Below are 238,321 nucleotides of genomic sequence, written 5' to 3' on the forward strand. Positions count from 1 at the left end.
TTCAAATGTATAGTAGCGCCGCAAAGTGAGAAAACTCTGAACTACTGTTGACCAGCTAAAAGGCTATGATCTCCTGAATAGCTTTGCCTAAGACAGTAACTTTCTATCTGGTCAGGATCTCGAGAAATTTTATATGATAAATTTACGTGTATACTAGCGCCGTGTAGTTAGAAAATTCTGAACTACTCTCCACCAGCCAAAAATACTTGACCCCCTGAAAAAGTTTGCCGAAGACAGTAAGTTTCTATCTGCTCAGAATCTCGAACTATTGTATATGAGAAAATTGCACGTATATACTAGCGCCGCGTAGTGATAATTTTCTGAACTACTCCACCAACGAAAAGGCTTTGACCTTCTAAACAACTTTGCCGAAGACAGTAACTTTCTATCTGTTCAGGATCTCGAGATTTTCCATGATGTAACCAATTAAGTCAAATCCCACGTAGTACGGACACCGTTTACGCGGTTTCCATTCACATTTTCTCTATTATCCGCATTTTTTTGGGGCTTAACTGTGATAAAAGTTTAACTTGTTTAGTTAAAAACAAGTTTTTTAAGGAATACCCGTTGATTTCATATCGATTGGTAGCTCGGCTGCAAAATGGCAATGAAAAACTCACACTGTTGTACAAAGTACAACGCGCGAGTACTTGTTGTTACAAAAGTTGGCGCGAGTAACGGAGGGTTAAACAAAAATTCCGTGCGTTTTGTGCAAGTAAATGCATAATTTTGTCATCAGAAAACGAGGCGTTTCCGTGATGGGAAAAGTGGTTTCCCTAACACAGTCACTCAATATTGATATCAAGCACTGAGCATGCCAGACGGTACCAATCTTCATGCCGTTTGGTGCAAATTTTAAGCCCCTCCTATTAAGAGCATAATGCCAAAAAAAAAACCTTGCTGATTTTTTTTTATAGAAGGGGCTTACAATTTGCATCAAAAAGTATAAACGTAGGTACCGTCCGGTATGCTCAGATTCTGTGATTGATGTGTTTTCCCTTATAGGGAAAATGGCACTTATGTTGGCCTATGGAGCTTAGATTGGGCCTGTCGCTAAAAATCTGCTATTTATCAATTGTATCTAGATGAACGCGTCATTGGGACGGTACTAATGGATATTTTTGGTTACTATTGAAAATTTAGTCGATTGCTGAATTTATGTATGGGCCCAAATTAGGGACACTTAGGCCGACATTACATCAATTCCCCTAACTCAAACATTTTCTAAAAAATATCCACTGAACACTAGTTTGTCACCCTTCCACGCTGCTTCTTTGATATCTGTCATGGTGGTTGGCCCTTAAGCTACAGCTTGATGGCACTTTTCTTATTGAATCTTCTCCTGCATCATGCGGTTTCTAAAATATGACGTATCAAAAACACCATCCTTCCAACGGGTCCCCTGCTAGTTCCCTCATTTAATCCCACTGCTAATACCTGTCCCCAGCCGTCCATCATTCACCGGTGGTGGATCTAGCACGCTAAATAGTGGAAGTTTCCTGCATGTCATTTACACCTCCAATGACCAGCTCGCACTCACACTCACACCCACCCACGCATACACGAGTGCACGCCTCTTTCCTCGAAAATAGCACAGTCGGTAGTCCTCCGCAGTGGCTCCGTGAAACCGCGACCTAGGCCGTACATCTGGGTCGGCATCGTCGCCGTCATCCTCGCTTGACTAACAAGCACCGCTAGAGATAGTGCTACAATGCATCCTAGTTGTAGTTCGCGAGTGCCATCAACGTCGTAGTGTCCCATTACCTCCTGAAGTAGAGTGACAACCTGAATCCCGGGAGCTTTGAAGTTGCCGCCGAGAGCGCGTTTTGTTTAACGTTTAATTATTGACGCAGCTCGCCGTGAACGCCGTGTACCGAAAAGTGCATTCACTAATTAATTGATTCGAATTTGGGAAAGACGGAGGGCTCCGGCTGGCTTAAATTTGAAGGGTGGCAAGAGACAGTGTTGAGCAGCAACAATAGTGAGTGCAAATTAAAATGAAGGACTCGACGCTGAAGCAACATAATGGCAAGGATCCGGTGGCCAAAGGCGAACTTTCCGGGGCCGCTGGGGTTACGACGGTTGAGTGCGGAGGTAAGTTGGTTCAAAGCCCGGATCGGTGATAATTGAATTTTAGATCGCATCCTTTGAAGAGCGAGGTAGGTTTCGGCTTTCCGATTGGAATTGTGTTTGATCTGCAGTTTGCACGAGAAGGAAATGGGTGTCCGATATATATATTGTGCTACCAAGACGGTGTAAAATTTGGCAAAGGTGCTATTAATATACCGGTAGGACACGAATTAATTTGGAATCTAGGATCATACTGGAAAACTGGAGGAAGGTCTTACGAGTTATTATACATCAAACGAATGTCGTTTACATTGGCATTTTATCGATTTACACTCTTTTAAAACATCTTTTAAGTCATTTGTAAGCCCAGACTTCTCTTAACTCCAATGAAAGGTTGGATTTATTACATCCTCTGCATATGTTTCATGCATGAAATGTAATGGCAGTTCTAGTAATGCACTGCAGAGTACAAGCAAGTTTTTCCAGAATGCATATTTTTGAACAAAACCTTCACGAGATGATTTTCTAGACGCAATGCACTTGGGGAAACCAACTTTGCCCGAAAATAAGCTATCTAACAATTACAACATTATTTTTAAAAAATCTTCTGAGGACCACAATTAGAGAATCCGCGAAACATAGCAATGGAATCTTACACTTCTTGAAAACACGTCTCCTTGGTGCGAGAAGCACATCAATTTTAATCCACTTCTCAAAATTTCTCAAAAATTATTGAAAATTCTCAGAACATCTCGGAAGTTCACAGAACTTCTCCTAAAATCTCTAAAGCTCTCTGAACAAAATTTGGAAATTCATGGGATTTCTCAGAAGTTGTCGGAAGTTCTCGAACACTTTCAAAACTTCTCCGAATTTCTTGGAAATTTTCGGAACTTATCAGAAATTATTGAAGCTTCCCGGTAGTTCTTATAAAATCTCTGAATTTCTCGAAAAAAAAAATTTTTTTCAGCGTAATTCTGAGAGGAGTTCAGAGAACTTCTGAGATTTTCTGAGAACTTCCGAGCTCTTCTAAGATGTTCCGTGAATTCCCGAGAACTTTTGAAAAGATCTGAACAATTCCAAAAAGATCTGCAGAGGTCTTAAAACTTCCGAAAATTTTAGAGAATTTGTAGGAATTAAGAGATGATTTTAAAAGTTCAGAGAACTTCTGAAATTTGGAAGCTATAGGAAATTCTAGGAAGCTGTCAGAAATTCACAAAATTTCTCAGAAAATCAGGGAAGTTCTCAAAGCTGCTCGGGACTTATCGCATATACTCGGCAGTTCATAGAAATTTTCGGAAGTTCTTAGGAAGTCACGGAAGTTCTCAGACCACCTCGAAAGTTCTTGGGACTTATCAGAACAATCAGAATTTTTCGAAAATTATCGAGTTCATAGAATTCGGATAGAATTCTACGAGTTTTTTACGGAATTTATCAGAACTTTCCAGAAAATCTCTGACATTCTCGGAAAGACTTGGAAATTTTTGTAAGTTCTCGGAAATTTTCGAAAGTTTTCAGAACTCTTCGGAATTTATCAGAACTTCTTGGATGAACTCAGATGTCCCCGAAAGTTCTCAGAGGCATTCAGAACATCTCTGAATATCTCGGAAGTGCTCAGGGCATCGTTCACGAAACATTACGGAAATTCACGTAGCATATCAGTAGTTCTCTTGTAGCCTCTCTTACCTCAGTCGGTACAGGCGCAGCTACAAAGCAAGACCATGCTGGAGGTGGCTGGGTTCGATATCGGTCCGGTCTAGAAATTTATAAAGTTGGAAAATGTCTCGACTTCCCTGGGCATAGTAAGAGTATGATTGTAATTTCCATACTAATGCAAAAATGGTAAAGCCATCGAAAGCTTGCAATTAAGGTGAAAGTTAATACTTTTCCGTTGATACTTAAACTACACCCGTTCGAACCACACCCAAATTTGAAATACCCCAATACCAACAAACATTGCAAATTAGGAAAATGAGAAGCATTGAAATTTTGACCGTATTCATAAACACAATATTATTGTATAGTTATAATAATTTTACTACTGAAATGACAACTTCAATTCAAAGATTCCAAGTTCAGGGAAGTATTATTATTATTTATCTTTATTAGGGAGGCTTTCAGCCTTGGGCTGGTTCGCCTCCACTCAGGGAAGCACTGCTAAAGCTAAGGAAAGTCTTGCTGTAGTTCAGGGAAGGCCTGTCGAACTTCAGCGAAGTCCTGATGAAGTTCAGGGAAGCCTTGCCGAAAGTCCTTGCGAAATTCAGGGAAGTTCTGCGAAAATTTAGAGAAGTTCTGTTGAAATTCAGGTAAGTTCTGACGAAGTTCAGGGAAGTTTTACCGAACTTCAGGGAAAACCTACCAATGTTCAGGGAAATTCTGCCGAAGTGATTTATTAGATTTTTCGACTGGTACATATGGAGATTTATTTTATATGGCTTTCTCAGTCTACGGAAATCCAAACAGGGAAATGCAAAACTGACTCTTTGGATTACCCTAGATTTAGAAAGCCATATAAAAGAAATCTCCTGCCGAAGTTCATAGAACTGTGGAAGTGAATCAAGAATACTAAGTTGAGAGCACGCAATAAGCTTGAAATGCGAATAAGAAGAAGAATCAGTAGTTCTCCGAAATTCCAGACGTTCTTGAAAATTCTGTTTTAAGCATTTCGTAGATGTTTCTAGAATTTTTTAAAAGTTCCGAGAACTTCTGAGAATTTTTGTGAAATTCTGAGAAGCTCTCGGAACTTCCGAGCTTCCAAGATGTTCTGAGAAGATCTGACAACTCCCGATCTCACAGAAATTTCGAGAAGTTTTGAGAAGATCTATGAATTTCCGAGTATTCCCGAGAAGTTCTAAGAACTTCAGCGATGCTCTGAGAAAATCAGAGAACTACCGAGATGATCTAAGAACTGCTGAGGTGTTCCTAGCATAAAATCTCTGATCACAGGGAAGTAAAGCCGTTGGTCCCCGGTTCATGAGTTGATGGGTCGATAGGCAGGGTCCAGGTGTGGGAGCTGTTTCCCTTGCGTCGGTTCGTATTGGTACGAACAACAAGATCGACGGAAAACAAAACAACGGAAAAAACGATGTCCCTAGAATTTCTTATAACTTCCAAGAACTTCCGAGAAGTTCAGAAATATTCTAAGATCTACCGGGAATTTCCCAGAAGTTCCAAAAAGTTCTGAGATGTTCGAAGGTTCTCAAAATTTCTCGAAACTTCTCGGAAGTTCCGAGAACTTTTCAGAACTTTTCGGAATTTTCCGAAAGTTCTCGTAAATTTACAGAAGTTTTTGGAACCTCTCGAAAGTTGTTGTAAATTTTCAGAACATCTCGGAAATTCTGAAAACAGGATTTCCATGAACTTCCGAGAACTTCTGAGATGATCCGTGAAGCTCCGAGAACTTCGTTGATGTTCTGAAAATATTCCGAGAAGTTTTTAAAACTTCTGAAAACTTCCGAGTAGACCTGAGATTTTCCGAGCAGTTCTGAGAACTTTCTTAAATATCCGAGAACTTACAAGAACTTCCAATAATTTCCGAAAATGTCCGAGAAAGTTCTGAAAAAAATCCGTTTTGTTCCTAGAACATTCGTTACGTTATGATTAATTCTGAGAACTTTCAAGATGTCCGAAGATGTCCGAGATCTTCTGTAAACTTCTGAAAATTCCGTTCAGTTTCTAGAAGTCCTGAGAATATCAGTTATGTTATGATTAGTTCTGAAAACTCCCGTGACTCTCCAAGAACTTCCTAGATGTTCAATGAACTGCTGAGTATTACCAACAATCAATTCGAAACTAACGATTATAAATTGGCTCAAGTAGTGAGAACTATTGGTTCCAAGCAAATCTAATCGAAATTCTAGTACCACAAACGAAGTGACAGACGGAGCAGCTCGAAAACTTTGGTGACGCACCTGCTATTGCAATTTTTCAGTGTACCACATGACAACACCACTACTACTGGATTGTACCACATGGCAACACTACTAATGGATTGTACTAGAATGTTTTGGTTCTATCTCTTTCACTCTACTCTAAACTGAAATGCATAAAAAAATGACAAAATGATACACTCTTTGCACACTATCAAAGATCATATTGCACACAAAACCAACTATGTTCAAATCAAAACAAAAATACTATCCCATCTGGTGGATGATGGCAAAAGCTTCTTAGAAAATTCTATTACCGCGAACCACATTATTTTAATTGATTTCTTCGCCAGTTAGTCGTCTGTCACTTCGTTTGTGCTAGTACTACACTATGTTTGTTTTGATTTGCTATGAATATTTGACAGATAAAATGAGGGGTTCATGGATTTATCTATGTTTCGAGGAGTGCATCGATAAGCTTGGGACCGAAGATAGTACCAGAGCTGAGCCAAAAAGTTGAGCACGTTTCTTCGGGACCTTCTGCTCTTAGAGTTACCTCTGTGGTATTACCGAGAAATTATGAGGAATTCCTTGGTGTTCTGGGAAATTCTGAAAATTTACGAGAACTTCCAAAGTTCAGAAGTTCTCAGAACTACTTGGAAATTCTAAAAACTTATCAGAACTTTTCTGAAATTTTCCAGATATTCTCGAAAGTTCTCAGAACATCTAAAAAAATCCCACAAGTTTTCGCAACTCTTTGGATGTTCTCATAACTTCTCGTGAGCTCTTAGATATTTTCGAAATTGCTCTATCTCGGAAATTCACGGGATTTCTCAGAAGTACTCGGAAATTATCGGAAGTTATTAAAAACTCTCAAAACTTCTCCGAATTTCTCGGAAATTTTTGAAACTTCCCATAAATTGTTGGAGCTACTCGGAGGTTCTCGGAACACCTCAGAGGTTCTCAGAACATTTCGGAAGTTCTCAAATCTGTTTGGAAGTTCCTGTAAATTCTCAAACTTTCGATGAGATTCGACAAATTCTGAAAAGTTCCGAGAACTGCAGCCATGTTATTAATCTTAATACAGACATTCCGAGGAGTTTTGAAATCAATTGAGGAGGTATGAGATTTTACGACGATTTGTATTAGACATTTCAGAAATTTGCGTTTTCTTTGAGTTTTTAATAAAAAAAAAATATTAAAAAGTCGAACAAGGACATTTTGAGATATTTTGGTATGAAACATTTTATAAGAATTTTTACTTGAAATTATTATTAAAAACATTGCTCGACTACTTTTTCGAACCAGCTTTAGTAACCAATGCATTTGATCGTCGATTTTGCGTAACTGGTAGCTCTACCACGCATACCAACACCACTATTAGTTATCGAAAAATTCCCCTATCTGATAGTAGTGTTAGTTCGCACAGAACAGAAGGGGAAGTGCAAACAAATCGGTGAATCAAAAAGTGCTACGTTTTTCTGCACAACAGGCGATGTGTTGTCAGGCGTTCCACACGGGCTTTCTATGCACACTCACTCTTTCATAGCATCCTGCCGGTAGGTTCGCTAGTGTTCGAACACTGTTCGCCAATGAAAAGTGGAGCCATTTTCTGATCCGAAGCTCCACTTCTGTTCTGTGATGCGTAGGTGAGCTACCAGGTACGCCAAACCGACGATCAAATGCTGATGCGTCTTTTCGAAAAATCGAGATTTGTATGTATATTTTTCCCAGATTAACATTACTTTTCTCAACAACTTTGCCTGAAACGTTCGATCAGAAATGCCGTATCCGGGCTAAACTTTTTCAAAAAATTTCAAAGACGGCATTTTGAAAAAAATTATGGCGGAATTTCAGCATATAATTTAGCATATAATAAACAATTACAAAAGTTTCATGCAAATCGGAGAAGGTCGAGTTTTTCCCATTCATCATTTGGCGTGGAACTGCTCCATTGTGGCTTCCTTCCGGTTTGTGGTATGGAATCAGTGGAAGGCATTACGTTTTTTTTTATCTTTCTGGTGAAAATTACGCAAGCAAAGACAATAGAAGGGAACACACCAGCCATCCTACCGATGGCTAACAGGCCGAGAGTGGATAAACTTTTTCTCGCTATCTCAATCAGTCGGTTGGTTTTGTTACAGACATAGACCCGTAGCTTTCTGGAAAACTTTTCTCAATAACGAAAATTGCGGCACATAAGCTTTTTCGCTAAGTCGAAAAAAAATTATTGAATCGGTTCCGATTCTGCACGTTGTAGTATCATTTTTGTACCGGTGATCTTGACATGATTACCTAGAGGATGAGTACTTTAGGGGGTGAGATTTGTATATGTCATTGTAGTCGAAATACGCATCTGAAAAAAATAAGTGGAAGATAACCTTTTTGTTTGCTCTGCGATGACCACGAGTGAAGTGATGTGTCTGATCGTCTGTGGTTTAGTGGTACGTAAGCCTCTTTTATTATGCTGAATCTGAGATTAGGGAGTTGCCGGACCGAGAATAAAAATAGGTGTTTGTTTTATTTCGCATGAATGGGGAATTTCTGGAGTTTAGAGATAGCTAATATTAACTTAATCACCGACTTTGTCGACTGATAACGATCCTCGTCAACAATGTTAATCCCTATTTATGACTGACTGTTCAAATTGAATTTAATCCTAATTTTACATTTGGTTCTGGAGATGAACATAAGTTAAATTCCACTATACACGCTAAGCCTACTATACCTTAAAATAATTGTTATACGCTATTTTAAAACAACCCAAAGTTGGGTAGAATCCAGCCAAATCGGTTGATACTGAGTCCACCCATAAATGCGAAAACAATGTTGGGATCAATGTTTAGAAAATATCAAAAATTAAAACTCAAACTCTCCGATGCTTACGCTTGATTTTCGTGGACAAATATCAACAAGCAAACAACAGCTGTGATATCGTTGTTCCAAATATCAAGCTAACAACACTGATCAGCTATGATTATCACCAAACTATGGGGAGTATAAATTTCAAGATTTTTGCTATACTTACCACAGGACTGCAACGCTTGTCATATGCAAACAATCGAGTGAAGCCAAATTTTTCTGGTGCTCTGGTACTTTGGTACACGGAATGAATTGCATGAACAAATTTGACGTTTGAGCGGTGCCGTGTTTACTAAAAATGAACCGAAGTACGCCCATGCAAACCAACAACAACATCGGGTAGGGTGAATTCTCCCCTTTCGGATAGTGGTTTGGTTTGCGTTGGTGTTCTTCGGCTCGTGAGAAAAGGGCCTAATAAGTTGTTTATAAAAGTGGATAGGACCTTTTCTAAAGTTACGCGAGCATTACATCATGTGTTCGTGTTGTGCGAGCAACCGACAGGAAGAAAAAGATTTCCAATTCTCTAACATTTATTTCACGGGATGTTAAAAAATCCCTTCGGGAAGAATTAATAAGAAATACATACATTAGTTTGGGCTTGGGCTATAAGCTACAATTCGTGTGTATCTTTATGTTTAGGATACTTGTTAAATGTGTTTGTTTTTCTTAATATACTAGTTTATGTTGATGGCTACTTACGTTTACTGTTCTTCTAGTAATAAATCTGTCCGTACTCGCAACAATCCGTACTATTTATGTGTAGCTGTGGGAAATTTTTATGGTTAGGTTAAACTGTGCATGATTTGCCTTTGGATTTTTTACCTGCCTTTTGTCTTTTGTGTAGTTAGTAGTATAGTTTGTAAGTAGTTCATAAGTTTGCAAAACACAACCCTAGTATTTAATCTAGATTTAAGTAGGAGTAATTAATTTTTAAACAAAGTTGTTCCTCTTTCCCAAAAAAACCTCACCTATCCACATGGAAGTTGTTCACTCTTTTGCCCTACCAAGAAAAAACTTCCACATCATCGCGTCTGACAACTGGAAACCACGGTCGGAGTTGGATTCTGGTGGCGAGGTTTTTGTGGTGAATTCTGCCACCGAGGTTGTTGTGGTAGGAGAGGTGCGTCACAAGGCACAGGGTTGTGACAGTTCATTTTTAGTAAACACGGCACCGCTCAAAAGTCAAATTTTTTCGTAAGTTCATTCCGTCAATTTGGCAACTCCTTTTTTTCCTCTACGACTAAGCTTTGTACATGTCGCACCGCGTTGCGAAAAATAGATAGAGTCTTCTAGATGGTTTTGAAGGCATTACATTTGTTGCCACCTTGCCGCATTTGATCTTACATGGTTGAAGCTTAAATATGTTATGGATCACCAGCGCTGCAGACGATTTCGGCAGTTTCAAGAACTGGATTGCTTTGCAGGGAGTTGATAACTGCACCCGAACGCGACCAGCAGCTTCCATCACCACCGGTAGCAGTAACTTCGTGTCGGGCATGGGTGAAGAATAAAGAGAGATAGCGAACTTTACTATATAAAGGGCGAACACGAAATTATTGCGACACCGAAAATGTCATGCCAATTTTCTTATAATGTTGAGAATCAAACCAAAATTTTAGGGTAGTTTTATACATATATTTACTTCAAAAATCAAAAGAAAAGTTAATCGATGGAGCCTTGAGTGTAAAATTGAACGCATTTTCGCTTGATGCCCTCCATCAAAGTCTTTACAGTGTCATCCGGTACCAGTTTCTCAGTTTTTTTTTTCCATTTTCTTAACATGTCCTTCTCGTCTTTGACTGTCTTCTTGCTCTTCCGAAGTTCCCGCTTCATTATTGCCCAGTTCTGCTCCACCGGGCGCAGCTCCGGACAGTTTGGTGGATTCATGTCCTTTGGAACAAAATGGACAGAATTGGCCTCATACCACTCCAGGACACTTTTAGAATAGTGGCATGATGCCAAATCTGGCCAAAATAGCGGAGCTTCGTCGTGCTGCTGCAAGAACGGCAAAAGGCGCTTCTCGAGGCACTCAGATTTGTAGATCTCGCCATTAACTGTGCCCTTTGTTACGAAAGGCTCACTCCTCAGTCCGCAAGAGCAGATGGCCTGCCAAATGAGGTATTTGGAGGCGAACTTCGACATTTTCTTCTTCTTAAATTTGTCGTCCACATCGAACTTGCTCTTGCCGGTGAAAAACTCCAACCCCGGAATTTGCTTAAAATCGGCTTTTATTTACGTTTCGTCGTCCATCACACAGCAGCCATATTTTGTCAGCATCTTCTCGTAGAGCTTCCGTTCCCGAGTTTTAGCCGTCGATTGTTGCCGCTCATCGCGGTTTGGGAAGTTCTGTACCTTGTATGTATGTAGTCCAGCTCTCTTCTTTGCATTCTGGACGTAGCTCTGCGACATGCCGATCTTTTTAGCCAGATCACGGCTTGAGACGTTGGGATTTGCTTTAATCATCCGCTTCACCTTTCCCTCCGTCTTTTTGTTCTCCGGTCCCGGTTTTCTTCCAGCTCCTTTGCCGTGGTCCAACGTCAACCGCTCCTGGAACCGCTTCAACACTCTGGAGGCGGTTGAATGGTGAATGTTCAACATTTTTCCCAACTGCCGGTGCGACAGGTCAGGAAATTCCAGGTGTTTGGAAAGAATTTGTTCTCTCAACTCGCGTTGGTTCACCTCCATTTTCGTTGAATCGAAAAACACGACTTCGAGTTTGACAGCATGTACACAATACACATCAATGAGAAAGTGTGCAAAATTTGGTTGATTTTTACCCAATGGTAAAAAAGTTATGCCCTGTTGAATGTGTCGCAATAATTTCGTGTTCGCCCTTTAGTACATCGTTTTCTTAGAAAGATATATATCTCTCTAAGAAAACGATGTACACTGAACGAAAACATTCGCAATACTTCGACTGATTATTGTATTACTCGAGCCCTTTAACAATATGCTGTTGAATTTTGAATGATTTCTTTATGGTTGAATTCGTCAACTGATGAGTATATGCCTGTCCTCCAAATAAAGGATGATATTTATTTGAAAATTGGTTGCAAAACATACAGGGCTCAGAGGACAACAATTTAAGGATAGGGTGACTTGCAAATGCTTTAGATTAGATTATTAATTCGATTGTTTAAATTTCCATTATGAATAGCCATCAACAGCCATTCATCATGGATACAAAAATTTCTTGTTGGTAGAGGAAACTTTCTCCACCACGAAATAGACAATCTATGGTTTCCACGCTTTATGAATGTTCGTAACTCCTTACACCTTGTTTGTCTGCAGCAAGAGCAGAAAATGACGTTCGGAAGAATTATTTACATCATCGTTTTGAATGATTTGCGTTAATGGGCTGAACCAATACCAAATGCATTTCAATTTAAGATTACTATCTTCCTGCAGAGAGCATAACGCATTCCAACTGAAGGCCCTCTCCCTTCTCATAACAATTCATATTTCTTGGGGATGTTAGCACAACATTACCTGATGTTCCTTATACAGCATTTTTTCTGATATTCATAAAACATCCCTGAAGACCCCGCAATGTCTCTAAAGTTTTCGGAACATTCCTGAAATCTACTATCCCATAATTCCTCGCAACTACTTGTAAGCTCTTGCAATTTTCTTGAAGTTAATGGGGCTGTTTTGAAGTTTTCTTGTCATCCTTGAAATACTGAAAAACTACCGAAAAATCTCATATCTTCATTAAAAATCTCTGGACTTTCTTGAAGATTTCAGAACTTCTTAAGTGCTCTCAGAATTTTCTTGAAATTCATGGAACATCAGCATGTTCTATTTTTAAAGCTTCTTGAAATTGAAACTGCCATTAAAAAGCACGGACCTTACGTTTCCAAAATTTTCATGAACCTCTCGGAACTTTGCTGAAGTTTTCGGGGACACCTTTAAGGTTTCAATAAATCAATAAATCAATAAATCATTAAATCAATAAATCAATAAATCAATAAATCAATAAATCAATAAATCAATAAATCAATAAATCAATAAATCAATAAATCGATAAATCAATAAATCAATAAATCAATAAACCATTAAATCAATAAATCAATAAATCAATAAATCAACAAATCAATAAATCAATAAATCAATAAATCAATAAATCAATAAATCAATAAATCAATAAATCAATAAATCAATAAATCAATACATCAACAAATCAATAAATCAATAAATCAAAAAGTCAATAAAATCAATAAATCAATAAATCAATAAATCAATAAATCAATAAATCAATAAATCAATAAATCAATAAATCAATAAATCAATAAATCAATAAATCAATAAATCAATAAATCAATAAATCAATAAATCAATAAATCAATAAATCAATAAATCAATAAATCAATAAATCAATAAATCAATAAATCAATAAATCAATAAATCAATAAATCAATAAATCAATAAATCAACAAATCAATAAATCAATAAATCAACAAATCAATAAATCAATAAATCAAAAAGTCAATAAAATCAATAAATCAATAAATCAATAAATCAATAAATCAATAAATCAATAAATCAATAAATCAATAAATCAATAAATCAATAAATCAATAAATCAATAAATCAATAAATCAATAAATCAATAAATCAATAAATCAATAAATCAATAAATCAATAAATCAATAAATCAATAAATCAATAAATCAATAAATCAATAAATCAATAAATCAATAAATCAATAAATCAATAAATCAATAAATCAATAAATCAATAAATCAATAAATCAATAAATCAATAAATCAATAAATCAATAAATCAATAAATCAATAAATCAATAAATCAATAAATCAATAAATCAATAAATCAATAAATCAATAAATCAATAAATCAATAAATCAATAAATCAATAAATCAATAAATCAATAAATCAATAAATCAATAAATCAATAAATCAATCAATCAATAAATCAATAAATCAATAAATCAATAAATCAATAAATCAATAAATCAATAAATCAATATATCAATAAATCAATAAATCAATAAATCAATAAATCAATAAATCAATAAATCAATAAATCAATAAATCAATATATCAATAAATCAATAAATCAATAAATCAATAAATCAATAAATCAGTAAATGAATAAATCAATAAATCAATAAATCAATAAATCAATAAATCAATAAATCAATAAATCAATAAATCAATAAATCAATAAATCAATAAATCAATAAATCAATAAATCAATAAATCAATAAATCAATAAATCAATAAATCAATAAATCAATAAATCAATAAATCAATAAATCAATAAATCAGTAAATGAATAAATCAATAAATCAATAAATCAATAAATCAATAAATCAATAAATCAATATATCAATAAATCAATAAATCAATGTATTAAAAAAATCAATAAATAAATCAAATCTGCAGAAATAAATACAGTGCTTTCCCGATTTTGTCAGCTCCCGATTTTGTCTACCTCTGATTTTGTCAGCTTTTTTCCCGATTTTGTCAGCTTGAAAATTTTGCTGAACTTTTTTGTTTTAAGCATAAATTCTCAAGCATTTCGCTCGAATTGATACTCAATTGTTTTGTCGTTACAATAACAGAGGTAACTCAAATAAACCTCAATTATTGTCAATTATTGTGTTTGGAAAAACTCAAATCTCATGCATGAGTTTATGCGGCTTTGAGTTTTGCCTTGCAAAATTCAACGTCGCAAAAATCACCGATGAGTTTTCAAGTTCAAAAATTCATTGCTTTATATTTTGGCGTTATTCATTGTTATTACTATTGTTTGTGCATCAGGGGTTGAAAAACTAACACAACATGCATAGGCATGATATCAATTGACCTTTGAGTGGTTTTCATGAGTTTAAAGCTGGAATGATTTTTCGGCGTTGTGAATGTGAGTTTATTCTCGCAGGGAGGCTCAATGAATGAGATTTGAGAATGATTTTCCGAACACTGTGTGATACTGCACAGCTGTATCGAGTCCCTCCCGATAAAGGTAACTAGGTGGTGGATAGAGCTGAGATGGCTGCAATACAAGTTATGAGCAGATACTCCATTCAAGAAGAAGGTTTCGTGATCGCCAAAATTAACGGAATATTCATATGCAGTTGTTACGCACCCGATGGACGATGGAGCAGTTCCACGGGACGCTGGTTGGACTTACCGAAAAGCTGATCGGACGAAGACCGGTAGTCATCGGAGGATACTTCAATGCTTAGGCAGTGGAGTGGGGAAACATATGTACCAACGCAAGAGGGCACATTCTGCTGCACTGAACCAAAACATCCGCAATACTTCGAATGATTATTGCATTGCTCGAGCCCTTTAACAATATGCATTCGAATTTCGGATGATTTTCTTATGGTTGAATTCGTCGTCAGATGATGAACATCCATATGACTGTCATCCAAATACAGGATTATTTTCGTTTGAAAATCAGCTATAAAACATACGGCACTCAGAGGACAAACATTTAAGAATAGTGTGACATGCAAGTGCTTTTAATCATCCCACTGCGTCCTAGCAAGAAGTACGGTCGACTTGTTTCGCACTCCGTTGTTTTGGAAGTTTTTTCGGTATTCGCTTGATATAATTTATCAGTTTTTTTCTCACTAAGTGACTCCTGGCATAGTTCCCGGTAAATTGATCGAAAAGTGAGTTTTTTTTAGTAGAAAGTGTCATTTTCGGAAAGATTAATCCGTGCTATTGGAAATTCGCAAACAAATTTGGGCATCATCGTTGCGTGGTCACGCATACGCGCTTACGCATACCCGCTCACGTATCATCATCATCGAGTGTGAGCATCCGTTTCTACATCTATATCGTTCATCATTCATCGTGCGCCTGTGTGCGCTGAGTGCCGCGCCTCGATCAAGTGCACCACAGCGAAGGTCATCCACGCTGCGCGTCGCTTCCCAGCCATCGGTGTAAACGCCTACACATATAACGCTCGGTGGTAGTAGTATAGGATTATCAGATAAGTTTTTGTTTTTTTTTCTTGTTTCTTTTACTCCCCCATTAGTTAAATTTTCATTTTGTATTTCTGTGTTTGTAGTGTTTTCTGTGTATTGTGTCTGTGCGTTCAGTGGGAGAGCGTTTTGCGCTCCCACTAGTTGAACAAAATGGATGTTTTGTCAGAAGACGACATGGATGACCATTCATCTCAGAAGAATGATGATGTCATCCCTGGTTCGTCGTCTCAGTCTGTCGATGGGCAGGCTGAGAAAAGCACCAGATTGCGGGCCTACCCGAATGACTCGACTGGCCCATGGGTTGTCTATTTTCAGCCCAAAAACAAACCCTTGAATGTTGTTCAGATATCTGATGATCTGACAAAGCGATTCTCTGCCGTGACCGAAATAACGAAGGTTAGGCACAACAAACTTCGTGTGACCGTCGCTAACCTGAAACAGGCCAATGAAATTGCTGTTTCCCAGTTTTTCACACTGGAATATAGGGTGTACATTCCAGCTTCTGATGTGGAGATCGAAGGCGTGGTCACTGAGGCGAGCCTGAACCCCGAGATACTGGAGAAGCAAGCGGTTGGCCGATTCAAGAACCCCTTGCTTCCTCCGGTAAAGATACTGGCCGTTCATAGAATGAAGTCAGTATCGCTCAGCGAGGGTAAAAAGAGTTTTACCCCCACAGACTCGTTTCGGGTGACCTTTTCTGGATCTGCCCTTCCTCAATACATCGAGCTGGGAAAACTTCGTCTTCCTGTGCGGTTGTTTGTACCTCGGGTCATGAACTGCCAGAATTGTAAGCGGTTGGGACATACGGCCTCCCACTGCGGCAACAAGGCACGCTGCTCCACATGCGGGGAGAAGCATGAGGATGGCGCCTGCGCAGCTACTGCACCAAAATGCGTGTACTGCAATGGAACTCCTCCTCATGCTCTCTCGTCGTGCCCGGCGTACAAACAGCTCGGGGACAAAATGAAACGCTCCCTTAAGGAACGTTCCAGGCGGTCTTTTGCAGAAATGCTTAAGACAGCCAAGCCATCGACCAATGACAAAAATCCCTTTTCTCTTTTGTCAGATGACGAGACTGACTCTGACTTGGCTGAGGAGGGAACTTCTTTCAGTTTTCCGGAAGGTTCTGCACGGAAACGAAAGCGCATCCGTTCGCGGATTGTTGCAAATAAAGAACCCCAAATCAGCTTGCCTAAATCAAGGAGTGGTGGAAAAAAGGAGACTTCTACTCCTCCTGGATTCCGCAGAACTGACTATACCCAGGATTTTCCACCACTTCCGGGGACATCCAAAACCCCTGATGCCCCAATTTTAAGAACAGAAACCCCTTCTTCATCTGGGTTGTTCTCATTTGATGACATTGTGGACGGTATTCTCAAATACCTCAACATTTCTGATCCTCTGAAAAGCATTGTCCTCACATTGCTTCCCACTGTTAAAACCTTCTTGAAGCAATTGACTTCAAAATGGCCCCTTCTTGCAGCTATCATCTCCTTCGATGGATAATTTTCCAAACGAGGTCGGGGATTTGATCACTGTTCTACAGTGGAATTGTCGAAGTCTTATTCCGAAATTAGATTCGTTCAAGTATTTAGTCCAGAACAATAATTGCGATGCATTTGCCCTCTGTGAAACATGGCTCTCTTCAGAAATTGATCTCCCTTTTTACGATTTTAACATTATTCGATTGGATCGTGAGGATTCACGTGGAGGAGGGGTACTTTTGGGGATCAAAAAGTGCCATTCCTTCTATAGAGTGAATCTTCCCGAATTCCCCGGTATTGAAGTTGTTGCATGTCAGGCTACCATTAAAGGTAAGAGCCTTTGTATTGCTTCTGTATATATTGCTCCTAGAGTCTCTGTTAATCGCAAACAACTTTTCGACATATGTGCGGTACTTCCCGCTCCATGGTTGATCATGGGAGATTTTAACTCCCACGGTACAGGCTGGGGGGAACTGTACGATGATAACCGTTCTACTTTGATTTATGATCTCTGCGACAACTTCAACATGACAATCCTTAACAATGGAGAAGTAACACGTTTGGCTGGTCCATCCTCGAATGGTAGCAGATTAGACCTCACCTTTTGCTCCAATTCACTATCGTTGGATTGCACTTGGCATGTAATCCAGGATCCGCACGGTAGTGATCATCTGCCGATCAAAATTTCGATTGCCAGTGGGTTCAACTCGTCAGAATCCGTTAACGTCGCGTATGATCTAACCCGTAACATCGATTGGACTAAGTTCCAATCCGCGATAGACGATACAGTATCGTCAGTGGAAGAGCTTCCGCCGTTGGAGGAATATAATTTCCTCTCTAATCTCATCGTCGACAGCGCACTTCAAGCTCAAACACGACCGGTGCCGCGATCGTCTATTCGTAAGAAAACACCATCGCTCTGGTGGGATCAACAATGCACGGAGGTTTACCGTAAAAAGTCCGACGCGTTTAAACTTTTTCGGAAACGCGGAACACGCGAGCATTTCGACGCATACACATCTCTTGAACGCGAACTCAAGAGCCTCATCAAGGCCAAAAAACGGGGTTACTGGCGGCAGTTTGTAGACGGATTGTCGCGCGAAACGTCTATGAATACGCTTTGGAGTACGGCGCGAAGAATGCGTAACCGGTCTACTAACAACGAAAGCGAGGAATGCTCGGATCAATGGATTCTTAAATTCGCGCGAAAAGTGTGTCCAGATTCCGTGCCGTCGCAGTTGATTCCTCACGAAACCGCGAATTCGGTAGACGAAATCAGTCAGCCTTTTTCAATGGTCGAACTTTCACTCGCTCTCCTTTCGTGTGGCAATTCTGCCCCGGGATCTGATAGAATCAAGTTCAACTTGCTGAAAAACCTCCCAGACGTCGCTAAGAGGCGCATGTTGAACTTGTACAATCAGTTCTTGGAGCTCAATATTGTTCCCGACGATTGGAGACGAGTAAGGGTGATAGCCATTAAAAAGCCTGATAAACCCGCGTCGGATCACAATTCGTATCGGCCCATCGCGATGCTGTCGTGTATTCGGAAATTGATGGAGAAAATGATCCTTTTTCGCCTCGACAAATGGGTTGAGACGAACCACCTTCTTTCAGATACTCAATTTGGTTTCCGTAGGGGTAAGGGAACGAACGACTGTCTCGCGTTGCTTTCCTCGGAAATTCAGTTAGCTTTTGCTAAGAAAGAGCAAATGGCTTCTGTGTTCTTGGATATCAAGGGGGCTTTTGATTCAGTATCCGTTGAAGTTCTTTCAGAGAAACTCCACGCTTGTGGATTGTCTCCATTAATGAATAATTTTTTGTACAATTTGCTGTCAGAAAAACATATGAGCTTTTCTCATGGAAACTCTACAGCTTTTCGATTTAGCTACATGGGTCTCCCCCAAGGCTCATGTTTAAGCCCCCTTTTGTACAATTTCTACGTTAGAGAAATTGACAATTGTCTTAGTGACAATTGCACGTTGAGGCAACTTGCAGATGATGGCGTAGTGTCTATCACAGGGCCAAAAGAGGTTGACCTGCAAGGACCCTTACAGGATACCTTGGACAATTTGTCTACTTGGGCTATTCAGCTAGGTATCGAATTCTCCACGGAGAAAACTGAGTTGGTCGTTTTTTCTAGGAAGCATAGCCCAGCACAACCGAAGCTTCAACTTTTGGGTAAACCGATCACTCATTCCATGTCTTTTAAATATCTCGGGGTCTGGTTCGATTCCAAATGCACCTGGAGATCCCACATTGAGTATCTGAGAAGAAAATGCCAACTAAGGATCAATTTCCTTCGATCAATTACCGGAACGTGGTGGGGAGCCCATCCACAAGATCTTCTGACGTTGTACCGGACAACGATTTTATCGGTTTTAGAGTACGGCAGTTTTTGCTTCCAGTCGGCAGCTAAAACGCACATCATCAAGCTGGAACGGATCCAGTATCGTTGTCTTCGTATCGCGTTAGGATGCATGCACTCGACTCATACTATGAGTCTCGAAGTGCTGGCGGGCATGTTGCCGCTATCCGTCCGTTTTTCAGAGTTATCTCTGAGGCTCCTCACCCGTTGCGAAGTAATGAACCCACTGGTGATCGAAAATTTTGAGAAGCTTCTGGAGCTAAATCCTCAAACATGTTTTATGACTTTGTACTACCTATATTTAACACAGGATGTCAGCCCTTCAAGAAATATTCCCAATCGTGTAGTCTTCTCCGATTTCGGCAATTCAGTGAATTTTGATTTATCTATGACGCAGGAAATCCGCGGAATTCCAGAGCATCATCGTCCTATGATTGCTCCGTCATTATACGCTGCAAAGTTTGGCCATGTTGATTCTGCAAGAACGTTTTTCACAGATGGATCTCTAATAGAGGAGTCCGCTGGTTTTGGTGTATTTAATGAATTTCATAGCGCCTCTCGAAAACTTGAAGCTCCTTGTTCTGTGTATGTGGCTGAACTGGCAGCAATTCACTACACTTTGGAAACTATTGCTTCACTTCTTCCAGACCACTACTTTATTTTTACGGATAGTCTCAGTTCTGTCGAGGCTATCCGTTCCATTAGGCCGGTAAAGCACTTCTCGTATTTTCTCTTGAAAATACGAGAACTGCTTAGTGCTTTATCCGTGCGCTCTTTCATCATCACCTTCGCGTGGGTCCCTTCGCATTGCTCAATTTTGGGCAATGAGAAGGCGGATTCACTTGCGAAGGTGGGCGCTATGGAAGGCGACATTTATGATCGACAGATCGCCTATAGTGAATTTTTCTCTATTTATCGTCAGCAGTCGCTCGTTAGCTGGCAACATCAATGGAGTGAAGGGAGCTTGGGACGATGGCTACATTCAATTATCCCTAAGGTGTCGAAGTTTGCATGGTTCAAAGGGTTGGACTTGAGTCGAGACTTCATACGCGTGATGTCTCGTCTCATGTCCAATCACTATTGTCTAAACGCTCACTTGTTCCGTGTGGGGTTGGGAGACAGCAATCTCTGTGAATGTGGACAAGGTTACCAGGACGCTGATCACATCCTTTGGTCTTGTGTGGAGTATCGTGGAGTCAGATCACATTTTTATGATTCCCTTCGGGCTCGAGGTAGACAACCTAATGTTCCAGTTCGGGATATTTTGGCTAGACGCGATCTGGAGTTTATGAAACTCATATATGTTTACTTTAAGGATATTAACCTTAGATTGTAAGTTTGATTAACCTTGTGTTTAGTTTGTGTTTTGTACGTCTGGGGGGTTTTTTTTTTTTCAATGTTTGTTTTCAAGATGAATAGAAATAATTTCATGCTTTAGGATTAATTAAATAGTTATATCGTAAACCACATTTAAAACCTCCTTCTTCCCTTTTCTCATCCAAAAAATTGTAAATCTCCACTAACCTCGAGACGACCGCGAGTACTCGGTCCAGTTCCTTTAACTTTAAATATAAGACAGTAACAATGTATAACGCAAAGGATAACTCGGCTCTGTAAAGTTTATTCGATTGAGCCTGTACAAATAAAGTAATTACAAAAAAAAAAAAAAAGTGCTTTTAATTAGATTTATAATTTGATAATCTACAATTCCATACTGAATAGCCATTATAAGCCATTCCATTATTCATACAAAAAATTTTAGTGGTGGAGAAAACTTCCTCCACCACGAATTAGTCAAACATTGGTTTTCATCCTTTACCTATGTTCGTAACAGCTCTGATAGCGATGCATATGCTTCCACCTCGTTTGTCAGCTCAGATCAGCAAATGACGTTCGATAGAATTATTTACATCATCGTTTTGAATGATTTGCGTTATGGGGCTGAACCAATACCATATGCATTTCCATTTAGTATGACAGTCATTCTGCAGAGAGCATTACGCATTTCAACTGAAGGCCCTATCCCTTCTCATAACAAGTTTCATCCTGTATTCGAGAGGAAAATCATCTGATTTCAAAACAACCGTCATCCGGTTGCAGCTATCATTCGAAAAAGCTATTTCGGTGTTTTGTTTTGAATGGTCTGAGGTTTCATTCGATAAGAGGATGATGTTTGTGTACTGTGTGGAAGCTTCGGCGAAGCTGGAAATCAGGCTGTTCAATAAAGGCAAAACTAGCACTTTTCGCAGAGATGGCCGGGAATCCATTATCAACGTCACTTTATGCGGACTGCAGTCCGTCGCTGGTGGAAAATATGAATTGGAGAGTGTGTGAAGGATATAGTGACCTATAGTGACCATCAGGCAATCCGATATGGCATCGGCCAACGGAATCCTGTGGCAGTAGAGAGGACGAGAACTTGCGACCTGAAGTGGAAGACGAGTTGACAGAATCGTTAGGGAGAGCATGTGACACGACCATGCCAAGGAAACTGGAGCTAAATAACAGACGGCCCCCAGCTTACTGCTGCAACGAGGAAATTAGCACCCTCCACGCTAGTTGTCTCAGAGCCTGAAAACGTGTTCAGAAAGCAAGAACAGAAGCAAACAGAGAGGAACGTAGAGGAATGTTCCGAGCACATAAACGAGAAATAAAGCAGAGCAAGTCAAACAGTCAACTGGAGCTGGATCGAGAGGCTGCTGCCAACGACGTACACCGTGTCGTGATGACGAACATCAGATGTCAAGTAAGTCATGCTCGCTGAAATGTGCTTAGAGAACCTGAAAGTCATCGTGGAAGAACTTTTCCCGAAGCACAATCCAACGACCTGGCCACCTACATCGTATAGAGACGGAGAGGTAGATAACGACGAAGTCCCCAACGAGCAACTCGTAGCAGTGCCTGCTGGATACACTCGGAAATCTCTTGGAGAGGATCATCCTAAACAGACTGGTGAAATGCACGGAGAGTGAGCAAGGATTGTCGGAGAGGTAGTTCGGGTTTCGAAAAGGAATTGATGAATCTACGCGAAACTGCACCACCCAACAAACAATTTTGGCTGCAGATTAGCTTATACAGCCAAAATTCGCCTTATGCAGCTAATTTTTGCCTGTATAAGCTAAGCTGCAGCTAAAATTGTTTGTTGGGCAGTGCATGCGACACCTAGGTTTGAAATCCAAAACCACAAAAGTGATGATGTACTAAAAAATATTCCATACGATTTGACAGGTAGCAAAACGTCATTTTTATTTTATCATCATTTCCATCTGCTGGTCGACCTTAACGTAGATTCATCAATAGCAAAAGTGGATGCAATTCGGACAGTTGTCGAGAGAGCCGAGAAGGCGTCGGAACAGAAGTGGAGAGGAGATCGATATTACGCCGTGATAACGATCGACGTCAAAAATGCGTTCAACAGCTCCAGCTGGGAAGCCGACGCTACTTCCAGAACCGGGTTCTGATCTACGAACCAAATATGGGACAGAGATCGATTAGGATCACGGTGGGAATCCCACAAGGCTCCATCCTTGGTCCAACGCTCTGGAACTTGATTTAAAACGGCGGTCTAACGCTGAAGCTACCCAAAAGAGTTGAGATCGTTGGCTTTGCGGACGACGTCGTCTTACGGTAACAGGCAAGACGCTGGAATAGATCGAAATGCTGGCGACCGAGGTAGACGGTCGACGACTGTTTGGCTTCAATAGCGTAGAATACGCCTACGACAAGGCAGCGAAAGTTGATGGTGGTAGCCAGAATCTCGGGACCAAGCAGTAGCAAGAGACGGGTCCTGGCTAGTGTATTTACGTTGATAATGAGATATGGACGTTTAGCCTTGGTTGAAGCGATGAAAATTAAGCGAAATTTAAGAAAACAGTACATACCGACTCAACAAACCGTACGCAAACTTTTCGAGACGTTTGGTGTACCCTTTGTTGTAAAGAATAGTAAACATTTATCAGTTATTCCATTAATAGTGGATAAATAATGGTCAAACTTGATTTCAAAATCATTTGTATGGTTTAAATATTGAAAAAGAAAATTTCCCGATTTTTTCAGCTTCCCGTTTTTGTCAGCCTAAAATTTCAGATGGGTGGAAGTACTGTTCTTGTTCAATTTTCCATTTAGGTATTTTTCTCTCAGCTGTCTTGCAGAGAACGGCGTGATGAGTGGATCACCTTGACATTCAGCTGTGGGGTGGAAGGAGATTCGCTTCTTCAACGAGATGTTTTTGCATTGAGCTCAATTCGCACCTACCCGACTGGTGGTTTTCTATATTTATCTCGCTCTCTCATTTCAAGCTGAACAATGCATTGAATCTCTTCATCGACCTTCTCTTTCGTTAATAACTTGGTTACAGAACCATTTATTGTTGTGTCTGTCATATTGTAAGCTAGATCACGGCTTCATGGCCGTGAGGATGCAAAGAGAAATTCGACGAAGAAAATCGGCCAATGTTACTTAGGACCTAATGCATTGTTCAGCTTGATTTATGAAGAGTCGATCGGATAACATCGGGCAGGTGGGGGATGAGCTTTAAGTTAATAACGATGTCGTACCAAAGCTCATTTTCGCATCGCCTTTTGACTAGGATCGAACAATTGTTTATGAGTTCTTCTTACTCTTCCTTGGAGGCGGCTTGAGTTAAGCATCCGCTGTCAGCAGCGCCCTCCATTTTGCCTCCTTTTCGTTTCGAATTTGTAGTAGTTTTTATTTGATTAATAATTTACTTGATAAGGCTCAATCGAATTAACTTTACAGAGCCGAGGATTCTTGGTCACTATACAATACATCTTAAAACTACACACTTAGAAATAACTAATTCTACCACGTGACGGAATCCGTGTTGACATAAAAGATGAGACGTAAACAAACATGTCATGTAATATTAAGTGCTCCGAGACTGAAATGTTCGTTGCTCGACGAAATGTACGTTTGATTGAGCTATATTTCGCGTCTGTTATGACTCAAATTTATGTCAAAATTGACGCTCGTATATGTCACTCTCAGAGCACCTAAATTTACATGATTTTTTCGAAGTGTGTATAGTCAAAAGGTACAACACAATAAACAATTTATCTTCCGCTATCCAAAAAGCCTCCTCCATCAGAATAGGATTCGCTTCCAGCGGTTTCATTGTATGATAGTATCGCCAACGGGGGGCAGAGCGTTTCCATTCCAAACAATTTCATCACTCACACACTCATCACAAAACGGTTGCTTTTTACGGTCGACGAAGCATTGACCAAAAGAACTGCTGATGAAGAACAATTAGTTCTTCACACAATGGTTTCTGCCGAGTTGTCAGACGATCGCGTGACACACATCGAGAGCGGCCTGCTTCTGTCGTCAGCCGAGTGAACATTGAATTTGTAGTATATAGTAGGGCTTAGATCTAATTGTGGGCCTGCTAAGCACAATCCGCCCCGAGTGGATTTTTTCACAAAATGGAATGTTTTCACTGCAGATGACTTCTCAATGTATTTACCTTTCCGTATGTATTGTAAGAATTGCTGAAGAGAAACAAATTGTTGAGATATTGTTTAAAATCTAACACTGCTTCTTGACCCCAAACTCGACCTACGGATTCTAATTTAGGCCTTATGCATCAAACCAAACGCATAATTGACTTGTTAACTCTGAAATAATGGATTTATTTGATGTGTTCTGCTCAATAGGCCCAAAATGGGCGATTAGGCTGAAATAGTGCTCTACCCTCATACGCATAATGTTTGCCCTCGAAAATGGGCGGCTGCTGTCACCATGACGAGAGGATTCTTTAAATTCTTTTGCTAAGAGATAATGGAAATTGGTTGAAATTGACTTTTATATTTTGGTATACCTTAAAATTAAATCAATTTTAATAATTTTCGTTTTTTTTTTGTTCGCTATAAAATTTCTCAGTGGTGGAAAAATTTATCCAGTGTACCTTGAATATCTACAATGCTCCCTTATTTTTACTTCTTGTAAATATATGAAATAATCAGTAATTTAACACAGGATGTTTTAAATAGTACATTATTAGTTTTCTTTATCAAATTTCTCTAGAATTGTTTTGCCAATTTTTAGAATTCAAAAAGTTGTATGCAAATTAATGAACATATTAAGCGGTTAGGTTAAGTGATGCTCCATTTTCTTTTGACGGTTGAGACATGAGCACTAACTCTTGTCCAAGCCTTTTATGGCTTATGGCCTATGGCTATAGCGCCATTACTCGCTTTATGAAAAGAGAAGAGGGAAATGAAAAGGCAAAGGACAAAGGGAAAAGGATTATGTAAACTCTATGAACACAAGCAATATTTTTGATTTGAAATATACAATATAGAAATGCATAACGGCTGTGGTCACTACCCGAGTCTTGTCACTATTATCAAGTCATAAAAAGTAAGTAAAATGTAATCCTTTGATTACTGGAAAATCCTGATTCCCTAGTTTGAAGTTGTCACGACTAGGGTTCGGTGGTAGATCTTATACCAGTAACGCACCACAAAAAGGTGATCGCCCAACGTTACTGGTTTGAAACGATAAAAAATTACAAAATGGAACGAACTCACCAAGTTTAGCCAATTGAACCTGAAGGCTGCCTGACATGTGTTGATGTAGAAGTCTAAATTGTAAACGAAGCTTGACGACGATCAACATGAACTAGTCCGGTTTATGGTAGTTGCGCGGAATGTCTTCCGTCGATTTGAGATAAACAAATGTTCGGATGTATGTAGTCGATTTTTGATGTGCATTGGCAAGCCTTTTCGTGGTCAATAGTCAGGTTCAACGCTGCGACTCAACGAATGATGGAACTAATGATGGGACGAATGATGGGACGAATGATGGGACGAATGATGGGACGAATGATGGGACGAATGATGGGACGAATGATGAGACGAATGATGGGACGAATGATGGGACGAATGATGGGACGAATGATGGGACGCCTCGCGGAGGTTCTACAGCTTCTCAGTGGCAAATATTTAATAGGGACTGAGGAACAAGAAATTGTCTCCTGGGCCTGGTTTTGGCCAGATCAGCAACCGACTATAGATAAAAAAAAAACTCCACGGAAAAAACAAACGTCAGGTTCGATCACACGCACAGCCTACTCCTTCAGGTCATGATTATCTGAGCTTTGTAAAAAAAAAACGTAAATATTTACACTGTATGCAGCGAAGAACTGAGTGTACCCAGTTCTCAATATTTAATACGTCGCAACAAACATGGGGAAGCAGTTTTGTTATTGTATGTTTTCCGGTAGCTGATAATTTATTAACAAAATGCGAAGTGGAGGGGGGAGGGGCAGGGGCTTTAGAGGTTCAATTTACTTTTATACAATTTCGAAAATTACAAAAACAGTTTTTTTTTTCGAGCCATCATTTCAGCTTCTACTCCTTTTGCTATTTTAAAGAAAAATATGCGAGCTTTTTGCAATCTGAAATGATGCGGCTGAAAATCATGCTTTTGAATTTTTCGAAAATGCATCAAAGTAAATTTAACCTTAAAGCTGATAATCTGACGCCAAATCCTAATTTTTCTCTAAATTGGCAATATCTCCATGAAAAATCAAGGAATACATGAAAGCTATCTACTCGACACTAGTGCAAATCAATCAACCATAATCCAACGAAAACTTCCTCAACGGAAAGCAAACTTCTAAAATCAACCAAAGAAAACTTCTACCTACATTTCATTGCGGAGTTTTTGGGTCTGTTTCGATGAAGATGCAAGTGAAAACCCGTGACATATATAATTTAACCAATCCACTTGTGAACAAACTTCGGTTGCACGTCCATTAAAAACTACCATCGTTCATCTCGGTGTTCCAACTAGGTAGCTGCCGCAGAGCGCACTAGCCGGGTAAATTTCCCCCGCACGTCACCATTTCACGTTTGCGAATGCTCCAGATTTTACGAGAAGTACAAATGATAGATATCTACCTCTCTGCCACCAACAGTTTTAATGAGTTAGACATTCCTTTGACTTTTGGCTTCTGGCTCGCTGCAGGAAAATGAACGACTTTATGCATAAACTTCCCAGCGAAGGCAGACTTGTTGTTGATCATTGTCATGTAGCTTCCGCATACTTGATTTTGACAGTAGTTTAAGGAATATTAGTGAAATCTCAGAAAAAAATTTAGACAAAATTTAAGCCTTTGTGAACAGTCAAATAACTTTTGACTTATGAATCAGAATTGTAATAAAAATAATTAAACGTGAAATTTGCAATTGCTCCAACAACATTGTGACTTCGTTCCCGAGTCAACATTGGCAATGTATGTACCTACAACAACTTCAGCAAACTTCACCTAGTTCTACGAAGCCATGCATACTGCAATATTCAGATCCTATTTACGGGCTTGGGTTTATTACATTTCTCTCCTCTTTTCTCTATCTTCCTCTCTTTCTCTGTCACCCAACGAACCAACAACAACGGCCAGGACCGGCGGACTTCGAAACTGCCATCGCTGCAACGGGCTACGGCAAGTTCAACTTCCTGCTGCTGCTGGTGGCACTGCCCTGTTGCATGTGCACCGTATTTGAAACGACCACCATCTCGTACGTGCTTCCGAGTGCCGAGTGCGATCTGCATCTGTCGCTCGTCGACAAGGGAACCCTGAATGCGGTCACCTATGGGGGTAAGTACTCACAACCGTTCTAGCTTGGTCTAGCCTTGCAGTGGTATATGTTCTTAGTGCTCTTCCGAACCGAGCACGGCCAAATTGAATTTCATTCCGCGATATCCTCCCATTCATACAGCCAAATTTGCTGTGAAATCTGTAGTAAAAAAATATACAATTTACAGGTACTCGCTTTAGTTAAGAATTCGTTATATTCCAGAAGAAAATAACTAAACTCCGGTAAGAATTTGTTGAATACAGCGACGAATTTGTTCACTTTAAAAAAAATCGATGAAATCTAGAAGGAATTTGTTAAACATCAGGAGAAATACGTTAATTTTCCAAAGGTTAATTACGATACATTGAAATTAATTTAATTTAAAGAGGAATTCGAGAGGATTAGTCTAAATTCTGAGAGAAATTTGCTGAATTCTTAGAGGAAATCGTAAAATTTCCGGAGGATTCTGGTTTTCTGATTAATTCTACATTCGCTGAATACGTTGGAATTCACTGAATTCAGTGAGAAATATTTAAGTTCAAAGGGAAATACCCAAAAAGAATCCGAAAAAAATCCACTGAATTCCAAAAGGAATTCTCGGAGTTTTGAGAGCAATTAACTGAATTCCCAGGTGAATGCACTGAATACCGAGAATAATTCCAGAAGAAATACGATAATTTGATTAAATTGGAATTCATTGAATTCTGAGAGAAGTCATTACATTTAAAGAGGTTTTTACTTAATTTAGGAATTTGGTTAACCTGGACAGGAATTTGGCTAACTCGAAGAAGAAATTTAACGCGGAGAGGAATGCGCTTTACGCAGATAATAATTCGCAGAATTCCGAGACGAATTAATAAATTCCGAATGAATTCGATGAATTCCTAGACGAATAACTAAATTCCAAAAGAAATTTAGTGAATTCCGTGGGAAATTCGCTGAATTCAGAGGGGAATTCAATTAATTCCGAGAATAATTTGTTAAATTCCGAGAAGAACTCGCTGAATTCTCTGAATTCCGAAAGGAAATCGCTGAGTTCCGAGAGAAATTCGCATGAAATCCGAAAGGAATTCTCTGAATTCCGAGAGGAATTATCTGAATTCTGAGAGGAATTCTTTGAGTTCCGAGTGGAATTTGCTGAATTCCAAAAGGAATTCGTTGAATGTCTAGAGGAATTTCTAGAGGAATTCGTTGAATTCCGAGAGGAATTCTTTTAATTTTGAGAGGAATTTAATTAATTTCAAGAGGAATTCAATTAATTTTGAGAGGAATGCAATGAATTTCGAGAGGAATTCACTGAATTTCAAGTGGAATGCTGGAAAAAAATAGATAATTTCTTAATAAGATCGATGAATTCGAAGAGGAATTCTCTGAACTCCCAGAGGCATTCGCTGAATCTCCAGAGGAATTCCCTGAATTTCCAGAGGAATTCGCTGAATTCTCAAAGGAATTCACTGCATTCCCAGAGGCATTTGCAAAATTCTCAGTGGAATTTGCTAAATGCCCAGAGAAATTCACTGAATTCTCAGAGGAATTCGCTGAATATCTCGGAAGTTCTCAGAACATCGTTCACGGAACAGCACAGAATTTTGCATAAACTCACAGAACACATCAAAAGTTCTCTGAACTTCTCGAACTTTTTTGTAAATTCTCTTTTGAGAATTTCTTATATGTCCCTAGATCTTTTTAAAAGTGAGAAGTTTTGTGAAATTCCAAAAGCATCCGAAAAATTATGAAAAGTTCTCGGAACCACCAAGCTCTATGAATAACCCGAACAACTTCCGGTAGTTTCCAAGAAATTACGAGAACTCCTGAGAAGATCTATGAATTTGCGAGAGTAATTCCAAAAGTTCTGAGAACTTCAGCAATGTTCTGAGAAAATCTGAGAACTACAAAGATGATCTAAGCACTGCTGAGATGTTCCTAAAAGTTCCTAGAATTTCCAAGAACTTCCGATTAGTTTCGAGATATTCTAAGACCTAACGGGAACTTCGGTAATTCTCAGATTTTCTCGAAACTTCTCGTAAATTTACAGAAGTACTCGGAACTTCTCGAAAGTTCTTGTAAATTTTCGGAACTTCCGCGAAAATCCGAGAACTTCATCGATGTTCTGAGAACTTCCGAGAAGTTTTTTTTTAAACTTTTGGCATCTTCCGAGTAGATCTGAGATCTTCCGAGGAGTTCTGAGAGCTTTAAAAAGTTTACGAGAACTTACAAGAACTTCCAAGAATTTCCGAGAATGTCCTAGATCTTCTGGAAAGTTCTGAAAAATTCCGCTTAGTTCCTAGAAGTTCTGAAATGTTCCTAGAAGTCCTGAGAACTTCAGTTATGTTCTGATTAGCTTTGAGAACTTCCGAGATGATCCAAAAACTTCCGTGACTTTCCAGGAACTCCGAGAAGTTCCAAGCAGCTCTGAGATCTTCCGAAATGTTATGAGAAATTTTGTGAACTTCGCTGATGTTCTGAGAAATTTTGAGAATTTCCTAGAACTTGCTAGAGCTTCCACAGTTCATAATTTTCCAGAGCTTCGCGGAAGTTCTATGAACTTTTCAGAACTTTAGTGGAGGAATACACGGAATTCTTAGATAATTTTACTGAATTTTTGAGAATTTCGAAAGCAATTTACTGAATTCCGAGAAGGAATTCGCAGAATTCAGAGAGAGAATTAGGTGAATTCTCAGAGGAATTTGCTGAATTTCCAGAGGAATTTACTGAAAATCAAGAGAAATTCTCTGAATTTCGAGAGGAATTCGCTGAATTTCGAGAGGAATTCGCTGAATTCCGATAGGAATTCGCGGAATTTCTAGAATAATTCACTGGAATTCGAGAGGAATTTACGCACGAATTTGATAAATTTTAAAAGTAGTTCGATGAGGGTTCTTGATTAATTCCGCAGGAAAATAACTGGATACATTGGAATTCATTAAATTTCAAGAGGAATTCTATGAATTCCGAGAGGAATTGTTTGCTAAAGTCCCAGAAGAATTCATGGACGAATTTGTTAAATTCGAAAAGAAGTTCGATGAATTCCACAAGAAATAAGTAAATAGCCCAGAGTTTCTCGATTAACTCCGCGGCAAATTAACTGGATACATTGGAGTTCATGAAATTAACAGAGGAGTTCGTTGAATTCCGAGAGATATTCAGCGAATTCCCAAATGTATTCGTTAAATTCGGAGAGGAATTTGCTGAGTTCCAAGATGATTTCACTGAATTCTCAGAGGGATTCGCTTTGTTCCCAGATAAATTCGTTGAATTCCAATAGGAATTCGCTGATTTCGTACAGGAATTCGTTGAATTCCCAGAGGGATTCACTGAATTCCCAGACGGATTCGCTGAATTTCCTGAGAAAATAGCTGAATTCCCAGAGAAATTCGATAAATTTCCAGAGGAATTCACTGAATTCCCGGAGGAATCCGCCGAATTCTTAGAGGAATTCACAGTTCCTAGATAAAATCCCTGAATTCCTAAAGGAATTCGCTGAGGAACCAATTTGATTAAAAAAGAGGAAAGCCCCCTTCAGGGGCTTCCGGGTTTGGAGACGAACCAGCCCAAAGCTGAAAGCCTCCCTAATAAAGATAAATTAATTAATTAATTGATTAAAAAAAAAAGATCGATGAATTCTAGGAGGAATTTGTTGAATTCTATGAGAAATACTTCAATTTCCCATAAATGATCGATTAATTTCGCAGGAAATTTACTGGATATATTGGAATTCATTAAACTAAAAGAGGAGTTCACTGAATTCCCGGAAGAATTCACTGAATTCCCAGAGGAATTCCCTGAATTCTAAGAGGAATTTCCTGAATTCGCAGAGGGATTCGCTTTGTTGCCAGATAAATTCGTTGAATTCCCACAGGAATTCGCTGAATTTCCAGAGGAATTAGCTGAATTCCCAGAGGGATTCACTGAATTCCCAGAGGGATTCATTGAATTTCCAGAGGAATTAGCTGAATTCCCAGAGAAATTCGATAAATTCCCAGAGGAATTTACTGAATTCCCGGAGGAATCCGCAGAATTCTTAGAGGAATTCATAGTTCCTAGATAAAATCCCTGAATTCCTAAAGGAATTCGCTGAGGAACCAATTTGATTAAAAAAAAGATCGATGAATTCTAGGAGGAATTTGTTGAATTCTATGAGAAATACTTCAATTTCCCATGAATGATCGACTAATTTCGCAGAAATTTTACTGGATATATTGGAATTCATTAAATTAAAAGAGGAGTTCACTGAATTCCCAGAAGAATTCACTGAATTCCCAGAGGAATTCGCTGAATTCTAAGAGGAATTTCCTGAATTCGCAGAGGGATTCGCTTTGTTGTCAGATAAATTCGTTGAATTCCCATGAGAATTCGCTGAATTCCCAGAGGGATTCACTGAATTCCCAGAGGGATTCACTGAATTCCCAGAACGATTCACTGAATTTTCAGAAGTATTCATTGAATTTCCAGAGGAATTAGCTGAATTCCCAGAGAAATTCGATAAATTCCCAGAGGAATTCACTGAATTCCCGGAGGAATCCGCTGAATTCGTAGAGGAATTAACAGTTCCTAGATAAAATCCCTGAATTCCTAAAGGAATTCGCTGAGGAACCAATTTGATTAAAAAAAAAAAGATCGATGAATTCTAGGAGGAATTTGTTGAATTCTATGAGAAATACTTCAATTACCCATAAATGATCGACTAATTTCGCAGAAATTTTACTGGATATATTGGAATTCATTAAATTAAAAGAGGAGTTCACTGAATTCCCAGAAGAATTCACTGAATTCCCATAGGAATTCGCTGAATTCTAAGAGGAATTTCCTGAATTCGCAGAGGGATTCGCTTTGTTGTCAGATAAATTCGTTGAATTCCCATAGGAATTCGCTGAATTCCCAGAGGGATTCACTGAATTCCCAGAGGGATTCACTGAATTCCCAGAACGATTCACTGAATTTTCAGAAGTATTCATTGAATTTCCAGAGGAATTAGCTGAATTCCCAGAGAAATTCGATAAATTCCCAGAGGAATTCACTGAATTCCCGGAGGAATCCGCCGAATTCTTAGAGGAATTAACAGTTCCTAGATAAAATCCCTGAATTCCTAAAGGAATTCGCTGAGGAACCAATTTGATAAAAAAAAAAAAAGATCGACGAATTCTAGGGGAAATTTGTTGAATTCTATGAGAAATACTTCAATTTCCCATAAATGATCGACTAATTTCGCAGGAATTTACTGGATATATAGGAATTCATTAATTTAAAAGAGGAGTTCACTGAATTCCCAGAGGAATTCGCTGAATTCTAAGAGGAATTTCCTGAATTCGCAGAGGGATTCGCTTTGTTGCCAGATAAATTCGTTGAATTCCCACTGGAATTCGCTGAATTCCCAGAGGGATTCACTGAATTTTCAGAGGGATTCATTGAATTTCCAGAGGAATTAGCTGAATTCCAAGAGAAATTCGATAAATTCCCAGAGGAATTCACTGAATTCCCAGAGGAATTCACTGAATTTCCAGAGTAATTTGCTGTATTCCTAGAGGACAGATTTTATCCTGTATTAAGAAAACGAACGGGCTAGAAAACACTAGCTGGGAAAGAAAACCCTCTTGGCACTGTAAGGCGATTTAAGAGGATAACACACTATCTCTCCGACACCAATGAGATATCCTACCAAGGGCGTAGCCAAATTTCGAACATACACCATTTGGTCGACAGCCAGGGATTGATCGCTCTTCTGGGACTTTTTCATTTCTTTTTAATATAAAATGCTTACATTAAATCCAATTGAGTTTTCAGTTGACTCATCGTAAAATAGATTAGTTTAGTGTCATTAATATCCCTATCAAAATCCTAAATTTCCGCACCGCATAGGCCCACTCTGTGTTTTCACTGAAGGTGTTCTTAACAGCACTTCCGAGGGCACAGTTAAAACACAGAGTGTGGCTCAAAGGTACGGAAATTTTGAAATTTTAATAGGGAGATTAAAAGCATTAAACTATCTATTTTACTGAAAATGCAAATGGATTTTACGATAGCATTCTATATTAAAAAGCAATGAAAAAACCCCAAAAGAGTGATCCATCACTGCCGACAGCTTTAATGTTGCTAAGACGAGATAGAGGAGGGCGGGGGGGAGCAAGTGCCAAGGTTAGTGCAACATCCTACAAACCCACCTCTTCACAATACTAAAATGTTATGCAAATCTTCTTACGATACAAGTATTAAGTTGCGATAAGTGTTTACTGAGTAAAGTGATTTAGTGGGAGATAAATAGTTTCTCCAATTCAAATAAGAACAAGTATGCTACATCTGCCTTTCAATTTGTTGCCATAGAGCAAATCCACGCCAACTGACGAATCGATTTTATTTTGCCCTTTCCGAATTCCATAAAGCTTCGCATCATTGTAAGCTAGGGGCAAAATATTTGGACACTTAACTTGTTAGCTGACAGTTCACTCCAATACAAACTCCCACTGCGGGGTGCTAAGATGGTGAGTTTTGCTAATGTAGTTGCACTTATTTAAAATAATTCTAGGGTACCAAAATTGATGAAATTATCGATTTCGGTTCCAATTTTCAATGCAGATTACGAATATGCATTTACCTTAATACCCTTAACGAACCCAATTCGTAATCTGCATTAAAAATGGATCTGAATTCCACAATTCCATAAATTTTTGTACACTGGAACTATTTAAAATAGGTGCGATTACATTGGCAAAAAATCACCATCTTAGCGGTCTCTTTCTAAATTAAAGAACCCTATTCTTCCTGAACACAAATCAGACCTCATTGCCGCTCGCAATGGGCTCATCCTTTCAAGACGTCACCAATGAACAACATTTATCCGGAAGCAATTCAGCTTCCTTATTTTACGCTTAGCTTCCCAGTGTCGTACACAAGACAAAAACTTTCTATTTCGCCTGGTTGCATTCTGCCTTCTGATTTCTGACGCCATCGTCAGCGTTGGTGGTGGAGGCGTCAACATGGTTCCCTTATCATATTTATCACAACAACAACGACGACGACGACGACGACGATGACAAGAAACATGAAAGTAGCTTTCAACTCGTCATTCACCATATCACACCGACCGGTTCGGTTCGTTCGTTCGTTCTTGCGTTCGGTCGTTGCTATGTTATCAGATTCGAGTGAATGGGTATAAACACTACTGATGGAAATGTGGCTTATCAGAGCGTAAGATCTCTTCAGCAGGAGTGATATTGGAGCAGACATTTCTGCTATAATGTAGGTACTACGGTTCGGTGAGAAACTTCTTTGCCAAAGCAGTGAGGCGTCAGATCTGTGTGTAAAGACTTGCTAGTATTTAATTGGGTTTGGGGTGAAAATTTATTAGAATGATCCGTGAGGGATGGTTGTACATGCCACAATACAAGTCTTATCGAGGTTCTAAGGATCTCTTCAAGCCTAAATCATGGTCCATGTATTGCGATTTTTTTTTCAATTTAGGCTCAAGTGATTTTAATTTCGTCGATCTCAGATTTCGGTTTCAATTTCGCAGCCGTTTCCACTTTGGAATAGGTATATATAATTGTTGATTTCGGTGATACTTCATCTGATGTTTACTTTTAACTCCTTTATTCTTCTGCTTCCAGCTGATAGTCATAGGCGTACCCAAGTGGGACCCGGGGGGCATGGCCCCCCAAAATGACTTTGATTTGCCCTTCTGATGCTTTTCACTAAATACTTTAATGTTATCTAAGCAATTATAAAATTTATATAGACACCTCAAATTTCCTGTTGTTGTAGTTGTTACCAACAACTTGTGAAAATGGTCCGGATGGCAGGATGTTCAAGGAGGATAGTTAAGGTTAGGGTTAGTTTGCAAGCCAATGGAAAACAGCTTGAACATTTTCTCAAGTTTAAAATTGTTTTACTCTTTCTCAGTTGATTTCTGCCAAACGCTCAAGCCTCCATGCCTTTAACAAAGCTGGATGGTTAAACTGGGTTAATAAATCATTACATAGCTTTATACCGGTCCCTAGGAGGCTCTTTAACCAACGTGATCGGTAAAGAAGATTTTATAATTTGGTTTTATAAACTGCTCTAAGACTTCAAAAATTGAAAATTATGACTAGGGCTTGTGACTTCTTTTCTTCTCTAAAATGATTTAACCATCGCAAAAACAACAAAACATACAAACAGAGACATCCCTAAGCATCACCTAATTTAAATTGATTGGTGAGCGTTGTAGTAGAATAATTGTATACAGTCAGGAATCCTTATTGCCGGATTCCTTATTGCCGAGCTATCCCTTATTGCCGGATCCTTATTGCCGAGCTATCCGTGAATAAGGATACCCACAGCTTATGGGATTTTCACTAATAGGGGCTGTGGTGGATTATCTCATTTGTTTCAATATATAAAGCTATACTGTCTTGGACAAAGTTGTTGTACTGGGAAAGAATAACAAGCTTGTGTCATTGGATTCAGGTTTAATTGGGAACTACGCCGCTAGAGGCGCTTCACTTTTATGTTACTTATGACGGGCGTTATAATATATGGATCTTAGGTCCAACATAGAATATTTCGTGATCTTGGCCATAGAGAAGGTTACTCCCAAGTAACAATTCAGTAACCATTTAGCATCCACTCTGATTTATGATGGTTTTATAACGGCAATGAACAATCCATTTAGATTAAATATAGCATTTTAAAGTGTAAAACATTCCTGCTTAGTAATTCAGCTTTTTGCTGTTTTAAAAACCTTTTATAGTCTGGCAAGAAAGTCAAAAACTGTCTTGCTTTAAAAATAAATTTAAAACAGTTATGAATCCCTCCTTAAAACTGTTCTGTAATTCAAGCATAAACGTCATTAGCAATTGTTTATTAATGTCATGATAAAATACTTTATAAACGTGTTCGATCATTATAAAAGCAACCATAAAACAATTAGGTTTTGCATTAGAGAAAAAAGCATTTATTGTTGCTATTAAGCCTTTTTTAAAAGCATTATTAACTCCCTAATTATTTTGTTTACAAATTGAGCTTAAAAGATGGTTCCTCATAGTTAATAAATGCCAAATTTATGACAAGGAAATCTCGAAGTAGGATGAAAAAATAAAGTCAATTTCAGATAAATTTACTTCTTTAGAAGAACCAGCACACCACCAACGACTGACCATCGGTCGGAGAAGAGTAAAGTGAGCGGGCCCTCGAACTCATAAAACATTGTCTAAAGTTAAAAAACATACCAGCCTTCTCCAGATCTTGCGATGACAATCGAAATAACAACCGACAGCAAACCACTGAAACTGTTAGTTAGCGGAGATCAGCTGGTTTCCGATCCAAAGCAGCGATTTTATTCGCGGAAAGACTTCGAAAATTTCAGTCAATTGTACATCTCTGCATCATTGGATGGTGCACTTCTGTACACGGCGAATGAGAACAACACAAATTTGAGTTTAGTTCACTCATAATCGCCAAAAGTGCAGGAACTCAGCGATGAGTAAAATTTGTCTCATGGTTTCCTGTGGAAAACCTAAAAAATCTGCCGGAAAATGTGGAAATTGACGAAAATTTTATTCAGTCTCGGAGTAGTACCAATAGACTGAGTGAATCCAATCTTTACTTTTCTCAAATTCGGGATTTTTTCCCTGGAAAATCCTGGAAAAACCTGGGAAAACACGAGGCAAATTTACTCATCGCTGAGTTCCTGCACTTTTGACGATTATGAGTGAACTAAACTCAAATTTGTGTCGTTCTCATTCGCCGTGTAACCCTCCGGAAGAAGGGGATCTTTTTCGGGAACGATTGCGCTTCCAGCTGTTCGAAATGCGAAATGTTGTAAAACAGTATCGCAAACTATCTGAGTAACTGCTCCCAAGCCATCGGGAGAAAACCGCCTGGAAGAATCCTGGATCTCTCAGCGCAACTATCGAAAGATAAACAAACTTTGACGTTTAACTTTTTGCAGGCAACTTTGCCTCCATAAATGCTGATATAAATCTGAACGGGTTAGGATCAAACAAAATGGCTTTAGATAAATACAATTCAGCCTGCAAGTTTTCTTCATAAAAGCTATTTTAAAACCTTATTAATTTGTTAAGGAATTCTTGAAAGCAAAACAACATATCACAAATGACCCATGAAAATCAATTTTTATGCCACCGCCATGTTACAATTAGTTTGCTTGTTTTTTACAATCTTCGATTTTCAAACAACGTTTTCTTAGATATAACTATATTTCGGTAAATTTAGCAATGAGCAAACATTTAAATGCGAAAATAATAAAAAAAAAAAGTCTCAACCAAGCTCGATCTGAAGAATATATTTTGTTTTTCAATGTTAAATAATTAGTCAAATCGACGTTTTACGAGAGTGGACTTAATTTTTTCGATGTTTTCACGTACATTTCACATAAAATTTAATATGGCACTTAAAACTAGACCACTTAATGAGAACTATTGTAATAAATTTGGATATTCAACAAGATTTTTATACCATCAGTTTCAATTTTAATTATTTTGATAAGATCGGATTCATAAATCCTTTTCTATCTTGATTGATGCTTTCCTAGTGGATTCAGCATGCGGCTAGGGGAAATGGCTCGGAAAGGTTTTTTATTGTTGCTAAATAGCTTTTATTGTAGATTTCAAATGGTTCTCAATGCGTTCGTCATACAACCTTTTGCAGTAAATCAATCTTGAAGAGCTTCGAGAATACACCCTTCAGAGCCTTCTCCAGGGTGGGCCAACTAGACATATTCTAGTCTTAATAAGGTTTTGGTGGATGCATTAATGACAAAATTGCCTTGACCAGGGTTTAATGAATGTTGTTTTATAGTTGCTTTGTAGTATTACATAAAACTTAAAATGTTACTTGGGCTGTCTTCAGCAAAGTTGTTCAGGCGATCAAGTCCTTTTGGATGGTGGGCATAATAGTTTAGAACTCTCTCACTACGCAGCGCTAGTGTGCATGTGAACTTCCTATATAAACTGTATCTCGAGAACCTGGCCATATAGGACGTTGCTGTCTTGAGCAAAGTTGTTCAGGTGACCAAGTCCTTTCGGATGGTGGTCATAATATTTAAGAACTCTCTCACTACGCGGCGCTAGTGTGCACATGCACTTTTTTAATATGCTATTTCTGGAAAGCTTGTCCATATAAGATGTTGCTGTGCAATGCCCATATTGTAGGGTATTTGACAGTTTTTTCTTGAATCGATGATGGTCGTATGAGAAAGTTCTTAAATAATATGACCACCATCCGAAAGGACTTGGTCACCTGAACAACTATGCTGAAGACAGTAACGTTCTATATGGCCACATTCTCGAGATACAGTTTATATAGGAAGTTCACATGCACACTAGCGGTGCGTAGTGAGAGAGTTCTAAACCATTATGCCCACCATCCAAAAGGACTTGGTCACCTGAACAACTTTGCTGAAGACAGTAACCTTCTATATGGCCAGGATTTTGAGATACAGCTTATATAGAAATAATATAAATAATATAATATAATATAATATAATTGGAGCTTGAGCTTGAGCTTGAGCTTGAGCTTGAGCTTGATTGACCGCCCACGGTTGCTACTCTGTTACTGCCAGATCAGCTGTAATTACACAGAGAACCAATAGACGATGCTTGGGACTAGCAATCATCCTCAATGTGTAAAAACTGGTGATCTTAAATTAGGCAATACCAGCGCCGGCCGCGCCCGAACACAGGTCAAGAAAGGAATGGGAAGGATTGTGTTGACATGACACTCGCTTTGATGGAAGCCGAGAACACCTCTGCACTTCCACGAGGAATCACTGGGATGTTGGATAAGAGGGTTGGGTTTGCAGCAGGGTTCGTTTTGGTAAACGATAAGCTGAATTGATGTCCTAACGATCATATAATGCGAAGGAGCTTGGGACTAAACCCACGGTCTTCTGCTCAGTAAAGGGTGTCCACGATGAAATTGCCACACACAAAATTGATTCGCAAAATTCGAGTTTTCATCCGATTGCCATCAAATTTTCAGGGATCGAGAAATAACTATTAAACTTCATTTTACCATTTTACTCGTATTTTATTTACAGTCCATACGCAAATGCCCGCACCTTGGCCTTAACCCCGGCCATAAGATTCTGCACAACCTGTGAATCAACCGTTTTTTGCATGTAAACCCATACTTTCTTCAGTTCCTCGACTGTCTTCACTACCTTAGGTCGTTTAAAAAGGTGCTGCTTCATAATCGCCCAGTACTTCTCGATGGGGTGGAGCTCCGGAGTGTTGGGAGGGTTGAACATTTTCGGCACGAAATTGACCTTATTGTCCGCATACCACTTCAGCACGTCCTTGGAGTAGTGGTATGAGGCCAAATCCGGCCAGAAGATTGTTGGGACGTTGTGGGCCTTCAGGAGAGGAAGCAGCCGCTTCTGGAGGCACTCTTTTATGTACACCTGTCCGTTCATCGTGTCCTGGGTCACGAAAGGTGCACGCCGCTTCCCGCACGTGCAGATGGCTTGCCAAACCAGGAATTTCTTCGCAAATTTGGACATCTTCTGAGTGCGGACATGCTCCGGAACGCTGAACTTATCCTTGGCCGTGAAAAACAGGTTGCCGGGGATCTGTTTGAAGTCGGCCTTAACATATGTTTCGTCGTCCATGATGCAGCATTCAACTTTCGTCAGTATGTTGAGGTACAACTTCCTGGCACGGGTTTTGGCGGACTTGTTCTGCTTCTCGTCGCGATTAGGGGCCTTTTGTACCTTGAACGTTCGAAGCCCAGCCTTAGTTTTGGCCTTCTGGACAAAACTTCGGCTTAGGTGCAGCTTCTTAGCCACATCCCTAACGGAGGCGTTCGGATTTCGGTTGAAGGCCCCAACTACGCGGTTGTGATTTTTGGTGTTGTACGGAATACTTTTTCCTTCACTTCTGGGCTTCCGATCGGTGGTCAACCGTTCCTCGAACCGCTTAATCACTCGCGACACCGTGGAATTCGCGATTCCCAACGTTTTAGCGATGGAACGATGCGAGAGATCCTTGTTCTCGTGATGAATGCGCAAGATTTTATCACGCACGAGCTGTTCTTTCGACTCCATTTCCGCGAGTTTTGATCACAGGACTTTAAAACTTGCAGGAAGGTAAATAATGCAATATGAACTAAATCCACCCAAATTTTCATTAAATTCTACCCAACGGTTAAAAAGTTAGAGCAATTTCATAGTGTGGCAATTTCATCGTGGACACCCTGGACAACTCTGCTGCTCAGTAAGCAAAAACGTTTGCCACTAGGCAGACGAGCACCTTTTTAATCATCGAGTTGCTGTTATTACCATGTAGTCATATTAACAAATAAAACGATTGACGAATCTTGAATGTGGATGGGCCTGAGATTAGACTCATGATGTTCTGCTCAGTAAGCAAAAACGGTTGCTCTAAGGCCACCGAGCCCCTCATATCACATAATACCGTTGCTCAAATTTGTGTATCCATTCAAACCCGGAACCAACGACAACAACGAGTTTCGCAAAATACACGATACACAAGCGATTTTACCATAAATCTCTTTGATATGTAAGGACCTGGGACAGCGTGTTTCTGCTCAGTAAGCAGGCCACTGTAACCGACGATCTTTCAAATCCAAAAACTAAAAACTACGAAAAAGAACTTAGGCCCTCATTAAGTTTCACTTTCACGCGACGTTCAATGACAGGGTCCTATCCAGGATTACATCTGAAAAATCCAAATCTGGCCAACGCCCACCTAAACCTGTTCTAATCCACCTGAAATGACTAACGAATGGAAGACTTTGACTACCCAGCCATGCAATAGTCTCATTCCGTGCCTTATGGCAACTTGATGATTCTATTGCGCTCATCTTTTGGCACCACCCAGGGGAGACTTGGTCCTGTACCCAATGCTTAACTTATCTCCATTCCACTCAGCTACTCGCAATTTCTTGTGATATAGTGGGCGGAATATTATTATATGAGACAATTCAATGCAGACGTCTTTCCAAATTTGGCAGATCGACAGGTAATTGGTGAGTTATCACGATAGTTGCTATTCAACAACTCGACAACGTCCCATCGTCAACGCCTGCTATGAGAATTTCCCATTGCATACGTCATCGAGCTATCGATCAACTACCCTGGTTATCGCCTGGTACCTTATAGCACGATGCTAGGAGGCGAACCGGAAGAATCGATGAGCTACCTCTCCCCCAATATAATATAATATAATTGGATTAGTGAAAGTGAAAGAGATACTTTTATTTATTTATTTTTCAAAAAAAAAAGTAGACTAGTACAAATACATATACAAATTTTATTTTCTTACAATAGCATACAATAGCAGTAGAATTAAAAGAAAATAGCTAATTGCTAATTGTGTAACTAATTTCCTCTTCATTCCAGGAATGATCTCATCGGCCTTCCTCTGGGGCTTCCTCTCGGACATGTACGGACGGAAGCGGCTGCTGGTGTACGGCTTCTTCCTCGACGGGGCCTTCAGTGTGCTCTGCGCCATCAGCCAGAACGTGGTCGCTATTATGATCTTCAAATTCATGGGCGGATTTGTGTAAGTGCGAAATGCAAGCCTCACTGTCACTGTTTTGGAAAATTTGAATGGATTCGCTTGGTTGAAGCAATGATTCCGTACAAATTCTATATTATGCAATACTAGCGGAATTGGAAAGGACGAACCACGGTGGGGGGAAAAATACTATTTGAATAAATTTGCTGGCATCTGTCAGCGTTCACACTCGCTACAGGTCGTCCATCGTTTTCCCTTTGTTGTGGAAAAATCCTGCATCAGCAGACACACGGCGAATGAGAACTACCCAAATTTACCTAATGGTTTCCTGTGCCAGAAAATGTCAGAATTTACGAAAAATTTTACTCTGTCTAGGAGTAGTACCAATAGACTTCCTAGACAAACCTGGAAAACATGAGGCAAATTTACTCATCGCTGAGTTCCTGTACTTTATGTGATTTATGAGTTAACTAAAGTCATATTTGGGTCGCTCTCATTCGCCGTGCAGAAAGACAGACAGCGTGAAAAAAATCAAAAGGACTTCCAATCCGTTTTAGTGTTTGCATGACCGAGATTCCATTCAAATCCTAATCTCTCCGTTCCAGCATATGTGGTCCGTTCGCCGTGCTGATGGCCTATCTGTCCGAGTTCCACAGCCTGGAGCATCGATCCCGGGTGATGATACTGGTTGGCATCTACTACAGCATCGCGAATGTCCTACTGCCCTCGTTGGCCTGGATCATCATCCCGCAGGAGTGGGGCTTTACGCTGTTCGGCGGAACATTCGGTGAGTCTATTAGCTATAGCCTATAGGCTGGTTTGCGGTGGGTTCGGAGACAATATCGACAGTTTAGCGCGCTTACTTTGTTAGTTTTTTTTTATTCTGGGAGGATTAATTTCCCGTAGAACGGTGAATTTTCATATGATACTTAATTCCCCGGCCTCAAATCCAAATAGCTATGCTGATAACTCCGCAAAATTCCATGAAAGATCCGAAAATTCTAGAAACAAGCGATTTTATTTTTTTCAGAAACGGGATACCAGAGCAAAATGAGCTGAAAACTTGCACCTGCTTTATTTTCAGTCTTTAAACTAGTGTAAACAATTTTCTGAACATGTTTTGCATCATAAATATTATTTTTCAAAATGAAGTTAACAACCCTTATTTGACTCCATATTCTCCTATAATTTCCCAATAGTTTGTCAACCTATTGACTACTAAATCATAATTGGTAACTTAAGCTAAAATTGACGATTTAGTCCGTTTAAACAAAATCTTTGATATATGGGAGTTTGGGGGGAAATCAGTGCAAAAATACGTACAGGTTTACCTCGAAATAACGTAACTGTCACTTTTGACTTCCATCGTCAATATCTAACAAATAACAATTCAATTATTCAAATTGGCATGACCAATAGATGAAGGATTACCGGATTACCTCATATCTCTTATGGTGTTATTGCTTTGCTTGATTTAATGATTGTTAGCTAGAAATCAACGATGAAAGTCAAAAGTGACAGTTACGTTATATCGAGGTATACCTGTACTTGCCGTAGGGCTCGCTAGTGTAATCGAAAAAATATTTCATAGCATAGCATATTTGAGATTTCAGCGGCAGCCAATTTTAATCCTTTCTCTTCCTAAAATCCCCATTGTGCGCTGTTCTAAACTACACGGCTCACCAGGCTTGAATGCGGTAGTGCAAACAAGTTTGGACGTTCCGGATATCAGACTTTCGCGTTCGTGCGTCCATCTGTGTCGGTGTGGGGAAATCGAAATCAAAATTGCAATCCGCCCACCGATCGTCTTTCAACTTCCATCACGACGAGTCAGACCGCACGGAAGAAGGCCGAAGGAGCCAAATGGAAATAGGTTCAGCCTTCCTTTGAATCATTTTTGATTAAAATTGGTTTTTTTTTTATTCGTGGGTCAAACCTAGATTTTGCGCAGTTTTGCAGGTGCTGTGAACCAGAAGTTACGAAATGCCAACGCAATCTTTGCCGGCCTGTATTCGGGAGATGGGATCCTTACAGACCATGGCATCCCGAGTGGGAATGGTGATTCGAGAATGCATTTAAAATCACGGAAATTAAGTTTGTTTGAAATGAAGCAAGCTCGTTAAATGTTAAATCTTCAAAAGAAAAAAGGAAGATAGTTCTAAAAAATCGTTTCCTTATTAGACATGTTTTAAACGACGTCCTTACATTGGCAATCAATGCAAGCTTAAAGTCTAATGTCCGATGGAAATTTCTAACCGGGCTTCGGCAGAAATGTCAAAAGAAAATGCAATGACGGTGAGAGCCGAAGGATATACCGGCTTTCAATTGTGGTTGTCAGTCACTTTTATTGCAGACAGCTTATTCGTTCACCATTCTGCCACTGCACAGGTTGAAAGGCAGAAAAATAGGACACGTTGGTGATAGTGAACTGAAGCTTAAAGTTTCTATTGTGGGAAAGAGAATAACAAAATTGAAGCATTCCGGCGTGACCTTTTCGGTGGTTCTTTAAAAAAAATGGAATCCAAAAAACAAAAAGATCATTTCTAGACCAATAATTAAAATAAACGCAAATTTCTCGAGCTTCAAAATTCGCCCAAGCAAATTAACCTATTCTATAAAGGAAGTTTCCTCTTGATTCTCGACAAATTTGCGTTTAAATCCATTGTTGGCGTTTCGTTGTTCCGCTTATTACAATTGTTGGTCTAGATTTCTGTAACAACGGTTTCCTCATCCTGACATTTCCTCCACCACTTCACGTGATAATGTTTGAATGTTTGATGTACAATTTATATTTCCTGTACTCTGCGTGCTTTCAACAATGTCAATTGACTATAGTTATTGCTCCAGCACTGAACTTCACTCAGATACTGATATTCCCATATCTGGAAAAATCAAAATTAATAACATGTACTGCAAAAATAACAAAGAAGAGACTTACTTCAATGCAGACATAGTACAAACTTTTGCGAGATATGAAGCACTTTAAAGTAAAATGGTGATAAACATCTACTGCACCTAAACGTTTGCAACGTGCCGAAAGCAGAAAATATGTCAAAATGAAATCTACAACTTACTGACAACAGGGGTGGGATGTGCTACCAAATGGGCCTACTGAAAATCCATCTATGAGATGGAAATATGTAACACTCAGTGAATTTCTCATCTCTTTCGTTAAACGCTGAGTGGTGCGAAGACGGACCTCAAAATCGAACCACTTTCGAGCTGTCAAATCGAACCACTTTTTTATCATTGTGGTTCGTTGAAATAGATAGAAGTATTGTTATCGTCCAAAATAAAAAATAAATATTTTTCAGTAATGTTTTTGATCTTTTTAAAAACGTGATTCGAAACGACTCAAACAATTAAAAATAACAGTATTATTGCGTATTTTGGACCAAAGTAGACTCCTGCGCTGAAAAAAACCCCTCCGATTTTTTTTCGCTCAGGAACGACTGTGACTTCGGAGAACGTTCTAAAGAGATTTGTGATGATAGTACAAAAGTTCCTAGAAATTTCAACAGATTTTTCCCGCGACAGAAGAGGTTTCAGTGGATATTTTAGTTGCTGCCAGCGAGGTTCTACGGGGGTTCTATAGAGTTTGCATGTTCGAGTTTCACACGATTTGGAGGGAAGTCAAATCGTTGCCATTGGAGGTCCCAGGGAATTTCGACAGCACTTCCATAGATATCATCGGCCACATTAAATTTGCATCTGATTTGCAACAATTTATACAAATAAAAATTACTATGTTTGATTGCAAGTCAGGTAGATGATGTTTCAGGGTTTTATTCGTTCTTGACTTCCCTGAAATGAAAAGTTTATTTTGCAGACAGAAGCAAAACAGGGATGAGATTAAATGAGGATCCAGCATAAACTTTCGTCAATTGTTTCACTGATAAATGGACCATCATCATATGTTCGCAGTGTAGGGATTGCATTTTTATCACGATAAGCAACTGAATTCAGATGTTTTACACAATTTTTATCAAAATGAATACTGCACAACCGGTCACTGGGTTTGATTTGAAAATTGAGATCCACCTCACAGAAACTGAGCCACTCTTTTCGTACTGCTGAATCCTTGGGAAACCTGAATAGGCTTCGCTTTTCGTCGTGTCCATCTTTATAATTGCAAAAGTGAGCAAAACACTTCATTCTGAATTTTATTGCACTCCGTAAAAACTCCAGCTATGAACAATGTCAACAAACAATCACAAAGTCACGAATCGGCTCTGCACAAAAAGCCGTTTGACACTTCTCTCTACCAACCGACGGTGATGAAACGTTTATTTCAACACTACCAACATGAAGAAAATTTCACTTCGCACCACTCAGGTTAAACGGTTAAAGGAGTGTGACGTCAAACTCCGTCATCCATTTAAGCAGCCTCACCTGTTTACACTCATTGATTTTCCATATGTGAATTTGGTTTCAAACATAAACAAACCATCGTTGCTTACGGCTTCGTCATTCTCTGCTTGATCGTCAAGCAGTCCAGTCCGGTTTGGTCCGCTCTCTCTCTCTCTCTGTGTAGAGTATTCTTTTTCGTTCGATAGTGTTCGCGGTGTTAAGCGAAACATCGTTTGACCCTAGCATGGGAAAACCATCGCGTGGTGATGCGGTCACAAGCTCGTCCGGGAAGCGCCCCACACAGCAAACCGCAAACGCTCAGTCGGCATAGAAAAAGCTGCTGTCAAACAAGCGGTACGCCATTCTCCAAAATATTGATGAATCGGAATTAAAGAAAAAGGAGAAACTACCCCCCCCCCTCCCCCCTTCTTTATCAAGGGATTTCCGCCCGGGCTTCGGGAGAACATCAAATTCTACATCGAGCAAGGTACTTCAACACCATGCGCATGTGCACTGAAGGCATCATGCTGATGGTACCATCAAGGAAGTACTACAACGCCATCGAAGAGCTACCAAGCTCAAGGTGGTCCTACGTGGTCTGCCCGACATGGAAATCGCCGCAATGTCGGATGAGCTGAAGAAGAACGGCCTAAAGCCGTCGCAAGTCTTCAAGATAAATCGGCACGACGCTTCCCGTAAGTACCGTGACCAGTTGTATTTGGTCCACCTCGAGCGAAACACAACGTGTTTGAAGGACCTGCAGTGTATTCGGGCGCTTTCCACATGGGAACGCTACCAACCTCGCCCCCGTAACGTCACCCAATGCTCAAACTGCCTCATGTTTGGGCACGGGACCAAAACCTGCCACATGGCTCATCGGTGCAACGAATGTGTGGCAAGCATTACGCACCTGAAGCATGCTACAGGATGGAGAACGCCAATCCACAATGCGCCAACTGCGGTGCAGCACATCGAGCTACCAGCAAGTCTTGTCCGAAGCGTGCGGAATTCATGGAAATCCGCAAAAGGGCCTCACCGCAGAACCAGCCGGGTCGGAAAAAGGTTCCAGCACATAATGAGCAGAATTTTCCCGCCATTAGCCAACGGCGTCCGATTCCGGTTCTTCCGCCACTTCCGCTCAACATCCATTTGGCTGCTGAGGTGCCAAACCCTTCGGCTAATCCAAGCCGTCAGTCCTATGCGGCTACGGTTTCGTCCCCTCTCCCGGGGCTGTTGTGGCGTCGAGATGACGCCCCACCATCAAACGAAAACGAAGAGCTGCTCACAACAGAAGAACTCATAACCATCATGGCAGAAGCAATCATCGTGTAGTGGTAAGTGTGACTGCTTTCTCACCCCCAGTTCAATCCCAGCCGAGGTGGGTTTTTTCTGAGGCATAAAAATCTCTGGTCACGTCTCCCTTCGGAAGGGAAGTAAAGCCGTTGGTCCCACCCCATGTATGTGTGTTGAATGGGTGCGATATCCTACGCAAGTATGGAAGCTGCCTTCCTGCACATTCGATTGCCGTCAATGGATAGCAATCGATGTCCGTCGGTGATTGGCACTAGATTGCGGAACAGAGACCGACGTTAAATAAAGGAAAGAAGAAGCAATCATCATCAAGCGCTCCTGCAGAAAGAGAACCAAGCAGATTCTTGCTGCATCACGTTTCATCGACAATTATGGACCGTGATCGCCAACTGGAATGTTTGCTCGCTCAAGAGCAAGAACATCGAGTTCGGTCTCTTCCTCAACGAACGAAACGTCGACATTGCCGTCATCACTGAAACCCACCTGACTTTCGGCTTCTAAGACTTGATCGAACCAGCTCCGAGGGAGGAGGAGTGGCCATTGCTGTAAGAAGAATCATCGAAGCTGTAGAGGTAGAAGTATCCACTTCTGTCGGGCCTATCACCATCATTGCGACCTACTGCCCCAAGCAAGTCACCATCTGGGACGGGTCGGCAGCAGACCTACGGAGGGACATCATCAGACTATCGGCGCAAAAAATACATAATCGTGGGCGACCTGAAGGCTTGGGGCAACAGTCGACGCAACCAAAACGGCACAATCCTGAACAACGACTTGCAAGAGGCTCGCTACACCATATTAGCGCCAGACGCTCCCGTCCCGGTTGAGCCGGTCTGGCGTACACTCCGCCATCGACATATTCATCAGCAACATGGGAGACAACATCTCGCTACCTGTGACCCACCAAGAGCTGAGTTCGGACCACTATCCGGTGGTGGCCGAAGTAGGCTCATCCGTCAACCGATTCCAATCTTCCCGACGCAACTACCATCGTGTCAGCTGGGAGCAGTTCCAACACTATGTCGACTAGGTCTATCCTTCCGGAAACGCCCGAAAACGTTGACCGGTGTCTGCGTTCCATCGAGGAAGTGAGAAATACTCTGAACCTTGATAGAATTACCAAAAATCTCATCAGACTCCGTAACTCCATCCGAAGGCAATATCAGCGTTCTGGTTTGCGTGTCTTGAAGACCCATTGCAACGATCTTACAAAAACCATCCAAGCCAGGTTGGTGGAGCTTAGAAATCAGGATTTTGCTTTCAAGACCGGCTCTCTCCCAGGTTGTGCTAAGCCCTTCTGGAAACTAACGAAAATCCTTAAAAATAAATCAAGACCCATTCCACCACTGACCCCACTGGACCGTTCCGGCGACCCAGTGGTTCATCTGATAACTCCTGAAGGGAAAGCTGCCGCGATAGGTCAACACTTCGTCAGCTCCCATAATCTCGGACAAAACATCGTCAGCCCTCACGAGGCTGAGGTTGCTGAAAACGCAACCAACCTCCATCAGATTCTTTCCCGATGAATCCGAGATTACGGCTGACGAACTGTTGGTCTATATTAAATCATCTAAATACATGAAGGCCCCAGGTTTCGACATCCTGAATCTGGATCATGAATCTGGAACCCAAACATTTGAGTTCCAGATTCTACAACCATCTGGCACTGATTTTTAATCTGTGCCTCAGACTTGGTTACTTCCCCTCGTGTTGAAAGTCAGCTTAAGTCATACCCATTAGACTGATGCAAAATTTGAAATTTTTGCTCCACAGTGCTCAAACGGTTCCAAATTGGGCCCTGATTAGCCTCTCAAAATTTGAACTCATTTAGTGAGAAACTGACTTGGCACAAACCATTTGAAGTTTATATGGGAATTACTATGGAAAAACCATAACTTCGGTTCATATCTATCTCAAAATTCACCAGTTCACTCTACTTTAAAAAATTATAGTTGAGCTTGTTGAAAATTAACTCAGTTACAACTTTGTTGAAGACCAATTTTCGATCAAATTTAAGGAACATAAATTATTAATGATTCAAGTCACTGATGTCTTATGATTATGCTCAATCAACTGTTCAGCAGGCAACATTGGTGTTTATGGCGCGTAGAATAGAGGACAAAAATCATGGCTACTATGTCACACTACAGAATACAGTGTTGCCCACAATACAGTTGCTTAATCTTGCCATAAGATTATCAATCTCTTAAACAATTAATAACTATTTAATATGACGTTTGGCTGAAAAATGATTTTGTGCAAAGTTGTAGCTGATAAAAATTCCCATAAGAATAGCAATAGAATTTGTTAACAGTACAATATTTTAAAAGGCTAGAATACAATGAACAAAAAGTTTTGTTTTCCCATAGTAATTTCCATCTAAACTTCAAATGGTTTGTGCAAAGTCAGTTTCTTATCAAATTAGTTTAAACTTTCGAAGGCTAATAGGGGCCCGATTTGCAACCATTTGAACACTGTGGAGCGAAAATTTCAAATTTTGCATCAGTATTATACCCATCCGGAAACCTGGGAAGGATCCGTCCTCTCCTTCAAGTTATTGACCAATCAGCCTTCTCTCAGGGTTATCAAAACTGTTCGAAAGAGCAGTCTACCACCGGCTCCTAACATGTGCCGAAGAAAACAACTTGTTACTCGAGGAACAGTTTGGTTTTCGGAAAGGTCGTTCGACCGTCCACCAGCTGACTCGAGTAACAAACAATCTCAGACGGAACAAGTCTGTTTTGAAAACATCTGACATGCTGGCCTGGTATTCAAATTGTAGCAGTACGGTCTTCCAATATTCCTAGTGGAGATAATGGACAACTAGCTATCGGACAGGACGTTCCGAGTCTCTCTGAATGGCATCACATCGGATGCTTTCAACATCGGTGCCGGGGTTCCACAAGGAAGCATCCTTGGCCCCATTCTATTCAACCTGTTCACCTCCGATATGCCAGCTATCCCTGATGGTGGATCGTTGTCTCTGTTCGCAGATGACACATGCATCGTCTATAAGGTTAGGGTCATCGGAGCACTGACTGCCAAACTTCAGAGAGGCCTGGACGTCCTGTCTGAATATTTCAACAACTGGAAGATCCGTATCAACGCGGCAAAGACCCAGGTCATCATCTTTCCACACTCCAAATTTCCCAGACTTGTTTCGTCGGAGAATAATAAGATCTGCCTTAACGGCACAGTGGTGGGATGGTCGAAAGAGGTAGTCTACCTAGGCCTAACATTAGACAGCAAGCTGATTTTCAGGGAGCACGTTGACAAAACCAAAACCAAGTGTAACATCTTGATAAGATCATTGTATCCACTCATCAACAGGTGGTCTACCCTGCCCCTGAAAAATAAGCTTGCTGTCTACAAACAAATAATCCTTCCCGTAATAGAATACATTCAAATTACAAAGGAACCAGAATAAGATCCTGAGAATGATCGTCAATAGTCCATCTCGGACTAGAAACTCTGAGTTCCACCGCCTGGCTGGTCTTCAGACACTGGAGTTACGTAGAGCTGACTCCATCGCTAGGTTCAGAGATTGCTGTAGGCGATCCGATCAACAGATCATCAGGGATCTGGCACGTTAGGTTAGGTCAAGTTAAGTTAGGTTAAGTAGGTAGAATAACAAATTAGAACATTTAAATCAAACATTCTTTTCAAGAAGAGAATTGTAAAACATTACAACAGTAAAACACTACATGTACAAACACAAAATCAAAAATTTCACCAAAGATGAAGAGCCCTTCTGGCTAACCTCTTGCCTTGTATTAGCAAGATTGTATTGTAAACCACGTAACAAATATATATGTATAAAAATGAATTTGTCTGTCTGTCTGACCCTTATAGACTCGGAAACTACTGAACCGATCGGCGTGAAATTTGTATGCAGAGGTTTTTGGGGCAGGGAAAGGTTCTTATGATGGTTCGAAACCCTTCCTCTTATGTAAAGGGGGGCTCCCATACAAATGAAACAGAAATTTCTGCATAACTCGTGAACCAATCAAGCAAATGGAACCAAATTTGGCAGTGGAGGTGGAGTAGCCCCTTAGATTAGAGGGGGGGCGTACGTATAATATAGCATGCTTTTTTAAATTGGCGCATAAACTCAAGCTAATATTGAATCCCAAGCAAGGCCAGGCACACTCAGCTAGTCACAAATAAAAAAGAATTTTGCTTCTTCTTACGGCTTTATTGTCGTTTGGAACCAGGTAGGCGACGATTGTTCGTATTCGAGAGTCACCTCCCCCCCCCCAGACTTACAACGGTAGAAGCTGTCGCAAAGAGCTTGTAAATCTAGATAATCCTTTCAGAAGGTCCTATCTGCATTGATCGACTCTCGTCATCGACTTTCTCTTTCGTCAATAACTCAGCTGCAAAACCTTCCCCTGTTGTATTTGACGTTTTGGATGCTAGATAAGAACCTCCTTTATCAAACTATGTGGTAGAATTAGCGCGAAATCTGTTTGCATAGCAGTAGTTATGAAAAGAGAAAGTCTATGAAAAGAATCCATCAAAGCAGATAGGACCATTTGAAATGTTCATCATCTTGAGCATCTCACTACCACAGGCATACGTAATAAAAGTTCATGCCCTGAAACAAAAAGCGGACAGCTCTATTTTTGAAGTGCGGCTAAACGAATGCATCGCACTGTACAAGATTGAGGACATAACTTGAACGGAATCAAGAAAAGACATTATAAAAAAAAATCCCATAAACACACGTATATCATCCTCGGCGTTACTTTGCTTGCCAACAATTTAGTCGTTTCCTTCTACCTACCCGAGCCAGCTATATTGGGAAAGGCCGTTTGTCATGAAAAAAAGGGAAAGAAGATTGGCGTTGACGGCACCGCCGAAAAATTGTCTCTTCTAGCAAAGATTGACAGTTTCTTATGGGAATTTTCAGTGAAGTGAAAGGATAGTACGAAGTCCGCCATGTTTCACGCACAGTCTGACGTTTGCTTATGGATTTTACCATTGAAGTAAAGAGCTACAGAGTCGCCGTCAACGCCAATTATATCATTTTTGCGATTAATTGTTGACATAGCGTTGTGATCACGCACGGACAGAACTTTTCCTAAGGCTGTGAACCATTTGCCGAGTTAAATTTAACTCGTGGTTAAAAGTGACATTTCGAAAGTTATTTTCTATGTTCGAAAATCCCCGTGCTGTCGATCGACCGGTTTTCGAGCCACGGTTGTCAAAATTTAACTTCTTGTCTGTCAGAAATAACCATGCTCGGATAGCAGGGTTAATCGATAACTTTTCATCTGTCAAATTTTAACCAAAAGTTAAAATAATCCACCAAATGGTTCAGAGCCTAAGTTGTGTTTACGGATGTATGAATAAAATACACAGTTTGTTTGTCCGTCCTGCCATGGCGGATATATTCGAGATACTACCATAGAGGTAACTCTAAGACCACTGGGTCCCGAAGAAAATCATTATTATTTTTGGCTCACTCAGTACCAGAACAACGGTCCCAAGCAGTCCCAAGCTATTTCACTCACCCCTGCATGTTCTGCATGAATCCACACACCCCTGATGTTATCTGTCAAACTTTCATAGCGAATCAAAACAAACATAGTGTAGTAATAGAATGTCAACTAGAATAGGGTACGTTAATCGTTTGCTTGGGACCAATAGGCTACTAAAGTGGTGAGCCAATTTAAAATCGTTAGTTTTGTATTGATTGTTGATACTACTCTATTTATTGATAGTGCTTAGGTATACAATACAACACACAGCTGGTAGGGTAGGAACACAGGTAGAGGACGTTTGCACAAACACGTTGTCATTCGGCTCGTTGATCACCTGTCATTTTGTCATTTTGAGACATTTGTGTTGAAGATATGAGTTTCACCAGCTATAATTGTTTTCACCCACACATGCTCAATTTTTTTTAGATTTCGTGACAATGACTTCCGGATTAAAATTTGATGATATGACGATGAGAACTCCACCACCATTCTTGTCAAACAACTCAATATTGTCAAAAAAAAACTCGCCAATCGCATTAAGCTTTTTGAGGGTTGCTGCTATACTTTTTCGGGAATTTCAATCAGCCTCGAATCGTCTGGAAATCAGTGAACAACGTCTACGCATTTGCTGATCCTCTTGCATCAAATTTTTCTCAAGCTTGCCGCATTCTTCTGGACAGCCTTGCTTTTGGAGGGTTGAGACAACGAAATATGATACGCAATCACTTGGACAGAACGCTCAACTGATGAGGATATCGATCCTCATCATCCAGCTCTTGTTTTCACGGTGTATTGTTCAGCAATCTTTCCGTTTGTTGAGAAGGTCGATGAACATGATCGTGACTTAAGTAAAGTTGATTATGACGCACTCAACTCTATGCTTTCTCAAGTTGATTGGTCTACTGTTTGTCGGTGTAGCAACGTAGATGATGCTGTTAGTTGCTTCAACAGTATACTGCGCGATTGCTTCACATTCTGTGTTCCGTTGTCAAGATCTCGGAGAAAACCTGCTTGGTCCAATTCTCGCTTACAGTACCTTCGACGTATTCCATCTAAGATGCTTAAACGCTTCTCGGCACGCAAAAATGGCATCACCAAACTGGCGTTTGCAAGAGCTAGTCGCAACTGTCGGAGCTATAACCGTTACTTGTACGGCAGATACGTAAGACGTGTTCAGGACAATCTGCGAAGAAATCCTAAACAGTTCTGGAATTTTGTAAACACTAAGCGAAATGAAAGCGGCCTTCCATCTACCATGTGCATGGAAAATCAATCTGCCTCCACCGCAGAAGCCAAATGCGAACTATTTGTTGCACGATTTGCAAGATGTTGAAACTGCGACAAGGTCCCTACCCGTGGACGCATTCGACATTGATATTTTCGATGTTAATCGGACGATGGTGGATAATGCACTGATGAAGCTGAAATCATCTGTATCACCTGGACCGGACGGTATTCCTGCGTGCATATTGAAAAAATGTAGTGGCATGTTGATTACACCTCTGCAAGCTACATTCAACCTCTCTCTTCGAAGCCAGCAGTTTCCAATCGCTTGGAAGATGTCATACATGCAGCTTATCTTCAAGAAAGGCAGTAAAGTCGAACTATCGTGGAATAACTTCATTGCCTGCCGGATCCAAATGCTTTGAGATAATTCTCAATGATGTTATGTTCCAGGCCTGTAAAACGTACAATTCAACATCTCAGCATGGATTTTTTCCTCAACATCCAGTCATCACTAATCTGTGTGAATACACGTCGGTTTGCATCAGTGAAATGGAGCAAGGAGGTCAAATCGATAGCATATACACTGACATAAACGCTGCGTTCGACTCAGTTAATCACGATATTCTGTTGGCTAAGCTGTAGCGACTAGGAGCATATTCGAGAATTTGTAGTTGGCTGAGATCATATTTGACTGGCCGTCAATTGTTCGTGAAAATTGGAGCAGCCGTGTCTGCACCTTTCATTCCTCGATGTGGGGTGCCGCAAGGGAGCAACTTTGGGCCGCTGTTATTCGCGTTGTTCTTCAATAATGTGTCCCTCGTTCTTCTGAATTGCTGCCTAATGTTCTACGCAGATAATTTGAAAATCTACCTGGTTGTTAGGTGCACCAATGATTGCCGTCAATTGCAACAACAGCTAGATTTGTTTGTCAGTTGGTGTGTGCTGAATCATCTAGCAGTCAGTGTGTCCAAATGCTGTATCATATCCTTTCGAAGAACGGGAAATCCTATCCTACATGACTATACTATCAATGGCACTGTACTGAATCGGGTTGATCATGTTAAAGACTTGGGTGTGGTACTGGATTATCAACTCACATTCAAAATGCACTATTCGGAAATCGTCAACTTGGATTTATTCTCAAGATGGCGAACGAATTTGATGACCCTCTGTGTTTGCGATCTCTGTATTGCTCGCTAGTTAGATCAATTCTTGAATTTGCTTCTGCCGTCTGGTCTCCGTACGATGCTGTGTGGATTTCACGAATCGAATCAGTGCAGCGGAAATTTGTGAGATGTGCTCTACGAGGCTTGCCATGGACCGACTCATTACGACTACCACCCTACGAGCACCGCTGTGCGCTGCTTGGTATTGAACCGCTAGTTGATAGACGCAAGTTCAGCCAAGCCGAAATTTTACTTAGGAGCCAAAATTTTACGCTCCGAAATAGACTGCCCTGCATTGCTGAGTCAGCTCAACATCGACGACCCTCAAGAGATATTGCAGCCAACGAGACGAACACAGTAGGGATTCAACAATCCCATCGATTCGATGAGTCGAAGACTCCAAGACAATTACAGCTTGTTTGACTTCAATATCTCTACCAACGTCTTTCGAAACCACCTACGGAATCGACCAGAATGATTTTGTTTTTTTCTGTACAACATGTTAAAGTTTTTTTTTTCGTTAAGTTCTATTCATTAAGACCACGATGTCAGATGGATTTATACAATAAATACAAATACAAATACCAAGATTGGCATCCGTTTGGGACTTAATTGAATCCAGCTGATCGATCTTGTTGACAAAAAACCTTACGTGTGTCACTGATCCAACCATCGTAGCAGACGAACTGGGCAAATACTTCGCCAAACTATCCGGCATCTCGGAGTACAGCGAAAGCTTCCGACAGCGAGTCCGCCCCTCTCTCCTTTCGGAATTCCTCCAGATAACGACGACCTACCGATCAACAGCCCACTATCCTGGGAAGAACTCGTGTTCGCTCTCAGTCGGAGCAACGGGAGCTCGGCTGGACCGGACGAAATCGGTTACCCGCTGCTTCTTAGCACCTTCCACCCGAAGGCAAAACGAAACTTCTCGACCTCTACAACCAACTCTGGACCGCTGAAGAAACTGGAGAGAAAGCCTCGCTGTATTGAAGAAGCTTGCTGATTGGGGCCTGAAAGGACACATCCTTCACTTCGGCCGGAACTTTCTGACCGACCGATCTTTTCGGGTTTCGGTTCGAAACGTGCAATCCGGAAGTTTCAGTGAGGAAACCGGAGTGCCACAGGGTTCGGTGATCGTGGTCACCCTATTCCTGGTGGCCATGAATAGGGTCTTTGACCAACTACCCAAGAACGTTTACATCTTCGTCTACGCGGATGACGTCCTCATTGTAACGGTGGGTCCCACCCTGCAGAGGACGAAACTGAGAGTTCAAGCGGCAGTCTCCTCGGTGGTCAGATGGGCTGACTCTGTTGGTTTCCAGCTTTCCGCCGGCAAGAGCGTGCGCTGCCATATATGTACCACCAGGCATCGCAACAACGGACAGCCCAACATGATTAAAAAACAAGCAATACCGACCAAAAACACCGTGAGGGTCTAGGGAGTGCTCCTCGATCGGAATTTATCCTTTGAGCCGCACTTCCAACAAGTAAAGAAGGACTGTCGCAGTCGGTCCAACCTGATTAAGACCATCTCCCGCCCCCACCAGTCCAACAATCGCGAAATCCGCTTCCACGTAGCTAGAGCCATCATCGACAGTCGCCTACTGTAAGGTGTAGAGTTTACATGCCTTGCCGCCGAGAAAGCCGTCCAGATTCTGGAACCGGTCTCCTGCCCTCTACCCCGGCCGACGCTGCATGCGTTGAAGCCGGTATCCTACCTTTTCGGCTCGTTTTCACCGCAGCTACTGCTACCAAAACCTCTGCCTTTCTCGCTAAAACGTCGGGAAACAACAGGATCGTTCTCCTCGACGAGGCGAACCGACTCCTCCGAACGGCCGCCGACGTAGATCTCCCTCCGGTGGCCAGGATCCACTGGCACGGAGACAAAAGTTGGCAATCGCACTAGATTAAAATTGACAGCCGAATCAAGGACCGCTTCAGGACAGGAGACAACTCGCTGGCTTTACGCCGGACAGTTTTCGAAACTCTCGGGGCGCACTACCAAGGTTATTAAATTGGGTACACCGACGGCTCTCTCTCCAGGAGCGGAGTGGGAATGGGGTCTCCGGAGATGGTCTGCTTGTGAGCAGATCGCTCCCGACCCAATGCTCGGTGTTCTCAGCTGAGGCAGCGGCCATTCTCCACGTGGTTAAGCTACCGGCCAACCGACCGATATTAGTCGTAACTGACTCACACAGCGTGATATTGGCCCTAACAACAGAAACACCGAAGCACCGTGGATCCAAGGAACGGTAAACCCAAGTAACAATTCAAGCTGAACATTAAGAACAGAAGCTGATTATTGGTTGATTTAAGGTGTACAAAGCTGATTAACATCAGGCTGAATATATAGTTGACTAGTAGTGCATGAAGCGAATTGTACCCCCATAATCCAACCTCAATAAGTTAGCTGATCTAAAGATTGAACAAGCCTTATTTAAGCTTAACACAACTCCACAAATCAGCAATGCGTTACACATAGTTTGATAGCTTGATTTGTTAAATGTCGTCAGTGTCTGTGTCCCTCGTTGCATGTCCGACATTTTAGTTCTTCAAACTTCACTGCCTACCTTTCTAATTACAAGCAGTGGCAGCAGTAGAGACAAGGAAAAGGAGATTTTTAGGAATAGCTGGTAGATGTGGGCTGCGACAACGTCGGAAGTATACATTTGTATTCCTGTGTTTTGTCTGTTATATTGCCCTGAAGTTTCAGACCGCATTTCAAAAATATTAGTTGTTGTTAACAATTCTGCATTACTGTATAATACTCTTCCGGTTGCTGTTATTCAACTTAAATTTGACGTGCTTCAAGTTAATGGTCATACATTTTGCCACACATATGCTTAAATGGTCCAGTAGGTATGGTTGACGCCTGTGATTCAGCGACTGCCGGTTCGAATCCCAAAATCCAAAGGTAATTTATAAACTTTTATTAACAACATAAATATGTAAATTCAATTAGTCAGCAACAATTTAAAGCAGTTCTATATAAATGCATAAGATATGAAGCGGTCTTCCATTATTATTTTTGAAATAAAACTAGAAGGCTGAACAAGGGTTGGAAAAGACTGTTATGTAATGCCTTAAAAAGCTTATAATGTACATTACTGTTCAGCTTTTGGCTAATTAAAATCATCAGATTTAGATGTTTAAAAGCTGAACAAAGGTTAACGTGGTCTATGTACAGCAATTATTCAATCTAAGGCTGAATTAAAATCGATTAAACAACACTTGTTAAGCATCAAATTGTTACCTGGGAAGCACGCGCCGCCCAACACAGTATTCATGTGAGTACCCGGTCACTGCGGGATCCAAGGGAACCTAATAGCCGACCAGCCCGCCGGCTCAGGCCACACCGGACCCAGGTCCACCGGCAATGTACCGCTCCAAGATGTCAAAAAGTTGATCAAGCGGACGATTTGAAGCCTGGGACACTGAGTGGAGGAACAACAGGACACACCATCTTCGGAAGATCAAGGTGACCATCAGAACCTGGAAGGATCGACCAAACCTACGAGAACAGCGAGTGGTGTGAACCGGGCACAGCAGAGTCTCCCACAACTTCGTAAGAACACCGTTCCGGAGGACCTGCGAAACCTGCGTAGTGCCAGCCACCGTGGAGCACATCCTCGTGAACTGCGCGGAGTTGGAAGACCTTCGGGCTGCCTTCGGCTTGGAGTCAATCAGCATTCGGAACCTGTTGGGTGACGAATCCCCGGCAGCAGCCGCCCTCATCACCTTCCTAAAGGAGGCGAACCTTCACCACAATATCTGAGTGTTCCTTGTTTATATTTCCGTTTTGTTGGCCCTTTTGGCAGTTTTCTACACCTATTCATTATAGCAAGATAAATGTACCACAGTCAAGATTGGGAATCTCCTTCTGAGAACCCAATTTTTTTCTCCATTTTTCAATCTTAAGAGATGAACTAGCCATATGGCTAAAAATCTCTATAATAAAGAAAAAAAACCTTACGTGTGTCGATTCCTGTCTGGAGATGCAGTCCGCACAAAGTGGAATCATGTATGGATGATATGACGAGCTCTGGATTACGTTGAACTCCAACGCAAGCCGCATGATAATGTTTACTACACAATTCACACTTCCATAGGAAGCGGTCGTGATATTGCACGACTTTACACTGCAATGCATTTTGATGACTAAAACTTGATCGGGTCTCGCGCGTGGCTTTGAAAAGGTCTATACAGGAAGGAGAAGCATAGTGAGCTTCCTGTGCTTTAGCCTTGGATTTCTTATGGTTCGAAACAAAATAATTGGTCATTAATAATTGCAATGGTGATATTGAACCTACTACCAATTAATTTGTTTCGAACGATTCTGGATTCTGGAGTGCGAGTTGCTCATTATGTCCCTCCTGTTCACTATGCGCCTCTTATCCCTAATTAATAATTAATTGCGAAGCTTAATTGAAATGCGTGTACACCCGGTGACGGTCTGCGAAAAACTGCATTGTGAAAAAAAAAATTTTGCATCTTATTTTTAAGGGGATAAATCACAATACTTCTAAAAGATGAAGTAGATTATGCTTATGCTTAAGACGTTATGACTCAAAATTATTAACTCGTTGCAAAATACGATAGCTATTTAAACCACTTTGGTGGAATCGTCCACGGTGGTAGCTGCCTCGTACTAACACTGCACAGCAAGATGATTTCCAGGGTGCACATTGAAAAAAATAGCACCAAGAGCTACATCTAAATAAGATCACCGTATCCACTTATCAATATGATATCCATCTTGTCCCTGAAAAATAAGCTACAAACAAATGCCACCACCTTGAATTTCAGAGGATGCAGAACAAGATCCCCAGCGGATTCGAATTTCTGAGGTCCACCGCTTGGTTGGAATTCATACACTGGAGGAACGGAGAACGTTCCTCCTGGAAAGGTTTATAGATTGCTGTGGGCGATATGATCACCAGATCAAACACGAATAGGTTAATTTATTGGTTGTTAGTAGGTTGTAATTTTTAAATTCTAAATAAAAATGGCCCCAAGAGAAATAATGTAAACTAATTGTTAAACGAAACATTTCATATATTATTATTCAAATCCAAAGATGAAGATCCCATCAGGCTAAACCAATTAAATGTAAATAAAAAGTTATTTTATTACTACTACGGAATTCTAATGTATTTTGCCTCAGTGTAGATTCATCCTTAAAAAAATATGTCAAATCATGTGGCACTGCACTGACCCCAGAATTCAGTGGAAATTTTTGCAATTTTATTTGCTATCCCCAATTTACGATGCTATGAAAACGTCACCATCATAGCACATAACCCTCTCGTAAAACGGATAATAAGTAAACAAACAAAAAATACATGTTCCAACAACATGGCCAGAACTGACACCAACCTTTCCAACCCCTTTCAGCCATCCACACCTGGCAGATCTTCCTGGCCGTATGCTGCGTGCCGAGTCTTCTCAGCGGCGTCCTCGTGATGTTCCTTCCGGAGAGCCCCAAGTTTTTGATGGCCAAGGGACGCAACCAGCAGGCGATGGCCGTATTTCATCGTCTGTACGCACTCAACACCGGACGCAGCCCGCACGAGTATCCGGTAACATACATCACCACCACCACCTCGGCCCATTCGAATTTTCCTGCAGTGTGTAATTTCCGGTTTTTCAATTTTGTTTTCGGTAGATTAAAGAGCTGGTGGATGAAACCCAAAGCGGGGGCGACCAGGGTGGTGCAGAAAAAGTGACAACCGGTACCGGTGGCGGTGGAGGTGGTGGCAGTGGTTTCCACACTGGATTGCAGCAAATTCTGACTATGTTCCGGAAACCGCACCTGAGGAACTCCCTGCGGGCGTACGGCATTCAGTTTGGAATTTTGTTCGGGTAAGCTTTCTCTGCTGGAACTTTCTTGAGCCAACTTGGTCTTACAGTAGTGGGTACAATGTACATGTCCATATCATCTTATACGCTGTGCACAATTGAAAATTCTCACAACTGCCGCGAAGACGTGGGCCTATAATTATGAAATATCGAATTCTATCAGCTTCGGCGAAGCCGACTAATAAGGGGTTTCAAGTTCCGACTGACCTACATCGAGGCTATCGCCATACATTGCTCGATCCACATGTGCACTGCGCTAGAGACAGAATAGAAGCATGTACTGTCTATCAGTATTGCCATAGAGCTGGAAGGGAAGAAATTCCTTGTGCAGTTTAATCATGGCAAACGCTTTGGGAATTTTCTTCAAGACGGTGAATCGTTGAGCTCGCCTTGTCTATTGGAAATTCATTTGTTCACACCTGGGTATTGTGGGTTCACTCAATATGCTTTTCATCTGGGAAGCGGACATTCTGAAGCCAAGAATGTTGTATAAATTATTTGTTTAATGGGCAGCAACTAATAACGATGTATGTAGGCAACGAATCATAACAATCAACACGTGTGGTGTTGCAATCAGAGATTTGGTTATTTTCACATAACCGTAATTCCAAATCTTTCTCATTCAATTTCACGAAGGTTGTACTTTGATGAAATCAGACCACTGAAAATGCGCGTGGGTTTCGTAGAACACTAGATTTTCAAAAAGAGGGCTAACAAAATTGTGTTTCACTATTTCAGTTTTATAAAATTGATGTTGATTACATTATATACGAAATGAACATCTTCTAGAAGCTGCTGGAGGTGGCTGGGTTCGATTCCCGGTTGCAGTCTAGGTATTTTCCGGGTTGATTTCCGTAGGCATAGAGTATGATTGTACTTGCCACACATTAATGCTAATGCAAAAATCGTACTGGCTTAGAATGCTCCCAATTAAAAAGTGCTCAAAGAACACAAAGTTGAGAGCCGGTGTTAAGTTTTAGCAGGGACGTAAAAGACTAACAGAAGAAGAAAAAGAAGATGTTGCCTAAACTATAAAGTAAAAATCTCATTTGTATTACAAAAATTCAATTTCCAAATACCTTCAGATGTGTTAAAACATCTTTACAAAATATGAGATCAATGCTTCATGGTAAATTGAGAGCTGGTTACTCGTTGAATTTCCATATGTATCATGACCACCTTAAATTCATGCACTCCCTTTCAGGAGTGTCCATAATTGTAATATACGAATGCAGCCATTCTATAACAAAACAATATAGAGATTCTCAGAATTTCGTAAAAACTGGTAGTTTTGTTCCTTATCGCAAAATATTAGACCCGAAACCGTGAAGTTTACGATTACTCTGAAAATCGTAAACTTCACGTGTGAAGTAAAATATTTATTTATTTATTTATTATTTTATTGAAGAGGTTTTAAATTTTAACAAATTCATTCGCCTCTAATGAATAGGAAATATAAAAGGTACTACGTTCAGTTCGAGGTCAAATATTATAAATCACAAAGTGGTTATATTTTATCAACTAGTTGACTTTCTCTCAGGAATAACAACAATTTTTCTTCAGCGTTGGGATCATTGCCTAGGATTTCTCGTATGGATCCAGGTAAGTCGACGGTTTTCCGACAGTTTTCGTAGACTGGGCAGAAAACGAGCAGATGTTCCACAGTTAGGCGACACTGACATACTTCGCATTGGGGGGGGGGTTGCGGGTACTTCCTATGTAATGAGTGTGCGTGAGTTTGGTATGTCCGACTCTCAATCGGGATAAGATCCTTTGATTTTTCCGCTTTTCCCTGTCGTTCCATTTCTCTATGTTTCCTTTCACTTTTCTCAAAAATAGTTCGGTTTCGTTTGACCACGTAATGTTCCAGGCATATTTTATAGATGACACTATGTGTTTTCGAATATCGCCGCCGGGAACTTTAGTCCTTTGTCGCTGACTGGTTCTACCGTAAGCTGCAAGTCTATCGGCTTCTTCGTTGCCGGTGATTCCCTTGTGTCCAGGAATCCAGCAGAATGTTACGTTGGGGTTGTTATGCATATCTATAGACTGTATCCAAGGGTGCCGCGATTTTCCACTTTCAATAGATTTCAGAGCACTAGCGGAATCGGTGAAAATCACTGCGGCGGTATTCAACGGGGATACTGATTCTAGGGCTATCTTCAATGCGGCTGTTTCTGCAGAGAAAATAGAACATCGGTTGGGTAGTCGGAGTGATATACTTATATCTGGACCATGTAGGCCAAAACCCACTCTGTTTCCGGCTTTTGAGCCATCTGTATATATTTTAATGTGGGATCCATAGTTTCTCGCAACAAGTGAATTAAATTCTGCTTGTATTTTCGATGGGGGATCAGCCGTTGAAAGTATGTGCTTAAGTCGCCAATCAATTCGGGGGATGGGGTCATTCCATCTGCGATCACTTACTCGCATCAATGGTAAGGCTGTTGCGAGTTGATTTCCAGTAAGAGTGTGGTACAGATTTTTAGCTACCGTAATTAAGAGGTTTTTAGAAGGTTTGGAATTTCGCTCATTGTAGAATATTGAGCGTTTACTAATAACGAGTGCAACCAGATAATCGAAAGGCAGGACTCCTGCCTCAGCGCACGCTGATTTTGATGGTGATGATGGAAGAAGACCAGAGGCTTCACGAACCATTTTGTTGTAAAATGGTGCAAGCGACTTAATCAATTGCGTGGAATTTAGGCATGTGATTTCTACACCATAGAAGATTTTTGCCAAAATTAAGCTGCTTCCCACGTTCATGATTGTGTTTCGATTACTGGTGGACTGGCATCTACCAATAGTTTGCAGTAAGCAAATTCTCTTTTTTAAATCAGCTCTTAGCTGTTCAAAGTGGTGATTAAGCGAAAGATGTCGATCGAGATACACGCCAAGTATTTTAACGACTTTTCGGTACGGGATGCGCACGTTGTTCACCGTGACTTCACGTGACCAAGGGATATGTCTATGGTTACATATATGGGAGATTGAGCATTTCTCTGCTGCCATTTCGAATCCGCTAGAGTTAGCCCATCTAGCAACTGCTCTAATAGCTGCTTGCAGTTTAATACGGACTCGGGTAGCATTTGTCCCTACAACGACTGAGACTATATCGTCTGCATACACGAATATATGAACATCTTTGGGAAGACATTTGAAGAGGGGATCCATGGCGATCAAGAACAGTGATACGGCCAAAACCGATCCTTGAGGGACTCCATTTTCCTCTATATGAGAGCACGACGACTGATTTCAGACAGCAACTTGGAAAGTACGATCGGACAAAAAGGATTGGATGAACTTTGGTAAGCTACCATTCAATCCCCATTCCTTAAGCTGGCGGAGAACGCCTTCACGCCACACCCGATTGTAAGCTTTTGAAAGATCGAGAGTCGCTATGTCGATGTGCATGTTTTCACTCATAGCTTGGTCGAGTGCACTTCCTAGGTCCGCCAAGTATGTTGATGGTCCACGACCGCGGCGAAAAGCATGTTGACCGGGATTCAGGAGGTTTTTTTCTTCAAGGTATGTTATCAAACGACGATTCACCATTCGTTCCATAATTTTTCCGTTGCAGCTAGTTAAGCTGATTGGTCGAAAATCACGTGATTCTTTCCATCTTGCTCCGGCTTTTGGAATTGGGATAACGGTACTATGTTTCCATTCTTCCGGGAAGAGTCCGGTGATCCAGAGCTGATTATAGCTGTTAAGAAGTTTTCGTTTCACATGAACAGGAAGTCTCTTTAGCATTGGGTATGCCACCAGGTCTGGGCCACAGGATTTTCCGTTGGCGTGGTCTAGAGCCCACAGTAGTTCTGACATAGAGAAAGTCGTGTTGTATGGTTCATTAGCGGTCGGTGAGGTGAGCGAAAAGTTTGTTGGATGTTGTTCTACTTTTGCTTTTTTGGCCAAAAAGGATTCTGAATACAAGACTGACGACGAAATAGAGCTGAAATATTTTCCAAGTTCATTGGCAATAAGCTCAGGGTCATCAGTTTGATTTGATCCAATAGTAAGTTGAAAACCGGAGAGGCGTCTTTTTCCTCTTAGTGCATTCAATCGCTGCCAGACTTCTTGAGTGGTTGACTGTGGGCTAATGCCATCGACGAATTGTTGCCACGAGGTCTGCTTAACGTTTCGTATTGTTGATCTACATTCTCTTCTTGCTGCTCGCCATTGTTCCATTTTTGATTTGCGGTTCGGGTCATCTGGTGTTGTACGCTTCCACGCTCGTAAAGCCTTCCGCCGTGATTTTATTGCTTTTTTAACCTCATCGTTCCACCACGAGACAGCAAGCTGCCCTGGTGTGCTTGAGGTTCTTGGTATGTGTTCCTTGGCCGTTGCGGTAATGATCTTTCCCAACTCCACGGCTGTGTATTCACGATCGATAAATATGCGGCTGTCGATATCTGCCTCGAAAGCTGACCAATTTGCACGATCGAATAACCAGCGTCGCCTTCGTCCTGTCCTTGGAGGGCTGTCATTTCCGAGAATATCGATAGGGTAATGATCGCTACCAGCTGGGTCGCGATGAACATGCCAACGGAGTTGACCGATAATACTACTCGAACATAGTGACAAATCTATAGCTGTGTTCCTCTGTCCACTGGTGTAGGTGTCGCTCCCATCGTTCAGAACTATGAGATCGTATTTTGCGCAGATACGAATGATAGCCGTACCTCTCGGGTCATCACGGGGTGATCCCCAAGCTACATGATGTGCATTGAAGTCGCCAAGAATCAGGAAAGGTGGTTCTAACTGGGATATTAAATGATCGAAGTCATGTTCCAGATTTGGGTAGGGTTGTACTGGAATATAAAGGCTGACGACTGTGCAGCGAATTCGTTGCTCAAGTCTAGTTGCCAGTGCAAGCATAGGTGTGTTTAGCGGTACGTCAACATGCTGTGCATCTACTTGTACAGCGAGGGCCGTTCCTTGGTATATGTTGCTACCGGTCAGCGTACGCCACGTATATCGGCCCCGGAGCAAAGAATCCAGATTACGTGTAGCGTGCGGTCGAAGGTGGTGTTCTTGTATGGCCACGACTGTTGGTGCATTATCGCCGTTGATCATGATGTCCAAGTCACTCAGGTTTCGGTATAAGCCATTGATATTCCACTGAAAAGCAATTCGGCGGCGATTTTCTGGTATTCCATCGAAGTATTGTGCGCATATACTGGAGATAATGGTAAAGGAGGTCTTCTATCTTGTGAAGAGATGTCAGATGTCCGGGACGCGTTCTTGTGAGGACTTGCTATGTCGGAGTTTCGGCAAGTTTGGATTTCTTCCGGGGTGGAGTTGTCGTGGTAAGATAGATTTAGATTGGTTTCTAAAAGGTGGCATTTTCGAGTAGGTTGCAATGGATAACAGCTTATTAGATGTTGAGAAATACTTGCCCTTGGAAAGGGGTGATCCACGTCGACTGCCGCCAGAGGCTCGTCGAGCAGACTCGGAACATCCCTGGTCAGGGTCGACGTGGAAGGCCTCGTGCTTGGCGAATCAGATGTTTCGGCAACAGTTCTGTTTGATTACGTGCAAAGTCGAGCTCTGTGGTGGTATTGTTGATCGTAAGTGGTTGAATAAGGTACAACTGCTATCAGCGGCACAGTTTTTGCCCTTGATGAGGGGCTGTCCACGTCGACTGCCGCCAGAGGCTCATCGAGCGGGCTCGGTACATCTCTGGTCAGGGTCGACGTAGAGAGCCTCGCGCTTGGCGAATTCGGTGTTTCTGCGACTGTTCCTTTTGACGACGTATCAGGTTCCACTTGCTGATTAGTCAGTTGATCATAGAAGGTAGAATTAGTCAATGCTGCGATTGGTAAAGATTTCCTTGAGAAAAAAAGTCGGAAGAATTTTTCCATCCAGTCCTGCTTCCTTTTCTGAGTGTTGACATCGATGATCGATACTCCGAGGATGAGTAATTGCTGGTGCTGAGATGCTTTGATGGGGTTCCAAATCATTTTGCACTTCTTGGTTCATTGTAGAGCGAGCTCTGTTTAGCCTGGCGTAGCTATGGTTTCGTTGGGTGTCCATTGTCTTGTCCGTGTGCATTGCAGGGTCTGTCATGTTGAAATACATTTTGATACAATTGGTCAAAGGTTGGGTCGGTAAATTTGTCACTCGTCCCAATCAATCGTATGTGTTTCAGCATCGGGTGGCAAAGAAGGACGCTTGACATGACTATGACTGGAATCTGTTAAAGCTATTTCCATCGCGTGTTTCCTGTTTTTGCTGCGCGTTCGCATATCGTACTCGTTGAATGAATTGTTCGCATTTTTCATCATGGTGCTACGTGTTGCTGGTGGGACATTGTTGGTTCGGTCTTTCCGCGACAGTCGTTGTGAATTCTGGCATGATCCTGACGAGTTTTCTGTTGAAGTCACTGGTTTCGATGGTGTTTCCTGCTGAGCTTTCCTTTGCGAATCGCTACGAGTCTGATTTCTGTCATTCAAGATAGTGTTGAGTTTAGATTTCAATGATTCCACTTCAGCACGCAATTCTGCGATAATTTTATCTTTTGTAGATTCAGCCTGATCTAGCCTTTTTTGTATTTTACTGGCCATGGTGCTTTTCGTAGTCTCCTCAAAATAAATTTTACGAGCTTCGGCGGTTGAAATTTTGCAGTCAACTTGCATACGGATAATGTTCCCTTCGTCCTTGTACTTCTGGCATGTACGTGAGGTGCACGAATGAGAGCCCTTACAATGTTTGCAGTAAGGTGCGTTCTTGCATTGTTCTCCATCTGCTAGGTCGTGTGTCTCAGAGCATTGCAGACAAATACTCGTTTGATCGCAAAATTTGCGGGGATGACCGTAAGAGCCACACTTAAAACAAATCATCGGTGCAGGGTAATAAGCACGCACAGGGACACGAAGCCTACCAAATAGTACAAATTTTGGAAGGATAGTTCCAGTAAATGTTAACACTATAAGTGGAGTGTTTCTTATAGCATTATTAATCCGCTTAGTAATACGCCGGACAGATTTTATACCTTGGGGCATAAGGTACTTTCGAAGCGAGTCATCATCAACGTCTGTAGAATCTGGTTCGTAGACCACTCCTTGCACGACGTTCAGCGTAGGGTGGGGGATTACTTCGACCGTGGTACCATCGGTGAGTTGGGTGATCTGGCACAATTTGTTGAACGCTGCCTTTGAGCTAGTGCGGAGTAAATAACGAGTTCCACGACCTTCCTTACTCATCGTTACTTTCGTTGCCTCATTCAAGCCTACCGCTAAATCTGTCGATGCACTGATGATGAAAGGATTGGGCAGCGGTATCTGCTTTTTGTTTATGCCGCTGCGGTATCCGAAGCAGTATCATCCAATTTGCGACGCATCAGTAGCACCATTGTTTGGCCTATCTCATCTGCACTTAGCATCCAGTCTGGTAGTCTTGTTGCTCCTACTGTCCCCCCGGGGTCACCTGGTTGACCCCCTGAGGAGCCAGATTGATTCCCGGCCATCAGGCCAGGATGCTAAGATAACCTAGCACACAGTTGATTTTTCTTCTCCGACACTTCACTATTCCGATAGGTACCGTTTTCGGTATTGACTTCGACTCGGGCTATCAACAGTATACGATATGCACTATTCACAGAACAATGGTAGGCAAACTAAACAAACGAAGCCACGCTTGTTTGTGGTTCACACTCTCAGCAATAATGTTTTTGGGGTTTTTAAGTATTATTTTGCACTAATAGTCACATATATTTGGCAGTAATCGTTCGGCGATCCGTATATCACTACTTGGTCCAACTTTTAGATATATATTCGAAGAGTTAGTCAGAAAAAATAGTGAAAAAAGACTAAGCACCACAGAGACGCGTATTGACGATTATAGTATCCCGAACTCGATTGAGAAGTAAAATAAAAATACTTTGAATATTACAAAATTGCTGATGTAAATCCTGAAAAGTTACAGCGAATGAATTATTTTTTTAAGGGAACAAAAATCACGATTTTCTATATCTTTATAAGGTACTGTATATTCCTGAAATTTTCTTGAAGTTTATTTGTATATTTGTATATTGAAAACTTCAACTGACAATAATTGTCTAAATGAATAAAAATTAAACTAAATAGTTACGGCAACGGTATGGAAAAGGCCAAGTAACCGATGACAAAACACGTCAGCTGATACATTGAAGTCGAACATATAAAAAAAGTTGTTGAATTGTCGGCTGATTGCTCGTGTATAATTTCGGCGCCGTGGTTCCACAAACAGAAAGTCGCGTTGACAAAGAGGCCTCTCAGGGGGTACACGACGTTAGGCATACGGACGTTAGGCATAACGTACGATAGGCATAATGGACGTTGGGCATAAAGGACGTTAGGCATAATGGATGTTAGGCTTATGGATATTAGGCATAATCTACCCGATGAATTCCAGTAGGATGATAATTTGGACCGTCTATTGATTGCTGACTTCGGTGACAATAATGAAAGAGCCTTAATTTTTGGAACTCATGAAAACTTGCGACGTCTTGTACAGGCAAAGTGTTTGGTTGCAAATGGTACGTTTGCCACAGTTCCTTGTTTGTTTCGGCAACTCGTCACTGTTCATGGAAGTATCGCTCCCTCACATCAGCAGACGGTTCCGCTAGTTTTCATTCTGATGACAACAAAAACAGAAAAGTTGTATCGAAAAGTATGGCAGGAAATCCTGGAAGCAGCAGGTATGTTTTTTTTTTGTTATTGATTGAAACACCACAGAATTCACCATTCTTTATTTCATGAGCTGTTCTTTGAGGAAAACCTTTTCTTCTTTGACTTTTGTAATATGTGTGTAAGAATATATTACAACAAATGTGTGATTTTTTTATTTCTAGATGCGATTTATTTCAAGATATAGCTCAAAACTAAGCTGAGTTTTCATTGTAAGATTACTTAACCACTATCGCTACTAATCATGGATCTAAGTAAATATGTAGATACGTCACTTATGATATGATAAATAATGGATTCCAAACTGTGCTTATTAAATAAACTATGTTCGTTTAACTTGTATCATTTTTTATTCAACGCTAAGCCAAATTTAAGCATTGTTTGCCATGCTCGAAACAGGTTTCTAGAGTTGCACAGCAGCATGGTATTTTATGCCTAACGTCCGTATGCCTCGATTTTTTTGTGATAAGAAATAATGTTACATTTTTCGATGCTTAGACTCATCAAATTTCTTGAGCACCAGTCAGCAAAAATACCTTACATATTCTGGAGATCCCAACAGTCCGAGAGACTTTTAATAATGTTGTAGATTTTCGTATCGTCTGCATAGAAAACGTGGCATCCTGATGGTATCAGATAGGCCAACGTCGTTTGAAAAGATCGAAAACAGTAGCGGTTCTAGGTTACTGCCTTGCGGAACTCCCTAGTTGTTTGAGAAAACATCCGATTCCGACGCGCCAATCTTAACTCGTACATAGCGATTCACCCAGTAAGATCTGAACCAATCCACAGCCGTTGACGAGACGCCAGGTATCTACAGCTTTACAAGCAAGCAAGATATTATGATCCACCGTGTCAAATGCAGCTTTTAGATCCCTATACGCAGCATCGACTTGCCATCCTGAATCCATGCTTCGCAAACAGTTAGAAGTAAACTGCACCAGGTTCGTGGCCGTGTTGTTCTATATCGATATAATTTTTGCAACACGCGAACAGAGCATCATTTATTATAATCTCGAACAGTTTTGAGCAGGAATACAGGGAGGTGATTCCACGATAATTTGCGACATTCCGTTTATCTCCTCTTTTGTAGACTGGAAACAGATAAGAAAGTTTCCAGCGGCAGGGGAACTCACATTGCTTTGCCGAGAGATTGAATACACGCTTATTCTGGTCAACTCAAAATTGAGTCGAATGTACTCATCTCAGCGGCAAGTAGGGCTACTCAAAATTGAGTAGCCTTACGTTGACTCACTTTTGAGTAAACGACGTTCTCACGTGGACTGATTCAAATCCACTCAGCGATATTTTCAGTTGCGGGGGGTTTTTGTTTTGATTTTATTTAAGGAAATGAAAATTGTCTGCTCCGGATTCATTCTACCGGAGCAGAAAATGGTTCAACACCATTTTCCTAAGCAATTTCTACTTACCTGAAGGAATTTCCGCCCGTTTTGAGTGAAACATTCACCCGTTTTCTAGGACGTTTCCTCCAACATGGTTGACATTTTTATTCTAAGTCCAGGATTTTGCTGACTGAGTGACTTTTACTCAGTTTGACATTTCTCGTTTACTCAGTTTTTGACAACTCGATACATCGGACGAAAGTGTGTACGTTCGACGCACCCGGTGAGTAAACTGAAGTTAGCGTGTAGCCTCGCAAGTGGAAGGCAGTGATTGACTAACGTTTTAGAACCGTCAAGTCCGGCGGCAAATGAGTGCTTCAGTTTGCGTGTTGCGGCTATCACCATGTCTTCTGAAATGCGAGGGCCGAGGAATATCGAAACTAAACACATCACCTGGCATCCCAACAGTAGCATCCAGCACGAAGCGGAGAAATCGTGGAACACTTGCCTGAAATGACGAGCAAACAAGTCGCCTTTTTCTCTTTCGCTATTAGCCGAGTCATTCCCGAGAAACATGGAACAAGGCAACCCGGATTCCTTCCGTTTGGAGTTGACAAACGACCAAAAACTTTTCGGATTCGTGCGGGGGTTCGCTTCCGTGCGTCTCACGTGTCGATTATAGAGAAAATGATTTTAATTTAGATAGGGTTAACTACCCCATTTCCGGCCTATTAAGCACAACCCGCACTTAGTCTTTCATAATCTAGCGCAGTTTAGCACCAAACGGAGTGTTATTATCACTGATGGCTTCCAAATTTATTTACCTTTCCTTACGTACCGATAACGATTTGATAAAGAGAAACCAATCGTTGAGATATTGTCAAAAGTCTAACACTGTTTCTTGACGCCAAACTCGGCCTACGGATTCTAAACTCGGCCTAACGCATTGAAACGCCAATGAATTCACTTCGGCCTATCGGATGAAGATAAAAATTGATTCGGTCGGAGTGCTTCTTTTGATTTTGGGAATAATCGATGCAAACCTTCATATCACGCGTTCTCATTGACTTCGTTCGGTAGCTTATTAACTACACACAAACAAACAAAATTGTATCAATAAAAAAAAAGCATTTTTAAATTGAAAGTGTCCCTAAATTCCTTGTTTCAACAATGCACATATTCGAAATAAAAGTCAGTTTTTCAAATTGAAAGTTTTTCTTTCGCTTTTGACCCGTGATTTTAAAAGTGCATAGTTTTAAAACAAAAGTTGTACAACTGTCAAAAATACCCCTTTATCGATGTTTTTACTGGCTGCACTGAAATCTCATTTGCCGCCTTTTCTGTTAGTCTGGCTGCTGTGAATATGACATCCAGCTCAGAAGTAGCAACTCGAGTGATTCTTCCCATTCAGCATCCTTTATTCGATAGATATTCCGGCATTATTTGCTGGATCTAGGAAGTGATCCAAGTGCAATTGACATTCCAAATGGTAAGTTCGATATTTTCAATACTATAGTTTCAGATTTTTAGATTCTTTTTTATATCAGACTACGCAATTTGCCAGGACGACCTGTTGAAGGATTAAGCCCTACGGAAGCGCTACGCAACCTCTGCCTTCAATGTAAAAGTTGGCCATCTAGCAGCAAGAGTAATTTTTATATCTTTCGTTGCATAACGTTAAATTAATATTGTAAACCAGAATAAAAATAAATAAATAATTTTTGAGCATTTTTGCTTGAAATCCAAACGATTGTTTAGAATATAAAATGAAAAATTAAGTAATTTTGTTAAAAATCTTCGTTATCAATTTCAAAATATTGTGTCCTTCTATTCAAAATAGCACTTATTGTTTTAATAATATCTCATGTTCAATCCAAAAGTTTGTTTTGAAATAACATGAATCCGTTTTTATTTCCAACACTGCCAAACTTTTCATTTGACAGTAGTACAATTAATTTTGATAGTTTCAACTTTTAAAAGCAGTGAGCAGGCAACTTTTGATTTGACGGTTGACTGATTTTCGTATTGAAAGCTTACCGCTTTCTACCAAAAAGAACCAACGCAAACTTTTAATTCTACCAACGGATTTTTTAATTTTAGCAATGATTATTTTTTGTGTGTAGAGTATCGTACGTTGTTAACTCTGAAATCATGGATTTATTTGAAGTTTTCTGCTCGATAGACCCAAAATGGGCGATTAGGCCGAAGTAGTTCGCTACCCTAACTACGACTTGCAAAATTGAACAGTCGTTTGTAGTATAGCGAGCGAGAGTTACAATACTTTCGGAGGGCAGCAGAGCATTGACGTTTTAGCACAGACTTTTGCGGAGATCGTCGTGCTGGGACAATGATCAGCATCTAGATCAATCAGTGGCTCGACCTAAAGAGCCTGAATTTATAAAGAGACGACATCTTATCCATTTGACATTAAGGCTCTTTAGCTCGACCGACAAGGAAACAGAAGTGCCCGGTAATGCGGAATCATTTGCCAGAACAAGATCTAGCAAACGTCCATTTCGGTTCGGAAAAGTATTCGCTTGTGTGACCCCGTGAATCACTTCAAAAATGTTCGCTAGCACTTCTAAAAGATTGAAATCACTTCAGAAATGCTTAGAAGCACTGCGAAAATGTTCTGAATCACTTCATAACAAATCGTTATCATTTCTAAAAGAAGTGAATCATTCAAGCGTAACTATTCAAATCGACGTATCTGCTTTTGTAAACAATTACTTCAGTGAACAATTTGTCTTAACTGCTACCTCACCCACGCAAACAAACACCATCATCAGGTAGGGGAATCTTTCCCCTACTAGCTGGTGTTGTTAGTTTCTTTGAGTGAGCTAGTAGTTGTCACAAATCGTCGATTGAAGTGATTGTTTATAAAATCAGATACGTCGATTTGAATAGTTACGCTTGAATTACAGATATATTCAGAACAACTTCGGATGGTACTGCATCACTTCAGACATGTTCTAAATCACTTCGGAAACTGCAGAATTACTTCAGAAATGATCGGCATCGCTTCGAAAAGTACTGAAACACTTCGGAAATCTGAATCATTACAGATATATTCGGAATCCCTTCGGAAGGTGCTTCCAAACATTTCTGAACGGATTAATTTCTTCTAGAAGTGATTGCGGATGCTTATGAAGTGGTTTAGAGCTATTCGAAGTGATTTCAATCCTTTCTGAAGTAATTCAATACTTCCTGAAGTGATTATGAACATTTATTAAGTGAGTCAGTACTTTCTGAAGTAATTCCGATCGTTTCCGAAGTAATTCAGTACTTCCCAAGGTGATTCAGAATTTTTCAAAAGTAAGTCAGTGCAACCCGAAGCAATTTAAAACATTTCTGAAGTTGGCAGCGTTTTTATTGTGTTTGCATTTTTGTTGTATTCAACCGTTAAATCACTTCGCCACTTGCTGAATTACATTTCATAAATTGGGAATCACTTCGTAAAATACTGAATCACTACAAAAAATCGGGATCGCTTCTAAAAGATCTGAATCACTTCGGCAAGTATTGAATCACTTCAAACAATTCTCAATCACTTCGGAAAGTACTGAATCAATTTATAAAAAATTTCATCTCACTTCTCGGAGAACTGAATCACCCCAGAAATATTTGGAGAAGTGGCCGAATAGCTACAAATAACTTTGCCGGTCAAATTCTTGCGAATAAATTGGGTTCTTTAATTTTGAAAAATATATCGTTTTTAATATATCATCTGAAAGAGCTTCGTTTTCTGAGCAGAGCGATATTTTTTTCGAACCCACACACTTTCATCTCGATTTTTAAATCAAGATTTAAAGCAAAATAATAACTTCACTGTTTGACACTAAACTGACAGCTCTGACACCTCGCTCCCATGCAAATTGACAGCGAGGGGCGCTAATAAGGTGATTTTTGCAAATGTACTTATTTAAAATAGTTCCAGTGTACCAAAATTGATGAAATTTTGGGTTTGGATTCCATTTTTAATGCAGATTACGAATATGCATTTATCTCAATACCCTTAAAGAACCCAATTGCTACACCGGAACTTTCTACGTATGAAGGATGACTGAAAGTAAATTGGTGCCCCTCTTGCACCGGCGCGGTAGCTAGAGGCATGTTGGGAATCGAAAATCTTTGACAGTGGCTTGTTTACACTTCTATAGAAAACAACTGGTGCAAGTTTGATCAAAGTAGTCGACCTGAAAAATCCGTAGTGCTCCGTTTCCAAGCAGGCTAAAGTGCTGAAGATGCCGAAAACAACAGTTTGTCGAGTGGTCAAAACTTACAAGGAAACCTTGAGTGTTGAAAGGAATCAGCGGACCTCCGAAAAAACTGGAACCAGGGATCGTCAGCTGCGCAGCAAGGTGGTGAGGTACGTTAAAGCCAACCCCGGTATTTCAATCCGAAATGTGGCCAGAAGGTACAACGCCAACTTTCAAACGGTGCGGAACATCCTTGTCAAGAAAGGCTACAAGTCTTACAAAGCCAATAAACATGAAGCAGAATTCGGTGACCAAAAAGCGTGCAAGGCTTTTGTACGACCGTGTTTTGACGAAACATACGTCAAACTCGATTGTAAGCAGCTTCCCGGCCAAAAGTTCTACATCGCAACTGGACGTGGGGATGTGCTGGGAAGATTCAAGTTCGTGTTTGCCGACAAGTTCGCGAAGAAGGCCATGATTTGACAAGCGATTTGCAGTTGTGGCCTCAAAATGGAACCATTCGTCATATCCTCGATGATGACATCCCAAGTTTACATCGAAGAATGCCTGAAAAGCGTGTATTGCCGTTCATCCGCAAACATAGGGGTAAAGTCATCTTTTGGCCCGATTTGGCTGCCAACAAAATCGATTTTGTCCCCAAGCTAATGGATCCTCCGGATTGCCCAGAATTTCGACCAATCGAAAAATACTGGGCAATTTCAAAGCAGCGACTTCGACGAAGCGGCGGGGCATTCAAGGACATCTAGCAAATGCGGACAAAATGGAAGAAATGCGCTGGTTCCGTGTCCGTTTGCACTGTGTGAGCGCTGATGGGCAGTTTTAGAGAAAATTGTAAACTAATTCGGTCGCTCCTCCAACAAAAATCCAGCATGGCTGCATCATGAATTTGACACATTTGAACACTCACGGCTTACACGCTATTCTGAATCTACCCAGTGACTGGGTGGATGGCACCCATTCTTTTATCCAGTAAGGAGTTGTCAAAACCTGGATGAACTAGTTTTGTTATGACAAGTAGAATCCACCCAGATTCAGGGTTAATAGTGCTAATCGATATTTTCCCAAAGTAAAAGATGGCGCAGGTATAAAAGGGAGATTGTTGCGCTACTAGTGAAAGTTTTAATTCTCAAAATATATAAATCTGATTCTAAAAAAAATACAGATATGGAACTGTTTTCATGGCGATGGTTACCAGCAACTATAGTTAGTAAGTATATTGTTAGTTTCTGGACTTTGAACATTCTCCTAATTCTAAGTTATCGAGATATTCTGCGACGCTTTTCTCGATGCCAAATGTTTGTTGTCGTTCCTAATTTAGAGAACTCATTTGAAATCAAATCTCAATAAATGATTGGCATTTGTAACGGTATTGTTTTTTTGAGTATTTCAATGTCGTATTCCGTAGTTATATATTTTTCCGACAATACGAGCTGAACAATCAATAATAGGCTAGAAGAGCTAGTCAGGTGTATTGTCGCTATATTCATAGTCTGGCGGATAGAATTTCGATCTATCAAAAGGCGGAACCAATTCAATATATTGTAGACCAACAATTGAAAAGGTACTATCAACTTTTTAAAACAAAACGTTGATTATTCTTTCCTCACCTATCGAACACAAATCATCGGCATCACCGTATAGGGGAAACAACCCAAAGATGGTGTAACTTTACGTAGGCGAACCTTGGGTCAGGAGAAAAGGGTTTTCGAAGTTTTGTACGCAATAGCTGATGTGCTCTTTTCTGTTGTTGGTCATGATTTGCTCGATTGGTTCCGCTATTTGACAGCTCAGTTGGTTCCCGAGATTCTATCGGCCAGACTATGAATATAGCGGCTATAGTCGGGTGAGGTTATGTTTGATAGAGCTACTGCAGTGGTCATATCAACTAATTTCTATTAAAATGGGTTAAGTCTACCCTGTTATTAAATGTCAACATCTGAGTAACCGTTACCCAGTTTCTGTGGCAGGTACGTTTACCCAGATTTGGGTAGATTCAGTTTTGACCGATCTGGGTGGATTCTACCCAAATGTGGGTAATTTTGAAATAGCGTGTACAATGTATAGGGGTTACTCAAAATAATTAGGATAGGCAAATTTTTTGTCAACTTTGGAGTGTTGTAACTTCGTCAAATATGATCCGATTTTAAATCTTCTAAGAGCATTTGACTGGAAAACTAATATTGTTCTACGGTGTGGCCACGAAAATAATCCTGGTCACCGGATACCGGAGATATTCCGGGTTTTCGGAGGGCTTGTCTAACTTGCTAAATTTTTGGTGAAATTTTATATATGATGCTGGTTAAATATATATATTTTTAGTAGATACAACGAAAGAAGAACCATTTTTAAGCAAATCATATGCCAAGAACTAAAATCGGCCTAAATTCAACCGAGATATTCCCTGGAATCGGTTCTGGTGAAGGGTTCTGAATGCGGGCAGATATTTTAATCACTTAAAACATGCCGTGCGACAGCTCTTTCTTTATGGTTTCTCGTCAATAGACTTTCGATAAACTTTAAATGCATCATTGACCACATTGGCCACTCTCGGAACATCCAGTATGCCCCCGGGGGAACCTGGACCAGGGGAAAATTGCATGTTTACACCAAAACATGCCGTGCGACAGCTCATTCTTCATTGTTTTTCATGAATATGCTTTCCATAAACTTCAAATGAATTATTGACCACATTGGCCGCTCTTGGTATCACGGGATACCCCCGAGGGATCATGTAGCAGGGGTCAATTGCGTTTTTACACCAATACATGCCATGCGACAGCTTTTTCTGCAAGCTTTTTCATGAGTAGACTTTTGATAGACTTTAAATGGATTAGTGACCACATTGGCCGTTCTCGGGACCTCCGGTATGGCCCCGGGGGACCGGGAGCTGAGAACAATTGCAGTTTTACACCAAAACATGCCGTGCGACAGCTCATTCTTCATGGTTTTTCATGAATAGGCATTCATTAAACTTCAAATGGATCAGTGACCACATTGGCTGCTCTCGGAATCACGGGATTCCCCCCGGGGGAACCTGTAGTAGGGGGCAATTGCGTTTTAACTCAAAAACATGCCGTGCGATAGCTCTTTCTTCATGGATTTTCATGAATATGCTTTCTATAGACTTAAAGTGAATCATTGACCACATTGGCCGCTCTTAGAACCACTGGATACCCCGGGGGAACCTGTAGCAGAGGACAATTGCGTTTTTACACCAAAACATGCCGTGCGACAGCTCATTCTTCATGGTTTTTCATGAATAGGCATTCATTAAACTTCAAATGGATCAGTGACCACAAGAATATTCTTTTTATAGACTTAAAGTGAACCATTTACCACATTGACCGCTCTCGAAACCACTGGGATGCCCCGAGAGAACCTGTAGCAGGGGACAATTTCGTTTTATCTCAAAACCGTGCCGTGCGACAGCTTTTTCTTCATGGATTTACATGAATATTCTTTCTATAGACTTAAAGTGAATCATTGACCACATTGGCCACTCTCGGAACCACTGGATGCCCCCGGGGGAACCTGCAGCAGGGGAAAATTGCGTTTTTACTCAAAAACATGCCGTGCGACAGCTCTTTCTTCATGGATTTTCATGAATATACTTTCTATAGAATTGAAGTGGATCATTGACCACATTGACCTTTCCTGGGATGACCACATTGACTGGAATGCCCTGGGGGGAACCTGTAGTGCGGAACACGACGAGAACTTTACACACCTGCCATGGCCAGCACTTTGGTCGACGTTGTAAGCTCGGTTTCGAAGCGTTTTTCCTCCTCCATCGTCGTTGAAAACGCTTGTCCATCTTTTGATCCAAGAATGGTACAACATTCCACTAGAAGCCATCCAAAAACTTTATGAATAAATTCCCAGACGAATCCAAGCTGTTATTGAAGCAAATGGTGGTCCAAAATCATATTAGAGATGTTCCTACAATTTTAAATGCCATTCTTAATTTATAAATAATAATTCATTAATAATACATAGCTTTGCAAATAGCAAATAGCTTTGGAACCCAGATTGAAAGCGCAACTTTTCAAATAAGAATGGTTTATTCGCACTGTCACTATTGTTTATGTTTATTTTTAAATGCAGGAAATGGCACTAACTGATGGTTACTAGCGAGCATAAAAGCGCTGGCGAACATCTCCAGAGCTGACGTCGACAGTCATTTTGTTCATTAAAGAGTTGTTGTTGTGCTCTTGCTACACCTTACATTAATACAAGAGAGAGACTTTTATTGGCCTACAACCAGAGTTTAAAGACCTACTCTCCCTATCCGCTGCTAGTAGTCAATGATCAATTTCAAGACTTCAGATAGTTCGAGCTGTCGAACGGCATTGTGAAGTGAAAATACAATTTTCCTCTTACATGTTATCCTGGGGCATCTGCTGGTTTCAGAATGAGCTCCCCAATGGCATTGTTTTGTGTAAAAATGTGATTGCATCCTACTACAGGTTCCCCCCAGGGTATTACAGTGACTCCGGAAAGGTCAATGTGGTCAATGATCCACTTCAATTCTATAGGAAGCATATTCATGAAAATCCATGAAGAAAGAACTATCGCACGGCATGTTTTTGAGTTGAAACGCAATTGCCCCCTGCTACAGGTTTCCCCCAGGGGTATCCCGTGATTCCGAGTGCAGCCAATGTGGTCACTGATCCATTTGAAGTTTAATGAATGCCTATTCACGAAAAACCATGAAGAATGAGCTGTCGCACGGCATGTTTTGGTGTAAAAATGCAATTGTCCTCTGCTCCAGGTTCCCCTGGGGGCATACTGGATGTTCCGAGAGTGGCCAATGTGGTCAATGATGCATTTAAATTTATCGAAAGTCTACTGACGAGAAACCATGAAGAAAGAGCTGTCGCACGGCATGTTTTGAGTGATTAAAATATCTTCCCGCATTCAGAACCCTTCACCAGAACCGATTCCAGGGAAATGGCCATATCTCGGTTAAATTTAGGCCGATTTTATATTCGCTAAAGAAATGGTTCTTCTTTCGTTGTATCTACTAAAAATATATTTATTTAACCAGCATCATATATAAAATTTCACCAAAAATTTAGCAAGTTAGACAAGCCCTCCGGAAACCCGGAATATCTCCGGTATCCGGTGACCAGGATTATTTTCGTGGCTACAATATTAGTTTTACAGTCAAATGTTCTTGGAAGATTTAAAATCGGATCATATTTGACGAAGTTACAACACTCCAAAGTTGACCAAAAATTTGCTTATCCTAGTTATTTTGAGTAACCCCTGTACATATACCATACTAACTCATTATATAATAAAGATCAACTGGAGTAGGCCGAAGTGCTGTCATCAGAATCGTTAAAATAAATAGTGCAGAAGGGAACATTTGTTTTTCACACCTCTCGGATTTTCGACGTGTCTAGCGAGATTTGAATTCATCCAGGTTTTGGCTTCGTGTCCTGGCAGCAGTTACCTTCCCCTGACATTGCAAATTCGACACAAGCTTGAACATCGGAGCCGGTCCCTTCGGGGTGTTTTCTTACAGTACCCTATGAGATCCTACGAGGTTGGAACATGGGTGGAATTAGCTGTGGCTCACAAAATCATCACCACGGGTGCCACATTCGAAAGCAAGCGGTAAAAATCCGTTAGCTTTTTAAACCGGCGATGTCATTGTTGTTGCATTTTCCATTGCATTTAATGTGGTTATCATGAACTTTATCTGACCGCAGATTTATAATTTTCATTAGTAAAATTTGAAAATTAATGTATATTGAAAATGAAAACTTGATGACGTCACAAGAAACATGATAAGAGCTAGAAACACTGGAATAAGAGACCAGCGGAGACACTGTTATGATTCCAATCGAACTGTCAAAAGCGGTTCCAGTCTGCAATGTTTACAAATGGTTTGCTTCAATTAGGGAGGAGTATTGTGTCGTTTAACAGGAGTATTAAAATCGTTTAACAATCACTCATGAACTCGATCGTCGGTGCATTGGCGAAGTCACTCGCAAGCAGTTACAAATGCAAGTGATGCCAGGATTGCTTTGATGTTTATCTTGTTGCCAAATTCATGTTTTTTTTCTCCGCTGGTCTCTTATTCCAGTGTTTCTAATAAGAGCGGAGTAGCTAGCCTGGTATATGTAAGCCGCGAGAACACTTGTATATACACCTTGCTCCATACGACGAAATCATCATGCATCTCATCATCATTCACACGCTCGCACCGCACAAATCCTGAACATCCTCTCCCGTTTGTAATCGTCACAGGCTCAACACGTTCCGCCTGTGGATGCCCCAGCTGTTCACCATCATCGAAGAGTACGAAATGGATGCGGCCAGCTTGTACGGTTCCGCCCACGATGGTTCCCTCTGTGACATGTTGGCCTACAAAGTGAATAAATCGAATGCTCTACTCTTGAATGGTGCTGGGGCTGGTGGGGTGTCTTCGACCCCGCTCCAGAATATGGCCGGAGGCGGCGGCGGTGGCAGCGGAAGCTTTCTCATCGGTACGGACGACCCGAACGTGCTGGACATGAACAAAGTCATCCTATGCGAGGCGGTACGATGAATAGCTAATACGGTGCCTTCTTTAGATTGGTTCAGGGGATTTCCACCATTTGACTGGCAATCATCTTCTGAACCAGTCTGGCGGGTTGCTCTTTCTAATGCGAATGCACGATATAATTGCAGACAATCGAGGGAGACATGTATCTTAACTCATTAATCATCGGTTCCGTCGGTGTGTGTGCCTACATGGTGACCACTGTGTTGATTAATGCCATCGGCAATCGGAACATTCTCGGTAAGTATTCCACAGTCAATCTGAGAATCCTTGCACGCATCAAAGGAATAAGTAATTTGCATTTGAGAGGTCACGTCCGAGCAAAGTTACATGCAAGCTGGCGTACGGACGATGAGCAGTCACCGTAAGTGGAAGACCGTTTATCATTGTCACAAATCACAGAGTGTCCCTAATGGATGGAACCCTTTAAAATGCTCGATTCGTTTGCTTTGAACGGCAAGCGTTCGTTGTTAAACGCATTCCCGAGAATTCCTTTGAATGCTTGCAAAAAATGTTAAATTGAAAACTGTAAAACTCTTCCATCCATCTCCAAACAGTGTTCGGCTTACTCGCATCCGGAGCGACCGGTCTGCTGCTGTACTGGTCCAAAAGCTCGCTAGCCATACTGGCCCTGTCGTCGATTTACATCACCGCGGCTAGCCTGGGATCGACGGCTCTGGTGGGATCCGTCGTGGCCATATTCCCCACTTCGATGCGGTAAGACACTACACATTACATTTACAGCACACATACACACACTCTACCACTATTCTCATCGCTCTCATTTCCACCGCATAGAACCATGGTCGTTTCGCTGACAATGATGTTCGGCCGGACCGGATCCATCATCGGCAATCTGCTGTTTCCCTATCTAATGTCCCTCGGCTGTTGGCCGCCGTTTGTCATGATTGGCAGCGTACAGATCGGTAAGTTGGACTCGCCGTCATCGACGTCGTAACAACGCACACATCGCACTGCAGTGGAATTCCAAACGTAACCAGGAAAGCGAATTTGCCGCATGAAATAACGGGCTGCGGTGATGCGAACCGAATTCGCTTCTGGTTCGGGAAATGCGATGGATCGTGCACATGGCCGAAATTGGGGCAAATTTGCATTCTAAATGGCGTCATAATTTACCCTGCACATAATAGCCGAAATAATTTTAATTCAACTCATATTTCAATCAACAAAATAAGCGTTTCCAAACCAAACCATTAATATCGGTGTAAAGCAAACGTTTAATCCGGGTTATAAACAATCTGACCGAAGCAGTCGAAATATATTCGTACACGAATATGGATTTTAATCTAATTTTCGGCCCACTAAGCACAACCCGCAACTTTAAACTCTTTGTTGAACGAAACAAAGAATATTTCTATCAAAGAAGACGTACACTTAGATGTGATGAAGTCGCAAGTTGTTTAGATATTGTTACAAATCTAACACTGCTTCCTGTTTGCAAATTCGGCCTACGAGTTTCAATTTTCGTCCTAACGAGAAAAAGTGAATTCACTAGGAGCGCTTCTTTTGTTTTGAAAACAATGAGTGTAAATATTCATACAACGCGCTCTACCAGGCTTTGTGTTGTAGCTCACGAACAAATGCATTGGAACAAAACAATTATTATTGATTTTGATATTGAGTGAAATAATTGATATTATTGATGATTTCTGATCGATAGAACGATGCAATTACGACGAAGTAGTGCTCTACCCTATATACCAATGCTAATATGCTTTCACAAACCAAGCGCAACTTGTTCTTTATCACTTTTTTTTCGAATTTCAGCTTCCTTTGAGAAGTATTGCAATCATAAAAAAATGCAAAATCAATGTTACCTTAAATTCAAAAGTAAGCCATTTTGACAAAATTATAATTTTTTTTTTTTTTGATAAATGCTCAGCAAATTAATTTAAAAAAAATCCAAATTATTCCCCACTACGCCACCACAGCACACTATGCGATGAACCACCCCCTGGGGGAATGCAAAAACAGTGAACGAGACGGCACCACCACCGGCCCGCAGATAATTAGCCATGGTGCAGTTTTAATTGGTTCTTCCTCGTCCACTCATTCACTCACTTACTATGGTACCACTTATGTTCATCTTTCCATGCCTACTTCCTTTTTGCAGTTGTTGCACTGGCCGCACTAACCATTCCCAGGACACTGAGGAAACCACTGCAGTGAGCGGCTGTAAGCGCAGTAGCTTTATGCGGAGACAATTAGATCGACTGAATGATAGCTGAATGTAAAGGTGCCCAGCAGTGGCTGGGAGGATTTTAACGCAGGACAGGAGTTTAATCGAGTGAGAGTGATAAGTTTAATTTATTAAGGCCCATTATAGAAGCTAGCTTTTGTACAAAAATTGAATGCGAAGTTTGATTCAGAAAGAAATCCGTTTGAGAAATCGTTATCCATTGTTTAAATCTCAAGTTTCATTTTTTTTACGTAGAGTGTTTTACGAGAAGGTACTGGGGGTAAATAGGAAATCTAAAATTGCTACTGTCACGAAAAAGTGTAAGGTTTTGAACGCTTATAACATTGTCATTTATAGATGAAATTGAAATCCAAATACGCCAATCGATAGGAAATAACTCTCACAATCTGCTACAATAAATGCTTTTCCAATTTCCCACAAAAAAACCGTTGAAAATGTACAAATAAAAAGTGATAATTTAATCACTGTTTCCATGAAATAAACATTCTCCCCAAACCCAGTCGTCATAATCCAGTACCATTTGGTTGCACATCGTTCTGCTTGAATCTGAAAAGTTGGTGGTGTACCAGGAATCTGGTGTATACCAGCGCTGCTGTCATACCTCATCTCATCATCATTCACTGCCAGACTGTTGTGCAGTACAGCCGACGTTTTTCTCTCGCTCTCTTCGTTCGTTCGATTGCGTTGTTCAGTTTTATCTCGCGTTGAATAGAGACGCTCTCGCTGACCCATTACTTACCTTACCAATCAGGCTAAGGCCTGGTTGTCCTCTGCTGTCCGAAGAAGTCGTCTCCACTCTACTCGATCCATGGCCACAGTTCGCCATCCTCGTAGTCTGCGAAGGGTCTGCAGGTCACCTTCTACTTGGTCGATCCACCTTGCCCGCTGCGCGCCTCTTCTTCTTGTTCCTGTTGGGTCGCTTTCTAGAACCATTTTCACTGGGTCGTCGTGCGGCATTCTTACGACGTGCCCAGCCCACCGTAGTCGCCCAATTTTTGCAATGTGGACGATGGATGGTTCTCCCAGCAGCTGGTGCAATTCGTGGTTCATTCGCCTCCTCCACGTTCCGTCATCCATCTGCACTCCACCGTAGATGGTACGCAACACCTTCCGTTCGAAAACACCAAGGGCGCGTTGGTCCTTCACGAGTATAGTCCAGGTCTCGTGGCCGTAAAGGACCACCGGTCTAATCAGCGTCTTATAGACAGTCAACTTCGTGCGGCGGCGAATTTTATTCGACCGGAGCGTCCTCCGGAGTCCAAAGTAGGCACGATTCCCTGCCATAATGCGTCTTTGAATTTCTCTGCTGGTATCATTTTCGGCGGTCACCAGTGAGCCCAAATACACGAACTCATCGACCACCTCGATTTCGTCACCGTCAATCTGAACTCGGGGTGGGAGGCTAACATTGTCTTCCCTAGAACCTCTTGCTTTCATGTATTTTGTCTTTGATGCGTTGATGGCAAGTCCAATCCGTCTAGCTTCAGCCTTCAGTCTGATGTACGTTTCCGCCATCATCTCAAAGTTCCATGCCATAATGTCAATGTCAGCGGCGAAACCAAGGAGCTGGATGAACTTCCTGAATATCGTGCCACTCGTGTCTATCCCAGCTCTTCTGATCACACCTTCTAACGCGATGTTGAACAGCAGACACGAAAGTCCATCACCCTGCCGTAACCCCCTTCGAGATTCAAAGGGACTCGAGAGTGTCCCCAATACTCGAACAACGCACATCACTCGATCCATCGTCGCCTTGACCAATCGCGTCAATTTATCCGGAAATTCGATTGTGTCGTATGCGGATTTGAAATCGATGAACAAATGATGTGTGGGCACGTTGTATTCGCGGCATTTCTGCAGAACCTGCCGAATCGCGAAAATTTGGTCCGTGGTAGCGCGGGCACCCATGAATCCCGCCTGGTATTGCCCCACGAACTCTCTTGCATATGGTGACAGACGGCGGCATAGAATTTGGGAGAGTACCTTTTAGGCGGCGCTCAGCAGTGTGATCGCGCGGTAGTTGCAGCAATCCAACTTGTCGCCCTTTTTGTAGATTGGGCATACGACACCTTCCATCCACTCCTCCGGTAATATCTTCTCCTCCCAAATCTTGGCAATTACCCAGTGCAGCGCTCTAGCCAGTGCTTCACCACCGTAATTCAATAGCTCACTTGGTAGTTGATCAACACCAGTTGCTTTGTTGTTCTTCAGTCGACCGATCTCCTCCTCAACTTCTTGAAGATCAGGGGCCGGTAGCCTGTCGTCTTCTGCGCGTGCTCCAAGGTCTGTTGCCGTGCCACCTTCGTTTTCTGCTGCTTCACCGTTGAGGTGCTCGTCATAGTACTGCTTCCACCTCTCAATCACCTCACACTCGTTCGTGAGAAGGTTACCGTCCAAGTCCTTGCACATATCGGCTTGCGGCACGTAGCCTTTGCGCGAACTATTTAGCTTCTCGTAGAACTTAAGTGTGTCGTTTACGCGGTACAGATTTTCCATCGCCTCGCGATCTCGGTCTTCCTGCTGACGCTTCTTCCTTCGGAAAACCGAGTTTTGTCTGTTCCGCGGTTGTCTGTATCGCTCCACATTCAATCTCGTGCGGTGTTGCAGCATTCTCGCCCGGGCTGCATTCTTCTCCTCTACTAACAGTTTGCATTCGCCGTCAAACCAGTCATTTCTTCGGTCCGGGATTGCAGTACCTAGTGCCGCTGCAGCAGTACTACCTATGGCTGAACGGATGTCCCTCCAGCCATCTTCAAGAGAAGCTGCGCCAAGCTGCTCTTCCGTGGGTAGTGCAACTTCCAGTTGCTGCGCGTAGTCCTGGGCAACTCCGGTGTCCCGTAGTTGCTCAATGTTGGGTCGTGGCGTTCGACTTCGACGTGTGTTATGCACCGTCGAGAGTTTTGAGCGCATGCATACTGCAACTAGGTAGTGGTCCGAATCTATGTTCGCACTGCGGTACGTGCGGACGTTGATAATGTCGGAGAAGAATTTCCCGTCGATTAGAACGTGATCGATTTGGTTTTCTGTGTGTTGGTCAGGTGATCTCCAGGTGGCTTTGTGGATATCCTTGCGGGGGAAAAAGGTACTTCGAACTACCATTCCCCGGGAGGCTGCAAAGTTCACGCATCGTTGGCCGTTGTCGTTCGATACGGCATGCAGGCTGTTTGGTCCGATTGCCGGTCTATACATTGCCTCCCGTCCTACCTGAGCGTTCATGTCGCCGATGACGATTTTGACGTCCCGTTGCGAACAGCCGTCGTACACCTGCTCCAGCTGCGCATAGAACGCTTCTTTCTCGTCGTCGGGTCTCCCTTCGTGTGGCCAGTGCACGTTGATGATGCTGTAGTTGAAGAAACGGCCCTTAATCCTCAACTTGCACATCCTCGCGTTGATCGGCTGCCAACCAATCACGCGTTGGCGCATCTTACCCAGCACTACAAAGCCGGTTCCCAGCTCGTTGGTGGTGCCACAGCTCTGGTAGAAAGTAGCCGCTCGATGCCCGCTTTTCCATACCTTTTGTCCCGTCCAGCAAAGTTCCTGCAGTGGTACGACTTCGAAGTTGCGTGGTTGAAGTTCGTCATAGATTAACCTATCGCAACCCGGGAAGCCGAGCGATTTGCAGTTCCATGTTCCGAGTTTCCAATCGTAGTCCTTATTTCGTCGCGTAGGTCTGTGCCGATTGTTCCGATCCGTATTTCTTTCTTCGGTATTTGCAACTTTGTTTTTTTTTCCAGGGCGGCTTGTTGGGCCTGCCCCAACCCCCTGTCTCGCCGGGGGACCATCGTGCACAGCTCTGTTTAGAGTCCCACGCTGGCACTAGGATGGTGATCAGCCGCTCCTAACATGGAGAACAGACGCCGTTTTGAGCCGCACCTCCATGATGAACAGACACTCAGGTTTGGTGAAGCATTTCCTCTATCACCGTACTATGGTTACCGCGCCAGTGTTCGCGTCGCACCTCTTCACTTTGCTATTGCCGGACTGGCAACATTGCCCAGGCTACGCCAACCAGGTGTGTCCATGTTTCAGCTGGTAGTCTTTTGTTATCATATGACTCGAGGAGGCGTGAAGTAGGAACTGACCCAACCATGGGTAAAAAACCGCGCGGTGGCGTGAGTGCCGGCAAGCCCGGGAAACGGTCTAGGCCTGAAGACAACAGTGACAGTGCGACAGCCGCGAAAAAGTTGCTCGACAACAATCGGTTCTCCGTTCTGAAGGACGGTGCAGAACCGGTGACGGAAACAACAGGACCGGCGAAGAATGACAGAATGCCGCCTTTCTACGTGAAAGGCTTCCCTCCCGGACTGCGGGAAAAAATAAACTTCTTCATCACGCAGTGTAACTGTTCGTTTTTCCCGGCAAGTTCAGTAGCAAGAGACCCCTCGAGCTGGGTCTCAGGATCGGCTTACTACTTGATAATCACGAGGAACTTCGCGGACAAAATGTTCAGCGTACGGTCACCTGACTAGAAATACTGTGTAGTGTGAATTTATTGATTTAAAGAATTACTTTGACTTTGAGGGTTTTTATTTAACAAATTGGTGTGTTGGTGGGATTGGGTTAGATTTCTGTAGGCTATTTTTCTGTTTGTGGGTGTGGGTAAAATTAACTGTGTTCTTCGGTACGTATCACTGCTTATTCTGACGATATGGCGACGTCCTGCGAGCGCTCGCTACTGCTGCTGCCGCTACTGCTGCTGACGACGAGCTGGCAAGCTGATTCCCAAAACTGTGGGTAATTACCGTTTAACCGCACGATGGTTTGGCGGGGTTTGTCGATAGTGCGTGACTGTGTAAGCCTTTCAGGCGTCCTCCCTCGTTGACATAGATTGACACGGCCCAGGACGATACCAGAATGACCGTGTCAAGAGGGGGAATGCTCCTTTACGTTTAGGGGTTTCGCCCCCGAGCTTGAAAAGCCTCCTTACGGGCGACTGACCCAGAGGTTGGAATTGGTCCGTTGCGGTTAGACGTAGCAAACCGAGGTCTACTACGCCGAACCGTATGCACCTGGTCGAGCTTCTTACCAGGCATGGAAAATCATTTGCATTCATTTCGTATATTCATTTCGTACATTCATTTGAATTCATTTGCCTCTAACTTTTTTCATCAACAGAATTCCGTAAAATTATGTGCGAAGCTTTTGTAGGTTGTATAATGAACTACAACTTTTGTAAATAACTCAAATCTGTATCTCTTATGCATGATGAACTAGAGCGGGCAGATCATGTTATTGTTTTTCGGTGAATGTAATTTACATTCACTCAAAAACAATGGTGGGTTCAGTTTGCTCTGGTTCATCATACATAAGAGATACAGATTTAAATCATTGACAGAAGTTGTAGCTAATTATAAAACCTACAAAAGCTTTATTCATTACTTTACGGAACTCTGTTGATGAAAAAATTTAGAGACAAATTAATGTAAATGAATGCACGAAATGAATGTGAATGATTTTCCATGCCTGCTTCTTACCAGACAAAATGGCGACTTTCAGTCGAATTAACAGAATACAAAAGGTCCTGTGAGGGAGGTATTAGAGAAGCCGTACTAATCTAGCTAGATTTAGTTAATTTTTAAGCGTAGGATAGGTCATGAGCGTACCTGAAGAATTCGCCGTCTTCTCCCTTTTTCGCTGGATACCGATTCCAGTGCTGCCACCGCTGCCACTCAATCAACGATTGGCTGCTACTGATACTCAAGCTCAAACTACTGCTCCACAGCCGCAGGATCTCCCCACAGCCCCCGGGCTAAACTGGCGTCAGCATGGACCGTCCTTACCGCAGCCCGAAATCAACGATGGTTCTTGGTTCACCGCAGCGGAACTAATGATCATCTTCCTCAAGATGCACGACATTGCCAACACTATCAAAAACAAATCCGACCAGCTCCAAGCTGTGGCTACCTTCATGCTCAGTTATGGACCGTGAGCTCATCAAAATCGCAAACTGGAACGCTTGCTCGCTCAAAAGGAAAATTATCGAGTTCATTGACTTCCTGAACGAACCGGAAATGAACGTATTTATTCCTGTAATCCGGTTCGTGAGGCTAGATTGGACAAGCTCTGGAGGTAGTGGAGTGGCCATCACTACCAGGAACAACATCTGCTGCTGGTTGCTACCCAGTTTCCAGCTGAAAATGGTTGAAGCATTGCGAGTGGAAGTCTTCACACCCGTCGGCCCCGTCACCATCATTGCAGCCTACTGCCCGAAACAAGCAAACGCCAGGGATGGATCCACGGCAGACCTGCGGAGGGATATTGTCAAGATAACACGATGCCGTCAAGCTTGGGGCAACCAAAAGCGGAATCAAAACGGCACGACGACCTGCAAGAGGCTCACTATATCATCCTGGGGCCAGAACCTCCCACCCGGCTGAGTCGGACCCACCAGTAGCTGAGTTTGGACCACTATCCAGTGGTGGCCGAAGTGGGCTCATCCATCAACCGATTCCAAGCTTCCCGACGCTACTATCATCGTGTCAGTTGGGATCAGTTCCAACACTGTGTCGACTCCACTGTCGACTACGGTGTCCTTCCGGAGAGACACGAAGACGTTGATCGGTGTCTGCATTCCATCGAGGAGGCGATATCCCGGGCCAGGGAACAACACGTGCCAGTATCCAGACAGGTGAGCAATACTCTTAACCTTGACAGATCTACCAAAGCCCTTATAAGGCTCCGTAACACCATCCGAAGGCAGTACCAGCGCTCTGGTCTGCCTGTCCTTAAGACCCACTGTAATCGCCTAACAAAAAGCATCCAAGCCAGGATGGTGGGCCTCAGAAACCAGGACTTTGCTAACAGGCTCCGCTCTCTCCAAGATTGTGCAAAGCCCCTTTGGAAACTAACCAACTTTCTTAAAAATAAGCCAAGACCCATTCCACCACTGACCCCACTGGATTGCTACGGCAACTCAGTGGTTCATCTGATAACTCCTAACACTTCATCAGCTCCCATAATCTCGGACAAAACATCGTCAGACCTCACGAAGCTGAGGTTGCTGAAAACGCAACCAACCTCCATCAGATTCCCAATATTTTTCCGAGGAAGCCGAGATTACGGCTGACGAACTGTTGGCCTATATCAAATCATCTAAAAATATGAAGGCCCCAGGTTTCGACAACATCCTGACTCTGGAACTCAAACACTTGAGTTCCGGATTCTACAACCATCTGGCACTGAATTTTAATCTGTGCCTCTGACTTGGCAACTTCCCCTCGTGCTGGCAGTCAGCTAAAGTCATAACCATCCGGAAACCTGGGAAGGATTCATCCTCTCCTTCAAGTTATCGACCAATCAGCCTTCTCTCAGGGTTATCAAAACTGTTCGAAAGAGCTGTCTACCACCGGCTCCTAACATCTGCCGAAGAAAACATCTTGTTACTCGAGGAATAGTTTGGTTTTCGGAAAGGTCGTTCGACCGTCCACCAGCTGACTCGAGTAACAAACATTCTCAGACGGAACAAGTCTGTTTCGAAAACAGCTGCCCCATGGCAGTTGTTGAACGTTGAAAAAGCGTTCGAAAATTTCTGGCATAATGGCCTGGTCTTCCAATCTTCCTAGTTAAGATAATTAACAACTATCTATCGAACAGGACGTTCCGAGTATCTCTGAATGGCATCACATCGGATGCTTTCAACATCGGTGCTGGGGTTCCACAAGGAAGCATCCTTGGTCCCATTCTATTCAACCTGTTCACCTCCGATATGCTGGCTCTCCCTGATGGTGGATAGTTGTCTCTGTTCACAGATGACACATCCATCGTCTACGGAGCTCTGACTGCCAAACTTCAGAGAGGCCTGGACCTGGACCTGAATATTTCAACAGTTGGAAGATCCGTATCAACGCGGCAAAGACCCAGGTCCTCATCTTTCCACACTCTAAATCTCCCAGACTTGTTCCGTCGGAGAATAACAAGATCTGCCTGAACGGCACAGTGGTGGAATGGTCGAAAGAGGTAGTCTACCTAGGCCTAACATTAGACAGCAAGCTGATTTTCAGGGAGCATGTTGACAGAACCAAAACCAAGTGTACCATCTTGATAAGATCACTGTATTCACTCATCAACAGGAGGTCTACTTTATCCCTGAAAAATAAGCTTGCTGTCTACAAACAAATAATCCTTCCCGTAATAGAATACGGGATGCCAATCTGGGAGAGTTGTGCCAACTGCCATCACCTTAAACTCCAAAGAATCCAGAACGAGATCCTTAGGATGGTCCTAAACAGTCCTCCGCGGACTAGAAATTCTGAGTTCCACCTCCTGGCTGGAATTAAGACATTAGAAGAACGGAGAGTATTCATCCTGGAAAGGTTCAAAGACACCTGTCTGAGATCAAATCATCAGATCATACGTGATCTAGCACGTTAGGTTAAGTTATACTCGTAGTTAGGTAGTTTTTCACTTTTTTCAATTCAAATAAAACAAATGCCCAAAGGGGTATTCTGTAAACTAGTTGAAAAACGCAAATATTAAATTAGAATATCAAATTAAACAAAGATGAAGAGCCAGATAGGCTAATCAATTAATATGATAAATCAATGTACTACCATTTTCAACAGAAATAAAAATAATTTACTACTACTGCCTCATCTCATTTTCGCTTCGGACGGCGAGTGAACAGGTAGTAGCAGCAGCAGCAGCAGTAAGAAGGCAGCGGTTCCTGTCGAGATCACTGGCTGCTGGCTACGAGCCCCGTCGCCTCGATGGCACAAGCACTCTGAAGTGAATCAACCTCGCCTGAGGGAAATATACAATACACGGCATTCACCCCGACGTCCAATTTGTAGTGAAAACTTAACTGCGAAGAGCATGGAAATCGGAAGTGGTTATCACAGTAGGGGGAATCTTTTCTTTCTTGGCATTAAGCTGGGAAAAGTTTATTAGAATTTTTCCTGGATGATGGATCATTCTCATCATCCGTGAGCAAATCAAATTGATTGCTCAAATTAATTTCATCAGAAGGGGGATCAAGAGGTTGCCCTTTTCTTTTGCGCTTAGACAGTAAATTTTTATCCAAATCGACTTCCAAGCAGATTACTATTATTATTTGGAATTTTCCAAATCGATATCCAAGAAGGATTACCTCGGGTAGGGTCCAAACAAGGATCGAAGAAGAATAAGAGTCAAACAAGGTAGAAAATTTACGGGTATATTGAGCACTGAAAAGTGCTGTTTAAATTTGTTGTACCTTTAGGTAGTCGTAACACTTCCTTCAGCAAATAGATCCGCATGGCAAGAGAGCACGATGCGGACTCATTTCGATCAATGTTGGTTTCCCCAAATGCACTGCGTCCAGAAAATCACCTCGAAATGGTTTTATACAAAAATATGCATGCTGTAAAAATTTGCTTGTACTGCAAGAACTGCCATTACATTTGTTGTATGAAACATAAGCAGAGGGTGTAATAAATCCAACCATACATTGTATGCCAGAGAAATTTGTTTTCTAGATCTTCAAGATTGCAACTGGCATCAAATAATGCACTCGACAATCAACTTGACTTCCATTTTATCCCCACTAGAAAACGGGACAGCTACGTGTCATCGATAATAATCATCACTTCGTCGTCTCTTGCCGAACATGCCAACAAGTTAATGCTAATTTCAATTGAACTCCATCCCAAAGTGGAACGTGACTCTCGCTCCAAAAGCTATCGATCCCTTTCAATAGTTTAACTTCTTCTGTGAATGTGTGTCGCCTTGCAAATTGGATTAAAAACTAAATTCGATTCAAAATATCTCAGCTAGAGGAGGATTGCCATGATAATGAAAGTGATGATGACAATGATGGCATCCTGAATCATGCATGACTCGCACCGGAAAACGGGAGCTCCTTTCATCGCATCAGAAATTTAATCACATTTATCACTAGACACTTGGTCGGTAATTAACTTTCAGGAAAGGGTTCTCCCATGTGGAATGACATATTCGATAAATTGGATATCTCTTTGCTAAATTGGAAAAGAAGACGGTGTTGTAACATGATTTCAGTGCTCTCTTAATTAGAATTAGGTGCTTAATGCTTTTCATTACTGCACTGTTGCCATCGATGTCGTTTGAAGTCTCGAGGACGATTGCGAGAAATTCAGAGGCCTAATCCCATTTATTACGGGAAAGCTGAAACATTAAGGACTCTCCTGAAAGCACTATTCACATACCTTTATACCATGCTTGGATTGAAAATTATCTCAGGGTAAATTGACTAAACATTAACATACCTGCCAGAAGCTCATTTCCGCGGCAATACTTCTTCATTACACCACCTTTCGCATTCGCTAACACATGCACACACAGGACAGGGGCCTATGTAGTTTCCCGTTAGCATAATTTCATACTGTTCATGCTTTTCCACTCGCTGCCCCCATCTATCGTCCTACTGGTCCAGATTCCATGTAGACGGTGAGGTGCGAAAATGGTATCATTATCCCATAATTCCTTTTCACAAGAGCGCCTGGAAGCACTTTTGCCCCCCAGAGTCGTTTAATCCGCTTTCTAGATGCTCTTGTTTCGAACCATTCTTGAACACCACAAGCCACAAGACGAGGGTGTTGGCTCACTCGCGGGAGTCGAAAGGTATGTCTCCATCTCCATAGCATATGTTTATTAGGCGAGGCGCAGATTAAGACGGGTGCTTGAAGCTATTTTCCTTAAATTAGACAAAGTGTAATTTGTATGACATTGGTGGGGCTTGGCTTTGGCTTGATGAGGAAAAAAAAAGAAGACCTGTTTAAAATTTTGAATTTAAATAAACCACGCACAGCTTGAGAAGAGCTGAATCATTACCCTGATGGGTGTTAGGCCGAAGGACGGTAGGCCGAAGGACGGTAGGCCGAAGGACGGTAGGCCGAAGGACGGTAGGCCGAAGGACGGTAGGCCGAAGGACGGTAGGCCGAAGGACGGTAGGCCGAAGGACGGTAGGCCGAAGGACGGTAGGCCGAAGGACGGTAGGCCGAAGGACGGTAGGCCGAAGGACGGTAGGCCGAAGGACGGTAGGCCGAAGGACGGTAGGCCGAAGGATGGTAGGCCGAAGGACGGTAGGCCGAAGGACGGTAGGCCGAAGGACGGTAGGCCGAAGGACGGTAGGCCGAAGGACGGTAGGCCGAAGGACGGTAGGCCGAAGGACGGTAGGCCGAAGGACGGTAGGCCGAAGGACGGTAGGCCGAAGGACGGTAGGCCGAAGGACGGTAGGCCGAAGGACGGTAGGCCGAAGGACGGTAGGCCGAAGGACGGTAGGCCGAAGGACGGTAGGCCGAAGGACGGTAGGCCGAAGGACGGTAGGCCGAAGGACGGTAGGCCGAAGGACGGTAGGCCGAAGGACGGTAGGCCGAAGGACGGTAGGCCGAAGGACGGTAGGCCGAAGGACGGTAGGCCGAAGGACGGCAGGCCGAAGGACGGTAGGCCGAAGGACGGTAGGCCGAAGGACGGTAGGCCGAAGGACGGTAGGCCGAAGGACGGTAGGCCGAAGGACGGTAGGCCGAAGGACGGTAGGCCGAAGGACGGTAGGCCGAAGGACGGTAGGCCGAAGGACGGTAGGCCGAAGGACGGTAGGCCGAAGGACGGTAGGCCGAAGGACGGTAGGCCGAAGGACGGTAGGCCGAAGGACGGTAGGCCGAAGGACGGTAGGCCGAAGGACGGTAGGCCGAAGGACGGTAGGCCGAAGGACGGTAGGCCGTAGGACGGTAGGCCGAAGGACGGTAGGCCGAAGGACGGTAGGCCGAAGGACGGTAGGCCGAAGGACGGTAGGCCGAAGGACGGTAGGCCGAAGGACAGTAGGCCGAAGGACAGTAGGCCGAAGGACGGTAGGCCGAAGGACAGTAGGCCGAAGGACGGTAGGCCGAAGGACGGTAGGCCGAAGGACGGTAGGCCGAAGGACGGTAGGCCGAAGGACGGTAGGCCGAAGGACGGTAGGCCGAAGGACGGTAGGCCGAAGGACGGTAGGCCGAAGGACGGTAGGCCGAAGGACGGTAGGCCGAAGGACGGTAGGCCGAAGGACGGTAGGCCGAAGGACGGTAGGCCGAAGGATGGTAGGCCGAAGGACGGTAGGCCGAAGGACGGTAGGCCGAAGGACGGTAGGCCGAAGGACAGTAGGCCGAAGGACAGTAGGCCGAAGGACGGTAGGCCGAAGGACGGTAGGCCGAAGGACAGTAGGCCGAAGGACGGTAGGCCGAAGGACGGTAGGCCGAAGGACAGTAGGCCGAAGGACGGTAGGCCGAAGGACGGTAGGCCGAAGGACGGTAGGCCGAAGGACGGTAGGCCGAAGGACGGTAGGCAGAAGGACGGAAGGCATGGAATTATTTTTTCACTATCAGACAAAGGTAGATTTGAAGACCTTAATCGTAAAAAAATAAGCATTTCAAGGCCAAATTCGGTCGAATTTGATACTGGGATTGAACCCAAATTTGGGTCGTTCTCATTGGCCGTACACCTTTATAATTTGACAGAGTAAATGAGGGAATCGTGTATTCCTGCTTGGGGGCTTGGGTCTGGTGCTTTTTAAAAGATTAAGCATATTTTTTCGAGACCCGCTGGTCTTAGTGTTCGTATATGGGCAAAGGATCTACAATGGCAAAATCTGACTAAAAGCAAGGCATGCCAACCAAGTAACCAAAAGTTCTGATAAAAGGGGCTTAAGCAGCTTAGTTGAAGGTAGTCTATAGAATTCTAAGCAGCCTCTTTTTGAAAGTCCCAGTACCATAATTTGTAAGTAACGGCTTACCTGCCAGCCTATAGCTGGCCCGATTTTTTCCCGGCGGGGAACAGTCTGTGCGTGAAACTTGGTGAACATTTCCTTACCCTTTCACTCCTACGAAAATCCCATATGATTCTGTCAATCTTTGCATGAAGAAACGGCGGCTTGCTGGAGGAATGAAGAGATAAGACAAAGTCCGCTAGATTTCATGCATAGATTTTCAGATGCTTATGGGATTTTACCAGGAATTGCAGAATCGCCGTCATCGTCAATGCTTACAAACGTAAACAATTACTTTTTTGCGTGAATTTCTCGAAAATGAAAACTCAGTCAAGAAATGCAACACCATGATTGTGTACAAAAAGAGTCCTCCTATCCGATAAAATTAGTGGCTTACTTGGATTGACTTTGACGTACGAGAAATTTACGAAAGAAGCCATTATTTATGTTTTCGACATTGATCCTTATGAATGCTCAGTGTCAATATCACGAAAATTTTATTTTGACAGATCGATGTCCAACTATGAGTGTACCCCATTAGGCATAAATACGTTAGGCATACGGACGTTAGGCATACGGACGTTAGGCATACGGACGTTAGGCATAATGGACGTTAGGTATAATATACGTTCGGCATCATGGACGTTAGGCATAAAATACCAAGCTGCATTCCAATGAAAACTCAGCATAGTTTTGACTATATCTTGAAGTCAATCGCATCTAGAAATAAAACATCACACATTTGTTGTAATATATTCTTACACACATTGTCATTGTCAAAGAAGAAAAGGTTTTCCTCAAAGAACAGCTCATGAAATAAAGAATGGTGAATTCTGTGATTTTCCATTCAATAACAAAAAACAGTTGAATAAAATATGATGCCAAAGAACAGCTCATGAAATGAAGAATGGTGAATTCTGTGTTTTTTTCATTCAATAACATTAAAACATACCTGCTGCTTCCAGGATTTCCTGCCATACTTTTTGATACAACGATTCTGTTTTTGTTGTAATCAGAATGAAAACTAGCAGAACCATCTGCTGATGTGAGGGAGCGATACTTCCATGAACAGATACTTTGCCTGTCCAAGACGTCGCAGGTTTTCATGAGTTCCAAAAATTAAGGCTCTTTCATTATTGTCACCGAAGTCAGCAATCAATAGACGGTCCCCATTATCATCCTTCTGGAATTTATCGGGTAGATTATGCCTAACGTCCTTTATGCCCAACGTCCTTTATGCCCAACGTCCTTTATGCCCAACGTCCATTATGCCTATCGTACATTATGCCTAGCGTCCGTATGCCTAACGCCCGTATGCCTAACGACCGTATGCCTAACGTCGTGTACCCTTCCAACTATGCCAGTTATACCACTGAGGTAAAACAAAAAAGGGATCAGCTTTGAGTCAGCTTTTTGCATGAAGTTTCACATATGTTATGTGCTTGCCCCTAGGCATTAGTAGTAGTAGATGAATTTTAAATTGGTGTTTGCCCGCACTTGTGGCGCAGTGGTAGCGTTCGTAGATCGCATGCCGAATCGAATACACGCTGCTCTTTAATTTTATTTTTTTAATGTTTGGATAGATTATTGATGCACTGCACAAGTATAAGAATTATGATTTATTTGAGCCACTGGTCATTTCATATTTACGTACATTAAATTTTGTTACTAATAAAGACTTGTGCGGATTGTTTCATTTGGGCTTTGACGGACCTTTTTAAAAACTTTAAAGTTTTAAAGTGTTTGGAACTTTGTTGCCTTGCCTGAAGTGCTTAGGGATGCTGCTTGTTTTTTTTTTAACTTCTAGTTGCTAAGAGTACGGATCGGAAGTTTTTGGAGCCTGAAGTTCCTCGTGTGCTTCTACAGCTTCTAAAGTAGCCAGAAAGTTCTGTCGGAACTTTATTTGAACTTTATGGAACTTGACAGCTCTTTCGGATTTTATTTGGACTTTAATGAACTTGAAAGTTCTGTCAAAACTTTATATGAAATTTATGGAACTTGAAAGTGAATTTTATCGTTGAATGCCAAATTTTTGGTTGCTTGTAAACGAGCACTTTGCCTGTCTCCCAGTTCCATCAATTCCGGATGTAACAATCCAAGCATTTAATCACCGTTGTTCAACCTGACAGCTAGCTGCAGATTAGGGTAAAACCCCAAGCTTCTTATCGCCTATTTTATTCATTAACATGATTCCCTGCCACCGAAACAGTGTACGTATACCAATCGAAACCCGAAAGATGACAGCGCATCTGAAACAACGTCAAAAAAATGGTCACATTCCCTCCACTCCAGCAGCACTATCTAATACGAGAACCCACTCGTTTCACGGTTATCTTATCGATCGACCTGCAATCAATAATGACTCACTTCCCGCTCAATCAACAATTAATTGCCTATACTCGTCGTCGAACCACTCAGGTTTTCGATCAGGTGCAATCGATATCGGACCATCCCTAGAACCACCCTTGAAGAGCCCTAATATCGAGTGTGGTAGTTACCGCTTCCAGTTAGAACTTGGTCAACTGTCAGCTTCTATACCGCTGCCAACATGTTCGACGCAATTCAACCCGATGTTTGCACCTGTTCACTGAAAAACAAACAGCTACAACAACCCGGACCATTGGTACAGGCAATCAAGCCGGAATTTTATCAACCCGCAGCCAACTGATACGAGCAGTAGACATAGCACATACCTACTGATTGGTGATTACACTCCATCGGTAACCATTTCCCCAATCAAATGGCTCTTTAGTCGACAGGCGACAGCCGATCCGGTATCATTTCCAATCAATCGTGGCCGTACTGCGGTTCCAAAGCGCGCGGTGTGAAAAACTAGAACTTCTGCTCCAGTCAGTATCCCGTCATGTAGAACAAACGGTACGCGGTAGTTGTCAAAGCCGAGAAATAGATGATTTTGATTGATGTGAGATGGAAGAAACATTTCGCAGCCTAATCGCAATTCAATCATTCATAAGTAAAGCTAAAGCGAACAATGGCTTGTGTCCCGGATCAAAATTTATCCCCGAAAGCCACCAATTTCATCGGATTGAGGGACTTTTGCCCCAACACGATGACGTTGGTGGTTTTCTCGGGCATGTTTTCAATTTTCGAATAATTTATGAATCTTTTATGGAAGAAGACCGTCGAATCGTCCAAAAGCGGTGCGTCAAAATACGGATGTTTCATTAAAAAAAGGTGCTAGGTGCACTGTAAACAGCATGCGATCAGTTGTGACCAGCGGCCACCAAGAGGTGGCGCTTGCACTAGTGACCAGCTTGACAAGTGATTGAGCTTGTTTGTCAAATTAACAAGTGCGTTGATATCATCGGAACGATGATAACAGTGATTCATTGATCGGCTTCAGTTTTATAGAAAATTTTTGTGAAGTGAAGCTAATGAGAAAGTTTATTTTAGTTGAAGATCTGTCAAATCTACGAGGTGAACTGCAGGCTGATTACAATACAGAGGAATTAAGTTGGGAAAGTCGAAAGTCGAGTTTACAAAGTGAATGCTGAAAACGAAACGAGTATCTTCGTGTGCTAAGTGCAGAGTGAAATATTATTACATTTAAAGATTAATTCGGTGCAATTGAGGAAACATTTCAGCTGAGAGAAATCAACTACAATCCACGATACATGCTGTTAATGCTGACATCATCATGACCTGGAAGAAGTGCAAAACGACGGTAAGTTATAGCGAAGACAACAAATCAAGAAGACTGGAAACTCTTCCATTTTCTCATATGAATGCTATGATACAGGTACAATCGCGTCATCTGCGGCTTAAAGGTAAATGCTTCGATTGAGTTTAATAGCAAACAAAGGTTTGCGTATTTGCTCATTTTTCTATGCGTTGCTTCCACCTTCACTCAAGCGCAGCGCTACTGTATCTGTCGCTTGGATTCTGGCAAAGTTGCCAGTCTTCTTGATATGATGTCTTCGGTTATAGAAAATCTTTTGCCTGGCAAGTTTGACTGTCTGCACAGCGAATGAGAACGACCCAAATTTGAGTTTAGTTCAGTCATAATCGCAAAAAGTGCAGGAACTCAGTTCATTAGTTCATTTGCCTGATTTATGAGTTTGTAACCTAACGATAAACACGTGATTTACTTTTCCCCTTGTAAATACCCTAATAAACAAATTCCATAAACGAACGGTACCCGAATGGTAGAACTATCCTACAAATAACTTGGATAATACTCCAAACACTTCTTCAAGCTCTTTCTTATGGTTATTTGTATTAGGGTAGTTTATTTGTTCTTTTATAGAGATTAGTGACGTTTAACGCACGCACACCCAGCGGGTGTATCGCCGTGTAAAGTTGTTTATTGTTTTCCTCTGATTAACCCAATTAAAATGTAATGAAATTAGATCTGTCAAAATGAGTTTGATAGTGATTTGTTATGTATTTTCTTTGGATTGTCACTAACACGCTCTCACAAATAGCACCAATACAACCGGACGTGAAAATCTCTATGATCCGTAAATCCTTCCGCCGGATAATTTCAGTTTACGGTGCCCAGTAAAGTTGTTTAGTGAAATTATGGCTGAACCGGTTCCTACTCCTACTTTTCGACTGAACAAACTTTACCGCTTGGAAGTTCCGAATGCGCGTTTTGCTGGAATTGTAAACCGTACCGTAATCGAGAGAGCAAGTCGTTCTGGGTTCAGACTGTTCAAACCGCTGCGTACCGTGTAAATAGATCACCAACAAGTTCGATTGACTCGGCTAGCTTTGGGAAGGTAGCCGACCGGATGTATCCAATCTTTGGAAATGTGCTTTCTACGTGCACGTCCCGCACGAGCGCCGTAAGAAGCTAGACGCGAAGGCATGGAAGGGCCTTTTCGTTTGCTATATAATCTCAAGGTAGAATCAATCGTGGTTGCCGCGATGTGGGTTTTCTGGAGCAGCAGGCATTCGGTGAAGTGAATGCGACGAATGTGTCAGTGATTACTGTCAGTGGACTTTAAATTGATAGCGGTGACGATGGGTTGAAGGTGAGCGCTCGAGTGAATCTGACTATGAAGAAGAAGCAGATGAACAGTTCATGAGCTGCTTGTATCAAGACAATTATATGGATGATGAAGTTGAAAGTGAATAGAGTGGGCGACCAGCCCGGACCGAAATACACCGCCTTGACATAGACACTATGAAATGGACTACACCGGTGTCGCATCGACGACCATCATAATAAGTTGCTGCAACTTGATTGTGACTGAAATAAGTGGCATACAAGTAACCACAACTGCTGCATGGGCATATATCTGGAAAAGCTAATATCGCTGATCCTTTGTCAAGGCTGCCGAGATTTGAAGAATGTTCCACGTACGATCAAAATGGAGAATCGATGCTTCGTGCCGTTTTGGAGTCAGCTACACCAACTGCTCTGACAACAAAGGAACTGGTTGAAGCAACAGTTAAGGACAGTGAGCTTACTGTAGTCAAGGAGGCGTTGAACACTGGCCGATGGTTGGACAAGCTGAAGCAGTATTTTGCGTGTCGTGAAGAACTAAGCGTTGTGAACGAGATTTTAATGAGGACTGACCGAATCGTAGTACCGGAGAGTCTTTGTAAACGTATACTGAAGCTGGATCACATTGGTCACCCTGGGATTGAGAGAACGAAGCAGCGGATCCGGGGACAAGTTTGGTGGCCGGACGTTGATAAGGAGGTTGAAAAGGCAGTAAAAGCGTGTCTGGAATGTCAGTTAGTCAGTACTTCGGCACCTCCAGAACCTATGTCTGTGAGGGAACTTCCACAACAGCCGTGGCAGGTGCTTGCAATGGACATGTTGGGACCGCTTCCTTCGGGCAACTCAGTCTTAGTTGTGATCGACCTGTATAGCCGTTATCGTATAACCGAGATTCTTCGAACAACAACAACCGATGACATCATTGAGAGACTGGATAAAGTTTTTATGCGAATGGGTTTGCCTGCAGTATTATTAGCCGATAACGCACAGAACTTCTCAAGGCGAAAAATGGAAGAATTCTGTGCTAGGTTTGGGATCGAACTGAGGCACACTACTCCGTATTGGCCTCAAAGTAACGGAGAGGTTGAGCACCAAAACCGATTCATTTTGAAAACACTGAGAATTGCGGAACTGAATGGCACTGACTGGAAGAAGAACTTGCAAGAAGCTAACTACGTGTACTCTCTTTTGCGCCATCCAGCAACCGCTCGTTCACCGGCAGAGTTGGTCTTCGGGAGAAAGTTGCGAGATTTGATTCCCCAGCTGGCAGTGAACACAAATGAGGGCAGTGACAGCAGAGACTATGACAGGATTTATAAACAGTCAGCAAAAACTTGGTTTGATAATAAACACAATGCCCAGGAGTCGGATCTTCAGGTTCAGGATCGAGTCTTGATGCGGAACTTGTTGCCGCAGAACAAGTTGTCGTCGATGTATCTTCCGGAGCCAGCAGTAGTTGTGGATAGGCAAGGGAATAGTGTGACAGTTCAAACGGATGACGGTCGGCGATACCGAAGAAATTCTGCGCATCTGAAGAAGTTCGTTGACAGTCGGCAAGATGAAACCGTTCGATAGGATACATCGGATGAACCAACTTCTAGTGATTGGGCTACACCCTTTTCCTATTCGCAAGCTTATTCTAGCACGCCAGTTACCGGAAGCTACAAGGGAGTTCGTGATGAGGTGGTTGGTCGTCCAAAGCGAGATATCAAGCGTCCTCTGCGTTTCGAGGATTACGAAGAATTGGATGGGTGAAATAGTACAGTGAGCAATTACATCGCAGAAAGAGGAGTGTGTTATATTGTATTGAAATTAAACTGGCAACACGGAATCTGACATCGGGAAATAGGGCGGGGAGAAAGAGGAAGAAAACTAAACGAAGTTAAACCAAATGGTTGAGTGTTCTATTTCTTGGGAAAATAATTAAATTCTTATCGAGTTTTTCTGGTTACAACACCCTTTTTGGTCAATCGCGTAGCCGATGAACGTAAGCTTTCTTGCCTTGCTGTCCATTTTCTTTCGTTTGGTATCCGGCACGTGTACAAACGCTTCACTTCCAAACACCCGGAGATGGCTGAGATCAGGTTTTCTTCCCCACCAAAGCTCATAGGGAGTCTTCCGGATGGATCTGGAGGGAAGCCTATTTTGAAGGTAGGTTGCAAAGAACCGGTGCGTTGAAGTTAAAATGCAATCAAAAGTACTTAAAGTAATTAATGCGTTTTGAAGTAGTACTGACGGTAATTAAAATTATCGATCCGTAATTAATGTAATTAATAGTATTGAAAACGTAATTAATGTACTTTAATTACGAAATTTTGACTGTAATTAATGGAGTTAAAAAGTAGGTAATGTTCTACATTGTGTAATCAATGTAATTCAAGCAGTAGTTAATGGAATTAATTTAATTACAGCCGTTACCTGCGTTGAATTTAAAGGCTATTGCGTGCCTCTAGCGTAAACAGTACCACTGAACTGTCATCCGATTGAGGTCAACCCCGGCGGTGCAAAACCTAATTGATCCAACCTGGAGAACCGAAGTCATTGTGAGGTGAAGCAGTGATGAATTAGCCTTAACAACAGTGCCAAAGTTACGTTTCTTCACAACATGTTTGACAGTTCTCTATAAGTGGAGTGAGAGAATAAGAAAAAGTCCTCACTACTTGACTAGCCTCCCAACTAACAATTTTAGCTGCAGCTTAGCTTATACAGCCAAAAATTGGCTTATACAGCTAATTTTTGCCTGTATAAGCTAGTCTGCAGCTAAAATTGTTTGTTGGGCTATTGGTCCCAAGCAAATCGATTAACGTATCCCATTCTAGTCGAACTTCTAGTACTACACTATGTTTGTTTTGAATCCGTATGAAATTTTGACAGATAAAATGAGGGGCTCGTGGATTTTCCTATGTTTCGAGGGGTGCATCGATTAGCCTGGGACCTCGGCTGGGACCGAAGAGAGTACCAGAGCTGAGCCAAAAAGTTGAGCACGTTTCTTCGGGACCTTCTGGTATTAGAGTTACCACTATGGTAAAACCCCAGCGGAAATGTGGCATAAGGTGATCCAAGAGACGTTTCTCAGTGTAACTGACAGCTGGAAATCTAGAGTGTGTAAGTGATCTGGTGTTAATGGTGCTTAATGTAAACATAAACAAAGCAAAAATTCATATGAGAATAAACTGCCAGTTCTACTGTGATGCGTCAAAAGCTCTTGATAATCAAAAAAGTCAGCTGATCGCAACTCACACCGTTATTGATGAATTTACGTTACGGTCGACCAGCAGATGGAAATGATGAGAAAATGATAATGACGTTTTGCTACCTGTCAAATCGTATGGAATATTTTTTAGTACATCATCACTTTTGTGGTTTTGGATTTCAAACCTAGGTGTCGTTTCGCGTAGATTCATCAATTCAGTGCCAACATTTCAAAGTGGCGTAATTGCATTTGTAAACAATGGCTTTAGCCATAGATTTCTCGCAAATAAAAGCTCACTCATGAAAAATAATAACACAAAGATCGAGAACTTGCGTTTCTTTGGATGTATAACACATTCGTGGATTACGAAGCAGAAACGAAGCAAGTTATATCCTACTTGTCAACGTTCTGTAATGCTTAGGTACGCACCAAGATGTAATCGGTTTTTGAATCAGCCTTTTTACATATTGTACTGTTAACAAATTCTATTGCTATTCTTATAGGAATTTTAATCAGCTACAACTTTGCACAAAATCGTTTTTCAGCCAAACGTCAAATTTAATAGTTATTAATTGTTTAAGAGATTGATAATCTTATCGCAAGATTAAGCAACTGTATTGTGGGCAACACTTTATTCTGCAATGTGACATAGTAGCCATGATTTTTGTCCTCTATTCTTCGCACCAGAAACACCAATGTTGCCTGCTGAACAGTTGAATGAGCATAATCATAAGACATCAGTGACTTGAATCATTAATGACTTTTGTTCCTTACATTTGATCGAAAAGTGGTCTTCAACAAAGTTGAAGCTGAGAAAATTTTCAACAACTCAGCTAAAGTAGAGTGAACTGGTGAATTTTGAGATAGATATGAATAGAAATTATGGTTTCTTCATAGTAATTCTCATATAAATTTCAAATAGTTTCTCACTATATGAGTTCAAATTTTATGAGGCTAATCAGGGCCCAATTTGGAACCGTTTGAGCACTGTGGAGTGAAAATTTCAAATTTTGCATCAGTCTATTGGGTATCTATCGAGGTTTCAAGGCTGAAACTAATGTTTTGCCCGACAACAACTCAGCAGCACGATACTTCTTGAACTGTGTCTCAGAGTCAGCGCACTACTGGGCAAACTGGAGTGGCTACGCGGACGAAAAGGCACTCAAGCTTTCAATTAAACCGAAACACAGCGCGGATCTACTTTAACACTGTATTTTCTCCATTTAACAATAGTGTGGATTGTGTGGTGTTGTGACCGATTTCCCTGGCACATACCCTTGTTGACGATGGCGACTATGACGACTGCAGATCAGCGAACGCTCGCTGTGGTTCCGGAATGATCCTGTCGATGGCGGATGATTAAAGGCCGATCTTGTCGGCAAGATGGTGGTACCACCGCTCGATGAAATTCCGGTAAAATTCCGACAATGGCGGACGAAGCGAGGCTGACCGAACGTCGGCTGTAGTGCGATGGCGGGTTCGTTTTACCGGGGCTGGTATAGCGGTTTGTGGAGATGATTCCGATGCACAGGCGCTTCCTTCTGACGAAGCCGGTCGACGACGGCAAGGCCACCCTCTGTCGAACCGGGAAGGGAAATTCTCCTTGGCGTTTAGGACCTTCAGCTCAAGAACGATGTCCTTTACGTTTAGGTCAAGGTAACTCAATGTCACCTAGACCACAGAGTGCAATGGCGGTCCTTGACTCGGAACCAGAAAACCATTTGATTGGTTGAAAAAGAAAAGTCCTGAATCAGCTGAATTGGCGATTTACACTTCAGCTTGATTCACTACTCGCACTGTATTCTGTTAAAGTGAATTCCACAGACACTTCTGGTCTACACGCTCGCCTGAGATAAAGTCAACGATGGCCATTCTATAAGCATCGCAGAACCCTTCAGCTCATCACCCGTGACTCCGTGTCACTATTTTGCCGCGGCCATGCGCGCCTTATTCAGCAGCCGGCCGTTAAGCATGGCCGTATCGTCTGCCCAGTGGGTGCTCGATCACATGGTGCATATTTAAAATATTGTATTGGACCTTTGTAACAGAACGGTTACAAGACACAGCAAGTCTAGAACACTGGCAATACGCAAGGCGAGTCTTAAGGTACGTTCAGGGTAATAGACATTCGGAGATGCCGACTACGCCAATGATGCAATAAGTGCGAGATGAATCCAGTTGGTCTAGTTACATTCCGACGAAACAACAAGAAGCGGACATGCTGACAAAATCTTTGGCGGTCCCATCGGTCCTGATTCTACGCAGAAAATTTGGATTAGAAGCAGTGTTGTAAGCGGTTACCGTAGTCGACGCATTTTCTTATGTTAATCGGCTGCCATTGCTTCCGCCACTTGCAAAACAAGCTATCAAAGTACAGTACCAACATAAAATAAAAAATGATGAAATATGTCTCTTTCCGCCGAAAAGCGTCACGTATTTATGCATATTAATTTTTCTCATAATAAGAGCTGCTCATGTTGTGGAAATCCACATTTATTATATCATTTTGATCAATAGTGTTGAACTCAACATCTTCTAAAGCCAATTTTTCTATCTTATTCCAGTGGCTGCTTCTACTAACGACCCTCTTCTCTCCAAACTTCGCCTTTGTACTACCTGGAGAATGGGACGAACCATACTTCACGTCTCTCGTACCGGACAAGGTCATCATTGGCCCTTACGATCAGATCCTAAGAGAGCAAAGCATCTCGATGTGGGAGGAAATGCTGCCTCCGATTCGAATCCTCCAGGTCAACTACAAAGGTTCGAATATCAAAATCCAGACTATGCCATCCCATCTCGGGGCTAAGTTGATCCACGAGAACGGCAAGTGGTACATTGACGTCAACAATCGAATGGATTTTGAACAATACAGCCATCGGTTGTCACTGCTAACCTTGCTGGTGGAAAATGACGTGAAAAACACAGTTACAGTGGCGATTAGGTTAATCAACATCCTAGACAACGCTCCGTCCATGACCAGTGAGGGACCCTGCAAGGTACCAGAACATAAGGAAAGCTTCCTATCAGATTGCAGCTATAAGGTTTATCATGGGGACGGTTTCGTTACAAACGAAATCGAAGGGAAATACACGAATCGTTTGGATTTTGAGCTGCCAGATGAGGAAGCTGAGTTTTTCGAAATGAAAGAAGTAATGCTAATCGATGATTACAATAAACGGTTCCAGTTGTGGTGAGTTCAGCGCGTTAATTGCAACTTTGGCCGTTGGTTCAAATATGACGAATAATTTCTTCCACAGGGTACTAAAAGAGCTAGACTACACCCAGCAAGCAATGTTCAATTTCCCAGCAACGGTGTTCGACTTCAATCGAACCAACAATTTCACATTGAACATTGTCGTGCCGGTCCAGAACGTCGAAAGTCGACCACCGATCTTCACCCGCCCGTTCACAACGCGTCGCATCCCGGAGAAGGCTCCATTCAGCACGGTGATCACTGCCATCGACGGTGACACGGGGTTGAACTCTCCAATTTGCTATGAACTGGTAACCGAAAATGAAGCTCGTGAGTATCCTGCAAGGGTCTCAATGTAACTACAACAACTGAACGTTACTCTATTGCATTGTATTTCCTCTAGACACCAAGTACTTCAGTATTGAGTTAGATGACAGCGGAAAAAACGGGAACCTGTTGGTGGACTACATCGATCGAGATGAGGAAAAGAACGAATTCTATCAATTTACGGTAACTATCCCCAATGCAGTAGTTCAAGATTCAATAATTGATCGTATATTGTCCCTTCACAGATTAATGCTTTCAAATGCCACAACCGGCTATTCAACACCACCAGTGAGGCAGCAATCATTCTCGACGACATCAACGACCACGCACCGACGTTTGACGTCGAACCAGACCGGTTGATCATCCGGGAAAACACCCTAATGGAACTGCCACTGGTTCGATTCAACATCGAGGACGTAGATTTGGTGAGCCTGATTGAAAATTCTCATAAGTAAAGATTATCGTAGAGCGGTAAATCACGTACATATTGTCGGTCGGAGATTCGATAGAATCTCGGTCGGAGATTCGATAGAATCTCGGTCGGAGATTCGATAGAATCTCGGTCGGAGATTCGATAGAATCTCGGACGGAGATTCAATAGGGGCTTTAATAACGCTCACCATCCCACTCGCAGGGCAACCACGCAACCTACGACGTTAGTCTTCAGGAAATTGTCCCCGGAGCGGAAACCTTCAGCATCATCCCGAGCAGTGGTTACCAGCTGGCTTCGTTCACACTAACGATCGTAAACGCTTCCCAGCTGGACTACGAACTGCCCGAACGGCAACGGTTCAATCTGATCGTTACGGCTACCGAGGCGGCAAACTCTTCCCACACCAACCAGCAGATCCTGGCCATCGAGCTGCTCAACTGGAACGACGAAGTACCGGCATTCGATAAGGATATCTATGAAGTTTCCATCGATGAAACCATCGGAAAAGACGTCGATCTGTTGACGGTACATGTTACCGATCGGGATATCGACGACAGCGTCCAGCTACAGATTTTGAGCCGGATCGGCGATGATCTGAATGTTACGGTAGTGAACAATTCCGTTCATGATTTCCCAATTCCAACATTCAGCTTCCGAATCAGCACTGCACGGGAGGGCATCTTCGACTGGGACGTAGCTCAAGAGGTCATCGTCCAATTACAGGCAGAGGATACGCTGCAAACCGATGAAAGAGATCCGCTGCACAAAGTGTTCGCCCAGGTTGTAATTACGGTGCGGGATATCAATAACAAACCACCCTCGATCGCGGTTGTAAGTAGAGCGAAAGGTTTTCGTTGGTTAATGGTTGTTTACATTTGTTTTTGATTCTCAGCCTAGAGGAAGGATCCACATCGAGGAAAACTCGGAACCGAATACGGTTGCGAAGATTGGAGATGCCGAAGATGCCGAAGATGCGATTCTGATCGGAACCGATCCCGACTCGGATGCAGATCTTAAGTTCAGCATCGATTGGCAGAGCAGCTATGCCGTCAAAGGGGGTACGTCAGTCGACCCGGAAGTTTTTAAAGAGTATGTATTCTTGGAAATCCAAGGCAATTTGTCATTTATCTTCAAGTTGGTCTCCATTTGCAGTTGTCTGGTCATCGAAGTCGATTCTAGCAATCGAAATCGTGTCACGGGAAAAATTCGGGTAAATCCGGAACTAGATCAGGAAACCATCAACCAACGGTTGGACCACGAAGCATACGAGACGCTTTTCCTCACTATTCGGTTGGTCGATGAGAAACAGGTCATTTTACCAGGCGATACGGAAGCGATCGTAGTGCTTCAGATCGATAACGTCAACGATAATGAACCGGAATTCGTCGGAAATACGTTGGCCGTGGAGCGGTTTGTCATGGAAGAAGCCGAAACGGGAACCATCGTCGGAAGTATCGTGGCTATTGACAGAGATGGAGACGAAATCACATATACGATCACGTATGTAGACGATTGTTTTGTTGAATGCACTTTAAAATCTAATGCCATTTATACAGCGCAGAGAATCCCGATCAAGAAGGACTCATTGCGATCGGTTCCACCGGAATGTTGACTGTAAACGCAACGGAAAACACCATTGATTGTGACGTACCAAAGACTTACAAGATCCCTCTTCTGATTACCCTGACTGACGGAGTTTACGTCACGAACGGTTCCATTGAAATCTTCATTACCGACACCAACAACAAAATTCCAAGCTTCAGTTCGGGCATCCCTTCGCAAGTGTTGATTTTCGAAAAATCCCCATCCGGCACGGAGATCCTTCAGCTTAACGTAGAAGATCTTGATCGAGACGAACCGTTTGACACGGTAGGATTTGAAATAGACTTCCGAACGTTCCCGGATTTGCAAAACTACTTCGAAATAAGTCGTTTGGTAGACGACTCCGGCGAACGGTTGAATCAATCCGGACTGGTTTTGGTCAAAGATAACAACCGACAGCTAGATCGGGACACCGGTACGGATCGATTCACGATCAACGTCAAAGTACAGGACAACAACGGTGGTACGGGTCGACGAAATTCGAACGAAACAAGCTTCTCGTTGATTCTGTTGGATATCAACGACCATGAACCGGTTCTGCCAGCGTTGCCGGAACTGAAGCTGTCCGAGGACACCAAAAAGGGAACGGTCCTGGTCGACCGGTTCGAAGCAACAGATTTGGACGACCCTAACACACCGAACGCACAGATCAACTACCGAATTATAAAGATCGAGGCAGGTGAGTCCATCTTTGACTTATACTACATTACTTCACGTATTGAGCGGCAAAAACCTCACCATCCAGAAGCCGTACAAATCAGGGACTTTAACTCGATGCTTGTATATTTGCTTTAAGCACGAAGTTTCGTAGAGGAAATTACTTCCAACGTTGCAAGGAGGTTTGTTCCAACTTTCCTCTGGTTTTTTCTACTGATTTCACCCGGAGGATTCTTCCACCGTCCACTAAAAGTTTGCTGGAAGTAACTTCAAAGTTTTTTTTTCAATTTCCCTCGAATCTTTCTGCACACTTCCTCCGGAGGTTTCTTCAAACTTTCCACGGAAGCTTTATCTGCCGTCACCCGGGAGTTTCCCGCAATTTCCCACAGTGTCTGGCTCAGAAAGGTTTCTAATCTAATCTAATATAACACCCACACAGCCAGTTCATGAAAGCATCCTGGAAAATGATAGATACACCTTCATCCTTTTTCTTGTCTATTTGGTATATTTTGTACATCAAAAATGCGCAAAATATATCAAAACGGCCAGGCCTACTGTCATTGGCGTAGCTCATGGGGGTGCCAGAGGGGCCAAGCCCCCTCCAAAATTATCTAAGCCCCCAGAATTTTTGGTGTTTTGACGTAAGACTACGTCTGTGATTTCTATACTTTACTACACTTTATGAAAACCGAAAATGGAACATGTAACAAAATTATGAAAGATTTTGAATGTTAATAGCTCAGCTACCCCTGGACCAATTTCAATAATTTTAACACCAACCGATCAGAAATATTCCAATGCATCTGTTAAATGTTAGACTTTATCGTTTTTAAAAATTGCACGAATGTGCAACTGTTGCTTTGATAGTTAAAATTATCACCGATTGCCTGCGAAAAGCGATTTCCCTAACACAGATTTCAAAGTTGAATTCCATCCGGTCTCACCGAACGTTGTTTATTCAATCACCGCGTGGTGAGTGGTGGTGTTCTCGAGTACACAACGAAATTATAACCGCAAGCAACTAGCTATCAAGGCTGCCCACAACCGCTAATCGGCTTCAGTTCCAATCACCGTGTGTGGTGGTGTCCGGTTGTCGACATCAGCAGCAACAGTGCTTTCGGCGCGTGGCGTTGAACATTGTTCCCCAGTACACAACAAAACGCTGCCTGCAAGCAGTGAGCTGCAGCCCACATTAGCATCCATAGACGGAAGAAGAAGCCACACCGCTATTGATCGGAATCAGTAGCTCTTCGTGAGTCGCTGTGGGCCATCTATGCCAAGCGCGTCATACTAAAGAGTATAAACAGAGAGAACCCCGCTCAAATTCCTATTCCTACACTAAACACAAGCTCCTATGTTTGTATAAAACCACGTAGTCCTACGTCACTATAGCGAACAACCCCATAGGGCTGTCCATTGCATTTTTTTTTACTCACCGGCATTTTGTCAAGCTTGTTAAGTACGATGATACTACTTAACAGTGATTAATAAAATTGGACCATCAATAAAGATTGTTTTAAAGTTCTTTATGTTGCCCAAAACCAAGTAACTTTGTCGAAGACGTCAAATTTTTATCTCATCATCTACGCAGTCTACGAACTGAAACAACTAGGTTAGGGTGATTCATGAAAAAACCGTTTTTTGGACCATAACCTTTTTTGCTTTGTATTTAGAGAAAACTAGTCTTGAGAACACTTTTAAAACTTTTTAAAAACACACATTTTGATCACCTAATTATGACGTTTGGACCACTGAATCAAAAGATATAGTCATTTTTTTCTCTAAATACAAAGCAAAAAAGGTTATGGTCAAAAAACGGGTTTTTCATGAATCACCCTAACCTTCTAGTTGTTTCAGTTCGTAGACTGCGTAGATGATGAGATAAAAATTTGACGTCTTCGACAAAGTTACTTGGTTTTGCATCCTCTACAATTTTTTTTTAACTAGATCGTTTATTTACTAGGCTCAGTCGTGTGTGACACTTTGCGGAGCCAAAATCAGTAATGTTTGATTTACATTTTAAATAGCAGTATTTTTAGGTTAGTATTGGGTACCAATTACTCGTGGCGGGCTCGAGGTTAATAGGTAACAATTTCAATTGGAAGGATCTAGGTAGGAAACTGGTTTCTGAAGCCTCCTTCATATACTACTCTCGGACGGTTGACCAAATCCTGGCTGGGCAGGGGCAAGTAGCACAGGAACAGGAGGATAATAAGACTGGGACACAATGGCGGGAAATTGTTTGGAAAGGAGGGGATAGTCACATCAAACTCTAACATCAGACAAACAAAGGAATTCGTAGATCGCTTGCATGTAGGGAAGTTCACGTGTTCCCAATACATCTCTTACTTCACGGAAGGGTTGTCTACCTCGGGCCACTAGGGTATCCAATAGTTGTGCTCTGGAGGCGTCATTACCCGGGCAATACCAAACTGCGTGATCGATGTCATCATAACCGGTTCTGCACCTACATATATTGCTGTCAACGAGGTTTATTCTATAGAGATGTGCGTCTAGCGAGTAGTGGTTGGACATAAGTCTTGACATCACTCGAATGAATCCCCGACTTACATCCAGACCTTTGAACCACGCTCTCGAAGAAACATTTGGAATAATGGAATGTAACCACCGCCCAGAGAATTATTTGTCCAATCGTTTTGCCAACTTAAAAGAGAACTCTGACATACTAGCTTAGCTTAGCTTAGTCTGACTGCACGTATCGATAGTTGCACTCCGTGATTGATCTGAACCAGTGAAATTGTACAAAGAATCAACTGAATGGGGCTTGGGAGTAATTAAAAGAGAACTCTGACATACTAGTGGGAAAAACTCATCATGTGAAATTCTTCTATCATAAATCTCGCCTTGTTGTGCGCCCACCTTTGCGAGAGAGTCTGCCTTCTCATTGCCTGGGATTGAGCAATGTGAGGGGACCCATACAAAGGTAATCATATATGATCTTTCGACCAGCAAACTCATCTGTTCCCTTACCTTTGAAAGGAAATAAGATGAGTGCCTACCTTGTTTCATCGACCGAATAGCCTCAATCGAACTGAGACTATCCGAGAAGATGAAGTAATGGTCTATGGGCATATCGGAAATCATCCCCAATGCGAAGTTGATTGCTGCTAGCTCAGCAACATAAACGGAACAAGGTTCCTGAAGTTTCCGAAAGGCGGTTGAGTATTCATTGAAGACGCCGAAGCCAGTGGATCCATCAATGCGTGATCCATCAGTGAAAAATCTTCTATTGCAATTGACTTGTTGGTACTTTTCAGCAAAAATGCGGGGAATTGAGATAGGTCGAAGTTGATCTGGAACTCCTTGAATAGCCTGTTTCATGGAGAGATCATAGTCAATGGGGGAACTGTAGTTAGTAAAGCATACACGAGAGGGGTTATAGCAAGGAAGGCTAATATCCGATGACATATAATTAAGATAGATTCGCACGAATCTAGACTGGATGCTCAATTCGAGCATTTCTTCGAAGTTTTCAATCACAAGGTTGTTACTGACACTACATTTAATCAATATTCTTAATGAGAGCTCCCAGAAACGGTTCTGCAGGGGTCTTACGCCCGCTAGGACCTCTAGGCTCATATTGTGTGTTGAATGCATACAGCCAAGGGCAATACGTAAACAACGATATTGAATGCGTTCCAATTTGATTAGGTGGCTTTTTCTTGCCGAGTGGAATCAAAAAGAGCCATACTCAAGAACTGAAAGAATAGTCGTTTTATATAGTTTAATGAGGTCTTCCGGGTGAGCACCCCACCATGTCCCGGAAATTGATCGTAGAAAGTTGATCCTTTGTTGACACTTTTGTTTCAAATACGTAATATGGGTACCCCAAGTGCATTTTGAATCAAACCAGACTCCAAGGTATTTGAAGGTTAAAGATTGGGTAATGTCGCTGCCCAAAAGATTTAGACGCAGTTGGGCTGGAAACCGCTTCCTTGTAAACACTACCAATTCATTTTTTTGCTGTGAAAACTCGATCCCTAAATTTCTTGCCCAGAGAGACAGATTATTTAGGGAATTTTGCAAAGGTCTTTGCAAGATTTCTGCACGTGGACCTCTCATGGAAACCACGGCATCGTCTGCAAGCTGTCTAAGCGTGCATAGATTATCTAAGCAGTTATCAATATCTTTGACATAGAAATTATAAAGTAAGGGACTTAAACGTGAACCTTGGGGTAAGCCCATGTAGCTAATTCTAGAAGTTGTCAGTTGACCTAGATTGAAGGTCATTTGTTTTTCTGACAGCAAATTATACAAAAAATTATTCAAAATACCGGGTAATCCACTACTGTGCAAATTGTCTGACAGTATGTCTATGGAAACCGAATCAAATGCGCCCTTTATATCCAAAAAGACTGAAGCCAATTGCTCCTTGTGCGCAAAAGCCAGTTGAATATCAGATGAAAGCATCGCTAGACAATCGTTTGTTCCTTTACTCTTCTGGAAACCAAATTGCGTATTTGAAAGTAGATTGTTTGATTCAACCCAATGGTCAAGTCTTAATAGGATCATTTTTTCTAATAATTTCCTCAGGCATGATAACATAGAGATCGGACGGTAAGAATTGTGATCAGACGCTGGTTTCCCAGGCTTTTGAATAGCTATTACTTTAACCTGTCTCCTGTCTCCATGCTGGTGGAACTATATTAAATTCCATAAATGAATTATATAGGTTAAGTAATCGTCTTTTAGCGATATCGGGGAGGTTTTTTAGAAGGTCGAATTTGATCATATCGCTTCCCGGAGCAGAGTTATTCGATGAAAGAAGTGCCATTGAAAATTCCAGTATTGTGAATGGTTCATCCAGAGAACCGTTACTTCGGACTGTATCCCGTAAAGTTGGTTGTGCTGGAACAGAATCTGGACAAACCTTTTTAGCGAAGTCGAATATCCATTGGGAGGAGTATTCTTCACTCTCATTGGAAGATGAGCGGTTTTGCATATAGCGAGCCTTTTTCCAAAGCGTTGTCATCGAGGTTTCTCTAGAAAGTCCCTCGATAAAAGTACGCCAGTAATTTCGTTTCTTTGCTTTTAGTAAGTTTTTAAGCTTTTTTTCAAGCTTTAGATACTTTTCAAAAAGCTCAGATCTTTCATGTCTACGATAATCTTTAAAGGCATCGGATTTCTCAAGATACAACTTTGTGCATTCGTCATCCCATCCAGGGGTGGCGGGTCTTCTTTTGAGGGATGCACATGGAACACGTCGTTTCTGAGCTTCTAATGCGCTTTTGTAGATTAGCTCGGTAAAGAAACGATACTCTTCCAGTGGTGGTAGAGGATCGGTAGAATCAATACCAAGAGTTAACGCCGATACAAATTTTTGCCAATCAATGTTCCTCGTGAGGTCAAAAGGCACTTGAATTGACTGATCTGTTTTTAGACGACCACTTTTGATTGAAATAATAATTGGCAAGTGATCACTACCATGGGGATCATTGACAACCTTCCACAGACAATCTAATGATAGTGCGTTAGAGCACAAAGAAATGTCAAGACGGCTCTCTCGAGCAGGAGGGTTTGCTATACGTGTTGTTTCACCAGTGTTCAAGATAGTCAAGTTGAAATCGTCGCACAAATCATAGAAAATATCTATTGTCATCGTATGATTCGCCCCAACCAGTACCGTGTGAGTTGATATCGCCCAGTATTAGAACTGGAGATGGAAGGATATTAACTGAACTCCAAAGCTGACGGCGGTTTATGGAAGTCTTTGGAGGGACATATACAGAAGCTATGCAAAGATCTTTGTTCTTCACATTTATTTGGCAAGCGACAATTTCAATGCCTGAAATTATTGGGATTGAGATTTTATAGAAGGAGTAGCACTTTTTGATCCCCAAAAGTACGCCACCATATGAATTATCTCGGTCCAGGCGGATAATGTTAAAATCGTGGAAGTTTAGTTCATCTTCAGAAGAAAGCCAAGTTTCACAGAGTGCAAATATATCACTATCAGAATTGTGAATCAAATACTTGAACGAGTCTAATTTAGGTATTAAACTACGACAGTTCCATTTTAATAAAGTGATCATATCTTGATCCTCACTCGACGAATTATCCATCGAAAGATATGAATTCGCCAATGAAGGGCCATGATGCAGTCAATTGCTTGAAGTAGTTTCCGACTATAGGAACAAGCAGGTCAATAAGCCCTCGAAGTGGCGATTCGTCGAGAAAGCCGAGGGCATTCAAAATGTTATCCACAATGTCCTTAAATTTAATATTTCCTCGCTTGGACGGGAGAGTTTTCTTTGAATTGCGAGTAGACGTGGTGTTTATTTTTGGTAATGTGTGCATTTGTGCATTTTTACTGAACATTTCAGCTGATTTCATGGTACTTATTAACCTTTCTACAGCAGCTTTTCCGATGATATATGGTACAATTACACTTCAAAATGGTGCAAAGCGGTGCATACTAAGGAGCATTTTGAAATGCTTAATGTACAGTTTTCTCTATTTTAGGGAGCGTACTTTAAATATTTACTGAGCATATTAAGATTTTTAACGTATTTTGATCAATCATTAAGGAGCAACCCGATCTATTTTAACCCTCCGTTACTCGCGCCAACTTTTGTAACACGAGTACTCGCGCGTTGTACTTTGTATAACAGTATGAGTTTTTCATTGTCATTTTGCAGCCGAGCTACCAATCGATATGAAACATACGGGTATTTCTCGATGAACATTTCAAATGGTCCTATCTGCTTTGATCGATTCTCTTCATCGACTTTCTCTTTCGTTAATAACTCAGCTGCAAAACCTTTCCCTGTTGTATTTAACGTTTTGGACGCTAGATAAGAACCTCTTTTATCAAACTATGTGGTAGAATTAGCGCGAAATCTGTTTGCATAGCAGTGGTTATGAAAAGAGAAAGTCGATGAAGAGAATCGATCAAAGCAGATAGGACCATTTGAAATGTTCATCGAGATTTCTTAAAAAACTTGTTTTTAACTTAACAAGTTAAACTTTTCATTCCGTCTCGCACACTGAGCCGGTCAAGTCGTATCGGTCTCGTTGTACGACACTGTCATTTGAGTTTTGAGTTTTTCCCCACGCGAGGGTTTTTTCTCGCCAAAGTTAATTGGCATAGTGTTTAGACAACTAGTGCGCGAGTGAGGATGCCGTTAATGATATGCCGAGTGCTTTCATTACGGTCCAGCTTTAACCCAGCATCATCGCAACATCATCAGCAAAATCATCACCACTATTGGAACATCACCCCATCGATAGCAACAACGAAAGAGCGTCATATTGCCTACCGAGTCGACCGAGGCACACCAGCATCGAGGTTATTGACTCTGCAGCAGTTGGATCAAACAATTATATCTCTCCAGTCTGCTGCCGCCTCAGTGCGTTAGGTATAAATCGTGTCGTTTGTATTGTTCTCGCCAGTATAGCATCTTCCTTGTTTCCCTGGTCCAATATTAGATTGGTGTTTAATTAGGGTGATCCAAAAATCAAATTTTTTTTTTCGCTTGATTTTTTTTTCTTGATTTTTTTTTTTATTATTATTTTTGTATTACTTAGGGTGATCCAAAACTCTGTAAATAGTATATAATCATTATTTTTTTTATTATTTTTTTTTTGTTGTTTTTTTTTCTTTTGCATGTATTACTCGTTAGTAGAGTGAAACTTTATATATATATATATTTTTTCTATTTTTGATATTATTTGAAATTACTGCAATTATTTGTAATTTTTTTTTTACAAAAAACACCATTGCGGCGATATTTAACCGCAATGGATGAAAATGATAAAGGCGGGGGATGGTCGCTTTCCATCTCAGACGACGAAACTCTTAATTCCACCTCACACGAAAGTCTCGAGGAAGTTGTGGAAATGGAAACCCTTGACGTTCCAGTTGACTCGCTCTCCAGCAAAAATACTGGAGCATATCCCAAGAAAAGGTATCGTCCACAACCCTCTCCCCCACCATCTCCTCCTCGTCCACCTGCACCCCCCACGCCATTGCCCCCAAAAACCTCTGCGCTCCCCCGCCTAAAGGCTTACCCAGAAGCCTCGAAAGGCCCATGGGTTGTTTTTTTTCGGCCCAAACAAAAACCTTTCAACATTCCGAGGATCTCTAAGGATCTAACAACACATTTTTCGGCCGTTACCGATATTTTCAAGGTAACACCAATAAAACTGCGCGTTACCGTTGATGACCGGAAGCAGGCTAACCAAATTGTTGCGTGCGAGCTTTTTTCATTGGAATACCGAGTCTACATACCCAGTAGTGAGGTAGAAATTGAAGGAGTGGTCACCGAAGCGAGTTTGACTAGTGATGATTTCTTGGGTCCCGATTCCTTCGGAATCTTTAAAAACCGTGCCCTGCCGAAGGTGAAGATATTGGACTGCCTTCAAATGCAGTCAGTATCCGTAGTAGGCTCCAAAAAAACGTATTCCTTGTCAAACTCGTTTCGTGTGACCTTTTCGGGTTCAGCGTTACCTCACTACGTCGCTATTGGCAAGGTTCGGCTGCCTGTACGTCTGTTTGTACCTCGGGTAATGAACTGCTCGAAATGTAAACAACTTGGTCATACATCGGACTACTGCTCGAACAAACCACGCTGCGATCAGTGTGGCGAGCAACATCAAGAGGGCCCTTGCGGTGCTCCTCCAAAATGCGTGTACTGCAAGGAAAGCCTACATACCCTGACTGACTGCCCGAGGTATAAACAGCAGGGAGAAAAACTTAAGCGGTCTTTGCAAGCTCGCTCCAAGAGAACTCTAGCAGAACTCTTGAAGAATACCGCTTCATCTTCTCAGACCACACCAAAAAGCAGTAGCACGTTCTCCATTTTGCCAGTTGATGATCTAGACTCTGACTCAGAGGTCGGTGAGGATAGTCCGTTTGTCTTTAAAGGCAATACGAGAAAACGAGCAAAAAAACACACCACCGAAAAGCCTCGTAAGGCCACTCGTACGGACCACCCTTCCACCTTGGAAAAATCAAGAAGTAACGGAAATTCACCGAAACCCATTCCACCAGGTTATAAACCTTGTAATTATGACAAGAACTTTCCGTCACTTCCAGGATCATCTAAAACCCCAGATGTTCCAGTTTTTCGGCCAGAAAATCAGCTGAATAATCAGCAAGAACATGCTCCCATGTTCACGTTTTCTGGTATTGTGGATAGCTTCTTCAGTATATTCAATGTCTCTGACTCAACGAGGAGCATTATTAATTTAGTGCTGCCAATGGTGAAAACTCTTTTGAAGCAACTAGCTTCTAGGTGGTCCTTCCTTGCATCGATCATATCTTTCGATGTATAAATTTTTAGTTAACAACTCTCTTTCTGATGCATTTGCCCTTTGTGAAACATGGCTCTCTTCAGACAACGATCTTGCTTTCCACGATTTCAACATTATTCGCCTTGACCGCGCAGATTCGTATGGAGGGGTGCTTCTGGGGATCAACAAGCTCTATTCCTTCTACAGAATCGATCTGCCTTCGGTGACAGGCATTGAAGTTGTTGCATGTCAGGTTAATATTCGAGGTAAATGCCTCAGTATTGCCTCAGTATATCTTCCACCGCGAACTGCGATTTCTCGTCAAAGTTTCTCGGATATCTGCACGGCTATGCCGGAGCCACGGTTGATCTTGGGAGATTTTAACTCTCACGGTACAGGCTGGGGGGAACTGTACGACGACAACCGCTCAACCTTGATATACGACATGTGCGACTTCTTCAAAATGACAATTCCGAACACCGGGAAAGCAACACGAGTAGCCAAACCTCCAGCAAAAATAAGCAGATTAGACCTCTCACTTTGTTCGAGTTCACTATCGTTGGATTGCTCGTGGAAAGTAATTCAAGATCCCTACGGTAGTGACCATTTGCCAATCAAAATTTCTATTACCAATGGTTCATCTTCTACACGTTCGGTCGACATCGCGTACGATCTTACGAAAAACATTGACTGGCGAAAATTCGCGACCGCAGTTCTTGATGCCAGTCAATCGGTTGACGTACTTCCTCCGCTGGACGAGTACTCCTTTCTCGCGCGTCTTATCATCGATTCTGCGCTGCAAGCACAGACGAAACGTGTTCCGGGTGTTTCCGTCCGCAAGCGACCTCCCACCCCGTGGTGGGATAAGGATTGCACCGACGCGAACAGCGAGAAGTCCGCCGCGTTCAAACGGTTCCGCAAACACGGCAAGGTCGGGGATTTCGAGCGGTACACCGACCTCGAGAAAACTTTTAAGGACTTAATCAAAGCAAAAAAACGCGGTTACTGGCGTCGGTTCGTCGATGGTTTGTCGCGAGAGACTTCCATGAGAACACTCTGGAATGTCGGCAGGAGAATGCGAAACGCGTCATCACCGATTAACGAAGACAAGGAGTACTCGGACAGTTGGATATTCAGCTTCGCGCGGAAAGTTTGCCCGGATTCGGTGTCGGTTCAAACCAACGTTCGTGATCGTCCGTCGGGTAATAACGAAATAGATTCCCCGTTTTCGATGGTGGAATTCTCACTTTCTCTCCTTTCATGTAACAATTCAGCTCCAGGAATGGATAGAATCAAGTTCAACTTGCTTAAAAATCTCCCAGACGTCGCGAAGAGACGCTTGTTGAACTTATTCAATCAATTTCTGGAGCACAACATTGTTCCGGATGACTGGAGGCAAGTGAGAGTTATCGCCATTCGAAAACCTGGTAAACCCGCGTCGGATTATAACTCGTACCGTCCCATCGCGATGCTGTCCTGTATACGGAAATTGTTGGAGAAAATGATTCTTTTTCGTCTAACAATGACAAATGGGTCGAGTCGAATGGTTTACTTTCAGATACGCAATTTGGATTTCGGAGAGGCAAAGGAACGAGCGACTGTCTTGCGTTGCTTTCAACTGAAATTCAACTGGCCTATGCGCAAAAACAGCAAATGGGTTCAGTTTTCTTGGACATTAAGGGGGCTTTTGATTCTGTTTGTATCGATGTCCTTTCGGATAAACTCCACGATAGTGGGCTTTCACCAATTATGAACAACTATTTGAGCAACTTGTTGTCTGAGAAATATATGAGCTTTTCTCATGGAAACTCGACAACTTCACGAATTAGTTACATGGGTCTCCTCCAGGGTTCATGTTTGAGCCCCCTTCTTTATAATTTTTATGTAAAAGACATTGATGGTTGTCTTGATGAAAATTGCTCGCTAAGGCAGCTTGCAGATGACGGCGTTGTATCCGTTATAGGGCCAAGTGCACCGGACCTGCAAGGACCATTGCAAGATACCTTAGACAATTTGTCTACTTGGGCTAGAAGCTGGGTATCGAATTCTCTGCGGAGAAAACTGAGTTGGTTGTTTTTTCTAGGAAGCATCATCCTGCACAGTTACAGCTTCAACTAAAGGGTAGAACAATCACTCAAAGTATATCTTTCAAGTATTTAGGTGTCTGGTTCGATTCCAAAAGCACATGGGGAAAACATATTGCGTATGTGAAACAAAAATGCCAACAAAGAATCAATTTTCTTCGTACAATTACTGGAACTTGGTGGGGAGCACACCCGGAAGATCTGATCAGGTTGTACCGAACAACCATCTTGTCGGTTCTAGAGTACGGTAGCTTCTGCTTTCAATCCGCGGCGAAAACACATATCCTGAAGCTGCAACGGGTTCAATACCGTTGCCTCCGAATCGCGCTTGGCTGTATGCACTCGACGCATACGATGAGCCTCGAAGTACTCGCGGGTGTTCTCCCACTGACAGATCGTTTCGCGGAACTGTCCTTCCGGTTTCTTATCCGTTGTGAAGTAATGAACCCATTAGTAATAGAAAACTTTGAGAAGCTGCTCGACAGAAATCCTCAAACAAGATTCATGAGTCTCTTTTACGAGTACATGACGCTGGAGATTGGCCCTTCTTCATTCAATTCCTCTCGTGTTTGCCTCCAAGACTTTTATAGTTCCTCTGTAAATTTTGATCTGACCATGTTGCAAGAAATCCGTGGAATAACAGATCACCATCGGTCGATGGTTGTTCCCTTAATTTTTGCAAACAAGTACCACCATGTTAGTAACAATAAGAGTTTTTTCACAGATGGGTCAACTATAAACGCTTCCACTGGATTTGGAGTATTCAACGAATTTCATAGCGCCTCATATCAACTGCAAAAACCCTGTTCCGTATACGTTGCGGAACTAGCAGCCATATTCTACGCAGTAGAGCAAATTGCCTCACTACCATCTGATCACTATTTTATTTTTACTGATAGCCTTAGCTCGTTGGAGGCTATTCGATCAATGAGGCCGATGAAGCACTCCTCGTATTTCCTGACCGAAATCCGAGCAAAATTGAGTACTTTATCTAACTGCTCCTATACTATCACCTTAGCTTGGGTCCCATCTCATTGCTCAATTCCGGGTAATGAGAAAGCGGACTCGCTAGCTAAGGTGGGCGCTATGGAAGGCGATATTTTTGATCGACAAATCGCCTTTGCGGATTTTTTTTCAATACCCGTCAGCACGTCCTCACCAACTGGCAACAAAAATGGAATGAAAGTGATCTGGGAAGATGGTTACATTCTATTCTCCCACAGGTGTCGAACAAGCCATGGTTCAAAGGATTGGACATGAGCCGTGACTTTATACGTGCCATATCAAGGCTCATGTTCAATCACTACTCGTTAGACTCGCATTTCTTCCGAATCGGGCTCGCAGGCAGCAATTTGTGCGCTTGTGGTAGTGGCTATCACGATATCGACCACGTGCTTTGGTCATGCACACTACATTGTGTTGCTAGATCCGAGTTATCCGCATCCCTCAGGGCCCGAGGAAAACAACCTATGCGGCCCGTTAGAGACATCTTGGCGAGCCGAGATCTCGAATATTTTAATTTAATTTATGTGTTTTTAAAACGGATCGATCTGAGGATTTAGTAGTTAGTGTCATCTTGCGTTCCCCCAAGTTGTTAGCTACCCATCGGTGTACCCCCATGTTTGTCTTTTTCGTCAGTTGGTCGCTTAGTTCGAGATAAAAAGCACATTGCTCTCCAAACCTTGTGTTCTCAATCCCTACCCTGCCATCCATTTGTTACAATTTGTTACCCCTAACCTCGAGATAGCCGCGAGTAATCGGCCCCCGCTTTACTAACGTTAGTTTTAAGAAATTTTGTCATCCAAACAATGAATATCGGCTCCGCAAAGCTACGGCAAATGAGCCTGGAAAAATAAACGCATTTAAAAAAAAAAGCCAAACTTTTATCACAGTTAACCCCCAAAAAATGCGGATAAAAGAGAAAATGTGAATGGAAACCGCGTAAACGGTGTCCGTTCTATGTGGGATTCGACTTAATTGGAATCAACATGGAAAATCTTGAGATCCTGACCAGATAGAAAGTTACTGTCTTGAGCAAACTTGTTCAGGGGGTCAAGACTTTTTGGCTGGTTGAAATTAGTTCAGAATTTTCTCACTACGCGGTGCTAGTTCACACGTGAAATTCTGTTATTTAATATCTCGAGACCCTGACCAGATAGAAAGTTTCTGTTTTCGACAAACTTGTTCAGGGAGTCAAGACATTTTGGCTGATGGACAGTAGCCCAAAATTTTCTCACCACGTGGCGCTAGTAAACGTGAACAATTCTCGCGTATGCCATAGCACGAGATCCTGAACAGGTAGAAAATTACTGTCTTCGAAAAATTTGTTCATGAGGTCAATGCCTATTGCTTGGTGCACAATAGTTCAGAATTTTCACACTACGTGGCATTAGTATACTCGCGAAATTCTCGCATATGAAATATCTCGAGATTCTGATCAGATAGAAAGTTACTGTCGTCGACAAAGTTGTTCAATTGGTCATAATTTTTTAGCTAGTGAATAGTTGTTCAAAATTTTCTCACGATGTAGCGCTTGTTTCGAGCTCCTGACCAGATAGAAAGCTACTGTCTTGGACAATGTTGTTCAGGAGGTCAAAGCCTATTGCTTGGTGTTCAATAGTTGAGAATTTCCTAAGCGGCGCTAGTATACACGTGAAATTTTCACATATGAAATATCACGAGATCCTGACCAAATAGAATGTTATTGTCCTCGGCAAAGTTGTTTAGGGGGGCAACCCAACAAACAATTTTAGCTGCAGATTAGCTTATACAGCCAAAATTTGCCTTATGCGCCTAATTTTTGCCTGTATAAGCTAAGCTGCAGCTAAAATTGTTTGTTGGGAAGGCCTTTTGGCTGGTGGACAGATATTCAATTTTTTTTCACATCATTGCGCTTGTTTACACGTGCAATTCTCGCATTAGATACATTTTGAGATCTGCTGTCATCGGCAAAGTTGTTCAGAAGATCAAAACTTTTTTGTTGGTCGACCGTACAGAATTTTCTCACTACGCGGCGCTAGGATATACGTGAAATCTTCGCATATATTAGGCATAACATTTGATAACGACACAAAAGCATTTGTAAACAAGCTTTCTAAGGCCCTTTACACGTGAACCAGAGTACGCCCACGCAAACCAATACAACCTTCGAAAAGGTGATAGTTGCCCCTATCCGATGATGTTGTTGGTTTGCGTGGGCATACTTTGGTTCGCGTGTAAAGGGTCTTAGAAGGTTTGTTTACAAATGCTTTTGTGCCGTTATCAAATGTTATGCCTGATATAATATCTCGATGAACATTTCAAATGGTCCTATCTGCTTTGATCGATTCTCTTCATCGACTTTCTCTTTTGATAACCACGCCTACGCAAATGCATTTCGTGCTATTTTTGCCAAACAGTTTGATAGCAGAAAATTCTATTTTGTGCTTAGAACATTAAACACAGGAAGGAATGCTGTTGAAGTTGAGTTATTAACGAAAGAGAAAGTCGATGAAGAGAATCAATCAATGCAGATAGGACCTTTTGAAATGTTAATCTAGATATATCGAGATCCTTAACAGCTAGAAATTTACTGTTTTTGGCAAAGGTGCTTAGGAGATAAAGATCTTTTGGCTGATGAAAAGTAGTTCAGGAATTTCTCAAAACTTGGCGGGCGATTCTCGCATATCAAATATCATAAAATAAATATACAATTTACATCAGCCTAAGTGGGATAAGACAAATATATTCTGGATTTCTTTTACTGGTGAAGATTTTCATGCAGATTTGTGGATACATAAATTGGGGTGAGTCATTTCACTTGTATACTTCTGATAAATTAGTGGTAACACGTATCTCAGATGAAAAACATTATCTTAAAAGGTCAATCTCGCTGAAACTTCCACAAAATTAATGTTTAGAGTCTCCCTTTCATTTCATATTTCAAAATGTCTTATCGAGGGGTCTAGAACAAAAAAAGTCCCTGTATTTACGTGCGCACGCTCAACGAAACTAACTCAGATAGTGAGGCACTTTTGCTCAGTTGAATGGAGAAATTTATAAAACCGTACACCCCCGATTATAAGTTTAAGGACACTCCCAAAAAACATGCAAATGTGTTATGTTCATATCTTTGTCATTTTACGTCCAATTTTCGTTCATTTTAGAACATTTGAAAGATTTTGAATGGAAATACGAAGATGCAAATTGCTCAGTATATTTTTCAAATTTTGTATACCAAAGGTTCACCCAATGTTACACTATTTTTCAAAATGTACTCTGAAGAATCATGATTGATTTTCTCAAAATTGAGTTGAAAAATATATATTTGAAATTAAAAGTAGTAAATAGTGGAACCCTTATTCTATGCCATTCAAACCATTCAAATAACCTAAGGAGATCAAAAATTGGACGTAAAATGAGAGAGCTTTGAACAAAACACATTTGCATGTATGTTGGGGTGGTATTTATGCTTATGATCGGAGTGCAGGTTACTCAGCGTTGAGTGAACTACGCTTTTGAAATGTCTCCAGACAACTAAGTAAAGCAATCTCATGACTGAGATAGTCCTATGGCTCGACTGGCTAACCCGTGTGTATATATTTTATACATTTTACATTACATTACATATTTTAGACGAACTTTGTAGATTATTCTCGATTAGATTTAGGATAAGGTGTATGTAACCATAAATTCGACGTCACACTCTTAGCAGTGTAGGAATAGCGGTATAATGAAAGAGATGATAATTTCATATTATCAGGCCTTTTCTTTATGGCATTGTACACACTTAGAATGTTTTTGCCAGCATGGGCACCACCGAGCAGCTCGGCATTTAAATTTGCTGGATCTCAGCGAAAAACTTGCCACGTGGTGAGAAAATTCTTAACTACTGTCTACCAACCAAAAAGTCTTGCCCCCTTAAAAACTTTGCCGAAGACAGCAACTAGCTGTCAAGATCTCGAGCTGAATATGTGAGAAAGGCACGTGTATATACTAGCGCCGCATAGTGAGAAAATTCTGAACTATTGTGACCCAACAAAAAGATCTTGACTTCCTGAAAAACTTTGCCGGATACATTTACTTTCTATCTGGTCAGGATCTAGAGATATTTTATATGCGAGAATTTCGCATGCTAACAAAAAAAAGAATTTCGCATGTATAGTAGCACCGCGAAGTGAGAAAACTCTGAACAACTGTTCACCTGCAAAAAGGCCTTGACCTCTTGAACAACTATGCCGAAGACAGTACCTTTCTATGTGGTCGGGAACTCGAGATATTTTATATAAGAATTGCACGTGTATACTAGCGTCGCGTAGTGAGCAAATTCTGAACAATTGAGCACCAAGCAACAGGCTTTGACCTCCTGAAAAACTTTGTGGAAGACAGTAACTTTCTATCTGGTTAGGATCTCGACATATATCACATGCAAGAATTTCACATGTATACCAGCGCCACGTAGTGAGAAAATTCTGAACTACTATCCACCAGCAACAAGGCTTTGATCTCCTGAACAACTTTGTCGGAGACAGTAACTTTCTATCTGGTCAGAATCTCGATGTATTCCCTGTTGTAATCAATTAAGTCAAATCCCACGTATTTAGTATGGTCACAGTTTACGCGGTTTCCATTAACATTTTCCCTATTATCCGCATTTTTTAGGTGTTTACTGTAATCAAAGTTTAGCTTGTTTAGATCAAAACAAGTTTTTTGAGGAATACTCGTTGGTTTCAGATCGATTGGTAGCTCAGGAACAAAATTGCAATGGAAAACTCATGTGTGTTGTTCAAAGTACAACAGCGCGAGTAACGGAGGGTTAAGGAGATTTTTTTTACTTATTAAGCATAATTTCATCTGTTTTATTGAGCAAAAGTAGAACTGCCAATCTGCCGAAATTTGGCTCAAATTTGGTTCATTGCGCCTAGTGAACAATTGTGCGAAGTTCCATGGAATTCTGAGAGGTAAAATCTGAAATATGTTTATTTTTCCGCTATTTGGCCTGCGACTGCTCAACCAGGAAGAATTTTCGGGGGAAGTTGGATGACTTTCAGAAAAAAAACTGACAGAAGCTTCTGGAGGAAATAAAACAAACTCGCAGGAAGAGTTAGTTGAAACTTTTGAGGAAAGATGAAATATTCTTCTTCTTATTCTTATTCTTCTTGCCCTTCTTAATTTTCTTCTTTTTCTACTACTACTTATGTGAAGTTTAATGTGAGGGAAAAATAAAATCGATTCGTCAATTGGCGTGGAACTGCTCAACTACCAACATGAATTCGAATATGTAAAATCTCTTGATCAAGGCAACCGCTAAGTTTCAAAGTCATCATTTGTTTAAGTTAATTCGTGGATGGATGTTCGCCTATGTTGTTGTCACATCATTTGACGATTAATTTTGGGTATCATTTCCAGAAACTGTATTTTCATTGGGCACAAATGTATCAATGTAGCACGTTTTTTTTTTTTTTGTTAACTAGTTCGTTTATTTACTAGGCTCAGTCGTGTGTGACACTTTGCGGAGCCAAAAATCAGTAATGTTTTAATTTACATTTTAACAGCAGTAGTTCTTGGTTAGTATTGGGTACCAATTACTCGTGGCGGGCTCTAGGTTAATGGTTCCCATTTCGATTAGAAGGAACTAGGTAGGAAACTGGTTTCTAAAGCCTCCTTCAGATACTACTCTCGGACGGTTGACCAAATCCTGGCTGGGCAGGGGCAAGTAGCACAGAAACAAGAGGATAATAAGACTGGGACACAATGACTGGAATTTGTTTGGAAAGGAAGGGATGGTCACATCAAACTCTAACATCAGTCAAACAAAGGAATTCGTAGATCGCCTGCATGTAGGGAAGATCACGGGTTCCCAATACATCTCTTACTGCACGGAAGGGTTGTCCACCTCGGGCCACTAGGGTATCCAACAGTCGTGCTCTGGAGGCGTCATTACCCGGGCAGTACCAAACTGCGTGATCGATGTCATCATAACCGGTTCTGCACCTACATATATTGCTTTCAACGAGGTTTATGCTGTAGAGATGTGCGTCTAGCACGTTTATTATTGCTTTGCATAGTCAGATCGAGGTTGTATCCTGGGAACGATAATATTCAAAATAATGATACTGCAGAAATGAAAATTATTTGCGGAATAGGCAGTGGGAAACCTCCAGATATAGGAATAAACGGACTAAAAACAAAACAAACTGAGGTTTCCCAGAAGGTATAAGTACGCTTTCAACTGTTTACCGAAAACCGAAACGTGGACCAGAAGATCACCAAGCTTTCGTCAATAAGTAAAATGCCTCTGTTCGAGATTTCGTCAAAAAACTGAGAATTATGGTTTGCAAGCGATATGTGAGTGTGGCAAGTTGTCAAAGTTATTTGTGACGAAGGAGACGATAAACACCGAAATTTACGTTCGGGAGTGTATGAATCGGCGTCTGCGGCCCATGACCCATCCACCTGATGGCCCAGTACTATTTTGGTTCGATTTGATGTCAATGCACTACTCGAAAGACACGGTAGCTTGGTACAAAGCAAACAATGTGCTGCAATACGTGGCAAAAGAGATGAATCCTCCGAATTGTTCGGAGGCCCGGTCAATCGAAACTTTTTCGGCCCTTTTTAAGGGATATCAACGGACACTTTAAGGCAGCGAATTTAATCGAAGAATTTGAAAAAGACTGGACAAAAGTGGAATATGTGCTGAAGCTCATGATCAGCGTCAGATCAAAAGTTCGCTCCTTGGCATACGATGAAAGGAGCTGTGGATTATTATCATCCAATTGAAAGAGAAAACTATAGAGAAAATATATATGTAATAAAAATTCGAGGTCATTAACATAACGTCGTATTATTCCAATATGTGCTTGTACTTTTTCCCCTCTGTTTGGGACCTAACACCACTGCGATCAGTAATTTGATCTATTGTAGTATATTCCGTGTCCTTAGTTTAGTGCATGTCGTATTACTCCATCACTTTTGATAAATAATGAAGTATTCGATTTTTTACAGTTGTCATTCTTGCGTTTATCGCAAGGATCCGACTCTAATTGTAAGGTTCGCACTTTAAACCCTTCGAATTGTTGAAACACCCTCCAAAGGCAGGCCCCTTTGTCACTCAAAATTGGATTCCTTAGCAACAAAATTAAGAAATGACAACGATAATAACCATGCATCAGAACCCTAGTCTTATCCACTACAAACTAGAGAACAAAGAATAGAAGATTAGGAATCACATAGGGGAAATGACGGCTTCGGCATGACAGACTATTTTCGGCAACCCAAATTGAAACACTATTTTCACAGGATTTTCTTACGAAAACACTTCGCTGAATGCATGCAAACGATTATTTATGCTTTCAGCTTCAATTTGACTGTATTTTTACCACTGAGAAAAAGCAATCTAGCAAGGTTTTCTTGAAATGAAACACACGCACTACAAATTGTAGCTGATTTCGAGTTGCCGATAATAGAACAGTAGATTTACATGCAGTTCAAATGGAACGGTTGCCGAAGAAAAACTGGTTGCCGACAATACTCGCTCTCACTAGAGAAGATTGGAGCTTTGTACAATTGTCAAAACAGTTTTTGACAATTCTTTCGACTGAAATAGTTAGAGCAGCTGGCAGCAAAAGATTGTAAACAAACCAATACTGCATATGTGTGCGTTCCATAGAGAAAAAGGCTATAGAAAGAAGGTCGCTGCTTAGGTTGCCGAGAATACGTAAATTCCCCTAGATGAAGACTAACTAACTCATTTTATCCTTGTTTCAAGATCATCCTTGGTGCAGGCAACCCGAGGACTTATCAATATCAACAAGGCATAAAAAGTAACAGAAGGTTCCGAAGAAACGTGCTAAACGTTTTGGCTCAGCTCTGACACTATCTTCGGTCCCAAGCTGATCGATGCACCCCTCGGAACATAGGAAAATCCACGAACCCCTCATTTTATCTGTCAAACTTTCATAGCGAATCAAAACAAACATAGCGTAGTACTAGAATTTCGACTAGAATGGGATACGTTAATCGATTTGCTTGGGACCAATAGGCTAGTCAAGCAGTGAGCCAATTTTAAATCGTTAGTTTCCACCGATTGGCTCAACTTTTCACCTTCCAGTAGGCCTTATGTATCTGAACAGCTTTGATGAAGACCGCAACCCAGTGATGTCATGGTAAATTTGGAACTGATTACTCATTTTGAATTACCCAAATCGGCGATCATCTCTTTTGCCAGTGGTGGCGGAAGGAGTTTGGTAAAGGAGATTAGCAAACCGATTCATGCCTTCCTCAAAATTAACCTTTGCTCGCTTTCTACTCTCTATATACAATTTTCACACTGCCGTACTATCAATTCTATACTTTCATCTCCTCACCTATCGTATAAAATTACACTTTAAGCGAAGACAACATATCGAGAAGACTGGCGACTCTTCTATGTTCTCATACGAACGTTATGAGACAGGTACAATCGCGTCATCTGCCGCTCAAAGGTAAATGCTTCGAACGAATTTGATAGCAAAGATTACATCCTTAAGGCCTGTATAGAGATCGAAGCGAAGCGAAAATCTCATACAAAATACTACATTTTTCACCTACGCGAAAAACGCAATTGGCAAATATTTCGCTTCGCTTTGAACTGTAAACAGATACGATCCAGCGAAATCTAATTTTGTGGATCGCATCTTTTTCGCTTACGTTTATTTTTTTTTTTTTCGCTCATGCAGCGCTTGCGAAAAGAGCAGCAGCTAAGCGAAAAGTTGACGTTTCGAGTGAGCGTATCTGTCAGATTTTCACTTCACCGGAGGTGTAAACTGATCGATTTCGTTTCACATGAACTGTAAACTGCGAAAAAAGGAAACTGGAAAATGTTCCACAAACATTTTTTCACAATCTTTTTCGCTAGCGAAATTTCATGATTTTTCGCGTGCTTCAATTTTCGTTTCGCTTCGATCTGTATACTAGGCTTTAGAAGAAAAGTCATCTTGATATGATGTCTTCGCTTTAAGTCTGATATTTGACGTTAAGCATCTCCAGCTATGTAAAACTATTTTCTGTTTTCTGGTTTCGGTTGTCCCTACTTTTACTAGAGGGTTTTAATAATAGCAACTTTGAGTTTGAGCATAGCTCGAACGCCGTACACAGACTCAAATGTGCTTGCATTCGATAAAACACACAGTTCGAAAAAGTAGTGTAAATTTCTGTTCAATATGATGCACATAAATGGAGCGTCACATATCATATACGTTTACATTATATATCACACGCTCTGACACAATTCATGCACTGTAGCAAATATTGTATACAAAATCTCATCTTTATAAACAACATTGTTTACAAGTTGCTCGGTTGCGTGAGATGAAATACAAGTTTACGTGAATGAATGTTTACATCACAATTAAAATTCAGAATTTTTATCTGTGAAGAGTGTCAGAACCCAAAGCCAATTCAGTGATAAACTCCCTTTAAATGCAAAATGAACACCCAGAAAGCTAGTCGATGTCGAACTTTTGAGGTTCACTAGAACACCGACCGCCAAATCGGGGGTGAGTTAAAATCACTTGAACCATGCATTTTGGCCTTAATACGTGCATATTGTCTCAAAACCAAAAGTCATTCCAGCAAACGCTTCACACATCGTTAGCAATGCCCACGGTCTAATGGTTACTTCCGATTAGTGGTCTATCGTATCCAACTGTACTTCCAGAATTATTCGGAACCAAGCGGAAGCGAAGCGCAAAACCACCATCCGCCTCTCCAGAGCGTAATTTCCAAAGTGTCAAATGCACTTTAAATTCACCACACGTGATAAATACACCCGCATGTTTCTGCTTATGTGTTATGTCCTATACTATCCACCATAACCCAAAACCATCAATCGAACCCAGTGCACAATCATTGGCGGGCGGGCGGAAGGAGATGTACCTACCAACTTCCAAATCCCAAACCCTGCTTCCTGTTTCGAATCCAATGCAGCAACAACAATACACATTTTCGCTGTTTGTCGCTTCCAGTCACGTTTTTTTTTTCCGATGCAGCACAACAAACAACCATCCGTTTCGTTCTCCGGGATCCAAACGCGTTTTGTCATGTGGTAGAAAAGGCTCTTCACCTTCTTCATGGCTATTACGTCCCAACTGGAACATTGGCACCTGCCTTAGGCTGTGTTTTTCATTTGGTGAATTCTCACTTAAATTGTTCAGATGGAAAATGTTAAGACAACCCTGCCTCCCATTTTAATCTATCTTCGAAGCGTCAAATTTAAGTGACAATTCACCAAATGGAACACAGCCATGGTGCTTTCTGAGCACTGTCAACTGCCAAATCTAAACATGCACCTCTACTGACTGAGCTATGCGGGCACATCTCTAGCTAGAAGAGCCTCAAAAGACTTTTAGGAAGGACCCATCCGCGGAAAAAGTGCAATGTAAACCAAATAACAGCAACTGAGCTCCTGCCACCCAAATGCGGAATCTACTCTCGTCGTGTGAATGAATCGTAGGGTAGAACAGGGGCAGGAAACTGTCGCAACGAGTTTTCGCTCTTCCGATAAGTTTGCTGCACTTTTCCTCTGTTGTTTGGTTGGGCATTCAATTTGCTAAATCGCACCGTATTTTCGGCAAACAAATGTTGTAAACTTTTTCCCTCTCCTTTTCTCTGTCTATCTCTCTAACCCTCGTAGTACATGTTGCATGGGTTGCATGTCTTTCTGCAGATTGTTTAACTATTTCTTTTTTTTTTGTTTCCCTGCAAATTCTACTTTCAAGTGGAACTTTGTGGTTTAGCTTTGAGCGTATCATTCTTCTGTGTTTTATTTTTTTATTTTTGTAGTGATACAGTACAGTTGTAAAACTGACCAACAACAGATTCAGCCAGTGCTGTTGTTGACCATAGAGACGAAAAAAGAGAATCACGTTCGTTACCTGTGGTTCATCTACAAGAGATACGGTCAAACCAGATTTTCTCCCTCCACAAGAGATTCAAACAACGTCAAAGTGTCACGAAGCGATATATGACAAAGTTTTTGGAGCAGCGAAACATTAATTTTCTCTTGAAATCAACAATGATGATTTATTGAAATTCATTTGTTTGAATACATGATTAACATTTATTCATGTTTTGAAACAAATGTTCTCAATCCAAAACTTTATCAAATCGCTTCGTGACACTTTGACCACAGACAAACAGACATAACTCTCACCATCACATTCTTCGCAAATAATGATTTAGTTGGGAATGTGCTCGCATTTGTCATGATGGCGCCACTGAAGCGTTAATCAAGCCACTACATTTCGAACTTATCAGTAATGCCAGTTTTTTTTTCAGGTTGATTTAGTAGTCATTCCCACTAAAGAACTTATCAAAACTAAGTACTTATCCCCTAGTTAAAAATTTCTAGATCACAGGTATAAAAAGTAAACTACAACGTGCTGAATCGGATCCTACCTAACTAATAGCGCTAATTTACAGGATACCCTTTTATGGGATTGTTTTCGTTTGAATTTAAAAATTTGGAACTTACCTAATTGAGCACAGGAACCTTATAACTTAAACTAGGTTGCCAAATCCCGAATGATCTGGTGGTTTGATCGCAGATAGGCGACTCTGAACCTTTCCAACATGGAAGTCTTTCGCTCCTCAAGTGTTTGAAGATCGGCCAGATGGTGAATCTCAGAATTACGAGTTTGCGGTGGACTGTTAAGGATCATTCTGAGGATCTTGTTTTGGATCCTCTGAAGCTTTAGGTGGTGGCACTTAACACAACGCTCCCATATAGGCATACCATACTCAATAGCCGGCAGAATGATCTGCTTGTGGACAGCAAGCTTGTTTTTGAAGGACAGGGTGGACTTCCTATTTTTCAGAGGGTAGAACGACCTGATCAAGATGTTACACCAGGTGGATGTCTTTTCCACATGGGATCGGCATAGAAATTTGCTATCGAGGGTGAGACCAAGGTAGACTACTTCACTCGACCATTCAATGGGAGTGCTATCAAGATGGACCTTGACGTTAGCAGGTGGAACAAGCCGAGGTTAATTCGAGTGTGGAAACAGAATGGTTTGTGTTTTAGCTGCATTGATACAAATCTTACAGCTCTTTAAATAGTCGGACAGAACATCCAGGCCTGAGGTTTACTCGCCAGAGCACGGATCACTCGACCCTTATAGATGATGGAGGTGTCATCTGCGAACATTGACAGGATACCACCACCCGGCAGGGGAGGAACGTCAACGTTGAACGTATCAGAGGGGACATTGTTCAAGTAGACCTGGAATGATCTGCCCGATAAGTAGTTTTTGATGATCTTCACGAGGTAGATCGGAAAGTTGTATCGATGCAGCTTGTACACTATAGACCATCATGCCAGACATTGTCGAACGCCTTCTCGACGTCCAACAATGCCATGGCAGATGTATTGGAAACGGACTTATTCCGCTTGATGATGTTAGTAAACCGTGCGAGTTGGTGGATGGTAGAGTGGCCTTTCCTAAACCCAAATTGCTCTTTGAGAAAGATGTTATTGTCATTTGAAAACACCAGCAGACGGCTGAGTATCAACTTTTCGAATAGCTTCGAGATGGAGGACAAGAGGCTGATGGGGCGATAGCTTTTGGCACTGGTAGGATCTTTCCCCGGCTTGTGTATTGGAATCACTTTGGCTAACTTTCAGCATGCAGAGAAGTAGCCAAGCTCCAAACATTTGTTGAAGATAACGGCAAGATGGTTGTGCTTCTAATAGCTGCTATCATCTCATCAGCCAATATTCTACTAACATCATGCACTACTACGGGGGTGTCAGCGACTCTAGACATTGCCTCCAGTACGGCAGGCTCGTGGGGGCTCACCATGGTTTGACCAAGTTTATGTGAAATCACAAAATGTTGGCCAAGAGCATTGGCTTTTTCAAATGGGGTTAAGAGTAGGGATGGGTCCAAGTTCTGGTCAACAGAGGAAAGCGAAGGGATTGGTCTCGACTTATTTTTCGAAATTTTGGTCGTCTTCTAAAACGGTTTTGCACAATCTGGGAGAGAGCTAGTCTTGTTGGCAAAATCGTTATTTCTGAGTTCCACCATCCTGGCCTGGATAATTTTGATTAGCCTATTGACATTGGTCTTCAAATGGGGCAGCCCAGAACGCTGGAACTGCCTAAGAATGGTGTTACGGAGCCTGATAAGATCTTTGGTTGAGCTGTCATGGTTCAGAGTATGACTCACCTGTCTAGATTCTGGTACGTGTTGCTCCCTGGCACGGGATATCGCCTCTTCGATGGTTTGCAGACACTGATCGACTTCTTCGAACGACTTTAGTAGGAAGTCGTTGTCGATTGCTGTGTCCACACAGCGCTGATACTGCTGCCAGTTGACACTATGGTAATTTCGCCGAGAAATTTGAAACCTATTGGCCGAGGAACCTACTTCGGCCACCACCGGATAGTGGTCCGAGCACAGCTCGTGACATGCGATAGGTTGAGAGATGTTATCGCCAATGTTGCTGATGAAGATTTCGATGGTGGCATGAGCTCCGGATCGACTCAACCAGGTGGGAGTGTCCGGACACAGGATGTTGTAGTGGGCTTCCTGCAGATGGTTGTACAAGATTGTGTCGTTCTGGTTTCGCCGCCTATTGCCCCAGGCTTGATGCTTGGCGTTCAGGTCACCAGCGATGACGAAATTTTGCCGCTTGTGTTAGCTTGATGATGTAGCGTTCAGCTCAGGCTTCAAGTGAGTCTCGGTGATGACGGCTATGTCGGTGGATGTGCCGTTCGTTGAGAAAGTCAACAAACTCGACGTTTTTGCTCTTCAAGGAGCAAACATTCCAATTTACGATCTTGATGGCTTCATGGTCCATACTTAGTGACAAGGGACAGGGCAGCATGTAGCTGTTCAGATCGAGTCTTGCAGGTGCGCATGATGATGATGACCTCGGCCACGAGCGTTACAAGTTCCTCCGAGGTGAACGGATAATCGTCGACAGGTTCACCTGAGACAGCACCAGCGTATGATAAACCAGGGGCGGTGGATGAACCTGGAATTGGCTCAACCGCAGCAGCAGCGAGACGATGCTGAACTGTTCGACTGTTGGGAAACATTTGGATAATTGCAGGATTGGCTTGTTGGTTGTTGACCGGAAGCAGGGCTAGGTTCGGAGCATGTCGACGGGGCTGGAGAGCTGGGTACTGGACTTCCGTGAGCACAGGAGGCGAACGATGATTACGGAGGCGACCGAGCTGGATGTTGATTGTAGCCTTCCGACGGATATTCATGAACTCCACTCGCTTGGGACAACCGCGATTGGAAACTTGGTGGTTTTCACCGCAGTTGACACAAGTTGGATCGATGTCATCATCTTGCTCACAGGACGCAGTTGAGTGAGTTCCAGCACACTTGCCGCAATTTGTCTTCATATGGCAGTTTTTGGTGCCATGGCCATAGGAGAGCTTAGGTACCTCATATTTATACCTCTAGCTGTATCAAAATTCCCGAACCAATCCTATTCCGTTTACATTCGGTCTATCACGCTTCACGCTCACTCGATTCTACCGACCCCCTGCAATGAAATGAGATCCAGTTCTTGAAACTGCCAAAAACATCAGCAGCGCTGCTGCTCCATAACATACATATAGCGAATTTGTTTATTAACGGGGTTGGAACCAGTTCCAACCCAGTGCGAAACCGAACTTTTTGTCAGTACGAACCTCAACCTGAGGTAGGTTTTAAAAACAAACGATCAAATTGACGTTTGTCAGAAAACAAGCAGAGCCGATCTTGATACCCGATCCAGGTTGGAACTGAATAATAAACAAATTCGCTAATAGTTATGCTCCAATCATGTAACATTAAATGCGGCAAAGAGGCAACCAATACTATCTGTTTCTTTGGTAACAAAACACGCCGAAAACTACGCAGAAATCATCGCCATACAAATTCCTATGGCGACGATTTCTGCGTCGTTTTAAGCGCGTTGCGTTACCACAGAAACAAACAATATAGTGCCCTCAAAACCATCCTTAATTTACTGAAATGATCAATTAAAAGTTGATGTATTATATTCTAGAATTTACGTGCATAATTTTCGTGAATCCTGCTTTACTATAACGTAATCTAGAACATTTATTATATTTTCCGCAACGCGGCGTGAGGTGAACCAAGCTTAATCGTAAAGGAGAAGAAGGAGCTATCAAATTAGCACCAGAGCACCAGACGCTATTTCAAAACTACCCAAATTTGGGTAGAATCCACCCAGATCTGTCAAAACTGAACCTACCCAAAAATGGGTAAACTGTGTTGGGAGTGTCAAGTTGACAAATGAGCAACATTGATATGAATCCGATCGACGTTGTTCATTTGTCAACTTGTCACTCCCAACACAGTTTACCCATTTTTGGGTAGGTTCAGTTTTGACAGATCTGGGTGGATTCTATCCAAATTTGGGTAGTTTTGAAATAGCGTGCAGAGAAATTTTGCTTCACTCAAGTTGTTCACATGACAGGCGTTGTAGTCCTGTGGATTCTAGTCATTTCTATTCCACACTAACTATATCTACTACATGATCTTGACATTTTTACATATGGGATAAGTACTTAAGGGGGTTAGGGTTTTGATAAGTCTTTAGTGGGATGATGATGAAGACTGCACATTGTAGTCGAATGGAAGATAACCTTTATTGATGTTTTATTGCTACATATTGTTTGCTATGTACACATTAAAGTGATGAGCGGTAGTTGAAAGGGCACTCATTAGTGATTCATTACCTCGTTTAAAAACTTGTTTCCAGCGAATGAAAAATCACACTAAACAATCAAAACAAATCCCTAAAAAAGACTGAGCTTCTGCGAATTTCTACTGCGTATCCGTATTCCTGCAAAATTCAATCAATTCTATAGATCTACGGGAAATTTCGTAGAACCAACATCACTGACTTCCATCTGTTTTGTTTTCAACACAGCTGACGCGTTGACAGGACGAGGGAAAAGCAACTAGTGAAAAAATCGCATGAACGAGGGATGCTCCGCTTAAGAATGTGCATGATAGGGGGTGCTAGCAACAATCAATACGAAACTAACGATTTTAAATTGGCTCACTACTTGACTAGCCTATTGGTCCCAAGCAAATCGATTAACGTACCCCATTCTAGTCGAAATTCTACTACTACACAATGTTTGTTTTGATTCGCTATGAAAGTTTGACAGATAAAATGAGGGGTTAGTGGATTTTCCTATGTTTCGAGGGGTGAGTCGATTAGCTTGGGACCGAAGAGAGTACCAGAGCTGAGCCAAAAAGTTGAACACGTTTCTTCGGGACCTTCTAGTCTTAGAGTTACCTCTATGGTGCTAGTGTGTATGCAAAATACGTTTGACCACAGACAAACAGACGTAACACTTTGAAAAAGTTTCTCTTGAAAACATAGTATCTCAAAACATAGGACCTCAGTAACGACATCTCTCTGGCTTCTCGCGGAAAAAAAGATTGCTCGCTAACTCGCAAACAATATTGCATAAAAGTTCTATAGAATGTATAGAAACGTCAAAGTGATCCGATGCCAGCGCTGTGGCGAGTAGTTCGCGAAACTGATAATATTCAAATCAACCGTTAAATGCGTGAACGAAGCTACACAATGAAGTGTTACGTCTGTTTGTCTGTGGTTTGACTATAGTTTTTGAAGAATTTTCTTCGAAGCGTTATGTCTGTTAGTTTGATGTTGTTTGAACATTGTAAAAATATAAAACAATGAACATTGAACATCTAAAATCTCATCGGTGATTATTGCGTAGTTGAAATTCGTAAGGCAAAACTTGTAGACGCAAAAACGCAAACGTAAGATTTGAGTTTTTAAAATCACTAGTAACTTTAATTTTGATCTGAGTTGAAATAGATTCCGTTACCTAAATGGTGCGTTTCTCGTTGTAATTTCTATTCGTGATTATTTATAATTAAAACTTTAATCATTTTGCTTAATCATTACTTTCAGCTGCTGATGGTTCTCTCGTCACTAACAATAGTTCTTATGCAGGTAGTCTTAGGCAAATAAACTTAATATATAATAAATAAGCCCTTATACCACGCCTTTAACCATTTCATTTTCCCAAACGTTGAAAACGAGTGCTCAACACACTGACCCCGTAATCTCAACGTCCACGGTTCGGTACCAATCTTCTTCTTCTTCTTCTTCTTCTTCTTCGCATTTCAAGCTTATTGCATATCGCATATTAGCTTATTGCGTACTCTCAACTGAGTGTTCTAGATGCACTTCCACAGTTATTAATTGAGAGCTTTCGATGCCTGTACCATTTTTGCATTGGTATAATTGTGTGGCAAGTCCAATCATACTTCTATCACAGACAAACAGACGTAACTCATTGAATATTTCTCACTGTAAAACATCGTCGCTAAAACATTACCGCCATCTGTTGAGTACATTGTGGTGGGTAGTACGCTGAACAGATGGCGGTAGTGTGTAAACGTCAAACGCAAGGGAATTTACTATGCGCGCCACAGGTGGTAGTACTACCAACTATGATACTTTTAAATTGACCGTTAAATGCTTGTTCGATCAACAACTTGCGAGTGTTATGTCTGTTTGTCTGTGCTTCTATGCCCAGGGAAGTCGAGAAATTTTCCAACCCAAAAAATTCCTATTAACTGCATTGTTAGCCAAAAGTTAAATGCATTTTCTCAGTTCATTTTCTGTTGTGCGTAAGTGACAGCTCCTACCAATGGTGCTGAGCACCAATGCTACCGACGCCAGGGAGACAGCTACCACACTTGGACCCTACATATCGACCCATAAACTTATGAACCGTGGACCAACGGCTTTACCTTCCTTCCGAAGGAAGGCATGATCAGTGATGTTATGCCTCAGAACATCCCGGCAGCGCCGACTGGGATTGAACCCAGGTCTGCTGGGGTGATAGATAATCACGCTTACCACTACACCACTGGCGCCGCTGTATGAAAGGTTTTGTCAATGATGGGTGATGCAGCTTTGTCACTATTATGGGCGAGGAGATCCACTAATAGGGGCTGTGGTCGATTATCTCATTTGTTTCAATATATAAAGCTATACTGTCTTGGACAAAGTTGTTTTACTGGGCTAGATCAACAAGCTTGTGGCATTCTATTCAGGTTTAATTGGGAAATACGCCACTAGAGGCGCTTTATTTTCATATTACTTATGACGGGTGTTATAATATATGGAATTTGGGCTCGAAATAGAATATCTCTTGATCCTGGCCATATAGAAGGTTACTGTCTTGAGCAAAGTTGTTCAAGTGATCAAGTCCTTTCGGATGGTGAACATATTAGCACCGAAGAACCGACGTGACAGCTCATACAAGCTACATTTAAATTCTTGTCCAAGACGCCATATTTTAAGTACGTTAAACACTACCGCCGTCTGCTCATCCAATCGCGTCATATCATGAGCAAGGACACGTACACACGTAGAATTTATATTGCCTTGGTCTGCGTCTCACCTCGTTTGAAAGATCTGATCACCCGTTTGACAGTTCGAATTGCTCGTTTGACAAATCGAATTGTGGACAAACGAAATGCTCCTGTGGCATGTCGGTTTGTCGGTGATATTAGCTTTTCAGTTAAGTTGTTCAGATGACCACCCGTAAAAAAAAGTACCTTAGAGGTACAATGAAATGTATTGTAACCGTACAATAGAATTTATTGTATTCACAATAAATCGTACTGTCTACAACAATAAAATAACCATAGAATTTATTATTTCCACAATATAATCTATGGTTAATGGGGAAATCTACAATAGAACAAGGGGGTTGTTATGTATCTTAACCATACGAAAAATCACTTTTTTCCGAACAAACTTGAGCCATTTACCGAAAATTGTAATGTTGTTCTATTGTTGAAAATCCTTACAATATGGGACGTATTTTTACATCTATTGTAATAACAATATGTTAAAATTTATTGTACAATATACGTAAAATAAGATAGGTTGTTGACAATAGATTTCGTTGTAACTGTATTTTACTTTATGGTTTTCCGGGCACGGTCTTCCGGATGGTGTTCATATTAGTTCATAACTCTCTCACTACGAGGCGCTAGTGTGCATGTGAACTAAGTGTGTAGTTGTTAATTTCAGATTCATGGGATATGATTTAAAAATTCTCTAATTAAAAACATAGGTATCAGGTATTTGCATAAAATTTTCGAATTTTGCGGTCAACTCCATCCATTAGGGTTTGTACCAGGGGGACCCTATCCTTATCAACCACATATAGATGCTCCATACACACTTAATTTTTTTTCGCCGAGATTCCAACAGCCGAATAGTTCTGCAATTTATATTGCTGAGACTCAGTAAAACAATTGCCGAGACTCAGCTATCAAATAACATCTTGCCCGCTGTTGGTGCTACCAATCCATTACAGTGAATGTAAGAAACTAATACCTCAAATGCATCAATCTATCGTTATGTTTTGGGTGTATCAAGTTCTTCTGATTGCAGTTTCCCATATGAATTACCACACCTACATCCCACAATGTCCCATCGTCAGCATTTGTCGCATATATGTAGAGTGTAGAGTGAGTGGGACCATCAGAGAGACAGCATTTTAATCAACTTTTAACTTCTCGCTTTCCGTTTCCGTTCCGTTTCCCATTCTGATTTCAGCTGGTGACAATTCTCCGGAGGCAATAGGCGGCAACCGGCAAGACAGCATCGACAATCTCTTCGTCCTGACGCAGCCGGACGAATACGTAGCCCGACTTACGGTGGGTCAGGATTTGAAAGGATTCTACGGCAGCTGGGCGGTACAGATTGAGGTTAGGATTCCGTTAGCACAGCACATGCATCTTCTTTTAATTGATGTTGGCATCGTCATCACTTTTCCTCTTTCTTCTTCTTTTTCTGTGTCGGTTGCTAGGCTTGCGATCGGGGAGACGAGTACAGCTTGCTGGAAGACAGCCCTCGGCTGTGTAACAGCGCCACCTATACCGTTCTGATTGACCCGGTTAACTATATGGCACCGGTGATCAACTTTCCCCGAAATGACGAACGGATCCGATTGAAGTAAGCAGGCAGCAACAACAAAAAATCCGAACCAACCAAGTGCCAATTGATAATTGGTTTTCCACCTACGTGCCTTGTGCATCTATCTTCCAGGTTCGAATCACTGACCAACGGTAGACCATTGGTCAACACGCAAGGTGAAACGGTTCCGAACTTCAGTGCCACCGATACGGACGGAGGAGCCTTTGGCGTGGTGACGTTCAGCTTGCAGAGCCAAGACGGTATGTGAGGGCTCTCGTGGGGGAGGGCGAATTGATTTATATCCTGGATGCAATTTTGTTGGATCCCATTCCCGTACATATGATTTCTTACACTCGGATTTCCGGGGTTTTCTCCTCTGGGGTTTTCCTTCTGTAGAATCCACACAGGACCATGTGTTCTTCCAGCTCAATCCAATCGACAAGCACACTGTACAGTTGGTACTGGTCAATGCTGACGCCATCGAAGCTCGTTCCTATCGGGTAAGTGTTGCTTAATTTTCTTTCTTTCTTCATCATATCTTATTTGGAAAATGGGTTGGATCAGGCTTCTGGTCCTAAAAGGTATTTTTTGAGTCACGTACACTTCAGTTACCTTCTCACATGTAATTCAATTTTACGGTTGATTGAAGTGAAATTTCAAGCGTAAAGGCCCAAACGTAATATGGGTGGAAGCGGACGCAAACGGCATGTTTGACAGTTGTCACAAATGACATCAAGATGCCTAACCGAAGTCGATTTGGTTCTAACTAGTTTTCAATCCGACAGTTAGGCTTACTCAGATCGGGCTTTTCCGCGTCCGCTGGCATTGCGCTTGTGCCTTAAGGCCCCCGTCTGGAAGTATTATTGATATTATTCCCTTGCTGGAATTTTTTAGAACATCTAGGAAAACCCGCAAAAATGAGCTGGAAAAATAAGCTAATCGAAAAATCGAAGCACACTACGTTCTAGCATAACTTTCTGGCAACATGATAGTTGGAAAATTTTTGGGAAAATCCAACCCACAAAAAAACTGGGTTATTTTTCCGACATGAAGACCACCCAATTCCGGCCACGTGATTGCATAGGTGTAAACACCATGTTCTATCTTTCCCCTCTGATAGCTCGTGATCTTTATTCTAAAGTACCAGATAATTATATACTAGAAGATTCGTGAGAATGTCAGGAATCTTTTGGTGTACTTCAAAGTACAATTTTCCGACTTTCCTCGCATCGTTTTTCCATTTTCATTTCATGCATACCATTTTCCCGTTGTACCGGTACATGGCGAACAAGGCATGGGAAAGAAAAAAAATGTACTAAACACGAATTTCTCGCGAGGAGTTTTCGGCTCACATGATTTTTACGGACGGCTGACTGAAGCATGCGAATAGTGGTGTCGCATGTTTAGCAAAAAATAATTCAAGTTGTTGATAATGAAAAAGGTCAGCAAGAAATAAAATGCCTTTCCCTACATCCTCCATTTCGTCCTGAATGACAATGGGTCCAAATATGCACTGGGAAACATAGTGTTCTCTGCAGGTCGATGAAACAAGCTAGGTTACTGGTGTTTTCTTTGTTTGGAGTATACATATAAATATTGTTTGGGAAGCAATATAAGCAAATATCCTCCCACCTTGATATTGACTATATAATCTACACAGCAGGTATTATTGATTTCCGTATCTAAGAATCACATTCAAAACGTCATATGGTATAATTGCCAATACCTCAAAAAGCTTATATAGAGTCCCTATTGACGGTGTGATTTGTTGTAAGATGTAGATCTCACCGAGCTGATTCAATTAATAATTACGATAATACAGTCGATAATGACAAGACTTTGCTATGATGTATTCAGAAAGTTAGTTGCAACATAGGGAATTGCTTTATTCCAAATGACAGTAACATTTATTGATAAAGTGATAACATTTATCAACTGTTGTAAAAATGTAATGTTTCGTTCAGAGTTGGGCATAGTTTAGTTCAGGCATAACATTTGATAACGGCACAAAAGCATTTGTAAACAAATTTTCTAAGGCCCTTTTCAAGCGAACCAAAGTACGCTCACGCAAACCAATACCACTTTCGGAAAGGTGAAAGTTGCCCTTATCCGATGATGTTGTTGGTTTGCGTAGGCGTACTTTGGTTCGCGTGTAAAGGGCCTTAGAAAGTATGTTTACAAATGCTTTTGTGCCGTTATCAAATGTTATGCCTGAGTTAATCCACTATGAACATTTTCGATAGGGATTATCGCTTCCGCTATTTTTTTAACCGGTATAAAAAATCAGCGCAACCTGCATTTTGAGACATTCATGATTATAATTTATAAATTTTACACTAAAAGACTCCTGAAATAAGGTTGGAATGAAACTGGTTAGCAGCTATCGGATATCATTACCTCCCGATAATCACATTACGTAATAGTAATAGTAATAGTTTTTTAGTTTGTTTAACAAACCGCGGTAACTTTATATAGATAGTGTAACAGTCAATTTCCGGCAGATATTAAAAGCCACAATTACTTGCGACTATGATACATATCATTCTCATTAGATGTGATCATCCCTACTTTCAGAAGAAAGAAATATTTATTTGCTTCGCGAAGAACGTCGTCAGCTTAGCGTACACTACTGTTCATAAATGTGGGGTTCCCTAGATGTTTCACTATCATGTATCTCTCATATCTAACATCAACGAAAAGGTACTTTATAACATTACTCGAAAAAATTACAAAGATTATCATCAACATTTATTCATCATATCATTTTATCCTTCATTTCCACATCAAGGTCAGATAGGCTAGGTGATGTAGAATTTAATTTTTCATTTATGTGTTCCCGAACTTATCCTTGGTAGTGTACGAACAGAAACAGTGCAATGACGTGTACTAAAACCGAATATGAGCAACAGTTGTTCGTATTTTTGATTTTCATAAACCGGACCGACGCATCGATCAGTTCCAGTCTACAGCATGATGTGCTCCTCTCTACACATATCAGTCGGGAGTACGTAGACTTGGAAGTATGATGGTCAGCATTCTTATGTTGAACCGGCCTTCCCCGATACTGCTTATGGCCATTTCTGAGATCCGAAAATATTTTTCCAGGTTTCCGAGAACGCCAAGTAACCAACTCCAGTGATATGTAAGATAATACCTACATGTGGTGTTCAGCATTTTCACGGAGAAGCTACCTTCCCGATACTTGAAAAATTGTTCCTGTGAACATTCCTTAGATTCGGTAATATTTTTACGAGTTTTTCGAAATGCCAAGTGACCATCTTCATTCTTTCAACTACCGTTGTTTCAGTAAGAGGAATTTATCCTAAATGTGGGTTCAGCATTTTTATGTAGAACCGACCTTCTTAGATACTGAACCATGAAGTTCTTATGGCCATTCCTGAGCTCACGAAATATTTTTAAAAGTTTCTTGAAATGCTAAGGGGCCAACTTCATTGATATTTCATTTCAAATACCGGTGATTTCAGTGGGAGGAAATTTACCTAAATGTGGTGATCTTGAAATGCCAAAGGACCAACTGCATTAATATTTGACTTCATATACCGGTGATTTTAGTGAGAGAAAATTAACCTAAATGTGGTGATCAATATTTGTATGGAGTATAATTCTTTCCTTATAATGGACCTTGAAGAATAGTTCCTGTGCCCATTCTTGAGATCCTGAAATATTTTTCCGAGTTGTCAAGGGACCATCTTCAATAATATTTGATTCCCCCAAATCGCTGTTTTCAGTAAGAGGAAATTATCCTTTATGTGGGTTCAACTTTTTCATGGAAAACCGGAAATCCGGAAATATTTTTAGTTTTTTGAAATGTTAACGGATCAACTTTATTGATATTTGACTTCAAATACCGGTGATTTCAGTGACAGGAAATTTACCTAAATGTGGTGATTTATATTTGTATGGAGAATAGGTCTTCCCCTATACTGACCTTTGAAGAAAAGTTCCAATGACCAGTCCTGGGATCCGCAATTTTTTTCCAAGATTCTTGAAATGTCACCAATTGCAATGATATATAAGGTTAAATACCAGCTATTTCTATACATGGTAATCAACTTATTTTTATGGAGTTCCTCCCTTAAACGATAGTGCAACTTGAAGTTATATTTCTTGTGACCATTCCTGAGTGCTGGATTTTTTTTCAAAGCTATTGAAATGCCAAGGGACCAAGTTCAATGCCACTTTAAATCAAATACCACTGATTTCAGTGAGAGAAAGTTAATCTAAGATCTAAATCTAGGATAGTTTTTATGACTTTTCCGAAGATCCGGAAATATTCTTCAGAGTTTTTTTTTAAACGTCAAGGGAGTAAAATAAATCAGCGGGTTGAAATTGATTCTGGGTTTTCTCGTAGTTTTTGTGATACAATACTTGCTGAAAGACATTAAAATGGGATGTATTCTATCCTCTTGAAACAACAAAAATATTAAACTTTATGAAAAATAATGAGGAATTCAGTGATCAAACACACACCGCAAACCAAATTGACACCGTTTTATGGTCCCTATTATATATAATTTGTTAATTATACTTTTGCAATAGGTGTTTCAAATGACGGGGATAATATTGCATTAATTAAACGCAGAAGACAGTTGGACAGGCGCAATTAACCTACAACAGCTGAAATGGACACAAAAACCATGAATAAGGCACTAACAGTACTGCATTGTTCCAAAATACTAAAATGTATTTTGTACATTATTTTGTGGATGATCCAACTATATACAACAAATATCTCGTCGAATATGATGATACTTATTGGTACAACAAAATTCTACCCAAGTTAGGGGAAGTGGATGTAATGTTGGCCTAAATGTCCATAATTTTGGCCCATACATAAATTCAGCAATTGACTAAATTTTCAATAACAACCAAAAATATCTTTTAGTACCGTCCCAATGACGCTTTCATCTAGATAAAATTGATCAATACCAGATTTTTAGCGATGGGCCCAATCTTAGAGCCATAGGCCAACATTAGAGTCATTTTCCCTATATGGTTTACAAACAAGTGGTTCGAAAAGGTTATACTGTGCACAATTAAACCACCAACGCCACTGGTCAATGATTGAGTTGAGTATTTTATCAACGTACTAATATCCATCCTGGTAGGTGAATTTCTTTTTAACAAGTTTTCAAAGACGTGACTCATTTTTCCTCGGACAAGATACCGACTTCTTTTTGCGAACGACTTATGACATGAAAGTATTTATTCTTCATACACATGAAAACACATGAAATGGTACGGTGTAGAATCAGCACAGTGGTTAATGCCACATCAGATGTCCTGTTTAGATGATTGGCTACTACTTGCTTGAATGACTGATTCTTGGCCAACTAATGCACTGTAGGAGCACATCAGGATGATGTTGGTTATTTTTCCTTGATGTCACAGCTATTTATCAAACCACAGCTTCCATATAATTTGAAGGCTCATAATGTGGTGTTATGGACAAGTAAATCAATGGTTTTCCACTGATCCTTCAACGCTCACTGCCCAATTGTTGTTCGTCAAAGCTTCATGGATCGTAACATAATCCCAATAATTGCAATCATAGAAGAACTACAACGTTCAAATATGTATGAAGTAGGCACATATTAACCGTGGACCGTATTTGAAGTATTGTTCTCTATGGATCTTTAAGTTATAACGATTGACCTGATTACAATAATTATAAAATAAATAAATATTTAAAAATGTATTATGCAACTAAGCAAACTCAGCATTTCTTTTGTTAAACAATCAAGAAAAACACAATGGATCAATCTTATGAAATGGTGAATAGTGTAGAAATGAGGTTTTCTTGGGATTCGATTTAAAGCGATATTTTTGATTGTGTCATGTAAATTTTCATCAATTTTAGGGAAACTTGTACGAAATTGTATGTGTAAATGTCACGTTTACGCTATTGTTATCGATTCACCAGATTCACGCTTCTGTAGCGAACGATTTCCGGCTCTCAACTAAGTGTTCTAAATGCACTGTCACAGTTATTAATTGAAATCTTTCTATGCCAATCAATGCATTCATTTGTATATTGTATGGCAAGCGCAAAAATACTCTATGCCCAGGGAAGTCGAGAAAATTTCCTATCCGAAAGATTCCCTCTACTAGACCGAGAATCAATCCTACCGCCATCGAATTAATAATACAGTGCATTTACCGACTAGGCTATCTCAGCCCCCAGGGGAACCAAATTATGTCCTGGAAGGTCTATGTGACCATATCCCAAGTAGCATTTCTTGTTTTATTGCACTCTATTAGTGGTTATTGAGATCAATTTTATAAAACCGTCAATAAAATTAATAGCTCCAGCATAACCTCTTGATAACCGCTATAAGATCGTCTTCCAGCTTAGTGGACCACTCTTGATAAGGTTTATAAAGCATGTTTGAGAATCACAATAAAGCTGTCTTAAAACCTTTTATCAGAAAGCCCCATACTCTACAAAAGGTTATCATAGCCTCTATAAGAGTAATATTGTATCCAAGCAGTTTTATTACGCTTTGGTGAAAATCAGTTATAAAGCCAATTTAATTTTTATTGGCTTCAAAGCAACCGCCATAAATTAGCTTGTTGTTGTTCTGTTCTGCTGAAACTTTCTTTTCCCATATGGAAATCTTTATCGGTAAAAATAGGTTTGAGTGTTGGTGTCAAGATCACAGCATGTAATCAATTTTGTTTTATGGCGACATTAGTGAAAATCTTAAAGAAAATATATGACTTTTTAGAAGTTCCAAAACTTATGCGCTTGAAATGTTATCGTGCATATTGGGATAATATGAGCGTTAAATAAATGCGCCTCCAAAATAATTCAAGTTAACAAAAAAGATTGTCTCAGAAATCAAATGAATTTGATGGAATCACCTTAATTTTACAGCAAACAGATCTCAATTACCAATCATACCAATGCACACTGGAAATCATTTCGGATCTCTTATTTAGCCATTATTTTATTGAAATATCTTGGATTTTATTCCAAGGCTAATGGCATTTTCATAATGACAATTCGGCGACAGAGGACAGCAGGCAAGAAAAACACCAAGCGCAATTTCTTAAAATGACTTATGCTTACATTGAACATCCAACCTAGCGGAGCAAAATTAATAACTCCGAAACGAAAAATTTCCGCGACTTGGTGTCTTGGGCAAAATTTCTCATCATAATAAGGACCATCTATTGACATAAACAAATAGTTCAAAACTCTTCCGCAAAGATGGTGCCACAATCTAACTTCTTTCTCTGACGTTTTGGAGACTTGATGTCTTGCGCAAAGTTGTTTATCTTGACAAAATGAACAGCTCTTTCAAAGACGTTAAATTTCCACAGTCTACTGGTTCCAAGTTATATGGAGTTAAAGAAAAAAATGTCGAAAATATGGTTTTTTCTTTCTGTTTCGGTTTTCTTGCTTACACACCAAAAATTTCTGAATTTTACTGGCGATGTAAACATCCATGCATGCAAACATTCATACATGTAAACTTCCTTTTCACGTAAACTAGCAACTTGCAAGAAATGTTGCAAACAAAAGTGGACAGTTGCATACAATATATGGGATATTACATGACATGTCTCATAAATTTACACGATCTATAATCTAAACTTGTATGATATATGACGCTCCATTTATGTGCATCATAGTAACGGAAATTTACACTACTTTTTTTTAGCTGTGTACAACTATATAGGGTTTTATTTTTCTCTTATGCAAATACATAAAATAAATAGCTTTTTTGAAGAAACATACTGTGCGATTTATGTCTTTACATGACCGTGGGGATGCAAAGAGAAAGTCGACGAAGAGAATCTGTCAATGTTACTTAGGACCTAATGCAATGTTCAGCTTGAATTCATTTTTTTTATTTGAGGGCAAATGTATATTCCTATTCTACGGGTGCAACCGATGAATTTTACAAACATGTGGAAAAGTTTTGAATGGTACATTAACCTTTATGAAAAGTTATGCGTGATTTCAACCTTTTTGTCCTAGGACTGCCACCATTCCATGTATTTCGACCAAGATTCAACAGCAGTCTTGTAAGCGGTCACGGTAGTCGACACATTTTCTGTGATAATCGACTGCTTTTGCCTCCGACACTTAGAAAACAAGCTATCATAGTACAGTACCAAACTCAAATGTCATACGACAGGCTCTGTCATATGATACTGTCGCCGGAGACCGTCACGAATGTATGTATTTCAGTTTTTCACATAATATGAGCTGCTGATGTTGTGCTTGTGTGAATTCTGAAAATAACAAGCAATGATGTCCTAGGAATAACATTTCTGATCAGAAATGGTTTAATTTACACCAAATGGAGGAATTAGAACGAAATTACTCATGTCATATGAAAGTTATTTGATAATTTTCTTTTCGTTCGAATGTTATTCTACCGGTTGTGTTGTGTGAGAGAGACGACGGTAGAGCATGAGTGTAGGAATAAAAACAGACTGTCGCGCACGACAACGAAGCGAGTGTAGTAAAAAACGTCAACTGTTTCAACCCCTGTTCAACAGTGTCACCCCATGTATATGCGAGCGAGAACGAAAGAATTATAGAGATTGCTGACGTTTTTCTAACGCACACTACGTCGCGTATACGTATACACGAAATGTTTTCATGCTCATGCTAACAATTTTGTTGATTTTCTTTGCGCTCCGCTTGGAAGTACCGGAAAGTTTTGATTTTTTTCTATGTTGTAAAAACAAACAGCCTATTTACATTTCTGACAAGTTGCAACTGAATGCTTATTATTGTTTTAAAATAACCGTTTGATGGCCAACTAGTTTTATTGCGCTTACTTATAAAGCAACAAAAGGATTTATTTTTGGGTTTTATAAGGTGAATTGCCCTTATGCTTCAAAGCAATCATAAAACCTTTCATAAGTGAAAATAGCATAAGCATCAGTTGGTTTTTTAATTAGCTTTATACGGGTTTTGTAGATAGCTATAAGAATGTTTCATGACTTGCATTGTATATGACCGTCATAAAGCTGTAGGTAATGGTTGCAGCTGCAATAAAACCTTTATAAATTTTGAATATAGCCAAGCAGCTCTAGAATTTTTACTTGGGTAGACTTCGAATATGGTCACCATTGTTGGTCACTTAGCATTTCAAGGAACTTGAAAAATATTTCCGGATCCCAGGAATGGCCATTTTCCGTCAAAGTGAAGTATCTAGGAAGGTTGCATCTCCATAAAAATTCTTATGGCTACATTTTGTACTGAAATCAATGGTATTTGATCTCATATATCATTGAAATTGGTCACTTGGCTTTTCTAGAATCTTAGGGACATATTTTCAGTTCACAGAAATGCTCATAGAATACAATAGGTGCAGCATCGGGGAAGGTTATCTTTCATATCGGTTAAGGTAGGTTTTTCATGAAAATGCTGAAACCCTCAATTAGCTAAATTCCCGTTTACTGGAATTATCCGGTATTTCGATTATCTATCTTTAAAGTTAATCGCCTGGAATTTTCCAAACTTGAGAAAATATTAGCGGATCTCATGGATGGCCACAGGAAGTATTCTTCAAAGTGCAGTATCAGAGATTCACTCCATTTATGTGCATCATATTGATTAGAAATTTACACTACTTTTTCTAACAGTGCACTGCGGTCTACCCACCGCTTTTCTCGGCAGTTTTAACAAGCCATTCGCTGAAAATCAGAGCGGTTGGTTGAAAACCCGTCAAGAAAAAGCGTCTTCGGGGGAAAGCTATACAATCATACTCAATTCTTGGATGCACAGGTCTATAATATTTACATTATTTAACTCTGATAATCAGGACTGCAGTACTATTCTTTTCTTCATTAATTTTGTTTGCAATAAGTGAATATCACACAGTTCGAAAAAGAAGTGTAAATTTCTGTCACTATGATGCACATAGATGGAGCGTCACATACCATACAAATTCACATTGCAGATCGTGTAGATTTATGAGTAATTTCATGAAATATTCTAAATATTGTATGCAACCATCAATCTTTGTAAGCAATATTTCTTGCAAGTTGCTTGTTTGCGTAAAAAGGAAGTTTACATGCTTCAATTTTAGCATGCATGGATATTTACATCACCATTAAAATTCATAATTTTTTTGGTGTGCATGATTAGCTGAGATTTATCAAATAACGTAAATTTATACAATGTTTGCATAGTTGAATAACCACCAAACTGAACTAGGAATCGAACCCAGCCGCCTCCAAAATGGAACTATACTAAAACGGACTGAGCTAAGAAAGGCTCCGAAAATTCACGTGTATGTAAATTGCCTTCACAGTTAAAAAAAAGTAACGTAAATAACCGCACATAAATAGAGTGTGATATATTCTATGAGTTTACATCATAGATCGTGTAAATTTATGAGACATGAAATGAAATATTCCATTTGTTCTATCCAACTGTCCATATTTGTAAGCAACATTTCTTGCAAGTTGCTAGTTTACAAAATTCAGAATGTTTTTCTGTGTTTATTTGAATTCATATATCATTGAAGATTATCACGTTTCATTTCACAACACTCGGAAATTTATTTCCGGATCTCAAAAACGGCCTTGAAATTATTTTTCAAGGTCCAGTATCAGGAAAAGCCGGTTTCCCATGAAAATCTTCTTCTTATTGTTCGCATTTCAAGCTTATTGCGTGCTCTCAACTTAGTTTTCTATATGCACTTCCACAGTTGAGAGTTTCGATGCCTGTACTATTTTTGCATTGTATAATTGAGTAGCAAGTACAATCATACTCTATGCTCAGGGTACTCGATATATTTCCTAACCCAAAAATCCTAGACCGGACCGAGAATCGAACCCAGTGACGATCAGGAATGGTCTTACTTTGTAGCTGCGCCTTTACCGACTGAGCAAAGGGAGGCCTACATGAAAATGCTGCACCCATATTAAGGATGATTTCCTGTTATTGCAAATAGCGGTATTTGAGCTCAAATATCATTGCAGTTGGTTTCATGGTGTTTAAAGAAATTCAAAAAATATATCTGAATCCCAGGAACTATTCGTCAAGGTACAGTATCGGAGAATGCCGGCATTCCATGAACATGCAGAACCCACATTTAGGTTGATTTTATCTTACAGAACACACCAGTATTTGAACTCATACAATTAGCATTGATGTTAGTCCCTTGACATTTCAAAACCTCTGAAAAATATTTCCGGATCTCAGGAATAGTCATAGGTACTATCTTTCAAAGTACAGTATCGGAGAAGACCTATTCGCCATGAAAATGCAGAACACACATTTAGATTAACTTCCTCTCACTGAAATCAATGGTATTTGATTTCAAATGTCATTGCACTTGGTCCCTTGGCATTTCAATAACCTTGAAAAAAAATCCAGCACTCAGGAATGGCCACAGAAAATATAACTTCAAGGTGCACTACCGGGGAAGGGAGGAACTTCATAAAAAATATTGATCACTACTTATTTGAATCTTGGAAAAAAAAATTGCGGATCCCAGGACTGGTCATAGGAACTTTTCTTCAAGGTTCAGTATAGGGGAAGACCTATTCTCCATACAAATATAAATCACCACATTTAGGTAAATTTCCTGTCACTGAAATCACCGGTATTTGAAGTCAAATATCAATAAAGTTGATCCGTTAACATTTCAAAAAACTAAAAATATTTCCGGATTTCCGGTTTTCCATGAAAAAGTTGAACCCACATAAAGGATAATTTCCTCTTACTGAAAACAGCGATTTGGGGGAATCAAATATCATTGAAGATGGTCCCTTGACAACTCGGAAAAATATTTCAGGATCTCAAGAATGGGCACAGGAACTATTCTTCAAGGTCCATTATAAGGAAAGAATTATACTCCATACAAATATTGATCACCACATTTAGGTAAATTTTCTCTCACTAAAATCACCGGTATATGAAGTCAAATATTAATGCAGTTGGTCCTTTGGCATTTCAAGATCACCACATTTAGGTAAATTTCCTCCCACTGAAATCACCGGTATTTGAAATGAAATATCAATGAAGTTGGCCCCTTAGCATTTCAAGAAACTTTTAAAAATATTTCGTGAGCTCAGGAATGGCCATAAGAACTTCATGGTTCAGTATCTAAGAAGGTCGGTTCTACATAAAAATGCTGAACCCACATTTAGGATAAATTCCTCTTACTGAAACAACGGTAGTTGAAAGAATGAAGATGGTCACTTGGCATTTCGAAAAACTCGTAAAAATATTACCGAATCTAAGGAATGTTCACAGGAACAATTTTTCAAGTATCGGGAAGGTAGCTTCTCCGTGAAAATGCTGAACACCACATGTAGGTATTATCTTACATATCACTGGAGTTGGTTACTTGGCGTTCTCGGAAACCTGGAAAAATATTTTCGGATCTCAGAAATGGCCATAAGCAGTATCGGGGAAGGCCGGTTCAACATAAGAATGCTGACCATCATACTTCCAAGTCTACGTACTCCCGACTAATATGTGTAGAGAGGAGCACATCATGCTGTAGACTGGAACTGATCGATGCGTCGGTCCGGTTTATGAAAATCAAAAATACGAACAACTGTTGCTCATATTCGGTTTTAGTACACGTCATTGCACTGTTTCTGTTCGTACACTACCAAGGATAAGTTCGGGAACACATAAATGAAAAAATTAAATTCTACATCACCTAGCCTATCTGACCTTGATGTGGAAATGAAGGATAAAATGATATGATGAATAAATTTTGATGATAATCTTTGTAATTTTTTCGAGTAATGTTGTAAAGTACCTTTACGCTGATGTTAGATAAAATGATATCAGGCATAACATTTGATAACGGCAAAAAAGCATTTGTAAACAAACTTTCTAAGGCCCTTTACACGCAAACCAAACTACGCCCACGCAAACAAACAGCATCATCATATAGGGGCCACTATCACCTTTCCGAAAGTGGTATTGGTTTGCGTGGGCGTACTTTGGTTCGCGTGTAAAGGGCCTTAGAAAGTTTGTTTACAAATGCTTTTGTGCCGTTATCAAATGTTATGCCTGATATTATGATATTTTGAGAAATATTATGCGAGATACATGATAGTGAAACATCTAGGGAACCCCAAATTTATGAACAGTAGTGTACGCTAAGCTGACGACGTTCTTCGCGAAGCAAATAAATATTTCTTTCTTCTGAAAGTAGGGATGATCACTTCTCATGAGAATGATATGTATCGTAGTCGCAAGTAATTGTCGCTTTTCATATCTGCCGGAAGTTGACTGTTACACTATCTATATAAAGTTACCGAGGTTTGTCAAACAAACCAAAAACTATTACTATTGCTTCTATTACAGATAATGCGTCAGTATAATTAGATAATCGCTAAACAATAAAATAATAATGTGATTATCGGGAGGTAACGATAATCGATAGTTGCTAACCAGTTTCATTACAACCTTATTTCAGGAGTCTTTTAGTGTCAAATTTATAAATTATAATCATGAATGTCTCAAAATACAGGTTGCTTTGATTTTTTATATCGGTTAAAAAATTAGCGGAAGCGATAATCGCTATCGAAAATGTTCCTAGTGGATTAACTAAACTGTGACCAACTCTGAACGAAACATTAATTTTTTACAACAGTTGAGTATAGTATATAATTATCACGTTTTCACATTATCAATAAATGATAGTGTCATTTGGAAGAAAGCAATTCCCTATGTTGCAACTAACTGATGCATTTTTTTTCTGCTGATATAAGTTATTAAAAGTTTCTGAATACATCATAGCAAAGTCTTGTCATTATTGGCTGTAATATCGTAATTATTAATTGAATTAGCTCGGTGAGATCTACATCTTACAACAAATCACACCATCAATAGTGACTCTATCCGCATCGCGGAGCTTCTTGAGGTATTGGAAATTATACCATATGAAGTTTTGAATGTGATTCTTAGATACGGAAATCGATAATACCTGCTGTGTAGATTATATAGCCAATATCAAAGTGGGAGGATATTTTGCTTATTGCTTATATTGCTTTCCAAACAATATTTATATGTTTACTCCAAACAAAGAAAACACTAGTAAACTAGTTAGTTTCATCGACCTGCAGAGAACACTATGTTTCCCAGTGTATATTTGGACCCATTGTCATTCAGGACGAAATGGAGGATGTAGGGAAAGGCATTTTATTTCTTGCTGACCTTTTTCATTATCAACAACTTGAATTATTTTTTGCTAAATATACGACACCACTATTCGCATGCTGCAGTCAGCCGTCGGCAGAAATCATGTGAGCCGAAAGCTCCTCGCGCGTATTCGTGTTTAGTACAGTTTTTTTCTTTCCCATGCCTTGTTCGCCATGTACCGGTACAACGGGAAAATGGTATGCATGAAATGAAAATGGTAAAACGATGCGAGGAAAATCGGAAAATTGTACTTTGGAGTACACCAAAAGATTCCTCACATTCTTACGAATCTTATAGTATATAATTATCTGGTACTTTAGAATAAAGATCACGAGCTATCAGAGGGGAAAGATAGAACATGGTGTCTACACCTATGCAATCACGTGGCCGGAATTGGGTGGTCTTCATGTCGGAAAAACAACCCAGTTTTTTTGTGGGTTGGATTTTCCCAAAAATTTTCCAACTATCATGTTGCCAGAAAGTTATGCTAGAACGTAGTGTGCTTCGATTTTTCGATTAGCTTATTTTTCTAGCTCATTTTTGCGGGTTTTCCCAGATGTTCTAAAAAATCCCAGCAAGGGAATAATATCAATAATACTTCCAGACGGGGGCCTTAAGTGTGTCAATTTGAGCACTTCGGCTGAACTAAATTGGAAAGAGTGGTAAAAGATCAATTCAATAATTGTATGAAGTATTAACAACAGTGTGGAAGTACGATGTGATATGCCATATCATTACTTATATTGGGAAATTGGCAGAACAAGCAAATGTAAACAATAGCTTTAAGGTGATACGATCTGGAAGCCCTTGCTCTGATGATACTTCACATTTTTCTAAGTATAATTATTAGCTACCGGAAAACATACAAAACAAAACTTCTTCCGAAACAACAAAACTTGAAGCGGCAGTCGCTGGATCGCACCTTAAACGTAATTTTCTAACGAATCACAGAGTAGCCTTTGGTTTTATTCGCTAGAACCATTGGCTTAAGGTCATTGTTTACGGTTGGCTGTTCCGTCTATTTTCTATGTTTGGACTCGTTGGAATGGAAATGTTCGACAGAAACTTCCTATACACTGTTAAAGCCTCGGGTTTAACGTAGGGACGGGATGTGCAGTCAAATCGGCCTACTGAAAATCCATCAATGAGATGTAAAACGCTGTACAGACTGGAGAGTTATAACATGTTATAACGTTTGTCAAATAATTGCAACACAGAAACCACTATCAAGATAGCGCGATAACATGTTACACTCAAAAAAATTCACACGTTTGATCGAAGTGTTTAAACACTTGATTTTCTAAATGCACAATCACATTTACTTTAAGTGTATTTCACCTTGGTTCAATGTGTTATACACGTTAATTTATAGTGTTTCAAACTTTGAAATGTTGAAAATCTTTCACTATCTATTCAAGTGTATTGCACATTGAATCACGCTACTGTTCAAAACAGATGGATTTAAAGTGTTTTGCATTTCAATACGATATGAATTGCTTGCTCAGAAAGGTAAACATCGATAACAAGAGTTGTGACTTTATCCTATCAACCTGCCTCATATATGAGAACAACCGTGGCACAGTGAGATCGAACGAAGACTCCGGCAGCAGCATACCCCAACAGTCCATGATCGAATCCCAAATCAGACCCATTAAAAATATATGTGAAAGCTCTGGCCTCTGGCAGTTTTGTTTATATATATTTGTCGATTCATTTTTAGAGTCGGTAAAGTAAAATTCGATAAAGTAGAATATTGAACTATGGTGTGCAAAGCTATTGATATCACCATATGAGGCACATAGAATCCAAGTGTGTCACAATTCAAATCCATAGTGTTCAGGCATGGTTCATAGCATAAGATTCACACATGAAATGGATATGTTTCACAATATGCGCAAAATTGAGTGTGAGACACATGATGATGACGTGTGTAATTTTTTGAGTGTATGACTCTGTAGTCTGAACCGAGGTCTGAACGTACTATAAATGTGTAAGGCTCATTGAGTTTGTCATCTCTTTCGTTCTCCCGCTGTTTAAACGGTTGAAGGAGTGTGACGTCAAACTCCGGCATCCATTTAATCAGCCGGAGAACGAAAGAGACGATAAATTTACTGGGCCTCACCTCTTAACGCTTTTTGATTTTCCATATTATAGATAATCATGTCAAAAGGACCTATCTGCATTGATCGATTCTCTTCATCGACTTTCTCTTTCGTCAATAACTCAACTGCAAAACCTTTGCTTGTTGTATTTGACGTTTTGGACGCTAGATAAGAAATCTCGATGAACATTTCAAATGGTCCTATCTGCTTTGATCGATTCTCTTCATCGACTTTCTCTTTCGTTAATAACTCAGCTGCAAAACCTTTCCCTGTTGTATTTGACGTTTTGGACGCTAGATAAGAACCTCCTTTATCAAACTATGTGGTAGAATTAGCGCGAAATCTGTTTGCATAGCAGTGGTTATGAAAAGAGAAAGTCGATGAAGAGAATCGATCAAAGCAGATAGGACCATTTGAAATGTTCATCGAGAAATCTGTTTGCATAGCAGTGGTTATGAAAAGAGAAATTCGATGAAGAGAATCGATCAAAGCAGATAAGACCATTTGAAATGTTTATCGAGATATGTAAATTTGGTTCCAAATATCAACAAACCATCGTTGCTTATGGCTTTGTTGTCGTGTGGAACCACACAGCATTCTGAACATTCTGAATAAAAATTGTGTGTTTACATCACGTAAACATTCACGTAAACTTGTAATTCATTTCACGCAAAGGAGCAACTTGTAAGCAATGTTGTTTGCAAAGATTGGCTTTTGTATACAATATTTGCAACCTTTCATGAAATGTCTCAGAACTTTACACGATTTAGAATGCTAACTTATATGATATGTAACGGTCCAGTTATGCGAGGAAGGCGACGATTGTTCGTATTTGACAGTCACCTCCCCCCTCCAGGTTTAACTATAGTCGCTATATTCAGGTCCCGAAGAAATGAGCTCAACTTTTTGGCTTAGCTCTGATACTATTTTCAGTCCCAAGCTTATCAATGCACGCCTCGAAACATAGGAAAATTCACAAACCCCGCATTTTATCTGTCAAACTTTCATAGCGAATCAAAACAAACATAGTGTAATACTAGAATTTCGATTAGAATGGGCTACGTTAATCGATTTGCTTGGGACCAATAGGCTAGTCAAGTAGTGAGCCAATTTAAAATCGTTAGTTTCCACCGGTTGATAGTACTGAGTATGTCGCCGACCGTGAAATGACAACAAAAACAAAACAAAACAAACACGACACACGCGGGTGCGAAACACGGCTAAATTACACTCGGCGACAAAACTACTCAAAACAGAACAAATTGTAACACGCAGGCTACAATGCAAAGCTGTTCCACATATTCTGGAATCTAGCTCAAATATTGCCACAAATCGTGACCTGACCTAAAAGCTCCCACTCTACTGCCACCACCATGAACTATCGAGAAACGATTTTCGTTCCCTATTCCCACCGCAATTTTTCTCCATCCCACTGGAAAATACCTCCGGGAAGCAATATCACGTTCGGTTCCAGACCAGGAACCATTGCAAATTGAAAGTCGTTCCGCATCCGTTTTCCACTCCCAACACGTTTTTTTTTTCAAATCATATTCAATGATAATCGAAAGTGTCAAACACTCTAAATCCCCTTGTCACCCTTCTGGGGGGTTTCCTTTCGTTTTAGGTTATTGTCAACGCACGGGACGGCGGAGACCTGTCAGGCACACCGGTGAGTGTGGTAATTGCTTTCATCAACATGACCGGCGAACCGGAGTTTCAACCGGAGGACTCACCCTTCCAAACGGACTTCACCGGTAAGCCCACTTTAACAACATAAATCCAAACTTGAGCTCCATAAATATGACTGAAAAGGGCTGAAAAGTCACGATAAATTTCCACGCGGCTCCCGAGTAAAAAAAAATTGAATGCAAATTTAAACAGCTGAAAATGTAGTTCTATCAACTTGAGGCTGACTTTCGATGCGGAACTGGACAGCGAACTTCAAAGTCGAATGAATTTCAATTTTTATTCGGCTCATTCCATGCATAGGAAGGAGCTACAGTGGTTTAATCGAGGAACCAGAAGCCTACAGACCTAAAATGCGATTTTCTGTTGTTATCTACCTACTGCTGCTATTTCCCAGTGTTCCGGTAATAAATAAGTTTAATGAGTAAAGTTTTCCAGCGCTGCAGAACCGGGCAATGCACGCACCCTTGCTGTAATTAATTGTAAACTTTTATGCGTACAGATTTTTCATATTTTCCCGACGTCAACAAAGAAAGAGTTTCTTTAGCTTTTTTTGTTTGTTCCGTTAAACGTTTTCTTCACTATTCATGGGAAAATAATTGACGATAATAGCAGAGCAGGTACTTGTTGTGCTGACACTTACAGCCAACGAAAGGATTGAGCTGTGCTTTTAATTAAAACGGAATTTGACAAGGCCAGGAAATGGAAAGAGCGTGGCTATGCATCGTTTAAAATTGCTCATGGATGTAATAGAAAACTCGTTACCATAGGTTTTCAAATCAGGTTTGATTTCGATTTTTAAAATCAACTCAATAAAAACTGTAACATTTTGGGCGTGAACTGTCATGTTGGAATCTAGCCAACCAACTTAAGGCTAGGATCATTAACTCTAAAGAGCCTGAATTTATAAAGAGGCGACATCTTATCCATTTGACAGGTCTTCTGCTCGATTGGAATGGCTTTTCCTATGACTTTGACAGACAATTGATTGTTCCAATTTTGACATGTCGTCTCTTTATAAATTCAGGCTCTTTAATTAACTCCAAATCAGGGTAAAGTTGACCAAGATTCGGTCAAAACTGCCGGACAAACTCAGAGCATGGCTTGTGTCGAGTTTTGCAATTTGCATTAAATAAGCAGAGGCACATAATCACTAAAGGTGGAAAATTACTCTTCAAAATTCTAAAATATAATCCAGGGCTGATAGCACCAAATATATCCAAAAATAGTGATTTTAGTGACTAAAATGAGTAAAAAAGGGACCATTAAGTGACTAAAATGAGTAAAAAAGTGACCATTAAGTGACTTTTAAGACACAAAAAGTGACCAAAAAAGGAGACCCAAGTAGAACTTATTGAGCTCCAATTTAAAAATGTATAAGAAGATTTTAAGCATTTTGTCAATATTAGTAGTATTTGTTCTTGTATGATCGGTATCTGTTGTAAACAGACATGAGTGATTGATTTTTACACTAGCCTGCTGCTGGCTACTCTTTCATTTTGTTCAATTTTCAAGATAAATCCTTTTTCCAGTAAACCTATTCCAATTCATAATTGTTGCCCAAAATGTGTGTTACATTTTAAACATTATGCTATGAAAATTCATTATAATTATTGTTAATAAAAACAATCGCTATTGTATGGTTTTTTGCGTGTTTTATAATACAACAACCTATATAATCCGTCTTCATCTGCAGGAAAACACATCTAAATTTCAGCTGTTCGATGGAACACAACGTACCAAGAAGACTGGTAATTCTACTAGCTTTCCTGCGCATCCATATAGTATTTCATTTGAACAAATACCCTCAAGCTTTGAGCGTTGAATGGCGAGACTGTGACCCTCGGTTGGTATTATATACAAGCACTTATATGTTGTCAGTTTTCTTACAGGCAGGGCTGCACATCAGTCCCATATGAGTTTTTGTCAGCTTTGAGTTCGCAATACTATTCGTTATCTAATGGCATCTCCTAATGCATTACGCCTCTTATTAAATTTGACCGCTTCGTTTAGTGCACTATTGGTATTATTGTAATTGGTCAGAAAAACTGGAGCGCTAATCCGGTAAAATCCATTTCCTTTCACAACTCTTCAGTATCTATTTTATGAAAAATATTGATTAAATCAAACGGAAAATTACCAATTACGGAAGCACGGCAAAATCTAACATATAGTCAGATGTTCCAAATTAAAACCCTAAAGCTTTCAGCATCCCATAGTGAACCACTTGTTTTAATGAATGTCTATTTCTGGGTTGAATTTAATGTGATTCAACCTTATCTTGTGCTTCTGTGCCGAGATTAGATTCTTTGATTAGCATGAATTTCTCCTTGTTTCCCAGTAAAAGTTTGTTATCATCCATCATCAGAACGTAAACAATCCTTCAGCGAACACTGAGTGGTCCACAAAAACGTAATGATGACTTCAACTTTGAATGCAGATTGCATGGAACCAATATATTTGACTAGTTAAAGTATCAGGTTAACGTTCACCTTATTAATAAACAGTTTAAAATCAACAATGAATAATACATTAATCTAGTGACAGCTAATAGAGGATCCAAAATAGGGAAATTAGAACTACTTCTTTCCGAAGTAGTTAGTTATAACAGTTGCTTTCTTCTTGTTGACTATTTCCTCCATGCTGTCAGCTGCTCGTTTTTGCGATGCTTGCTTTTTGCGCACTGACTCGACACCTTCAAGCATGGCTTGAGCCAGCTCTATTTCAGCCATATCCTTGTTTTTGTATAATTTTCTAAAAATTGAAGTTTGGACACACAATTAAACACACAAAAATCATCGATTCACAAATCGCCTCGTTATTCAACAATGCTCCATGGAATCATTGATTTTATACATGAAAAAGGTTGAACATAGCCACTTCACCTAAAAAACACATAAAAACTATTAATATGAACTCAAACTATTGAAAAGAAAACAGGTCTTTTCGTGCAACTCACTTTTTTTACATATTTCTGATTCTTCTCTTAACTCAAGTAGGTGTCGCTACCGTACAACAACATCCCCGTATTCTAAAGATATTTTATTTTGGTGCAACAATTAGTTTTTCTCAAAAAAAAACAAAACAGTTTAGTTATACTTAACCAATTATATTACTATATAAACTCACTTATATTTTTCTCACTGAGAAGATGAATAATCCTTTATTATGTGAAATTAATTTATTAAAATTATTTAATAGCTTTATAAATGTTCTTATTTCTTAGACGACAATTTTAGAGGGAAGCCCTCAGAACTTTATAGAAGTACTCATCACTTCAAGAAGTTCCATAGATATTAATGAAGTTCAGAGAAGATCATTGGGAGAACTTCAAAATTATTTAAGAACCTTGCGTCAGTTTATTTCAACTATATATAGTTTAAAAAAAATCTCAAAAGTTAAGAGCAATTTGAAGGGTTTATTGAGAATCCTCCAGCATGTTATCTTAACTCAAAGCCTTAAGAGAAGATCATAAGTTTTCAGAAAGTTTTAAAGAACTTCAGGTAAATTTTGAAAATTTTAAAGATTTTCCTCAAATTTCAGAGAAGTCCTAAAAACTAATGAATTTTACAGAATTTTAAAGAAGCTTAAAAGTTTCATAGAAGATCCTAGAACATCAGAGAAAGTTTAAGAATTTCAGACAACTTTATATATTGAGAGAATTTCTCCCAGCTTCTAAAAAAATTAAACAACTTTTAGAATCTGATAGCGTTTCGAAGAAGCCTAAACTTTTTTTTAAACCTTTGGAATTTTTTTATAATTTCAATAATGTTCAAAGCATATAAAAAAGTTCCCTGAATCTCAAAGAATTCCAAAGAAAAAAATATTTCAAGACCAAACTAACTAAAGATAGTTTTTTTCATTCAATTCAATATCGCAGAACATCAAGGAAGTTTGAGGAACTTGGCAGAATATGTCAGAAGTTCAAAAAGCTCTTTGAGCTTCAGATAAGTTTATTGATTTTAAGGACGAAGGGGTAGGGGGTCTTGAATTATTAAAAAATGCTACGCTAGAAGAATGCTCCTTTAGAAAATGTGAGAATTCAGGAAAAGTTCATAGAACTTTAAATTATTTCCCAGAACTTCAGATAGTTTCCTTGCACATCAATTTTGTTTTTCGGATTGAAGTTCTAGTTCAATTAGTCCAAATACTTAATATAAGAACACCAAGCTTCTCAAAAGCTGCTAAAAATCAAAAGAAGCTCCCAGAATTGTAGAGAATACGAAAAATCTCACAATAATATCCCAGCATTTTAGAGAAGTTCTCAAAACGTCATAGTACCTTCAAGTACTTCAAAGGATTTTCCAGCATATACCAGGTTCAATATAATGCACAATATATCTGGCATAAATCAAAATTTACAACACCGGTGTTGTGGTTTTTTATAGTTCTAAATAAACCGAAACCAGGATTTAGGACTACGTTGAAGAAGCCCGTAGAAATGATGGAATCAAAAACAACCAAAAATACACTAACGAAAAACCAAAAGCAACTTTTCGAACGCTAGGCAATTTCCGGGACACTTGATAATGTGGAACGTTTTGCAGGACATTTGGTAATGCGGGACAGGAAGGCGAATCCGGGACGTCTTGTCACTTTAGCGTTCCTTACGAGGCAAGGAAAAAGTGCGCCGAACACCTCAAGTCGATGCAATGCAAAAGCGCAGTTTTACGACCATTTCCGCCATTTGGAAAGCTACCGAAAAAGTAGTTTAGTTGGGTGAGAAATGCACAATAAAAAAAAACGCACTAGGTAAGGTTATGTGTTATGAAATTTCTCTTGTCGTTGTTTCACTGTGGAATTTTATTTTATTAACGAATAAAAGAAAGCGGACACCTCATTTTTCGGCGGTATGTCTGGGCGAATTTTTCGCCAGAAAGAGTTAGAGTCGGTGTATAATGAGTCACGCCAAGAGTGAAGCCAAGTCTACCTATTGAACTGTCAAAACGGCTACCTATCGTGCAAAGTAAATAAACATTACGATGCTATGAAAGGTCCACGAAAGGTATTGCAATAAAATATAAAATATAATCGAAGAAATGAGCATAAATACGCATTGAGCGTTAAATTGTCATGAGATACGCTCGGTAATGATTAGTAATGAGAATTTCTACTATTTTTTGTTAAGATAATTTGACCAAATCACTGATATAATGATTTACTACAGCCGCAATATTTTTTCTCTCGCTAGAAGTCATTTGAAGTTGTTGTAGAAGTCCTCTGTTGCCAGGTGAAAAGAATGGGAATCTTTCGAAAACCGTGATGCGAGTTCAACTGTTTTTCTCTTCACGTGACTCATTATACACCGACTCTAGAAAGAGTAATAGCGAATTCGTTTATTATCGGGGTTAACACCAGTTCCAACCCAGTGCGAAACCGAACTTTTTGTCAGTGTTAACCTCAACCTGAGCTAGGTTTTAAAAACAAACAAGCAAACTGACGTTTGTCAGAAAACAAGCAGACCCAATCTTGATACCCGATCCAGGTTGGAACTGAATAATAAACGAATTCGCTATAAGAATAACATTAATCTCACTCATCTTCATATGCTAGAACTCTTTACTCCTTGTGTGAATCATTCGTATTCATTCACTTCACAGAAAATCCCCATAAGGATCTGTCAACCTGTGCGCCATATTTCGTAGATCCGAATAGAAGTGAACTTCAGTCAAAGCGAAAAAGAATTGACCGATATTCCTAAACAGAGCTGAGTGCTATACATAGGTGCACTGAAAAAGATTTTATGGTTTAAAAAACCTTTTTTTTTTCAAGAAAAATATTTTGCGTTCTTTATTGAGCGCTTCCTTCGCTTTAAAAAAAAGTGACTTTAGTGACTTTTTGACGAAAATAGAGACTTTGAAGTGACCACCTTAAAAAAAGTGACAAAGTCACTAAAAAGTGACCCGCTATCAGCCCTGTATAATCTTACGCTATCGAACAAATCCACTGACGAATCGATTTTGTTTTACCCTCTCCGAATTCCATGAAACTTCGCATACCGTAGAACCCCGTTTGTTTGAATAGCTAAAATGGCAATTAAGCGGCGCCCATTCAGGACTTGTTTAACTGGTAACCTTACACAGGTCTATGGCGTTACGCACCTGTGTAGAGGTACCAGTTAAGTAAATTCTAAATGAGCGTCGTGTAATTGTCACTTTAGCTATTCAAATTAACGGGGTTCTACGGTAATTGCAATGAAGCAAGTTTGTGCCTAAGAGGAAGAGGTGACAATTGGTTTCTTCCTCTTTTATTTCTATCTCTATCTCTATCTCTATCTTACGCACATGAAATCGGCCAATCAGGAGCTAGTTCACGTTTGACCGAAAAGTGGTTCATTTTCGCCCCCGTATTGTCACCTCTTCCTTTAGGGTTTGTGCTGGAATTTGGAGATTTTTACTATCACCTATTTTTTTCAAAATGGAGCAGTTCCACGCCAAATGACGAATTGGAAAAACTCGATATGTTTGTTATGGGCAGTTATTAATATTTTTGATGAAATTTGGCCAATTAGGATCTTGTAAAATATTCAAAATGGCGTCTTTGAAATTTAAAAAAATGTAGCATGGAAACAGCACTTCTGATCGAAATGACGTCTGAGACAAAGTTTTAGAGAATAACTATATTTATCTGGGAAAAATGTACAAAAAATGAAGTTTGTAAAAATTAAAAAAAAAATTAAAACCTCAATATCTTAAAATGTCCTTGCCTGATTTTGATTTTTTTTCTAATTCCCTCAGCATTCATTACTCTCGGAATTTCTTTGAAGTTCTCGTTAGAACTCTCTTTACATTCTTTTCGGAATTTATTTAGAATATTTTTCAGAAATTAACCTATAATACTTTTACAGTCGTAATGTAATTTCACACAGAACCACCTAATAATTCTACTTTGAACTTAAATAATTGACTTGGCGTTGTAGTTAAAACTCTTTAAAAATACTTCCAAAAACTTCATTGGAATTTGTATTTATTTATTTATTTGTTTATTTATTTATTCATCTGACTTTTTGTCGTCTTAATGAATGTGATGGGGAAAAGCCAATTTAAATGGCGTAAAAACCCCATATCTTTTCACAATACAGTAAAGGGTGATACGGTCAAAATTTGGTCAAGGGAAAACGCGTGTAAATCGGTGAAATCGTTTATTTAAAAAATCAAATTAAATTTCTTTTTCAAGTTCAATTAGTATAAAATTCAGGAAAAATATTCAGTTAGGTTTCCGCTTTTCCAAATCCGAATTGCCGGGCCTTACGCTTGACCCCTGCCATCAGATTTTGTACAGCCACCTTGTCCACCTTCTTCGCCGCAGAAAGCCAGTTTGCCTTGAACTGCTGCTCGCCCTTAGCAGTTTTTTTGGTCTTCTTTAGGTTCCGCTTGACAATAGCCCAGTATTTCTCAATTGGGCGGAGCTCTGGCGTGTTGGGAGGGTTCTTGTCCTTGGGAACCACCTGCACGTTGTTGGCGGCGTACAACTCCATGGCCTTTTTACCGTAATGGCAAGATGCCAAATCCGGCCAAAACAGTACGGAACAACCGTGTTTCTTCAGGAAAGCCAGCAGACGTTTATTCAAACACTCTTTCACGTAAATTTCTTGGTTGACAGTCCCGGAAGCTATGAAAATGCTGCTTTTCAAGCCACAGGTACAGATGGCTTGCCAAACCAGATATTTCTTTGCGAACTTTGACAGTTTCATGTACTTGAAAACATCTGCTACCTTTCCCCTTCCTTTTGCCGTATAAAACTCCTGTCCCGGAAGCTGCTTGTAGTCGGCTTTGACGTAGGTTTCGTCGTCCATTACCACGCAGTCAAACTTCGTCAGCATCGTCGTGTACAGCCTCCGGGATCGCGCTTTGGCCGTCGTATTTTGTTTATCATCGCGATTTGGAGTCACTACCCAACAAACAATTTTAGCTGCAGCTTAGCTTATACAGGCAAAAATTAGCTGCATAAGGCAAATTTTGGCTGTATAAGCTAATCTGCAGCTAAAATTGTTTGTTGGGTACCTTCTTGTAAGTCGATAGTCCGGCTCGTTTTTTGGCTCGATGCACGGTTGTAGACGATACGCCCAGCTTATTTGCGGCATCTCGGAGAGAGAGGTTAGGGTTTCGCTTGAAACTACCGGCAACTCTCTTTGTCGTCTCAGCGGCTTCCGGTTTTCGATTTCCCCCCGATCCAGACTTCCTGGCTGTCGACAAACGTTCCCCAAATACTTTAATTGCATTTGTAACGGTTGATTTGGCAACTTTGAGCGATTTTGCCAACTTTGCGTGCGAGTAGCTCGGATTTTCGCGATGCGCGAGCAAAATTTTGATACGCTGCTCTTCTTGCTTGGACGGCATTTTGACAACTGAAGAGTGAATTCCAAAATCAAAATAGGAGCAACATTCTACACACACACACCTTCAAAATGAGGGGTGTTCAGGTTTTTTAAATGCAAAATTGAAAGAAATACGTCAAGTTGATATTGACCAAATTTTGACCGTATCACCCTTTACAAAAATTACAAAACAAGCACATCCGTGAACATAGCATAAAGTGAACATGGGTTCAAATATCAACTGTAGTCATAAACATAAAAAAATTATAATTCTATCAGCTCCATTGGACATCCTTCATCCGAAGCAATCCTCGTCGGCAGTGGTGAATAGAGAAAAAAATACAGGTAGCATAATCGTTACAATTTAGGAGCAATGGAATAAAGGGTGATACGGTCAAAATTTGGTCAAGGGAAAACGCGTGTAAATCGGTGAAATCGTTTATTTAAAAAATCAAATTAAATTTCTTTTTCAAGTTCAATAAGTATAAAATTCAGGAAAAATATTCAGTTAGGCTTCCGCTTTTCCAAATCCGAATTGCCGGGCCTTACGCTTGACCCCTGCCATCAGATTTTGTACAGCCACCTTGTCCACCTTCTTCGCCGCAGAAAGCCAGTTTGCCTTGAACTGCTGCTCGCCCTTAGCAGTTTTTTTGGTCTTCTTTAGGTTCCGCTTGACAATAGCCCAGTATTTCTCAATTGGGCGGAGCTCTGGCGTGTTGGGAGGGTTCTTGTCCTTGGGAACCACCTGCACGTTGTTGGCGGCGTACCACTCCATGGCCTTTTTACCGGCCAAAACAGTACGGAACAACCGTGTTTCTTCAGGAAAGGCAGCAGACGTTTATTCAAACACTCTTTCACGTAAATTTCTTGGTTGACAGTCCCGGAAGCAATGAAAATGCTGCTTTTCAAGCCACAGGTACAGATGGCTTGCCAAACCAGATATTTCTTTGCGAACTTTGACAGTTTCATGTGCTTGAAAACATCTGCTACCTTTCCCCTTCCTTTTGCCGTATAAAACTCCTGTCCCGGAAGCTGCTTGTAGTCGGCTTTGACGTAGGTTTCGTCGTCCATTACCACGCAGTCAAACTTCGTCAGCATCGTCGTGTACAGCCTCCGGGATCGCGCTTTGGCCGTCGTATTTTGTTTATCATCGCGATTTGGAGTCACTACCTTCTTGTAAGTCGATAGTCCGGCTCGTTTTTTGGCTCGATGCACGGTTGTAGACGATACACCCAGCTTATTTGCGGCATCTCGGAGAGAGAGGTTAGGGTTTCGCTTGAAACTACCGGCAACTCTCTTTGTCGTCTCAGCGGCTTCCGGTTTTCGATTTCCCCCCGATCCAGACTTCCTGGCTGTCGACAAACGTTCCCCAAACACTTTAATTACATTTGTAACGGTTGATTTGGCAACTTTTAGCGATTTTGCCAACTTTGCGTGCGAGTGGCTCGGATTTTCGCGATGCGCGAGCAAAATTTTGATACGCTGCTCTTCTTGCTTGGACGGCATTTTGACAACTGAAGAGTGAATTCCAAAATCAAAATAGGAGCAACATTCTACACACACACACCTTCAAAATGAGGGGTGTTCAGGTTTTTTAAATGCAAAATTGAAAGAAATACGTCAAGTTGATATTGACCAAATTTTGACCGTATCACCCTTTATTACTCACCTCTCACCAAAACGAATCTCACTCGATCCATTAATGCAATTCAGTCAGTCTACGCTTAAATGTTGCCATAGTAGAGTTGAAGTCGAAGAGGATGTAGACTTCGTTGAACCTAATCGACATAAAGCGGACAGGATCATGAAGGCCATACAAGGAGTTGCGGGGCTCAAGCAGCAAAAAGTTCCGTTGGCGAAGTAATCGTTCAGGAACGTAAAGGTTAAGTTGACCTAGTAATTCCGGTGCGTCAGTTTCTCCTGTGAGAAGTTTAGCTACAAATACCGATTGGGCATCATTCCGTCTCTGCTCAAGCGTCTGTAGTCCCGCACATCGATCTCTATATTGTGGTAGGTTTAACGGATCTCGCCACGGAAGACGTCGTTGGGCATATCTCACAAATTTTCTCTGAATTGCTTCGATCCTACCAGTCCAGGTTGACTGGTACGAGCACCATACTACAGAGTTAGATTCCAGAATCGATCGCACCAGTGCGCAGTACTGAGACCGGAGGCAGAAAGGATCGGTAAATTCGCAGGAACATAACATAACATAAATCCCAGCTGTCGATTTGCTCTACAGATAGTATCGTTGTAGTGCGATCGGAAGGTCAGCGCTGAATCCAGGATGACACCAAGATCACGAACTTGAAGACAACGCTCAAGGGACTGACCATTAATTGAATAATCATACGTAATCGGGTTTAGCTTGCTATGAAACGATATAACGTTACATTTGTGGATGCTCAACGTCAGCATGTTCCGGGTGCACCAATCAGCAAAACTATTCAGCAGCAATTGTAGAGCATAAATAGCAGTCCTCGATACCTTTAATGAACATGTATATTTTGACGTCATCAGCGTAAAACACACGGCAGCCAGAGAAAGCTCGTTGATGAAGAGTGAGAACAACAAAGGACCCAGGTTGCTACCCTGGGCACGCTAGATAAGTTTGAAAATTGTTCCGAAGATTCAAATCCGATATCCGATCCGCAGAGACAATAATTCTTCCTAGGCGTATCAGTAATATTCCGTGGTCAACTCTATCGAAAGCCGATTTCAAATCAGTGTATGCGGTGTCGATCTGAGCACCAGCATCAATGTTGCGTATGCGAAACGAAGTAAACTGGACGAGATTGGTAGATGTTGATCTTTTGGGGTAGAAACCGTGCTGATCCGTAGAAATATAATTCTTGCAAGAGTCGAAAAGTACATCATTTATTATGATTTCGAAAACCTTCGAACAAGCCCACAACGAAGTTATTCCTCTGTAATTCTCGATGTTCTGTCGATCCCCCTTTTTAAACACGGGGAACATGACCGATGTTTTCCAGCTTGTGGGAAAACTACGCTTCCGTAATGATATGTTGAAAAGTGTCGTAAGAGGGAAAATCAACTCTTGGCCGCATTTTTTCAGGATGCATGACGGTATGCCATCTGGACTGGACATAGAGTATTTCAATTTGTTTATTGCGGAGTCCACCTGATTCGACGTGATCGCAAAGCTTCTCAGAGAACAGACCCCACTAGGTGTATCTCTACAAGCTTCTGTGATTTGACAGACGACGTAGAATCATTAAATGCCCTTCTAAAGTGAGTGGCAAACAAATTGCACTTTTCCAAAGCGGAGGTGGCGACTTCATCGCTCAGAAACATCTCAACGGGTAACCCATTCTCCTTCCGTTTAGAGTCGACAAATTTCCAAAAATGTCGTGGATGTCTTGGAAAAAGGACAACGAGACTGGCAGTAGGTTCGGAGTGCTTTGGATCTTAGACGTTTGAGTCGTCGTAAATGTAGATTTCCCCAAGGTGGTTTCGAAGATGGCCTGCGCAGTGGAACAAAATCAACCAAGTAACTCTTCAACACACTCGTGAAGTACTCTACAGCAATGTCAATATCTTCAGCGGATTCAAGGATGTGCCAGTCAGTTTGGCGAAGCGCTTCAAGTAATCCTCCAAAATCAGCGCGGTGAAAGTCAAGTCCGGGTTCGTCCGGGAAACTCTCAAATTCAGTAGGCTGTGCGAGACTAATAGTTACTTCAAAAGCGGGATGATCGGCATCAAGACAAGAGAGTGGTTCTACAGCTGCTTCAATGTGGCATCGAGAGAGCGATGCTTCATTCACCAAAGCGAAATCCAAGATTCGCATGTTCTGATTAGTAATATAGTTAACTTGATACAGACCATGCAGATTGAAGCCATCGAGTAACGAGGCGCAAGCAACAGAGATGTGAGGCTGCAATGCATCTACGGAAGGGCGATCGTTGCTTGGTGTATTCAAGACAAGTCCCGATTGATTATAATCGCCAAGAAGAATAGCATGATCGCTATTCCCAAGGTGTGAATGTATCGCTTCGATAGACTCGATTTCACGCTAAGTAAATCATTCTTGCGATCAGGTGGAAGGTAAATTACACCAATACTAACTGAACATTGATGCAGTTTCAACTTAACCCAAAGCTGTTCTAGAGATACATTTACCGGAGTGGGATCAATGTACCCGTTGAAATTAGTTGAAATAGCGATCAACACTCCACCGCCACGTGATTTATGACTGTTAATATTGCTGCGATCTGTTCTGTAAACGGTGTAGGAATCTCCGAAAAGCTGTGGTGAAAATACTTTGTCATCAAGCCATGTTTCCGTAAGCATTATAACGTCATAATGACATTACGAAACAGCCAAGAAAACGTCGTCAATATTCGTACGCACTCCTCGAACATTCTGGTAGTACACCCTTAGTTTGTTATTAGCATCTGAGACCGGTTCGTTGCAAGCAAGTGTAACGGGAGTAGGCACAGAAGAATCGTTCTGGAAATTTGATCTACTTGATTGTCGTGCAGTACCATCACAGCTTCGGCTGGACATATACTATTTCTAGCGTTACCTGGACGAAGATCTGGAATGCCATCGAAATCAGTAGCGGAGGTAGAAGTCAGGAAGGATGCGCAAGCAGTGGCATTGGGTCCACTGGCCGGAAGAAATGCTGATGCTGTTTGCTCTGGTTCGATGACCGGTAACGGCTGAGCATCTGGGCGTGGTACAGTATCAACCACTCCATTCATAAAAGCGGCGCTGTCAATGAGACAGATTTCAGGAAGCGACAAAGTGCCTAGGTTAGCAACTTGGAAGACCCCCTCACCAACTCCGAACACAGGAACGGAACGGGCTTGGATGGCAGGAATAGTCAGCAGAAAAGCAGCAGTTCTCGACTGTGTCGGGTGGCTTAGGGGCTTCCAGCATGCTGTTTAACGTGCATTCCGTTATCTGCAAACTTTGATGACCGGATAGGTGATGACTATATGATGGTGAATTGTATGGTGACGAAATTTTTCTAGAAGCGTATCGAGTATCAGGTACTTGCCTGTAGGGACGGACTGGAAGACCCCGTTTCCATACCCAAACACAGGTCCGGAACGACTGCTGTGCGCTGGCGGGAAAGACACGACATACCTTATTATCTCTAGGATTCATTTTTAAATTTACTCTAAATTCCTTTGGAATTTTCAACAAGATTATCGAATAAGTTCTTCAAAGTGATTGTATCCGGAAATTTTAGTAGTTGAGAAGATTATTATTTTCCAAAGAGAGGACGAAGTATATTTTTTCCTAGTTCACCATCGAATTAATTTAGAATTTAGAATTTAAAATTTCCAGCTTCTTCCCGATTTCACGGTTCACTGGTCACCCTGTGTCCAGTTTACAATAGGTCTTATCCATCTGAATAAGATTACTAGAGATAGCAATCTTCTATTTAGCCGAAACACAGAAAACGGAACTAACTCAGAGAGTGAGTAACTTTTGCTCATTCGTAAGGATACATTTCTAAAAGCGTTGGTCACTCAGCGCACGTAAAAGTGACTCACTATCTGAATAAGATTCGTTTTCAGTGAATGTAGACTGCTTAAGCAAGTCTTTTGAATCAAATGTTACTAGCGCTGCATGGTGAGTGAATTCTAAACTAAGAGTCCAATGATGCGATAGGTATTGTCCATTCGTAGTAACTTCACTGAATTCATAAACCTGCTTTCTGGCCTTGCTCTGTCAAGTTAAAACAAGGAATTTGATACAAATTGCACACTGCGCATGACTTCCAATATTCAATTTCTAGCTGAGACGGCAAGCTAAATACATTGAAAACGAATATTACTCAGAGAATGAGTCTCTTTTACTGATTCTTATGGAGATTTTTTTTACTCATGCTTTGAATAGCCTACTAAGAAAAAAAATCATACGAATGAGTAAAAGTGACTCACAACTGAGATAAAGTTATTCACTCTTTGAGTTAGTTTCGTTTTCATTGTGCAACGCAACGAACACCCCTGTTTATCACTCGGCAGCCAAACGATGACTGCAGTAAAACTTTCTACGTTTCGCTTACTTAAGCATTTGGATTATCATTCTATGCTCCTCCTTTTTCCTGCATTTAGCAGATTAAGGTGAATGAATAGAAAAAATGCTACGATGTCCACGCTGCAACGAACAAGTTCAAGGTCGACCCGTGCAACGTGCAACGTTGAATAGTTATGTGGCTTCGGCTTGTGTTGTTAAGGATCAACTTTCTGGTGGCTGTGTTAGGGGTAAGCACCTTGCGGTCAAACAAAATGTATGATAAATTTGAATGTTTCCATATTTATTAACTTTTATCTATTTAAATATTGACCATTTATAATGTGTGACATTCCACACAAATCTTATAAGACTGCCGAATCGATCGACATACAAATCACCAAAATCCATTGATTATTAGCCAAGTTATTAGCATTTAAAGTCTGACCAATTTTCGTTGCATTTCCCTGGATTGGCACTCTTCCCGAAAGACGTAGTCCTACGTCAAAAAATCAAGATCCAAAATGGTCGATTATTAGGAGATCGGAGGTTTACGAGAGATTCAGCCTTGATCTTGCAGGATTCCGTTGTCAGGTTATGCACCAACTCCAGATGCCCTGCCCGTATAGTGTTTCCTTCACCTCGCTACGTAGTCCACGCCAATATAGGTAAATGGCCGAACGTGCAACACCATCCTAGCTTGAGGTAGTGGAGCCATTCGTGGAACGTCTGGAGTTGCCCTGTAGATTTTGCACCGCTGGCACTGCTTTCCGGCTTGAAGGTAACCCTCATACTGCCGATGGTACCGACGAGGAGTTCCACCGTGTCGTTTGGGCAGAATCAAGGGAAACTTAAAGTCGAACGATACCTGCTGAGCACCTGCAATACCATCCTGCAGGACATCCTGCTGATCCAAGAATGGAGAAAGTTTGGAGATTATACTGGTCTTCTCGATCTTCATTTGGTTTCCAGCAGGTACTTCTCGGTTTCCCTTGAAGATAACGAACCCATCTCCAAGGGCCTCCCGCTGAATCAGCATAAAAATGGTTGACTCCGCCTTGAGCATTTCGTCCCGATTCAGGAACTCCGTTTTCCCTGGTGCTTTCTTCGTGATTCTGTTTCATGAGGCTACTGCCCGGACCAGGCGCTCCCAGTTCAAATTGCAGCAGCTCTTTCCCGACTGCATTCTAATGAAGCTGTACTGAACGAAGTCCTCCACCGTCTGCACCTCCTTTGTTGTTTGCTGGGGCCACATAACCGGATGTTGATAGAGAAGCGATGGGGCCTGGAACCTGCGACTGTCCCTTTTATGTAGCCTCATCGGCAACGTTCAAACGGGATGGCCACCCAACGCCAAACGCCAACGCCAAACGACGACCTGCGTTAAATCGTAGATTTCCGTCAACCTAGAAGCAACGAATTGTCGATTCGCGATAGCGGTGAAGAAGAGGAGAACAATTCTAGACACGGTGGACTGATCGTGTGTTTTTCGTTCGGAGACGATTTTCCAAAGATGCAGGTCACCACGAAATAGCTCATCTCCTATCGGGAAGCATTCCCAATGGCGTTGCGGGTGCCACTTTGACTATATTTGTACAGTAAAAAGTGTGCCGGATCGCCATTGTGGGAAGCTAAACACTAAGGAGCTATTCACTTCCCCGGCTAACCACGAAGGATCCGGTAAACATCCGCCGTCCAGCGAAGCAGGTAGTACCCGAGGTGAGTTTGCCTGGGCAGAAACACTCTGTCGGGGCTACCTACGGTGAGTAGTTAATCCGGTGATTCGTCAGCATCGTCGCCGGGGGGACAGACGAACTCCGGCCCCCCGCTAAGTGTCATTTATAGCAGCAACCGCCGCCATACCGTCATCAAAGGGCCCCACCAAACAGCAGCAGCAACAGCGTGGAAGAGGACAAAGCTAAGCAACTCATAGACGTCTAAAATCTATTCGTGCTTGTTGTTTTGTTGTTTCACCCGAATCCAAATGACTTTGGGGGAAGAACCTTTGCTCGAGGCCACCCGGGCCAGCTACAGGCTGGCAGGAAAGCCGTATCTTACAGCTCCAAAAGCCGTTCATGAATGATCACAGCTCGTAATAATATTTCTTCTGTCTAAAATAGATTGTACTTAAAACAAAAATCAATAGAATTACAGAGTACACATATACAGAGTACATAATTCTCAGCATTTTTGCTAGTCTATAGACAACACACTATTTAAAAGCCAAACCCCCATTTTTCAACACCATCGTTTATCAATTTCCAGAAAATGAAGAAGGCATGGAAGAGAAACGTGAAATCCCGGAGGCGATCGATCCAAAAAATGCTGAACTACCACCGGAGGAGCATAAGAATGTGTTCTACTTCATCGACCGTAAGTGCTTCCTTGGAATGAGCTGTAGATGTCTTCTATATCCTAATATTCTCCCAACCTTCCAGCTTCCTACGGAACCGCAAGCCACCTCTTTCAGCTGGACAAGGAAACGCGCATTCTTCAGCTGACGCAGGAGCTCGATCGCGAGGAGATCCCCTCGTATGAAATTCTCGTCCTCGCCACCAACAACATCAACGGTCCGACCGGTCCCCTGGCACCGGATTCGCGTTCCCAACTGATCGTACACATCAAAGTGAACGACGTCAACGATAATCCACCCAAATTCCGAATACCGTCCTACTCAGCCGGTATCACCACCAACGACTATCCGGGGAAGATTCTGTTCGAAGTGATCGCAGACGATCCGGACGAAGACGACGTGATGAGTTACTCGATTGACGAGGGAACTCTGGAAGTTCATGGAGAAAATCTTCCCACCAGTCCGTTCCCATTCGGCATGGGTCGGAGCAGTGGACAGTTGTCGCTGGCCGTACAAATGCAGGATCGCATGAATGGCTTCTACACGTTTACGATCGTAGCTAAGGATTTGGGTAAGGCGTGGATGTAGAAGTTCGTCGTTCGTCAATTCATTGAATGCCTGATTTTTACAGTGGATCACAACGACACGTCGCAGGTGAAGATTTACCTAATTGCTGAAAGCAATAGAGTCACTTTTGTGTTCCTCAACAATGTCCAGGACATTGCCACACAGGAGATGAAGGATTTCGTAAGTAGAAAGATTGAATTCGGGAGGCTTTCTGATCACACGTTTCATTCAAACTTACAGTTGAAGACAGAGTTTACCAAGCACTATGAAATGGTATCCAACATTGATGACGTGGTGCAGGGTTCGATCGAGGGAAACACAAGAGCCGATGGAGACTCGGTGACGGACGTTAGAGCTCACTTTATCCAGAACGACGAAGCCGTCCAAGCGGTCGTCATCCAGCAGTGAGTACTGCTTCCCTTTTCGTTAAAATTTCGGTGTTTTCATGAAAGTTCTAACCTCAGGCGCTCGAACGATCGAGTATTCGTGACGAATCTGAAAACGACTCTATCCACGCGCCAGCTTTTCCTCCAGGACGTCCCAGTAACCAGCGTGGAATTCCTCGAGGAGAAAAGCGGACTGCTGCAAACGATCCTAATTGTGGTCGCATCAGCATTGGCCTTCCTCTGCGTCATTCTGTTGGTTGCGTTCTGCATCAAAATACGTAGCCTGAGTCGACAGCTGAAGGCCATGTCTGCTACCGATTTCGGTTCAATTGCTTCCGACGATATCAACGTTGGCGCTGGTCGGAAGGTACCGACGACAAACGTCTTCTCTGTCGAGGGCTCCAATCCGGTGCTGAACGACCGGGAGTTCACCAAGGGAGCATTCGATGACGTTAGGTAAGTGGAATGCAGGGTTGCCAAAACGAAAGCTGTGTTTTTGTTCCAAAAAATCTTTTCCTTTTTTGCTTTGTCCAGAAAATCTGTGATTTGTGATCTGGAAAATGATTTATGAATTAAATCCTTTCAAAATATTCTTACCAATGTAATTCAGCGATCTTAATAAAGACATAAATCTAAAATGTATGCATCATAAATTACCATAAAGATAGCCAAAAAGAATACATGTGATAGTTCTCATTTCCTTTTAATATTCCACAAAAACAAATGTAGATATAAGAGCAGGTGATGAGAAAATTGCCCTGAAGTGAAAATAAAAGTTGTGTTTCATGAATACAAATTCTTGGTTTTAAAGACTCTGTAGAAAAACAGATGAATCTATAGTTTTGGCAACCCTGGAGGAATGGCATTATGTGAGGCGTTACAATGTGTCATAAATTTTCCCATTTTTTTTCCAAATTCAAACAGTGTCCAATCGTACGAATCGGACTTTGTGGGCATCGACAACGACATATTTGCAACGACACTGGAGAAGGTACCGAAATGCTTTATTACATAAAGCCGAATTTAATCCCATTTTACGGCATTCCATTTGCAGGACGGCCTCAACCCCGCACTGATGGACCACATCCGGCAGAGGTCGTTAAACCCGATGGTCAATGGAGGTGCTGGTGATGACACGGGACCTACTTCCAACTCCAAACCGGACCCACCGGCCCGTCAAATTGCTTCCGATAACGACGATGAACTGGCACATCGATTCTGAGAAGTCAAATCCGGGAAGAAATAGCATTGTAAAACAAAATAGGAATTCATACTCGTTCAATCTGGTTGTGTATTTGCCTTCGCATGTGGTAATGTCTCAGGGGTCTTCGCAAATGTGCACTGGCGTTTGCTTTTGAGAGGTGTTGGTTTTATGGTTCCAAACTGAGGGAGGATTGACCGACAGTAAAAAGCAAATATGATCTTAGTTAGGATTTTACGACTTGTATTGTAGCTTCATATTTATATTACTGCAGCATTATGAATCATACGGACAATATAAGCGAGCTGTACTGGTGTTTTATTGTGGATGATGGAATCGTTCAATATGGAAAATGGCCGAAAGATGAAAAACCGATGTAGTAATTACAGGACTGGAAGCGGGTATGTGATATAATAGTTGTGGGTGTAGTGACTAAAATTATGACAATAGTGACCATATAGTGACTTTGTTTTGTTGATTATGATTGCCAACTGGGGAAATTTTATAAACTCAAACCCATCATGAGTATTTTTCGAGCTTCTTTAAAATAAAACAAATGTTTTAATGATATACCATACATTTGAACTTGAAAAATAAGTATTAAAGACTGGACTCGGAAAAAATGCGACACTTTGTTTTTGGTGTTTATCGGGTTTATCGCGTGGGTAAAAATTAATGAAATTTGGGTAATACTACTTTATACTCCGGACATACTATGGCTTATATCATGTAAATATATAGGCTGTCTTGCAATGAGCACTCATACATAGGATTTCCAGTGAAAACTAGATGTATGAGTGCTCATTGCAAGACAGCCTATATTACATGATATAAGCCATAGTCTGTACGGGGTATTAGAGTGTTATGTATATGTGTGCAAAATGTTATCGCGATCTGTCAAGTAGTTTTCAAGATGCATTCGAAACAAGAAGAGCTACGCCAGCAAATCTTGGGCGCGGTGATCGATAATCCTGGTCAGTCGCACAGATGGATCGGCAAAAGGCTTGGAATCCACCATTCTACCGTGTCCCGCGTTGTGAAGATGTTCCAGGAGACGAAGACCATTGAGCGGCGCGCTGGAAGCGGCCGAAAACCGAAAACGGAATACCCAGAGAAGGCGCGGAAGATAAGGCAGTACTTTAAGAATAACCCGAACCTTTCCACCTGAGACGTGGCCAAAAAGGTCAATTTGTCGAAGTGGTTCGTCCAGCAGACCATGAAGCGGGCTGGGCTACGTGTTTTTAATGTCAGGAAGGCGACAAACCGAACTGACAAGCAAAACACGGTGGCTAAATTGCGTGTGCGGAAGCTGTACCGTGAGTGGCTGATCAAGCCAGGCTGTCTCGTCATGGACGACGAGACATACATCAACGCGGACACCAAACAAATCCCCGATCTCGAGTTTTTTGTCGGTACGTCCCGCATGGAGGTTCCGGAAGAGAAAGATGGACAAATTTGCGAAGAAGTACCTGTTGTGGCAGGCGATCTGCGAGTGCGGACGGTACAGCAAGCCGTTCGTTACAACCGGCACCATAAACGGGCAGATTTATCGAGAGGAATGCTTGCAGAAGCGCTTGCTGCCCTTCCTCCACTCTCACCGTGGTCCCACGCTGTTCTGGCCGGATCTCGCTTCGTGCCATTACGCCAAGTAATGGATTCCCAACAAACAATTTGAGTTGATCAACAGCTGATTAAGCTATTTTTTAGCTGAAGAAGCTTGGTTTTGCCTGAATAAGCTCTTATTCAATATTCAATGTTTGTTGGGTTGGTACGAAGCGAAGGGCGTTAATGTGGTCCCGAAGGAGGCGAACCCGCCAAATACACCAGAACTTCGTCCGATCGAAAAGTTTTGGGCGATAATGAAGAAGAAGTTGAAGAAAAGCGGAAAAACATTCAAAACCGATAAAGCTTTGGAGAAAAACTGGGAGAAATTGTGTAAGATCTTCCTTCCAAAGCCTCGCCCAAGATCTCATGAGCAGTGTTAAGAGAAATGTACGAGCATTCAGCTTGGGGGGAGGAAATTCAATCAATAAATTATGCCAAAACATAGCTTATATATATTTATTTAATCCCTGAAAATTTGAGAAGTATCCGATTTAAAATGAATTTTTGGTGATCATTTTTGTGTGTCTCATTTTTTCCGAGTCCAGTCTTTAATTCAATAGCACAGTTCATTTCTAACGTCCTTTTCCCGAGGGAAACGACACATATAAATCTCAATTCTAGATGCTCAACAAATCTCACACTAGCGAATCAATATTCGAAAAATATTTCATTTCTCGTATCTACTTTTGCAGGAAATCTTTAGAATCTACAACCTACTACCTCAGCAATATATATTTTTCCTGCATCATAGCACATAACATACGTGGAACCTCATTCAAAATAACTGACTCCTTTTTTGTGTTGCCTCAGTGGTATAACTGGTATAGTTGGCCATCGATCTGTCAAAATAAAATTCTCATGATATCGACACTGAGTGTTCACAAGGACCAATGTCGAAAACGTAAACAATGCCGTCTTTCGTAAATTTCTCGTAATTCAGGCCCTTATTACCGATGTCACTTCACGGTGAAGTGACAACTTATCACTCACGGTGAAGTGATTCTTATTTGATTTACACGGCACTTCTGGTCACTTCACTTCGTTTTCACCGTGAAGTGACACCCGTAATAAGGGTCTCAATGTCAATGCATGTAAGCCACCAATCCTATCGGATAGGGGTTTTTCCCATCGGGATCCTTTTACGGAATCCCAATCGGGACTCGTATTCGGTTTCCCCATCGGGATCCGTCTACGGAACCCGTAATCGGGATCCGTCTACGGAGCCCGTCATCGGATTTCCATCGGGGTCCACTTCTACTTTATTTTATTATGCTATTACAAGCGAGATACTTGCCTGTGAGAGGATTTTTAAAGACCCCGACACCTTCCTCGACCACAAGTCCAGAACGACTTTGGAGGCAGGAACTAACAGGGAGAACTAGGGACTTCCATAATGCTATAGGCAGTGCGTTCTGGGTTGACTTCAGCGAAAGAGATGATCAGTGGAGTATCTATTGGTTCTAATCCTATTGGCCACCGGTGTCTGTGCATCGCACCTATCCGAATGACTCGAGAGTTTTTTTTTTAGTTGTTCTCAAATTCGCGGAAGTAAACGTTTTCAGGCCATGTCTCTTTTGCTAAGGCCACGTCCCTGAGATTCTTGCTCACTCCAACTTTGAAAGTAACAAAGCTAATTGTGGCAGGGTCTTTGTCCTTAGGGACCAACCTGATCACTTCAGGTTTGACATCAGTGCCCAGATTCATACAGTCGGTAGTGAGAATCGCAATTTCATCGTCTGAAGTACTAGGGTCAAAAGCTGACAATTAAATCCACAGCAGATCCTCGCGTTGTGGAACTGTCTTTACAACATTCGAAACTGATTTTGTTCCTTGAATTATCGGAGCCTTTGCCGTCGGTTGATCTTCTTCCCGCATCCGTTTCTGTGTGTTTGGGACAGGATTAGTGCCGAAAATCTTCCATACTGGGTTCGATCCTACACACTTAGATTTTTTCGCCGAGATGGGCACCACCGAGCAGCTCGGCATTTTATTTTGCTGGATCTCAGTGAAAAACTTGCCGAGATTCAGCTAACAAACGGGAATTTTGCCGAGATCTCAGCTAACAAACATATTTTTTGCTGAATTTCCAGCAAAATAAAATGCCGAGCTGCTCGGTGGTGCCCATCTCGGCAAAAAAATCTTAGTGTGTAAATCTGCAGGCTTGGAGTCAACTTTTGTAGAAAGAGCATTGACTATTTCCTTCAGTCCAGCTATGTCGTCTTACAACGAATTCAACGAAGCTTCGTCAGGCATATTATCGGCAGTGCAACGTGACGTAATTTTCCGATAATTTTCATTTGAAAACACATCCGCGCAACCATCACACATCCAGAAAACATTACGACAGTGGGTTCCTAGTGCCTCATGAAGCGAATATCCCACCTAAGCGCAGATCAAATGGAAGAAATTACCGCAATATCCACGGCAAGTAATTCGGTCCGAATCATACACCACAGTTTTTGCAGTTGGTGCATGTCATCCTTAACGATGTTAAAGCGGAAATGAAATCGCCAGCAAGTATACACTCAGAAAATATTCAAATCTAAATAGTATAAAAGCTACGCTAAATCGCAACTCTCCCGACCGACGCATAGATCGGTATAAAATGAGAGAATACGTACTTAGTATAAAAATGGTTTATACACTGAAATGTATAAAGTCGCGATATTGATAGGATGTATACAAGCTGTTTATTGGTTTGGATGCGTTTTTTTTTATTTTTGTCAAGTAACTGATTAAGAAAAAAAGTGAACAAAGTATTCTCAAATACTGAAGATATATTTTCATAGATGTAAATTACAATAAATATGTACAGAAGCGACACGAGTATCAGATGATCGAGAATGGTTATAATAAAGTGCTCGTTGAACTCCGAGTCAAAGTCAATAAACTGCGGACCATGGTGCTGATGATCTGTGTCCGACTGGCGAATTTCCACGTGACCGATGCGCTTGCAAGAGGGAAAATGTTTTGTTGAATTTTCAGTAATACTTTAAGCGAGATAAAATATTGTCACCTATTCAAATTTGTGCCCAGAGGTGTTATTATGTTATGTTTATTATTTGCCATCGGGAAGGCGTTCAGTTATAACTCCTCCAACATATTTAGACGCGACTGATTGTTTCAAGCTCCTCGGTTATTCCAACACGACTCACAGTTCCCTATGAATAATTAACACTTACTACCGGATCCTTACCGTTTCTTGACTGCGACTGTGGGTGCCATCGTGATTGATATTACGTGTGAAACTTCCAATGTTTATATGTAATTTGGAAAACTCTGAACGAATTCAACGCCGTTATTCAGATTTAGTATAATTTTGTAATCAAATTTTAATTCGATCAATGTATAAACATGCGTTAATCATGAAATGATTAAAGCCAGCGCCGGTGGTGTAGTGGTAAGCGTGACTGCTTTCTCACCCCAATGGGTCTGGGTTCAATCCCAGTCGAGGTCGGTGGGTTTTTTCTGAGGCATAAAAATCTCTGGTCACGTCTTCCTTCGGAAGGGAAGTAAAGCCGTTGGTCCCGGCCCATGTGTGTTGATGAATAGGTGCGATATCCTACGCAGGTGTGGAAGCTGCCTTCCTGCACATTCGATTGCCGTCAATGGATGGCAATCGATGTCCGTCGCCCAAGCAACACGGCTTGTCATAAAGAAGTTGAAAATACTTTTTAATGACTTACGTAAAGAATCAATAATACTGTAATATACGTCATTTAATACATTTATATAACCTAAAAAGCGCAAGACGCGGAGCTTATACAACTAAATACTGGTCTTATAACATGTTTTGGAAACATCATAAAAACCAACGGCAAAAAAAACAATAAAAAAAAACTTGAGCATGGGATTCGATCACTGGTCCTTGGCGTGGTAGACTTATTACTTCCTAACTAGACCAACTCCGCTTGATGAGAGGTTGGTTATAATTATCTATCATGTTCTTGAAAATAGCATGAAAATTATATTCGCGTTCAACACACTTTCTATCAGTCATAAAGATGTTTTGTTAGCAGCAAAGCGTACATCTAATTGCCAGAGTGTTATTTTAAAGTATTTTCAACTCCTTATAAGACAACCTGCACATTTTCAGTTGTATTAATTTATGAGATGTCATATAACAAACCTCCGAATACCTCATAAGAAACTGTCAATGGCGCCGTCAATGTTTACGTCAATCTGGAAAGTTCAGAATCTCTTCAAGAACTTTATAAATTCAACTAAGATTGATTTTGTATACGACAAGTTTTATAGTGGTATTAAGACAGTAAGATGCACGTTTAAAAAAACATTTTAATATAAAACTATTTTGGAAAATGTTGAATCTAGGAAGTATGAAGAAAACATCTATACACCTCATATATAACGTGGGATGTTTTCTGCATCACTTATAATACATTTATATAACAAGCCGTTCCAATTATTTTTCAAGAAGATGTTTTATGTGTTACTTGGGCGGGGATTGGCACTAGATTGCGGAACAGAGACCGACGTTAAATAAAAGGAAAAAAAAAAATAAATTTAATTTAAATCATCAATTGATTAGTAATATTTTTGATGTACGAATGTACTTCACCGACGGGGAGATAACGATGAGATGAATAAACAGATGAACAACGAAAAACGAATTAAAAAGCAATACGTAATATAAAAATAGAACACAAATAATCACAATAAAAACCGTGCACATATCAACAAGCAGTGTTGCCGAATTTTGTTGTTATTTTTTATTCCAACCAATGCAAGCTCATAGGATTGGAGCCAATATCTGTCGGACGAGTAACGATGCAGCGGCTATTTGTCGTCGATGTCATTGGAGGATCTCGCACGGATTCCACTTAACATTCCTCCCCGACGGTTTCGGAACTCAGCTTTAATAGCAGTCCCTTACACTATAAAAAATCTTCACGTCCGATTTACGTGAAATATCACGTACCTGATCTGTATTTAGAAAATCTCAAATGTTACGTGACGTTAGTAACTTTGACCTGCATTACACGTCATGTCCACTAAAAATGTTGGTGAAATTGACCGTATATTCACGTAAACAGATTTAGTCTATTTGTGTTTGTGTGTTTGGGACTTCGATATTTCCGCGAAACGAGATTTACGTGATTTTCAGGTACGCAAAAAAAACCAATATGGCGTCACCGAGCGTGGTGGAAGAACTCCTCAAAGATTCAAAAGTTCTCAGCAGTTGGACGGTACTTAGATTCTTAATTTATTTATGATTAATTTATTTATGATTATATGTAGCATTTTTCTAGTAGGAATTTCCGACGGTGGCATCAGAATTTTGAGTCTGCAAACAGGTGTTAATATTTTATCAGAAATAAAAAAACTCGTACACGTTTCTACCTTATAATAATCAATTAGTCAATGTTTATAATTTTATGAGTCAAATAAGTATTAATTTAAACACGTGAAAATTATATCTTCCCGATAAATTTGCATAATATTGACTGCTTCTATATATACTTCCCATTATTCTCATTAAAAATTCACGTATAAATTACATGAAAAACATTTTTTTTTAAAACAGAATGTCACGTAAAAGTTACCAGATATCCAGTAGTTTTCACCCCGATTTCATGTAAGCAGTACGTGGAAATCAGGTCTTATTTACCTGACTAATCACGTAGATAATTGAAACTGAATTTTGATCGGCTACGTGCAATTCCGGTGAAAAATAGGGTGAACAAAAACCACCTATGTTTTCACGTCAATCGGACGTGAATATTTTTCAGAGTGTACCACAGAACAAACTACCGCCACCGACAAACCGACATGAATGACCATAGCAAAGCCAATAAAATTTCTGACCAAAGCACACTACTGACATCTGGCTCCGTGTTCTGCAGGAAATATTTAGCTAAGCCATGAATTCGCATGCAAAAGTTATGAATTGGTTCGTGTTTGATCTATTCTGGACAAATTATTTTTATCTAGATCAATATATCCTATGGTTTTGACAGTTCGGATCACTGCGCATTTAAATCGGTCGTTTACGATTTTCGAGCATAATTCAGAATTAAGTGTCATGTCGGTTCCCAACAAACAATTTGAGTTGATCAACTGCTGAATAAGCTATTTTTTAGATGAAGAAGCTTATTTTTGCCTGAATAAGCTCTTATTCAAGATTCAATGTTTGTTGGGTTGGTCGGTGCTACGGCTACAACAACCATTTCGCTTCGTGTCTTCGCTTGATCAATGTTGTATGTGACGAATTTGTTTTTAACCTGACTAAAAATATTTTTATAAATAAGATTAGTACACTAATAAAATTTCAAAGTTTGTTTTTATGTGTCCCACACACACATGCTTGGTATACACAGTTTTGGTCACGAACTGCTCATTTGCTAATAACTTTGCACACAGTTGACGGAACATAGTTCTTTTTGAAGCAGTAGATAGAGTAGAGTGTAAGCTTGTTATTATAATAGATGTAAAATGTAAAAAAAAGTAGATATTAATGCTAGTAGTAAAGTGTATTTGTTTTTGCGTTGTAAAAATGAGGTGAGCAATGCTCACTACACATCTCGGAATTTGAGTGTTAAATTGATTAGTGTTGATTCAAATGTTAAGCTTTACCTAATCTTCGCATATCTATAGTAAACTATGAGCCTAATCTATCAATTACTTTAAAGAAAAATATATTTCAACATCTGAGTGAAAAGTTATTACCAAATGAGCAGTTGGTGTGTACAACTGTGCATGCCAAGCATGCCCACACATTATTTTTTTGCATTGTGATCAACAAATCAAGAGCAAATTTTCATTATGTCGTAAGTAACATTCGCACCAATCCGAGAAAAATAAAGTTTTGTTTTGATGACCGAAAATTTATTCCTATTTCCAAGTAAACACGAGGGGCCTCATAGCCTAGTCAGTAAAGGCACGGTATTACCAAGCCGGAGGCGGCGGGTTCGATTCCCAGTCCGGTCGAGGGAATCTTTCGGGTTGGAAATTTGCTCGATTTCCCTGGGCATAGAGTATCATTGTGCTTGCCACATAATATACAAATTCATGCTGCATTGGTATTGGCATCGAAAGCTCTCAATTAATAACTGTGGAAGTGCATTTAGAACACTAAGTTGAGAGCACGCAATAAGCTAATATGCGCTAAGCAATAAGCTTGAAATGCGAACAAGAAGAAGAAGAAGTAAACACATATAATCTCATAGTGATAGCAATGTTTAACATATTTAGCAGGGTTTTAATCATACTAATGCAAATCGCTAGCTTTCATGCTAAAAAATACTGGTTTTTGAGTCAAAAGTTATTATACGCCGTTTGGTGGCCCCTATTGTTACTTAAGTCAAAGTGTATTTACCAGGATATTCGGGAGAATTATCAATTACGTCTCCTTACGTGCAGCCCATTCATCATTTTAGGACCACCGAAATCATCTTAGCAACAAACAGTTCGATTTATTCACTTTAATAATGAGAAAGCGAAACGACGAACGCACACTTTTCACGGGTTTCTCAGCGCTGTTACTTAAGTCAAACGGCATCTCCATAGAAATTGGGTAACTTAAGTAACATTGAAAACTAATTTGATCGGAAGGTGATTACGTCAAAAAGCAATTTGACTGGTAAATAAATTAAAAAATGGGATTTGATCCTATATTCGGACAGTATATAGTGTAATAGCAGGAGAATCGATTGACACTGTAAGCTCGACTTTGTTTACCTTTGTTACATTCGACGTAATGAAAATTTGCTCTTGAAATGATATCTATGTATTGGACACATACTTAAAGCTATGTGTAACCACACATACTATTCATTTGACTCATAAATTTCATATGTGCTTCTGGGTGGATTCTGATTATGTGTGGTCACATGAAAATCATATGGAATTTCACATGGAAATTCGGCAATAAAAATGTGTGGAATTGTATCAGTGTAGTAATCTCAAGTTTATAAGTAAAAAAGTACAGTCTGTACGACTGGCACCACTAGTCGAAGACGGTGATAAATAAATAAGTATGATTCTAGATGGTGTTGAAAGTGATACGTGATACCGTAGTACACCGAAAATAGTTTTCATGTAGCTTCCATTGGAAACGCAAATGATTTTCATCCATAAACAAAAGCAATGGAATTCATCTGAATTTCACGTAACATTTATGCAATCACGTTAATTTTATCTTATTGTTCATATGAATTTCATCGGCCTCATAATATTCATGTGATTTTGTGGTGGGATTTTTAGCTATGTGAGATCATGAAAGCTATGTGAAATTCACATGATTTTCATCCATTAGATATGTGATAAATTTTTTGAGTGTAGCAATTCGTCATTATTTTAAGCAATTTAGGAAATTTACTTTTGTTCAGACTATAGCTCATATCACGTACTATAGTTTATCTTGAAATCAAAAATTAAAACTGTAATTACTGGTGAAAAGTTGACGAATTAGTGCTCTTTGCAAGACAGCCTATGTTACATGATATCAACCATAGTCCGAACGTACTCTCATAGTATGTCTTGCAATGAACACTCATACGTCCAATTTTCACTGGAAATCATTTGTATGTATTTTGATATCAAGATAGCCTATATTACATGATAACAGCTATAGTTTGAACGTACCATGAACGTAGTATTAAGAAGACGTCCATACTTTTACTAGAGGGCTTTAACAGCCATGCGCTGCGATTGCGATTATGAATGAACGGATTTCGTTCACGAATATTTCAAAGGTGCACTTGTGTGAGTAATTTATGTTGTATTTAGATGTATAGAGCTACTTCGACCACCGAGTGTTTCACCACGCGGGAAGCCACACCACAAGATCAATGTTGTACAACTCTATGGAATCCGGCACACGACAAAAGTGGACACCCTCTTGGGGATTTCCTTGTAACTTTAATAATATTATCACTGTTTTAACATTGTTCCTAGTTTAAAAGTACTTAAAAAACAAGCCATTCTATGCATCAAGTCTATAGTATCACATAACATCTGGTTTGATGTTGAATTTGATAAAGTTAGAAGCGGGTGTCCACTTTTTTCGTGAACAAACCCACGGGTTTCTAACCACACTGCACAAGATATCAACATATAGATGTCGTGTAGCGTGTTGCAAGGTTTGGTTGCGTTGCGGATTCGGAAATTAAATGTCGCAAAGCACACACGGCCACCATGATACAGTAGTGGGAAAACCACCGACCGTCATTGGCATCGATTTTTCACACAGACGTGTGTTGTGTTGTTCCTCCAAGTGCAAATCAAAGGCAAACACAAATCAGTCGGTGTTTGTAAGGGACCGTCGGAAGGCGGTTTAACGAAGAATCAGCGAAAATATCCCAAGCAAGTGTAGTGTGGTTCGCAATTGGAAGACAGCGGAAATTGTTAGGGAATAGAGAGTGCATCATTTCCGGTTCCAGCAGCGTGTCTGTATATTACGCAGCAAGTTTGTTCAAGCGAGGATTTAATTGACATACACCAAAGGTAAATTCCACTCCAGAGCGGCTACCTATATATTTGCAGAAGCACGAATGGTCAAAACATGATCGCACAATAAGAAGAAGAAAATATCGTTCATTCATCGCATCGCAACAAGCAAGCAAACCTGATGGTTCATTGGTCAGAAGAGGTCTTCGTGTGGAATGGAGAAAACTTCAAAAGCAAATCCAAACGAAAACAAAAACAAACGTACGAGCGAGCGAGCAAGCGGTGCGCGTTGTCTTGGTTGTCTTGAACGACCTTGACCAGCCGCTGTTGGTACCGTTCGCTGTTGGAATGTTTACATTTTTTTATCGATCAAATATAGTGATACTTATGCGATTGAAATAATATGTTTGAATTAGAAGCAGTGCAGTGAAGCCGGTTTGGGCTAACTCTAATGAGCAGCTGCTAAAGAGACAGCTGCATACATGAGATTGAATTATTTTTTTTTTCTATTTTTGGATCTCTCCTTGAATGACCTTGATGGCTTGCGTCATACGGAAACTAATTTGATTATACATTTTACCGATGACATTGCTCCTATGAGTTTAGAATGACAACGTTCAGTGTTTGCATCAACCTAAAATGATGTTTAATCAACGATAATCAAACACTTACTTCGAGCGTCATCGACGCCGCGTCCATGCCGGCGAAGCTGTAAACAAATTTCGTTTGAAACTATGTCGCATGACACGCAATGCCCAACTGTCTAGTTTGGTTGTTGTTGTTGTTTTTAACAATCAAACGACTAGACCAGAGCATGAATGGGCCAATTATCTCGACTGCAGCTCATGAATATGCATACATTTTGAGAGATATTCGAAAACAACACGCCGCGACAACGTGATTCAGACCAAACCAGTTTCTGAGTCACGATGGCGCCGGCGACGAGCAACAAGCTTGCCGTTCCACCGATGGTCTAATGTTTTTGTTTACGATTTCATTCATAACATCAAGTTCTGTGCAAGAACGGCTCCGGTTGGAATGCGGGGGCTTGCCTGGAACAATGACAAATTCCGCGGAACGTTATTTACACTCATCATGGAGGGGGTTTGGGGGGTTTAATTTAGAAAAAAAAAAGTGTGACAACGTTCAATTTAGAACACAGGCCATTCACTTGGCACAGTCCTGACCTACATGTTCGAGTTTCTTATCAATTCAAAAGTTGACTATACTCTGGCCTAATCTGAAGAGCAAGTCGTCGCTTTGAAGTTTAATCAGAATTCTACACTACCTACCTACTGGATTGTGTTTGCCGAGGCGTTCAACTGTACGAGTGGATTTCAAGCTGAACATTGCATTAGGTCCTAAGTAACATTGATCGATTCTCTTCGTCGACTTTCTCTTTCGTTAATAACTTGAGCACATAACCGTTTTTTGTTGTGTTTGTCGTATTAGATGCTAGATAAAAGCTTCTTTTTATCGACCTGTGTGCTGAATATACCTGGGAATTTCGACGAAGAGAATCTGTCAATGTTACTTAGGACCTAATGCAATGTTCAGCTTGATTTACCGTGAACTATGTGCTATGATCGTCTACAGTTGACGGTGTCAAATACACATCTGGATTATTAAGTAAATTATTATTATTATTATAAATAACAATGCCGTCTGGACTGCTCTGATGTCAAAATTGCGAGATAAGAAGTGAAACGGCTCAGGTCAATCGTACCACGACTACTGGTGGTGTGTCTACGCAAAGTACAGTTCTGCTGCATGACGATGATAACGTAAACGTAAATAAACTCGGAGAAAGGTTTTGCATCGTGTGTAAAGTATGTAGCTTCTCTTGGTGAGTTAACACGGATGTTAATATACCCGATGGCTGGTACTTTTTGCCGGATCCGGTATGTCCAGGGATGATAGCAGGGCACTTTTTAGTCACTTGTTACACGAAAAAGTCACTATTTCCCGACCAATAGTCACTAGTCTCAATTTTAGATGGTCGTAAAATGTCGTTCTCCATCTTTTTGCAGGATATCTTCAAAATCTTCATCAATCTACTAAGCGTGAAATTGTTCCTACATCTTAGATACAGTCACCTTAGGGCTTCACACCTAAATCGCATTTGTTCTTAAAATTCAATATGGCGGATTGCGGTTGCAGAAAAAATGTGAAATACAGTAAAATACCCTTCAATATGTGCATTTTCAGAATCGGGATGCAGCCTAGAGACCGGAAATCGATGTCTGACTCCATCTTAAAATCCAAGATGGTGGCGTCCAGTTGCAGAAAATCTGGGAAATACTGTCAAATACCCTTCAATATGAATATTTTCGGAATCGAGATGACGTATAGAGACCGGATATCAATGTCTGACGTTATCTTGAAATCAAATATGGTGGCTTTAAGAGATGAACTAGCCTACGGCTAAAATTTCTATAATAAAGCAAAAGAAAAATTTGGCGGCTCCCGGTTGCAAGAAAACTGGGAAATACTGAAGTCATGAAATTGGGATGTTGGTGGAATGCTTGAACAGCATAAAATTTTATCTTCCAATAATGCCACTTAATTAATTTTGGTATCTATGACAGATACGTATTCCGACTACGATTTATAGTCTGCATCAGTGTCATTCCCACTAAAGGATTATCAAAATCTAACCCCCTTAAGTACTCATCCTCTAGGTAAGAATATCAAGATCACAGGTACAAAAACGAAACTGCGATCTGTAGAATCGGAACCTACCTAATTAAAAAAAAAAACAAAGAATTAAGTTAAGTAAAGGAGAAAAATCTATACAACTCTCTAATAAGAAAAACTGTCAAATACCTTTGACGTAGAACTACGTCTGTGATTTCTGTACGGGGGTACACTTGGTGAAAACCAAAAATGGAACATGTAACAATATTATGAAAGATTTTGAACGTTAATAACTCAGCAGCCCCTGGACCAATTTCAATAATTTTATCACCAATCGATCAGTTGTATGTCTACGCATCTGTTAAATTTAAGACTTTATAATTTTTCAAAATGTCACTATTTAAAATTACTCGAATGTGCAACTGTTGCTATGATAGTTAAAATTATCACCGATTGTCTGCAAAAAGTGATATCCCTAACACAGATTTCAAAGTTGAATTCCATCCGGTCTCACCAAACGGTGTTTACTGAATCACCGAGTGGTGAGCATGCTTGGCATGCACAGTTGTACACACCAACTGCTCATTTGTTAAAAACTTTTCATTCAGTTGTTGAAATTTAGTTATCTTTAAAATAATTGATAGGTTAGGATCATAGTTTACTGTAGACATGCAAAGAGTTGGTAAATCTTATCATTTGAATCAACACCAATGAATTTTTACTCTTAAAATCCGAGATGTGCAGCGAGCATTTCTCACTTCATTTTTACAACGCAAAATCAAATACAGTTTATTGCTAGAGTTAAAATCTCCTCTTTTAACGTAACAAGCCTAAACTCTATTCTATCGACTGCTTCAAACAGAACTATGTTTCGTCAACTCTGTGCAAAGTTATTAGCTAATGAGCAGTTCGTGAGTAAAACTGTGTATGCCAAGCATGGTGGTGAGTGGTGGTGTTCTCCAGTACACAACAAAAGGCTGCCTGCAAGCAGCGAGCAGCCCACATGAGCATCTACATGAAGGAGGAAGAAGCCGCACCGCTATTGATCGGAATCAGTAGCTCTTCGTGAGTTGCTGTGAGCCCTCTATGTCAAGCGCGTCATTCTAAAGAGTATAAACAAAGAGAACCGCGCTTAAATTCCTATTGCTACCCAAAACACAAGCTCCTGCTGCAGTTAACAAATAAGATTTATTATATAAGACCACGTAGTCCTACGTCACCATTGCGTACAACCCCTTAGAGCTGTCCCTTGTAGTTTTTTTTCGGAATCGGGATGCCATCTAGAGACCGAAAATCGATGTCCGACGCCATCTTAAACCCAAGATCGTGGCTTCTGGTTATAGAAAAACTGGAAAATAACAGTCAAATACCATTCAATGTGGGTAATTTTGGAATCGAGGTGACGTTTAGAGAGACCGGAAATCTATGTTTGAAACTCATTATGGCGGCTTTCGGTTGAAAAAACTAGGAAGTACAATCAAATACCCTTCAATGTGGGTATTTTCGGAATCAGCATGACGTATAGAGACCGGAAATCTATGTCTCATGCCAGCTTGAAATCCAAGATGGTGGCTTTTGGTTATTGTTGGGCATTTGCCAACTTACACAGGGAGATTTTCGATACAATAATATTAAAACTACCGAAGACGTGGGATTTACGTTCATTTATTGTATCGAAAATCTCCCTGTGTAAGTTGGCAAATTCCCAACATCTTATTATATATTTGTTTACTGTTCGTGCACCACTGATGGTGAAACTTTTTGCTCCGCTGTGTACACCGATTACTTCCAGTTCGGTGACCCTTGACTGCACTTCTTGACGCTGCGCGCCGTGGGTCCAGTGTAGACAAAGCGACCTGACTTCTCCATCCAGCTTTAGTTCGTCGGCTAACTCTTCGTCCAGCAATGTAAGATCGGAGCCGTCGTCGAGGAATGCGTGTGTTCGGATCGATCCACGTTTCCCGTACAGAACTACCGGAATATAACGGAACAGTGCGCTGTTGAACTAGCTCCTGTTTTGGGAGGTTCCGTACCGCCACTCGTCGAGGGTGCTGTTGTTGAAGATGGCGACTTCGCTGCTGTAGCTGGCGACGATTGTTGTTTATGGTCGTTGTGCAGGACAGCATGATGCTTGAACTGGCATCCATTTTTTCCACATAGTTTGGCTTGGCACACTCCATTGTGACGGCAGCGGCAACGGCGACACAGTGAATATTCGCGCACAACAGCCCAACGTGAATGGAGAGATAATTCAAAAAGCGCTTGCACTAGTCGACCGATTTGCAAGCTCCTTTACAGATGGGGCACTCGTTACTGACACTGGAATTCTTCCCGCTTGGAGGTTCTGAAGTGTTTTCCGAGTGAGCATTCACGAAGCCACATTCTTTCTTTGTTTCACTTCTGTCATTCCTTACTGGCTTGGAACTCGTGATGCTTTGAATATTCACTACGCTGGCGGCCTCCACGAGGGAATAGATCCAGGAATTAAAGGATGCTAAGTTGACTCCCGGCAGCGAAATCCTGTGCTGCGCCCAGGTCAGTTTGATTGTTGGAGGTAACTTGCTCACAAGCTGATTTTTTTATTTTTTTTTATGTATATATACAGGGGGAATCTGCTCCCAGACACCTGAGAAGATAACTCAGGGTGTGGGGATGGGAGAAGTAGCGCTCCCGACGCACTAAACCTTACCCTGTGCTCTTGGCCCTTGCCCTCCCCGGAACCGCCCGAAAGCATTACATCATGGGAGGGGGCCGGTTGCGCTATGGCGCATCACACTTGTGGTGTGTTACAGACGTGACACTCGCTACTGCACAGTGAGCAGCTGTGCAGGGCCTTCCTCTTATTGTTCGCTGTTAATTGTTCACCTGAGTTCTAGAGCAGACGTGATCAGTGCGCAAAACAGTCAGGTTCATTGAGTCATTTTGATATGAATATGAACTGCCATCTGCCTCATCATTCACTGCCTCGTGAGAGTCTGAATGATTGAGAGCTAAACGAGTCACTGACAGCCGAGCACCCAGTCAGTAGCTCAGTCAACACGTTTATTTTGCCGTGATGATACCCAATATTTGTTTTGAATGACTGAGCGTACATTTTCTGTGGAAAAAATGACTCAATTATGCTGGGTTTAGACTAGGCAAGTCAAATGATCAACTCAGTTGAATTCAATTGACTTGAAAAGTTGAGCCTGGTTCAACTTTTTTCAATTCAAGTGAGTTGATCAAGTCAGTTGAACGGCATGGTTTACACGTTCAATTCGCGTTCAAGTCAGTTGAATTCAACTGACTTGATCAATTGACTTGCCCTGTCTAAACCCAGCTTTACATGCTGTGTGAGCGAAGGCAAGCGGTATGCGTCGCCTGCTCGTGAGTGACTGAATGTTTTTATTGGCTCTTTCATAAGGCGAGACGTTTCGAATCAGCTGTTTTTTTTTCTGTTTACCTATTTTGACGTTTATCAGCGGGCCGATTTGTTGACATACCAACACCAAAATCAAAACAAAAACATCAGACGTAAACAATAACAATGCCTCGAGTGCGTTCGAGTGGCCCGCCAGGAACTGTCATCAAGACGTCACGTAAAATAGCTTATTGCCTCGTCCTTTACCGTTTGGTACAAACGGTCTGCACAGAGCAATGGATTGAATAGTGCAGTGCTTTGGCTTTCACTCTCAGCCTAGGCAGTCAATAATTTTACGCTTTGGACGTGATAGCCAGCCAACTGTCCACGGCAGCACAGGACAGATGTGACCGCTTACCAGCTGCATGTGCTTAGCACTCTAAGAACCCGGTGTCACTCCTGCCTTTGCACAACGAGGGTTTGTGCAGGGCTTATCAACCTTCTGGGACGAGCTGGATGGGGCTCCAGCGTTTTTACTCTGCTGTAGTTCGTTTAGCCGCAATATCTCTCCCTTGGGTTCGATAATTAACGTTTCCAGGGCACACCAAGAGGAGGCGAACTACTTCATGCCCCTCACAAGCTGATGTAGGAGGGCCGTGTTGTGCAGATATTCATCCAAGCCACAGGCGTCTACGGTCGCGCAAAAGTTCTCCAAATTTACAGCGAACTTCTGCTTCCGTACCAGACGATGGACATCGAGGAACTATCATCGTTTTATCCGCATTTGCAAGGGCTTCCGATCGACTCATACCACGGTGTTCGGCCACGGATCCTGAATGAACTTAAGAACTAGCATCTCAGCCTTCCTCTCAAGTGCCGCGAAGGCAAGTTAAGCGATCCCGTCGCCGTTAAGACTCGTTTATGCTGGACAGTATGCGATGAATGAACGGCAGAAACTGCAATCAGCCCGGTGCACTCCGTCTACCACATCGGTTCTTGCGAGGACCAACACAGATCAGATGAGGTAGACGGAGTGCACCGGGTTGATTGCAGTTTCTGCCGTGCATCCACCGCACGCTGTCCAGCCTGAGAACAAAGAGAGAACAAACTGGGAACGCTGATGTGAGTTGAGCTCAGTGATGCCACATTTTTTCGATTTCCAATCTGTATATTCATCGCAAAAAATCTTTTTAATCTGTATCTGACTGACAAAAATCTGTAAACAAATCTGTAAAATTTTTTTATTATGGTCTTAGTGCAGCTTTACATAAATCTCCATTGAGTTAATTCATAGTTCAGAAGGACTTTGTTCAAAGTTTAGAATCTTGAAAATTACAAATGGTTGCTTTCTAAAGAATTTGTCTATTTGAAAAATCCCCAAATCCTACAAATTTTTTGTTAAGCGATGTGTATCTTTTCTACAGATTGAAAATTTAAAACATTAAGTTCCAGTTGTGAGAGGCGAATCTGTTTCCGTCTGAAGATTTTCTTAATGAATTAACTGTAATTACGAAAACCTTTATCTGGACACTTGCTTTTTTTTCAACTCCGTAATTTTTCAATAAGTTTTAACACAAAACTTTTACTGAAAGTTTAGTCGAATTGTATGCAATATTCCAAGGGGTGTTCAACTCGGCACACCTTAATTCGTATGCTTATCAAGGTGTTTGGCAACCCTGAAAGTTATGACTTTTGTGATTTTGTTTACATTCTTAATTTCTCTAATGGATCATGGTAGACATTCACCTTCATTCTCATTAGATCGTTAGCGGGTCGGGAGGTGGAAGAGGCAGTTCCGAAACCATCAAACCAATACGGTGTTCAAGCATAGTTCAATCCCACGCTTTGAACAACATCGTCGAACCAGTTTTAAATCATCTGATCGACTCAGAAGTGCGTGTCCTAAAAGATATAACCCAAGTCTATCGTATCGCTGATTATGATGCCTTCCCCTGAAGAACTGTCATACGTTGAAAATAGGATTGTCAGCCACCGCAGACTTCAGCGGAAGCACTTTATCAGGCGCCTTAGATCTGTATAGAACTCGAGAAGATACCGCCTAATCCAGTCAGCTCCACACAGATGACAAACGTGGGCGATTCGTGATTTAAGAGGATATAGCATTACAGATACACCTTTCAATATTCTATGGACACCACTTTAAAGTCCTGTGGTTGTCCTATCAAAGACCACACCAATTAAGACTAATGACTGACAAGAATATCCGTGGAAAAACGCAGGAGAAAATGTGAAAATTTCCGTCCCGAAGATACTCGGCAAGACCGGGAGCCAAATCTGGCCGCCCCTAAGATAAGCTTGTTTTCTTCTTTATTGTTCATTATGCATAACAAAATTGTTGATGTACCTCAACTCTCGCAGAAGATATTGCTCTGATCCTTCGTTGTACGCTTCGAGATTGGATACACACGACAGTATCAAATGTTATGTTTGAAAATAAGTGTGTTCTGGAATAAAGCCTCCAGTGGGACAGCATGTGGGCTAGAATGTGAGCAGCATTGGAAAATTTCTCACAATATTTCACAAAGTTCATCAAGGAAAAAGTTCGTGAGTCCTAGTGCGTTTTGGTGAACTTTTCCAATAGTGAATATGAAGACTCATCAAACTATAGATGTCCGATGCTCATCGTTCCACAATTAAATCCGATCTTCGCAGGATGCATGGTACTCTTACTTTTATACGAATAACAGCATAGTGTAGGTGTTCTGTCATCCCTGCTGTATAGTTTGGATCCATTTGCTTGATATTGATAAAATTGTTGGTGTGGCCGTTCGAAGTTATCATCAAAGGGAACCATCGGGCATTTTTCGCAATGATTTCATCCTCAATCGAAAACGAATCGTCTCTAGAGTAAAACCGTTTCAACCGTCTTGACTGCCGTATCGACAAGACGCTCAGGACCAGCCATGGTACACGCAGAAAAATTTATCGTTGAAACAAAAATATTTGAGGTAAATTTAAACGTAAACTCAGTTTGTTCTGGCCACAAAAATAAACAAGGTTTATTTCAAACGTATTCCATGTTTAAAGTCATGTAATATTAATGTTTAAAATAAAAATAATTTTACGTTTATTTTTAAAATATTCGTGTTGAAAATAAACGTGAATATTTTTGTTTGGTTTGACAACAATGCGAACAAAAATAAATATGTTTATTTTAAACATGCTTCTTATGTTTGAAAGAAACATACTTAATTTTAAATTATATTAGCATTTGAATGTAAGATAAAGCAGAAAAATGGATTGCTAAGAGATGAAAAAACGATCTGCAGGAAGATCCTGAATTCAAGATCCCAAATTCAGTTTGATTACAATGCTCGTGGCAATGTAGGATTGGAAATGCAGGAATCGGAAGAAGATGAGGATGATGAGAAACCGTTGAGTTAGGTAAGGAAGGAGGATGAATGCAGCACTGATTTTAGTAAGAAGTTGATCCAACCAATTAATCAGTCGAGTCAGGATTGTGTGAATATGATAAAGCTTGCTGAAGTTTCGAAGCTAATGGAAAATGAGTGGATGAAGTTGGAGCAATTACGGAAAGAGCAAGAACACAAGGCAGGTGTAAATGAGAAGCATGTTTCGGATCAAAGACAAAAGCTCGAAGCAAACTGGAAGAAATGACTTTTGAAGGGGGGGGAGGGGCTGGAGGTTCCGGAATAGATTCAAAATCCATTTCGGATTTTCGTTTCCCTTTGTTAAGATACTTACCTAAGTGGGTTTCCGCATCCATGACTTCGGTTTTGTTGCGGGCCGTTTTCAGTTGATTGGCAAAGCTGGGGCAATTTTTTTCCGAATGTCAACAAGAAGGAAAAAATGCAGGGCACGCTAAAAATCGTTTACCCAAATTCTATATTGTTGAAATAAACATGCTTCTGACTTTCATTCAAACATATATATTTTTGTTGCAAACATGGTTTTAATTTATTTTGAATTATTCATATGTTTATAGAATGAACATTTTTATTTTTGATTTAAATGAACAAAATTCGGTTCCGTGTATACATAGATGAACTCGACTGAAGCAACAATCAATACGAAACTAACGATTTTAAATGGTCTCACTACTTGACTAGCCTATTGGTCCCAAGCAAACGATTAACGTACCCCATTCGAGTCAAAATTCTAGTACTACGCAATGTTTGTTTTGATTTGCTATGAAAGTTTGACAGATAAAATGAGGGGTTATTGATTTTTCCTATGTTTCGAGGGGTGAATCGATTAGCTTGGGACCGAAGAGAGTACCAGAGCTGAGCCAAAAAGTTGAGCACGTTATTTCGGAACCTTCTAGTCTTAGAGTTACCTCTATGACTGAAGTGAGGCCCCGATAGAACACGCAGAAAAATTTATCGTTGAAACAAAAATATTTGAGGTAAATTTAAACGTAAACTCAGTTTGTTCTGGCCACAAAAATAAACAAGGTTTATTTCAAACGTATTCCATGTTTAAAGTCATGTAATATTAATGTTTAAAATAAAAATAATTTTACGTTTATTTTTAAAATATTCGTGTTGAAAATAAACGTGAATATTTTTGTTTGGTTTGACAACAATGCGAACAAAAATAAATATGTTTATTTTAAACATGCTTCTTATGTTTGAAAGAAACATACTTAATTTTAAATTATATTAGCATTTGAATGTAAGATAAAGCAGAAAAATGGATTGCTAAGAGATGAAAAAACGATCTGCAGGAAGATCCCGAATTCAAGATCCCAAATTCAGTTTGATTACAATGCTCGTGGCAATGTAGGATTGGAAATGCAGGAATCGGAAGAAGATGAGGATGATGAGAAACCGTTGAGTTAGGTAAGGAAGGAGGATGAATGCAGCACTGATTTTAGTAAGAAGTTGATCCAACCAATTAATCAGTCGAGTCAGGATTGTGTGAATATGATAAAGCTTGCTGAAGTTTCGAAGCTAATGGAAAATGAGTGGATGAAGTTGGAGCAATTACGGAAAGAGCAAGAACACAAGGCAGGTGTAAATGAGAAGCATGTTTCGGATCAAAGACAAAAGCTCGAAGCAAACTGGAAGAAATGACTTTTGAAGGGGGGGGGAGGGGCTGGAGGTTCCGGAATAGATTCAAAATCCATTTCGGATTTTCGTTTCCCTTTGTTAAGATACTTACCTAAGTGGGTTTCCGCATCCATGACTTCGGTTTTGTTGCGGGCCGTTTTCAGTTGATTGGCAAAGCTGGGGCAATTTTTTTCCGAATGTCAACAAGAAGGAAAAAATGCAGGGCACGCTAAAAATCGTTTACCCAAATTCTATATTGTTGAAATAAACATGCTTCTGACTTTCATTCAAACATATATATTTTTGTTGCAAACATGGTTTTAATTTATTTTGAATTATTCATATGTTTATAGAATGAACATTTTTATTTTTGATTTAAATGAACAAAATTCGGTTCCGTGTGAAAAATAGAACAAGTTCTGCACGCTCTAGTTCGTCATGCATAAGAGGTACAGATTAGAGTTATCGACAAAAGTTGTAGTTAATATCAAAACCTACAAAAGTTTCATACATTTTTTAACGGAATTCTGTTGATGGAAAAAGTTAGAGGCAAATGAATGTAAATGAATGCACGAAATGAATGTAAATGATTTGTCATGCCTGCCGGTGGGTATCCGTTTGTCGTTTACAACTTCTTGATGGAATCCTTGTATCACCAGTTTTATGTATGACATTCTCTCACTAGTTTCGTTTGTGAGTAAACAAAGTATTGACCCGAGTAATAAACCTTAAAAACGATTGGCAAAATGTTAACGCTCAACAGTGGTGCCGTTTTATATTATATTGTTTGTGTCTTCCTTGTCATATTTTTTCTTAATGTGCCTAACAATGCGTCCTGTTGTGTTTCGGCACAGTGTGCAGATTTGATTGCCCCTTGCAATATTCTTTATTTCTGAAATTTTGTTAATCAAATATCAATATACCCAGTTGACTCTTCGACAAATAAAAAGGGAAACTACTATTTCTTCCAACGAGAAATCAGAGCATCTGAACATCAGACTCAAAAGATTCCAAGTCCATTCGAAGCTAAAACAATGATTATTTATTTAGTGAAAAAGACGATTTGGGTTTGATGCTCAGATTGAATTCAAGCTGTTCAAAAGTAAGAAAAAAATATTACTCGGAATTGAAAAATATAAAAAATAGTAAAACATATTTTCCCTTTATCTGAAAAATCTGTATATTTTTGAAAAATCTGTAATCTGTATATACAGATATCTGTATCAAAATATTGACAAAAATCTGTATGATTACAGATAAATCTGTATATGTGGCATCACTGGTTGAGCTTTGTATCGTATTATCACAAAATGAGAGTCGATGATTGGTAAAACGGTTTGAAATTGATGATAGAATAAGGAGAGCACAAAGAGCAATAATTTGTGCGAGCGAAAAAAAATCAAGCTTATGACTAGCTGCGTCAATGACAATGGCTCACTTTGACTCACTCAGCGAGAAAGATATCAGAGCAGAAGCCTTCACAAACCACAAGCATTGGTGCCTCTGAAAATAGCAATTAATTTTGTAAAATGTATACATCATCAGAAAGAGCTTCGCTTCTGAGCACAACAATATTTTTTCGAACTCGTAGACTCAGACTGCCATATCAATTTTTAAATCAAGATTAAAGCAAAATCATAACTTCACTGTTTGACACGCAAAGATGGTGATTTTTGCTAATGTAATCCCATTTATTTAAATTAGTTCCAGCGTATCAAAAATTAGATTTTGGTTCTATTTTCAATGCAGATCACGAATATGCATTTACCTCAACACTCTTAAAGAAACCATTGATTGTTAAGCAACTTTTTTTTGTTCTCCGGTCTATTTCGATCAGCACTCAAATCGACAAATGGCAGTGTAATTTTTCAACCAAACAGCGAATCAGGAAACAAATTTGCCCTATGCTTTACTACCACCACTGAGGGTGCAAGGCATCTAAGTCTCAATTTTAGATGGTCGGAAAATCTCACACAAGCGAATCAATCTTCGAAAAATCTTTTTTCATCTGTTGCATCTAAATCCATCTACTCTCTTCGCTCTCCACCTTTTTGCAGGAAACCTTCAAAATCTTCATCAATCTTCTTTCACAACAGCAAAGCAAATGTTTTTCTTCATCTTAGATAGAGTCGCTCCCTTCGTACCAAAAGCATACGTTTATATCTACTCTGCAGTCACGAAACGTTATCTTTCCTACTTCTTACTTAAAGCCCTACAGTAAAAGTATGGACGTCTGTCAAAAGTTGTTCCGATCGAACCGCTTGCTCGATTGGAACAGTTTTTTTTCTCAGTTTTATGATGACAGTCGTCCATACTTTAACTAGAGGGCTTTACTGTAAGTCAGTCAACACGTTCTATGTTATCGGAACGCATATAAATGTCCGAAAACATTAAAAAAAAATTACCTAACATGCCCTTCACTTCCATTCGCAGCCCTCTAAATTTATAGTCGCAGTTTCCGCGCGCCACCATTATGTTGCACAGTAGCCGGTGCAAAGCAACACCCTCTCTCCCATGCTCCAATGTTTGCCCGCCGTCACATACCGCCTCGAGCGCCTGCGATAGACGGAGTTGGTTATAGGGATTAGAGTAATTCCACGCTAAATGATGAAGCGGTTTGCATTAAACTTTGCATAAATGATTTTTATGGTGAATCTTGCAAAGCTTAGCGGCACCGGTGGTGTAGTGGTAAGCGTGATTGCCTCTTACTCCAAAAATTAAGCTCAAAGATAAAAGCCAACAAGCTAGTGATGAAAGTATGCAAATCAGCAAATTTTGTATGCCTCAGCAAAGTTTTCAATTGCAGTAAAACATACTATGCCGAAATATGTACAGGGTGAAAAAAAACCTGGAAAACCGGGAATTTACAGGGAATTTAATTTTTTCTGGAAAAACCTGGAATATTCAGGGAATTTTGGTTCCCCTCAGGGAATTTTCTAATTATCACTTCATTCGTAATTCAAAAGAAGTTTTTCGTTCAGTTTCTCGAAACGTTTCTTAAGGACACTGAACCAAAGATGAATACTAAGATGAAACTGTCGGAAGAAAAACTTTCTATTTTAGTGTCCTCTTTCACGGTCCCTTTCATCCAATGAATACCCCCCGTATTCAAGGTAATTTTGTGGTTTTGCTGCCCCCTCAGTAGAGATGAAATTTTGCGCTCATTTTTATCAAAACAATCACACCAAAATCAGAGATGTCCCATTTTTTAATTACTCGATTAACAACTAATCGATTTTTTTTGTTCGCTGTGCTGCCATTTTTCCACCAATGAGAGTGCAGCACATGTATGAAACGATCGGTGATGACCCTCTGGAGATGTTAATGCTTATATCGGCATGATATAACCGATTACAAATATTTTACTTTTCGGTTCGTTAATCGATTAATCGATTATTCGAATGAAAGTCGGCCATCCCTAGATGAATGTGAAACGTCATTTCAAATATAAGGACCGTCATAAATAATGATACAATTTGAAAGGGACCGGGGCTAATCACAAATTACGTCCCCACGGTAACTGAAACAAACACGAGTGTTCACCGGTTGACTGAACTAAGCATCTGACAGCTAAGACAACGTGTGCGAACGAGACAAGTTCATTCAGCGAGTCTTGTCACGCTCGCTCTTCGCTGATTTGTATGTGGAGGATCAAAATCGTCGTAAAAAGGAAACAACCGAAAAAGAGAGACTGGCAACCATCAAAAGGAAGCATACGAAGCATGTATTGTATAAGAATAATCATGCCAGACAGCAGGTCTGAGAGCCTACATAGAATTTTTTTTGAGCTTGAGAGAGGGTCGAAGATCTACTGAGATATTTGTTGAGCTTCAGGGTAGTTAGTAGATCTTGAGAACAGAACTACAAACAAATTAAAAGTTATTAACAGAAATTCATAAAAACCAAATCACAAGATCTTCAGATAAATGTTCAAAGAAATTTTCAAAACTTCAAGCAAGCAAAAATAATTTCAAATCAATTTGTAAAACTATAAGTGAAATTTTGCAAATCTTCAGGGAAATTCGCATAGCTTCAGACAAGCACAAGAATCTACAGTGAAATATAAAGTATTTCACAGAAGTTTGGAGATCCTCGAAACATTATTCAACATCATAAAAGTTCGTAGATCTTCAGAACAAAGCTACAGAACTTTGAAAAAAATTACAGGACTTTTAAAAAAATCACATGAATCTCAGAAATGTTAATGGATCTTCAGTAAAAATTTCAGAACTTCATGGAAGTTCGGCGATTTAAAAAAAAAATATTTACACGATTTCAGGAAAATTTGTAGATCTTAAGAGAGACATTTAAAACTTCAAAGAAGCTTAAATATTTTCAGATAAATTTTGACAACTTTAGGTAATCTTCAAGGAAATTTTTAAATCTTCAGGGTAACCTGAGGAGAATTTACAAAACATCAGAGAAGTTTGCAGTAAACTGAGAAATTTATTGAGCCTCAATTTTTTTGTAGATCTTGGGAATAGAGCTACGGAGCTTAAGACAACTTTACAGAAATTTAAACATATTTGCAAGAATTTGACAGAAAGTTTCACACTAATGTGAGATCTTCAGAAAAATTCGTTAAATGTCAGAAAAACACATCAATTCCAAAAACAAATCGCAGCGAAGTACAAAAGTACAATATTTTGCAGAACTCCATGGAAGTCGGAAATAGATAGATCTTCAGAGAAGTCCATTGACCTTAAGACCGTAGACCTTTAGAGAAGTCTGTAGAACGTCAGAAAGTTCGTACGTTTTTAGAAAAAAATGTAAAACTTCAGCAAAACTCACAGATTTTCGGGAAAGTTTACCGATCTTTAGATCAAGAATCCACAAAGAAATTTAAAGAACTTTAGAAAAGTTCGGAGATCTACTGTGAAATTTATTAAACTTCAGGGCAGTTCGTAGATCTTAAGTTTAATAAATACAGTACTTCAGAAAACATTTCAGAATTTGAAATAAATTTTAGGAACTTCAGAAAAGTTCAGAGGGTAGATCATAAATCTACTCAAAAATTAGCAGATGTTTAAATAAATTTTCAGAATTTTACTGCGGTTCTTGGATTATGAAAGACATTTACAGAACTTCAGGTAAGTTCGCTGATCTTTAGAGATATTTGCACAGCTTCAAAAAAATTAGAAAATCTTTAGAATACTTCCTTTAACTTCCGGAAAGCTCAAGAATTTCTAGATAATCTTTTAATTCTTTAGAAAATTGTATAGATGTTTAAAGATATGTGTAGATGTTCATTGAATCGTAAAAATCTGCAGAGAAAATTACAGAACTTTCGAGAAGTTTGTAGATTATTAGAAATTTTGTGAACATCAGAGATAATTGTTGATCTTCAAGGATCTTGAATCGTCAGGGATTCAGGAACTTTGTAGATTTTTAGGAAAATTTACAGAACTTCTGAAGAACACACAGAATTTCAAAGAAATCCGTAGAACCATCGAGACATTTGCAGATTGTCAGAAAAGATTGTTGATCTTTAAAGAAATTTTACCGGAGAACAGAAACAAAACATCAGGGACGTCAGAAGGTTTGAAGACCTTGCAGAATTGAGTTGTTAACAGAAATTTTCAGAACTCAAGGAATCATGTATATCTAGTGAGAACTTTTCCCACTAGCTTGTCTAAAGTTGGTATCGACATCGTGGCGAAGTTTTGAAATCCATTTTCATCTTCATATCGCAGCTCTTGATGGACAAGATGAGCCAGATCCCTGCCGGTGTTCCTCCTGAGTAACCATTTCCTGCACCACAAAGTTCACCTTCTCTTTCTCATTTTATTTAAAATAATAAAAGCAAATACGTCTGCCGAAACTAGAGCAATGTTCCGGTAATTCATGATGGAAGTATTTACTTTTGATTTCTGATACAGTTTTGTGTTGAAATCTAAATTGACAGTTCTTTCGACATGTGCAGGCAATGTATATATTAAACAACCTATGTGTATCTGTTCTGCTGTAATATGCAATAACTTTTTTGCTGTGCCGACTTATAAGTACCAACGCCCAAGTTTGAACAATCGAAAATAACATAAATCAATAAGTACATAAAAGGGATTCCAGATGGATAAATAGATAAAATAATAATGTGAATAATTTGTATGCACCTGGAATTTTTTTCATCCGACCTGGAAAAACCTGGAAAACTCAGGGAATTTGATTCCTTTGATTGAGTTGACACCCTGTATGTATGTAAACAAACTTTGATAGAGTCATACGGGCTCGAGCACTCCTGACTCAGAGCTTTTGGTGGAAATCAACTGAGAAAGAGCAACAAAGTTTTAAACCTGAGAAAATTTGCAAGCATCTTTTAATTAGCTTGCAAAATCAAATCGATTGATTCCGCACTACTTAGGTGCAACCTAACCCTTTTATTTTTTTTACACATTCCTTGGGGAGCCTACTATACGAGAAATATATGTCACGGCCTGCTAGATGCTCCATTTTTTCAAGATTTTTTTTTTTAATCTAAAATATCTCGATGTTTATGTGCATAACGGGTGTTCAATAAAAAATGAGAATGATTTCAGTGCCATCCAGCGCTCTTGTGAGAGCATCGCGACTAAATTGCGTCGTACGGCTGACCAGGGCCCCTTCTCCAATATTCATTGACGTTTTTTTCAGTGGCGTCGCGTCCACATGTGCAACCTGTGCACGACACAGGTGTAAATAATTCAAAAAAAAAATCGTTTAGATTTTTATAGATTTTATGGCCACATTATAGCTGTACTTCTTTACTCCAGACCACAAGTGACCATGAATAAACTATTTTATAGTGTGGCTCAATTGAATCTTCGACCTTGGTTTGCTTCAAAAAGGATTAAATTCAGTTCGGATGGTCTGCCTAATCCCTAATCCATTGATTTCTAAGCATGTCGATATCACTACCATGACAAAACTCGTTAAATAGTGTACCTAAAAGCGAGCTTTTTTGGGTGGCTGGTGGCAAGTTTGTGAATGGTCAAATGCCTGATGTAAGCCAAGCAGATCATCTCTTGAAACATACCACAAATTTTCCACAGTACATGGCAGTTTGCACCACTAGTTGTAATTGAAACTTTTAGCAGTCACGCGTCAAACGGGAGCAACACGGAAACAGCAGTGTGGTACGCTTTGGACGTGTATCATACTTGCAGACCGGTATGAATGTGTGAGTTTAAATTAGAAGAACATTTCGACAGTGAGCATGCATAAGGGCGAATACGCGATGATCGATTCTCTTCATCGATTTTCTCTTTGCATTGCTACAGCTAAGCGAAATTTTTTTCTAGAATTTGTTCAATGCAGAGTAGTAACAGGTTGTATTGTCTATCAAAAGCAACAGCAAACGCAGCGAGAAACGTTAAATCTAGCGAGTTATTAACAAAAGAGAAAATCGACGAAGAGAATCGATCATCGCGTATACGCCCTTATGCATGCTTACTGTCGATTTGTGATGTATGGGTGCCTAAAGTGTGCATTTCTTGCTGTGCACTTGGATATCTGATTGCAGGCAAAGAGAGTAATGGAGAAAGAGAGCGCAAAAGCTCGCTCTCACCCTCTTGTCAGTTGTAAATCTCTCAATCGAATCTCTCTGATGGTTGCGCCGGTGCGCCTGTACAAACTTATGAGCTTCCCTGGTCCATTCTGATAGTGTTGTTCTGATGAATAAAGAGTTGATTAATTCAAGTTTGCTACCCAGGGGACTTCATGAATTTGAAACTGTTTTGTATCAAAAAATGTTTTCGGAAGTGTTTGACGGATATTCTTCATTACGCTTCAGTCGAAAGAGAACTCTCCGACTTCCTTGCGATAAAAACGAGAATTAGTTAAGTTTTGCAATTCCTCCTACTTCGGTTAACGCAATAAGGGCCATACATACAGTTTGTTTACACAACATGATAGGCCCTTCAAATGTTACGTTAGGTAGTGATTAATATAGTAATATGTCCTTCGAATTCATAGAGCATTGAAAAAAAACAACAAAAACTAATATGTGGTGGAAAACTATAACGAACAAAGTTTGGTGCACAGGTAAACAAATGAGGCACGCGACGCCTCTGGTTTTTTTTTTTTTTTTTTTTTTTGAATAATAAACATTATGTTTTTAATATATAAAATACTGAACTCGTTGAAAAGAAATTTTTTTTTTAACCGTTAATGTCATTCAATCACCAAAAGTGGGTATCGAAATAACACCTATAGGGTAGAGCGCTACTTCGTCGTAATCGCCCATTTCCGTTCTATAAATCATAAAAGATCTATAATATCAATGATTTCACCGTGCAAAAATCAATGATAGGTTTGTTCCGATGCGTTAGTTCATTAGCTACAACATAAACCCTGTTAGAGCGCATTGTATGAATATTTACCCTCATTGTTCTCAAAACAATTGCCTTTTTCTACGGAAAATCCGTAGGACGAAGAAAATCTAATGGCGTTTCAATGCGTTAGGACGGAATTGAAAGTTGTAGAACGAATTTTTGATCAAGAAGCAGTATTAGATTTTAAACAATATCTCAACAATTTGTGACTTTTTATCAAATCCAACGGTACATATCGAAAGGTGAATAAATTTACAAGTCATCTTTGACAGAAATATTCCATTTTTTTTGTTTTAACTCGTTCAGAAAAGAGAAGTAAAGCGCGGGTTGTGCTTAGTAGTTGGGCAATACTCGAGCACTATCTCGTTCTACTCACACAGTTCTTGCACGAACCGTTCCCTGCTGCACACTAAGATTATTTTACCGAAATCTGTGAAATTTTACCGAAATCTCAACAGCTGAACGTTCGGTAAACAGTTCGGTGATTTTTCACTGATTTTCTGTGATTTTTCACTGATTTTCTGTGATTTTTCACAGATATTCGTTGAAAAATTACAGGGAATCTGTGAAAAATCACCGAACTGTTTACCGAACGTTCAGCTGTTGAGATTTCGGTAAAATTTCACAGATTTCGGTTGTTGTTGTTGTTGTTCTTTATTAGCGACCGTTTAACCATTTCTCGATGAACATTTCAAATGGTCCTATCTGCTTTGATCGATTCTCTTCATCGACTTTCTCTTTCGTTAATAACTCAGCTGCAAAACCTTTCCCTATTGTATTTGACGTTTTGGACGCTAGATAAGAACCTCTTTTATCAAACTATGTGGTAGAATTAGCGCGAAATCTGTTTGCATAGCAGTGGTTATGAAAAGAGAAAGTCGATGAAGAGAATCGATCAAAGCAGATAGGACCATTTGAAATGTTCATCGAGATTTGGTCATTCGGGTCGTTTTTGATAAATTTAATAAATTTGATAAGTTTAAAGCTTAAAAATTAGTATTTTAATTTATCACTTCTTAACCTATTTCCGGTTGCCTTCTTGGATCTGGTCATGGTCGTTGAGGACTGCTGCAGATTTGGCAGCTTTGAGTGCTGCTTTCTTCCATTGTTTCCTTAGTATGTTGATGATACCGATGATTAGCTGGATTGACACTATGACGAAGATAAGTGAGAGCTTCCAGTTGTGGTCTTCTAGGTATCCCGTGTGGATTTCTTGATTCTCGATTATGGTGACGTTCTGGTCACCATTTTGGGTGGTATCTTTGCTGTCTGCGTTTCCCATTGTATGAGTGCTGGATGTATGGTTGTTCTGTAGTTGAACCGTGGATGATTTGAATATGACTGTTGCTTGATTGCCATTTGTCGGCTTTATAAGTATTGCATTTTGCTGACAGGTCTCTTTGGTGGTGAATTTTGTTGCGTTCTTTTTGTGTTGAATCAGCATAGGTTCGATGTTGATTGTGGTTGTTTATATTGGCGTATGGATTTTGCTATCCTTCAAGAACTTGATTGTTTTTTTTCTATGGAATCGTCTCCTAGTATTTCATGTAAAGAGGAGCCCAGGTGATTGGTTTTTCTTTCTGCGTCGTAGCGGGGACAATCGATTAATATATGCTGAACGGTAATTGGTATTCCACAAGATAGACATATTTCCAGGTTTTCTTTTCTTGCAAGGTGGCCATGAGTTAATTTGGTATGTCCAATTCTTAGCCTTGTTATGATTCGGCTTGCATATCGATCTTTATTGTATGAGGTGCTCCATTCCGAAATGGTGTTCTTGATTTGCCTGAGCTTGCTGTTGTTCATGAACCATTTGTTTTGCCAAGCTTGGTTTATATGTTCGTCAACCATTCGTTTGAAATCTGATTTGGTGACAGAAATATGCTGCAGAGAGTCATTTTTCGAGGTAGGTTGATTTTTATAGCTATTGCTTCAAGACTTGTGTTAAGTTGAATTTTTGAGTATTTTATTCCATGTTTGATTGCAATAGCAACTCCACCTTGTCCTGAAGGACGGTGGCAGAATAAGGTATCGTAACCAGGAATTGAGTGTTCGTTTGACCTGTTTGTTCTTGTTTCTTGTAGACTGATTAGAGATGGCTTGTACTCATTAATCAATATCCGTAATTCTGCGTCTTGTTTTCTGACGCCATTACAATTCCATTGAATAATTTCGGTTGATTTTCGGTTTGCTGTTGGATCCATTCTAGTTGTTTTGATGACGATTATTGGGTTTAGGGTTGCATCTCATCATCGCCACCCTCTTGAGAGCTGACATCCGATTCTGAGTTAACGTACTCAACCGTTTCACATTTTTTCATCTAATCGTTACCTTTCTTTTTCCTTGGGGGATTGGGATTGCCTTGGCTCCTGGTGTGTTTTCCTGATGGTTTGTATCCGTAGAGTTTCTGTGTGTTCTCCAGTTTGGAATAATTCTCTTTGAGAATTTCGAACTCCTTTTCTGCCGTTTTTCTTTTTTGTTTTTCTTCTCTGTAGGCATTACCTGCCTGTTCGAACTGATTTTGCATTTCCATGAGCTTATTTTCCATCTCCTTCATTTTTGGTTCGAACTGTTTCTGCAGATCTAACCTTAGTGTTTCCGCGTAGGATTTCTTTTCTTCATTTAATTGTTTGATCTTCTCATCAAATTGTTTGGTTAATGCACTTTTAATGGAATCTGAGTACGTGATTTTATTTTCACTTTCCACTATTTTTCTAGCTTCCCAAAAGTTAATGTTCCTGTCCACTTTCACTTTGGTGATAGCTACTTCTTTCTTGAATGCTGGGCATCCTTTGAAGAATGCTCCATGAGAATCATCACAGTTAACACATTTTTCTGCATTTTCACAGATTTCATGGAATTTTTTTTTTTTTTTTTTATTAATTTATTTGTACAGGCTCAATCGAATAAACTTTACAGAGCCGAGTTATCATTTGCATTATACATGATTCATGTCTTAAATCTAGAGTTAAAGGAATTGAACCGATTACTCGCGGTCGTCTCGAGGTTAGTGGAGATTTACATTTTTTTGGATAGGGAAAGGGAGAAGGAGGTTTGAAATATGATTTATTATACAAATATTTAATTAATCCTAAAACATGAACTTATTTCTATTCATCTTGAAGACAAACATAAAAAAAAAACTACACGCACAATACACAAACTAAACACAAGGTTAATCAAACTTACAATCTAAGGTTAGTATTCTTAAAGTAAACATATATGAGTTTCATAAACTCCAGATCACGTCTAGCCAAAATATCCCGAACTGGAACATTAGGTTGTCTACCTCGAGCCCGAAGGGAATCGCACAGCTCAGATCTGACTCCACGATACTCAGCACAAAACCAAAGGATGTGATCGGCGTCTTGGTAACCTTGTCCACATTCACAGAGATTGCTGTCTCCCAGCCCAACACGAAACAAGTGAGCGTTTAACGAATAGTGATTGGACATGAGGCGAGACATCAGACGAATGAAGTCTCGACCCACATCCAACCCCTTGAACCAAGGACTCTTCGACACCTTAGGGATGATCGAGAATAGCCATCGTCCCAAACTTCCTTCACTCCATTTATTTTGCCAGCTGGCGAGCGACTGTTGACGATAAATGAAGAAAAATTCATTGTAGGCGATTTGTCGATCGTAAATATCGCCTTGCATAGCGCCCACCTTAGCAAGTGAGTCCGCCTTCTCATTGCCCGGAATCGAGCAATGAGATGGGACCCATGCAAAGGTGATGACAAAAGATCTTAAAGATAAAGCATTCAGAAGCTCTCGTATTTTCATGAGAAAATACGAGGAGTGCTTTACCGGCCTCATGGATCGAATAGCCTCGACAGAACTGAGACTATCCGTAAAAATAAAATAATGATCTGGTGCAAGTGAGGTGATCGTTTCTAGCGTATAATGTATTGCCGCCAGCTCAGCAACATATACGGAACAAGGAGCTTGAAGCATTCGAGAGGCGCTATGAAATTCGTTATAAATACCAAAACCAGCGGACGCCTCTATTAATGATCCATCTGTGAAGAACGATCTTGCGGAATCAACTTGGCCAAACTTTGCAGCGTAAATTGACGGAACAATCATGGAACGATGATGTTCTGGGATCCCACGAATCTCCCGCGTCATGGATAAATCAAAACTAACTGAATTGCCGAAGTCGGAGAAGCATACACGATGAGGATTATGCTGTGAAGGGCTGACATCCTGAGTTATGTACACGTAGTACAATGACATAAAACGAGTTTGAGGGTTTAGCTCAAGAAGCTTCTCAAAGTTTTCGATTACCAGTGGGTTCATAACTTCACAACGGGTGAGGAGCCTGAGGGACAATTCCGAAAACCGATCCGATAGTGGCAACATGCCCGCCAACACTTCGAGACTCATCGTATGAGTCGAGTGCATGCATCCTAACGCGATACGAAGACAACGATACTGGATACGTTCCAGTTTGATGATGTGAGTTTTAGCCGCCGACTGGAAGCAAAAACTACCGTACTCTAAAACCGATAAAATCGTTGTCCGGTACAACGTTAGAAGATCTTGCGGATGAGCTCCCCACCACGTTCCGGTAATTGTTCGGAGAAAATTGATCCTTTGTTGGCATTTTCGTCTCAGATACTCAATGTGGGATCTCCAGGTGCATTTGGAATCGAACCAGACCCCAAGATATTTGAAAGACATGGAATGAGTGAACGGTTTACCCAAAAGTTGAAGCTTTGGTTGTGCTGGGCTATGCTTCCTAGAAAAAACGACCAACTCAGTTTTCTCCGTGGAGAATTCGATACCTAGCTGGATAGCCCAAGTAGACAAATTGTCTAAGGTATCCTGTAAGGGTCCTTGCAGGTTGACCCCTTTGGGCCCTGTCGTAGACACTACGCCATCATCTGCAAGTTGTCTCAACGTGCAGTTGTCACTTAGACAATTGTCAATTTCTCTGACATAGAAATTGTACAAAAGGGGGCTTAAACATGAGCCCTGGGGGAGACCCATGTAACTAAATCGAGAAGCTGTAGAGTTTCCATGAGAAAAGCTCATGTGTTTCTCTGACAGCAAATTGTACAAAAAGTTATTAATTAATGGGGAAAGACCACAAGCGTGGAGTTTGTCTGAAAGGACTTCAACCGATACTGAATCAAAAGCCCCCTTAATATCCAAGAACACAGAAGCCATTTGCTCTTTTTTAGCAAAAGCCAACTGGATTTCTGTGGAAAGCAACGCGAGACAGTCGTTCGTTCCCTTACCCCTACGGAATCCAAATTGAGTATCTGAGAGTAGGTGGTTCGTCTCAACCCATTTGTCGAGGCGAAAAAGGATCATTTTCTCCAACAATTTTCGAATGCACGATAACATCGCGATGGGACGATACGAGTTATGATCTGACGCGGGTTTTCCAGGCTTTTTAATGGCTATAACTCTCACTCGCCTCCAATCATCTGGAACAATATTAAACTCCAGGAACTGACAAAACAAGTTCAACATGCGCCTCTTAGCGACGTCTGGGAGGTTCTTCAACAAGTCGAACTTGATCCTATCAGCCCCCGGAGCCGAATTGCGACACGAAAGGAGCGCGAGTGAGAGCTCTAGCATTGAAAAAGGCTGGCTGATCTCGTCTACCGAATTCGTCGTTTCGCGAGGAATCATCTGTGCCGGCACGGAATCAGGACATACTTTTCGCGCGAACTTGAGAATCCACCGATCCGAGTACTCCTCGCTCTCGTTGTTTGAAGACCGGTTACGCATCCTTCGCGCCGTGTTCCAAAGCGTATTCATCGACGTTTCGCGCGATAAACCGTCCACGAATTGCCGCCAGTATCCGCGTTTCTTGGCTTTGATGAGGCTCTTGAGTTCGTGTTCAAGAGTCGAGTACGCTTCGAAATACTCGGGTGTTCCGCGTTTCCGGAAAAGCTTAAACGCGTCGGACTTTTTACGATAAACCTCAGTGCATTGCTGGTCCCACCAAGGGGTAGGAGGTTTCCTACGAAAAGACGTTCCTGGAACCGGCCGAGTTTGAGCTCGAAGCGCGCTGTCCAAGATCAGATTGGAGAGGAAGTTATATTCCTCCAACGGTGGAAGCTCTTCTACCGACGACACGGCTTCATCTATCGCGGTCTTGAACGTTGTCCAATCGATATTACGGGTGAGGTCGTACGCGACGTTAACGGATTCCGACGAATTGAACCCACTGGCAATCGAAATTTTGATCGGCAAGTGATCACTACCGTGGGGATCCTGGATCACATTCCACGTGCAATCCAACGATAATGAATTAGAGCAAAGTGTGAGGTCTAATCTACTTCCATTTGAGGATGGACCAGCCAGACGTGTTACTTCTCCATTGTTAAGAATTGTCATATTGAAGTTATCACAGAGGTCATATATCAAAGTAGAACGGTTGTCATCATACAGTTCCCCCCAGCCTGTACCGTGGGAATTAAAATCTCCCATAATCAACCGTGGAGTAGGAAGAACTGAACAGATATCTGAAAGTTGTTTTTGACTAATCGAAACTCGGGGAGGAATATACACAGAAGCAATACAAAGGCTCTTGCCTTTAACAAAAGCCTGACATGCGACAACTTCAATACCTGGAAATTGTGGAAGATTCACTCTATAGAAGGAATGGCACTTTTTGATCCCCAAAAGTACTCCTCCTCCACGCGAATCCTCACGATCCAGTCGAATAATGTTAAAATCATGAAAAGGAAGATCGATATCTGAAGAGAGCCAAGTTTCACACAGAGCAAATGCATCACAATCGTTATTGTGAACCAAAAACTTAAATGATTCTATCTTAGGAATAAGACTTCGACAATTCCACTGTAGAACAGTGATCAAATCCCCGACCTCGTTTGGAAAATTATCCATCGAAGGAGATGATTGCTGCAAGGAGGGGCCACTTCAATGTCAACTGCTTCAAGAGGGTTTTCACAGTAGGAAGCATTGCCAGAACAATGCTTTTCAGAGGATCAGAAATATCGAGGTAATTGAGGATACTGTCCACAATGTTATCAAATGAGAACAACCCAGATGAAGAAGGGGCTTGTGTTCTGAAAATTGGGGCATCGGGGGTTTTGGATGTCCCCGGGAGAGGTGGAAAATCCTGGGTATAATCAGTTCTGCGGAATCCAGGAGGAGTAAAAGTCTCCTTTTTTCCACCACTCCTTGATTTGGGCAAGCTGATTTGGGGTTCTTGATCTGCAACTTTCCGCGAACGGATGCGTTTTCGTTTCCGGGCAGAACCTTCCGGAAAACTGAAAGAAACTCCCTCCTCAGCCAAGTCAGAGCCAGACTCGTCATCTGACAAAAGAGCGAAGGGATTTGTTTCGTTGGTCGATGGCTTGGCTGTCTTAAGCATTTCTGCAAAAGACCGCCTGGAACGTTCTTTAAGAGAGCGCTCTAGTTTTTCCCCGCGTTGTTTGTACACCGGGCATGATGAGAGACCATGAGGAGTTCCCTTACAGTACACGCATTTTGGTGCAGTGACTGTGCAGGCGCCATCCTCGTGCTTCTCCCCGCATTTGGAACAGCGTGCCTTGCTGCCACAGTGGGACGCCGTATGTCCCAACTGCTTACAGTTTTGGCAGTTCATGACCCGGGGAACGAACAAGCGCACAGGTAGTCGAAGTTTTCCCAGCTCGATGTAGTGAGGAAGGGCTGAACCAGAAAAGGTCACACGGAACGAGTCTGTGGGGGTAAAACTCTTTTTACCCTCGCTGACAGATACTGAGCCCAGTTTTTGGACATCCAGTATCTTCACCGGGGGGAGCAAGGGGTTCTTGAAACGGCCAACCGCCTGCTTCTCCAAGATCTCGGGGGTCAGACTCGCTTCGGTGACCACACCTTCGATCTCCACATCACGAGCTGGTATGTAAACCCTGTACTCAATCGTAAAGAGCTGGGAGGCAGCAATCTCGTTAGCCTGCTTCAGGTTAGAAACGACAACACGAAGTTTATTATGCCTAACCTTCGTGATTTCGGTCACGGCTGAGTATCGCTTCGTCAGATCAGTGGAAATTTGCATCAAGTTCAAAGGTTTGTTTTTGGGCTGAAAGTAGACAACCCATGGCCCAGTCGAGTCATCTGGATAGGCTCGCGATCGGGGGCTTTTCTGAGACGAACCATGAATGACAGGACGTTTTCGTCTTTTCTTGCCATCGAGTGGCAAACTGGTGTCATCTTCCGACAAAATGTCCATATCGTCTTCTGACGAGACGTCCATTTTGCCGTACTAGTGGGAGCGGTAAACGCTCTACCACTGAAACGATGCTTAAAACCACACAGACACAATAAACAGAAAAAAACTACAAACACAGAAACACAAAATTAAATTTAACTGATGGGCGAGAGAAAGAAAGAAACAGGAAAAAAAAACTTATCTGCTATACTACTACCACCGAGTGATTACACAGCAGCAGCGGAGCGACGCGCAGCGTGGGTGACCTTCGATACGCGTGTGCGGGCGATCTTTGTAGTGGTGTGCTTGTATTAGGCTCGGCACTCAGCTGGACACACGATGATGGATGACCGGTATAAATGCGGAGGCAGATGCTGACACTCGATGACGATGATCTGTGTGCAGGTATGCGTGATCACGCACCGATGAAGCGCAAATTGGTTTGCGAATATGCAATTGCAAGTGAACAATTTTCTTTCCGATGGCGCCGAAAACCACTTTCTTCTCAGAAAAACTCACTTTCAGATAATTGTTTAGCCGGGTACTATGCCAGTAATCACTAAGCGAGAAAAAACTGATAATTTAAACCAACCGAATACCGAGAAAACTTCCGAAATACCGGAGCGCGAAACAAGTCGACTGTACTTCTTGCTAGGTCGCAGTGGGATGAGTGATTTCATGGAATGCCTCACCGCATTTGTTACACTTTTTTTCACTGTTACAGTTTTTTTCGATATGCCCGAACTTATAGCACACGAAGCACCTCAAAGGGTTCGGATACCACGGTCTTGTTTCCAACAGAATGTACCCAATTTTTACTTCTTTAGGTGGAACCGTACCCTTGACAATGAGGACAAAAATTCCAGTGGGAGTTTTGTTCTCATCGCGTCCTTTCATAATCTGCCGAACTTCAGCTATTCCTGTTTTCGATAGGTCTTCGAGTAAGTCTTGGTCACTGTCAAACTTTATGTCCTGGCAAAAAACCACTACTTTGCACGATTTAAGAGTTTTGTGCTCGTACACTTTGGTGAAAATTCCTTGAGCCAGCTTTTCGATTTTAGCCAGGTTTCTGGCCTGGCTTTCACTTTTAACGTGGACGATAATTTTCCCGTCTTTCGTTTTTTTTTTTTTTTTTGCGCTTGCTACTTCCCCGCAGTAAGCTTTAATTGTTTTATCGACGAGAATCGGAGAGACTCCGTGGAAGGATTTACCCTCCTCTCCCCTTTCCATAACTAAAATCTTTCCACCTCCTCCACCAGAGGTTTCCCCCAGCCGGGGGAAACTAGAATTATTCATCTGGTAAATTTAAACCACTGCGTTAAGTGAGCAAATTGCACACCGGGTTTATTGACACTCGCGATTTGATGACTTATCACTTTGGCCGTTCGGCCGCGCGTGTAATGTGACACCACTCGAGGGTATTTAATTGAACACAAGCGAATTAAAAACAGCGACTGTACTGAACCGTGGTCAAGCTAATACTGACAGATTTCGGTAAAATAATCTAAGTGTGTGCTTATATGCTTGGATCGTTTGCTCGTTCTTTCAGTCTTACCGAAGACAATACACCCCTGGTTGTCTTCCTTGGTTGTAGATTAATGCAATTTCGCTTGTAGTTGGGCTTCGGAGAACCAGATGGTCTCTTGGCGTCTTCAAATGGTTCACTGCTCTTGCACTGTCGGATCTTGCCAAGGAACGTCAAACTCCTTTCCCAAATCGTTTAACACTTTCTTCACTTCTGCTTCGCCTGCTGCGGCCAGAAGAATGTCATCCACGTTGACCAACAAGAACACACGTACGCCATTTTTACTCTTTTTGAAAAAAAACACTGGTTGACGTAAGTAGGCTTGAATCCTAGTTTGGTCAGAACTTTACTCTATCTCTTACGTCAACGCCTCAGCCGACAGACGTACTCTTCCTGACCCGGAGCTACAAAACTGGGAGATTGTCGCATGTAGAACTCCTCTTCAATAATCCCGTCTTGAATCAACGTGCTGAACGGCTGCTTGGCCGCGACGGTGAGGAACAATCGCAATGTAGCTTGACGGGTGTTCGGTGTAAAAACTTGGTCGAAACCTACACCACCCTGTTGACTGTAGCCCTGAGCGACGACCCTTGTGGTAATGACACCAAATCTCAAGTCCTTCATCGCTTTCCGCCACTCCGCATCCTTCAACGCTTCCTTATGATCTTCAGGTTCTTCAACGGCAAATGCCACTATCCCAACGGCGTACTCCTACCGGTAATCTTCAAGGTCCTTCGGAGCCGCTCGATTCTGCCATGCTGATCGGCGAATTCTACCTTAATCCTCATCTAGCTCGGGGTCCGAGGTGGTGCATTCTTCTTTTGCATCTGATTCCTGTTCACTTAGCTCGTCCTCGAAATCGGTCTCTTCTTTGAACGGGATTAGTTTGATTTCTTATTCTGCTTGGTCCTCGCCGTCTTCGAAATTGGGAATTCAACAGACGACGACCCCAAGCTCTATGAAACGGGCGTCCCTGCTAATAACGACGGACGCCGGACTCATTGCCGAATATGTACCTGCGTGTGGCGGTTCTGTATGTACCTATCGGTCAAAACAGCTTCACCCTAGTAGCGCTTGTAAAGTCCGGAGTCCAGTAGCATGCAAGTCGCCATTTCCGTGATGGACCTGTTCTTCCGCTCTGCTACACCGTTAGATTGGGGAGTGTACGGCGTCGTAAACTGCGGTTTGATGCCCTTGTCACGATAGAAGTTCCGCAACTGATTTTGTCAAACCCCCCTCCACCGTCTGAATGGATGACGCAAGCCTTCCGACCGAATAGATTCTCGGTCCACTGCACTCACCTTCATTGTCGTTGTTATCTCCTCATTATTTATGCGGTCCGCAGCCGTCTGGTCGCGATCCCTAATGTATGTATGTAAAGGAAACCACTCATTGTTGCAGGCACAACCATTAGACAGTGGACTGTCCACCTCGTACGACTTGATCAAGTGACTCTGCTAGCAACGACCGGTGTGGAGAGGAGTGATTAAGCCAAGATAGAAACGCAGTGCGTTAGTAAAATAGTGCCGCAAATTGCAACGACTGGTACGGTTGCTCTAAGAGGTGGACGCCTGAGCTTTTTCACATTTATATCGCTGTGAAGGAACTGTAAACTCTAGAGGGAATTTATATCTGTAACTATAACCAGTTCGATTTTGTTTGCTAATCTGGTTAAAAAATCTTTCAGCTCAAACCTTTGTAGGTGTAAGAGGTGGGACCATAATCATCATCTTCGCGCCACTCCGTGAGACTATGTATGGGAGTGAGCTGTCTAAAATAAAAATGGTGGGGTTGTGTACAAGATACGACCGCTTGGTTGACGTAGACTACGTTGAGATGTTTAGTGAACTTCTCGTGCATTTTTCTTCATATTGATTTGAAATACAGTAGAAGTAAATTATTCCTCAATTTACTTCATTTCCTCTCCTTGACATGTCAATTTCATCACCCTTATTAGTTATTTTTCTGACTGTTTCTGGACTTTCCATTAGGAATATTTCCACATATGAAACACTTGTCTTTAATTCCCCGTTATAAAATGTATTCCCCGTGCACACTTCAATGCCCATCCCATCTCCGTTGAACATTTGTTATGGGTAACACATTTAACCAAACGCTTGATCGCAGTGGGATACCTCGGGTGGGAAATCGTTCACAAGCACGTATTGCACATCCCAGCCCAAGTAACATTGCAAGTTTTATTGAGGTTTTAAAACACTCTACAAGCCTAAATCGTGGTCTACAGTACCGTCATAAAACCCAAATTGTTACTTGGGAGGTAACCAATAAGCCCGCTATTTTGGATTGATTTTGTTATATAAAGCTTAGTCGTATGTTGGCTTTGGCGAATTATTAGTCGAATAATTACTAAGCAGGCTTGTCGGTTACTTGGGATTGCCCCCCCCCCCCCCCCCCACTTTCTTTCCATCAGCTTAATCGAAAATTTGATATTCAGAGTTGTGTTTTCGCAAAATTAGAAAGTTTGGTCCATGTGACCCTGAATTCAATATATAATCATAATCTGCTACTTCAAGCAATCAAAAATTCGTCCATTGAAGCAGGATCATAATTCTAAATGTTCTTTGGAAAGGTTAATCTCCGAATGTATCGTCCTCTTAAGCACATAATGAGGAACTTGAACTACAAGTATTCAGAAATATATCGTTGAACTTTTTGCCATTCTTGCATTTACACAAAGACGCTCCAACCCATTTTCAGAAGTTTATTTTTTGTTGGACCGAACTAAGCACCGTCCCTCTGGATCCCACTTCAACACAGGGACGGCCCAAAATCATCAAAATTCAGTTCGCCAAGCAGAATCTCACGAACACTAGCGTGTAAATTCATAGGATTTTGACAGTTCTTACAGTAATGCATCTGTAATTTGTATACAATACATGTGCAGCTGGAGAAGACTATGTTCTTTGTTTTGTTCTTAAAATTATTAATTTGAGCACCCACAAGCAGGGCTGGAAATTGTCATTTTCAATGAAAGATCTCACGCAATATTTACAGATTATCTAAAAGGATGAGAAAATTCATCTAAACCAGTTAGAAATGTTGATGTCACAGCCGTAAGGCAATTATTCTCATGAATGCTAGATCATTGGAAAATGACAAGAAATCTCGTGATAGTGAGAGGACCTGTTTTCTCATCGTCACATGACGGCCGTGATATTTACCAGCTTTGCCCACAAGCTTACAATTCTATTGAAGATTTTATTAATTTACAAACACCCTAAAACTACACCGAGTAATGAAATTGTATGAGTCTAGTGAGATCAGTATTACTTTTCAGAGAGGATTAAGTATTTGTTTCCTTGATTTTTAAAGAAATTCCCTAAGATTCCCTGATTCTTCAGGCAGTCGACACCCTGCAACAATCGAACTAGCCGCCTCCGGCTTGGTTATACTGTTTCTTAACCGGCAAGGCTATCCCGTTAACAACCCTGATTTTGACAGACGCCATCAGGGCCCCACAAAGTCACTTTCAATCGAAAATCATCAAGTGACGATGAAGCTGTAAACCATCACTTTCAATTGAAAGTCATACTGTCTTCTCTTCGAGCAGATCCCCGTCAACATCAACAGAACCACTTTCGATCAGTTTTCATGCTGTTTGTTTTGGCTTGACTCGTGTTCATTTCTTCTTTCAAATGAACTTACTTTTGCATTGAAGCGTGATTGTTTACTCGCATGCGTATGCGTATGCGCATAGATCTGTGCACGTGGATGTCAAATTTATCATTATCGGGTGGTGTTTACCCATCAATATGGGTATTTTTTGACTCGGGGTGACGTCTAGAGATTGATATGCGACGCCATTTTTAAATGTAAGATGGCGGCTTTCAATTCAATAAAAAGTGGGAAATACTGTCAAATACCTATTAATAAAGGTATTTTTGGAATCGGGATGATGTCAACTTAAGAAAAACTGGAAATACAGACATCACATCAATATTGACATTTTTGTAATCAGTATGAAGTCTACAGATCGAAAATTGATATGCGATGCCATTTAGAAATCCAAAATGGCGGCTTCCGATTTCAGAACAAATGGGAAATATTGTCAAATACCCATCAATATAGATATTTTTGGAATCGGGATGGCGTCTAAAGCGAGGTCTCGAGGCCGGAAATCGATATCCGACGCCATTTTTAAATCCAAGATCCAAATCCAATCCAATCCAGAGAAACTGTGAAATACTGTCAAATACCGATCAATGTGGGTTTATTGGAATCGGGGTGACATCTAGAAGCCAAAAATCAATGTCCGACGCCATTTTGAAATTCAAGATGGTGGCTTCCGATTTCAGAAGAAGTGTCAAATGGCCTGCAAATGGTATCGAATATCGATTTTCAGCATCTACGCGTCGTGGGAATTGGAAAGGTCTCCGTTCCGAAAATACCCTGATATTAGGGTATTTAACACTTGACTGATTTGACACTGAAACCTGATGGCCCCCATATTTGATTACAAAATGGCATCGGATATCGATTTTCGGCACCTACACGTTGTCCGCGTTCCGAGAATAACCATATTGTAGGGTATTTGACACTTTTTTCTGAAACCCGATGGTGCCAAATTGGAGTCCAACATAGCGTCGGATATCTATTTTCGGTATCCACGCGTTGTCCCTTTTCCGAAAATACTCATATCTTAGGGTATTTGACACGTTTTATGAAACTTGATGGCCACTGTCTTGGATTCCAAAATGGCGTCGAATATCGGCTTTTGGCTTCTACGCGTCGTCCCCGTTCCGAAAATACGTATATTGTAGGGTATTTGACACTTTCTGAATCCTGATGGCCACCATATTGGATTCCAACATAGCGTTGGATATCGATTTTTGACATCTACGCGTTGTTCCCGTTCCTAAAATACCCATACCTTAGGGTATTTGACACTTCCGAAAACCAATTTTCACTATTTTGAATTCCAAAATGGCGCCGGGTATCGATTTTCAGCATCAACGTGCCATCCTCGTTCCGAAAATATCGAGGAAAATATCCTATTGTAGGGTATTTGACACTTTTTCTGAAACCCGATGGCGCGCCAGTTTGGATTCCAAAATAGCGTTGGCCCAAGTAACATTTCTGGTTTTTTAAGGGTTCTGTAGAGCATGATTTATACTTGTAGAATGCTATAAAACCTCGATTAAACTTGCAATGATGCTTGGGGGATATCGATTCTCGACACCTTTGCGTCGTCCCCGTTCCGAAAATACCCATATTGTAGGGTATTTGAGACTTTTCCTGACCCCGATGGCCACCATCTTGGACTCCATAATGACCTCGATAATCACTTGTTATATATTGTCCTTCTAGCAGTTGAATTTTTATTAAAAGCACTAACGTGAGAGTTTTTCGATTTCTGGAGTATTTTTTCTTGGAATTATTTAATAAAAAATGTTCTCTAAAACAAATGCATTCCTTTCCGCCATAAATGTTGTGGGATAGTAAAGTTCCCAAAAAATAAGTTATTTTTATCAGCCGTGTTTTCCTTGTCAGTCCGTCCGATGCGAAAATGAGCGGATTCATAACAACAGCGCTCTAGCCCGACTACGGCAATGTTCAGCAGAGGCAGAGGTGCAACGCCGTCCGAAGCTTTAATGAGCGGAAGAACGACAGCAGAGCTCTTATATAGTTTTACAGGTTTAAGCAAAACGATACGCAACCAAATGGTTTGGGGAGTACGTTTATTTCAAGGAAAATTGAAAAATCATTCATTGCAGCAGATTGTGAGAGTTATTTCCTATCGATTGGTGTCTTTGGATTTTAATTTCATCTATAAATGACAAAGTTATAAGCGTTCAAAACCTTACACCTTTTCGTGACGGTTGCAATTTTAGATTTTCGATTTACCCCCAGTACCTTATCGTAAGACGTAGTCTACGTAAAAAAAATCTTGATTTAAAAATCGACAAAAATATTTAAAGGATCGATAAAAATATCGCTGTGCTCAGAAAACGAAGCTCTTTCAGATGATGTATAAACACCGGTGGATTTTTCGAAGTTAATCAACCCAATTTATTGAACAATGCCGAATACGCTATTTTAAAAATAAATGCAAGATGCAAAATGGCTGAATTTCAGCACAAACGTACGTGATCGATTGCCCATAACAAACAATAATTATGCAAGGTTTCATGCAAACCGGAGGTTGAATCAAAAATTAATTTTTATTTATTTGGCGTGGAACTACTCTTATTACTGTTTTCTTGCTCATGGTATGCGCTCTGCAACGTGTGCAGTACATACACACTCGCAAGCCGCGCGCCGCCGCCGTACCGGTGGAATCACGATCAGCAAGAGCGGCGACGCGCGGGCGGTTTGTTTTTATAGCCACTCGATTCCGGTGCGACGCATTCAGTTCGTTCGCGCGATCGAGTCTATGCGGGTCGAAATTATATTACGATCGAGGATCGAGGCTGTGCTCTAGAAGATTTTTTTTTCCAAACACTGACCATTGCTGTGTTGAGCGTTGTGGTGGAATGAATGAATATTCCTGATACCCATAGTGTTTCTGTGTGCGATTTTAACTCAAAAGTGAACGCTAATCGGTGACTGATTTCGTGAATCGCGCTTGTTATTTGTAGGCGAGTTGTTAGAAAATGATCCACAACAGTTGAACGAACCGTGGCATAGAAGAGCACAACATCGGAGTCAAGGCGTTCTCCCGGACACGAAACGAGTAGCCTACAACGCGGCGTGAAATTGCTTCTGAGAAAGAAACATTGCAAGCGAAATGGCCAAGAAGTACAGCGTGGTCTTCATACGCCATGGCGAGAGCGAGTGGAACAAGATGAACCTCTTCTGCGGCTGGCACGACGTGGGACTCAGCGAGGAAGGTGAGTGAGTAGTTGTAGCTATGCATTAGCAAATTCCTGGAGTGCCATCGTGAGTCATCGGAAGCCACGAAGGGCTCCATTCTTGATATAGGGACAGAAAGAGGCGAAATAATATCTCTCTCGGTTGGAGCCGGCCGGCGGGGGAAGGTCAAATTAAAGCCAAACAAACATAACGAAACGCGATTCGAATACCTACCTACCTACCTAGGTTGTCTTTGTCTCGCTCAGTCCAACGTGTATGTTATTTTTAAATCATTAAACTTTTGTTTTGATTCAAACCGGCCGATTGGTCAAGCCTTCTCGTAAAAGTTTCGACGTCTGCCGAAAGCTGTTCCAAATTGCACTGGTTTCTTCAATTGGAACAGCTTTTTTTTTCAGTTCTATGGTGACAGTCGTCCATACTTTTACTAGAGGGTTTTACCGATTGTTGGTGCAGGATAGCTCGCTGCTATCGGTTCCGTTTATCGCGCGGTACATAGGCGATGAAGTATTGATAATGTTTCACAATGTTGTAGGCTATAGCTCTGTGACGTCATGTCACATGGTTCTAGATTGCATTAGTCGCGTTCTAGTCAATTGGTTCGAATAATAGTTTACACACTTAAATTTTTGTGCCGACATTTCAACCGCCGAGTAGTTCTGCAATTTATTAAGCTGAGATTCAGTAAAACAATTGCCGAGACCCAGCTAACCAATTAGATTTTTTTCTGATATCTCAGCTAACTAACAGATATTTTGCAGAGATATCAGCAAAAGCAAATGCTGAGCTAACTGGCTGTTGGAGATTTTACCGAGCTAGATTGAGTGTGTACTCTGATATTTTTTTTAATTGTACTAAAAACAGTTTAACTGTTTGGTACAATTCCGATATCTTGATTGATGGGTTTTAGAGTGATGACACCATAGGAATTCCACCACCGACGAACTGACGAGACACCTTATACATTCATTCTACATTCAAATTCTTGCCCAAGACGCCATATTTAAAATACGTTAAACACTACCGCCATCTACTCATCCGATCGCGTCATATCATGAGCAAGGACACAAACACACACAGAATTTATATTGCCTTGGTTTGCGTCTCACCTCGATCTGATCGCCCGTTTGACAGATTGAATCGCTCCTTTGACGAATCGAATTGTGGACAAACTAAATGTTCCTGTGGAATGTCGGTTCGTCGGTGATTCCATCGCAACGGGGTTATTTAGCAAGGCTGAAAAATTAATGAAGGTATACGTTTTACCTTACGCTCTGATGTTCACACGCAACGAACGCTATCTGAAATGTTGGTATGACATTTGGCATGTATTTCAGTTAGAGAATTGGCCTTGATAGCACCGACCCAACTCCTTCTAGACATAAATATAAATGAGCTTTCTTAAAAACAATTAACAATAGATTATCGGCTCCGTATAGCTAACACGATTGAGCCTTCCAAATTAACGAACTAGATAATAAGTACAGAGATTTCCAAATGCATTTAAACAAAGATGATATAAATCATGCTTAGGTATAGGGGTACAGGTCGAGCTCGATGATCCGCAGTCAACTCTTCTCACTTCGATTGTCAATTTATGGCAAACAAAAACTCATTCAATCAAATCAACATTACCAGTACATTGAGGATTTTCGTCTGGTATTGCTTTGTGTGATTGAATGATCGTATGCAAGAAATCAATTATGGAAGTTGTGACTATGGCATGACCAAACACTCCCGGCTAACAAGCTCAGTAGCATGAGACCCCTGAACTGTGTCGCAGGGCCGGCATGTTACTGGGTATTCGGAGGGGCTACGCGGACAAAGTATGCAAACGCAGGAATATTCACATTTCCTAAAACATTTATTGCCCTTTTCTGCGGTGTGTGGGTGTGGGTTTTCACATATCAAGAACAACATGCACACTTAGATTTTTTACAGGAGTCAGTATTTTTTACTGGGTTTTTGAATTACTCTAAGAGAAGAGGTGACAATACGGGGGCGAAAATGAACCACTTTTCTGTCAAACGTGAACCAGCTCCTGATTGGCCGATTTCATGTGCGTAAGATAGAGATAGAGACAGATAAAGATAGAGATAGAGATAGAAATAAAAGAGGAAGAAGCCAATTGTCACCTCTTCCTCTTAGGAATTACTGAAAAACTCGGTTAAAATTCAAATTACCGTTATTCGTAAAGATTCGATAAAATCGACAAAATTTAATTTTCATAATTAGACGGGGTTAACAGAAGTAATTCTGTTAATTTTCGTATCAATTTTTTTCAACTTTGAATTTTTCACAGATTTTCTAAATTTTACCGAACAGTTCCGCAGTTCAAAAACAGTGATGCAAAATATCATGACACTCACGTGACACTCGTCTACGCATCAACCGACTATCGCTGACAGAACGTTTTGTCACGCAGGGAGAGGTAGAGCCATGGCAAACAACAACCTGGGGGGGGACGTGCTGTCAAATCAGCCTACTGATCATCTTGTATGAAACTGGTTCCAAACGTAAACAAACGCTGTAGGTTTCTTATGGCTTGTTTACGTTTGGAACCAGTTATCCGAGGTAGGCGACGATTGTTCGTATTTGACAGCCACCTCCCCCCCTTGACAACAACCACTAGTAATGGTCGTTGCTCACAAGCAAAACGTTACACTCGCTGCTGATGATGAAAAGCACAACGAAAACAGTGAAGACTTCTACGATCATGAGAAAAAGCGAAACGACAGAAGAAAATGAAAACAATGCCTACGCATTCCAAGTTCGTCTCGGCAGGCGCAACTGTGTGAGTTACAAACAAAGCAGGCAACATTCGACGGAAGCTGTTCACAGAGAAAAAAAATTACCCTAAAATTAAGTTCTTTTTACTTAATTTTGAGTTTTGCATCCCACTCTCACTTTTTGCTGTTGTCAAAAACGGAACGAGAGATTCGACTTTCTCATGACTATCTTTCAATAAGCTACTAGTGAGTATATGAGATATTCTCAAATTTGAGTCAATTGAACTAAATTTTGGGTAGAAAATACATACGAGTAGGTAATTATTTTTGCCGTAGCCAAATGCAAAGCGATTTAATGAAAATTAGCTTATTGAACGGAACATGGGAGATGAGTGAAAAGAACTTAATTTTGGGTAATTTTACGGTTCTATGTTGGGCTCACTCACCAACACACACATATGCAACTGCTTCAAAACGAGCACAGATGAGTGTCGTGATTGTCGGAAATAAACAGATCGGTGATGGATCACAACCGAAGATGACATTTGCCAGTTGCTTTTTACTTCTTTCGTCAACTTGATGGATGGTCATTAGACTGATGCAAAATTTGAAATTTTCGCTCCACAGTGTTCAAGCGGTTTCAAATCGGGCCCTGATTAGCCTCCGAAAGTTAAAACTCATTTGATATGAAACTGACTTGGCACAAACCATTTGAAGTTTATATGGAAATTACTATGGGAAAACAAAACTTTTTGTTCATTGTCTTCAAGCCTTTTTACATATTGTACTGCTAACAAATTCTATTGCTGTTCTTATGGGAATTTTTATCAGCTATAACTTTGCAGAAAATCGTCCTTCAGCCAAACGTCAAATTAAATAGTTATTAATTGTTTAAGAGATTGATAATCTTATGGCAAGATTAAGCAACTGTATTGTGGGCAACACTGTAGTGTGACATAGTAGCCATGATTTTTGTCCTCTATTCTACGCGCCATAAACACCAATGTTGCCTGCTGAACAGTTGATTGAGCATGATCATAAGACATCAGTGACTTGAATCATTAATAATTTTTGTTCCTTAAATTTGATCGAAAGGTGGTCTTCAACAAAGTTGTAACTGAGAAAATTTTCAACAAGCTTAGTTATTATTTTCTAAAGTAGAGTGAACTGGTGAATTTTGAGATAGATATGAACCGAAATTATGGTTTCTCAAATTTTGGGAGGCTAATCAGGGCCCAATTTGGAACCGTTTGAGCACTGTGGAGCGAAAATTTCAAATTTTGCATCAGTCTAATGGTCATGGAGAGAGCTTCGACGAGCACATTGATAGGAATGTACAAAGCGTTACCAACAATCAATACGAAACTAACGATTTTAAATTGGCTCACTACTTGACTAGCCTATTGGTTCCAAGCAAACGATTAACGTACCCCATTCTAGTCGAAATTCTAGTATTACGCAATGTTTGTTTTGATTTGCTGTGAAAGTTTGACAGATAATTCGAGGGGTGCATCGATTAGCTTGGGACCGAAGATAGTACCAGAGATGAGCCAAAAAGTTGAGCTCGTTTCTTCGGGACCTTCTGGTCTTAGAGTTACCTCTATGGCGTTATTACCATCAGCTGTTTGACGATCGTGATTGTGATAGGTCGCAACTCTGTTCAAAAACTCGGTAAAAATTGGATAAGTGTGTGTGAAAAGGGCATACAAGCTTTTGGTAAACAAACCTTCTTATGCCATTTTCTCGCCACTCATATGACACCAACGCAAACCATCAACATCACCGGGTAGGGAAAAATTTCCCCTATTCGATGATGTTGTTAGTTTGCTTGGGCGACCCTCGGTTGGTGAGAAAAGGGTCTACAAAGGTTTGTTTTCAAAAACCTTATACCCTTTTCACATGTGGCTCTTGATATATGTGGCGTGTATGCGAAGGTTTAAAATTGGCACTGTACTCACTGCTGTAGCGGGATCTCTTAAGGGCGTTGCGGTGACGTAAATTTGACAGTTAGACAATAGATTTAGCTGTCACTTTGCCGCAACGCGTCCGATCCGGATCTAATGTGAGTGGGCCTTTACAGCGTCGCGCGACGCTGGCGTTGTCCCACACGGTTGCTCCAGCACTACGGTGGGGCCGTAACTTGCGGCGCGGACTGCGAACAGTGTGTTAGGTTAGCCAGAAGAAAATAATAATAAACTTTACACGGCGTTGCTCTCGCTAGTGTGCGTGCCTTGAACGTCACTAATCTCTATAAACGAATTTTTCGCTAAGCTCGCAGCACAGTTTGACAGAAGATGATGTTAGCTTGCGCCGGAAACAACACACTCAATTAAGGCTCTGAACCATTTGGTGGATTATTTTAACTTTTGGTTAAAATTTGACAGATGGAAAGTTATCGATTAACCCTGCTATCCGAGCGTGGTTACTTCTGACAGACAAGAAGTTAAATTTTGACAACCGTGGGTTGAAAACCGGTCGATCGACAGCACGGGGATTTTCGAACATAGAAAATAACTTTCGAAGTGTCACTTTTAACCACGAGTTAAATTTAGCTCACCAAATGGTTCACAGCCTAAGTACTGCAGCGTGATGTCATAAATGAACTCAGTGTTAATCGGCTGAACCTTTTTGACAGTTCAGTGGTACTGTTTACAAGCACTTAGTCGTTTTATCGAAAAAAAATTCTAAAATTTCCGAATTTTAACTTGAAAATTGTCGAGGAACAGCGCGTTGAAAGGATGTTGCTCGTGTACATTGCAGAAGTGTGGCTTACATCCCACTGCAGTCTGAACAATTATCGAGAAAACCCACCCAAGAAAAACTCGACAAAGTCCACGTAAACAGTACCACTGAACTGTCATCAGATTGAGGTTAACCCCGACGATGCAAAACCTAATAGGGAGCTGCACCGTCTGGGAAACCTCACCTTTTTGACATCTGGCAGTGGTTTGTTTACATGGACTTAGAAAAAAAGTTTAAAAAATTTATTAAATTTTGTTTTAGATTGGAGAGGAATATCTTTCAAACGAACATAGCCGGATATCATATCTTTTAATTCTTTTTATTTAAAACCTCAAATCCACTTGAATTGACTAACAAGCAAAGGTAAACAAACCACCACTAGATGTCAAACTGATGAATTGGGGCTCATCGCGTTCATTCGTGACGTCAGCGTGCAGCATCCTATGGGAAATTCATTTGCAGTCGAGTTATTCGCGAAAGAGAAAATCGATGAAGAGAATCGATCAACAATGATAGGCCCTTTTCTCGTGTTGCGCGAGAAATTTCAAATCGGACGGACGTATCTAATCAACGCAGGATGGGCCGGCGCCTGTGGTGTAGTGGTAAGCGTGACTGCTTTCTAACACCCCAATGGGTCTGTGTTCAATCCCAGCCGAGGTCGGTGGGATTTTTCTGAGGCATAAACATCTATGGTCACGTCTTCCAGGGAGGAAAGTAAAGCCTTTGGTCCCGGCTCATGTGTGTTGAATGGGTGCGATATTAGACTGATGCAAATTTTGACATTTTCGCTCCACAATGCTCAGACGGTTCCAAATCGGGTCCTGATTAGTTTCGCAAAATTTGAACCCTAATAAACGAGCACCATACATGAACGATACCATAAATCGTGCCACCGTACATATTGTTGGGATGATAACCCGAATAGGTTGTTAGGCACTCCTTATGGTCATCGTTTATGCGGGAACTCATTCGATAAGAAACTGACTTAGCACAAACCATTTGAAGTTTAAATGGAAATTACTATAGGAAAACCAAATGTTTCGTTCATTTCCATCTAACAATTTACTATATCGTTCTACTTTAAAAAATGATAACTGAGCTCGTAGCAAATTTTCTGAGCTACAACTTTGTCCAAAACCACTTTTCAATATAATGTAAGGAACAAAAATTATTAATGATTCAAGTCACTGATGTCTTACGATCAAGGTTGCAAATACTCATTTCAGCTAAAATAATGTTTTTCGGAATAATAAAACCAAAAGATGGTATGATGGCATGTTTTACTTGTAACTTACAAGAAGAGGTTACAAAGTACATATGCGTTTGAAACATAAAACCTGTAAATTTTGCTTTCTATTAGTCACAATCAGTGATTTTCTGATCGCTGAGTGAGTGAGTGAGTGAGTGAGTGTGTGAAAAATCGCTGATTGTGACTCTCATGAAGTGAAATAAACAGGTTGAATATGTAAAACACATTCTTTGCAACCTCTTCTTGTATCCTACCAATTCAAAATATGGTCATGGCATCCAATTATTTCATAATTAAAAAAAAAACATTGTTTTAGCTGAAATGAGTATTTGCAACCTTGCTTACGATTATGCTCAATCAACTGTTCAGCAGGCAACATTGGTGTTTCTGGCGCTTGGAATAGAGCACAAAAATCATGGCTACTATGTCACACTGCAAGATACAGTGTTCATGCCATAAGATTATCAATCTCTTAAACAATTAATAACTATTTTATTTGATGTTTGGCTCAATAACTATATTCTGCTAAGTTGAAGCTGAGAAAATTTTCCATAATTATAGTTTTTGAATTTTTGAACAGTGCAATATGGAAATAGGTAAGAAGACAATGAACAAAAAGTTTGGATTTCCTATAGTAATTTCCATATAAACTTCAAAAGGTTTGTGCCAAGTCAGTTTCTTATCAAAATTTGCATCAGTCTAGTGCGATATCCTACGCAGGTGTGGAAGCTGCCTTCCTGCACATTTGATTGCCGTCAATGGATGGCAATCGATGTCCGTCGGTGATTGGCACTAGATTGCGGAACAGAGACCGACGTTAAATAAAGGAAAGAAGAAGAAGAAGAACGCAGGATGGTTTTGCTTGCGTTGTTCCAGTGACGAAAGGTCGAGGCTTGCATCCTCTAGGGATCTAGGGGAAACTTCGATGGTTCCGCTTGATCCATCCCAAATTTTTTTTTTTTATTATTATAGTCACTTTAACACTCTTGGGTCATTCGTGACTTGTCCGGGGGTGAGATTTGAACTCGTGACTTTGGCGTGAGAGGTATGGATGTTAACCACTACGCCGGGGTCGCCCCTCCCCATCCCAAATTGCAGCAACAGCTTGTACAAAATCATGGCCGGATTATCGGGGTTTGATTCGCTAATAAAAATCAAAACAAATAGACAGCGTGCTTACAGCAAAAATCTGAAAATTGACAGCACAATGTTTTCAAACGCAAGTTTATACTTTTTAATCTGACATTTTCAGGATTAAAGGGGTCCGGATTATCGAGCCGTCGGATGAGCGGGGGATACTGTATGCCTTCTGATTAAGTTTGATCGACTGGTCTTGGGTGCTGAGAAAATTCTTGATATCTCCCAGTGATGTAACCGTAAAATGGTTGTTGAGGTTCCTCATTATGCCCTCATACTCTTCCTCATTGTGGACGACGTAGTCAACATAAATCACGAGGTACGAGTTACATCAAGCGAAAATGCGTTCAATTTTACACTCAAGGCTCCATCGATTAACTTTTCTTTTGATTTTTGAAGTAAATATATGTATAAAACTACCCTAAAATTGTGGTTTGATTCTAAACATTATAAGAAAATTGGCATGACATTTTCGGTGTCGCAATAATTTCGTGTTCGCCCTTTATGAACTCGATTACCCAACTGAACAAAAATATTCCTTCTCCTTCCTCTAGGCGAATGGGACGCCCTGGAGATCTCGGCCGCATCGCTAAAGCGCGAAAACTTCAGCTTCGACGTGGCGTTCACGTCCTGTCTGCGGCGGGCCAACCAAACGCTGGACGTCGTCCTCAAGGAGCTCAACCTTACCCACATCCCGGTGCATCAGCTGTGGCGGCTGAACGAACGCCACTACGGTGCCCTGACCGGGTTCAACAAACGCCAAATGGCCGACATCTACGGCGAACCGCAGGTCCAGGTGTGGCGCCGTAGCTTCAACGTACCTCCGCCGCCGATCGATGCGGAGAACCCGTACTACAGTGCCATTCGGAACAATCCCAAGTTCCGGCACATCAACGAAAAGGACTTCCCCCTGACGGAAACGCTCGAGACGACCATGCAACGGGTCGTGCCGGAATGGACCGACACCATCATTCCGGAGGTACGCGCCGGGAAGAAGGTCCTGGTGGTGGCCCACGGGACCAGTCTGCGGGGATTGGTCAAACACATCCAAGGTAAGTGGCTTTCTGCTGGATACGGGTGAATCTTCTGAACTTCTGAATACCCTTTTCCATATTCGGATGGTGGTGGTGGTACTAATAATCAAACATTTCTTCTCTTTTTCTTCATTCTATTATCCCTTTTCTGTGTATTTGTCCGTCCCGAATCGAATCCGTATGGAATGGAATTTGCCGTAAACGCCCCGAACGGTTAACTGATATTCTCTAGGTATTTCAGATGCCGACATCATGAAGTTCAACCTGCCGAACAGTATTCCGTTCATCTTCGACTTTGACGAGAACATGAAAATGATCGGCGGTATCCGGTTCCTGGCTAATCAGGACGATGTCCTCAAGGCGATGGACAAGGTCGCCTCGATTGGGAAATAAGCCCCGGTCCTGCGTAGGAGTGCATGCAAGAGAAAGAGAGAGAGAGGGAGAGAGACTGGTCTGGAAGTTTGCTTCGGTATCATAATACCAATATCATAGCGAAGCGTGGGAACTCTACCTACCTCAGTTTTTTACCGAGAGTGCTTCGTGCGTGTGCGACGGAAGCAGGAGTAGATTAAGATTCTATAGTGTCCTTATTTTATTTTATATACAATGCTTAAGTGTGTATATCATATTTTATCCAGCACGGGGATCTATTCAACCCCAGTGCAGCTCGGAATCGAAACGTACGTGTCGTTAAGTTTTTGTCTGATGTGGGACAGACTTTAATTATGGTACTATTGTTTGCCCAGTTTATGTTGAGTCTTCATCTACGGCCGAAGAAGTTATTACAACGAATCGATATTTATTCTCATTTTAGCGTTAATAAAAGTATATTTTAAATTGAATGATTTGGGATTATTTCAATAGAGAAATGCCGTTGAAGCCTTAAAAAAATATAAAACCCTGACACAGTTGACGGAATCCTTTTTCATACAATTTGCTTAACCAATTCGCTTTTTTACGTGCCACCAGCTGGCAAGGGGGGAGGGTTCTCGAACCATCATAAGAACCTTTCTAGGCCCCTGCATACAAATTTTCACGCCGATCGGTTCAGTAGTTTCCGATTATATAAGGTTCAGACAGACAAACAGAAATTCATTTTCATATAGGGGAAATGGATGTAATGTCGGCCTAAATGCCCCTAATTTGGACCCATACATAAATTCAGCGATGGACTAAATTTTCAATAGCAACCAAAAATATCCATTAGTACCGTCCCAATGACGCGTTCATCTAGATAAAATTGATAAATAGCAGATTTTTAGCGATGGGCCCAATCTTAGATCCATATGCCAACTTTAAAGCCATTTCCTCTATACAGATTT

The 238,321-nt window shown here is 40.9% G+C and overlaps 5 protein-coding genes across 8 annotated transcripts; 4 read left to right on the forward strand and 1 right to left on the reverse strand.

Annotated features, from left to right (window-relative positions):
* The first annotated feature begins 1,617 nt into the window (after positions 1-1,617).
* Positions 1,618-85,200, forward strand: LOC135699958 (synaptic vesicle glycoprotein 2B-like). Its single transcript, XM_065220283.1, has 11 exons — positions 1,618-2,094; positions 28,036-28,233; positions 42,567-42,729; positions 43,290-43,471; positions 61,622-61,806; positions 61,893-62,089; positions 82,577-82,868; positions 83,000-83,111; positions 83,429-83,588; positions 83,670-83,797; positions 85,006-85,200. Exons 1-11 carry the CDS (start codon positions 1,998-2,000, stop codon positions 85,059-85,061), a joined length of 1,770 nt encoding a protein of 589 aa, XP_065076355.1. The 5' UTR covers positions 1,618-1,997; the 3' UTR covers positions 85,062-85,200.
* Positions 85,201-95,881: 10,681 nt separating this feature from the next.
* On the forward strand, positions 95,882-96,769 carry LOC135699410 (basic salivary proline-rich protein 2). The gene has a single exon (XM_065219669.1). The coding sequence runs from the start codon at positions 95,882-95,884 to the stop codon at positions 96,767-96,769; it is 888 nt and encodes a 295-aa protein (XP_065075741.1).
* Positions 96,770-100,528: 3,759 nt separating this feature from the next.
* LOC135699814 (cadherin-23-like) lies at positions 100,529-181,565 on the forward strand. Of its 2 annotated transcripts, none has more exons than XM_065220161.1 (22): positions 100,529-100,660; positions 101,198-101,468; positions 108,513-109,141; positions 109,209-109,474; positions 109,548-109,654; positions 109,717-109,896; positions 110,106-110,735; positions 110,797-110,993; positions 111,057-111,404; positions 111,461-112,185; positions 144,119-144,270; positions 144,372-144,517; positions 144,611-144,738; positions 144,875-144,978; positions 162,366-162,495; positions 178,998-179,105; positions 179,171-179,656; positions 179,717-179,832; positions 179,893-180,056; positions 180,117-180,494; positions 180,963-181,029; positions 181,093-181,565. In XM_065220161.1, exons 2-22 carry the CDS (start codon positions 101,442-101,444, stop codon positions 181,258-181,260), a joined length of 5,256 nt encoding a protein of 1,751 aa, XP_065076233.1. In that variant the 5' UTR covers positions 100,529-100,660; positions 101,198-101,441; the 3' UTR covers positions 181,261-181,565. The 2 variants fall into 2 exon arrangements, with proteins under 2 accessions (XP_065076233.1, XP_065076239.1); XM_065220167.1 differs by having other exon boundaries at positions 100,614-100,632.
* A 10,496-nt stretch (positions 181,566-192,061) lies between these two features.
* On the forward strand, positions 192,062-237,831 carry LOC135700113 (2,3-bisphosphoglycerate-dependent phosphoglycerate mutase-like). 3 transcript variants are annotated; one of them, XM_065220524.1, is made up of 4 exons: positions 192,062-192,309; positions 227,877-228,128; positions 236,520-237,017; positions 237,241-237,831. In XM_065220524.1, the coding sequence occupies exons 2-4, from the start codon at positions 228,026-228,028 to the stop codon at positions 237,390-237,392; spliced, it is 753 nt and encodes a 250-aa protein (XP_065076596.1). In that variant the 5' UTR covers positions 192,062-192,309; positions 227,877-228,025; the 3' UTR covers positions 237,393-237,831. The 3 variants fall into 3 exon arrangements, with proteins under 3 accessions (XP_065076596.1, XP_065076584.1, XP_065076590.1); XM_065220512.1 differs by having other exon boundaries at positions 192,064-192,309; positions 237,232-237,830; XM_065220518.1 differs by lacking the exon at positions 192,062-192,309 and having other exon boundaries at positions 227,667-228,128; positions 237,232-237,830.
* Positions 213,892-221,193, reverse strand: LOC135699716 (uncharacterized). The gene is made up of 2 exons (XM_065220007.1): positions 220,430-221,193; positions 213,892-214,427 (listed from the first exon to the last, which is right to left on the reverse strand). Exons 1-2 carry the CDS (start codon positions 221,046-221,048, stop codon positions 213,892-213,894), a joined length of 1,155 nt encoding a protein of 384 aa, XP_065076079.1. The 5' UTR covers positions 221,049-221,193.
* Positions 237,832-238,321: the final 490 nt, after the last annotated feature.

This window comes from Ochlerotatus camptorhynchus, unplaced genomic scaffold, assembly GCF_037179485.1.
Source record: "Ochlerotatus camptorhynchus isolate MF236.1 unplaced genomic scaffold, CSIRO-AGI_Acam_v1.1 ptg000010l, whole genome shotgun sequence".
Taxonomy (NCBI): domain Eukaryota; kingdom Metazoa; phylum Arthropoda; class Insecta; order Diptera; family Culicidae; genus Ochlerotatus; species Ochlerotatus camptorhynchus.

Excerpts from the sequence above, each read along its gene's own strand:
- LOC135699958 (XM_065220283.1), top strand. The coding sequence starts at position 1,998 with ATGAAGGACTCGACGCTGAAGCAACATAATGGCAAGGATCCGGTGGCC. Across the intron at positions 82,869-82,999 it reads AAGTCATCCTATGCGAGGCG|ACAATCGAGGGAGACATGTA; the intron begins GTACGATGAATA and ends ATATAATTGCAG. Across the intron at positions 83,798-85,005 it reads GATTGGCAGCGTACAGATCG|TTGTTGCACTGGCCGCACTA; the intron begins GTAAGTTGGACT and ends TCCTTTTTGCAG.
- LOC135699410 (XM_065219669.1), top strand. The coding sequence starts at position 95,882 with ATGGGTGTTAGGCCGAAGGACGGTAGGCCGAAGGACGGTAGGCCGAAG.
- LOC135699814 (XM_065220161.1), top strand. The coding sequence starts at position 101,442 with ATGACCTGGAAGAAGTGCAAAACGACG. Across the intron at positions 111,405-111,460 it reads GAAATCACATATACGATCAC|CGCAGAGAATCCCGATCAAG; the intron begins GTATGTAGACGA and ends CCATTTATACAG. Across the intron at positions 180,495-180,962 it reads GGAGCATTCGATGACGTTAG|TGTCCAATCGTACGAATCGG; the intron begins GTAAGTGGAATG and ends AAATTCAAACAG.
- LOC135699716 (XM_065220007.1), bottom strand. The coding sequence starts at position 221,048 with ATGAATAATTCTAGTTTCCCCCGGCTGGGGGAAACCTCTGGTGGAGGA. Across the intron at positions 214,428-220,429 it reads ATGCGGTGAGGCATTCCATG|ATGAAATCTGTGAAAATGCA; the intron begins AAATCACTCATC and ends AAAAAAAATTCC.
- LOC135700113 (XM_065220512.1), top strand. The coding sequence starts at position 228,026 with ATGGCCAAGAAGTACAGCGTGGTCTTCATACGCCATGGCGAGAGCGAG. Across the intron at positions 228,129-236,519 it reads CGTGGGACTCAGCGAGGAAG|GCGAATGGGACGCCCTGGAG; the intron begins GTGAGTGAGTAG and ends TCCTTCCTCTAG. Across the intron at positions 237,018-237,231 it reads ATTGGTCAAACACATCCAAG|GTATTTCAGATGCCGACATC; the intron begins GTAAGTGGCTTT and ends GATATTCTCTAG.